Genomic DNA, 248,153 nt, shown 5'->3' with positions numbered 1-248,153 from the left:
TTGATTTTAAGCATAAAACTACACAAACACAGATTTCCTTAAAAAATATAAAGTTGCACATAATCAAATTTGATTGTAAATACACAAACATAGATACGTAAAGCTTACATAATCAAATTTGATTATAAACATAAAGTATAATTTAATTCAATATATAAAGTTTGGTTCAGACATTTTATTAAACGCCTTATAGACAATATTTCATCAACAACAAATTCAATTCAGCAGGTCAATAAATCTTCCAAATTCAAATCATATAACAAACATTATTTAATTTAATCAAACTATATTCGATTATCATATGATAAGTTCCAAAATTAACATAACAAATGTTATACATTCTAATAACATAAATTCTTATTACTATTAAAATCTCCAAGATATATTGACGATGACATAGAATCAATTGAGCAGTATTCTTGATGAAGATGATGTAGAAAAGGGATGAAGATGATGCCGATGATGCTTGTCGATGGCGGTTTGTTGTCATCGTCTCCATCTGAACACACTGGTGATTTTTCAATTAAGAGTATTATAAAGAGGAGGAATGTAAGGATATGATTGTTTTGTGATTTTAATATCTCAAGGACGTAAATACCTTTTTATGTGTATTTCTCCAATATAATTTTAACCATATAGATGACGGTTGATCTAAGGGTTGAGATGTGACCCTTGGATCTCACTAATTTATAAGGATGTACTTGATTACAACTCTTCAATATAACTTTATTTAATGGTGAACATTTCTAACATATCTCAAACATAAATAGATATTTTGCAATTCTAAATAAGTAAGTTACACATATTAAATTAGAAAGGTTGTTATAAATAATGATGTCATAATTAGATTAAAAGAAATTAAATAGATGACAATAGAGATATGTGGAATTGACACACAAATCATTTTAAGAAGAAAATTTATATCATAACAATCTTTTTTTATTTACAAAAAATAGCCCAAGATGAAAGTTAAATGGAAGATAATGTCTACAATACGTTTAATAATTATATTACAATATTAGTCATATATTTTTTAAAATATTTTCATTAAACCTTAACATCAATTAGTTTTATATCAATTATCTACACCACTGTATGTCGTTTTTACCACCGATAGTCATCTCTTACCACCATAAATATCGACGCATTACGTGAATACTCTGTTGCGATAGATATAACTTGTAGAAAGAAGGAATAATGAAATTTGGTGCAAACCAATGGAACAACAATTTGTCAATTCATAGACATAGTTTATTCGGCCGTCCACCACTCTACTTATTATATATGGTCTTTCGTCATTTTCTTTTTATTTTATCATTATAACTGTTTTTAATCTACTCGTCGTTGTGCTTTTGATAAAATGAAACATTCATTTTGTTTACATACACCTCCCACTAATAATTACCTACACAAAAAAGCAATCAAGCAGCAGATTCATAGAGGAGATCCGCCATAATCACTTCTCAGGTAACATATATTGTTTTTAAATACTGAATTTTATTATGATCGATAAAAGTAACCACAATTCTTACAATTAATTAATTTAAGATATTAGGACCAAATGTTTTACATGATAATTGCACGGATAAGTACTTATGATTAATTTCATATATATATATATAGGTAACACTCCGGTGAGAACACTCTTAAAATAAGAACGGTGAGAACACCTTAAAAACATCATTTTGATGCATTAAAAGTCCATAAAACTAACATAGTGCAGAACTAATTATCTTTATTTAAGTGTTTAACAACACATTCATCCATCAAAATCGAAATAATCATGTTTTTTGTTTTGTGCATCCATCTTGGATGCATAATCATCAAAATGATGCATCCAACAAAAAACATGATTTTTTCGATTTTGATGAATCAATGTGTTGTTAAACACTTAAATAATGATAATTAGTTATGCACTATGTCAGTTTTATAGACTTTTAATGCATCAAAATGATGTTTTTAAGGTGTTCTCACCATTCTTATTTTAAAACTGTTATTATTTGATTGCCCCCTATATATATATATATATATATATGGGAAAGATAATTTGAGATCAACTAAAAAAAGTTCAAAAAAGGACCATTGATTTTCGTAACTTACACACCACCATCATCATCTACTACGATATACAAGACTTTTTTATAAAAACACTAAAACTTTTCAGCGACGGACCCACAGAAAAATCATGTGTAAGTTAACTTACACATGTGTAAGTTCGCTGAAAAGTTTTAGTGTTTTTACAAAAAAGTCTTGTATATCGTAGTAGATGATGATGATGTACAAAAATCAATGGTTCTTGTTGGTCCTAAAATAAGAGGTGGTCTCAAAATATCTCACCCCTATATATATATATATATATATATAGGGTAACACTCCGGAGAGAACAATCTTAAAATAAGAACGATGGAAACACTTAAAAACGTCTATGACAAACGTTAAGGGAGAAGCTCTTAGGTAGATCACTCCATCACTAATCAACCCCTATGAAGTATCACCCCTTATGGTGTATAACTCTCACGAACTACGTTTATATGTATAGCTTATTAACTCGGACTAGAAAAAAATATTTTAGATATATATTTTTTGAAATGGGTTAATTAGAAAAAAAAAAGTTAAATTACATAAACCGTCCGGTGGCCTATGCATTTTATCGCTACTTCGCTAGTCATTCTTTATTAGAAATATTTGCATAAACTATCCTATAAGGGTAAACTGATTAGACAAACCGTCCTTCATCCAACTTTTTTTTTCCCCCTAGTCTATCACGACATTTTCTCCATCATTTCGCTTTTTTTTTTTTTTCATCATCATTTCCAACGATCTTTTTAAACATTATATTATAAATCCAAGTTTAAATAACAAAAACCACAATGGGAGAAATTTAGATAATACGTTAAGAAAGTAATAATCTTAATGTACGAGTATTTTTTTGTTTTAAGGGGAAAAAAAGTGAATTCATTTGATTTGGTTGATAGAGATTATGATCTTATAGAAACAATCCAAGACAATAATAAAATAATTTGGTGGGAAAATGATAGTTGTATAAAACCCAATTAAATTGATGGGTTTAGTAGACTTAAGGGATAACTCATAAGAGAAGTGAGGAAGATAGGAAGAAAATTGATGGAGAAGAAAATTGATGGAGAAGAAAAATATAAAGTTTAATTATGTTTAAGAAAAGTTAACAATAAGTGATTGTTAAAATATCGTAAGAATGGTAATTTCGTTATTTAAGTCGGATGAAGGACGATTTGTGTCGTTAGTTTACCCTTATAGGTTTGGATAATGCAAATATCTCCAACGAGGAATGGATAGTAGACCACAAGGATGATTTATGTAATTTACTCGTAAAAGAATGAAAAGTAGTGAAAGATAGTAAAAAAAAAAAACAAATTAAAAAGAATTTAAAACGAACATTCTCTAACATCTCTCGTTGGAAATATTTGACCAAACTACCCTTAATGATCACCAACCCTTCATATTAAATTACACTAGCAGTCTCTTATATTATAAAATATCTCTACTATCTCTTTTAAATAAAACATTTTTACATCAATTATCTACACCATTTAACGTCGCTACAACCATCATCATCTGTCGCAGTCATCATACTGTCATCGCATTGTGCGTGTACTGTGTTAATATATATATATATATATGGAAAAGTTAATTTGAGAAGCTATAAAACAATAAGAAACCTTTTGAGTTAATTGTAATCATTGGATGAGGGTGATCAAAAACTAATAATCATAATGGCAATTTTGTAAATAATTTTTAAACAAAACGAGCAATTATGCTTATGAGGGTAATATGCGTATAAATTAAAAAGTCTTGACAAAGAGTCAAAGACTAATAATCATAATGACAATTTTGTAAATAAATTTTAAACAAAATGAGCAATTATGCTTATAAGGGTAATAGAGGTATAAATTAAAAAGTCTTCGATCGGTTATGCTGTTACACATTGAGATTCAAATTAGTTAAAGTCAATTAGCATAGTATCCGCGCGTTGCAGCAGATACCATTGACAATGCGTCCGATATCGTGATTATCAAAAACAGTATAAGTGAACAATTAATTAAGCGAGCCAACACAATGATACCGTAGCTTTTTCAATATCAATCAACATAAACAAAAAAAAAATACATGTATTGACAATATAAGTGGATATTCAATTGAAGTGAGAATGTAAAAATAGTTTAATTAGGAATGCATTTGAATTGAAATAAAAGAAAGACACTTTTGTACATTCGCATAGTTACATTTCAACATTGATGAGAGAGAGTATTATTTCTTGTATATAATAGCATAGATTAATTTAATTTTAAAGGTTTTATTTTTATTTTTAATAAAGGTTGGTTTTAAAACACTTAATTATATATTCAATCATGACAATATTTACATCTATGTTTTCATTAAATGAATCTTGCATAAGACTTTTATTTAATTAAAAATTGAGATTCAAATTTATATTATTCGTCTTGCATATCTATATGCACTGATGTGACTAATTTATACCCATTACCCACATCATTATTGGCCATTTATTTATATGTTGTAAGTCTACTTTGTGTGCATTTGGCGCGTTTATGGTGTTTGTTAGTAGTTTCAGGCGCTTAGCAAGTTACGTAGTCATTTGGCTCACATTTGGAAGACTATTGGCTAATACAATAATTCATGAAGTCGAGAGTTGATTTATGCAAAAGAAATGATGAAAGTGGCGAGTTGAAAGTTGAAAACGAAGTTGTCGAAGTCTTTGTGTCCACTGCGACGCAGTGGAAATGCACCTTTGCCCACTGCGCCGCAGTGGTTATTCATGCACGAGTGACTTTTGTCCAGTGAGTTTTGGCTGCGCAGCAGTGGTCGTAATCGAGGATCACTGCGCCGCAGTGATCAAGCAAGTCAACAGAGACAAGTCGTAGGGCACGACTGCGCCGCAGTAGTGGGTGTGTACGAGCCCACTGCGCCGCAGTCATCCATGTTGCATACGAAGGGAATTCCAGTGATATTTGGCTGCGACGTAGTGGAGGCCTTCACATGACCACTGCGACGCAGTGGGAGGCTGGTCAACAAAAAGTCAACGGCCGACTTAAAGCCTTATTTTTCAAGAGGTATAAATATAAACCCTAGGCACGAATTTCGAGGTATTCAAACTCTTTCTAGGAGCTGCTCTATCAGGATTCTTCCTTCTCCAATCAAGTGTTTCACTTAGGCGGACTCATTGAAGATATTACGGGCACCCATCTAGATCGTATCTACATTATTGTCTTGCAAATTATTTTTCTTCAAACAATTGGTACTTCATGTTTCTTTTCCGTTTCTTTGATTATTGTGAATTGATCATGAGTGGCTAACTGTTTAATCATCCACCTTGATGAAACTAGACGGATAATGTGATTGCTATATTTTAATTTAAAAGGGTTTATTTAATTATCGTTGTTCTGTGATCTTGATGGTTTTAACTCTTTTCATTTAATTAAAATTGATATTGGTTGCATATGATTCTTCGTTGGTGGTACCAGTCGAATGTGTATGTGATTTTAAAACGGTTACTTGTCTATAAGTAATTATCACGAGTTCATGGTATGATAGTGAATATCATTTTAAGTAAAGATTAAATTTGTCAACTTGATTGATATCGGTTGGTGGTACCACGTTATTGTCACAGAGGTTCAATTGATAATTTGATAAGTAGATAAAAACTGATTGTTAGAAGAATTGTCTTGGTCTTGGTGGTACCAACTTGGGTAATTCAACTAGTAGTCAGGTGGTTCGATAAATTATTCATGGATGGTGGTACCACGTGAATAGTTCAATCTTGTCACGACTACCTTTCAAACTCTTAAGAATTTGTTCCTCATCAAATGCAATCACATTTGAAGTCAAGGGAAGTCAAGGTGGATGACTTTTAATTATTTTGTCTGAATCTTTCTTTAATTTTATGCAATCAATCGGCAAATCAATTTGTTTAATTGTCAAAGGGAATTTCGAGCAACACCTGTTTTCCAAACCATTTAACAAGCAAATAATCATTTCACAGTCCCTGAGAACGAACTCAGACTTACTTCTTTGCTATATTACAAACTATCGGGTCCACTGCCCGTGAGTGCGTAGTAGTTAGTTCTTTGGTAGTTTTAGTTTACAAATATTAAAGCTCGATTTGGCACATCATGCACCAACAAATTTTATAAGACATTATTAAAAAAATAATTGCATACATATATGCTCATATGATTGAAAAGATATACTCATATGTGATCACTAACTAATTTCATAAAATATTAAATTATAAACTATCTTGCACATGTTTGCGTACACAATGATTTACAAAATACTTACATGCATAGCTCATATGATTGTTTATGCACATGTAATCATTAAGTAATCTCATGAAACATTCATTTATAAAATACTTACATACATATGATCATATCGTTGTTCATGCACATATGCCTGCATACATATAATTATCAGATAAACATGCTCATATGCATGTTCATACGCATCTTTTCATATGCGCATACACATATGCAATATGCTCATATGTTTGTTCATCCACATGTGCTCATATCCCAAATCACATCATCAACTAATCACTCAATATTCATGTATGCATCCGCTATATTGGTCTACATTTGAAAATTTTTCTAAATAAAACGTATTTATATGTGCATACCCTCTACTTTAAAACAAACAATAATGTCAAAAGGAGGAAATAAAAAAACGAAATGAGAAAAAGTTATACTACAAATGTCATTATTTCCAAATACAAGAAGATTAAATTCAATACCATAATATTTGATGACTACGAGCTCCACCCATATATATGACTAAATAACATATATTACAAGTTTCCAATACAACATAATATAAATATAAAGGAGATCATCAATATCTATACAAGTTAGGTTAACAAATACGACATAATAAATGCAAATAAAATACTATAACAAAGAATTAGTAGGATTTCAAATTATTATTAGTCCAACTGGTCAGAGACATCACAGGTTTTACCCAAGGTCTTGAGTTCAATCATTAGGGATGACAAGTTTGGAGTTTTTTCCTCTGAATGCTTGTATCGGCTCATGGTTAACATCTTGTTGTCTAGGGTACATGCAAGACTTCACCATTATACGGTGAGGTTTTCCCGATGTCGCATACCAAATGATTGTTCGAAAATAAAAAAAAATAAAAGATATAGTACTTGTTTAAATTCAATAGAGGGAAAAACATGATATTATCGTATTGTATATTTGCGCATGTAAAAGTGAAAATACAAGATTTGTTGACAGTTATAAATGGGAGAAATTCATGGGATTTTTAATTTTAGTTTTGTATCAATTAAAAGCCAATTATTAAAGTACAACTATACCCTTATGTATAACTAATGAAAAACTTTTTAAAACTTTTTGCTTTTTTAAGGGTTCTCAAAATAACTTTTCAATATATATATATATATATATATAGTGGTTTTTCAGTGAGAACACTATTAAAATAAGAACATGGCGAAAACACTTAAAAACATCATGTATGTGGGATATTCGATCATTAGTTTACTTTAACCACAATTTATATTAGTTAATATTTGTATCAACCCATTCTAAGTGGAACTTTTGTCGAATATTCATATCATTTACACCACATTAGAAATACAAATATATTAAGGGAAAAGAGAATATAAGGTTGTCCGACACCCAAGCTTAGGTGTGAAACCTCTTACATACTAATATTTTGCTATTTATCGTTTAATGAATAAATACATGGGCCCCCATGATTTTTATGGATTAGAAAAACAATATGTGAGTGTTCCATACCTAAGTTTAGAGACCTGACAGCCTTATATTCCTATCTCCCATATATTAACCTTTGTGTACATGAAAAATATAATACACTATATAAATGATTTATTTATTTATAAGTTATATACATTAGACTACGAAATGCTATTAGTGTACTAAAATAAATAAATATAAAAGACTTTATAAGACACAAATATAAGTAAAAGGATCAAAAGTGTTATTGACTAATTCTTTAGTTAATAATGATGTCATCAAAATAATCTAATGGTGGAGAATAAGAGATGAAATTCAATCAATGTTCCTTACTTATTTAATTTAGAATTAAAGGTTTTGTTTTAATATATATTAAAGATAGTAAATATTTAGTAGTAATTAGTAATCTAAATATGATTAGTGATGTAAGCAAAACAATCAAAGGTTAAAACTTAAAATTGTATTTGTCACACCCCACCTTAGGCGGAATCGTAGGATATGACAAAAAGTTATGGCATAGCACATGGAGTTTATAATAGAGTAAATACTAAATGAAATCCAAATAGAAGTAATTTCCACAAGCGAAAAGTCTAGGCAACACGCCTCAAATAGCAAAGAAGTAACAATTGCAAATAGTGTTCAATGTTTCAAATGCAATCTAGGAGTCCATGAAGGATCTCTTTATTGGTCTTCCTAAAGTCCACAAGCTCACTCTCCTTAAGCATTGTTATTACCTAAAAATGAATGCTCGAAAATGTCAACATAACGTTGGTGAGTTTATAGGTTTAAAGGAATACAAATGAGTTTGTTGTGCATGGTATATGAGGTTTGGACAATAGTGTAAATATAAACATGTAGCAGCCTGTATGCAATCAAAATATTGATCAATGCCATCATAGTTATCCAACAACACAATCCCCATCACTCTTGCCAACAACTCAATCACACACTGTAATACCAACAACTACTAGCTGGAGTATATAGTTGGTCGATAGATTTCAAATAGTCTTCAATAGATATCAACAGACATCTATTGCATGATAGAATCAACACAAACAAGCTAGCATACACATTTCATAATTACACGTATTTATCCAAGAAAACAAACAAGTTTTGGCACAACTAGTAAAGAAATAAAAAGTGTTTTGAGCATCATTTTCCCCCAAATAAATAAAATAAAAAGGGGCCACGAAACTCACCTCAATCAGCAAGCAGTTGTGCAAAGTCCAAAAGATCACTAGAATCTACACAACATATACATGTACAAGTTACAATTATGGACATGGTCAATAACCGTCCATTGTAACCCGCATTTGATGATATACATATATGGATACTTTCAAAATATTCACAACTGATTTTGTCATGTATTATTAAGTTACAAGTCACATAACTTAATATAGTGTATTTGTTTTAATGATGTACCATTGGTTTTTACAAGTTCATATTCACTAAAATTTTTGGTAACTTTATCTATTTTTTATTAGGATGAAACAAACAATTTAAGTTTTCAAATCTTAACTACTGTAACCTTAGAGTGTTATAAACTTACATGAATTTTTACTTAATTTATTTCGCACGTTAAATATTTTTAAAAATTCCATAATCACATACTAGTCAGAAAATTCACTGTTTGTGCGCAGAAAAGTTTTATAAAAGTTAAGGGCCTTCGAAGCTTCAAAAAAAATCCAAATTTCTACTGTACACTCTTAACATCTTAAAAAAGTTTCTGGAAAAAAATAATCTCCCAGTTCATAAAATCGACCAAGATATGACTATTTGAAGTCGACCTAAATCTGTTCGGAAAACTCAGCTTTGCGCAGTTTTGTTATAAAATTCGTTTGACAACCTTAAACTTCATATTTTTACACGAAACCAATTCCACCAGAAAGTAGACTTCCTGAATTTAATTTTAGACACCAAAAACGTGACTTAACCATCTTCCATGACCAAGCTACGACCTTTCAAAGTTAACAAACCGAATCTGTCCAGATTCTTAAATAACTCAAACTTAGTGTTTTAAAGACTACTACAACTAATATATACATATATAAACTTTCAAATCTTTCCAACACCTATTTACATCTGTTATTATGATTTCCATGCTTTCATAATTGAATTTCTTTAATTACATTAATTATTATGTTAAAATAAATACGTAAACTTTTAACATTAATATGATTTATACTTCAAGCTTTTGATTTAACCCTAAAAAAAACCCCTTTCATTCATTATTATAAATTTGTCATAATATATATTCATCAAATAGGCTACTTATAATAAAAGATCAATAAAAAAAATATAGTTATATATATGAAAAGAAAAGATAAGTAATTTACCCCAAGATTGAAGATCACTCCTTAGATACTAAATATCCAAGAAATCTTTAGGATGTAGGCTTAAATATATGATTTATAAAATTTTGGTTTTGGTGATGTATTCCACGGCAGAGAGCAAAAATCACAATTGTGGTTTAAAGTTTTTTTTTTTTGTTTAAGATATTCACTTTATATTTATTATGGAGATAAGTGCTTTGGAGTTTGAATATAATTAGGATACAATAGTATATAATCTATCAAGAGTTCTAATAGGATTATGATTTCTAATACAAGTTAGAGACTATTATAAAATAATGATTTTGGTGACGGATGTCACAGTCTCCCCCACTTGAAAAAAATTTCGTCTCGAAATTTAGTTGCAATTATTGATGATATATGTTTGTAGATGTTTGTTTTCCATCTAATGCTATTAAGCGGTCTAGTTTGATACTCCCTCCATTGTACTGTTAGTATTTATGTATAAGGTGTACTGCAGTTAACCTACCACACTACCAACACAATGATGACGTACTAAATACCTACCGTAACCATACACTATACATATTCAAAATAATAATATATATTTCTTTTGATCCCTTTGCTCATAAGGTGCTCGTTGAAGGTTTCATCGAAGATTAACGATAAGTTTTATAATGTTTTAGTTTTTATATCATTTGATTCCTAATCTAAACTGTTTCTCTACGCAAATGTAACTTACGGTATTTGAATCTAATATTTTCTTCCAATGATAAATGTAAAGTTTCGTCAACAAGACATTTCTTAGGATTCGACACATGAAATGTATCATAAACACTGTTTAACTCATGATATAATATTGAATTATAGGCTACTTGAACGATTGGTTTAATAATATTTTTGAATGGACTCACAAACTTGTGCTAACTTTCCCTTTTACTAGTTGTAAGAAAATTTCCCAAAGCGACACTTCAAGTAGCAGTTTATTGTTGACGCAAACTTTTTAAAGATTTTTGTAACAACTTTTTTTTTTAGGATCATGCATAGCTTATATTTGTCCTTCCCTTGGGAGGATTATCATGGTAGTTTCTTGTACAATCTCAAGTCTAACCACTTTACTCTTCTAAGTAATCCATAAAATTTCCAATCTTAACTATTTAGTAGAAATAGCTTATGCTAGTCCTTGTATCTCTCACTACTTGTATAAGGTTTACACAAGGTGACTTAAAGGTTTTTTTAAAAATTGTATATTTTAGCTTTTTATACTTATTGGTAGATGAAGTTTAAAACTCACTTTGAGAAAATATTAGTGACGCAACTTCAATTATTTAGAGTGCGCGGCTCATATGGGAATTAATTAATTGGATATATTTCACCTTTATTTAACCCATATTTATCTATCTATTAATGTGAAATTTATTATGTTAGTTTTATAACTTATTTGATAATGTTCAAATAAAAAAAAACTTATTTCATAAGCTTGGCAAACACATTATTTACATGCCTCCTCTTGGTTCCTTCCTACAGATTCAACATTTTCTTTTATACCATTTATGTAAATCTCTTTTATACCATTTATGTAAATCTTCTTTAGTGCTCCCAGATGAAACCTAGCGGTGGTTGGTGTAAATATATTCCTAAACCTCTTACACCCCACTATTTCTATCTCTTCAACAGCTTGAAAGTAGCCACAAATGATGACATCATCATCATTAGGGTGGTTAATATGTACGGCAGCTCCTCCTCTTTTCAACCTCCACACCTCTGTAAGCCTCTCTGAGTTACGTACATGAATGGATCTCAATTTACTAATACCGCCGCCTTCTTCACTAACATCAATGTCGAATAACGCTTGAATGGAACCACAATTCTTCACATAGATTCTTTCCAGATGAGGCAACAATGGCATCGGATTCCTCGGAAACACATTCACAAGATTATCACATGATCCCACTTCAATATATCGCAATGAGCAGCAGCAGGTGGCATCATCAACTACTTCCGGCCATATATTCTTCAATGCCTCCATCCGATAAATTTCCAATCTCTCCAACCTAGGAGGGATCATAGCCTGCAAGGTAATAAAAAATTATACTCAAATAGATTACAAATATTCTTTTTTTTTTTTTAATAAAAAAATACTCATCTTCAAATACCTGTTTATTGAAGAAAGGTTTAATAATAGTAGAACTGCCACTGGACATAATCGATGATTTATACTCTCCCGCCGGATAAATGCTTGTCAAGTTTGGAAGGCCATGAAGATCCAACGTCACTAGTTGCGGTAGATGGATTACAATATTGTTAGTGTTGGACGACAAACCTTCCAACTTTGGTAGATCACTCAAACATAGATACTTCAGCCCCTGAAACCTAATTTCGTCTATACCATTTTCTTCACTGTATACTAGTGCTTCCATAACAGGGCATTCCTCAATTGTGAGATGCTCAAGCTTCAGCAGGCCCCTTGCTACTGGGACTGTAAACAGGTATCCCAAGTCGGCACACTTTTCCACTGAGATATCTCGCAATGAGCAGCAGCAGGTGGCATCATCAACTACTTCCGGCCATATATTCTTCAATGCCTCCATCCGATAAATTTCCAATCTCTCCAACCTAGGAGGGATCATAGCCTGCAAGGTAATAAAAAATTATACTCAAATAGATTACAAATATTCTTTTTTTTTTTTTAATAAAAAAATACTCATCTTCAAATACCTGTTTATTGAAGAAAGGTTTAATAATAGTAGAACTGCCACTGGACATAATCGATGATTTATACTCTCCCGCCGGATAAATGCTTGTCAAGTTTGGAAGGCCATCAAGATCCAACGTCACTAGTTGCGGTAGATGGATTACAATATTGTTAGTGTTGGACGACAAACCTTCCAACTTTGGTAGATCTTCCAAATATAGATGCTTTAGCCCCTGAAACCTAATTTCTTCTATACCATTTTCTTCACTGTATACTAGTGCTTCCATAACAGGGCAATTCCAAATTGAAAGACGCTCAAGCTTCAGCAGGCCCCTTGCTACTGGGACTGTAAACAGGTATCTCAAGTCGGCACACTTTTCCACTGAAATCTCTCGCAATGAGCAGCAGCAGGTGACATCATCAACTACTTCCGGCCATATATTCTTCAATGCCTCCATATTATTAATAATCAATATCTCCAACCTAGGAGGGATCATAGCCTGCAAGGTAATAAAAAATTATACTCAAATAGATTACAAATATTCTTTTTTTTTTTAATAAAAAAATACTCATCTTCAAATACCTGTTTATTGAAGAAAGGTTTAATAATAGTAGAACTGCCACTGGACATAATCGATGATTTATACTCTCCCGCCGGATAAATGCTTGTCAAGTTTGGAAGGCCATTAAGATCCAACGTCACTAGTTGCGGTAGATGGATTACAATATTGTTAGTGTTGCACGACAAACCTTCCAACTTTGGTAGATCACGCAAATATAGACGCTTTAGCCCCTGAAACCTAATTTCTTCTATACCATTTTCTTCACTGTATACTAGTGCTTCCATAACAGGGCAATTCCAAATTCTGAGACTCTCAAGCTTCACCAGGCCCCTTGCTACTGGGACTGTAAACAGGTATCTCAAGTCGGCACAGTTGTGAATATAAAGGACCCTTAAATTATAAAACAAGCTGTGTCGAGGTACGGATTTCGGTAAAACTTCTTCAAGGTTATTCATGCCACTGCCAGCTTCCAAGTAAAGCACTTCTGTTTTCGAAAACAACTCTATCATTCCAGATTCCAACAATTCATCTTTCTTTTTGACTTTGAACTTCAGCGTGTTTTCGGATGAGTGCATCTCTTTGACACTATAATCACTTTCTAAATAACGTCCTATGGATATCTTGAATCTTTCGAGTTTATTATACGACATATTCTTTGAGTGAGGATTGTTCTCAATGAATTCAACTTCCAATGCAGATAGATTCTTGGAACGTTCTCCCAATTCCTTATAGTTTGTATCTGTGAATTTGATGCCCTTCTTGTTAGCAACCCTCATATATAGCTCTTCAAGCTTGACCAAGTTTTTCAAGACGCCTTCATCCATTCGTAGATCCATACAACCTGTCAAATCCAGTAGCTTTAGCTTCACTAGATTCCCGATTGCAGATGGTAAATATCGGATGCCAGAATGAGCAAAGCTGAGCACTTCCAAGTTCAAAAGATGATCACCAATAGGAGAGCAATCAAACATTAATGAGCATTTATGGAGACATAATGTTCGAAGGGTGGTAGAGCATTGAAGCGATGTGGGAAGCAGTGGATAATGCAACTTCTCAAATGCCATAACTTGAAGATTTTCCATTTTCTCATAAAAATTATCAGGAAACTTAAGCGATTTATCGCCATTCATAAGTCTCAATAGGGATACGTTTGGGTAGTTAAAGTCGCTAGGGAACTCAGACATGCCCGTACATGTCAAAGAAATACTTCTGCAAGATTCGTTCATTTCAGTTGTACTCCAATTTGAAACATCACCGTGGTTAATGATCCACGGATGATCTCCTTTAGAAACTTTACCTACCACAAAAGCAAGCACAAGATCGTGCATTTTGACACACTCTAGGTAATCGCTATCCATCAATAAATTTGCTTTTTTGAGTTTGCATACACATGTTTTTGTCCTGTCTCTAGCCTCCTCCATAGTATTAACTTCATTTAACAACTTAAGCCCCCATGCGTACCTTGTCAGATCCTCGACTGGGATATTGAAATCATCCGGAAACAAGCCACAAAGCAGAAAAATTGCTTTAGCATCTTCTTCTGCAATAAAGTTATAGCTTATGTCAATAATACTTTGCACATTCTTATCGAGATCATTTTTCTTCAAACGGCGAAGTGTATCCCTCCATACCGACTTTTCTTGAGATTTAAGGTTTGTTGCAATGAGTTTGATGGCTAAGGGCAAGAAACCACATCTTCTCACGATTTTGGATCCTATATCTTTGAGCTCCGGATGTGAAACTTCTGAAATGTGACAAAAGAAATTATTTGCTTCTGACTTCTCCATTACTTTTACTCTAACAACTCTAAGATCCGAATTAGCTTCTATAGCAATTTGTGTGCAAACATTTTCATCTCGTGATGTGAGCAGTATTTTAAAGCCGTTTGGCAAAGGACTTAGTCCTATATCTTTAAGCTCAACCTTATCCCAAACATCATCCAATACTACTAAAACCTTTTTACTTTCTTGTGACATCTTCTTAAATGTTACGCGAAGACGATCTGCCCTTGCTGTTTTATCTGTTTCAGTTAATTGAAGTTTAATGTATTCTGCCACGGTTTGCTGAATAGACAATATGTTGATCTTTTGCCCGATGATAACCACCTTCACAACCCAATCAAACATTTTCTTATCTTCCACAGCCTTTTTCAGTTGTTCCATCATCGTGGTCTTCCCCACGCCACCCATTCCGCATAAGGCTATCACTTGGGCCTTTTGATCCTGTTGAAGCAAACTGAGCGCCTCCTTAAAAATCTCCTCTCTTGATTTGAAGTAATTGTGGGCATCACCATCAGAAGTAGATGCCAGTTTAGAACTCACTTTTCCAAGAGGTATTTGAGCATCACGCCAGATTGTCTCATTATTTTCTTTAATAAGAGCTTCAATCTTCAGGCTAGACTTGAATGCCTTCCTTCCTGCTCGGTACGTCGTTTTCAAGTTAAAACACCCATCGACGTCACTTGAAATTCTTTCAGCATCTTCCTTAATCTTTTTGACCTCTTCCAACCAATCTGGTACACCAGTAGGTATTTCCAGATTACTTATGTTGTTTGTTTCCATGTGCTTTTTGACATCATCGCTTGCACCATCCAGTTGTTTCATCTTAGTAGTCATGTTGCCAACATGTTTTGTGGAGGAAAACAGATAGCCCAGGTGTTTCTTGACAGGCACCAATAAAGATTCAACGACAGGACCAACGATTGCTGATAAGAAGTCCATTTCATCAGTGAGACCTACAAATCACACGTGGGTAAGTATACAAATTACACTGATCCACTTAGCAATTCAGAATGTTTTATATCATACAAATAGTATCTATATCTATGTGTATATGTATACAGTCTGAAATTAGTAACCCCTTGAAGATATATAACTACTTATCGATAGCACATATATTTTTATACAAAATATTTAATTTAATTAGTGGTTTTTGCTAATATCTATCTTAAATAGTTGTAGGAAATGTGAATTTAGTTTCATGGATAATCAAATTCAGGGAAAAAAGAAAATGTATGTACCTGCAGGGAAGTGATTATCTATGAAGCTGCTGCTGCTAGCTTGTAAGCAATTTAATTAATCAGAGGTGTATTGTATTTATGTATGATTGATTCAAATTAATTTATGACGAAGACCATAATAATTGACTACTTATCCATAGTACAATTATTATTATATAAAACATTTAATTGAATTAGTGGTTTTGTGCTAATATCTATCTTAAATTAATTGTAAAAAATGTGAATTTACTTTCATGGATCTCCTCCTTACTATCATAATAAAATTCAGGGAAAAATAAGACAATATATGTACCTGGGAAGTGATTATCTATAAATCTGCTGCTGCTAGCTTGCAAGTAATTAAATTAATGAGAGAGGTGTATCGTGAGGTGTATTGTATGTGAACAAAATGATTGATTCAGATTAATTTATGACGAAGACCATAATAATTGACTACCCACTTACCTCAATCAGTGGAGGACAGGAATAACGTTTTTCAATCAATGGAGGGGTCAATCAGTGGCATGTCTAAAATTGTCATTTTAAGAACATAAGGTCCCTGTCGTTTGCACCAAGTTTAATTGTCATTTTGTATCCATTTGTGAAAAGTTTTTTATAACAAATTTGTCACTTATCATTACAAACATAATATTATTTTAATACCAAAAATAGATCTTGGGCAACTTTCAAGCAATCAAGCTAGGTGACCTCTGTGACCATTTGACCCATTTCCATTTTGTTAATTCGTTATATTTGAGCTTGAGATTTAATTTCAACCTAACTTGACCCATATTAACTAAATGGGTCAGAGTTGTCCCTCTTTAAAGATGTATACTTTGACCTTCATGGTTAAACATCTAACACCAACAAATAGTCATTGCATTTCAGATGATTCAAAATCAATAAGGATGTGGCAACCATTACACATGTTAACCACTATTCATGAATTATCATGTTATGATTTTAAGTTTAGTTATCAGAAGAGTTTTTTAAGATTAAGATTTTAGAGTTGGCCATGAATTTTGTGGTAGAGTTAGCCATTTCCACTCATATATATATGAAAACGGGTCAATATTCTGCTCGCATTTGTTCCATAATGGTAAAATGCCTCAAATGTAAAACGTTAGCTAAAATGAATTGGGTTTAATCTGTTAAGTGGTTCAAATGTCATCTAAGGTGTATTGAAAGCTTACACCATCTAAACTTGTTTATTTTTAATTAATTACAGTAATATTTATTCATATGATTTCACTACTCCTTTTATGCACAATTTCTACATTATACTTCATAATTGTAAGCCGTTTGTACTTCATGTCTTCCTCATACCCTGGCCATTACTGGGATTGGGTATTGTTATTGTTGTTTAGAGATACGACTTTTGAATTGTACAAATGCATTAGTTGTTCACAAAGTTCAAAAAGTATTGGTAGTTCTGCCAAAACCCTACCTGACCCATTAGCAAGCATAGGAATCTGCCCTTTATATCTCAAAGAGTTCTCAATGAGTGGTCTGCCACATTCTTTACTATGTTTCGCCTGGGTGCCCACCAGATGAATCTGCAAGACTCGACCCCTATTAATGTGGATCACCTGATTTCCGTAGATATGGCTATAAAAGGAATTTCTTGACCTTGGTTTGCAAGAAATCAGAATGTGTTTCAGACTCTTGCTATCTACAGTGATGTTGATGTACATGTTTTGTTCAGGAATTGCAAAGAGTAACAGATCACATTTGCCTTTAAGAAAACTGAGAAGAAGTGTACCATTATTTTATTATTACAGGTATAATACCCGTACGCTGTCATTAAGTTTCAGGTTGTTTAGCATTTTGTTGAAACATAAATTGCATGTTAGTATAGTATTATGATTTATACAACAATCTTAACACATTCTGAACGATATTTATTTGTGCACTAATAGATTTTGAAGGTCTTCCACATCCTCCTTTTTTTTAATTTATTTAATTTTAGAGTTGCCTGTGTTTTCTACTCATATAGGAATATACAACATATCAATCATATAGGAATATACAACATATCAATACAGTATTAATGATGTTCAGTTGTTTTGGCTTGGGGGACTTGTGAACTAGTTATAAACGTTCAAGCAACAACATTTGGGGTACATTTCCTCTTTTTTTTGGTCTGGAGATAGGGTGTTTGCTCAAGCTTATTTTAAAGTTGGTTTCCAAACAAGCTTTTCACCCAGAAAGCTCAATAGCAAATAAGTCATAAGCCCTTTTAAATAAGCACCTAATCTTCATGTTGGCTACCCAAATTCTTTTGAGAAATTTTCGGATCCATTTGTTAAATCGTATTATGTTGTCGGCGACTTGGTGTGCTATTATCAACTATTTGAATCATTCCTGAGCTCACATACCCTTGTTGTCTACCACAAATATTAAGTGCTCATTAGCAAGATGACGTGTTTGTTTTCTGCCGCTTCTTTTTTTTTTTTTTGCCAAAAGGAAAATCATTGAAATATAATCGTCGAAAACTACAAGGCAAAGGCTTTTGTAGAAACAAGATTGCAACTTACCTTTTCACTCTTTAAAAGGTGTTAATATAATGTCAAAGATTCTTTCTAAATAAATATGACTAAAGTTACAAACATGTCACCACCAAACATAAACATATATTAAATATCACAAGCATACACACATACAAGCATATCTTTCAATAACTATAAAAGAAGCTCCTTAAATTCCTTTCCAAAAAAAATCACAACCATTGGATTGAAAAATAAGACTAAATTGTAACCTTTGGATTCCTTTGATGACTTCATATTCCTTTTCTAGGTTTTTATTACCTTAATTAATTTAATAGTTATTTAATTATAATAAACCAATCCTTTAATAAACTAATTAATCAATTAATACAATTTATTTGTTCCAATTAGCACCTGATGACTTACAAACGTTGCCTCACGTACCTTTTTCTTTCATTTTTTTTTCAAAATTTATTATTATTATATTTTAAAATTTATAATCAATTATATTTGTTTTGATTGATTTAAAAAAATTTTTTTTTTATTCGTTGTTATGTTTTCAAAGTTTAAATGGTTTAAACTTGTTTTTTTCAATATAAAATATTTTCTTCTTAGTTTTTTAGTTTTTTCTTTCTTTTTTTTTTTTTTCATTTTTTCATTTTAATTAAACAATTGCATATTATTTTTATTTATAGTTTGATATATGTTAAATTTTGTTTTAACATAGTTATTGATAAGTGTATGAATTTAAATTTACAATTTTTAGTTATTGAATTTCAAATATATCTCTTAAATTGATATGTGTATGAATTTAAGTTTACAATTTTTAAAAACATGAATATCAAATTTAACTTTTTTTTATCAACTCCCCCAAAGAAGATTTGGTAAAAGCCATGGTCACATGTTCGATCTTCTTCCCGCATGTGAAAGCTTACAATTGCTAACACTAACATTATACTCATGCAATATATTAGGATGAATATATTATGTTATAAAAAATAGTTAAAATTGGTTGAGAATCACGTAGTGATATCTGATACTAATGTTGTGCTAAAAGCCTTTTTGTTTTACAACTTAGGCACGACGTTATTTAATTTCACATATATCTTCGGTCTTAAATTGATAAGTGTTTTAAATATAAGTTTACATTTTTTATCAACATGAATTTCAAATGTAACTTTCTGTTTACCAACTCCTCCAAAGCAGAGTTGGTAACCACGTTGTCTACAAAAAACACGGTCACATACATGAGAAAGTTTATACATTTTAAAACTAACATAATACCCACACAATATATTGAGATAATATGGATATATTATGTCATAAAAATCATTAATATAGGTTGCGAAGTACATAATGTAGCGTGCTAGCAGCGGTGACAGGTGGTGGCAGTAACGACGATTGGTAGTGGTGAATGTGATAAGTAGTGTAGGTTATTGATGTAAAAAGAAAAGTATAGTTGATGCAGGGGAATTCTCCAAGATTTAGTTTTATTTGGTGCACAGATAAAACAAGACCAACTTTAATGAAACTGATATTGATGTGGTCATCCATAAACTTATAATTCAATGAGAACTTAAGATAAATGCCTCTAGTTTGTTAATATCTTTTACATATAATTTTTTTTGTTTTGTTTATGACTTTTATTCTAATAATACAATCATCTTTTCATGCGAGAATTCCAAAAACGCAAAATCAAAATTGTTTCAACACTTTTAGATATAAAGAACTTAATCAATATTAGTATCACTGTTATTCAATGTTTTGAAATTCAAATTATATTGTTGCGTAACTAATGCACGTAAATTTAATCACATTTTATTTGGTTACCCAAAACCTGATCCAAAAAACCCAAACCCGAACAACCCAAACCCGGATAACCCTAATCTTATTCGGTTTGTGTAAGGATCAAACTCGACTCGACCATTTTAAATGATTTTTTTTACCCCCACTGCGCCGCAGTGGGGTTGAGCACTCTCCACTGCGCCGCAGTGGAAAGTCTCAGACCTGCGCGAGAAAAACCCCACTGCGCCGCAGTGGGTTGGACACACTCCCACTGTGCCGCAGTGGGAGAAAAGGTATTTCTGAGTTCAAACAAGTTTTAGACATAGAAATAAACATAACAAAAGTAGAACTAGTTACAAAAGACAATGTACCAAAAGTTAGAAATTTCGACATGACCCATTTGTAAAATCATCGTCAAAACCTATTACGGATTAAGAGTTTTCCAAAGGTACATTTCAAACACAATCCAACACATTTCTAATACAAAATGACTCGATAGAAGTAACCAATCAATGTATCATGAGCCATAGTTCAAAGGGGTCTCTCCGGGTCCTATCAACGTTACCCTTATCCGCATTTAGCTAAAGCAACCAATATCCATAAAGCAACTTTAACTTCAATCTTTACATTACTTAACTTTCTTCCGCACCCGAGACAACCTATAAGAAGGGTAAACAACTAAAAATAATAAGCTAAACGCTTAGTGAATGCATACACATACAATCATAAACAAGTTACCATACAAAAGTGCATCAATTATAGCATATCAATTGATAGTCATCTCATTCATATCATTCATAATACTAGTAGGACTTTACCCACCTTCTAGTCGTAATCAACAATTTGGCTAGTAGGAATTTACCCACCTACTAGCTCTCATAAACAATTTGGCTAGTAGGAATTTACCCACCTACTAGCTCACACAATCAATTTGGCTAGTAGGAATTTACCCACCTACTAGCTCACACAATCATTTTCAACGTGGCCATGGATATTTTGGCTAGTACGAAATTTACCCACCTACTAGCTCTTACAACAACATGACTAGTAGGAATGTACCCACCTACTAGTTCTTACAAACAATCAACTATGAGTCATAGGAATTTACCCACCTATAACCTCAAATAACAAGAATATGTTTATATGCATATACACTCACCTTATTTGCGACCACAATTGCAAGATGACCATAAAACAACGTCTTTGCAATCAACCTATCAATTTACATTAAAAACACACATATGGTCATTCATCACATATAAGGTCACATAGCCATAATCACTAGCATTCCAACACCCAACCCATCATTTACACTCTTATATTAATCTTGGGTTAGTTCACATAACATGTATCTCTTAAATTATTTTCATATGGTCAGCTCACTTTCATACAAAAAGTTCCATTTTCATCATTTGACCAAGCTGCCTTCAAACGAGTGTAACTCAAGTTCTACTTACTCTTTTAACATGATTCCAGTGGCCAAATTTACATGACACATATACCTACCTTTTATCTTTAGTGACTAATACGTGAATTGTCCTTCAAAGGTGACTTCTGGTCGTTTTACCTTACTAACTTCAAATGACCATAACTCGAGTTCTACACCATATTTTGACCTCATTCCAGTGGCCACTTCTTCTTAACACATTTTGGTACATTTTATATTCAGTTACCAAGATATGAATTAACTTGCAAGAATGTGTTTTACCCGTTTTAATGACAGACACATAATCAGTTTTTGCTGAAAGATGAGCATGGCGCCCCTGACTTCAAAAATTCATATCTAGAGTTCTACTTCGTCTTTTTTAACCCATTCCAGTGGCAAAATTTATTTAACACAATAAGCTACATTTTCTTTTTAGGACTAATCAAGTGAAAATTCTGTCATGGGGGTGTTTAACTCGTTTCAAACTCAGGGACAGAATATGTCCAACTTAGTTCTTACTAGTATTCATCAATATCTATCATGCAACCCAATATAAACCCTAATTTGATTAACTTACAAGAACCCTTACTCATATTATAGCAATTTACTCAATATAAATAAAACCCCCAAATTTTCATACTTGCATGAATCCTAATTCTTAAAAGAAATCAATAATTGAAATTAGGTTATAAAGATTGTTATCTCAAGAACTCAAGGAATTAGTCTTGAATTAAAATATCCTCTTTCTCCTTTTTCTCTCTTGGAATTCGGCCAGCCCCACCCCCAAACACAAACCCTAGCTTTTTAATTTTGATGATTGAAGATTATTATTACATTCTTAGATGAATTCTTGAATTGTTTGGAAGAAATTGATTTGATTTAGATTGGAAGAGAAGAATCAAGAAAGATGAATACATAATGGAGAAATTGGGTTCAAGAATAGGTGGGAATGTGGTTGGCAACCTAAGGGAATGCCACACCCCTTTTCTAATTTTAGTGACTAAGATACCCGCTATTCGTTAAGGTTCCAACTAATTTAACCCTGTATTTAGAAATAAAATACTAGTAAACTATTTTAATGCCAAAACTATTAATAAGGTAAATTTTCATTGGCCTAAAAACTTAGGATGTTAGAGTTTAGGTTACGGGTTAATTTATAATTCTTCAAAACCCGATTAAGCCGAACCAAACAACCCAAAACACATTTAACCCGACCCATCAACACCCCTAAACCAGCTATGACAAAATGGTTATGTAATGCAGCGATTTACTCGGGTGGCTATGTAATGTATGCACCTATGTTTTTTTGGCTATACTATGTAAAATATGTACGGACCTTATATAGTATATCCAAAAAAAATACATAGGTCCTTACATTGGTTGACCCAAATAAAAAGGTCCTTACATAGTATAACCAAAAAAAACATAGGTGCATAAATTACATAACCACCTGAATAGGTTACTACATTACATAACCATTTTGTCATAGGTGGTTACATTTGTATGTCATTATCTCCTTATAATTATGCCAACAAAATGAATTTGGGTCAAATATATTTTTAAGGAACACAAATGAACACAAACAGGCTAAAATACTGCCATACAAAATTGACAAAAACATCTACCATGTAAGAGTGATATAGTTATGCAGCATACTTAATTGTGTTTGTAAGACATTCAAGAGCTCAAAAATAGTCTGAATGTCATGACTGTGAACATTAGACATAAACTAATAGACATTCACAAACATTAATGAACAAACAAGAGCGTTATTCGGTTTATGAAATTCCCACAATCCCACCAAACAGTTAATGAAAGTTTGAAGTTAGTTTACAGCCCTATCTATATCCATCTATGCTAATAACATAAAGCAAAACTCTGCTATGTAGAAATAAATATCACTAATAATGATATAAAAGAATGACCCATCACTCATTTCCCATGCAAATGAATAACTGAACGTCTGAACCTAAGAGAAATTTACTAAAATTCCAATAGGCATTACAAATGTGAACCAAACAAATAATCATTCTGAAGTAAACCCTTGTGCATAAATGATCTGTGTTTCAAAACAATGAACGTACATAAATACTTACAATGAAACAAACTCGCCTTGGAAGACAAGAACACGATACAACTGTGATTTGCTTCATAAAAACGCCTACCTAGTACTAAAAAGGAGAGGAAAAAACTTTACTATTCTCACCAGTTTTCATGACAATCTGTTATATGTAACTCACTTCACCGTTGTAATATATTGACTTTCTTTGTAACACAAAGCTTGTTATCATTTCCGAAGGGGATGAAAAGCACACCTATAACCTACAGCTATCGACCCGTTCCCCATTCCACAATTATGATAAGAAACCAACTCATGTTATATGTTACATGGCAGCTTGAAAAACCACCACAGGCTCAACTTGCATTTATGTGCTGCCAAGTGATGAAAATATCAGTAAGCGAATGTTATAAATAACCATATATGATGACAAAATAACAGAAAATGCAAGAAATAGGTGATAAAATAATTGCAAAACAAAAACAGAGGTGGCTTCTTGGCAATGGCAATTGTCAGTTTGTCACATACTTCCTGGGTCTTGGACACTCCAAAACTTACATTTGTAATTGTAACAATGTCTCCTCTACTGGGTTATGTTAATAAAAGAAGGAAAGAAAGAAACTGCTCAATGCCGCCTTCCGTGGGTTTTGAGCCCCAATACCTCGACGGTGTATGGGGGAGGCTAAGATGTAGATAGACCTTACCTCTAACAAAGTAGAGAGGCTGCTTCCATATTCTACCTATATGATAGAAAAGACCCTCCAACCTTTGCATGGGATGAGGATCGAACCCATGACCTTTGTCACCAAAATGGGATGAGGATCCAACCCATGACCTTGTTGGGTTATTGTTGTCTACGACCCAGCCCATTAAAAGGCTACTGAAATTTATAATTAAGGCTGCCGGCCTAAATTGATTGTGAAAGCAGAAGGCAGCAGGCCTTATTGCTTATTGGTGGCAGCAGGCCCCTTTAATCAATTAGGCCCGGTTTTAGGAAACTTGGGGACTAAGTTTAGTAAACCCTAATTTGTAGCCTATATATAAAATATCTCTTGTACATGTATTTGTGTGAAAAATCAATGAGAAAACCTCTTTCCCCCGTGGATTAGTTCACAAAGTTTAGTGTGAGATACCACGCTATATCTCGTGTCCTTCCTTCTTGTTATTTTTCTGGTTCTTGTATTCGTGTGTGTGTGTGTAGTTTATTCCTAACAGACCTTTGTCTCCAAAGGCTAGGATGTTAACCACTGATCCAACCATGCTTTGTTATGTTAATGTTTAACTAAAAAAGAAACTAGTCAAACATGATGACAGTTAGGCAATGTTTTAAATACCGGTATATACCGGCCGGTATTACTGGTATTTGAGAGTACTCCGGTATTTTAATCCCGGTATTTTTTAGGTATTTTCACTATTTCATACTGGCCGGAATTTCCGGTATTCCCGGTATTTTCAGGTATTATCGTTCCGGTATTTCCGGTGTTTTCATTTTTTTTTTTGAAATTTTTTTAAATATTTTTTTATGATACTTTAATGTTAGTTTTTGTTATTTGTGTAATTTAAACCTTATATTCTGTTATGAAATACCTATTTGTTATTATTTTTGAGTGAATTATAATAGTTTTTTGACTATTTCGTTAAATTGTAACAAATTTTGTAGAATAATAATAAACTAAACTAAAATAGTCGTACCGGCCGGTATTTTCGGTAATTCCGATAATACTGGTAATACCGGAAATTTTTTTCACACCGGTATGATTAAAATACCGGTTTTTAAAACATTGCAGTTAGGGATGGCAAAAGTACCCGTACCCGATGGGGATATCCGAAACCCGACATTTGTGGTCCGGGTTCGGGTCCGGGTTTGTGGGTCTTGGGCCGGGTATGGGGGTGGTTCTAATTTTTTTTCGGGTTCGGGTCCGGGTATGGTATTTGTCAAAAACCCGTATTTGTCAAAAACCCTTTCCCCAATCCTAACTTCAGGCTTTCCATTCTTCTAAACTTTTGTCTCTCCCAAAAACCATTCGATATCTAAAATTTAATAATCAATGGATTATAAGGATTATAAATCTAAACTTATGCTTCCTGGCAGACCATTCATATGTCAAGTTCTGGGTTTTTGCTTGATAATAAGGTATGTAAAATTGATAATATTGTTGCTCTAATATTCTAATACAGTATATCGATTCTTCATTATTTACGAATTTTAATTTAATAATTCCTTCTTTGTTAATTTGAACCATGTTATGTTGCTTAATTTTATCAGATTATTTCAAACATATATTTTATTTTCTAGTTCGTTTTAAATGAGAAAATCCAAACGCCAAATATAATAAAATTCTTATGATGTTTTTAACTTGATGTTTTAGCTTTAATTTTTAATTTTAAATCAACCATCTTTATTACATCAATCTGAAGAGTTTTAGTATATATGTTCAGTATATAGTGCCTAGTGAATTTATTCTATATTTATATGTCAATGTACTTATAATATATTTTTATTAGATAATATGGATGAAGAAAGAGCAAGTGGTGTTTCTAGTGTAGATGGTGACACTTCAAACACTCAACCACATGTCGATGCCACTCCAGACGTAAGCGCCAATCAATCACAACAAGAAGGGTTGAGCAGTCAACAAGATGCTACACAAACAGTGAATGGTACAAGGAAGAGGAAACTAACTTCACCTGCGTGGGACCATTTTGAACGGATCATGGTGAAAGGTGAACTTAAGGCTCAGTGTAATCATTGCCAAAAGTTGTTAACCGGAAAGAGTACTAACGGGACACGCCATTTACTTGATCACATGAATACATGTAAAAGGCGAAATAATAAAGATATTCGTCAGCAGATGTTATCAATGAATCAAAGCTCAAACCTTTCCTGCCATAACTTTAATGAAGAAACGTCAAAAAAGATCTTGCAGAGATGATAATCTCGCACGAATATCCACTTGTTATGGTTGAACATCAAGGGTTTCGAAAGTTTGTGAGGGGCCTTCAACCTTTTTTTAAAGTTCCATGTCGAAACACCGTCAAAAAGGAAATACTGAAGATTTACGAGTTTGAAAAGAAGAAAACACTGGGGTATATTGTATTTATTGTTTCACATTATTTGAAATTTACATTTTATATATTGATTTTAGAGTTTCTCAATTAAGGATTTTGGAGAGTAATGCAAGCAGAATCGCAATAACGACTGATATGTGGACTTCGAGTAATCAAAAAAAGGGTTTTATGGCGGTGACTGCTCATTTCATTGATGCAAAATGGAATATGCAAAGTGGAATAATGAGGTACAATTTAGTTAAAAAAAATTTTAAATATATTTTTTTAATGCAACTAATCAATTAAACTCTATACTAGGTTTATCTATGTTCCCTGTCCTCATACGGCTCAAGTTCTTGCTGATGTTTTATATGATACCTTGTGTGATTGGAACATAGATAGGAAAATATCAACGGTAACCGTTGATAATTGTACAACAAATGATTTATTGATAGACAAATTATTAGGAAAACTATCTTTGGAGTCTCTTATTCTGAAGGTTCGATTGTTCCATATCCGTTGTTGTGCCCACATCTTAAATTTAATTGTTCAAGATGGTTTGGCCCTGATTGGTGACGGGATAGAAAGAATTAGGGATAGTGTTTATTTTTGGGGATCAACTCCCAAAAGAATAGAAAAGTTTGAAGAAGCAGCACGTCACTTAGATATTCAGTCATCAAAGAAATTGTCCCTTGACTGCTAAACCCGTTGGAATTCAACATACCTGACGATGAACGTTGCTATTGATTACAAAGATGTTTTTAGACGTCTTAAGACCCGGGATAGTCATTATAAAACTTTACCAACAGAGAGAGATTGGGAGCTAGCTAAAATTATTTGTAAGAAGTTGAAGGTATTTTATGACGTGACTTTGTTGTTTACTGGTGATAACTATCCCACGGCAAATTTACTTTTCAAGTCTATATATGAAATACGATATGCATTGAACCAGTGGAGTGGAGATACAGAACAGATGATCAAGGATATGGCAAAGAATATGATTTCAAAGTATGATAAGTATTGGAAAGTTATTCATGGGTTTATGGGAGTGGCAGCCATTTTAGATCCTCGTTACAAGTTGAAGATTATGGAGTATTCTTTTCCAATACTCTATAGTAATGATGAAGATGTAGAGGCTGAAATTCAATTACATAAGGACTTTATGTATCAATTGTTTAAACACTATCAAGAAGATTTTGATCAGAATGCAAACAAGTGCGTTAATTCAACATCAAAAGATAAAATCACCGGAAGTGGGTTGTTTGACGACTATTCGTCATACGTGGCAGATGATAACATATCAGGTTAAGTTTATGATTTACTTTTATGTAGATTACTATCTTTTATATACTTAATGATAGTATATAGATAATATATAAACATTGTTTTATATCTTTCAGGAAGTACTAAATTGGAGCTTGACCTTTACCTTAAAGAGAAAGTTTGTCCACCAGATATCGATCTCGATATACTAGCTTGGTGGAAGATAAATGGCGTGAAGTACCCAATACTTCAAAGAATTGCTCGTGATATATTAGCAATTCCTATAACAACTGTTGCTTCCGAGTCTTCGTTTAGCACTAGTGGCAGATTGGTGAGTCCTCATCGTAGTCGCCTTCATCCAGATACATTGGAAGCATTAATGTGTGCGCAAAGTTGGTTGAAAAGTGAAATAAGAGGTAACCATTCATTTGATTGTGTTTATAAAGCTATACTATTTGTAACCCATATCTCTAATGTGCTATCATATTATATCTACTTAAATTTGTTCAAAAGAATCTGAAGCATATTGTCAAACAGTGGATAATGACTAGGATGATGATAATCAGGTAATATTTAGTGAATAAGCCATTTACTTGTATATTTATGTTTTCTCTCTTTATATTAATAGTGTTTTTTGAAAAAATTTAATATTGTAGGTGATGAATGAATGCTGAACTTGAGAAATCAATGGCATATTGGAATGAAGACTTGTGACAATGAAGATCAATGTTATTTCTATGTTTCAGATTTGTATTTTGGTTTTTGTCATTTGGATTTTTTTTTGTTTTTGATGTTAGTGATTATTTAAACTTAAAGAATCAGTTGGAAACTTGAAAATGTTAGAAGTTCATTATTGTTTGATGTTTAAATTGTTAACTTATGAATGAATCATAACGGGGATCCCCGATACCCGTGGGGAAACCCGTTAACCCCACAGTTAGTTAGTAAACGGCTACCCGTCGGGTATGAGGGCGGGTTTGGGACTGGGTTTTTCTAACCGGTCCGGGTCCGGGATTACCATTACCCGGACCATACCCGGCCCGTTGCCATCCCTAATGACAGTCATCTGAAGCGTATTTTAATGCATAAAATCTACTTAAAACACTTTACTTAGAAAGGTAGAAATATTGTTGATAGTTAATGTAATCATATTTAGCACATTATTAATATAGAAACCAAAAATTAGTTTGCGTGACAGAGCAACCTGCATAAAAATTAGCGATTTTGCCCATTTACCCAACCCATCCATTTACCACAACTAAGAGGGCATCTACAGATCTACCATGATCCCTCAACTAAAACTATCATACGCATAAAGTAATCACATATTATGTGTGAAATTATATATATTGGTATGTTTACAGGAACAAATATCAAATGTCAAGAGCATTATGGCATATTGGTAAGCCTATGATTTCTCAAGTACTTAAAAAGCATTATGGTTTTAACTATTTTATGCTGAATATTGATAATAGTGATCTATATCATTATAAGAGACTCGCCTCTTGAAAGTAACCCAGTCAATCAGGAGATTTAATTGACCACTCGAACATTGATTTAACCTATTGTCCGTTTCTACTTTTCATTTCATTTTTAACAGTTCAATTTGATTCTTATTAGACGGGCAGTGTGGAAAGGTAGATTATCAGGGTCGTTTAAAAAACCTGATTGATGGTCACAGGGATCGCTAGACCAGCTATGATTTCCGTTCTGGATCACCAGAAGCGGATCAGGGTTGTAAAATAGGTCCGGTCAGGTTTGCCTGGAACACTTTTCCCAAGGTATAAAACACTTATTATAACTTGTGTGTTAATTACGATTACTATTATAAACTATTTTCTCCGATAGAGCAATATAGCATATTGCAATTATTGAAAACACAGAATGCAGATTCATTTGACCCGTTTCCTTATAAGCCAACTTTCCTTAAAACCGAATTGACCATTACAATTATAACTGAATATGAACTAATAAGTAACTAGGACAAAATTGGAGTCTTCAACTTAAGAACTAATGTCCCCTCATGAAAAAATATTCACATAAAAAAAATACAGGAGAAAGTTAGACATGATGATATGCAGAAGAAGGTTAACCTTGCTCAATTAAAGAAAAAAGCAAACAGTTGTGTCAAATGGCTATTATTCACAGGGAGGTAGGGGTGGGTAGCAGACATTATGATAATTGATAAATCGTATCAAACTGCATAATTCAGTTCTTTTGGATTCAGATAAGCAAATGACTATTTAATTGGCTATTAAACTTGTCAACATTAATGCTATTGTGATGCTTAAACTAACTTACCCTTGAGTAGCATATTTAAGAGAAAGAAAGACAACACACTTCGGTATGCTCTAAATCATTTGTTTCTCTATGCACAAATAGTTTTTCAACCACAAGATATAAGTTCGAAAGAAAAAAGGCATGCTTTGCAAAAGAAAACCCCCCAAAAAATATACCTGAAGAAAAAAGGCACTGCATTAGTAAAGACCTACCTTTTGGAAAACTTATATTTTGTACTCTTCAACATGCATCCACTTTGTAGCAGACCATTTATTTCCTTTAATCACAGGACAACCACCTGAAATTGAGCAAGCTGAATCTTATTAACTGATAGATGCATACGAATCAAACTACATGATGCACAAATCCCAACATATATTAAGCATGAAGTGGTTTTCTTGTGATTTGAAGATTAAGTTGAGCATTAAAACTACGTTTGGATGGTACAAATGAATTGGGTTCCACAGAGAACATACCATGCAAACTACTTGGATCCAATGTTGCATCGGGCCTCATGCTCCAGAAAAGTAATGCATCACCCATTTTTGGTTTCACATGAATACCCCTTTTAGCACACTCGGACAAATTATCCCACCCAGGCTCAGAGCTATAATTTCCTTGAGCAGCAGGGAAAACTGTCTCCCCCCCTTCCTCGACATCTGACCTACAAAGCATACCAAATTAATCAATTTAACTGTTGAATCAAGCGGTTGCAGAAGACACGCTGTAGGTTGCAATTAGATCTGCCAATTTCCTCATTTACTTATGAATGGGTAATTAAGGTTTATGTTCTATCTAGAGGGTAAAACTGATGGAACAAAACAACTTGGCTAAAATGGGAACGGAACAAATGGCTGAGAAGGTCAAACATTCCCGACGTATATTTTGAAGCATACGACCTCCTAATTTGCCATATTTAAAACTTTCAATCATCACTTTCTCACAATTGGCATAAGTGTTTTGGATGAACTCGAATCGTACACAGCTTATCCATTCTTACCCATTACCCAGTCTTATAACTGGCCTATTTTGCCACTTCTAATAGGGATGCATCTAATGTATAGACAAATGCAACATAAATACATCCCACTCACAAATACATAAGAACTGTAGCAATTCGTTGGCCTCCATTTTTGGTATTGAACTCATCAAGGAAGTAATCAAAGTGAGGCTCGTATTTTTGTCCTTCTTCATAGTGGAGCACTTGCAGTCCTTCTCCATGCTCTGTTAATAAAAGGGAAGCTGGTATAAGTGACTTATGTTCACATCAACTCCACAAGAAATGCAAGTAGCTAACAAATTTTGATCACATAATGCAAATACATTTCCACAGTTATAAACTTATAGTCCCCAAACCAGCAGATTTAAAACCTCTAAAAACCATGTACAGTATTAGAACGTCCAACTCTTGATAAACACCCCAAAACTAGATGACAAAAGAGTTTAGAATGTAAACGTGCCAAAAGAGCAACTAAAAGCTAGCTATTCTACTGTGCTACATGTAAAATCACTGGCCCCCATTTATAATTCCCAACGCAGCAATTTTAAAAGACCTGCAATCCCGATTTTACTTTAATAGAAGACTATCTCTATACGTGAGCCAAAAACTAAACGAACAAGTGATAAGAGTTTAAACAAGGCAAAATAGCGAAATGAATGCTAAAAGGATCTCTATTTTTAATGCAACCAACATATGAAAATGACGTAAAGGCTGGGATAGTAACCATATGATATTCAAACTCCATACCTACAGGAATAAATGAGAAGTCTGCTATCCTTTTCTCTATAGTCCGTATGATTTTATCTCTTCCCCTCCTCAAAAATGTTCCTGAGCTTGTACGCACTCTGAAAATGGAAAACAGGAGCTTTCGTCAACTCGTCCAAAAAAAACAAGCAAAAGAATATTCCTACAACATCAATATCAGCTAAAAGTAATATAAGTAAATACGAGAAAGTTGACAGCAGATACCTGCTATCTTTACTCTGACCAGTCTTGCTATCAACAACTGTTGACTTTGCCATGTGAGGCTTTGCAAGATTTATTAAATAGTCACACTCTCCCTTGGACTATTTCACAATACAAAACGATAATTAATACCAAAATTTCAGATTTGATTACAATGTTCATACAAACTAACAGAGCAAACTGGATCAAACTTGATATGAAACATTTGATCAATTACTTTTCTTAAAAATAAAAACTTAAGCTCAAAAACGCACAATACTTAGGTAGATATGATATAAGGCAATGTTAGTGGTTTTCAGTTATAAAATGATTGGCAATGTAATAGAACCGAATATATATATATATGTATGTATATAAATATATAGGGTAACACTCCGGTGAGAACACTTTTATAATAAGAACGGTGAGAACGCTTAAAAACATCATTTTGATGCATTAAAAGTCCATAAAACTAACATAGTGCATAACTAATTATCATTATTTAAGTATTTACCAACACATTGATCCGTCAAAATCGAAAAAATCACGTTTTTTGTTTTGTGCATCCATCTTGAATGCATATTCATCAAAATGATGCATCCAACAAAAAACGTGATTTTTTCGATTTTGAGGGATCAATGTGTTGTTAAACACTTAAAATCTTAAATAATGATAATTAGTTATGCACTATGTTAGTTTTATGGACTTTTAATGCATCAAAATGTAGTTTGTAAGTGTTCTCATTTGTTCTCATTTTAATTTGGTTCTCATTTGATAAAACTAAACATGAGCACAAGGGCATCCTTAGATACTATATGGATGTGAAAAACCCATATAGTAGAAAAGCCCAGAAGAGGATTTACGGACAAGCTACTCACCAAAAAATTGTGATATAAAAAGGCTCTAGGCTCCCAGGATAGAATCTCAGTCCACTGATCTCCTCGCTTTGCCAATTCATCAACATCACCCCTGCACACCATATCAATCAAGTTCAACAATATCATGTCACAAGGAAGATGATAACAGAAAAAATTATGACACCAATGCAAAATAATAGGCATTTAAAAATTACTGAGGAAAAGTTTACATCTTTGAAACAAACACAGCTGTTAAAACTATTATTTGCATATACTCACATAAAAAATGAAATGCAATCAATATAACCACAAAAAAGAACAAAACTAAACCTAATCACCGTTGACTTAAACCAGCAAAGTTGGATAAGTTGTTTAACATCCTTGCCTCTGACAACAGAGATCATGGGTTCTATCCTCATGCTTTGCAAGACCGGATGTCCTTATATATCTTAGATAGGGCCTGGAAACAACCTCTCTATACCGTCGTGATAGGGGTAAGGTTGTCTTATTGTCTACATCTTAACCTCCCTCATACACCACCGTCGAGGTATTAGGACCCAAAACCCGTGAAAGACGGTGTTGGGTGCTTATTTACTTACATTGACTTATACAAATATATTTGAAATAACGAGCATAGTGCCCGCGCGTTGCGGCGGTTAGAAGGTGATGACAATATTAAAGGGAGGCGGTGGTGGAGATCGAGGGAGGCGGTGGAGAAGGAGGGCGACGACGGAGGGTGATAAAGTCCGATGAGAGTGTGTAATGATTAAAAAGAATGAGGGAAAAGACGGTATATAAAGGTTTTATATTTAAATAGGGGTATTTTGGGAAGAAAAAAAGTGCTGAATTTTAAGAAATCCAATACTCTTTGTAAGGGAGTATTGAAATAATATAATGCATTTATATTGAATCGATTACCAAACTCGGAGCTCGAAACTCGACTCGAGCTCAACCGACCTTTCATTTTCAAGCTCAAGCTCGATAATACTATATTTATTTATGTGAAAAAAATATATAATACATAGCTAACATAGATCACATCCCTCTCATTAAACCTAAAGAATCAATTACATTTAAGATCCTATATATACATATATATATATATATATATATATATAATAACACGGTGAGCATAGAGAAAAAAAAAAGATGACGTACACAAGTAATCGTTTGCGTTTGAAAGTGATGTGAGTGTAGTCGCCGGAAGCATCGCCGACGGGGAGAGAAAAGATGCCAAGAGATAAAAGAACAAGAAGGACAATAGTAAGCATTAAAAGCATTGATAAGACTAATGCCGTCATCATTGATGATGATGATGACCTTTTTCCTTGTTGATGATGACGTCCTCCAAATATGTTCCTTCCTTTCCTCATCATTATTACAATTTCTTTCTTCTTTCCTTTTTTTTTTTCCTGAATTTTATTTATGGAAGACGTCTGTCTGTCTGTCTGTCTGTTTGACTTTTCTTTTGGGATTTTCAGTTGAGTCAGATTAGAGGAGCACGGAAGAAGGAAATAGGGCGTTTTGGAAATCCATAGATTTCTGACAACTCCGTGTGCTATTGTCAAAAATTGTCAACACAAATAGTTTTCAAAGACAGTCAATTAAAAAATTATAAATTATAAATCTGTTTTTTAACACCTTTATCATAATTAGGACACATTCTCTATAAGAGTGTATACTATAAGCACAGTGGCAGTGTTAGAGTACTCATAACTTGAAATCGTATCAGCGACTCGAGAGAACCCGAATTATTTTTCTACATAAGAGAATAAAATTTTTTGAAACTATACATAATAAACTTCAAATTTAAATGTAATTATATTATAAATATTAGCATGATACTTTAAAGTTCAAACTTAATTATCCGAAAACATAAGCATAAACTAATTTACAATTTTATTAAAAGCTTTTTATAAGAAGAAAAATAAAATTGACCAAATTTGACCCGAGTCGGTCGAGGTTTGACCGACTCGGTTGAGTCTGACCAAAGTTGACCCGAGTTTTAACCGTTGATTGAGTTTTAGTCCGATTCAGCCGAACCCGACTCATGAAGGAGCCGATTCTGAGTTTGAGCTCGAGTTGTAGCCGAGTATTACAACACTTGTTACAGGTGGTTATACAAAAAAAAAACTCAAGGATAACTCCAAGATGGAGTAAGACCAGGAATACTCATTTATGTTTATTCGCCTTTTTAACTTAATTATATTTTAAAGTTTTGAACATAATAAACTATTCTAATTAATTGAATCCGAGTTTGAAAAATCTCATTTGTGATAATGGATAAGATCATTTAAAATTACAAACTTAATTTAATTGGGCTCATTCGACTTAAATAACTTTTGAAGCTTGAAAATCTCACTTTATTCGAAGAAAATGTGATGATAACATGAATGAAATATAGATAAAGAAGATGAAGTATAATATATCAATATAATACTATATTTTGCAATAAAAACTTATATATATAATTATACATTATTAAATATTTCGAATCTTACGATTCAAGTCATGTTTTGAGTCACGAGATAAAACATTAGATTCTGAGTCGAGTCAAAAGTATTGTAGTCGATAACTATCTATACATGTACTCAAATATTAGTAAAAAAATTTGTTCTCAGGTTAGTCTGAGAAGACGGGGTTTACCCTATTAATCGTTGTGCCTTCAGACGGATTGGTAAAGAGTTTTCTCCCATCCGGTATTTATAAGAGACATTTCTATTTCGATGGAGCTCTCTAGCGCGTACTCGGTTAAGACAATGTATGATAGACCTTCAACCATCGAATTGCGATACGAAATTTCCAACTAAATTAATTTTTTTTTTTTTTACAAAAGATTTTCCAATTTTCAAGGGCTAAATTAAAATGAATTACAACTAGTAAGAAGTAAAAAGTTAAAATGAACAGAACACGACCACACTCACATAAAGATCATACTGAAACCCTAGAGTGATTTGGGTTACACTCAGACAAGACCAAAAATGTCAGACAACATCCCATTTGAAATCCAAATGGAAATCATTCAGAGAATGCCAGATACAAAATCGTTGACTCGGTACCGATCGGTGTCCAAAGCATGGAAGTCGGTGATCGATAGCAAAGAGTTTGTTAACGCTCACACCCTCCGCCTAACTCATAATGATCACGCCCATCATCACCTACTCATAAGAACGTTACAAGATTGCGGCGAAGAACCGTTAAATTACCTTTCCGTTGTCGATGAGGACACTTTTCCACATCAAAAGGTCAGTGTTTTCGTTCCCGATTCGGTTAAAAAATTTAGTAAAATTGATTCAGAAATTATCGGTAGTTGTCATGGCTTGTTTTGCTTGTACTATTGTGACACGAGTACCGCTGTTATCTGGAATCCTACGGTTAGGAAAACTGTTGCCACTGTACTACCCAATGTGTTATGCGAACCGTATTATAGGACTATTGTTGGTTTTGGAGTTTGTCCTTGCGGTCTTGACCCTAAGCTTGTCAAGATTACGTATGTTCGGTCTTTTAGTGAAGTACAAGATGTAAATGCTAGGACCCAAGTTGAGGTATTTATGTTAAGTTCGGGAGGGACTTGGAGAAGTCCGTTAAGTAGCAACCTTCCTCATAAAATGATTGGATTTAGAAATTCTCAAGCAGTTGTAGACGGGTTTATTTACTGGGATGTTGTTAATAGGATTAATTGGGATGATGGAGATAGGAAACTAATCATGTCGTTTGATTTGACGAGTGAAGAATTCACTAAAGTAAACCTCCCTGATTGTTTAGCACTTAACCCCGCGCGGGTATCTGTCGGTATCTAACCTAAGGGAGTCTCTTGCTGTTATCGAGTTTGATAGCTTCACCAGAGTAACTTGTGATGTGTGGATGATGATTGGGCATGGCTGTACTAGATCCTTTAATAAGCTATACACCATTAATGCACCGCCCGTTGTACCAGTAACATTGGGATTCCGAAAGAGTGGTGCACCCATAATGGAAGTGGAAAATGACGACGAAGTTAGTTGGGCCTCTGCACCCGGTGCACTTGCTATTTATGAACCAGAATCAAAAAGCATCACTTACACCGGAATCGATGGATTACACAATTACTTTTTTGTGTGTTCCTATGTTGAAACACTACTTTTGCTTGGTAATTGAAATTGCAGTGATTGTTTCGCCAACAATAGAGGACAAAGATGCAAGCAAAGTTTTGGAAAGTTATCGAGATTCGAGGGGTTAACATTGGCATATTGTAGCCTTCGTCCTTGTAAACACCCTTTTAGCCTTCATGCTTTTGTTATCTGTGAGATCAATGCTTTAACATTAGTTATGTTGAATCTCACATCATTATAAATATTATGTACTATGTACTATTACTTTGTTGACATTTAATCGTTATGTTTAGCGTTGGTCTAATCTCTACTTCAACTCTTTTCTAGCTGTCATGCTCACTTTGCGAGAGAAGTATAGTATTTATGTTTTGTTATTTTCGTTTTTTTAATAATGTTATACCAGGTGATGCTTTATCTCATTGATATATTTGAGCCTTCGAAGGTACAACCTTAGTAACACACATCAGTTTTCCCCAATATTGGATCATAAATCACTACAATATGCGTGAAGATATTAAGTTGCAGCCCATTGCTGTCAAGTTGAAGGCCTTAATATCTTCACGCATATTGTAGTGATTTATGATCCTAGATGTTAGAAAAGGTGCCACTGAGAGTAAAGTTACGTTCACCACTAATATATCAATTTTAAATGGTGAAATTTATTGACCAAGTAAATGTAGAATCTAGTGTGTTGAAGAATATTGTCGCTAGTTCTGATAAAGAATCGACAAGTTTTAGGTCTTCTTTGCCTAAGACGATTGTTTTGGGGTCATAAGTTTCTTGACCTTGACCCGAATTAACTAAGACTTTAAACAAGAATCTGAAAATTTCAATATGAAGATTCTTGTTCCGCGAAGTAATATTGGCACACCGTTTAGTATTGAGTTTTGTTTTCTTCTCGCCCTTGTAGCATTCATAATCAATCATATAGCATGTTTGCTGATCTCTTCGAATCATCAACCTTGCCTCTGTTGTATTGCTTAAGCAATACGCTACCTTTTTGACATAGAGACTGTCAAACACATTTACAAAGTCACCAAAGAAGTTTATTTGATGGTTTATTACAGAGTTCATGTCTGTGCAATATGTTTCCTTTGCTTCATATTTGTGTATTAACCATTGTTCTTATTGTCCTTTATGATGTAGTAGAGATATTTGGGTTTGAATTTGTCATTTAGATGTTCAATTTGAAAATCTTCTATTTAGTAGGTTTTTATATATTGTATATTGTTAAGTAGCGTAAGAAAAAAAAATCTTGTAAGATAGTGTATCCCGTAAGGTAAGAAAATAAAATCCTGTAAGATAGTATATCCCGTAAGGCAACTAGGCAAGAGATGTATATTTTTGCCGTCTTTACTTAATTTTGGGCTAATTGATATAGTTTCGTCATAGAAATCTTACCAGATAAATTTAACATGTATGAATCATGTTTACCATCTTTTTATTTTATGCACTACAGGTATGATATGCTCTCTATTTTTCTATCTTGCTAATATGTTGTGGGAAATTGTTTGTGTTTAAACTCTGCCATGTTACGTTGTAGCCTACAATCCACAATATTAGGATGCCTAAGCAGAGCATTGTTTGAGATGTTCTAGATGGACCTGGACTATTGCCTTGTTGGTTGATACATAAAGCAAAAGAAAAGACAACTGTTTCTTAAAACGACATTAGAAGGATGACAGAAAGCGATTACGTGTGGAATTTGACATGTAATACCAGCTGGCATAGCTTTGCACCTTTGGACATTGTGGTCTTTCTTTTGAGCTGTAAGTTGAATATGATACACTGAAAATTATTCTTGCCTTTTTTCTTGGCCTGGTCACTGTGGCAGAGCTAATGGGTGAGTAGCCTTTACAATACATCATTATCACACTTTTTTTTTCCTTCTTTTTGCTAATGAGGGTTGCAAATTGGTGGGTGGAGCAGGTTGCATGGGTTAAAACAAGATAGTTAATATGAGTAGTTTTTTGTTGCTTCCCGTGTTGGTTCACAATATATTTATAGAAACAGTATGATAATGATAGTAATGATCTCTTATGCTATGTTTCTCTCTCTACTTTGTTCAAAAAGCAGTAACATTTTGGAGGGGAAAAAGCTTGAGTAATGCATGAAAAAGCTACAAGGAAAGAAGGGTAAGGTGTCGCTGCTTAAGCGTATCATGTATGTTAATGTCTTCCATATCAGGACTTTTGAGTATGTTGGATGCTTTTGTGCTGTTTGGTGTACTTATCTAGACCATGTTATAACCGGTTTTAGCTGTTGGGTTGTTGAGGGTACCATGGGAATAAAGGGAATTGGGCTAGAAATTGGAAATGCAAAATGGGCGGGCTGGTTAGGTCACAAGCATGTTTACAGTAAGTCACAATTTTTTTGTCCCCTGTACAATGACCATATGAGATAGCAAAATGGGAGGGTTGGGTAACGTGTATATATTAAAGTCTGGTCATTTTGGGTTGGCTCGAAGTTTATACAAATAACACCTAATGTTGGCCTTTTAGCTGCAGAGAAGGTGGCCTCATGTTGTTTGCACCCTGCTGACTTGCCATCCTCCAACAAAAGATGATTTCAAACACTCTTTTTATAGCATAAACTTTATTCAAAAAAGAGTTTCTTTGAGAAAAAATTGTATTTATAGAATTGGAAAGATGGGCAGGTTTGTTAAGTTGGCAACAGGATCAATGGGTCCAGGTAGTTAGGAAAAGAAGGGTTCAGGTTAAAATGTGAGTTTTTAGTGCAACTGAAAACTTGCCAGGTAGTTCTTTTGTTCCTTTTAATTCTGTAACAAACTGATGTATTGTACAAAGATCAAATTTGTTACTTTGGGTTCAGTATTCATAGTTCTTGCTTGTTTAAGTAACATTTTTGTCAAATAGTTTGCTTTTGTTTAAGTAACATTATTGTGGCGTTGCAGGTGTATTTTACTATGCACAACCCATGAATTTGTTCGTCTTTTCCCTATGTACAACTCGTAAGTTTGTTCATATCGTAATGCAGCAACTCGGTCTACCACACTTGGCAACTGTTACGTAAGAAGTAGCGCCACACTTAACGACCGTTTTTTATCAGGTATACCTTACTCGTTTTCAATAATGTTTAGAGGTGCAAATTTCAACCCTATACTCACAAGTGGTAAAATTGGGGATAATGTTTATTTCTTTAATGAGTGAAGAATTAATGAACATTCTTCCAGTTAAGCTATTTGACTGCTTTATTTTTTCTATATTTGTCGGAACCAAAACTTGTCTTTTATAACGTATTAGAGCATCAGGTGTGGTTCAGGGACCCAGAACCATCCAGAACGTCATCCCAGTGCCACATCAACTTTCATCATTTCATCACTTTTAGGCCGATATGGATGCAAAACGGAGCAGAACTTAGAACACCACTTTTTTTCATTAATTTATTATTATTTATAATTATTACTTAATTTATTGTTAACTAACTTTTTATTCAAAAATGCAAATAAAAATATATCATAATGAAAACAGAGTAATCTAAGAATAATAAAGTCACTACCATTGATAATCAAAAGTTAACGTATGTAAGTTCAAAAATTTCAAACTAAAATACCATTTTTTAAAACTATTAATAATGTAGGGTTTAAATTATAAAATTGTATAATAAATGGGAAAAAAAAGGAGAATATGTCATCTTTGTCATCTCTTTTAACACATATATACAACTTTCTATCTCTATAATAATAATAATAATAATAATAATAATAATAATAATAATAATAATAATAATAATAATAATAAATAATAATAATAATAATAATAATAATAATCGTGGAATGGAGGCCTTGATGTATGCGTCGACTTGACAAGCTCATCGCCCTTGACGCAAACTGGTATGGTTGACTTTGTGCCTGGTCGTGCGGTGACTGAGGCTGCACACCGTAAACGAGATAAGTATAAAGCTAAGTGTGCAGGTATTGGATATGTCTTTATCCCTTTCTCGTTTTCTTTCTTCGGAGAACTTGAGAATGATGCGGTGACTTTGGTCAAGCGAATCCGAAAGTTCTCCATGGCTCAAGACATTAGAAAACGTGCTACTCATATATTTAATAGGATTAGTTTTGCTGTAGCTAGAGGAGTGGGACCCAGATAGTATCTCAGGTTCTCAGTAATTTCTTGTATATCCTATTAATTTCTAATGTTAGTGATGATTTAATAATAATAATAATAATAATAATAATAATAATAATAATAGGTAGATATAATTATATATAAACACCATCTCTATACTAAATAAAAGACAATTGTCTTTCAAAAGTATTTTTAGAATAATTATGATGTGGTAAGTCTACATTTTCTTTAAAGGGTCTTTATTTTAATTATGATGTCATAAATAATTTATTATATTTTTAATTAAAAATAGCTCAATAAATACTTATTTAAAGTTTCTAATCTTTTATTACAAACAAAGAAATTTTTTTATAATTATTATGTTATTCAATTCATCATCTTCATATAGATTTATAATATATTAATAATTACATGCATATTTTATATTTTATAATTTTAATTAAAATACCCGGGTTGAACCCGGGTAAATTCGCTAGTACAAGAAATAAAAAGGAATTGGAAGTAAACAAAAGAAACACCGACGCCGGACAAGGGGGTTTGATTGCCGCACGCATCATGAACCACGAACCAAGAATTTACTGATATTAGCTAGTTAACTATATGCTATTACAATGATAACCATTAATTACATTTTAATACACTTTTTGACTTCAATTTTCTTCCGAATATACACTTTGTTATCCCTAATCATTTGATTCACGAAGATATAAGAATTAACTGAAATAAGTATCATTTATTTATAGATAATGAATTCTGTTACATGAGACTTCAATTTTTAATACATAAAGTAAACCATGGTGAGTGTTCACAAATACACTAAACAAATCATTATAATGGAACAATGAACGTGATTAGGTCCACACAAGTCTAAAATGTAGTAAAAATATTATAGTACGTTGGAAATATATAGCGAAGGTGAAATAACATTTGCAGGATTCGGTATATAAGATGGTTCTTATTATGGCCGATTGTCCAGGAAATTGCGGACATGGGCTATAGTGAGAGAAGTCATACCAAATTTCTTATCATTGATCCATCCAAATTTCTCAAGAAAAGGGTTTATTGCATCCTTGTTGAGTGGGTAATTTTCAATCATGTCAGACCAGACATTGCTTCCATTCAAGTCTCTGCAGACTTCCCAAACACAGCTGTTGGCTTTGACACCTGCACCGACGCTAATCATCAAGATTTTGTCCCCTTTCTTTAGCCTTTTTTTTGCCTCCATGTATCCAAGAACATACCAAATGCCACCAACAGATGTGTGCCCAAACCGATATAGGGCCATTCGACTAGGTTCAAGATCATACTCGTCTAGCCCTAGATTCTCACCAACTTTGTCAATCAAAGCTCTTCCACCTGGATGGATACAAAAGTGATCTATTCCAGTTTTGAGGTTGATCTTTGAATCCATGGATTTAAAGATTATATAACGAATAATCTCCCTAAGTGGAAGCACTTTTGGTAGAAGCGTATATAGATTCTTTGTCAACGATTGAGCAGCGATTTTTGGGAGGGACTTGTTGAGGCGGATGCCTTCGTATCCTTGACAATCTTCTTGTTGCATGCAGCAGTTATAGGCTTCATCGTTGGCTGCAAAATGGGTCCGGACTAAACACTTGAGCTTCAAAATTGCCTTGTCTTTCCAATCCGGGTCATTGGTTAGAAGCACAGAACAAGCTCCTACACGAAAAGCGCAATTAGTCGCCATCATAGACCTTTCTGTCCCATGGTAGTAATGAGTACTCATTGTTGCTGTGCTCACCACTATGGCTATTTTTTTTTTGTGAGTCTTGAACAAATGTTGAACCAGATCGATAGCAATGACACTTGCACTGCAGCCCATTGCTGTCAGGTTGAATGCCTTAATGTCTTCACGCATATTGTAGTGATTTATGATCCTAGATGTTAAAGAAGGTGCTACTGAGAGTAAAGCTACATTCACCACTAATATATCAACATTAGATGGTGAAATTTTTGACCTAGCAAATATAGAATCTAGTGTGTTAAAGAATATCGTCTCTATTTCTGATATAGAATCGACGAGGTTTGGTTCTTTGCCTAAGAGGATGGTTTTAGGGCCATAAGTTTCTTCGCCTTGACCCGAATTAACCATGACTTTTAATAAGAATCTGAGATCTTCAATATCAATATTCTTATTTCGCAAGGCAATCTTGGCACACGTTTCAGCATTGACTGTTGTTTCCTCTTCACCCTTGTAGCATTCATAATCGATCATATAGCACGTTTGCTGACGTCTTCGAATCACCAACTTTGCTGATAAAAGGGTAGCATATAAGAAGGATAACAGAAGCATCATGGATGTTATAAACTCCATTGAAATAATGCTAATTAGCTAGAGAGCAATGAGCGGGTTTAAAATGTTGTCTTGGTCAAATATTGTTTCTATTGCCCACTTATAGAAAGTGATCGAGTACCTACGTGCATTACTGCAAATACTATGTATGTATTATTTTACGCACACCAAAATTTTCCAAGTACAAAAACAGAAAGTTTAATCATCATTTACCTTTCTTATTGTTTTTTTTTTCTTTTTTTTAAAGTGTATATATAACTTTGCCTAGGAGGATGAACTATGCACGAATGTTTATGTTGTGTAATGAATTACTTGGGTGTTTATTGTATGTAATGAACTTTCAAATCCTGGTTATTGGATGTACCCGGGTATATATGGCAACCGTATAAGCTGTCACTTGTAAGTTTTTGATTGGTATGATACATCCAATAACCTGGATTTGAAAGTTCAATACATAGAATAAACATCCAAATAGTTCATTACATAACATAAACATTTGTGCATAGTTCATTACATTCTGAGGTCCTTATCCCTTTATTTTATTTATAAAAGCGTGTTTCGAATTGAACGTCAGCTCACTATCTAATGGTAAGTGACACCCATTGTAATTACGAGTAGTATGTAATACTAATAAGAATAAGAAATGCATTTTATTATGTAGGGATAAGGATCCTTTAAAATTGTATTTATTAATTTTAGAGGTAAAGTTGGATGATCGTTAACTTTTGGATTGAAATCAAAAGTTAACATTTAAAAATCAATTTTAAATCTTAACTTTTGATTTTAATACCAAACTTGAAATTAGTTGAACTTTACTTATAAAGTTAGTATAACTTTAAAGGGTAAATTGCATAAAAAGGTATCCAAGTTTGTTGATTTTTAAATTTAAGTTATTCAACTTTTTTTTTATCAATAAAAGGTATTTAACATTTCAAAACATAAAAAAGAAACTTCTTTTTGACATTTTCTAACCGCGGTTCTGTTAAGTTTTCATACACGGAGGAACCACTAGGATATTCTCCGAACCTGTAATTTGATCCGATTTAATCTTAAAACTTGAATATCCGAAGTCTTAGATATCCGAACTTAAGATATCCGATTCTTTGTAAGCATGTGAGATGTCTCTTATTTATAAGCAATGTTCATGATAATGTGTATAATGTCATACAAATGTGGTTGATGGCATTTAAGGAATGCATTTAATTCCTTAACTTGCATAAAATAAAGTATGTGAATAAAGTCACGTTTTATGTGACTTGTCACCTTTATTCTCAACTGCATTTAAACAATACTTTAAACAGACAAATGATATTATCTGGATAAAGATGTATAAAGGTTAAAGGTTTTCTCGTAATCAATATAAAGTGTTTTACTCTAATGATGCTTAAGTGGTGGATCAGTGTAGACTCTTTTACTGGGCTCCGTCATTGTGGTGATTCTCTTTTTTCATACTCGAGTCTTTAATTAGCTTTAACAAAATTTGCTAATAGGATCTTGACTAGAATGAAGGCTCAATGAATATTCAGCATTTAAAAGCCACCAATTTCCCGTACAAGCATTTTTACTAGCTTCTGGAGAAACGTACGACATGGTCCATTGGACCCAAAATTTACAATTTCACCCGACGTCATGTTGTCTTGTTATGTGTTTACTCACAACCTCATTTGTAAAATACTATTATTCTAATATTTCATATGAAAAGAATCCTCAAAAGAAGACTCTTCCGAAAAAGAGAAAAAAAAAAGTAAATGAAACGTATACCACCAGATTTTGCTCGTACACCTCTAAACATGCTATATGCACATTTGGTGGTATACGGTTTAAAACAAATACGCTAGTTCTAAATTCATGTTTATTATTATGAATATAAAATACATTCAAATAAGGAGTATTTAGTTATATCCTTTATTATTTGAAAGTTTATTATACTTATATACTAGTATTGAAAATTATGAACTATCTTTACTACTTTTATAAAACAAACTATTTTTTTTCTTTCAAACTTTTTGTTTTTAAAAAAGTAAAACTATGCTTAACATTCAAGACATTTTCAATTCACACCTACAACTACCCATAATATCTCCAAAGTATTTAAGCCTTATCTAGCCAAACTACCTCTATTTTTTATTCACTTGTTTATATATTTTTATCTAATGTATCTATAATAGTCGTAATGAAATTATTTACAACCTACATCCTTTAACCCTTGAAAGAAGTAGAGTATTTAGTTTGACATCAATTACTTTTACATTGACAACCACACCGCCCTCGTTGTTACTTCCCGCCGCCACCACTCACCGCCATCACCTCTAACACATTGCGCGGTACCCTTCTAATATGATATAAAGATAAGAGTATTAACTCACTATAATGTTTAAGACACATGCCGATATTCATTGGCTTAAATTGTGTCTAAGCTCTACGGAAAACCGAGCATGTATGATGATAATTTAAATGTTAGATACAGTGGCTTACTTGTACACTATGTTGATATGTCAACGTGTACTCATCAAGTTATAAATATCTTTTGCAATTATTAGTGAACCAAACATAATACCATTGTAAATACATCATATGTTGTTTCATAATGTTTATAATTTCATACAAATAATAGCTTATCAATAAATGACCAACTTTCTACAATAAACATACATATAAAATAATACTAACCAGCGATAGAACCAGAATTGTTTTTATGCGGGAACAAATATTGAAGTTGTATGTCATACTTAGTTGTACGACCTGTATTTGATGGTGAGACCAAGTTCGTCAAAAGATGCACTTATTAAACTTGTAAATCCATAACCCACCAATATTTTAGAGTGCCTAATAGTCAACCTAGCAAATCTTTACTCCAAAGCTAGTTCTTTAGAAACAAAAATGAAATTGTAGCTAAATGAACCCACAAACTAATATGAATTTAATAATATTAATAATATTTCAAAACCAATATGACATTGAAGTCGATAACCACTAATTCACTACTCAAACTAATATCATGATAGTACAATAGATAAAGATTGTTAAACGTGTATACTATCATTTTTTCATATACATTTTAAGAGTGAGAAGTTCATTGCATATATTTGTTTAGAAGTTTATGTTCATATAATGATTAATATCCGATAAATAATCTTTATAGAGTAAAATAAAAGATTTGAATGTTTGATTAAGATAGTTATGATTTGGATTTTACCAAAACATATTGTATAAACTATGATAAGATAAATCAAATATTTTGATTTAGAGTTCCAAAACCAGATATACATATACTATCAATTTAAGGGGAAAAAGTGTAAACATAATAAAACAATAGTGGTTAATTGTAAATAAATCAACATCATCTCTTTTACTTTGTCTATCTTCTCCATTTCTCAACGGCAAAAAATTTCCGGCCACAACTTTCAGATTTCAAACATTAAAATTCCAAATAAATTTGTAAAAAAAATCTCCATTTTACCAAAATTAGAGTGGGGGCAGTTGCCCACATTGCCCCCATGCTAGATCCGTCCCTAATACTAACATAATACTCACGCGTTGCATCAAATACCATTGACGGGTTGTTGCTGACCTGTAATGTCTACACAAAAGATTGAAGATCCATGAATCTCCTCATTCATTTATTGTTGAACAAATGACAAACAAGGGGGGGGGGGGTTGGAGAGAGAAAGAGAGAGAGGGGAGAAAGAAAGAGGGTTGTTGGAGAGAGAAAGAGAGAGAGGGGAGAAAGAAAGAGAGGGGAGAAATAGAGAGAGAGCATGTGTGTGCAGAAGGAGTTTAGATTGGAGGAGTATATTTGGTATCTTGGTGTGTGTGAATTGATTGTGACTATGTTCTCTCGAATGCTAGCTACTAATTATTAAATGGTTGTTAAAAAAAAAAAATAGGTATAATATCTCATGTCCCAAATTTTTTTAACTTTCAACATATACACTATAATCTTTATAGGGGTATATAGATATCCAAAAAAAATTGTTTATTTTTAAAATAAAAGTAATATTTACGTGTTTAAAACATCATATAATTTTGGTATGACATATTAAAGTTCTTTATTTGTATTTTAACTTAATATTTTTATTATGTTTTGACACGTTTTATAATATAGCAATAAATCAATAACCATTGTTGATGTATTTACTAAGAATCAAGCAATTTATGCCACCGACAACAACATATTCATTTCAAAACTTACCAAAGACCATTTCAAAGTTGTTACACACAAAGCTTTAGAGAAGATTACCCTCAAGTTAAGAGTAATTTGAAGGGATCTTCACTGTAAGATAACTTAATCTAAATGACTTGAAGGGATCTTCACTGTAAGATAATTTAATCTAAATGACGTCGTTGACTGGTTACAAGTTACAACAAAATGACGTGTGGCCATTGGAGAATAAATACAATATATGAAAAAAGTATTAACTGAAAGCAATTAAAAAAATAGATGCTACGTTTGATGAAAATATCATAGTTTACCTTATATCCTTATTAGTGAAGTCAATATATGTATGTAATTTATAATTATGGATAATTGTCGTAATTTGGATGATTCATCTTATCTTATAACAAGGGGGCTCAAAGCCCTGCGTTGCAGAGCTGAAATTATAATGGTTGTACGTCTTTGCTGTCTGCAAAAAGAATACTATATGCATGTATTCTCAAAAAAACACATAAAACATAGCCTTATCATAACACACAAAATTAAATATAACCAGATACATAATTATATATAGAGGCAATACCACAACTATAAAATAAGTAAAAATAATAAATATAAATTCAAAAAGCAAAAAGCAAAACCAAATATAGAACATAAAGCATCTTAATGAAATTAAAAAGCAAAACAGAAAAAAAAAAAAAAAAAAAAAAGGTAAACTAATATATCAACAAACACAAATATAAGAGCTGGAAGTTATATATGTAAATTTTAAAAGGGTGAAACTGTAACTTTAAAAGTCCAAAAAATAAAAATATTCTCTGGCGAGTGTTGAACTGTTCCACCAAGGAGAGGGACCAATACCATCCCTTCTAAGACCATTCATGTTTACTTTTTTTTTTTACTAACCATTTAGGTTTTTTTAACCTTTTTACTGTCTACATCAAGTTCTTTTATTAAAGAAAGTAATGTAAGATAGTAAAAAAAATAATGAACATAAAAAAAAAAACATTCATAAAAAACAATAAATGAGAAGCTACTGAAAACAAAGTTAAAATGTTATACATATATTCATATGTAAAGAAAACTAAAAAAATAATATAAATTGCAACTAAAGTTATAATAACCAAGAAATAACATCGAATGCAACACAGGAGAATAACAAATATTATTGGTATTTATGATCGCATGAAATACTTTGAGAATGTGTAAAATATATACAAAAGGTGTATAAAGCAAATAGTATTGACCTTATTTAAAACCCGCGCAAATGCAGTGGCGGTGGCCATAATGCGATGGTGACGGGCGGCGGTGGCAACTGACGGTGGTGACGACGAGTAGTGTGGGCTATTATGTAAATTTAATTAATATAATGGTTAGTATAGTTATTTTAAAGGTTGAGGGACTAATAATGTTTTTGTTTTATGGAGACAATTCTGACATTTTCCCCCTGTAACTTTCAACAGATGGTTTAATTTTTTTAATAAAGAGTATAGATGATGTGTTTATATTGAAAAACAATAAGTATTATATTAGGAGATCAATAAGAGATCACATTAAATAATATATCTCGTAATTTTAAGGAACTATAAATTAGGAAATTAGATTAGATTTAGAGTTAATTACTGAAATGGTATCTAATGTTTGCGTCATATTACTAGTACATACCTTTCCTTTTGAAATTACGTTGCTCATACCCAACGTATGCAAATTTTCACTTGTACCATACTGAAAACTAACACCATCACGTGACCGTTAAAAACCCCCCACTTGCACGTGAGGGGTAAAGATGTAATATCGCGTTTCTTAATTACTTAAATGGTACCTAACGTTTGCACGATATTGCCGGTTTCATACCAAACGTTTCTTAATTACTTAAATGGTACCTAATGTTTAGTTATTAATTTTTTTATATTTTTTTTTTGAAAGGTGAATTTCGTTTTAAGTCAATTTCTTAAAAACTGGTATTTTAGTCATACTGGTGTGGAAAAATTTCTGGTATTATCGGTATTACTGAAAATACTGGCGGGTACGACTAATTTTAAATAATTAAGAAACATTAGGTATGAAACAAGCAATATCGTGCAAACGTTAGGTACCATTTAAGTAATTAAAAAACACGACATTACATTTTTACCCCTCACGTGCAAGTCACGTGGGGGGGGGGGGGGGGGGTTAACAGCCACGTGACGGCGTTAGCCTCCAGTATGGTCCGAGTGGACATTTGCATACGTTAGGTATGATTAGCGTAATTTCAAAAGAAAATGTATGAAATCAGTAATATGACGTAAATATTAAGTATCATTTCAATAATTAACTCTTAGATTTAAGATAACTATATAACACATGTCGTTTAAAAACGTGTCATGTGTTATATTAAAAAATCCTTAATCTTGTTTAGTTTATTGGTAGATATTTGATATTATACCGTCTATTTTTTGAATGATAAAATTATGTACAAGTCTTTCAATATGGCACATAAAGAAAGTGTCAAAATAGTGGTCCACTTCTATTGGTTTGAGTTGTTCAAGTAGGAAAAAAAATAGGCGATTGTCCATTTATAGCCTATAAAATATATAAAAACATGGATGAAGGTATAGCTGGTGCCTTTTGTCAGATTTAGTAGCAAAAACTAATAATAATCATCGTATAATAATAGTACTAAAGATATATACTTCCTTCGTCCCATAAAAAATTGTTCACTTTTAAATTTTTAAAGTTTTTGTCTCTCATCTTTGACCCTAAATATTTTTGTTTATAATGTATAATATTTGATGAAAGTTATATGAGTTGAAAGAGGTTTCGATATGTTTTCATTGAGTATAACTTTCATCAAATATTATATAATGCAATAAAAGATATTTATGGTCAAAGATAAAAAAAAAAGAGTTTGACAAAACAAAATTGGACATTTTTAATGAGACGGAAGGAATAGTAGTTATATATATATATTTCTTATGTTCCACACTTAAACTTAGTTTTATATATATATAAAGAAAGTCTATATATATATATATGTATGTATGTATCGGAAAAGGGAATAAAAGGTTGTCCGACACCTAAGCTTAGATGTGGAACCTCTCACATACTAATATTATATTATTTTTTGTTTAATGAATAAATGCATGGGCCCCATGATTTTTATGGATTAAAAAAACAATATGTGAGTGTTCCACAGTTAAGCTTAAATACCTGACAACTTATATTCTCATCCCCATATATATATATATATATAATAAAAGAGATGTTGTCCTTTTTAATGTGATGACCAAATTACCAAAGCAAAAGAAATAGAAATCTTTTTTTTTTCCATGCTTAAGTGTATTGGCCATACACACTATAGCAGGGTATGTAAGGAGTAAGTAAAGTGAAATTTTCTTTTATTAATTTGTCTAGTACTAGGTTATATTCAGGCGTTGTCTCGAGCTATTTTTTTTCTTACTGATTTCTCATAAAGTATATACAACAAAAAAGATGGCAGAGCTACACGGAGGCCAAAGGTGATCGTAGCAACCCTGTAGTGTGTATAAAATTCTATATTTTAAGTACTATTTTTTAAGTATTAGTATAATTTAAAACTCACCACACACCAAAACTATGTATCTAGAATCTCATACATTCATCCTAACTTAATTCAAGATTACTTGTATATTTTATACATTTGTTGACCTAAAATTTTGTCTTTGCCACTAATAATGGAAACATAATTTATACTATATTAATAAACAAACTACTTTCTTCTCTTTTTAAATCTCTACCTTTAAAATACTCAAAATACCCTTTATTTTCAACACATTCTTAACTAACACACTAGATCTACCTAATATATCTCTAAAATACTTTCCACCCATATTTATCCAAATTATCAATCTTCTTTATTCATTAAATTAAATATTTTCACATAATACTCTTAATAAAGTTATTTACAAAAGATACATCCCCTAACCATAAAATAACTACATTACCATTTACACCAATCACTTCTAGATTAATAACCACATCGTTACCATCACTCCCACCAGCACCACCCGTTGCCGTCACCGCTGCCGCATTGTGCGGGTACCCATCTCGTTATATATATATACCCGACATAATTATATATACGCATGTGTTGTGTGAACTAATCATTTATAAATAGTTAGATAGAAAATTGAGATATCTATACTACTTTATATAATAATGTCATTAGTTTATTATTAAAAATTGTTAAATTCAAATTTAAAATAAGATTTCTATCTGAAAAAAATACAAACTTTGTAATTATTAACTCAATCATTCATGTTATAGAAACCATTTGAATTATGTGTATAAATAGTTTTCTAGTTCGTAAGTATGCACGTGTACTTTATTTTTTTGTTATAACGATTTCTACTAAATAGAAAATATATTATACAAAGTTATAATCTAAGCTTATGGGAGCAAAAGGATAGCATAAATAGCACGAATAAACTCATAATCGGATACTTTTAGAGTTTTAGTGACGAAATGCCGAATATGATAGACATAACTGAAATGAAAACTATGACTAATATTAATGTTATTACTACATTATTTACGCTATCCATTTTGTTCACATAAGGATAGAGATCTAAAAGTATAAGTGGTTAGAGATTTAAAATCAAACTCACATGACCTCAAATATTATACATAATTTAAAATGATAATAACAATAATAATGATGATGAGAATAGTTGTTAGTAAACATAAAGATATTACTCTTTGATAATATAGCACTCGTAGTAGCAATCTTGCACCTTCAATTCCTTGATTCGCCCCCACCTAGCTGCAACATCACCAGTAAAATCATTCTACAAACTATGAGACAACTTGAATGCTATTCGTTTAACAGTTGGAAAAGGATCAAGAATTTACATAACTGTTTTTTTAAAAATATAGGATCTTTGATCATCATGATCTACAACTCGACATTTATTTGTATCTTTAACTAGAGAGCACGATTAGTGCAAAAAGCAAATATGATAGTTTAAGACTTTAGATGAAGAGACATATTAGCAGCATTATTATGAAAATGTTTGTATGATGCAACACAAATTAAAAGCAATAATATTATTAAAGAAAAATAAAATAAACCAATTTAACCATGACAAAATCAAGAACAAAAATATTATAAAAAAAGTTAGAATAAAATATTGTTTAAAAATATAACAATGATGAACCCAAAATTAAAATAAAAAAATCTCCCTTCATTATAACGACGGAAATAAACAACTAACCATAGATATAAATTAAGCAAAATCCATTAATATAATCACAAGAAGCATTGATCTTTTTGGTTAAAAAAGAAAGAAAATGCTAAACGAAACCCTAAGGGCTCCACTTAACGTGCATGAAAAAGTTGTACGTTTCCATATCAAAAGTCCACCCCTTAAATTTTATGGTAAGCGTACAACTATTTTATGCACCTTAACAAAAGCCCTTAAAAAGAAAATATACATCCTCTTGATATTGTTAGGGTTCATGATTGAAAAACTGTGATAAAATCCATTTAATGAAAAACATTTAAATCTTATGGGATTTTAGTTATCTCTTGTGCATTGAGAATCGGAGCATCGTTTGAAATCCAATCTATGAAATTAATGTGTTTTTGTCCCTTTTGTAGATTACTAATGTTCAAGTCCGTCCAATGGACGAGTAATCTCAGAATATATTAACGAAAGCTAAACAAATTGGAATTCAAATATATTAAATGGGAAATGATATTCGTACCATTTCTTTTGATAAATGTACCACACCTGTGCAATGTGAACTTGTACAATTAGCTATACAATTAGTACATTGTGAATTTGCTAGCTGAATAGCCACTTCATCGGTCAAAATACTCTTAAAGTTTTCCGTCCATTCACCATTGACCGAGCCATGTATGATGGTGCCCAGTAAATAGCAAAAAACATGAAAAAAACGGTAAGTTTTGTTAGTGTTTTTCAATGTATTTAATCCAATTTTATAAAATAAACCCCAAACAAATTAACTATAAGAATCAAATAAACATCTTTGCATACAGATCCAGGAAAATTATTCAGAATAAAAAAGGAACTCAACCAAGGACATTCCAAACGTCGATCAAATGATTTTATCGGCTAATGCAAGAAAGATAGGGAAACAAATTGTTGATAAAAAATAGAGTCGAGCCAAAAACCTTGCAAAGCCATCTCCTGTTGTGTTAAATCCCAAACATAACGTGGATCAAAGGGTTTTATCTAAAGTTATTATTTAAAATTGATATCATGTTTTTCTTAAGATCCGAAGTATATCTGTTATACACAAACTAAAATGATGAATTGTTCTACCATGCTAAATAATCATACTAACACATTCAACACCATCTCAATATGTAGCATTTTCCCCTGATAGAATAATAGCGGCTAAAAACTTACACCATTAATGAGCTAGTTTCAAAAAGATTCAAAATAATCATAGTCGATATATTAAAATAATCATAATATTACTCATAGCAAAATTCGACTTTTTATCCAAAAGCTTATAGAAAGATATAATCGTAAATCTTAAGTATACAAAATAATCAAAGTCAATATATTAAAGTAATCAGAAACCTACTTATAACAAATTTAGACTTTATATCTAAAAGGTTATAGAAAGATATAATTGTAAATCCTAAGAGTTAATATAGGTTACAAATACAAAATTTAATATATAATATTTAGATTAGTTAAGTCAAATATCACAACTTAATCAATACGAAAACTAAAGAAGAAACATACGAAAATTAACTCTATATAAATACTGATTCCAGTTTACGCCTTTTTTTTAAACTTTAGTTAAATAAAAAATTTACAGTTTCTTATATTTTAAAAGTGTAAACTATATAATTTGAAAAATACATAACAATTAATCAACAAAGACTATCTCGAACGTTTTGGTTTTCTTCGGGTTGTTCCACTCCGACACAGTCCATACATGCACAACACGGAGTCGTAAATGATGATTAACATGTGTTGGCTTAAGCTCTTCAAGATGAACTAATGTGGTCATATTTTTTGTTGTTAAAGAAAAAGCCATAACGAACCTCAAACTAAATTAAAAGAAATAATAATAACAATAACATAAGAATTAAATGTTAAAAGATAATAATAATGATTAATTATGTGCAAAGTATATAAAAAGAAAAAAATTTTTGTAGTTGATTGTTGCTTATTTTTTTTGTTGTCGTACGTGAGTTATATTATAGATGACCAATAAAACCGAAAAGTATAAATTAATTATTTTTAAATTGGGTGAAATTGTAAATTGGTGATGAAAAACCAAAAAATGTAAATTAATTTTTTTTAAGTGTAAATTGATGATGACAAACCAAAAAGTATAATTAATTGTTTTTAAATTGGGTTAAAGTGTAAATTGGTGATGAAAAATCAAAAAGTGTAAGTTAATTATTTTTAAGCTGGGTTAAAGTGTATATTGATGAAGGGAAACCAAAAAGTGTAAATTAATTTTTTTTAGATTGGGCTTAAAGTGTAAATTGGTGATGGAAAACCAAAAAGTGTTAGATTAATATTAAAAAATTAGAGGATTAATAAGGATGGAGGATTAGGTTAAAGGAGGGGGATTAGGGTGCCAATTAAGTGTACCCCAACCCCCTTTTTTAGTTATATTATAGATAGATTTGACATTGCAATTGCATTTGTCATTCAAAAATTAAAAAAGATTAATGTGTCTTGTTTAACTATTATGTTTTCCCAAAAATAAATTAAAATGCATTCTGGTTCAAGTGGCAAATCCTAATACATGTTAAATGGGAGGTTGTGAGTTCCATCCCCACCTCATACATTTTTATATAATCTATTAAATATGCAGATTACATGTTTATGTATGATTCTTAAATGCTTATGTAGTGTATATAGTGCTAACGTGGCATGCTAATATGTCGTTCGAGTCAATACGGTGATGTCACGTCGAAAAAAGCTGAGGTGGCGAGCTTAGATAATGCCACGTGAGACCTTATAGAGACGTTAGAATCAATATGGTGATGATACATCGAAAAAAACTGAGATGGCAGGCTTATAAAGATAGAGATGTAATGAAATTGAGATACAATAAATATAAGGTGTCATTTTTTTTCAGTAATGTTTTTCATAGCAAGTGGGTTTTTGTAGTCACATGGGTTTTAATGCAATAAAGTTTGGCCTTGTTGGTCTGTACGTACTACGTACATTACAACAAGGAGGAAAGGAAGATTAAAATGAAATTGACCTTGTGGTTTGCTGTAGACTTTTTGAACACCACTAAATAAAATAAAAGTGCTAGTATTTTTTGATGCACCATTTAGTAGTTTTCTTTTTAGTGTTTATTTTTTTATTGACTTATGTTAATTATTGGTCGTTTATAGATAGTCGGGAATACATAGCAAGCTTGTGAAAAAATTAATTAGTAATTTGTGTACCTCTAAAAGAATGACTCCCCTTTTATGTTGATATATTATTTTATGCATATGTTGGGTACGGTGTATATATATGGAAGGGTTTTTATGGGTGTTAATTATGCATAGTTTTTAGATATGCATGTTATAAGTGTGTTGTGGTTTGATTGTTAATTATTGTTGAGGGCTTGTACACATAGTACACTAGACTTATTTAAGTTGCCATGTCACAATGCACGTTAAGGGTCCTAATGTTGTAAAGTGGAAATATCGTGAGTTAATGTGGATTTAATAAGTGTGTAAAGTCTTAAACATTATGTGAGCTAAGTAGAAAAGTGAAGCTTAACCCACTATTAGTTTATTTAGACAGTAGTGCACGTGAGATCATACGAGGGTAGTCATGATACCTTCGTGTAAGCAAATCAACGAGAGACAAAAGTTGATCCGGGTGGCGTGATTTACCACTTCGAGAGTTTAACAGATTACTTATGGATTTGGTTATGTATATCCATAACAACGTCGAAGGACCACCGAGAGGTTTACCCATCATGTTGGGTGTTGGGGTATCCTGTGAGGTCTTTTGACCGTTTTTTAGGGTATAATTTTCACAACTAGGATCTGTACTATTTTTACTTTGGACTCGTGGAAGTTTCATTTGGTAACTCAGTGTTATCTAAAGGATCCTTATTGCTATTTAAATTTGAGGATCGTAACTGTCTTGCCTTATTAATTTAATATAACAGGATCTTGAGATCAATGTAATCACTAATGAACGTATATCTAGTACATAAAGATATTACATGCAGGAATAATTGTGATGATTAAAGGGCATTTACAACGTGAAGAAATGAGAGTCCCTATGCCACCGGATCAAACGAGATTAAGTAACTAATGTATAAGTGCGTAAGTTCTTATATAAAAGCAATCAGCAACACGATCACGAACACGAATATGAATAAGAACTGTATATTACTTCAGTAAATGCGATTACAAGTAAGATACCAAGTTCGGAATATGAAATTATAAAAACAAAACGAAAGGAAGATTCACGAGTTGCAACTCAGACTCTCTTCCAAAACCTAAACCTGACATCTGTATATATAAGCTTAAATATGGACTGGGCCGGGTCAACTCGTTGAGCAGTCGACCTCGTGTCACACGAGCTCGACCAGGTCAACAAGGGTTTGACTCATTCGAGCTCGACTAGGTCAACACGGGTTTGACTCATTCGAGCTCGACCAAGTCAACACAAGTTTGACCAACTCGAGTTTAACTTATTACATGCGAAAACTTAACGTTTATTACAAGTACATATTCAATAGACTCAAGACAAACTTCTATAATGATGTTGTCACCCGGAAATGCACCAACAGACTCCCCCTTGACATCAGCATTTAGAAGTTTTCATCGATCTTCAAAGTCTTCACTTGTAATAAATATAAATAGTAACTAGAATGCCCAATCAAGCACTCCTTGATAATTGCTATCAATTCTGACAATCATTAGTTAAAAAATCTGCAATCAACAAACTTTCGTTAACTTATAATATTATGTCTTCTTTCGGTAAGACTTGATCTTTATACGCTACACACTGATCTCCAAACTGCAAAATCTCTGTATCCTTATGACAATCAACAAATCCAATATTCATATTGTAATTCTCCCCCTGAACAGTAACATCCAAAATTAAGCTCCAAGCAATATTATCATGCCAAACATCATCACTTCAAAGTAATACAGACATCATTGCCTCCTCATGCAATTCGGATATGATCACTCCAAACATTATGCAAAATAACATCGCTCAATTTATTTTGATCTTCAAGCTTAACCGACATATGATAAAGAAGTTGAATCTCCAACAATTAGCATCGAATTTAATCAGCTCTCGCAATGATAAGAAATTATGTAACTTGAATTTCAGATATGTATCACTCACAAGATCCATGTCTTCAACCAATAGTGTCTGACTTTGTCTTGTATCTTCATGAATCCACCAATCACCTGAAGTCTTTCATATCAACTCTCCCCCTCAAGGTAAGCATCTCCAAAATACATAGAGAACCACTTAATCTGCAACCTCTTTACTAGCAACTGGATTAATCATCTCTACATCATTGGCATTAAATAAAGGTTTGAGTTTCAATTACTCGGCTATAAATGATTAACTTTATCATAAAAGCTTTTCGACAAAATCCCAAACAAATGTTAAGCAAAGATCATGAACAGTTTACTCGGAGTTTCAATCCTGGTCTTCAATCTTCATCTGATTCATCTGAATCACCTAATCTTTAATCAGGCGCCATTGATCCAAAAACTAAGTCGGACACATGTCACACAGATTCAAAACCGAAAAGATACCATGACTAAACCCCGTCGAAACACCATGATCTTCATTGCTACGAACACCCAAGAATTTTGCATAGAAAACATGGAAGCTTTGAATTTTTTTTGTTACAATACGTCTCTCATTCTCATTTTCATCCCTCATTTGTTCACATATGCCATCCAGAGATAACATAGTAGCTCATCGCCATAACAACATCATGACACAATTGTTCACATATACAATCAAGAGATAACCAGTAGCTCCTTGCCAAAACAACATCATGACACAATTGTTCATATATACAATCAAGAGATAATCCAGTATCTCCTTGCCAAAATAGCCTTTTTGATCTAGTCTTGAATTCCCTTTAAGATTTCTCGGAATCTTCTAGAAAGGATAGACCTTTAGTCGTCATTGATTCGAGTTGTCTAAATTTAGAACCTAAAGTTGATCAAGTTTTCAAGTCTAATGCTTTATTACAGAAATTGAACCAAAACTCAAAGAGTTTACAAGTTCAATATTCCAACAAGCTTAGACCAAGAATAAATCAAAATTACATGTTCTTGACAATTCAAAAAGTGATAAATCAGAATCCAAAGTTGATCAAGTTTACAAGTCCAAAACTCGATTAACAGATATCAAACCTAAACTTAAAGAGTTTACTAGTTCACTATTCAAACAAGTTCAGAACCTAAACATAATCAAGATTGCAAATTCTAAAACAATCACTTAACTAAGAATCAAAAGACGTATTTATAAACACAAAACTTGAGCATAAAATCAGATTTTGAGGTATTGAACTCATGCAGGTCGAGCTTGAATGGCCCAAGCTCGAATGGGGTCGAGCTCAAATGATGTTTTCATAACCATTGGAAAGTAGACTCTTTTACGAATCCGTGGCCGCTTGAATCGTCAAAAACAGAGTTACGGTTTGAAAGTTATGGCCAAAACAAAATCAACACGTTTTTCGGTAGTCAAGCTCAAGTGGTCGAGCTTGAATGGATCTGGTCGAGCTTGAATGCGTTTGGTCGACCCCGAGTGGGTTGGTCGAGCTTGAATGCGTTTGGTCGAGCCCGAGTGGGTCGAGCCCGAATTGAGCGTATGAAGCTTGAATGCACCGAAGAACCCAATGAAACCACCTTAATTGTTGTCGAAACCTTAATCCCGAACCAGTATAATACCTCCATTAGCTATAATACCAATTGAGAGTCCCTATGCCATCGGATCAAACGAGATTAAGTAACTAATGTATAAGTGCAGAAATTCTTATACAAAAGCAATCAACAACATGATCACGAACACGAATATGAATAAGAACCGTATATTACTTCAGTAAATGCGATTACAAGTAAGATACCAAGTTCGGAATATGAAATTATGAAAACAAAACGACCGGAAGATTCACGAGGTGCAACTCAAACTCTCTTTCAAAACCTAAACCTGATATCTATATATATAGGCTTAAATATGGACCGGGTCGGGCCAATTCATTTGATCAGTCGACCTCGTGTCACAAGAGCTCGACCAGGTCAACACGGGTTTAACTCATTCGAGCTCGACCAGGTCAACACAAGTTTGACTCATTCGAGCTCGTGTAGGTCGAGCTCGACCAAGTCAGCACAAGTTTGACCAACTCGAATTTAACTTATTACATGCGAAAACTTAACGTTTATTACAAGTACATATTCATTAGACTCAAGACAAACTTCTATAATGATGTTGTCACCCGTAAATGCACCAACAAGAAACAAGTATTAACGAATAGTTTACCACTTCAACCATAAGAATCAGGACTTGTAACAGTTTTACCATGTGTGGAAAAGCTCTAAACGGTCATCTTCACCAATTCTTTAGCGTAACGGGCAAGTTCAGGGAATATTCCAGATATTTTACATATTCAGTTTAACGATCATCTCTATAAAAACCAAGGCATACAGAGAAGAGGGAAAACAATCAACAAACTGGGCACAATATGGCAGATTGTCTGCAAAACATTAAAAACAAGAATGAACAACCTAAAGCTAAAGCTCGTGCCTTCAACATGTTTGCTGCCTTCAACATGCTTGCTTATAAGCAGAGGCGGATGACGAGGCAATTAGTGATATCTTCCTTTTTAATTCTAAATAAAATCTTTCTTTTTATTTCGTGCGAGTCGATTTGCAAATGGCTTGTTGTTTCACTTTGTTACACTTCAACTTAGTGTACCTACTAGTGCTTTTACCTACAAAATATAAATTAAAAATTAAAATAATAATAATAGTAATAAATAAATAAATAAATTGTGGTGGTGTTAATAGTTGTGCTTGGGTGGTGAACACTCTTTTTCCTATTCAAAACTCAGCCCTTTGTCTCTGTGTTTTCAGATCGAGAATTATTTGTAGATGAAGAGATGTCAAAGGGGCTTCTTACTCCCCAAACAAAATAATAATAATAGTAATAAATAAATAAATAAATTGTGGTGGTGTTAATAGTTGTGCTTGGGTGGTGAACAAAAATGAGTGACAATGTGATGTGAGAAGCGACCGGTGTTGTTAATCCCACAAGGATGGGGACATGAATCATGAGGAATGAGTTGTGTAGTCACTTTAGCATGCAATCAGGAGACAAGAACTCCATGTAGAGTTACATTAATATGTGTATCTTGAGAGATCATTTGTTAAATAGATGTTAAGTGTGGAGATAAGGTGTTATAGCAGATGGAGGATGGTTAAGTCATGATTCTGGGACAGAATTCTTTATGGGGAGAGAATTGTAACATCCTGAATTCTTTATTTTATCTCCGTTAACTTTGTTAGGTCCAGATTAACTGGACTCACTCCAGACTTGAAGACTGAAGCCCTCTGAAGATTTGTCCAAAAATTATGAGAAGGTCATTGAACCTTTTATTTGTACATGAATCTGGATTCCACTAGATTGGTTCACTGGACTTCACTCAAGTCAAGATCTTTCCACTGAAGATACTCTCACTGAAGTCGAAGACTGAAGTCTGAAGAAAGAAGACTGAGAAATGGCGGGGCCCACTGGCAGTGTTACTAGATCTCCTGACTGGAGTCTTTGTCAGTGTTCTAGACCTTACAAGTCTAAAAACTGATTACGATGAATTGACTTATTTGCCTTTGCACGCTTTTATCCGGACAATCCATTTGTCCTTTGATAAAAGTTCTTACACGTGTGTAAAGGTGGTTGGTTAAAGTATTACAAGTCACATCAAATTGACTTTATACTTTAACCAATGCGTTTAAGGAATAAATATTATATTCCTTAAATGCATAAAACCTTTTTTGTACGGCAAAAAGATTAAATATTAATTCTTTTTGCCTATAAATACCAAGTCATTTTACTCTTCCAAATCACTTTTACAATTTGGTGTGTTTGCCTAAATACTCTCGATCTTAACAGTTATACTTCACAACTTTAAGTATTTCGATCAAAGAGTTTATTTAGCAAATATATATTACTTGTAATTCATAGGTTGTTTAGATACTTACTTTTATAATATCTAGGTTCCGCAACAACCTTGTATTTTGTTTAACAGCAATAAATAAAACACACTTGAAAATTACATTTGTGTTCCACTATTTACATACTTGTTTACTTATTTATTGCTTAAGTCTTTATTGCTTTATTTATATACTTGCATTTATATTCAAAGCAATACTACTACAATCTAGTGCATACTTGATCTTGTTATTCTACACTTGTGAGTTAAACCATCAAGTGAGTACTTCACAACTTTAATCATTAGTTAACGTTGACATGTCGTGAATTGGCGTTATATACTTTGTATATGATTTTAGAGTTGATTATAATGTGCTTTATGTGGATAGTTATAAAGTAATTGAGTAAAATAATATACGTCACTTATGTGAATAAATTCGCGTATATTTTACCATTTAGTGTGACATGTCGATAATTTAGTGTGTGAATGCGCTAAGTGTCATATTATATGTGGTTAAAAATATAGATAAATGTTTATCATTAATGTTTGTTAGGTGGTGTGTATTCCTTCTAGTTTCAAATTAATATTTGATGTTGTTAAATGAATTAAATTGAGTTTGCTTAATAAGATTATAAGAGGGTGTTAAGTGTTAAATTTGAAATAAAACCTAAAGAGCATTCTATTTATCCTCTGGTGCCTAATCGATAAAAAAAAAAAAAAAAAAATGTTCGAGAGGTTGTTTTGGGGGAAGGGTACCGTCTAGAAAAGAGATAGGGTACAAAGGGTTCTTGCAATACAAAAATCTACACTGATTTCTTTTAACCAACGCCGCTCGAAGAAAAGTAAGAGATCTTATTTGTCTTTTTGTTTACTCACTATCCGATATATATACTCGTATATATTTATGTAGTAAAATACTAGTTGTTTTATTGGGGTTGGGCGAACATCAAAGAAAAGAAACACAAAAGTCTTGTGGATCATGGTTCATGTGCTGTCAACAGAAGAAAATGAAAAGAGTCATATTGTTATTTTTGTAGCATCATCCTTAGAGTGGGTGTAATGGGGGAAGGAGTGGTCAAAGGGGAAAGAAGACATGGGGTTCTCCCATTACATAGATGGGGTGGTTGTGCTGTGAAGTTACCAAGGTGGTTTAAAAAACGGCGAGGAGAATGTGGGGTGGATGGTCTTTGTCTTTTTTTCTTTTGTTTTTTAGTAATGATTTATTATAAAAGTTTTTATGTATATAGATAAATGTGTTATGTTTTATGGTTATTGTTACGGATATGGTGTGGTTGTTAGGTGGTTATGATGTGATACTAATTTGGCAACGACGTGGCACACCACCTTGGTGTGGTGGTGTGACCATTACAATTGCTCTTAGAGCATTTGTAACGGGTGGACGAGGTGGTGATGTCTCCACACGGGGTTGTCGGGGTGGATTACTACAATTGTCGTGTGGTTGTGGGGTGGATAGTCTCGACGTGGATCAATAGACGCTGAAAAAGAATTGGGTCGTCGGGGTTATAATTTATAACCCACTCACTTTTTTGACTTCTGTTAATTATGGGAATCATTACGTATTCACTTTCTATCATCAACATATTTTTGTGTTTCCTTTTCATGTTAAAGTTGGGCTTACAATCCACTCATTGTTTTGAGTTCTACTATATTTGGGGATGTTACAAAGCTTTTGTTTACTATTGGCTCAAGAATCCTTCTTCAAGTTAGAAATATATTTTCTTTTCTAGTAAAGTTTTGGTTTTTAGTGTTTAGTTGGTTTAAGTATGAAGTGGGTTTGAGTTAATTTGTTAATATTTTTATTGATAAATCAAATGTGTTATATTTAAATTTTAAAATATGATGTAGTGCGATTATTGTTACGGATGTGATGTGGTTGTTGTGTGGTTATGGTGTGTTGATGACATGGCGCTACCACTTTGGTGTGGTAGCATTACCATTACAAGTGCTCCATATATATCTATATCTATATCTATATCTATACTATATTAATAAACAAAGTATCATGCCCTCTTTTCAATTCTTTACCTTTAAAATACCCTTAATTTTTAACACATTTCTAACTTACACACTTAGGTTTTTGTGGGATAAGAAATGGTGCATTCTTGAGTTTTATTTTTACGGGATAAGAAATGAAAGGAGGGGAAAACTTAGGTTTTTGTATTCTTGAGTTTTTTTATTAAAAGAAAGGAAAGTGATGGAAAGGAAAAGTAGAGGGTTTTGGACCTAAAAACTTTCTCTCCATATTTGGCAAGATTTAGAAGAATAAGTTATAAATTTATCAATATATCATTCAAACCTTTATATGAATTATAATAACTATAAGGCTATAAATGTAAAATTACATATTTTTATCCTTTCTTATCCTTCTCTTTTACAGTGCATTCTCGAGTTTAATTTAAAGGAAAAGAAAGGAGAAGATAGGATAGAGAAAGAAAAGATAGTTTTTCTTCACAATCCGGCCAATATTGGCTGGAAAGTTTTTGATCAAAAAAGGGTCACTTTTTCCTTTCTTACACTTTCTATTCTTTCATAAAAAGAACTCAAGAATGCAAAAATAAAAGATTTCCTATCCTTTCTTTTCTTACCCCTTGAAAAAAAAACTCAAGAATGCACTCTTAACTCAAGAATGCATTTAAATCCTTTTATTCCCTTTCTTTTCTTTTAAATGATAAAACTCAAGAATACATTTTAGAAATATAATTTTTTATCCTTTCTTCTCCTATTCAATCTTCTCCTTTCTTTTCATTTAAAAAAAACTCGAGAATACAGTGTAAATCTACCCAATATATCCCTAAAATAATTTACACTCATATTTATCCAAACTATCTATCTCTTTTATTGATTAATTTAAATATTTTCACCTAATATTTCTATAATATTACCTAATATCTCTATAATATCTTTAATAAAGTTATTTATAAAAGATACATCCCTTAACCATAAAATAACTACATTACCATTTGTTTCAATTACTTTTAAATTAATAACTACATCGTTTCCACCACCGCCACTAGCACCACCCGTTTCCCCCGCCACCACCGCCGCATTGCGTTGGTACCCATCTCGTATATATATATATAAACTAGGTTTTTGACCCGCGCGATGTGCGAGTTGTTTAAAACACCACACAATAACGAAACTTTGGTAAAAGAGAAGATATTTTATAGATAATTGAATTATAATGTAAACTCCATAAATAGGTTTGTAAAAAACAAAAGAGTTCACAAATTAAAAGGTGATGATTTATCGAATCACAAATGAGGCAACCCCAATATACAGATTCGTGAAAACTATGATACATTAACATTGTAATCAAATGCATATACCAAAACACATGTCAAAACTGCAATTTGTATGCAAGGGTTTCCTAAAACGCAAATGAATCACAAAACCATTTTTAGTAGCTTCCTATTCATATGCAACAAACTATATAAAGTTTATGATACTTGTGATAGGAATAAGTCGCACACATTTTACTGTCTAAAAGATTAAAATATAAAATAAAATGTATATTCTAATTTCCATCTCTAATTTTCAATAACGTGTTAGGAATTTGATGTAATTGTACCATCCACAACATGTACCCCCTGAACATCAGGACCAAGAATTTTCCAGTCAAATCCAGCTTCTTCCAATTTGATTCTACCATTTAGGTCATCCGCTAACTTGTCCACTACTCTCCATGGAGCAACCGAAGCATTTGTTCCATAACAATACATACCTATAAAATTGCTATATCTTATGAGTGAAATGATAAAAGAGTTAATAAATGTGTAGAAAGAGTCCTACGTGCTAAAGAAGAACGAAAAAAACCTTAAAAAAAACTTAACCTTTGTAACTATAACCATAATAAACCCATATCAAAGTCCTAATTATACGACTTTAGTATGATATATTAGAGACTTAAAGTTCACCTTTCTATCAATCATGAGGATGGCCGGATAGACTTCTTCCCCATATAAAGTGCTCCAGTCAAATGGAGTGAAGGAATCTCGAGGAAAATATATAGGTATAATCACGGTCGCCTAAAAATCGAAAGATGTGATCTATTTTCTTTGGACTACAGAAAGATGACAAACCACGTAATCCTTTATTTAACTCAATGTTGGTATATTAACACATATGTCCTATTTAATCAATCAAAATGAGACCAATTTCCTAAAATGCATCTGCTTTTCGAGTTTGATGTAGCCGGTGACAATGATTCATTAGAATTTGATTATTTAGTGAATTACTTATATGAAGTGTATGAAAAGTTATATGTATAACTCAAGCGACACAGTTTCTGATAAAAAAAACAATAATTCAGTCAAGAAATAGATAACTTGATTTACAACATCATGTCAACCATGAATGTCGCCAATTACCAAAGAAACGAAAAAATGTAGTAGTTACCTACGTTGTGTATTTCAGAAGACCCAAAAATCTCTTCAGATTTCACTTTTGCAAATCCAAGTAAAGGCATAAGTCTCCATAGCAGTAACTACTCATAAACATTCTTAACACACAATGGGAAAACTAATCAACTATGCAAAAACAGATTAACATAATTTACATTATTTTTTGAGCTATACCATACATTGTTGCAAATAGAATGAAAGCAATTACACCACTATGCTTGAATAGTTGAATGCTATTCCACATATACCTAACAAATGCGAGCAATCATATACATAATCTCCTGGCAGAGTAATTAGGGTTATGAATTGCATAACAAAAAGCTGGTGAAAGGGTTATTCAAATATGTAACTGAATCAGATGTAAATAGAAGTTTGAAGAGGTTTATAAGAGGTTTGGAATTGGGAAGCAAGTAATAAATCTAATAATGAATTAAACACATAACCACATATTAATAAAGTTAAACAAAAAGGAACCTGAAACCTTCATACCTTAGAAAAAACAACATATTTCAGCAACTTCAGAGAAGGGTTTGGTTTTTTACAATTCTACAATCTACATGATCTAGTAATCAAAGAAGAGGGGGTTTAGGGTTAAAAAGCTTGCAGGTCGTTAAAGATAAACGGGTGGGCTTTAAGGTCCGCGCGTAGAGTTAAAATAAATATTGTAGAAAATTTTTGAAGACACCACGTTGGATTTAATTTTACGTGGCCTAGTTTTAATACACCTTTAAGTTAAAAAGGGCTTTATAATGCTTGTTTAACTACTGTTTTAATAATTATATATATATATATATATATATAGGGGACCCTTATTTTGATAACCCATTTTTTTTATAAAAACCGTAAGAATTCTTAAATTTTATATTGGAACACATGTTTGTTTTGTTCATTCACATGTGAAGCGTTATAAAATATATATATATGTAGGGTAACACTCCAGTGAGAACACTTTTAAAATAAGAACAGTGAGAACGCTTAAAAATATCATTTTGATGCATTAAAACTCCATAAAACTAACATAGTGCTTAACTAATTCTCATTATCTAAGTGTTTAACAACCCATCGATCCGTCAAAATCAAAAAAATCACGTTTTTTGTTGGATGCATAATTTTGATGAATATGCATCCAAGATGGATGCACAAAACAAAAAACATGATTTTCTCGATTTTGATAAGTCAATACGTTGTTAAACACTTAAATAATGATAATTAGTTATACACTATGTTAGTTTTATGGACTTTTAATGTATCAAAATGTAGTTTTTAAGTGTTTTCACCGGTTCTTATTTTAAGACTGTTTTTATTTAATTGTCCCCCTATATGTGTGTATATATATATATACACATGGGAAGAGAATATGAGGCTGTTAGACACTTAAGTTAGTTGAAAACCCCTCACATACATTTTTTTCAAACCTAAAAATATGAGGGCCAAATATTTATTCAAAATATTAAAATATTGGTATGTGAGGGGGTTTTCACCCAAGTTGGGTGCATAACAACCCCATATACCCACTTTTCTCATATATATATATATATATAGGGGTTGGGTATTGTAAAACAAGTATTAAAGTAAAACAAATAAGACAAGATCTTGACCCTTAGATCATGGTGAAACTGATGCACGAAGATTCACTTAGCAATTGATGTACAATGATTTCTATGATGCACGGAGATTATCACTGAATAAAAATGTATTGTTTTTTTTGTTTTACTTTAACAGTTATTTTATTTTACCTAAAACCTATATATATATATGTAGGGAAAAGTGAATATAAGGCTATCCGGCACCTAAGCTTAGATGTGGAACCCTCACATACTAATTTTTTAATATTTGTTGAATTTTAATTAAAACACATGGCCCCCTGATTTTTATAAATTAAAAAAACAATATGTGAGTGTTGCACACCTAAGCTTAACTACCTAACAGCCTTATATTCTCATCTCTCATGTATGTATAATATTTGATATTATACAGTTTACTTGTTAAATGAAAAATTATGCACTAGTCTTTCAATATGACAGATAAATAGAGTGTCAAAATAGTGGTCCACTTTTATTGTTATGAGTTGTTCAAATAGAACAAAAATAGGTGATTGTCTAGTTATAGGCTTTAAATTATATAAAAATATGGATGAAGGTATAGTTGGTGCCTTTTGTCAGATTTAGTAGCAAAAAAGTGAAAAACTAATAATAATCATCATATAGTAGTAGTACTAAAGATATATACTAGTTATATATATATATATATATATAGGGAAGTGAGTATGAGCAGAGGCGGTACCAGAAAAAAATTCTAAAGGGGGCAAACTTAAAAAACTTATGAAAAATAAATTTAAAAGGGGGCAAAATGTTAAAAACATATATAAATTTTTTTAAAATCTATGAAAAATTTAAAAATACATAACAAAATTTAAATTTGGAGGAGGACATTGGACCCCCTTGTCCCCCCCTTTAGTATCGCCCCTGAGTATGAGGTTGTTCCCCATCTAAGCTTAGGTGAGTAACCACTCACAATTTGGTTTTTTAATCCATAAATATCATGGGACCCCATTTTTTGTTTAAAATACAAATATTATTAAAATATTTGTGTGTGAGGGGTTCCCCATCTAAGCATAGATGGAAAACAACCCCATACTCACTTTTCCCTACGAGGATAGTGCCCGCGCGTTGCGGCGGTTAGAAGGTGAGAAAGGCAGGCGGTGGTGGAGATCGAGGGAGGCTGTGGAGAAGGAGGGCGGCAACGGAGGGTGATAAAAAGTCAATAGAGTGTATAATGATTAGAGAGAAAATTGGGGAAAGGGGAATATATAAGGGTTTTATGTTTTAAGTAGGGGTATTTTGGGAAAAATTTTTTTGCTTAATTTCTTAATCTCAATCCTCGGGATTATAGATATATATACATAAAGATGTTGTCCTTTTTAGTGTGGTGACCGAATTACGAAAGCAAAAGAAATAGAAATCATTTTCTTTGTCCATGCTAAGTGTATTGGCCATATATAGTTATAGCAGGGTATGTAAGGAGTAAGCAAAGTGAAGCTGTCCTTCATTAATTTGTTTAGTATGTAACGAAATTGAGAAACAATAAATATAAGGTGTCATTTTATGTCAGTGTTGTTTTTCTTAGCAAGTGGGCTTTCGTAGTCACATGGGTTTCAATGCAATAAGTTTGGCCTTGTTGGTCCTTGATAGGAGGAAAGGAAGATTAAAATGAAATTGTCCTTGTGGTTTGCTGTGGACTTTTCAAACCATCACTAAATAAAATAAAAATGCTAGTATTTTGCGATGCAACATTTAGTAGTTTTTTTTAGTTTTTATTCTTTTATTGACTTATGTTAACTATCGGTCGTTTATAGGTAGTTGTGAATACATAGGAAGCTTGTTAACTAATCTATTTGTAGATTGTGTATCTCGAAAAAGTAAAAACTTACCTTTGACACAACAAAATTTAGTTTTGATAATTACTTCCCTTTTTATGTTGATATATTATCTTATGCACATGTTGTGTACGAGATATATGTGGGAGGGTTTTTATGGATGTTATTTATGCATAGTATTGTAGATATGCATGTTATAAGTTGTGGTGTGATTGTTGATTATTGTTGACGGCTTATACACATATTACACTAAACTTATATAATTTTCCATGTCACAATGCACGTTAGGGGCCCAAATGTTGTAAAGTGGAAATATCGCGAGTTAATGTAGAAATATCGTGAGTTAATGTGGATTTAATTAGTGTGTGACGTCTTGAACATTACGTGAGCTACGTAGAAAAGTGTTAAGCTTAACCCACTCTTAGTCTATTTAGACTATAGTGCACCTACAAGGGTAGTCATGATACCTTCGTGTGAGCAAAGCAACGAGGGACAAGAGTTGATCCGGGTGGCGTGATTTACCACTTCGAGAGTTTAACAGATTACTCATGGATCTGGTTATGTCTAACCATAACGACGTTGATGGACCACATAGAGGTTTACCCATCATGTCGGGTGTGGGGTATCGTGTAGGTCTTTTGACCGCCTTCACACAAAACATTCATTTTTGATTAAAATGGCATAACTATACGTAGATTACATGAGAAAATAAAGTGTGTTAAAGTAGATAACGTGAGTAGTGGATGCTCATCTTACTTACACATATACACAAGCATGCAATAAGCCATTCAACGTCTCGTTCTATATGATAACATTTCAATTCAAACGACTACTAATTAACCAGTACACTTTCCATCCCAAATTAAGTAAATGTAAGGACTACGAAACTCACTTAAGGCGATCAAAAGTAATAACGCTTCCGAAGATGAGAAACGATGGACCAACGTTCAATAACGATCACAATTAACCTACTTCACAAGCATTGAATTAACACAAAATATCCCAAACAATAAGGCCTAGCTAGTTTAAGTCATGCCATAGTCCCCAAAGGTACATTAGAAGTGATTTCGACATGTTTGGATAACAAAGGAAATATCTGATTAAACACAATTCAAAAACTTAGCATCAAAATTTGATGTGAAAAATCAAAGTGTTTGGAAATGAGTTTTAGAAATTTTGTTGACCTTAGAATGATGATATAAAACTTTCCTGAAAGTTACAAGTTAATTGAATGTAAAACGAAGCGGGAACGAAAAGTAGTCGACGAGATCCGTGGAGGACAGATTTTGGCGGATGATGTCACATCATCCGCTGGGGACGTCATCATATGCAACTTTAAAGAACAACAAATGGGTTTTGACCTCAAAATCGACCAACTTAGAAGCCAAATCAAGTTACCAAACTTTAACACAACCAAATACAAGTATAACAAAGTATATAAATCCACTCATTTCACAAACCCACTTACAAAGGTTTTTTTTTCTACCATAAATCATTTAGATCTAGACAAGGGAAGTGTTTGTTGTAATTGTGGAATTATCTCCACGAAATTTATACGGCCATTTATATATGATCCAAGAAAGATCACACGCGAAGAACATTGAAAGACTAGTTGAACTTGTAAAAATATGTAAAATATAAGAATTTTTCAAAAACAAATTGGAAATGAATTTCGGGTCGAAACCACGAATCGGGTAAAATCCGGATCCGGGACCAAAGCATCTTGGGCCAAACAAGATTGACCCAAAGATACAAGGCATTAATTGTATACTGGCCACTAAACTTCTGAAACGACTCGACTCGATTTAAAAAAAATGCGATTTTTTTTTGTACTGGCCGTAAAAAGTAGCCGTAAATTTATGGTTGATGGCCGTAAATTTACGGCTTAATTACAACTGACCGTAAAAACTTAACCGTAAAATTATGGCTTAATTTATAACTAGCCGTAAAAATGGGAGGTAATTCGCTCTTGGATTTTTTTCTTCCCTGTTTGAAAAGAACTCGAAATTACAAGGGCCGTAAATTTATGGCCTAGGGACGTAAATTTACGGTCCCATCTAAATCAGTGGGCCGTAAAATTATGGTCAGGGCCATAATTTTATGGTCCGACCTGCACTTTTCCATTTTAACCAAAAATCCATATTTAACATTTCATGCTTCAAATTCTTTAAACCAAAATACCAAAATGAGTAAAATCATATATTACAACGTAATGGATAGATCCAAAACCTTAACCATTGAAATATACATTAAAATGATCAAACGGGTCAATTATCCAACATGTAACCCTATTTTGCAAAAACATTTACAAATGGACATTTCCGAGACCCAAGTAACATATTTGCAGATTTTACATCATCAAAAACACATTTATCTCAAAACCAAAGTATCATTGAGCCATGAATTGCAAAGGGACATTCTTACCCAAAATTATCCAAGTTGCCAACCCTATAATGGCAATCCTCAAAATCTTCAAGCTTTACCCTAACTTCATCAAGTCATTTTCTTTGTTACTTGCTTCTCCTATGAAAAGAGTAAACAACTAAAAACATAAGCTTCATGCTTAGTGAATGTATACATATATGATCATAATCTAGCTATATAATTTTAAAAGCATACAAGCAACTTTGAGTCGTTCTTTCAATTGTCAAAACAACAACAAAACAAATCATGATCATGCTAATTCTACTTGGCCAAGGATGTATGCTAGTAGGTATCTCATCATCTATTAGTCTTATACGCATTATATGCTAGTAGGTATCTCATTATCTACTAGTCTTATACACAATATATGCTAGTAGGTATCTCATCATCTACTAGTCTTACACACACAGTTTATGCTAGTAGGTATCTACACATCTACTAGTCTCACACAAAATCAACATACAATTGGGTTATAGGAATTTACCCACCTATGACCTCTATATAACATAACTATGATCATATACATATACATCCACCTTGGTTCTTGACAAAAAGGCACACTTGACTATTTGGCTCATTAAAACAATTTTCTCTACCTATACATTAAGTAAGTAACTATGAGTTTTTGTTAACTCAATTCATTCACAAAACTAACCAAACTCAAAATTCAACCATCATATATGGTGATTGGCTTTCAAGATCATTTTCCATAATAAATTTCCATAATTGTTACAATATAAAAATTTAGCCAAGCATTCTAAAACAGGACTTTCACCAATATCGGTTCACCATCAAAACACCATTTCCATCTTCCCAAATTTTCTCATAACAATCTCATTAGGATTCTAACAAATTCCCAAACTTACAAAAATCTTAATTTATTCAAATTCTCAATTTCACATGGGAAGAACCCTAATTTCAAAAATCAAGAACTCTAATTTTACAATTGAACAATTAGGGAGAATTCTTACCTCAAGGTACAATAAAACAATATAAAATCTCTAATTTTTTTCTTCCTTTCTTCTTGTAAAATTTCAGCCACCACCTATCCACTATAAACCCTCAATCTGCTTCTTTATTATATGAATTAACTAAGAGAATTTAGATGGAAGAATTTCATATATCACTTTATGTAAATGGAAGATTGTAGAAGAAATTGTGAGAAAATGATTGAGAGGGAGTTGATAGTGAAAACATGATTCGTCACAAAATATGGAAAACATGATTCGTCACAAAATATGGCTGGACTATCTCCCCTTTGCCACGTTTTCTTTTTAATTAAGTGAGTATTATACCCGCTAGCCACTAAAGTTCCAACTAAAGTAACCCCTTATCTCAAAATAAAATATTAGGAATTTAATTTTATGTTAAAACTATGATAAAGGTTAATTTTCTATTAGCTTAAAATATCGGGGTGTTACAACTTCTTACTATTTCTAGACAAATCATCTTACTGGAGACGTTCCAGTTTGTAGTAAACTGGCGCTAACACTATAGTAGCTGTATTTTTTTGCTATCTAAGTTATATTTTGATCTTTAGTAACTATGTAGATATGAAGGGGGCAGAGTGTAAGAAAAACATAAGTTGGGAGCTAAATGATGGTAAAAATTTTGTGGCCAAAATTAAAATCATTAAAAAGTCACTGTTCCTACGCAGAACTTGAGTTGTATAATTAATAAACAAGCCACCGTCGGTAACCACCACCGGTTGGCGACCGATTTAGGCCCCCAAAATTCTAAAGGCCTCAATTTTTTATATATTAGAATTAATGTTTGAATTTTAGATTAAATACCATTACATAATTTATATTACAGTAACACCTATTTGGTTTTTACATCAACAGATACATCTTTTTTTATTACTAGTAACTTTTTTTTTGTCATTTTTCTTTAAAATTTAATTTATATGGTAATGAACTAGGTCCCAAAATTAATCTCGTTTAAGGCCTCCGAAAACCTTAAGCCGTCACTGACCTCGGGTCACAATCATTAGGAATTACCGTAAGAAACAACCTCGGGTTACAATCCCAGCCATTTGCTTGATTGCTTCCACATAAATTGCCGGTGTAGCAGTGCCATCTGCTCCGAAAAAACAAATCCTTTATGCCAGTGGATGTCATCACGCTTTCAAATCACTCACTGGCCCAACATCACGCAAAAATTAAACCTCAAACCTATATTGAAACATGCATACATTTAATAAAAAAAATTATTCTAAGATGCGTATATACAGATACCTATATCTAAATCTAAATCTAAATTTATATATACACATAAGTGAACCACCAGTTCAAGTTTTTATCACTGTCTCATAATCTTAAATGTTGCTCTAAAATCTACTGAAAAATATAGCCAAAAAACAAAGCAAGATACTGCCACCAGTAGCAGCCAACAAATACATCAATAAATCTCTTCACTATGCGAAGATGACAAATGCAAGAGAGTTGTCAAACCAGTTCGTTGAATATTGATAACTTTGGGGATATGAAGATATTGTTTCGCAAGACATGTTTAGACATATGGAAAAGTTATGAAAATGTTCATTTTTAGATCGTCTGTATAAAACAAGTAATGTAATACCAAAAGAGTTGAATCTAAACCTTGGCTCATAAGAAATATTTAGAAAGAGAAAATATGGTCAAAAGTCACCCAAATCATATCCTTAGACCGTAACTTGTAAATTATTTTATTCCCACAAGTGAAGGTATCATTGGACTGATGTGGTTTGGATAAAATTGTACAGTTTCGTATTTTAATTTACATATAATAATTCCTTGGTATTGTTTGTAAAAATCAACACTTTCGTCCCTTTATATGTTTTTCTCCGATATATCAAATCTAAGCAAATAATTCCTTCGTATATTGTTGTAGTCTAAAAGCAAGGGAGGGTTTTGATTTGCGTTCTCTTCTCACCAAACCAATACATGGTTTGGTGACTACTCTTATGGACCTTATGAGATTGGCTTTTGACCCTGCAAAATCACCTCACTACAAAGTACCGCATATTCGAGTGACCCCTCGTGGTCCACAACATGGTCGCTCCGTTCTAACGCGGATTTACTCTTCAGAAACAGGTTGTTGGAGAAAAGGTGGTTACTCGTTTCGGATACGATGGTTTCGTGGGGAGTTTGACAAGGGAGTATATTGGAATGATGTGGTACATTGGTTAGATGTTAAGAATCGGGTTAGGCATTTTAAGTTAGATGTAGAGCAGTCGATCCTCATCCAAAACACTTGAAAATTTATGAGATGAAGAATGGGTATTCTGGGTGGTCACTCAAATACACTGTTAATACGAAGACGGTATAGCGGCATTCCATCAAACCTGGAAGATGTCTCCCGTGGGGTTTCGTTTCAAGGTTCTGGTTATTGTGGTGGGGGAAAGAGAAGAGGAATCGTTCGTTGCGTTGAACCTAAATGGAAAGGTCGTCGTAAAATACAATCTTTTGTCAAAGACTGTTCACATGCTATGTGATATCAAGACACATTTGACTGATTTCTGCACCTTTCCGTTCATTGCATCTTTTGCAAGTGTGTAATATATCTGATTTCTGGTTTCGGGTTTGATTTTTTCATATCTAATGCCGGGTACGGATTTAGTTATATTTTCGATAACAGTATTGTTAATTACTCATTATGTTGAAGGTATATGCAATTAGTCACAATGTTTGTCTGCACTATTGAAAAAGGATTAGCTATATGTTAATTACAGATAATGTTGAAGTATTACCCAATATTCGTCACAATGTTCTTTTGGTATACTGAAAAAAGATTCACATCACTAGCAATATGTTAATTGTACTGTATGTACCAATTAAGCCCAAAAGTTATTAGGGCAACGAGTCAAATAACTTAAAATCAAGCCCAAAAGTTATGCCATTGCTCTCTGTTGCCATATTGTCTAATGAGCTGCACCTTTGTGATGCTAAAAAACTGGACTTACATTGAATTTATTTCACACATGTTGACTGCCTCCCCCCTTCAGATCACATCTCTCACTTTGCAATCTTTGCAAAAGTCGGTTAATGCCTCAACGTCTTACTTATGTCCAACGGCACTCCTCTGTTCATGCCATTTTCATTACAGCAATGTATTTGTACTCTATAGTTATTCTAATCACTATATATAGTCTAGGTCCTGTAACCTTTGGGAGCTCACTACTCTGAGCCCCTAGATTAGGGGTAAGTCTTCATAGAAAGGTTTTAGGAACAAGAAGACACGTCAAGTTGGATAACCTGTAACCTGCAACATTTGTAGTCCACTTGGTATAATTGATTTATGTGTCCAATATCATTACAAAGCTGAATGTCAGTAACTAGTAAAGTAATAAAATATGCCTAGGGTAACTTTTTCAAACGCGTTTCTCTTTTAAATATATGTTATGTGATTCGATAAATCATAGCTCAAAATCTCAAATCAACAAATTAATATGTAAATGAGTCTAAAGTGGCTCCTCTTAAGTAAATTGCAGGGGCATATGATGTATTTGCGCGTTCAGATATCTAACATAAGTCGAACCACTTATGCATTGTATGGGATGAGCCTAATGCACCTAAACCCATGAACTGGTTTGAGACCTCGAACTTTTCTGAAGGGGACTGGACAAGGATAACAGAAATGTCTGTTCAAGTCCGTGTGGAATTACTGCCTAATGAAATGACTCAAGTCGACCCCTCAATTCACTATATAATAAGTACTTTTTTACTGTTCTTTTCATTAAGATTAGTTATGTTGCTGCGGCATATTTCAATTCTCTTCTACTATGTAGGTGTTACATACCCTATTTTCAGATTTCATACAATGTAGAAATCTGAAATTTTCTGTAACTGGCACTTGGCAGTAAAACAATTAAGAATAAGAAATGTGGCAGACGGACAAAAGAACAACTTAAACTTACATTGGCAGAACAGTTAGAATACTTAGAAAAAGAAAAGTTGGTCAAAACTCACCCAAATCATATCCTTAAACCATAACTTGTAAATTAATATATTCCAACAAGTGAAGGTATCGTTGGAAGTTGAATCCATACATATTTTGTTCTGTAATTTATGTTAACATACTTGCAGATATTACACGGTGGTCAACTAGACCCAGTCCATATCAGAAAACTACCCGTCTTGACCTTTTACCCTACCTTTGTATTTTTCCCACTGGCCTACAGGCCATTCGTCATATATAGTACTATTTAGTAGTCTGTTAAACACTTGCAAGCAGTTGTTGAAAGAATTTTAGTTGCAATCTGACACATGAGATCCACCAACAATGCAGAAACGCCAAACAGTCTATTTAGTTGTGCGCTAAACCAAGTGAAGAACAAATATCAAATACTCTAGTGATTAGACATTATTATGATTCATCAAGCACCTATGAAAACATGAAGCATTAACAGATGAGACGAAGCATTGCAATTTATCTTTTTATTATACTGTAGTAAATATATGTAGAGTGTTATAACTACAGATTTACATTTGAGGCGCCTTACTTAAAACGTATAACTTTCTTCCAACATATTCACATCTATATCTATGTTGTCTAATCTGTTATAGGGAAAAGAATCTGTTTGTGTATGTAACTTGTTTTCAACTACTATTGTAGGAAAGAAACTTTGTTTTGGTTCATTGTATGTAAGTAACCTGCTAAACTGAACGAATCGTGCAAATAATCTGCTAAATGCTGACGTGGTGGTCTCTCGTTGGGCCACGTATCATATGTTTGATGGTGCCACGTTAGTATCCAATCGATTTCTTACACAATTCGTTCAGTTTTGAAACAAACTTACATACAATGAACCAAAACAAAGTTTCTTTCCTATAATAGTAGTTGAACACAAGTTACATACACACCTGGATTCTTTTCCCATCTGTTATACTACTAAGGTGGTGTTTGATTTCGACTTGATTGACTTAACGAGGAAATCTATTCAAAAAAAGAGATTTAAGTAACCAATTTGGCATCTCATGATTGGTCATTTCTCTTCTTAGCGTCATTAACCAACGACACTTTATCTCGGCCCAAATGTTTATACGTCTTTATAGAACGTCCATATTTTATGTTCTAACCTTACATTCTTCCACCTATGGGGAAAGCCTTTCACATATGTTGAATGCCTCCCCTCTGCAGATCAAATCTTTCAGTTTGCAATCTTTGCAAAATAGGTTAATGTCTCGAGTTCATCTTTTTGCTTTCAACCAACGATACTTTCTACCTTGCATTACTAAAGCTCGGTGGGTTGAGTAGAAGAACGGCTAAATGGATTTGAATTACCTTGTTACTCTTGTATGTTATGGTTCTTTTGATTTTATCTTTAGTTGTTTTATTTCCTTTTATCTTCTTTTTTCCCCTATCATTTTTAATGCTATTCTGCTGATGTTTTATAACTTCTACTTTATGTCCAAAGACACTCCTCGTCTGTTCATGCCCTGTTCATTACAGCAATGTATTTGTACTCTGTGCTCTGGTCAGATATTTATTCTAATCATTTTATTGTAGATCCTGTAACCTTTGGGAGCTCACCACTCTGATTATGTATAAAAGGTTTTAGGAACAAGATCCTTTGAATTTGTCTTTTAACTATTCTTCGAATAACTTCTAAAGTCAGTAAATTAAAGGTTGCAGAATGGTAGGTGTGTGGGTGGGTAAAAAAAAAAGAGGTTTTTTGGGTTTGGTTTTGTGACTTTTTGCTTAAATTTGTAATTACAACCAATGAATCGGTTAACTTTAGCTTAATTTGTTTTTTTTTTTCCATGTGTCAAGTTGTAATTGGTTCTAATCTTAAATTGTCACTACATGAATAAAACAATAGTTTTTTATTCATTAAAAATCATCGTGCATCATGAATATTATCATAATCTAAAGGTCAAGATCTTGTTATATCTGTTTTACATTTATACTTGTTTTACAATAACCAATCTCTAAGACATAAAATATATCGACCCAAAAAAGTATAAGGTAAAACATTTCCATTTTCTCTAATTTATAGAGAACTATATTAGATAGTTATTTTTAATACTATTAGACCATTAAAAGCTAATATATATAAATGTATTAGAAAATATTATAGAATGATTACTAAATATTTTATAAGGTTTTTATAATATATATTGTAGCATAATTGAAAAGTTTTTTCGTTAGTGTTTTGAAACGAAAATTTTGAGTTATATATAATTTTTTAAATAATTAAATGCACATCAACATTTATCTTAATCTTAATCTTAATATATACTAAAAGGCTACTGAATCAATTGATTAATTAAAACTCTTAATTTTTTAAAATTAATTAAATCAACACATGTCTAAATTAATTACACTTTTTAGTTTTCCATTACCAATTTAAACTTTAACCCAATTTAAAAATAATTAATATTTTATTGCACAATGTCTATCTAATAACAAAATATAGTTAAAAATTAGATAGGTTACAAAACTTGGATTAATACGAATTAATATTTACAATAATATTTTATTTTATATTATTAATATTAATTGTAATCAAACTAATTGTAATATTCTTGTTATTAGTAATTCTAATCAGACTATAGTTAGGAAAATCATTATTGTTATTGGTAAGTTGGAATCAAACGACATTCAGAATACAAATTCTTCTTATATAAACTGAACCCGAAGAGTAAAATCACAACACACGAAATCATTAAAAACCTCACAAACCAGCTGATAATTTAATTGTTCTTAACAAACATGGTTAACGAAAATACAATTACTTATTTGCAAGACATCAATTAAAACTCGGTCAATTGTGTAATCAAAATTAAGATATGTCTTTTTTGGAATAGTTTGTATAAAAGAAACTCTACTGCACAATATAGCCTTCATATGATTTAGCATTTAGTAAGTATCTAAATTTGAATACCTCAGTTCCTTTTTAAGTATAATTTTACACTTAGCACGTAACTATATATTTTTTTTCCATATATTAATTTTTATATTGATCATGAAGTAAAATTCATATATTTGATACGGGTCTAACATCTAGTTTGATAGTAAATAACATCAAATAATAATTTAACTTTTACAAGTAAGCAAAAGTATTTGTTGTCTAATGGTTTTTTCTTTTCCAACACAACATCAAAAAATCCTTATTTTATAATGGTAAATTCCAACTAGAGAAGTATTCATTTACCTCTTCCCATTCCACTATCAAACACCCTCTGTTGCGATCCGCTTGAGTGTCTCTGGAAGAAGATGACGGTCGCAGAAAATTGGGTCCGGTCTATTTCCTTTTGTTTTTTATATTGCTTATATAGATATATAGATACAGATATAGATATATTGTCTCATATATTTGTGGTGTATATATATATATATATATATATTTCTGTCACAGTGTGCGTGTGTTGTTTGAACCAAGAAACAATGATGAAGATAAATATGAATATTTTGTATGTGTGTTTTTTTTATTTGTGAGTTCTCAAATAACTTTTTCTCTCGTTAAATAACTTTATGTGTTTGAAAATTATCAATTTAGTCACCTAAAAATAATTTGTTATTTTTATTTTCCCCTAAAATTTAAACCTCCTACGTAGCCATTAAATTTGGGAATGCAGGTAGGGTTTTGAATTTTTCATCTTGCGTTCTTATCTCATTCATCCGCTTAATTTAAACCTACACGTCACCCGCTTTCCAAACATCCAACCCCAGGAAGGAAACTATAAATGTGAAAACTATTTTGTGTCGTTGGATAGCAGAATCCCCGCGGGCAAGAAGAAGGGACCAACAACATTCACTTTTGGGTGTTTTGGCTCTGACGCGAGCAATGTGGAAGTTTTGCAGTCCTGCAATGGTCTGTTTCTCTGTGTTATCAGGACTAATCCACCTGACAGGTTTTACGTATACAATCTGACTATAAATATGTTTAAGTAGATGATCCAACAAAATTCAACATAGTTTCGGACCAGATAAGATTGGCTTTTGATCCAACAAAATCGCCTCACTATAAAGTGCTTCATTATCGACGGCGCCCTGAATATTCTATTCAAACACGGATTTATTCTTCAGAAACGGGTTGTTGGAGAATTGGTCATACATGTCTTGTGACATGGAGTTCTGCGGAGTTTGACAGGGGAGTATATTGGAATGATGCGTTACATTGGTTAGATTTGACGAATCGGGTTAGGCGTGTGAAGTTAGATGTAGAGCATCCACACCATACAACCACATACCTCCCGAAAAACTTGGATAGCTACACTATAAGTTGTTTGAGTCTGGTGGTTGTTTGTTACTTGCTTGTTGGTAGTCTCAATATCCAAATCCCTTGGAAATTTATGAGATGAGGAATGGGTATTCTCGGTGGTCGTTGAAAAACATTGTTAAGTATGAGGACAGTAATATTGCAGCATTCATTAAAACCTGGAGGAAGTCTACCGTGGGGTTTTGTTTTGATGTCCTGTTTATTGTGGTGGGCGAAAGAGAAGAGGAATCATTTGTTGTGATGGAGGTATGTGGAAAGGTTGTAAAATACGTACAATCTGTTGTCAAAGACTCTCCACGTGCTCTGTGATATCGACACAGCTTTGACTAAAGTTGGCACCTTTCCATTCATTGCATCTTTTGCTGGTGTGTAATTCAGCTTTCTGGATCAGGGTAATCTACTGAAAAATATACTTTAGAATTTACATAAAACGAAGAAAAAAAAAAAGCAAGATACTGCCACCAGTAGCAGCCAACGAATACAGCGATAAACCTCTTCTCTATGCTGTTGATGACAATTGCAAGAGAGTTGTCAAACTGGTTCGTTGAGTATTGATAACTTAGAGGATATGAAGATATTGTTTCTCAAGACATGTTTAGACATACATCGTTGAGTTCTGTCAACAAGATTGAAAAGTTAGTGAAATTTTTCACTTTTAGATCGCCTGTTTAGTACAAGAAATGTAATACCAAAATAGTAAAAGTCTTGAGGCAGCAAGTTCAAATGGGTTAATTCTTGGTTATGTTTATCCTCTAAAGGGTAAAAGAGTTAAATCTAAACCTTGGCAGACGGACAAAAGTACAACTTAGACTTAAATAGGCAGAACAGGTAAAATACTTGGAAAAACAAATTGGTGAAAACTCACCCAAGTTATATCCTTAAACCGTAACTTGTAGATCATTTTAATCCAACAAGCGAAGGTATTCTTGGAAGTTGGAACCATTACAGGATGGTCAACTAGACCCAGTCCATATCAAAAAACTACCTGTTTTGACCTTTTACCCTGCCTTTGTATTTTTCCCACTGGCCTACAGTCCATCCTTCATATCTAGTATTTAGTAGTCTGTTAAACACGTGCAAGTATTTGTTGAAAGCAGTTTAGTTGCCATCTAACGCATTAGATCCACCAACAATGCAGAAACGTCAAACAGTCAAATATTTAATTGTGTGCTAAACCAAGTGAAGCACAAATGGTCAAATACTCTAGTGATGAGACGTTATGATTCATGAAGTCCATATGAAGACATGAAGTATAAACAGAAGTATAAACAGATGAGGCGAAGCATACATTTTGAAATTTATCTTTTTATTTATACTAATATGAGTAGAGTTCTATAATTACAGATTTACATTTGAGGCGCCTTACCCAAAAACGTATACACACACACACACACACACACCCAGCCTAATGGTTATATAGTCTTTATAGAACGTCCATATTTTACGTTCTAACCCTACATTCTTCCACCTATTGGGGAAAACATTTCACATATGTTGACTGCCTCCCCTCTTCAGATCACCTCTTTCACTTTGCAATCTTTGCAAAACTAGGTTAATGCCTCAATGTCTCAAGTTCATCCTTAACCAGATGATACTTTCTACCTTGCATTACTAGTGGGCTGAGTAAAGGAACTGCTAATTGGATTTGAATTACCTTGCTACTCTTGTATGTATTATGGTTCTTTTGATTTTTATCTTTAGTTGTGTTATTATCTTCTTTTTTCCCCCATCATTTTTAATGGTATTCTACTGATGTTTTATTAACTTCTACTTTATGTCCTAAGGCACTCCTCTGTTCATGCCATGTTCATTACAGCAATGTATTCTACTGATGTTTAATAACTTCTACTTTTAATTGTAGGTCCTGTAACCTTTAGGAGCTCACCACTCTGAGCCCCTGGATGCGGTGAGTCTTCATAGAAAGGTTTTAGGGACAAGATCCTTTGAATTTGTCTTTTAATTATTCTTTGAATGATTTCAGAAGTCGTAAATTAAAGGTAGCAGAATGGGTGGGTTGGGTAACATGTTAAAACGGGACACGTTTAAAACGGTTTTACTAGATATAAAAAAAAAGAGACACGTCAGGTTGGATAACCTTTAACCGGCAACATTTGTAGTCCACTTAGTATAATTGATTTTTGTGTCCATTATCATAAACAAAGCTGTATGTTTAATTTACAGTGAAGCAATAAAGTAAGCCTAGAGTAACTTTTTCAAACACGTTTCTCTTTTAACTATATGTTATGTGATTCGATAATGTTAGAAATACTAAATGTATTTATCAATCCTACCCTTCCCTGTATTTATCTTAAGTATTTATTCTCTATGTTGAGCAAACTGCAGGGACTAAAGGTGTCAAGCTGAGTATTAAAGGGCTGAAATGTGCAGTAAAGACTCAAGAGGGAAAAGAATGAAGAAAAGGATGATTAGAGGGTGCTGTATGAAAATAAGTCACACTCCTGCTTCAGAGTTTCTGTGCCTATAAAATCCTTGCTCACTGCCATATAACATTCATCTTTTCAGCTGTTATTCTTCCTAGTATTTTGAATGTTCCAAAATCCTTGTTGTACGAAAAGATCCGTTATAGTCACATAGGCTGTAACGTTACTGTTTCTGTCCTTGTTTATCTTGTGTAAGATCATTTCTCTAAAATAAATACAATTCATCAATCATTCGACCTCCTTTGTTATTGTTGTTCTTGTTATTGATTCAAGATATGAAAATGATTGGTGTTACTTTAAATTTTATCTTGGTATCAGAGAATAGGCTATTGGTTAAGATTGACTGGCTGTTGCTTCAAATACTGTTCAGGATATATATATATATATTGTCCCTTTATTTACTGACTGGAATTACTGTTGGCGACACCACTGTAAGTCTTCTTTCTCACCCTCTCTGTAGCAAATAACCTTACACTTGGAGGGCTCTAGGTGTGAGGAGTTTGGCCTATAGTTTAGGATCCATCTTATTTTTTGTTCTGCATCTGTTTGTTCTGGTAATTGTTTGTCTCTTCTCTGTGTGACATACTCTGTTGTTATGGCTGATATTAATCCTGGTGATGGTAATCCTTTCAATGATGATGCTCATACTGATCTCTCTGATGAATATGGTCCTACTCAAATTAGTAAGCTAGACTTCGGTGACCCTTTATATCTTCATGCCAGTGATACCAGTGGCATACCTTTAATAAATTTTAAACTAAAAGGGACAGAAAACTACAAGGTTTGGGCATGTGCCATGAAATTGGCCCTTGAAACAAAAAACAAACTAGGTTTTATAAATGGAACTGTTTTAAAAAATGTGGGTGATGAAATTCTTTCAAAACAATGGGACAGGTGCAACTCTGTTGTACTAACTTGGATCCTTAGTTCTGTAAGTGAGGAAGTGTATCTTGGTCAAATTTTTTCAAAAGAAGCACATCTTGTTTGGGAAGAGCTTAAAGAAACATATGATAAGGTGGATGGTTCAATAATCTTTAATCTACATCAGAAGATAAACTCATTGTCCCAAAATAGATGCCCTGTTTCTGAATACTACCATAAACTCAACTCTTTGTGGAAACAATATGATGCTATGCTTAAATTGCCATCTTGTATTTGTCATGCTGCTACTGAGTTTAAGGAACATGTGCAAGTTATGAAACTTATGCAGTTTTTAATGGGTCTAGATGACACCTATCAATCTGTTAGAAGTAACCTCTTAATCAGGGACTCTCTTTCTAATGTTAAGGTTGCTTTCTCTATTGTTTCCAGAGAGGAATCCCACCAGGGTGTTCTTTCTAAGGAAACTGGATCTAAAATTCAGACCAGTGCTTTTGTTGCAAAAGCCTTTGACCATAGGAGGACCAATCATAATTACCAACCTAACAGTAAGGGACCTAATTCTGAAATTCAATGCTCAAAATGCAAAAGATATGGACACCCTATTGAGAAATGCTATGAAATTGTTGGATACCCTCCAAACTATGGAAACTCTGGTTTTAAAAGGAACACCTTTGGTCAGACCTCACAAAATACTCAGAAATTTTTTAGTAAACCAAATGGACCTAGGAATCTCTCTCATAACAGTACTTCTTCTTCTGCTTCTAATGACAATTCTGGCAGTCATTCTGGTATGCCTTTTACTGCTGATCAAATTTCTAAACTGATGAGTCTTATTAGTGATAACCCTCCACCTCAAAAGAATCAAGCCAATATGGCAGGTACAATTCAAAACTCAAACAAGTTCTTTAATCAAAACTTTAACAAGTTCTTTTGCTCCAATATTAATCTTAAGATTGTTAAGCAAATAATTGCCTGGATTATGGACTCTGGTGCAAATCAGCACATGATCTGCTGTGATAAACATCTTTTTAATGTTGTTGATGTGTCAAACCTAAACCTAAAGGTTGGTCATCCCAATGGCACTGAAGCCAAAATTAGGAAGATTGGGGATCTTAAATTATCTGATAATATTACCCTGTATGGTGTTCTATACATACCAGAATATTGTGTAAACCTTTTATCTGTTCACAAACTTGCTAGGGATAGTAAATTATGTGTCAGTTTTGATGAATGTGCTTGTTACATTCAGGATTTGAGGGAAAAGACCACCTTGGGGACTGGTAGAGAATAAGGAGGATTGTATTTGTTTGATAATAATAGTAGAGGTAAAGGCATTGTATCCTGTAATATTGTTGGTTCAAAAACCTCTACAAATTTGTGGCACAATAGACTTGGCCATCCCTCTGACATTGTCCTAAAAATTCTCAATATTCATGGTGTCACCTTTCAACCTTGTGAAGTTTGTCTAAAAGCCAAACACATTAGAGAACCATTCCCTCTAAGTGATCACAAAAGTAAGCATGTTGGTGACCTTATCCACCTTGATCTTTGGGGACCCTACAGGGTCACTAGTAAGGATGGATTTAGGTATTTCCTGACCATAGTTGATGACTATTCCAGGGCTGTGTGGGTGTATTTATTAAAATCCAAAGATGAAACTGTTGAAAACATAATATATTTTTCAAATATTCTTCAAAATCAGTTCAACGGAAGAGTCAAAGTCTTTAGGAGTGATAATGGGAAGTAATTTGTAAATCAACAATTCAATAATTTTCTAAAACAAAATGGTATATTTCATCAAACCACTTGTTCTTACACTCCTCAACAAAATGGAATAGTGGAAAGGAAACATAGACACCTTTTAAATGTGGCCAGGTCTCTTATGTTTCAGGGGGGAATTCCTCTTAATATGTGGACTGAGTGTATTCTAACTGCAACTTACCTTATCAACAGGCTTCCCTCTTCTGTTCTTGATGGCAAATCTCCTTTTGAAAAAATGTTTGGTTCTAAACCTAATCTATCTCATATTAAAGTGTTTGGATGTCTTTGTTTTGCAAAAGTCCTTAATAACTTTGACAAGTTTTGTAGTAGAACTGAAAAGTGTGTACTTCTTGGTTATTCAAATGGAAAAAAGGGGTATAAACTTTATGGTCTTGACAATAAATCTGTGTTCTTCTCAAGAGATGTAAAGTTTTTTGAGGATATCATACCTTTTAAGTTAAAACCAGAATCTGTTTCTTCCAAAATGGATTTAAATCACTTAAATTTCTTTGATTGCTTTTATGATGACACTTCAAACACTCAAAACAAGTCCAATGATGAAGGGATAGAATATTCTGATAGGGGTGATGGCAATAGCGCAGACTATGGCAGTGGGACCACTGATTCCACTGTCAATGGAGGCACACCTGCAACATCTTCTCATGACAGTAACTCTTGAAAACCCTGAGGACAATTCTGCATCTAATTCTCCCATAAATAATCAACCTGTTGATGTTGCAGTTAGGAGGTCTGAAAGACATTTCTCTCTTCCAAAAAAACTTAAAGACTTTGTTATTGAGGGAAAGGTGAAATATGGTCTCAGTAGGGTTCTAAATTACTCTAAGCTTAGTTCTGAGAATATGTGTTTCTCCTCTTGTCTTAATAAAAGTGTTGAACCCACCTCTTATCAAGAGGCTTCACAAGATAGAAATTGGCTTGATGCCATGAATTGTGAAATGGAAGCCTTGAATAGAAACAACACTTGGATTCTTACAGATCTCCCACAAGGTAGACAACCAATAGGTTCAAAATAGATTTACAAAATCAAGTATAAGTCTAATGGTGAGATAGAGAGATACAAAGCTAGGTTAGTTGCTAAGGGGTACAGTCAAAGAATGTGTAACAACCGTACTTTTAATATTATATATGTGCTAGTTAGGTTGTTTACGTTCCCGCAAGCCCTAGTTATACTTGAAGCTAGTAGGTAATGCCCCAAATTAGTAATCTAAAGCTAATGATATGTAAAAGAATTTCCTAATGAAAGTACCTCGGAACAAAAAAATTTTAGAGGTGATCAATCGATGCGATAATAATAACTTAAGGCTCGCAAATTGAGATACCAATCAAAATTCCTATGGATTGCCCAACAAATCAAAAATAAAACCAAATCAAGAGGATATGATCATGATAAATAAAATTTTCAACTAAAAATATAATTGGATGTATTATGTACGTAAAAGCGTCGAAAACTTAATAAGTAAGCATATAAGCTTAAAAATTAATACAAATTTTCAACCAATGACCTATGTAACCAACTAAAAATACAAAAATATATCCACACACATAAATATACATGACTTATACACATATATACATATTCCTAACTAAAACAACCAATTAATTACCTTTTACTAACAAAACACTTACAAATTAAATCCACACTTAACATATACCTACACTTATACTTATACAACAAAACTTTATAAAAAATAAAATGTGTCTCTCCCTTTTCCCCCTCCTTTTGGCCGTCCCCCCCCCCCCCCCCTTAGATACACACACACACTTAATTCAAAATACACACTCTTACACTTCCAAGGAATTTAACTCTCAAACTCTCTCTTCCCCCAACACACACATAACTCATTTTCTCTCAAAAACTCTTCCTTTTCTCCCTCTCTCCCTCTTGAATTTCGGCAGCCATTAGAGAAGGAAGAACAAGACTAAAAACTCATCTAAACACTTGATAATAATAAGGGTTGTAGGTTAGATAAACAAAAGGGTTGATTCAAGAATAGTTTAAGGGTTGTTTCAAGTGTTGAATAAGGGTATTCTTGGAGATATAGGCCACGAAAATCTGCCATTTTTCATCATCTAGAAGTGATCTTCAAGGGTATATATCTTCATCTCTTTATTAGATTAATCTTGTTCTTGTTTATATTAAAAAGGTTTTATCAAAAGATTGTGTTTTCTTCATGTTTTCTTTTGAATATACACTTGATGAGGGCAAAGTTGATAGGATCTTTCTTTCCATGCTCATGCATGTTGAATCCATGAAGAAAGATCCAAGGATTCAACTAGTTTAAGACCCAAAAGTGTGGATATAAGTTTAATAGTCTTTGATGTGATTTTTCCTTTGAAAGATGGCTATATTCATACATATTATGAAAGTAATATTTCTGGAAATATTTATAAAAATATAGATTTTATTGATAAAGTGTTGGATCTATAAAAGCTAGCATCAAAAAGGTGGATATGTGTTGATAGATTGTAAAGTAACTTTTTATAAAAAGATGAACATGATGTATAAATATTTGTATATATATTTCTGGAATATTTCATGAAAAATATATTTTTATGTTGATGGATTTTTGATAGTTAAAGCTTTATGTTAAAAAGTATTGATTTAAGTGCATATATGCTAGATTTAAGAAGGTTGGATTATTGTTTGGATTATGAGATGAAACTAGGCTTGTCATAAGTGAAAAATGTGTTAAAATCAAAGTTAATATTCTGTAAAAATTATGGTAATAACAAAAATATGATTATAGAACCAAACAAGGCAAAATAGGCTTGAAATCGAAAACCGAAAACATGTTAAAATGCATTTTGAGCACACACATGCACCATAACTATATGACCATGAAAATGTGATGAACATACTGGAAATATGACATATTAAAAGTATAAAACTCAAGTCATTTGATGCATGGCAAGAATAAGCTCAAAAATAGTCTTTTCGGGTCAAATAATCACCAACCGAAAGCACAAAATTGCACATAGCACACCACCACCACAATCACGACTTAGGTTATCAAAATATGATGGAAATTCTGGACAAAATGAAATAAGAACAAAAATCCCTTTTGAAGCATTTAAATTGGTTGAGAAATGAGGCAAAAATCACTATTTCGGTAAACGATTTTATGTTTAAAAGTCCTCAAATTATAAGAACACAAGAGATATTGAATGGTTACAAATTTTATTTGATAAAAGTTGCCTAAAAAGGGCCTGGGATTTTAGACAAAAGCTCTTGTGATGATTTCTAAGTGTTTTTATAATTTAGTGAATTTAAAAGGGATTTTAAGGAATAAATAAATCAATAATAAATTTATATAAATCATGAACTTGGACAAAATCACATAAATAGGATTAAATAACTTAAACCTACTGGAGAAAAGTAATTTCAAGGAAAGAACTAAGTTTTACATAATTTAAGAATGACTAACTAAGTTAAAAATCACTAATTAATCACTATTATTAAATAAATAAGTAATAAAGCTTAAATAAATAAATAAATAAATAATATTACAAGTTTAAAAGCATAATACTCAGTAGATAATCAAAATATAATTATCTATAAATTTTAAAGGTAATTTAAGAACCTAAGAATAATTATAAGGAATTATTTAATTAATTAATGAATAAATGGAATAAATAATTAATTAAATAATAATAAATCAAGGAAATTAATATAAATCAGAAAATATATTTTAAAATCCAAAATACTACTGTACCAATATCAAATAGTAGTACAAAACAAAGTGTGCAAAAGAAATCTCGCGAATCAAAGCCGAATTACCGAAATTCCAACAAACGCGCAAAAACGCTTAACGCAAAAACTACTCTTACCATCAATTCCAATTTAACCAAATATCTTGAACATCATAATACACTTTGATTCCATAATGAAGTAACAACCAAAGATAGGCAAGCCTACTAGCATAAATCTCATGATCTAGTTCACTAGTTCATGTAACACGCACTTACGTTGTGTATATTTGAATACCATGGTTTAGGCTTGCTTGGGGAACGACATCACTAGGCACACATCTCGTATTTGATCAGCCCCCATTACTCTCAAATCAAGTGAGTCATAGCTCCCTTTCAAACTCTTTTATGTGTTTTACTTTCGGGGTGAAAAGCATGATAAATGAAACTACTTTCTATATATGCAATGTTTCTTGAAAGAGAGTTGTTATATGAAATGATTCTTGATATATGAGTATGAAATAAAATTGTTTCGTATGTTCATGAAAATAAAGGATTTATGTGATGAGCTTGAGTTCTGTCAAACCGCGGCGTTCGGTACACTACTATTTACTCCGAAAGTGGAGGCCTGTAGTTAGTTAGTTGCGCAACTAGGTTTCGTCCGCCCACCCAAAGCGTACCGTTGGAAGGTTGGTTGCCTTCATGACAACCTCCACTTCTAGTCTGGCCCCCGGGTGTTCTAACTACCTTAAGATAATCGGGCGTCTCCATGGCACGACCCATTATCATCATTGTTATTAATGTTATGGCACTTGATTGACAGCTTGTGCTATGAATTGAATTATTGGATTGTAATCGGACTTGAATAAAATGGTAGTAGTAGTGGCTCAAGTATATACTCATCTAAGATAATGGAATTAGACCCTTGTGGTCATATGACAAGGATTTATTTACATGGGTTAAAAGTGAGTTGAACAAACGATTATCAAAGGATGAATTGGAAATGTTCATGGAAATTGGTGATTCCTAATTTATTTTGTGATGATGTGTATATATGCTTATTGTATTAGTTAAAAACCTATGAACTCACTCAACTCTCGTAGTTGACACTTTTTCTTCATGCTTTTCAGGTTTAGAGCAGTAGGTTTGCCTATGGACCGCTTTTGGACTTTGTGTTTGCATAGTGAACGAAGACTTGTAATGCAAACAAGTTTATCTTTTATTTCGGATTTGGACTTATGTTATGATTTTTAATAATTTACTTTGAACTATGTAATCGTTTAATTTGGAATGGTTTTAAGACTTTAATTAAGACGTTTTCCATTTAATCTTTTGTACCATGTTGTTCTGTGGCATCTCGTGTTTCCGCCGTAGTCGGGGTGTTACAGAATGGGCTTTGATTATGATGAAACATTCTCCCCAGTTGTGAAAATTGTTACTATAAGATGTTTGTTAAGTCTTGCCACCCAAAATTCTTGGCCCTTGTTTCAGTTAGATATAAACAATGCTTTTCTCTATGGTAACATAACTGAAGATGTTTACATGACTCCTCCTGAAGGATTCTTTGATAAGAATGATCCTAGGGTGTGCAAACTGGTCAAGTCCCTTTATGGGCTTAAACAAGCACCTAGGAAATGGCATGAGAAACTTACCAATACCTTGATTGAACATGGGTTCAGTCAAAGTCAGAATGATCATTCCTTGTATATTAAATCTTCCTCTAATTGTTTTTTAGCCTTATTAGTCTATGTTGATGATATCATCATCACTGGTAGTGATATAACTGAAATTAACAATGTGAAAGGATTTCTAAAAACTAAGTTCCTCATAAAGGATCTTGGAAAGTTAAAATATTTCCTTGGAATAGAGGTCCTCAACACTGAGCAGGGTTTGTGTTTAAATCAGAGAAAATACTGTCTTGAGGTATTAAATGAGTTTGGATTGCTTGGGAGCAAACCCTCACCAACACCTCTTGAACAAAATCTCACTCTTCCTGTAAAGGAAAGTGGTAATGATAGACTCATAACCAATCTAACTGAATACCAGAAATTGATTGGGAAACTAATCCACTTGACTCTTACAAGGCCAGACATTTCCTATGCTGTGCAATGTCTGAGCCAGTTTATGCATACTCCCTTAGAATCCCATCTTAAACTTGCTTTTAGAATCCTTAGGTATCTAAAAGGATCTCCTGGAAAAGGGATTGAACTGAAAAGGGGGGATAACTTTAACCTTAAAGGATATGTGGATTCAGATTGGGGCAGATGCCTTGGATCTAGAAGATCTGTAATAGGTTTTTGTGTATTCTTGGGAGAATCTCTTATCTCTTGGAGAAGTAAGAAACAAAACACTGTCTCTAGATCCTCTACAGAAGCTGAATACAGGGCCATGGCCTCTGTAACATGTGAATTACTTTGGATCATAAAGGTTTTGGATGATTTAAAGGTCAAGGTAAACCTTCCTATTGAACTTTATTGTGATAATAAATCTGCCATTTTGATTGCCCAGAACCCTGTTCTACATGAAAGAACAAAGCATATTGAAATTGACATTCACTTGGTAAGAGAAAAGGTCAGTGCAGGGGTTGTGAAGCTTATAAAAATTGATACTTTGGATCAACCAGCTGACTTGTTCACTAAAGGGTTGGGTGAAAAACAACACAATTATCTCACTAACAAGTTAGGTATGTTGGACATGTTTAAAGGTTAGGATTGAGGGGGGATGTTAGAAATACTAAATGTATTTATCAATCCTAACCTTCCCTGTATTTATCTTAAGTATTTATTCTCTATGTTGAGCAAACTGCAGGGACTAAAGGTGTCAAGCTGAGTATTAAAGGGCTGGAATGTGCAGTAAAGACTCAAGAGGGAAAAGAATGAAGAAAAGGATGATTAGAGGGTGTTGTATGAAAATAAGTCACACTCCTGCTTCAGAGTTTCTGTGCCTATAAAATCCTTGCTCACTGCCATATAACATTCATCTTTTCAGCTGTTATTCTTCCTAGTATTTTGAATGTTCCAAAATCCTTGTTGTACGAAAAGATCCGTTATAGTCACATAGGCTGTAACGTTACTGTTTCTGTCCTTGTTTATCTTGTGTAAGATCATTTCTCTAAAATAAATAAAATTCATCAATCATTCGACCTCCTTTGTTATTGTTGTTCTTGTTATTGATTCAAGATATGAAAATGATTGGTGTTACTTTAAATTTTATCTGATAAATCATAGCTCAAAATCTCAAATCAACAGATTACAATGTAAATGAGTCTAAAGTGGCTCCTCTTAAGTAAATTGCAGGGGCATGATGTATTTGCGCGTTCAGATATTCAACATTAGTCGAACCACTTATGCACCTAAACCCAAGAACTGGTTTGAGACCCGAACTTTTCTTAAGGGGACTGTACAAGGATAACTGAAGAGAACAAGAGTTGAAGGAATGCTTCTGGCTGTTCAAGTCCGTGTGGAATTACTGCCTAATGAAATGACTCAAGTCGACCCCTCAATTCAACATATCATAATTACTTTTTTACTGTTCTTTTCATTAAGACTAGTTATGTTGATGCGTCATATTTCAATTCTTTTCTACTGTATAGGTGTTACATAATCTATTTTCAGATTTCACACAATGTAGAATTCTGAAATTTTCTGTAACTGGCACTTGGCATAAGAATATAACTATTTATATTTTTCTTTCAAGATAGCTTACTAATAGAACCGACTCAATATTGGTCCATTCCTTGGGTTTCTGTTCTCTGTTTTCTGGTCTTGGGGTTTGACTGGTTCGGTCCGGGCAGGGCCGGGTGTTGCCGTGTTGACCCGAACTCAACCCTACGCTACATTGTACTTTAACACACTTGAGTAACATATTTGAAACTTATAATGTTTTTAACACGTTTTGTTATGCATGTTTCTGATATCTTCTTCCTCCCAGACTTTGGAATGGATTTTTGGCTATATACATTGTTGTCCCTATTCGTTTGATTCACACAAAGATATAAGAATTTACTGAAATAATAATCATTTATTTATAGATAATGAATTCTGTTACATGAGACTTCACTTTTTGATACATAGAGTAAACCATGGTGAGTGTTCACGAATAGAGAAAACTATGCCCAATCGAAATAACTGCCTATAACCGACTATTCGGTTATTAACTATGTTATTGACACACTAGCCCTTAGGCTTTACAATCATTACATAATACACTAAACAAATAATAGTAACCGAGCAATGAACGTGATTACGTCCACACAAGTCTAAAATGTAGTAAAAATATTATACTCCATAGTACGTGCGTTGGAAATAGCTAGCGAAGGTGAAATAACCGAGGATAGGGCATTTGCAGGGTGTGGTATATAATATGGTTCTTATTACGACCGATTATCCAGGACATTGCGCAGATGGGCTATAGTGAGAGAAGTCATAGATTCATCATTGATCCATCCAAATTTCTCAAGAAAAGGGTTTATCGCGTTCTTGTTTGGTGGGTAATTCTCAATCATGTCAGACCAGACATTGCTTCCATTCAGGTCTCTGCTGACTTCCCAAACACAGCTGTTGGCTTTAAAACCTGCACCCAAGCTAATCATCAAGATTTTGTCCCCTTTCTTTAGCCTTTTCCTTGCCTCCATGTATCCAAGAACATACCAAATGCCGCTAGACGATGTGTTCCCAAACCGATGTAGTGTCATTCGACTAGGTTCAAGATCATACTCGTTTAGCCCTAGATTTTCACCAATATTGTCAATTACAGCTCTTCCACCTGGATGGATACAAAAGTGATCTATTCCAGTTTTGAGGTTGATCTTTGAATCCGTGGATTTGAAGATTATATAACGAAGAATTTCCCTAAGAGGAAGCACTTTTGGTAGAAGCATATATAGATTCTTTTTCAACGATTGAGCAGCAATTTTTGGGAGGGACTTGTTGAGGCGTGCGCCTTCGTATCCTTGATTATCTTCTTCTCGCATGCAGCAGTAATAGGCTTCATCGTTGGATGCAAAATGGGTTCTGACTAAACACTTGAGCTTCAAAATTGCCTTATCCTTCCAATCCTCGTCATTGGTTAGAAGCATAGAACAACCTCCCACACGAAAAAGGCAGTTAGACAACAACATAGACCTTTCTTTCCCATTGTACCAGTGAGCACCCATTGCTTCTGTGCTCACAACAATGGCTAATTTTTTTTGGTGAGTCTTGAACAATTGCTGAACCAGATTAATGGCAATGACACTTGCACTGCAGCCCATTCCTGTCAGATTGAACGCCTTAACATCTTCACGCATCTTGTAGTGATTTATGATCCTAGATGTTAAAGAAGGTGCTACCGACAGTAAACCTACATTCACCACTAATATATCAACATTAGATGGTGAGATTTTTGACCTAGCAAATATAGAATCTAGTGTGTTAAAGAATATTGTGTCTAGTTCTGATATAGAATCGACAAGTTTTGGTTCTTCTTTGTCTAAGACGACGGTTTTGGGGCCATAAGTTTCTTCACCTTGACCCGAATTAACCATGATTTTTAACAAAAATCTGAAATCTTCAATATCAATATTCTTGTTCTGCAAAGCAATCTTGGCACACAGTTCAGAATTCAGTTGTGTTTCCTTCTCGCCCTTGTAGCATTCGTAATCGATCATATAACACTTTTGCTTACCTCTTCGGATCACCAACTTTGCTGATAGAAGGGTAACGTATAAGAAGGAAAACAGAAGCATCATGGATGTTATAAACTCCATTGAAATAATGCTAACTAGCTAGATGTTGTGTCTTGGCCAAATATTGTTTCTATTGCCTACTTATAGAAAGTGACCGAGTACGTACGTACAGTGGCGGACGTACGTCCTTTGAGATTTATTAGCCTTTACAAAAGTATAGAAAATTAAAAAAAGAGTGCATTAATTCACCAAGTGCATAGCCTACAAAAAGTCGTTGCATACCCTGCCGTTTGCTACCTTTAATTCTTTCCTTAACTCCTCTTGTTATGATATATTAGCCAATTGGAAAGTGAAACTAGCTCAACTGGCAGATGCATCCCTAGTTTTTCCCACAGGTCTTGGGTTCGACTTTTAGGAGTGACAAGTCTGTGGGTTTTTTCCCTCAATCACCTATAACGGCTTATGGTCTACATTTCGTAGTCTAGAGTACGTGCAAGGGCTTCAACATTATACGGTGAGGTGTATCCTGATGTCGAATACCGACTAACTGTTAAAAAAAAATTGAAATGTGTGAGCACTGTGTTTCACGAGTTGGATACTATGTAGTTATTCTTTCGATCTAATCACTTAATTTACATGTATCTAGTCCGAGTATTATTTTGATTATGGATTTTTACCTTTTTAGCATGAAATTGCTTATACAAAACAAAATGTGTTTTAATTTTATTTGTGGATATTTTTAATTGCAGGAAAAAAAAATGCATTCCACAGTTTATATATTTGGCAATATTGTAAAGGAATAAGTACCCAGAAATGCAGTAACTAATGCTCAAAAGTTATTGTGTGCACGAACTTTAGGTCAGCTTTATTGTATTCAGGAAACTTGTTCAATAGTCCTATAGCATGCAAAAGTGACCGGGTCAAAAGTTATCCGGTCATCACTTTCACATTGACCCGTTAACTGCTTACGTGACATGCATACAATAACTTTTTGGGATTAGTTTGTTACACCTTGACTAAGGCGGAAAACTCGGGATGCGACGCATAGTACACGCGTCATGGATATTACATAGGAAGACTAAATGAATCCATAAATATAGAAAGTCTTAGCATAAATAAACTCATGCATTCAACATAAATCCATACATAAATAAAGCATAATCCAACTCCCACGTAGGGGATCAAAGGTTAGGCATAATACCATACCAACACAAATGAAATCATAAGATAGTATAACAGCAACAATGAATCCTAGAGTCCAAAGTCTGCCTATAAAGGCTCCCTGCTACTCTCCTCAGCCACCTCTAACCCGTACACCTGAAAGGATACTTAAAAACGTCAACACAATGGTTAGTGAGTTCGTAGGATTTCAGTCTAGATTGTCAGGTTTTCATGTATAGTCAAAGTGGCCATGTCACAATGTTGCCATAATCGCAAGGTCGTCAAAATCACAAGGATTGCCAATATCACAATGTTGCCATGGATATATCAAGTTTAGTCAGGACTTACGGTTCAACAACCAGCCAATGCGTTTAGTTTAGTCATAACGTGTATCAACAAGTATCCAAGTCATGAAATCGTATAGGTATCCAAAACATGTCATCAACATTTTATCCAAAGTAGGTCGTTACAATATCATATCAAAGAAGTATAGTCTTACAAGAAAACACATTTGTATCCTTTCAACCCCCATGAAAACATATAAAAAAGGGGACTACGAAACTCACCTGTGGTCCTGCAATATAGCAAGCTACACAAGTATCTGGTTACAAGCAATGGTTACGCCTAATCTGTTCATATAACAAGTAATAAGTACTTATACTAGTGACAAGCGTTTTACGGTGCACCATTTGCCTAGTTAGAAAAATCCTTAAGTATTTCAACTTAGTTTGTCCAAAAGTATGCAAGTTTTGTCTTAATAAAAGTTTACGAGTCTTTGACCATTTTGAGAGTTTTGACCGTTTTGAGAGTTTTGACCATTTGTGTGTTTCTGCTGATTTGTGTGTTTCTGATGATTTGTGTGTTTCTGATCATATGCGTGTCTCTGGTCATATGCATGTTTCTGGTCATTTGTGTGTTTCTGGTCATCTGCGTGTTTCTGGTCATATGCGTGTTTCTGGTCATTTGTGTGTTTTTGGTCATATGCGTGTTTCTCCTAAGAACTCTCAAAACACTTTTCGTAAGAATCGTTGTTAGTTTTGATAATCCGGTTGTACTTTTATGTTTCTTATCACTATATAAAAACAATGTTAAACATACGGGTTCAAAAATGAACTATAAGTATGTGACCCATTTGATAACAAAGTTAATAAAAAGCTTTACAAAATCGCTTGAAATTCATACTTTTTATTAATAAAAACGTGTGATACTTTAGTATTAGTAATAACATATGTTTTAGGAACTTTTGGACATAAAAAGTTGTAAGCTTGATGATAAAACTTGTGCCATATTTCTAATAAAACCGAAATATTAAAGGAAGAAAGATGGGAATTTTTGTTTGAAATACCTTAATTTTGAAAGAGATGATGTTACTTGAATGATAGATCCATGGATTACTAAAGAAAAATATGATTCTTGGATGGAGAAATATTTGAGTGATATTATGAGATTTGTGTGTTCTTGAGAGGATACTTTAAGTTTTGTGTGTTTGTGTGTTTTGGGTTTTCTACCATTTGAGAGTTCTTATGGGTTTATATAGGAGGGAAAAGGCATGGGGAAATTTTAAGTGTTTTTAATGAGTGTTCCCAAAATTTTAACAACTTCACTATTACTATTTCTATCAACAAACATTTTATTCGTTAATCTTTTTCAAACAAAATTTTAATTTATAATAATGTTTTTCTTAGTTACCGACACCATAGTTTTTCTTCATGTTACTTTTCATAAGCATGTTTCCCTTAATGAATTTAATTACTAATTATCACTAAGAAGGCTAGTCACATTGAATCCAACTCTCAAAAGTTAACAAATCTAAATCGCGGGTGTTACATAGTTTATGCACACAATAACTTTTTGGGATTAGTACGTTTATGCACACAATTAAAATAAAACAGATTATTTTTTTTCAAACTCGCCGGAAACAGATTATTTATGCACACAATACCTTAAATTTGAAAGAGATGATGTTACTTTAACGATAGATCCATGGATTACTAAAGGAAAATATGATTCTTGGATGGAGAAATATTTGAGTGATATTATGAGATTTGTGTGTTCTTGAGAGGATATTTTAAGTTTTGTATGTTTGTGTGTTTTGGGTTTTCTACCATTTAAGAGTTATTATGGGTTTATATAGGAAGGGAAAGGCATGGGGAAATTTTGAGTGTTTTTAATGAGTGTTCCCAAAATTTTAACAACTTCACTATTATTATTTCTATCAACAAACATTTTATTCGTTAATCTTTTTCAAAGAAAATTTTAATTTATATAATGTTTTTCTTAGTTACCGACACCATAGTTTTTCTCCATGTTACTTTTCATAAACAAGTTTCCCTTAATGAATTTAATTACTAATTATCACTAAGAAGGCTAGTCACATTGAATCCAACTCTCAAAAGTTAACAAATCTAAATCGCGGGTGTTATATAGTTTATGCACACAATAACTTTTTGGGATTAGTTAATGCAGACTATTAAAAAAACATATTATTTTTTTTCAAATTCGCCAGAAACTGCAAATCCTCGCCGGAAAACTTAAAAATCCGATTAAACCTTCGTTTATTCAAATTAGACCACGAAATTGGCACCAAAATACTCAAAAATCAGCCGCGAACAAACTCTCGGCAAAAGTTAAACCAATTGAGACTCGCCGGAAAATTTAAAATCACCATAACTTTGTTGTTTCTTCGAGTTTCGGACAACAATTTTGAGCAGTTTGGTGTTGGTTTCAAGTCGAAACTCGAATAAACAACAAAGTTATGGTGATTTTAATTTTTCCGGCGAGTTGGTGAATTTCCTGGCGAGTTTCAATCGGTTTAACTTTTGTTGAGGGTTTGTTCGCGGCTGATATTTGAGTATTTTGATGCGAATTTCGTGATCTAATTCGAATAAACGAAGGTTTAATCGGATTTTTAAGTTTTCCGGCGAGTATTTGTAATTTCTGGCGAGTTTGAAAAAAATAATTTGTTTTTTTTTAATTGTATGCATAAACTAATCCCAAAAAGTTATTGTGTGCATGTCACGTAAGCAGTCAACGGGTCAATGTGAAAATAATCGGTCCCACATAGCCATAATCCCGTTTTATGTTCACAATAACCAAAACTTCAAGTTTCGTGAACACAATAAAACTAACCTAGAGTTCGTGCACACAATAACTTTTGAGCATTAGTTGACTGCATTTCTTGGCACTTATCTTTATTCTAAACAGTAAAAAAAGTAAATTAATTGGTATTTTTGTGGTTAACCACAAAAGTCAAGCGTTTTGGCTTTCCAATTTGCGGTCTAATCACTATTTTGTATTCGTTTTTGTGAATGAACGAACACAAAAACGGTGATGAAGTTATTAGTTAACGTTTGTTTACGAGGAAGAACTTATGTTGTTATTTTTAGATATGTTAGTTCAGTAGTATAAATAGGTTGTTATTTCATTTTGTCGCAACGTAGATCTTAGATCATTTGCAAGAAATTAGTTTTTGTTCTTTCTTTATAATCTTGTAATCATAATTTGATTTATAAAATGTTCAATGTCCATTATCTTCAATTTCTCTTTCTAAGTCACATCTAGATATGATTTAAAACTTCTGGTAGTAAATTTTTGTTAGTAATTTAAATTCTCTTTAAATCAGCATTTAAAAACCTTTTCGAAAAACTTATATATTTTGTAATATCTAATTAGTTGTAAAGTTTATAGTTACAAATTAGTATTTTGTTTTTCATTTGTGTTCGTTTATAGTTGTAAAGTTTATAGTTACAAATAAACAAACATGAACACGATTACATGTTTGTTTTTTAATTTGTTAATGAACCATTCGCTAAGTCAAGCGTACATTTATGAAGAATTTTTTTTCCAGAAAGTGCATACCCAATGACAGTTTTATAGATCCGCCACTACATACATACGTGCATTACTGCAAATACTCCTACTATTTATCTAATCATTTTTTTATTTTACACACACCAAAAATTTTCAAACACAAAAAAAAAGTCATACTAATGGTGAAAATTTAATCATCATTTACCTTTCTTTTTATTGTTTTTTAAAGTGTATTTACTATTTTTTTAAAGACGTATTTCAAATTGCATTTCACCTCATGCATGATTGTATAGTGAGGGCTATTTACGATAAACTACATTGTCTTAATCGAGCCTCCATTGTACTTTCTTACTTACTGAAAAGTGGTTACATAAAAATGTCTCGTGTACAAACTGTCAACTAACTTCATTATGGGTATTCTTTATAGGAGAAATTACTTGATGCCAAAGGCTTGCAAAAGCTATGCGTAGGCACCAATACGATATATGAGACTAAGGGGTTCTCAAAATGCCTGCTGCTAGTGCTATTTATACAGAAACAAACAAACATGAAAGAAACAGGTATATGCATAAATGGAGGTAATATTCATACCACTATTCTTGATACATTTGACATAATGTTACATTAATAACTTCTACAGTCTGTTATATAAATTGTATATATTGTGGTAGATGTATAAAAAAATGGTACGGATATTATTTCTCGTGTATAAAACTGCTAGTTCCACTCTTCTCCTCCATGATACTCCAATAAACTTGGTCAATCTTGACCAAATCAACCAACCATGTGCTCTCTTGTACTTGTTAATTTTTTTAACAGTAAGTCGGTATTCGATATTAGGGGACACCTTATCATATAATGGTGAAGTCTTATACGTACTATAGACTACGAGATGTAGATCATGAGCCGTTACAGATAATTTAGGAAAATAATACACAGACTTATCACTCTAAAAAGTCGAACCCAAAATCTATGAGAAAAACCAAAGATACATCTTATACTTCATATATTTCAATTAACACATTCACGTTCATATATCATATTATTGACTATTTGACTTACCCTATGATTTGAATTAACCTTCCCGTGACCAATACTTCACATGCACTTTCTTACCATGCATAACTATCACTTGAAGACTTACTTCATGCATTAACTTTACTCTACTAGCTAAATAAAACATACTACTAAATAAATTAAAGCAACTTAAATCAAGATTAAACCAAACACTTTTTGCCAAACATTTAATTAACATTTTAAATTTATAACTATAAAAATAAGAGTCAATTAGGTTCCTATTAATATATATATATATATATTGCTAGTAGAGCAGAAAGAAAATATTATGAGTTCTCTTGATTCTTATTGGTTGAAAAGATGATTTCTATATACTATGATTGGTAAAAGGTTTTGGAAAGTATTTAATATTATGAATTCTCTTGATTCTTATTGGTTAAAAAGATGATTTCTATGTACTATGATTGGTTAAAAGTTTTGGAAAGTATTTAATGCCTATTTCAAAATAAACAACCTTACCATAATAATTACAAATATATTTTCAAATAAGCTATTTCTACATTGAATTCACATTTCCATTGTATTTCTTTATGTTGCTAGCCCAAGTATCTTAGAATGCACATATTCTACTTTTATTTCAATTCGTATAGAAATATAAGGAAGCATTTTAAAGATGAGATATGAAATAATTAAGTGTAAACAGCAAAACTCATTTTGAAAACTTATTCATAAAAAATGAAACGGTTTGTAATCTAAAATGGTTGTTAGCGGCCGAATTTTAACCGAGATGACTAATAATATACCAGGGTTCGTGTTTTACTAAGTGTAAACAACAAAACTCATTTTGAAAACTTATTCATAAAAAATGAAACGGTTTGTAATCTAAAATGGTTGTTAGCGGCCGAATTTTAACCGAGATGATTAATAATATATGAGGGTTCATGTTTTACTTCTACATTGGTAGAGTGGGTTATAAGAGAAGGGGACGTCGAAAATATCCAACTCGAACCCGAATGATATGTAAATTGGGAAAAAAAATTAACCCAAAGCTGTCAATCCGTTAACCCAAACACAACCCATCAATCCACAAAAAATCGGTTGGCGGGTTAAATGGGTTGGTAGATTAATTTTAGTTGACACAGATCATATTGGTTGGTGGGTTTGTATGTTGGCGGATTAATATTAGGTCAAATGAGTTATAGGTTCACGGGTCATATGGGATGGTGGGTTAACCTATTGAAAAAATTATACAAGTTTAAAATATTTTTGGTTGACGGGTCGATTTGTTAATCGAAAAGGTCAACTAGCCCAAATGAATATGTTTGGTGGATTAGAAGGTCCAAAATATGCAAGTATAGCCCGGTTATTTTTACGTTGTTTTTGGGTTGGATCGGGTATTGATAGACTCAATATGTTATACCAAAAAATACATAAGTGTTAAAAGTTTATCTTCACGTTATATTTGATTTCATACTAAACTTCATCTTTGTATACTATAAGACTTACACTTTTTGCAATATGTGATACAAGTATAAGATTATCTGTAACCCGGTCATCGAATTATTTGTAACCCGATCACCGACCGGGTATTAATCTAGTATATATTAAGATTGTTGGTAGAGCTAAGAGAAAATATTATGCTTATCATTAATCTCCATCCTTCAAAATAAATTCAACATTCAATCTCCACCATTGGAATTAAAAAACACAATTTTGGAAAGAAAATGTCTTATTAAAGCATGCCATAATTAAAAATGAGAATTAAAAAAGAAAACAAATGTAAAGTAACATGGTTAACACCTATGAAGTCATACGAGTAGTTTTCTAATTGCAAGATCATTTCAATGTTTTAACCAAACATGTTGTTCAAAAGTTAAAGTTATTTTTTTAAATTTAAAGTTATAATTATTTTGCTATTTGAATTCAATTTATATTCTTCTTATTAGATATTAGAAAACTCATCTGTAAGTGAGGCTTAATGGCTTACGCACTTTCAAACAAAAAGATTTATTAAATTTTTTATCCTTCAAAAATATTTACTTAATGTATGAAAAAAATATAAGATGTTAACCATATATAACTGAAATTTAGCATTAACTCATTAAGAATTTAAAATATGCTAAGCAAATTTATAGTTTAACATACAAACAATATCCATGAATGAGTTTTCATATTTCTTTTTATAATGAATAGGTTTAGGATATAAAAATGACCATAATATTATAACATTAATTAAAAATGGTTGTTAAAATTACAAACTTAATGATAGTCATGATGACTCTAATTACATCAGTTAGTACAAATTTTATGTTGTAATTTTCTTCTTTAAATATCTAATCCTCGAGTCTAATAGACGTTGGTGGGATGTGATTGCAAATATGTCACTTTGGAGAGTTGAACCAAATAACCAAACATGATGTACAAAAGGGGGGGGGGGGGTTCAAGTTTAAGTCTACAGTAGGAATTTCAAACAGGATTGACCCGAATCGTCCCGGGTAAGCCATGGTTGATCTGATTAACTATAATGGGTTGTTTTTGGTTCATGTGGCTTGATGAGTTATGGAATATCAAATGGGTTGGTTTAGGTTAAATGGTTTGTTTTTTGGTTAAGTCGATTGGCTGGTCAGATTGGGTTGGCTTTGGGCAAGTTGGTCAAATGGATTGTTATTAAATGAAGTGCGTTGGCGGGTTGGTAGGTCAGATGAGTCAGTAAGGATAGGTAAATTAATTTAAAAAATATGTTCGAGTTAGTGGGTTGGTTTGAATCAAGTGTGTTATATGAGTTATTTTTTAAGTCAAGTAGGTTACCAGGTTGGCACGTCAAATGTGATGGTTTTAGGTTGAGTTGGTCGGTAATAATTAGGTTATTGGGATTGGCAGGACCTGACAACCTTTGTGGAGTTAGCGAGTTAGCAGAATGAAAATCTCTATCCTTAATCCGACCCATTATAAGTCTATAACTTTCAGCTTAGAACCGAGATCTATAAGGGTTTATCTGGGTAAAGTTGAGTCAATAAATGAGCTGGAGGGTTGACTACAAATAGGTTGGTTTTAGGTCAAATGGATTTGATGTGGGTTGATTTTAGGTCATGGTCAAATGGGTGGTTTTTAGGTTAAATAAGTTGACAGTCAAATTGATTGGTTTCGGTCAAGTAGGTCAATTTAGTTATTTTGGATCAAATGATTTAGCAAGTTGGTAACTCAAATGAGTTGTTTTCGGGTCAAATATTTTTTGGTAATTAGTTGGATTTTGAGTTGGATCAAGTATTGATAGCCTTATAATCTTGGGATGTTGAAAACATTTTACATCGAATTGATGACAAAAATGATATCTATGGTTTCATACACATAACTCATCAATAAAATCTTAACTCACTATGCGGTCTTATATGATGTATCATGTTACTTGTACCCTGCAATATTTTTTGATCTAGATCGATTTTGTTACATAGGTTATATGTTTTTTTGTCTGATTCTAAATTTTCTTTAATATAATTTGTTGAATTTAATTGTTTGTTTCATTTTATTTTTAATTTAATAATGATGAAGTAACTCAAATAAAGTTTTCGTAAATTGTAAGATACATAAATATATGTTTACCCTGGTCAACGACTTGGTATTAATCTAGTTAAAATTGTTCCAGAAGTTTTAAAAGTAATCTCTATAAACTTTGCTATTTTATCGTTGATAAAAACCGATTGGTTTGAATTGTTTTTTAACCTTATCCCATAAACCACCATCAAAATTACCTATATATGCTCAGTCATTTTGATGTTTGAATAATCTAAGCCAGGGAAATGAATGCATTAAAGTAGATACTTGGTGTTTGTACAGCCAATCCGATAACCTAGAACGGGGAATGGGGGTGAATGTGGTTGTTATCTGGCGATTCCCTTACGGTAAGACGGAGCCTTTTGTACGCCAAATATGTATGTGTTTGTTATTATGATTTGATTAGTCATACTCCCCCTTATTTATAGGTGGTTTGTGACTTTCTCCCCATGTTCTTTATTGAAGTCTTAAAATATTATAAGTGCCATATCTCTATGATGCATCCGTTAGGTTGTGCCAGGATAGTGACTTTTAAAGTTGTTTGTCGTGCTTATGTGATGGAGCCAACTATCACTATGTTTAGGAAGTTGTTGAATATCTCTGTCGCTGGTGATTGGATAACCATAGCTAACAGGCCTAAGATTGAATGTATCATTAAGGGCGGAGTGGGTCTCCATGATTGAAAGGATGAGTATGTGTTTATGAATCATAGCTTGTTTCCCAAGCACTGTGAGTGTATTTATGAGAGGAGTAGGCTAAAAGTACAGAAAAAATGTTTTTTTGGTGATGCCATACCAGAGGATGATTGTGGTAGTATATATGATATTTTGGAGGAGGAGGGTTTTGTTGTTTACCAATATCCAGATGAGATTTTGTTTAAAATAGGTCATATTCTTGCTCTTGCTGAGGGAGAGGAAGAGTTTGATGGTATGCTCCCTTTGTATAGACTCTATTGTTCCTTTGTCTGCTTTTTATCATTGTTTTGTGTTTTATTTGCAAACATGTCATACTTGCAATACATCAAAAAGGTACCAAGGAAGTTTCTCAGGTGCCCAATCCAAATACTTCTGCTCGTGGTGGTAGTATTGGTGAGCGTCCTGGTGAGACTGGCGAAGCTGTTAATCGTCCCCCTCCACAAGTTGATGCTATTGATATCGATGCTCTTCCTGATGTTGGGAAGAAGAGAGCCAATATGTACGTCTCCCCCCGGTGGTTCCTTTGGGTCTCGTTTGAAGAAAGGCAAAACTGCTGTTGCCAGTGCTGCTAATGCTGCCAATGAGGATGTTGAAGAAGGTAATAAGAAATCCAGGGCTACTAGCAGAAAAACTCGTAAGTCAGTGTTTGCCAAGGATTCTCCCAAGAAGGGTAAGCATTTATATTTCTTGATTTTCATACTTCTTCATTCCCTCATTGCTCTTTGTTTTGTTTTCAGAATTTTATGAATCAGACTGGTTGTTCAGATCTCAAGTTCCCAAACATACGGCTGATGAAATAAGATCAATGGAGCCCTTCAAGTTTTTGTCTTTCTTTGATGAGGGTTGTGATGCTCATAGTACCACACTTACTGAAATGCATTTTCGGTATAGTACTCTTGTGAAGGCAGTGGGGGAGGGTAAGCAGAGGGAATTGCTTTTGACCGTCACTGTCTCTCATTTGGAGAAGAAATTCGCTAAATATGGTGATCAAAGTGAGTCGGCATCCATGAGGGAGAAACTAAAAGAGACAGAGGACTTATTGAAGTCTCAAGAGTCAACCCTTTTTGAAAAAAAAGAGGAGATCTCCAAGCTAAAGGCAAAACTGCAAGCAAGGTCAATTGAAAGTGTCAAGATGTTGTCACAGTCTCAAGCTGACAAATTGATGATTGAGGATCTATCCAAGCAGTTGCAGTTGATGAAGGTTGATCATGGCAGGTTGATCTCTAAGTATGTTCCCTTTGTGTGCAGGTCTCTGTTGGCAAGCTCTGATGTGCTAAAGTCAGTTGGTGAGGGTGTTTCTGCAAATCATTTAGAAGAGCGAGCCAGGGTGTTGGAGGAATTCAGCCAGGAGGGTCAGTTGACCTTGCTTCCCGTCTTGATTATGATGCTAATGCCTCTGTAAAGGTGGAGGCTGCTACAAAGGAGTGGGAAGAGGCTAAGTATGATGCTAATCCTCTTATCCTTAACCAAGCTTCCGAAACAAGTTAACAAGTTGTAAGTCCGTACATGCGCAACTTATTAACTAATCCTTATCCTTAACCAAGCTTCCTCGTAAGTTTCATCAGCAAACTGTTTAAAGTTGCGAAGCTCATTAGGATATTCCTCTTCCAAATCATAAACTTGATATGCCATTGGTGATGCCAATCCTACAAAACAGACACTAACACAACCCGTGAAAAGCACCGATGGAAGAAAATTTTAACTAAATAAAAACAAAATATAAAAATAAAAATAAAACTAATCTAAGAAAGCAATTAACTCTCTTGTATGTGAATACAAAAAAGGATCAACTACGAAATCTCAAACTTAAACTCTTAAATTACTCCCCTGCAGTGGTGCCAAAAACTTGATGTGTGAAAATCTAATTAAATTAAAATCAAGAAATACTTCGTACCGAATACTACACACAATCGGGCAGTGGACCCATTCGTATGCAATATAGCTCAAAGTAAGTCCAGGATCGTTCCACAGAGACTAACAAGAGTAAGCGAGTTTTAAGTAGTTTAGAAAAGAGGTTGGAATTTAAAGACTCCCATCATATTGGATTTTTTGAAAAGTTAGTTGATTACTAAATTGTTAGCAATTCCGTATAATTCAATTGAAAAGATAATTGTCTTATATCAATAAAGATTAAAAGATCATCTATTTCGACTCCATGATACATTAACTCTGGTTGCATTTAAATTAAGACTCAATCCAAATATGTTGACAAGTAACCTAGATTCGAACAAAGAAACTCACTTGGTGGCCAACAAGCTTATGACTCTAATCAATTCTATTAACTAACTAGATTAATTATAGAAAACCGACACCACCAACATTTAATATAATTTACCTTAATCAATTAATTTGTTTTGGTTTAGCATTAACAATTATGTCTACTTGAAATTTATGTGACACCATCAACTATCAATTCCATTTAACAAATTGTTCCCTATGATTACTATGTCCTTTACTATCACTCAAAGACCTAGCACCAATTACTCATAGACAAATAATTGAAATCATACTTATGTACTTCCGACACAATCGAACAAGAAAACAATTCATTAAGATCACGACATAACGTTAATTAAAATCAACTTGGATGAAAAACTATGCAACCATCGTCTTTGTATCACTTCATCTCAGTAGATGATGAAGAATTTAGCTACCCATAATCATAATCATAACACAAAGAGTGAAAGTATGTGAAATAATATTGTACCAATGTGTCAAAAACAATTGAAAGCTAAGAAAATCGATAACCGAATGCCTTGGAAGTCACGAGCAACCTATGATCTTCAAAGATGTAAAAGCTACTAAATATGCCTCCAAAGAACCCTAATTTCAAATGTTAATGAGAGATAATTCGTTTGATAGGGTTTTGCCATGTATTTATAGTGTTTTGGAAACTCTTAAGTCTGGCCAACCTATAGTGCGACCCACTGAATATTGAGCGGGGCTCACTGAAACTTTTCTGTTCTGAACTTCACACCAGTGCTACCCACTGCTCCCTAGTGCTCCCCACCATCTGAATAAATCTTCAAAATCTTTGTTTTCCAAGAATAATAGTGCGACCCATTGTGTACGGAGTGTGGCCCACTGACTTCTCAATCGACATTTCCTTCCGTTTCTTCATCCAATCTCTACTCCAAGCATCCGTAAGCCTTCATGGATCTTCATTATATCGTTTCTGCTCATTTTCACCCATCTTACATGCTATAGACCTAAAATCACTCACATATACCATAAAGCATCGAGATATATGCATAAATGACTATAAATTAAGCATAAATGATCTTAAAACGATGTGGAAAATCTTTCTGTGAGGCTACCTAGCCATTCTCTTGCATCATTCATTAATCCCATTTTGAATGCCTTGCATGCCACTGGCTCGACCCAGCTTTGCATCTCTATTGTTCCTTCAAATCTTTGCAGGAAGTCGTCAGGGTCATCTTTGCCATTATAAGTTCCTAAGTGGGCTGGGCATTTCATGTTTGCTGGCAGTGGGTAGTTCCTTATCCATTATGTGAACGGTGACTTAGATGGTGTTCTGCTAAGGCTGAATGGTCTAGGTATATTTGATTGATATATTGGTGGGGTTTGGTGTTCTGGTAGTATTGTTCATACCCTTGGTTATAAATGCCTTGGCTATTTAAATAATGTTGGTTATAACCCTGACATGTATTTGCTGCTTAAAACCCTGTATTTTGGTATTGCAGTCTTGTGCTTAATGGAACTTGGTCTGGCACATGGAAACCTTGCTGATATTGTCCCTGGGCGAAGCCTACCCACGTGTGTGGCCTTGCCTGGTTGGCTTGTGGTCCGTAGGTCTGATTGTTTCTTTGCATGTGTGGACCCTGGGTATGGCTTTGTGCTCCTGGCATGGTTGACCCCTGGGTGTTAACTGGAAAGCCCTGGCTTATTTGCCCTTGGGAGTTTCAGTGGTAACCTGCTGTAATTGGTCTTTGACCATCGTTTTGGAAGCCCTGGGTGAATGCCCAATGGTTGTAGTATCCTGGGGTATTTGTACCATGTGTGTTTCCTTGTGGCACTGAATTTATCGTGTCCTGGGGGATATTGGTATGCTGCGTGTAGTGGACATACCCAGGTATGCTAGATTGCTGTCATGGGGTGCTGTAACTAGGTGGTGGTCGAGCGGTTATTGTTTGCCATCCCAGTAGTTTGCATTCCCTGGGGTATATTTTGAGCATTCTGGCGCCGTGACCCTGTGAGTTTGACCTTGGGGCGCCTTGTCCCTGGGTGGCAGCCTACAACCCTGCAACATTGTTTTGTTGTTGCTTGGCACCCTTGATTTGGGATCCTTTGGTTGCCTACGTCTTCCATGTGGCGGGGTATCACCATCATATTCGTCGTATGCTTCGTCAAAATTGATTGCTCTTCCTATTAATACCCTTGCATCTTGAAGATGTCGTAGAGTATTCAGGATGCTTTCATGATTCTGTCATATGTACGCTTCATCAGGGGCGGAGCCGATGTAGAGGCATGTGTTGCCCCTGTTGAGGAAGGTGTTATTGGCGTACCTCATTGATTTCGGTTCAGATCTATGTTTTGTTCTTCACCGAACCGGGCGGCCTATTTCCATCATCCATTTTCTAGGTTTAGGGTAAGAGAAAACAAAAAATTTTTTGTGGGTTTTACTATTAGAGAGCGTCCCGTGGATGGAGCCAATTGTTTGCACAGCCAATCCGATAACCTGGAACGGGGAATGGGGGTGAATGTGGTTGTTATCTGGCGATTTCCTTACGATAAGGCGGAACCTTTTGTATGTCAAATATGTATGTGTGTGTTATTATGATTTGATTAGCCATCCTTCCCTTTATTTATAGATGGTTCGTGACTTTCTCCCCAGATAGGGTTTTCAACGTTGAGCATATCACATCCAAGAATAAGTGATACGGTATTATCTCTTTCCCTAAAATATGGGATTCTTGATAAGTACGTATCACTTCCTTATTTATCGAAGGTGGAGTTTATCTTTAGGCGTACCATGCGTGCCATCATCGGGGTGGATACGTCATCACTTGGCACAAGATTTTTGTATATTAAATAATTAAGTCATCTGATCAAAGATTAAGGCAATAATAATATTTGAGTAAATCTCGAAAACAATTTTTTTGAGATGACGGTGTTACATTGCCTGCATGCCGAAATTTCTGTTCCAGTGAGTACATATATAGTTCATTTATTAGTTGTAGTTGACACTGGAAACTTAACTGTTATCACATCTGAAGCTAAAATAGTTTTTTCGATAAGTAAGTGAACATCATTTTTTTGTGACAAAAGTAGTTCAATATATTGAACGTTCCTCCGTATTTTTTTTTTTTAATTTTGTGGACCCAACAATAATTACAAGTTACTCCTGCCATCACCGCTTTCTTTCTCTCTCCCTACAATAAAGCATTCATTTTTAGGGTTTTGTTTCTTGAATAAATTAAAAAAAAAATAAAAATCAACGAGTTTCAAAAGCAAGCTTCATTGATGACGACGTGTGTCGGTGCAACAGTAGTGTCGGTGCAACAGTGTCGTTACAGTGTCGCAAAACCAAGCATGTGATCATCTGATGATGCAACTGCGGCAGCGGTAAAGAAGGCAGAAGAGGAACGAAAACTGAATGCCGTCCAGCTAGTAATTCATTTGATGTGTTTTCGTTTCCTTTCCTATTCCATCAAGAGCTGTCAGGAGGGTTCTTTTCCGTTCCTAAAGCAATACTTAAGGTTCTTATAAAAATTAGCTACATTTGGATATAAAAGGATTAATTTGCTTTTGATTTTTTATTTTTGAGTTGGCCGCTCTTAATATTGGTTTGATTTTTTGTTGTTTCAAAGATTGAAGGGAAGTTTTTGGGATAACTTGAATCAAAAAGAAAATTAAGATGTCAATTAACAGGGTTGGTAGATACTTTTTTAAAATGTCACATTTTGGTAATAAACTCTAATACAATATATAATGAGGTAATGAAACAAAAATGATACAGATTATATATATACGAGACGGGGTGCCCGCGCGATGCAGCGGTGATGGTGGTAACGACAAAGGTGTGGCTGCGGCAATTGTGGCGATGATGTGCGGCGGTAAGGGTTAATATGGTTATTTAAGGATCGGAGAATCTATGTTGTAGTTTATTTTATTAAGGTATTATAGGTATATAGGTAAAGATGTTTAAATTAATGAATAAATAAGAAAGGTAATATGGTCATTTCAAGTTCTTAATTACTTAAAGAGGAAGGACAATTTGCTTAGATATTATCATGAAAATCTATCGTTCAATTTATTTAGCATTGAATTCATATGCATTTAATAGAACCTAAAAAGGAAAAATTATATAAAGAATATTGCCAACACTGTGGTATGAATTAGTTAATTAAAGAATGTGCAATGGTACTTAAAGAATGTGCAATGGTACTTGGCGAAAGAGATGAACTCACGAAAGTAGATGTAGACATGGAAAAGGAAAAAAAAAACGTTTTAATAAATAACAAATATATAATAAAAATAAAGAAGACTCAGAGCTCACGTTTGGTAAGACGAATAATAAACAAATAAAATAAAATAAAAAGACGAATTCCTGGGTAATGAATATTTGTCGAAACAACTAATTGATTGTTTCTTGTTAGACATCAATTCACTCTTTAACTTATTGGGAAAAAAATATCATGTTTAACAATAATTTATTTATTTATGACGATGATGATAGGAAATATAGAAATGAAACAAAATTGATTGTTTCTTGTTAGACATCAATTCACTCTTTAACTTCTTGGGAAAAAAATATCAAGTTCAACAATAATTTACTTATTTATGACGATGATGATAGGAATTATAGAAATGAAAGTTCTGATATATAGTGAGTTTTTTTTTTCGAGAATTTTGATAACTTTTCAAATTAAACCTAACCGATAATTATTCTTTACATAAAAATTATTTTTTGATTGTTTTCTGAATAACTTATGTATAATTTTCAAGATTATAATTGTGTGGAGGCATGAATAATCATCCGTTATACAATTATGTGGAGATATAAATTTTTGATCACATGTGCACGAATATTGCTATGATTACATGTGATTGACTTGCATACATGTGATCATAGCAATATTCGTGCACATGTGATCAAGGATCCAAATCTCCACATAATTGTATAACGGATGATAATTCATGTCTTTACACAATTATAAACTTCAAAATTACACATAAGTTATTCAGAAAACAGTCAAAAAACAATTTTCATGTAAAGAACAATCATCGGTTGGGCTTGATTTGAAAAGTTTTCAAAGGTTCTCGCAAAAAAAAAAGTTCTCAAAATAACGTTACCCCTAGTATATATATGTATGTATGTATGATTTGATTTTATAATTTTAATGGATGATATGTATAAGATTTGATTATTAAATTAAATATAATCTTAATAGATCTTATATTAGTCGCTATTTAGATATTGTAAGATCTCTATGTATAAGCTTATAATTTAAGATGTCTATTAAGTTAAAATGAATATCATTATAATATAATACTAACTAATTAACCGGGGTTCAACCCGAGTTAACTTATAAACGTTGTGTAAATAAACCAAATGATATCCGGGTAGCTTTAAGATGTGTTGTCATGTTAAAATATATAATAAAATCGTTAAATAAGTTGAAAAGTTGTGATAAGTTATTATGTAAAAAACGAAATTAAACGGAAACAAAACTTGTGTAGTTGTGGACATACGTTGAAACACATACGGTTGGTAAAAACAAAAAAATGTAAAACCGTTATCCAAAAAGGCACCATAGTTTTCAACCTATTATAATGAAAAATTATGGTGATTAAAATCTACATAATAATGTGATCATTTAATAAAAGTCTATATTAATGATATATAAGTTTTAGGTAAAATAAAACAAGTATTAAAATAAAACAAATAAAACAATAGGTTTTTCTTTACTGAAGATAATCGTGCAGCATGAAAATCATTGTGCATCAATTGCTTCGTGAATCTTCGTGCATTAATTTAACTATGATCCAAGGGTCAAGATCATGTCTTATTTGTTTTACTTTAATACTTGTTTTACAATACCCAACCCCATGATATATATTTAAAAAAGGAATGATATTCTCAATTTAAAATTAACAAAGTATAGGGTGGGTTATTTATATATATAGGGGTGGGTTATTTATAGTACAAGCATTACAAAAAGTACATGTGCAAGTTTTTTTTTGAAAGGTGAATTTCGCTTTGAGAACTTCGTGTCGCGATTCGACAGCGGGAGGTCTAACATACGTTGTATTAACTGGGTCCGCGTTAGAGAGCTCCCTCGAAGTAGAAATGCCTATTTCAAATACCCGATGGGGGAAAAACCTCCTACTAATCCTCCCGAAGGCACGACGAACAATAGGGGTAAACTCTGCCTCCTCAGACTTGAACCTATGTATACTTAAGCCAAGCCTTCATAGAAATACTTCATATGTACTTCCCAACTCTTGAACCCAAGACCTCCTGCTTGTAAGGCAGGTGCTCAACCACTTGAGCTAACTATGAAGTACAAGTACATGTGTAAGTTAACTTACACATGCTTGTTCCTTCCATCTCCGATCACCACCATCATCATCTCCGACCACCACCATGATCTTCCGGCGACGGCGACCATCTCCGGCGAGACTCACACATGTGTAAATACAATTTACACATGTGTAAGTTAACTTTCTGGCGAGAATCAGGTTCATTTTCGGGTGGGTACGGTACGGGCCAAAGGCCCTCATCCGTTCTAAGCTGACCATCATGGGAAGCATATGGGAATCGTATGGATTTGATGGGAGGCGATCCAAAATATGGTGACGGTTTGCTACGGTACGGGCGAAGCCCTTGATACCAGCGTCGGCGTCGTAGTTGGGGTGGTCCGAGACGATGGCGGCTAGTGGTTATCTCGCGAAGGAAAAAACCTAGAAATTTTAAACCCTAAAATGCTAAAAAAGTTGTACTCACACATGTGTAAGTTACTTACACATCTGTAAGTCTCGCCGGAGATGGTCGCCGTCGCAAGAGGATCGTGGTGGTGGTCGGTGATGATCACGGTGGTGGTGGTGGTGGTGGTGGTCGAAGATAGAAGGAAGAAGGAGGAAAAACCTTGTACTTTTTGTACCTTTTCAACCATTTGTACTAAAAATAACTTTCCTATATTTATATATATATATATAAGGGACCCTTATTTTGAAAACCTATTTTTTTTTTTAAAAACCGTGAGAACTCTTAAGTTTTATATTAAATCACATATTTTTTTTTCCATTCACATGTGATATGTTATAAAAATATATGTTGCAGAAGAGATTTTTCTTTCAAAACCTTATATATAGTCGTTTGTCACATGTGAACAAAAAACGTGAACAAATTCATTCACAAGCTCACAAGAGAGTACTTTGATGGTTTCTTAAAAAGTTTATTCTACAACATACTTATTTATATCATTTCACATGTGAATAAACAAAAAAAACATGTGAACAAATATATAATTTAAGAGTTTTAATGGTTCTTATAAAAAAATGTTTCACAAATAAGGAAATTATATATATATATATATATATATATATATATATATAATTGATTGTGAAATAAAGCTACAAAAGTAAAAGAAAGCTACGTGAAAGAAATAGTGTATAGATTAGTTTAAGGTGATTATTGGGATTTTTTATTTAATTTTTGAATAATATTTATGGTTTTAGTAAAAATATTAGATTTTAGGCCAGTGTTAAATACACGAGAGTTTATGACATTATCAATATTAGATGTTAGTTATTATACTTTAAAATTTAGCTAACTATTTTTATTAATAAAAAAATGATTCATATATTAAAACTTTGAATTTTATATTAAAATATTTTTTTTTTAAAAATCATCGAAATTATTTACTATGACATAATTAGTATTTATCGTTAATTAATTAATTTTGTATTTACAAGATAGAACATATTATTAAAATATATATTAGCTATTATTTTATTGGATATGTATAAGTTATTATTCTATTGCATATATATATATATATATAACAATGTCCTAAATTCATTCCTAAACAAGTAGGGACCTTTAGATGAATTCCATATTTGATTTAGAACCATTAGATCAAATTTAATTATTTCATCTTTATCAACGGGCAATGTTAATACTTATACTTTATATAATTAGACAAAATATATCCCATTTAAATAAATATTAATGATTAAAAGTGTAAATTAGTGGTGAAAAATAAAATAGTGTAAATTATGATTTTCAAAATATACCCTTTTTAATTATTATAATATACCATAAGTAGTAATATGTAAATCCTTCAAATCTCATTGACAAAAATAATATCCGAGCTATCATTAGCATTATGTTTAATTACGGAAGGCTAATAAACTAAATTTGTATATATATCCACGTATTGAAAAACTAAGGTATGGAAAACTCCAAATCCCAATAATTGATCACATTTTTTTGTTAAGGTTTTTTTTTATAACTGTTAGATTATCATGACTTTCAAATGAAACTAAAAAAAACCACACAAAAACAAAGAAATATAATTATATTAAGATTTTTTTTATAAATAAAGTTAATTCATCAATATATGTGAAGAAGTTCATTCGAAGCGTTATGAATTTCAGTTAGAGGTTCGTCTTCAAATGGTTTAAGGTGGTGACTAAGAAATGTAATATCTTCATGTAACATCTCGAACTTTCTAGTTAACGGTTGACTTTAGTTGTTAAGTCAAAATTTCGCGTCTATTAAATCTTTAGATGATTCACTGCGTCTATATGTTTAATATGCTTTAAATGCAAGGCTTTAATACCTTAATGATTGATGTGTATAAGTGTTTAAAGGTATATTTAAATGTCTTTAGAGGTGCTTAAAGTGTTTAATGTGTTGTAAGTGTTCCCTATAGGTGTTTTGAGCTAAATATGAATCGTTTGGAAGCTTAGGGACTAGTTTTGACATAGGTTTAAACTCAAAAACGGGTTAAGGGTCTTGTAACCTATCCTTAGACTCATAATACAGAGATTATACTCTTCCTTTGAAGCCCTAGTTGTCCCCTTGGTTCCATAGCATTCTATTATTCGATTTCATCGTCGTTTGGGTGATTCGAGGGTGTTTTGATCAAGTTTTGCATCCCCTTTGCTATCTCCAGGTAATTGATGATTAGCCACATTTATTTTATGCATAATAAGTCCTTTCAACCCATTGATTTCTGGTTTTAGGGTTTGGGTTGGATTCAATTACGTTTATATCGATTTTAGGTCATTACGGGTTTTAAATCGATTGTATAATGTTGGTATATGATTCAAGGATTAATTGGTGTTTTCAATGAATGATTTTGGTCTTATTTTAAGTTTATTTGATGTTCATAAGACCTGGAGTTGTGTTAAAGTCGTTTGGGATGTGTTTGGTTAGGTTTTGGAGTTGTTTTTCACGACTGGTCGTCGTAACTCCCGTTACGGTTGTGTAACTCCCGTTAGCTGGGTAATTGCGATAACACCTCCACTGTAACTCCCGTTACAAATTTTCATAACTCCCGTTAGGCGTGTAACTCCCGTTACAAATATTCGTAAGTCCCATTAGGGACTGATTTTTGTTAACATTTTTAAACGACTATAACTTTTGAACCGTAACTCCGTTTTTGACGAATAAGCTATCCACGAAATTTTGGGAGAGTCTATTTTCCAATGGTAATATCCTTTAAAGATGAATGAAACCTAAAAGTGTTCAGATGGTTAAAATAGTGAGCGAAGGTCAAGTTTTGTCGAGTTTAATGAACTCTAATCTAATGGTCGGATCTTTGTTGAATCAAGCATTGACATGGGTCAAGTATTTAAAGCTTGGTTATGATCATAAGTAAGAAGGTGATTAGATTGTTATTAATCATAATGATTATAGGTAGTCGGGAACACATACAAGACACTTTAAAGTTGCTTATTGATCGTTGTGCTCGTCATCAGGTAAGATACACTACTTTGACACGCTGAGAATTCAACAAAAAAAAACATAGTTTTCATATAATAACTTCCCCAAATGGTATCTTGTTTGCTTATGGGTATTCGGGATTATACGGGAGGTAATATGGGCTATGTATATGCATATTGAAGCTGAAATGCTACCCCATAGATATGTGACGTTATGATATGATATGAAATGCTTTGAGTTGTTATGAAATACATTATGAAATGAAATATGTTATGCAATGAAAGATGATATGTAATGATATGTCATGAAATGTCATGCAATGATATGAGATGTAATGATATGCTATGAAATGATATGTAATGTCTTGAGATGAATTGAAATGTGATATATATTGATGATATGTATAATGTGCATGACTACATGGCTTGTTCATCTAGTTCACTAAACTTATCAAGTTGCCATGACACGTGCACGTTTAAGGGCCCAAATGTAAAAGATGATATGAGATGATGTTTAGGTAACGTGGACACCTAAACTATATGTGATGTAAACCGAACTCGTATATGATATGAAAGTGTTAAGCTTAACCCGTAATTGCCCTTGCCCGGTGAGTGCATATAATCCATATATGGTTGCTTGGGTGGCTCCTTGCAACGTAATTACGTGGTTTGAGTATCTCCGGGTGGAGTGATTACCCATCAATGTCTTTGAACATACGGACTACTCCTGGATTGGCTTGCCATTCCTTAATGACACTGATGGACCGCTGAAAAGCTTATCCATCGAGTCGGGTGTGAGGTTCCCTGTTAGGTCTTATGACCGCCTACACACAAACTTACACCTTATATGTGATGAGTGACTTATGTCACGCCTAATGTAAGTGACTTATGTCGCACTATAAGATGATGCTTATATGTTATATGTAAAGTAAAAGATGATTAGGCACAGTTAGGTGATTCAACCTATGATGATGATGTTTGATGCGGTGATATGTTATGGATGATGTGATGCATCGATGTGATATGTGCCTTGACGATGTAATTATGACTTTTATGTAATGTTTTAAATGGACAAATGTTTTATAAACTTTGTGTTATCTTACTTAGCTAATCCGTTAGCTAACACTTGCTCTTTTAAAATGTGTTGTGCCTTCAGGTCCAACATTAGTGAGCAGGTAGATGTGAGAAGACGTGAGGCATGGGTAGATGATCTTGAAACTGGCTATAGTTTACCCATAGTAGCTGCTCGCTTTAGACATTTGCTTTACGTTTAGATAATAATGACTTGTATTGATAATGTAGTCGGTTGTTTGATGTTGGGCAACCGATGGGTTTCCATTTAGACTTATTTTGATGATATGGCTAGTAACACCATTTAATGAATAAACCAAACAAATTTTGCTGGTTTGGACTTTTAAAGTTAACTTCCGCTTTCTTTTGACGCCGTTAGGCGAAAGTTTTTGGAAATCCATGTTTTTAAACGACGGGTGTTACACTTCATGTGGCAAGCGGCTCTTAATCGACTTCCCACCTATAAGGCCCTTTAAGATCGGAACTGTTTTTTTTTGTGCTCTTACGTGTGTGTTATGTGATTCTTGGGACGAAACTATCGATCATCTCATTTTTTATTGCCAATTCGCAGGATTGTTACGGAGTCGTATTTGGTCTTGGTGCAAGGTTAGCTTTCCTATTTTTTTCTTCTATTATTCAACTTATAGAGGTATGCGACAAGGTGGCTATGGACAAGAAGACTAGGAACTTATTAAAGGCATTATTTTTGTTACGTGTTGGTGTATATGGAAGACAAGAAATGAGAAGATTTTTGAACAAGCAGATATTAGACTAGGTAAGGTTTTTCAAAAGATGAAAACATAGATTTTTTGTGGTATTCTTGTAGAACGAAAAAAAGGTCTATTAGTTGGAAGGATTGAAATTTGTTTAATATAACATGATACTCTTGTAAATATTTGCCTACTCCGTAATTACGGAGTAGTGATATATAGCAAGGTTGTAGAACTCGGGGATCGGGATCGGTGAGGTGAGGTGGGGAGACGGGAGATTTTGAAAAATCGGGGAGATATCGGATTGGGTGAATAATGATAATAATTTATGGAAATATATGTAATAAAAGTTTAAATATATATTAAAAACTCATAAATCTTGAACTTTTGGTATAACTTTTTCAAAAAAATGAGAAATATAAATAGATATAAATATAAATATATAAGATATTCTGCGAATATAGATTCTTTTTTTTTAACAAACTCTTTTTTTGACTTTGACCCGATATTCCGATATTTGACCCGATCTAACGAGTTTTCCAACGTTAACTAGCGTTGACCCAATATTTGATCGATCCTAGTCATCCTGTCTCCTGGACTGACCGATTCCGATATTTGATCCGATATCTCGGCCGAGACGGGCGAGATTTACAACACTATCATATAGTGAATGAAACTTACTTTTCAAAAAAATATATATATGACATACACTTCAAAAATAGTCTAATTTACGTGAGGTCATTTTAATTTTTATTACTTTTAAAATAGTAACTCCATTTTTAAATTATACGAAAGCCTGAGATGGAACCTAGAACTTTCAAAAAATCACCAATTAATTCACCCTATCGATTTGAAAAGTGGATTCGAACGCAGGTGATCCTTCCAAGGCCAAAGACCTTACCAACAAAAGCTTATATATGTACATATATATATATATCTAATTAATAAAACAGTAATTATCCAAGCATTCTAAGACATCCTCGTTATTATAAAGCTACCCTTAAATATTGCCACATAGGATTTATCCTAGGTGGCATCCCCATATTTTTTTACAATATATTTATTTATATTTTCATTTATTTATATTTATAAAAAATACACACATTACTTGTGGTAAATATATTGTTTATTTCTAAAAAATTATTTTTCCAAAAATACACACATTACTTGTGGTAAATATATTGTTTATTTTTATACAAATATGCTTCCTAATGGCCATCGACACAATTATATAAAATTCTTAAGTTTTCTCTTTAATTTTGTTCTTCACCACTTTCAATATGCAAGTTAACCGATTTGTTATGTTTCATGTGTTCTATTGCATGTCTTTTTTATTTTTCTTAATTTATTAGTTATGACACAACTTAATTACAGTAAGATTTATCTTTTCTTTGCTTTATTGTTATTGTTATTCAACTACAATACTTTTTTTCTTAGATTTTGGGTGACTATTTTTAATGGCAAATCTCATAATGGTTATTAATCAAAGGTGTTAGTGAAAAATCTTTCGTTTTTGTATATAAAATTTTTGGTTTCAGTTAATAATTAACAACATAAATAATAAATAGACTGAGTTTATATATACTATTAAAACAGAAAAACAATTTGTTAATAATTGTTAGCGTATATATATAATTTTAGCCAACACTTAATTGAACTGTATTTTTAAACAATTGCGCATCGCGCGGGGTAAAAGACCTAGTATATATATTTATATATAGGGAAAAGTGAATTTAAGGCTGTCTAACACCTAAGCTTAGGTATGGAACCCCTCACATACAAATTTTTTAATATTTCTTGATTAATGAATAAATGTTTGGGCCCCATGAATTTTATTGATTAAAAAAATAATATGTGAGTGTTCCACTTATAAGCTTAGGTACCTAACAGCTTTATATTCTCATCCCCATATATATATATATATATATATATCATGAAACTTAAAAAGTAAGATTCCGATGACTCAATTTTATAATATATTCTTGATTTATTACATTGGAATTATTGGTTAAAAAGTGCAAATTTATGTGATATATATTAGTTATTATTTTATCCAACATATATATTAGCTATTAATTTTGATTTATTATATTAAAATTATTGGTTAAAAAATGTAAATTTGTGATGAAAAACAAAAAAATGTAAACTAAAGTCAAAATTGATAATAAAAATCAACTGAGAAAACTAAGAGTTGTAATTCGTCAATAAATTATTAGTATAATTGTGTTTTAGTATATTAAAAAAAAGATACATACGTATCGTCTTAAACAATGTGGGGGTTGACTGCGTCAAATGGAGTAGTTGAAAATTTGATAACAAAATGTAGATATATAGATATAGATATGTGTCTGTGTCTGTGTAGGAACCACACCCAACACCCACACTCCTGCTAGCTTCTCATCCGTCCCTAGCCGGCCCTAAACGAATTTACCGTTTTACCTCCTTTCTATACAATCTACATTTTATGATTTTCTTTTTCTATTTTTTTTTCTTTGTCGACAAATAAATCTAGGATACCATAAACTAACACACATGTTACTTTTTTCTTTTCTTGTTAATAAAATAGTTTATATCTATATCTATATCTATCTATATGTTAACTAAAATAGTACTGTAGTTATCAAACCTGATTAAAACTACTCCTAACCTAATCCCGAACCTCAATAAACCTTTATTATTTCCCGAAGCAACCATAATTATTTGAATTTTTAGTAGTTATTAAAAGAAAAAAGAACACGCGGACCTAAAGGTCACCCGGTTTCATGCGACCCATTTAAACAACCCCTGATTTCTTTTCTTTTCTTTTCTTCCCTGTTTAGCATTTTTCTTTTATCACATGCCCTAATCTATTCATTACAATAACAATAATTTCTAATCATCGTAAATATATACTGATTATATATATTATCTTCCATCATTCCTTAATTTAAGTTTTGATGCATGATGGCCAGGTTTGTTTGTTACCTACTTTTTATGCTTATGTGAATTGCAATTTGTGTTGTTTAGGTCACCTATTATATGAATATATCTCTTCCACTCATTAATGCTTAGATGGAAAAAATACGGCCCCATGGGAGCCAATTATTGAATCATGATGGAATAAGATAGCACACAGTGTTTGGACTAGAAAAACAAACATGAATAAGGTTGTTATTGGTCTTTTAATAACTATAATCAACAAAATCTTGAAGAAAATATTATTAAGCTGATGAATATGTCAAATGTGATTTGTCCCTGGTCTATTTTGATGTATTACACAATGTGCTTGACCTGCCTAACCCGTTACTTAACGTGCCTTTTTGTAGTACAATTTAAGTGGTTGGAGCTTGTGAAACAAGTTTAGTCGTTAAGACGAAACGGCTTTCTGGGAATAGACAATCCAATCCACAAGACGTGGATTGTTTCTTTTTAAGATAACTTGCCTGAATTTAGTTAAAATTCCATTTTAATGTTTAATATCCATATATGGCATGAAAACATGTAGATTGTAGCCTTTCTATGAAACTATAGATATTCTTAATTATATTATTGGTAGTAGACAAATTTTGTTTTGGTTTACATTAGGACGGGACAATGAAGGTTATATCATTCTACCAACGACCCTGTGCATTATGCATTCGGTCTGCAAATGGCGTAATTTCCAGTGTTACCCTTCACCCGCCCGACTATTCTGGTGGTACATTGACTTATGAGGTGACAAATTCATCTGCTTATCTGTTCCATTTTTATAAAAAAAAACTATTAAAATGTGATATAGGGTCTTATCTATTGATTGTTAAATTTTCATGAAAATTATACACCTTTTATTTAATATCTTTCTTAAGGGTTGTTTTGAGATAATTTCATTGGTGGGATCATTTCTTCCGTCCGATAAGGGAGGAATAAGGAACATATCGATTGGGATAAGTGTTTCTCTGTCAAGCCCTGATGGGCGGGTCGTTGGTGGCAGTGTGGCAAGTCTATTGGGGGCTGCCACTCCGGTGCAGGTATATGTATTTCTCAATCTACGAATAGTTGTATCTGAACTTTTCTACCAATTGAAGCAAGGTTCATTAAACTATTGTTCGGGTTTTCACAATAATCAGATTATAGTAGGAAGTTTCTTGAATGGTGTCAAGCAAGATCAGAAGACTACCAAGAAACGAAAAAATAACATAACCATCACAATCCCAACAACCGGTGTGGTTCCCGTTCCCTTTCATGCAACAGTAGTACCTGTGTCACCACCAGCACCAACATCGTCACATACATATGTTTTTATTGTTCACATATCTAAAAAGTTGTTTGTATTCTGATTCGATTTTTATAGGTATTATTTTAAATGCTTTTTTTTTTTTTATTTTGCTTAAAGTTTGTGAAAAACGCTTTCTACAACCTAAGCATATTTTTTTCCCGTCTGAATGGTTCACTGCCTATTATTTCTGAGGAGAAGGTGTATGTTGGTCGCTGATCGATATGTCCTAAATTTCATAGTCAGTTCCAACTTAGTATCACTGAATGAAACTACAGAAGATAACAGTTTTGAAGATGCATCAGGGATATATGTTTTAATGAAAGTTAAAGATCCAGCTAAGTCATGTGCCACCTTTTGGAGACAGAGTACAGAAGTAACATCCTTGATGATATGTTTGAGGTAAATGAAGTTGCTTTTTTGCTTATTTTTTTATTTTATTATAAGTGGGTTTTAAGCTGAAAATTGGGCAGCTTGGATGGATTGGGTAATCGGGCAATATGGATTCTTGTCTACATGGGTAATTTTTTGTACAGATAAAAATGAGCCAGGTCGTTGACACCTGCCATTGTTCAAATTTTAAATATATTATAAATTGTTTGCATTTCAAATATAATTAAAATTATTATATTAGTTCAATAATAATACGATTTTCTGATTTTTCACGCAATATAATTAACATTTGACAAATTTCCCACTCCATCTTCAACTACACTAATGTAGACGTGCAAGATGGGCTGGTGAATATGGGTACGGGTTTGAACATGTGACAAAATGGCGGACTGGGTTGACCATTTCTTAAACTATTTTATTTGAAATGGTGATTATGATTATAAAGTTAGTAACCCCCTTCGTTACAGCCATATCATGAATGTTTCGGGTTGTATATAGTGGAAGTTCTAGCTTTTCCAATAGAATTTGTCAAGCTATCATTGTTTTTATAGAATTTTAAGCAATGTGGTATGTATTATAAGGGTTAACTTGAAGCTCCCCTTGTTTACATCTTTGGGTAGAGGTAAGACTGTTTACAACTCACCTCCCCCATACCCCGCTCAGGGATTGGTTACAGTTGTTGTTGTTGTTGAAGCTCCCCTTGTTTAGTAGTATATTTAAGTTTTATTAATGGGTCTGGCTACAGCTGGGTGTGAAGTTGCAGTACTAAAGATTTTTTATGTCATAGGTTATGGAATGTGTACATCAAACACATATCTTAGCTGCAATGGAATTGGATTCTGTACATTCTTATCCATGCTCTAAAATTTTCAACACCAACTTTGGCACTTTGCATAAGATTTATGACATGTAAAAGATTTACGTTAATCATTTTTTGTCCAGGTAATCTAATGACATATATTTTGTTACTTTTATAATTTTATTTTCCAGTTTTAGTGAGTTTTAGAGAGTTTGTTGCTTTTGTAGAAGAGGATACCTCCTGTGCTAAGAGTTGTGACCTTCAACCCTATATATGCAGTTGACTTAAACATAGAGGTTGTCAATTCTGAAGATGAGATATGTCATGCCAGCAACGAATTGCAAGATTTTTCAAATGTTTATGCATAAAACTCTACATAGATTTATAGTACATAAATAGGCTTTTATATCAATCTATATCCCATTTTAAATTACATATATGCCTTAAGTGCAAGTTTTTAATGCATAAATACAATGCTTTTAAAAAATGTTTTAGACATATATGTAATTATGTCTTTAAAATAGGACATATATGAAAATCTCCTCATCTTAAACATGTATAAGGGAATCGCTTATTTGGTTTTAAACCAAATTATTATGCCAGTTTCCGAAAAGAGTTGTTCACGCAGCAATGCAATGCACGGGCAGCAACTAACTAATTATTAATAACTAGGTAGCCCGGGCCGCCCGTTGGGCGGCATCGGGTATTAAAAGAGCGTTGATGTGTATGGGTAAAAGTGACGGAACCGTTGTTGATCAAAGACATGCGCCGAGTGCCAATAGAACCATAAACTTTTTATAAAAACAGTTAGTATTCATTTAATTCAATATAAAAACAACTGGTAAAATAAATAAAGTTGTCACATATCAAATACTATTATTTTATAAAATAATTTAAAAACAAACTCAAAAATCAAACGAGAACAAAAAATTATAACGAAAAGAAAATTGAATAACATATATGCAATACAAAATTTTACAAAAAAAATAACAAAAAGTTTATTAAAAATATGGTAGAAAGCAAAAAAATTTAAAAACTGTAAATATACAAATGGAATATTAATTAAAACATAATGTTGTAAAAAAATGCTATAAAAAAGATAATGTTACAAAGTATAAACAAAATTGTAAAATACAAGCCAAAAAAGCAAAAAGCTAAACAAAAGTTAAGACTAAATGTATATAATAAATGTAAAAAAAAAAAAATAAGTTACAAAATAATGTCATTCCATGATATATGTTAAGGGTCTAAAAAGAAGGAAAAAAGTAGCAATGTACCAATACACCATCATGTTTATGTCACTCAAAAGAATAATAAGAAAGAAAAAATGTTGATAAAATAAACTCAAAAGTCAAAAGAAAATAATAAGAATCAACAGAATATATGTAAACAATTTAATATCAGAAATTTGTTTAAAAATATAACAAATGTTTTAGATTTTTTTTTAAAAAGAAACAAAATATTAAAATTAATACTATTACACAAAAAATAAATGTTTATAAAACCCCAACAGTAAAATCTAAAAACAAAAAATTTAAAAAAAGTTTTTTTTTTAATTTTAAAAATGATAATGTTTAAATAAAATCATGTTACTTAAATTAGTTTGAAATAAAATCAAATGAAACAATAAGGGACAAGAGTATAAATATGAATCTGTTTAAATATAAAACTCTAAGGTTATATATGAAAATTATGTGGGTGCAAAAATAAAGGAATTAAAAGTTCAAAATTGGGGGGGGGGGGGGGGGGGGGGGGGGGGCTTTAAGCATATATGATATATGTTTTATTTATACTGAAAATGAAGATGAAGACAAAATAGCTACTATTCACATCCACTTCCTTTATTAAAGAAGGTAATTGCTGATATATACATTATAAACTTTTAGCCAACACTTAATTCAAATAAATAGTCTAAAAATGATTAATCTTTTTAACTAAATACTCTAAAAATCTTTCTAAAATTTTTATGTGGATATTTATGGTCAATATAATATAACAATATCATATAAAAGGATTATATAATAATTTTGTAGACGGATTTTATACATACTTTCTTTTGTTTAGGAACAAACTTTACATGCATCAAAATACTTCTGCAGTCAAGGTTTTTATACACTAAGATTGTGATCTTTTTAGTGAAGTCTTTTTCACTTTTGATATTTGTAAGTTAGCTAATTTCACTTTTAATACTTTCCATAAATAATTAGTAGATTTAAAAATCTAGAATTAATTATGTTAAATAATTATATGACATCATATTTTAGATTAATTAAGGGAAATGATCCCTTCATAACACAAATTTACCATACACAACAATATATGCATTAAATAGTTGTACAGTATAACTGTCTAATGCACATATTGTTGTGTATGGTAAAATTGTGTTGTGTAGGAATCACCTCTTATTAATTAATGACTCAAATGCATTTAGGAAACATCACTGTCTCATAATCTTAAATGTTGCTCTAAAATCTACTGAAAAATATACTACTGATGAGTTTACATAAAATGCAGACAAAACAACGCAAGATATTGCCACCAGCAACGCAAGAAATGTTAAGACACATACACCATTGATTCAACAAGATGCCAAACTTAGTGAAATGTTCACTTTTAGATCATCTGTTAGAACTAGAAATTGTTGATTTCTGTCATCAACCAACGACATTTTATCACCACCCAAATGTTATCGTCTTTATAGAACGTCCATATTTTATGTTCTAACCCTACATTCTTCCTCATATTTTATTTGATTCGATAAATCATGGCTCAGAATCTCAAATCGACAGATTAAAATGTAAATGAGTCTAAAGTGGAACATCTTAAGTAAATTGCAGGGGCATGATGTATTTGCGCATTCAGATATTCAACATTAGTCGAACTACTTATGCATGGTATTAGGGATGAGCCTAATGCACACTTATGCTGGTGTATATAAGCAAATCGATTAAAACTCAAAAGTTAAACTTGGTTAGAATTCCATACAGTATTAGCATACTTTTCTGAATGGGATTGGACAAGGATTACTGAAGAACAAGACTTGAAGGAATGCTTCTGTCTGTTCAAGTCCGTGTGGAATTACTGCCTAATGAAATGACTCAAGTCGACTCCTCATCATAAGTACTTTTTTACAGTTCTTTTCATTTAGATTGGTTATGTTGCTGTGTCGGATTTCATTTCTTTTCTACTATATAGGTGTTACATACTCTATTTTCATATTTCATACAATGTAGAAATCTGAATCTTTTTGTAACTGGCATTTGGCAGCAAAATGGTAAAGAATATAACTATTTTGTATTTTTCTTTAAGATAGCTTACTAATAGCCCAGCAGAAGCCCAAAAAAGGTCCAAATGGTTAAAAACCGACTCAATATTGGTCCATTCCTTGGGTTTCTGTTCTCTGTTTTTTGGTCTTGGGGTTTGACTGGTTCGGTCCAGTCCGGGCCGGGTGTTGCCATGTTGACCCGAACTCAACCCTACGCTACATTGTACTTTAACACACTTGAGTAACATATTTGAAACTTAAGGGGTACCTTATAATGTTTTAAATCGTTTTGTTATGCATGTTTCTGTTATCTACTTCCTCCCAGACATTGGAATGGATTTTTGGCTATATTCATTATACCGTATCACCCATCCGTTTATATCACCCAGACTGCTTAATGGCTATAGTTTTAGGTGGTAAAATGAGCATGCAGTTAATTGTGCAAAAAGGTAACTTTTAAGGGCGAGTCAAAAAAGGTTGGTTTTAGCTAGCTTAATAGTAAAAAATATTTTTACCAATCTGACATGTGATCAGTTATTATCACTAACATATACCCCAACTTGACAAATTTTCACATAATAAAAGGGATAAATAGTGATGGTCATTGTATGTTACTATGTAGGGACAGACATATAGTTTGGCAGGATGTGTGCATGAGTCTGTAAGTGTCATGTGTACACACACTCCACATCCACATAGCAGATATTCTGTTAAATCTCCTCCCCATATTTTTTGTAATTGCTTCATCACATTGCAGTATTGCATTCATTATACAGTATTACATATCATTTCATAAGTCCAAAAAATACACTCAGTCTACTTGATAGTAATGACTATTCAATCAATGGTAGTGAGTAACAATACGTCCCCCTCTGCGACACGCCTTGCTTCTTCCAGTGCTTCTCAGATATTTGGCCAAAATATTCTTTTAAAGAGTACCAATGCTCTAAAAATATGTGATTTTAAGATTAATCTGGATGTGGGAAGAAGAAGCCCGAATGTCGTTTCCCCCAAAGCTGTTACGGACTCTAGTTATTCTCAGACCTGTCTTGACCCTGATGCTAGCAAAGTATGCACATTTCGTAACCTGTGTTTAAAGTTACTTTGTTTTTAATACAATTTTAGTTGCCCATATAACATGAACTTACATTATACTTTTGCCGATGTACTACTTCAGTAGATCGGTTATGTTAATCACCGGGGTTGTTGATCTATATAATATATGATGATGCAATTTTTTGATGGAATCTGTAGAGTGTTCTTGGAATAATTCTTGGTGGTGGGGCAGGGACTCGACTATATCCTCTTACAAAGAAAAGAGCCAAGCCTGCTGTTCCATTGGGAGCAAATTACAGACTTATAGATATACCTGTCAGCAATTGTTTGAACAGCAATGTAAATAAGATATATGTACTTACCCAATTCAATTCTGCATCCCTTAATCGTCATTTGTCACGAGCGTATGCAAGCAACATGGGTGGCTATAAGAATGAAGGTTTTGTTGAAGTCCTCGCAGCACAACAAAGTCCTGAGAATCCGGATTGGTTCCAGGTATATACAAAATTAATCTTATTATTTATTTGGCATTCATATATGTGGTAAGTAATCTTAATACTATTTTGCTTTAATTTGGTCAGGGTACAGCTGATGCTGTAAGACAGTATCTGTGGTTGCTTGAAGAACAAAATGTATTAGAATTTCTTGTTCTTGCTGGTGATCATTTGTATCGGATGGACTATGAAAAATTTATTCAAGCTCATAGGGAGAGTGATGCTGATATAACTGTCGCTGCTCTCCCCATGGATGAAAAGCGTGCCACTGCATTTGGATTAATGAAGATAGATGATGAAGGCAGAATAATCGAGTTTTCAGAAAAGCCAAAGGGAGAGCAATTACAGGCAATGAAGGTATGACGATAGAGAGAGAGAGAGATTGTATAATTGTTTCAGTGTTGAAGTTTTTCCTGATCACGGTCTATATTCATGTTAGGTTGATACCACCATTCTAGGATTAGATGAAAACAGGGCAAAAGAAATGCCTTTTATTGCAAGTATGGGAATATATGTTTTCAGTAAGAATGTTATGTTGGATTTACTTAGAGAGAAGTTTCCAAAGGCCAATGACTTTGGAAGTGAAGTAATTCCAGGTGCAACTTCCATTGGATTACGAGTGAGTTTTGCTAATACATATCTTCAATTTATTATCAAAACATATTTCAAAAGTTTATACAAGCCACGTTATATATACATATATATGTTTATATATGTATGCTTCTTCACTACTAGGTACAAGCTTACCTGTATGATGGTTACTGGGAGGACATTGGTACCATCGAGGCTTTCTATCATGCAAATTTGGGGATAACCAAGAAACCAGTTCCAGACTTCAGGTTAGCTGCACACACTTTGTTATATAACTCACCAGAAACTTGTTCCATCGGTGACATAAGAAGAAAAAAAGTTCAACATGTCCCATTTGTTCATACACAGTTTCTATGACCGCTCTGCTCCAATCTATACACAACCACGCTATTTACCGCCTTCAAAAATGTTGAATGCTGATGTCACAGACAGTGTCATTGGTGAGGGTTGTGTTATCAAGGTACATATTTTGTTATGTCACACAAATGCATCTCTGGATATTATTGAGGAACTATTTATTGCTGGGATAATGTGGATCTTTTATGTGATCTTCATTTTTTTGCTCTGTATACAGAATTGTAAAATTCATCATTCTGTGGTTGGCCTTCGGTCATGCATATCTGAGGGTGCGATAATTGAAGACACTTTGCTCATGGGAGCTGACTATTATGAGGTTTGTAGCTAAATTATAACGAAAATCATATTTTGTTCTTGTTATCCTTTTTTGTGAACGATATCGTAGATTTCTAAATATTACCCTCCGCAAGTTTCTGTGCTACAAGATAGCTAATGGGTAGTTATTGTTTATATGGATCAGACTGATGCAGACAGAAGACTGTTGGAAGCGAAGGGTGGTGTTCCTATAGGTATCGGAAAGAACACACATATCAAGAGAGCTATAATCGACAAAAATGCTCGGATTGGAGATAATGTGAAGGTAAATAATAAGTCAACTAAGAAATTGTAAATATGCAATTGGTATATGACATACATTGTTGTTGTGCTTGCAGATTGTAAATGCGGACAATGTTGAAGAACTAGCAAGGGAAACGGATGGGTACTTCATTAAGAGTGGCATTGTGACCATCATCAAAGACGCATTGATTCCGTCAGGCACTGTCATCTAAGACGATGTCACACCGACCAACACCAGTTTTGTCTTGTCACAATGTCACTGTGTGGGATATGCTACTCTCATTAATGAATATCTTTTGGCTTTATTTCTTCTTTATACCAATCACTTCTGCTTGTTTGTTATCTTCGTACTTGATGAAAAGTCCATGGTGTAAAGGAATATTTAACAATATGATTACCTTTTAACGGATTTCGTCCTTCAGCTCAAACCAATATACGTTACTGTCTTCCTGTATTAGACTAGGAAAACACGAATTAGGCATTTCTATTTAAGATGTTGGTCAGATAGCACATGGAGTGAAGTATTTGGGTTTTTTTTAATTTTTTTGATAGATAAGTAGGAAGGATTTGGTTCAAAGGTGAGACCTCTTGCGAGAATATCCTGACAATTTTATACCAGGCCACACTGGTTAGCAGCATTTTTCTGCCACTTTATGTTAAACAAAGACAACAATTAATGAAATTGTTTCACGATTAACTCGTTTATATAACTTCATCTCCATTTTGTTTTATTCAAATCTGTTAGTTTCTATCATAGTATGATACGCATATTGTACATTTGTACACAGAAACTCAACATGCATATCAACCTATTTCTGGGTGCAGCCAAAACAATTCAAACCCAAGATGAATGTTTGCAGGATACAACAAATGCACACAAATCAGACACCGATTATTTTTTAACATCAATTTCTTGCTCCTTGACAACAAATTGAATTACACAATGCATGGCAGGCTTATCTTTCACATAGGGCTAAAGAAGTAACTAACCATCAACATTATAGCAATATATACTACTTATTGCCCCCATCTGCTTTATCCTCGTATACTATGCTCCACCCTCAAATGTCTTCCCTCTTCAGATCACATCGCAATCTGCAGTTTCAACTTCAATAAGCATTTTGCAAAAACCCATGAATAAATCTTCATAGGTTAATGACTCGAGTTCATCTTTTTTTATTTCAACCACTAAATGGAATTGCATTACCTTTCCGCTCTTGTAAGTGTTATGGTTTTTTTATTTTGTCTTTAGTTATATTTTACCCTTTTTATCTTCTTTTTCCCCACATCAATTTTAAAAGCTATTCTACTGATAACTCTCTGTCTACTTTATGTCCAAGGCTCCAAAGTAATCATCTGTTCATGCAGTGTTCACTACAGCAATGTATCTGTACTTTGTGCTCTGCAAATATTGTAGGTGTAGTTGCTTGTCAAAGCTCACCACTCGGGGCCCCTAGATTAGGGTAAGTCTTCATACATTATGTATAGATGGTTTTAGGAACAAGATTCTTTGAATATAAATTCTAAATTCTTAAGCTAAAGGTAGCAGAACGGGTGGGTTGGGTAACATGTTAAAACAGGACCTGGTAACTAAATGTCAAAAAGAAAAATATTATGTCAGGTTGAAATAACCTGCAACATTCTTAGTCCACTTAGTATAATTGGTTAATGTGTTTAACTGTTGATTATAAAAACAGCATGTTCAATTTACTACAGTATATGTAATAATTTAGGAGGCTATAAAGCAATAAAATAAGCCTAGGGTGACTTTTTCAAACGCTTTTTTCTTTTAAATATATTTTATTTGACTGGATAAATGATAGCTCAAATCAAGGATTAAAATGTAAATCAATCTAAATTGGCTCCTTTAAGTAAGTTGCAAGGGCATGATGTATTTGCACGTTCAAATATTCAACATTGATAGAACTACTTATGCATTGTATACTAACACTTGAGTAACGTATTTGAAACTTATGGGGTACCTTATAATATTTTTAACGTGTTTTGTTATTGCATGTTTCAGTTATCTACTTCCTTTCAGACCTTGGAATGGACTTCTGGCTATATCTTGCTTTAGGCGTATGTAGGTTCATCATCCAAGGATGAGAGGGTCTGCTATGTAGTACGTACCAAAGATAATTCTTATGCCCTTCTAAGTTTGCTCAGAACTAATAATTGGTTCTCGTAAGGGGAGGGAGGGCCCTATGCCAATCACTCCCCCACCTTCTCCGCTCCCTCCCAGATTACTTATCACTTTCCCTGAAATATCAAGACTTATTTACTATGACTCCATATCCATTGGAATGAAGTCAATGAACAGTTCATATACATTATATATTGTATCATCCTGCCTTTGATATCTCAATGACCCATTTTTTTTGTTAGTTCCGGCAACCCTAACTTAAACTAAGAAAAGAATTTAGTTAACAGGTTCTAATTATACATGTAGAACCCTGTATAAACCATCTGTTTTTCATTGCTTAAGCAAATGTAGTTTTAACAACACTCGCAACTCTGAACTTAAGTAGCTGCAGGCTTTAACTACTATTCGATAACAGAATCCCTCAGGTGTAAACTGTTATTAAGAAGAAACTACACATGTTATACTTCATCCTAACTTTTGGTGGATATTTGGCTAAGCTTTTGAAGTAGTCTTGACTTTGTGGCTTTTTTTTTTTTTTTTTAGTAAACTTTGTTCTTATGTCAGATAATAAAATTATACTATAACTTCTGTTATTTAACCATCAAACGGTGACATGCAAAATTGTCACTCATTTGACCTTGATATCGAAAAGCTACTTACATATGTGACATTGGCCGGTTTGGTTGTTTAAATCTATAAGAATGTGCTAATTTCCCCATTATCTCAATGACTTGCTTGTATTTACCTATCAAACATCATTTATAGCTTAGTTAAAAGATTTACTAAAAAGTTATTATTTACTCGGTACTAATCCAAGACAATAGAGGGTGAGGGTATAACGATCATTTTACCATTCTGAATGTTCAATCAGCACATAAAACAAACAACATGCTGCTTAATAAATACCAACTATGTATACATAGACATACATATTATCTAGACAACACTTTATGAGTAACACCAACAAACAAGCCAAGTCTTTTCTTGATAATATGCTGCTAACATGATATACCCAAATCAACAATAACAAGTCCGTGGCAGAACATGAGCGTTAAGGATTTAACTTTTAATATATTTTTAATTGAATACACGTTCAGTCGGTAAGAGTATAGCATAAACATTTATCCTATGGGTTCATATAAATCCATATGTGCCATATTGAGTCCAGACGACAAATTACAAAGCAGCAGCAACACTACTAATGCATTACCCGGTAAAAGCACAATACATGTAACATATATATTTATCCTATCGGGTCATATTAATCCATATGTGCTATATTGAGTCCATACTAGAAATTATAAGTAAGCAGTAGCAGCAAAATGAATCACCCGGTAATTTGTATAACTGCAAGCCAAAAAGTTCTTTGGCAAACTCTCTCTTCAAATTAAGAGCACATATTATTCTTTTTTACTTTTGTAACTTATATATTAAGAAGCCATTTCTACAGAACATCAGGTGGTAAAATGAGCATGCGGGTAATTTGACAAAAGGGTAAATTTTAAGAGCGGGTCAAAGACCCCAACTTGACAAATGTTCACATAATAAGAGATTAAATATGTCAGCTTTATTTATTAGCTATTATATAAACTATAAAGTATAATTAAGAAAAGAAACAAACTAATATGCTCTAACAGAAAGTCAAGCATGTTGAACCTATTGAAAACTGATAAACGATACACATTCTTACAATAACTTAAACTATTACCAGTATCATCGACGATCATGATCGGCATTTTCCTTAGCAATCTGCTGCTTCTGCTTTTCAACGAGTTTATCAATAGCAGATTGCACAGCATCATGTCCACCTATAAGCAACCGGGTAATAACTTCTGGATCTTTCTCAAACCGAGCCTCCTCAAACTCCTTTCGGGCATTTGCTCGGAGAACATCCCGCCACAACACCCCATGTGAATCAGGCCACATGAAGTACCGGGTTGCACGAATTATATCACGGTAAAGAGCCAGTACCTCACGGCGGGTGGTGGTTAGTCTTTGACGGGTCAATATCTCATCTGCATCATCATCTACGCTCTTTTGTTGTTTCTTGACTACATGCCGATCCAATAGCTCCTCCACAGTGTCTGGACCGAGATTTAAAAAACAACGTTTATGAAGATGATGAAAATATGGATTGAGCTTACGAACATTGGCAAAGGTCCGACATTTACTAATAGCAGCCGGCATCTCTTTTTTCCCACGATATAATAGGTCTGCATCACAAAGAATAACCTTAAGATATCAAATTTGTAGAACTCGACAACCAGTGAGACTACGAGACAGTAAATGATTACACATACTTCGTAAAATATGGGGAACGATTAATTTAACCAGCCAACAATGATTTTTAAAGAAAATTGCTTTTTGCAGAAAGGATTAACAGAATACAGTTAATCCAAACAGAAAAACTGCATCAAGTTTCAAGCTTCCAGATTTTAATTTAAACATTTTTCTTATTCGTGCGATTAACTAAGGAAGACGGAAATGCATTATCGCTTGTTCGAATATATTATCGACTTTATCATACACTTTTCTATTTTTCTAAACATTAATAATTATGAAAAAGGAAAATGTAAAACTTAATTAGTAACTAATTATTCTAGGATTTCATTACTCAATATTCATCAATACTAATAACAATGACAGTATATAGATATAGATATTATTATAAAAACTAAAATCGAATAACAAGCATATTTATAAAACAATAAAAATAATAATAATATAAAATATATATATAAATATATAATGATGATAACAAAGAGGAAACATACGATTATTGACTGATTGATTGATAAATTGAATTTCTGAATTATAATCGTCGTCTCTCTCTGTAGCTGCTGAGGCGTATAGATACGAATTTACACAAAGTTGTAATTTTCTCAAATTTGGGGATTTTTATTTTTTAATTTTAGGGTTTCACAATTTTCTAATTGGAAATGAGAAAATAACAGCAAATAAAACATGGATACAAGAGTTCTGCATCTATATATTTAAATCTATTTTCTTATTTATTTTTATTTTATGTGCTTCCACCATGATTTGGGAGACAGATTTTATATTCAAAATATGTGATTTTCATGGGGAAGTTTGTGAGAGGAAGTCTGTTTCTTTCGTGTTTCTAGCAGCATATTGGTTTTTCCCTATGTCTAGATTTTTCGAATATTGTGTCCGTTAAAAAATAATTTCGCTAAGATGTCAAATTTATAGTTTTTAAACTATTTTTTATTTTAAAGTTATAAAATTCTTTATGTTTTTCATTTGACAACAAAATTTGTTTTCAAAATTTTCAAAGAATAACCTTGAAGTAAAAGGACCTCTTCATTTTTTTAAAATTTGAAAACAAAAGAAGTATTTTTTTTTTATATAAATAAACTCAATTAGAGTAAACAAGTTTTTGGATTTTGAAAAATTAAAGTTAGTTTAAAAATCGTTATAAACTCGAGCTCGACGCATTAAATTAAATATTTTATATTGAATCTTTTAGTTTATATGTATAAGTGCTTTTGAATCGTTTTGCCAGAAGTATTTCTAGGAGTTATAAAATCAATCTTTCTATCTTTGAGTAGAGGTAAAACTGTCTACATCCTATCTTCCTTATACCATGTTGGTAGGGATTAGATCTTGTTATTGTTGTGTTTTTTAATAATTTCAAAAAGTGCTTGTTTAAAGTCACGAGTTTGGCATATGAAGTTAACAAGTTTCAAATTAGGCTTAAACTTGGATGAAACTCGTTTAACCTGATAAAACTTGTTTAACCCTCTACCATTATCAAGCTTTTTAACGAGCCAATTTCGAGTAACTCATAAATAGCATGTTTGACACAAAAAGTTTTGAATTGGGACTGTGGTTAAGGACTTAGGTCGCGTTTGTTTCATAGAATTTGATAGAATCTGATGGAATTGGAATTCAATTTCATTCCTTAGTGCGTTTGATTGTTCAAAGAAGTAGGAATCTCATTCAGTAGGAATGTGAACATTCCATCATTTGATGGAATCTCCATTTCTTAGGGATAGAGGAAGGAATTTGATTCCTTCCGTCACTTGAATTCTCAAAAAATCAAAAACATTCCGTCAAATTTCATTCCTTATTCCTTCAAAAAACAATCTGTAAATCAAACGCGCCATAGTGTTGAAACTTAGAAATGGAGCTGACTTTGTTGCTCCGGATAGAATTGAAGTGAAATTTAGGTGTTAATCCCTAACTGTTGGCCGTTAAAATAAGGGATTTTTACATACATCCCCTTTAAAACTATGCATATTACATATATACCCAAATTATATTTAAATTAACAAATATCCCCAATTTTTTCATATAAATTTACATTTTTATCCAATTATATTTTTTACATTAAAAACTTAAATTTTTGACAATTTTGCCCTCTCATTCTTAACCATCATCGATCCATTCAAGATTCATACAATTAATAACACCTCAAAATCGATCTCAAATGGATTATCAAATGCAAAGTGGGATAACAAGATTTATTCCAAAAAACAAAATATTGAAATCCACCATCATAAGAGCAATATTCATTTGTAAACAAATAAACTATCCACCATCACAAGAATATATATTACTACTGTTACTATAATGTCGAACAAGAATATGACAAAACTGTGAAATAAAATAGTAAGTATTACAATTATCATATAAAAGACAAAAGAAAATGTATGCATCGGACAGCTACTTACGTGATTGAATACCTCTTTTACCAATTTTGAGTAATTGCTTTATTGATTAAGAGCTTAAGGAGAATATATTTAAGACGACTTAATAAGCTAAATGGAAGGATTATATAGAAGGATTATTTTGGAGGGAATGTTTGGAGCTCAATCTTGAATGGAGGAAAAAGGGTATAATGGTCTTATTGATGAGAAAAACTAAAGATGGGGGATAATTGTTAATTTAATTATAGATTGGGTATATATGTATTTAGTATAGTTTTAAAGGGATGTATGCAAAAATACTTTATGGCATGTTCTTGAGTTTTTTCTAAAAGAGAAAGGAAAGGATTATGAAAGATATTAAAATTTTTTGTGTTCTTTAGTTTTATTTAAAAGAAGAAGAAAAAAGAAAGGAAAAAATATGAAAGGAGAATTCAATAGATTTTGTTAAAGATATTTTCTTCCCAATTTTAGAATGATTTGAAAGAAAAAAAAATCTACTCTTTCTTTTCTATTATCTCTGTTCTCTTCTTTCCTATTTCATTCATAAAAAAAAAACTCAAAGAACAGGCTTAAAATAAAAGGAAAAAGAAAAATCCCTGCCCTGTTTTAAGTTCTAACAGAAACCACCTTTCTCCCTCAAAAAACATTAACACAGTCCACCGCCGCCGCAAATGGCCGTCGTCAAACCAAACCTCCGCCGTCTCTCCACCCTCACCACCACCATCACAAAACCCTTCTCTTCATCTTCTTCCTCCTCTTCCACCGCCGCCGCCATATCCACCACTCATTCAGACACCATCACCACCAAACCCTCCGAAAAACTAACCCATTCCGAAACCCTAATTTCAGAAAAACTCCATTCCATTATCAAAACCCACCACCGCCAAAACCCAAACCCGGATCCGAATCCAAACATTCCTCCAGATTTCACAATCCCATCTCTTTCAACAACTTTCACAAACCTCTCTCCAAACCCTCTTTCACTCTCCGTAATCCATTCGGTTATCGAACAATGCGGTTCGGTCCGCCACGGCATTCCTTTCCCACAAACTCTTTCTTTTTTCAACTGGGCTATACAAAAAAACAATTTTTTCCAACAAAATTCAACTGACATTTTTAATGAAATGATTGACTTAGCTGGCAAAACACGACATTTCGATGTCGCGTGGGGGATTATTGATACTATGAAACAACGAAATGTCGGTATTTCTATCGATACTTTTTCTGTTTTGATTCGTAGGTATGTTAGGGCAGGTTTAGCTAATGAAGCTGTTCTTGCTTTTAGTAGAATGGATGAGTATGATTGTAAGCCTGATAAGATTGCGTTTTCGGTTGTGATTAGTATACTTTGTAAGAAACGTCGAGCCGAAGAGGCTCAGACGTTTTTCGATAGTTTGAAACATAAGTTTGAACCGGATGTGATTGTTTATACTAGTTTGGTACATGGGTGGTGTAGGGCGGGTAATATTTCGGAAGCTGAACGGGTTTTTGGTGAAATGAAGAGAAATGGGGTTAAACCGAATGTTTATACTTACACGATTGTGATTGATGCGTTGTGTAGAAACGGGCAGATTAGTCGTGCCCATGATGTGTTTGCTGAAATGCTTGATGAAGGGATTGCGCCTAATTCGATTACTTATAATAATTTGATGAGGGTACATGTTAAGGCAGGTAGGACGGAAAAAGTGTTGCAGGTTTATAATCAGATGAAACGGCTTTCGTGTGAGCCAGATTTAATTACTTATAATTTTCTTATTGAGAGTCATTGTAAAAACGAGAGCCGGGAGGATGCTATTAAAGTTTTGAATGTGATGGTTAAGAAAGGGTGTGAGCCGAATGCCAGTAGTTTTAACCCTATTTTTAGGGAAATCTTGAAGGACCGTGATGTGAATGCCGCACATAGGTTGTTTGGGAGGATGAAAGGGTTGAAATGTAAACCGAATACCGTTACTTATAATTTGTTGATGAGAATGTTTGCGGATTCAAAGTCCGCGGATATGGTGTTGAAGTTGAAAGAGGAGATGGACGAGAATAAGGTTGAGCTTAACGTGAATAGTTATAGGATTTTGATTGGGATGTATTGCGGGATGGGACATTGGAACAATGCCTATAAGTTTTTTAGGGAGATGATTGAAGAAAAGTGTTTGAAACCGAGTCATGGTGATTATGAAATGGTTTTAGGTCAGTTAAGGAAGGCGGGGCAGATCAAGAAACATGAAGAATTGGTGGAGAAGATGGTCAGCAGGGGTTTTGTTGCTCGACCTTTGTAGGAGATATACCGCAGGTGTATTGTTTATAAATGATCACACAAACAAATCTCGACTACTTGTCGTTGTTGGGGGATTGCTGGTCAGTGTTGAAGTCATGCGGATTTAGGTGTCTTTACCTCTGGCGTTAGTGTTGAAAGCGGGGTGATAATCAGATAATGCATACAAGTATACGGTGTTATCTGATTAAACTGTTGATACACATAGTCTATCTCAAACCCAGAACTACCAATGCCTCTGAAGTCTGAATAGCCGACCGACACATTCTATATTTAGCAGCTAGTTCTAAATTTTCTTTCTTTGTTTTTGAATTTGCCAAATGAAGCTGCCCATTAGATGATTTGCTGGGGCAAATATGTTTTGTTTTATTTAGTTTATAATTACAAGGTTCATGGTTTGAGTGATCCTGTAGAGCTCAAAGGCTTTCTGTAATAAGAGGTCTGAGAAGTCGAATTTTGCAGAACTTGATGTTAAATATCTGATTGATTTTTTAGGTTGTAAATATAAACAGAATTTTGGTATCTTATCTGCTGGAACAATTACAATGACTATACAACCTGCCCCCTTAGTTATTGAGGTCGAAGTTGGCCTTGCATTGAAAATATTGATACACACCAAAAATTGTTGGATGGTGGTCAGGTGCTATTGTTGATGTCTTTTGAAACTTGAGGTATGCAAAACAAAATGCAGACACAAGGCTACGAAAGCACACATATGTTAACATGATTGACCCAATTTCTTCTTTTTACATCATACCAACACATTCACAGATTAGGCAAATACATTGAAAATAACTACTCCTCTCGTAGTAATCAGAATGCATTCGAGTTAAACCTACATACATCATCCAAACTAAAACATTGTTTCTTCCATCCAACATAATATTTGTTACCCAAGACATCTTGATACTATTAATGAGATAATTTACTACAAAATAATGAGCCTCACTCCATAAAATGAACAGTAGCCAGCATCATATAAGACCAGTGACTTCCGGTCTCCCAATCCTGAAAAAAAAATCATTAGGCTTTAGTGTAAAAAGGACGTTGAAATTAAACTGCCTGAGCCATATCAATTATGTTTTTACATAAACAAAGATAGTACGTCCTCATGCTAATATTTACCAACTATTGTTCACTGAGTGAATGATAATTGAATTTCAAAGAAATTGAATATCTATATCTCAACCTTGTTTACACATAGACCATCACACCCAACCCATAACTCAAAACAGAAGTAACAAAAGCTTATGATTCCACACATTATGGCATTATGCAACCATAAGACTCACATACCCATTCTCTTCACACCACATAAATAATTGATTAGCGTTCTCGAACCATCAAATTTGGATAGATGAATTCCTAGTTGCAAGCTAATCTCTGTGGAAAGGTATTCGCACAAAATGAATCCTCCACTTTATCGTATTTCCATCCATGATAGCTCAAGTATGTACAAGAGTTATGTCATTGTTTCATTTCTTAGAGAAACGTTTGAAATGTCATTCAATTCCTTCTAAAACCATATATTGAAGATACTAAACAGATTAAATGAATAGGGCATTTGACTTGCAATGTATTACCAGTCAGACAGCTTGAATCAGGTTTCCTGATGATATTCATCAATCATTTCTTTCATCCCATCCAATTTCTGAAGAACATACTCCACTTTCTTACAACATATTTCATTTGAAATTCGTGCCACGTAATCACACTTCTCAAAAGGACGGTACTCGCATGCACTCTTAATTTCTTCTCTCAGAGTCACTTGTATATCCTGATGAACATGATACGAGCATAAGATCCCTAGTTTAAGCTCTTCAATTGAAAGATAATAGCTAAAAAGCAGAATTATGATGAAAAGCATGGAACAGATTATAGGCCAAAAGCACAAAGTCGACGTAAGGTGCAGGAATATATGAAACTAATGAAAGTGAACTCAGTTTTGATACCTTTATTAATTGCATGAATTCACTGCAGTGATTGTTGACCAAATCCTTTCTGGGCCCACTAGGATTTGAGAATTCCTCCATCACCCCGCCAGCAAGTTCCAATACTCTAACAATTCTCTAAGAAACATAAACCCATAACTTAAAATCCAATTCATATGTATTAAGAACTTTAGTAATAGTTTTAAAGTCTACTTTTGATTTTAGTAACTAATTACATATGTACTACCTTCTCAACGGTTTGGAGACGTTGCAATGATGCATTCTGACTCTGTGAGTCCATGACTTCTATTCAAAAACTTTGGTTATCGTATGCTGTTGCACTTTGTAACAACAAGGTTAACAATTAAAAATTATATAAAAAAGGAAGATGTTGGGATAGATAAACAAACAATCAACCAATTACAGTTTCAGTATAATACAAATCAAACATTATATTGATATGGTATAGCAACTTGCCTACATTCACGGTCATTGCTACAGTTCTTATATGTGCTTGATAAATCTGGTAGTACATATGAAGGAGATCAACACTATTTAGTTACAAAAGATTCACACACACAAAGTGTAATGCATACCAAGCGTTATTCATGACAGTTGTTTAAATCTATTTTCTTTAACCTGAATCACAAATAATATCCAGTAGAATTGAAGTCACACAACCTGAAGACACAAATCATATACTCTCTTAGAAACTATTGGTACTTGAAAAGGTAAGTAAACACAAAGAAAAGCAACCCATATCACCCACAAAAGTGAACTTCCAGTTAAAAGATTATCAAAATTGATATGTTTTGCACAATGAGTTTAAAAAGGAACTTGGTATCAGTAAAGAGAGTTTGTGTATCAGAATAGGTTTCACTTCCACTTTCTTGTTGATGAACAAAGTAATTAACACAATGCAAGAGGATGAATGTCATTATAAAGGTTGAATACAGACGAGCAAACAACCCGATATCCAAACAAAACCACCCAAACCCAGGCCAGGACCGGACCGAGCAAAATTGGTCCCATCAGATTCCTACATTTGTGGTCCCGGTCTGGTCCAAACTTGAGAATTTCCGAAAACCCAGTACAGCCGACAAAAAGTAAAATGATTTGCTTTTATATTTTTAAAGATATGTATTTATATATACACTTTGGTTTATTAGCAGACCACTTATAAAACAGTTATAGGTCTATCGGAAGAACAAAAAGTAGCTACAAATAAGCAATGTACTATTTAAACCTAAGATATAGACACAGATGTAGACCTGTTCATCAAAAAAAAAAAAAAACTTGGTTATAAAAAGCAAACCCACTTAGAATATAATGCAATCATCAAAGTTGATGATATTAAAGAAAAAAATAGATTATTTGACAGCAAAAAGGACCGACCTTTGCCAGGAAGTACTCACTCAGAGAGATAAAAGGGGAAGAGTGAGATGACCTAATGCAGGAGACTGGAATTTATGGGAGTATAATTAAGAGCATTTGTTAATAAAGTATGTACTTAGTGGCAGCTGGTGGAGTATTTTGGTCACATTTAAGTTCAGAGCAGGTTACATTTAGACCGTCTACAATTCGTTCTCAGTCCAAACTAGTTAGGACAAGCCTGAACTTTCCGGGCCTCGGGTTTTCTTTTTCTGTGAATTCATTTTTCAGGTGTCACCGGGTCGGTTCTGACCCAATCTCACCCCTAGCATACAATGACAAAACTGAAAACCTTAAAGTACACCCAACCTCTTTTTGGGTGATATATAAACTTTACTAACCACACACACACACACACACACACACACACAAAAAAAAAAAAAGAAAAACACATCCCACCAACTAGAAAACAAGCCATAAAGAAAAGACATCTGCCCTGTTACTTGACATGTAAAAGATTTTGAAAGAAAGCCGGAAAAAAATAAAAGAAATGGTAACAATAACTATAGTTCAACAGCACTAAAGTGGGAATTTGGAAGCAATATAAAGGATATATATAATGGAGATTGAACAGAGAGTACTCCAGCAACTAAAGAAGTAAAGATACTATAAACTCTTAAAAAGACTCAACGGTGGTTGTCTGTGTATGTTCCAACACTATTTTCTTGACAATAAATCGCAAATGATTTAACTTTTCGTTGGAAGTAAAACGCGTATAAAACCGCAACAAGGACAGGCTATCTCAAATGATAATAACTAGGTTTTGGAAGTTATCGGCATATACATTCGCAAATATTACGATAAAGCTGTTTGTTCGTGCAGCAAAGCGATAATCGCAGGCTAAAAGATCAAGACTTTCATAGCTCAATCCATCCTTTGTTAAGTCAACAACTAATTTCCCAATCAATTAATCAATAACAATAACAATAATAATAATAATATTTTGCCAAACACAATATTAATAATAGCAATCAGGTTGGCTTTCATTCAAAAAATTTCTATAATATTTAGGGTCAAAAAACCCCCTAATTTAATTCATAATTCATGAACCCCAACTGAAAAATAATCAAACAAAAGCTTATACCTTTGCACTGATAACTTCAAATCTTGTTTTTTTTTTCTTTCTTTAGGATTTTCAGCCCCAATTAAGCACTACCTCAAGAGAACTTGATATCTTTCAATGTATTATTATTATTATTATTATTATTATTAACACTTTGAATTTATGGTAATTTCTCCTTTATTTATTTTCTTGTTAGATTTTCGGCAATAAACAACACGAAAAAAATAACTAATCCCTTTTGAAAATGGCAGTGAAATAAAAAGGTGGAGGTGACTGGTGAGGGCTTATTTCGGAAAATTACATCTTTAGTCTCTCAAGTTTGGCCAATAATCCATTTTAATCCCAAACTTCCATTTTAGAGTTCTTTTTGTAATCTTGTAACAATGTAACGTAAAAATTCAATTATGTTAACAAACTTAACATTAAGAAAGACATTCTCGTTACTAATCCTCATACTTTCAAACCTCATCTATTCTTTAACCTTTCAAAGACACCAACATGTAACAAAAGATATTCCTTTAAACACCTTTCTTGTCGCTCATCCAATTAACTTTTTGTTATTTTATCTGTACTCATCTAATCTCCAGCTTTCCAAAGACACCAACATGTAATAAAGCATATTAATTTATAATAACAAAAACTAACGTATAACCGGCCAATGGCTGGGAATAATAACTAGAGGACGAGTTAAAAGTTAATTATATACAAATAACGTTTTTTTAGGAAACCAAAACTAGCATTTTTATCAACTCCTTCAACTTATTTATTTTTTGTAAGGTCCACAAGCCTTACGCTCAAAATTCCATCCAGATAAAGCAATGGGACATGTTATGTTCATGACATAAAAGCGAGTTATAAGATGACATGGCAAATATAACAAGTCACTATAGATTTTCTTCATTGTTGATGCTCTAATGAGAATTCAACTGACATGTTCATTTGAACAAAATAAATGCATCAAGTTTTAGATAAGATAAAACAGTCACTACTTTTCAATAGCTGACTTTGTATATACACTTCCAATCTTCGAATATACACTTCTAATCTGTAAGTACAAAAAAAAATATATGCATCCAATAATAACCATTTTTTTTAATAAAGAATGTTTAGTACAGATTTAAAGAATATCTCATTCGCTTGTATCTCATTTGAACATATGTCTGATATGCCGAAAGTCTACAAAGTTGATCTATGATGATTAGAAATTATTACAACAAACTTTCGCAAATGAGGGTCAATGGCCTTGCATGTCGAGCATCTCATCTAAACGCTTCAATCTCTCCATTCCCTCGCTAATTAAGTAACGAATCCTCTGTCTGTCATTGCAATCCCTATTGTTATCCATCTCTTGTCTAATTGTTTGCATCAGTTCACCTGAAAATATGTCAGTTCAGAAATCTTTTGAACCATGAAAATAGCTCATCTAATCTGAATTGAAAAGTAAAACTCAAGTGCTGTAAGCCTGTAACCAAAGCCTCTCACACTTGTATTAAGCGGGCATTTGGACGTCTTGTGAACCTGATTGTTTCAACTTGAAGTCACATATTTAACAAACTAATTCTGATTTTCTTTCAATTTAAAGCATATAGATTCAATTTGAGGAGAAACGTAAAATAACTTTCATAAAATACTTTCTGATTATATCTTATTCAGATATCTGAATTCCAATCAAAGCTTTTGAAGATGCACATCCATGTAAGCCCAAACTTTATAATGATAAATGAAAACTGAAAGACCAAAATAAAATTGGTGCTTGGAAAGGGATTGATTACCAAATAAAAATTGAAAATAAATTGCGTAAAGTTACATCAGATAGAGTAAATGTGTAAATTGATGCCGGCAATGGTTTTATGGTTGCACATATATTTAATATGCTTGTATAAAAAAACACAGATCATTCTTTATATTGATGATGAAACATCAAATATTAGACCTCAAAGATAAATCCTAAAATCATTAGTAAAAGCTCTTTTGATTTGGCGTGGAAATACTGCAATTACAATTCTGCACTCCTTATAGCAGCTGAGCAAAAACATCAACCCCAAGTATGATATGAAGCACATAACAAGTGTTTATATGTCACTGAAGAGTGGGAAGTATCATACCGAATCTATATGGATGAATGTTGTCTAGAGGAGAAAAAGAGTAGTAAGGTTAGAAAACGGGTCCATACGGGTATTTCGTGATAGAGGCCAACCCAAGGTGGGTTGATCCTACACTTTTAAAATTCTTAGACCTTTCTAGGAAATAACTCCCATCTGAAAATTTATTGTCCACTAAACAAAAAACACATAATTTAGAAAGAATTGTACAATAAAAATTATCTAATATTTTTTAGAAAGAATTGTACAATAAAAATAATAGTCTGATTTGTTGAATAAACGATTTATTAGGTGTGCGTTAAGCACAATTGTGGAAATTTTAATCTGCTTAGCACATTTGACTAGTTCCATCTTCTGCCAAGTTCCGAGATTTTTTACCATCCAAGCAGCAAGTTAAAATATAAACCAAATCAACAATGGGTCGAAATTGCCACCTCCAATACAATTCAATGTTTTAGTAGAAAAAGGTTAGGAAACAGCCTATAGTTACAGGTCCTACTTAAATGAAGAACAAACAGTTATTGACTTGTAGATGTTTAGTTCTCATAATCTCATCAAGGATCCTAAAACAATTGGAATGCCACCTAAGGGGTTTAGAGAGCACGTGCAGAACTTACAACTTTTAGGCTTCTTGTAGTTTAAATGAATGAAAATTTTTAATGACAACACATATTCAAATTATATTCATGATGATAGTGCATAACCTGGTTAGAAAACCTCATCGCACTAGACGATACTACCTCCGTTACTGGAGCTTCTATATTGATGACAGCTCTTGAACATCAAGGGTTTTGTCAAATTGCCTAGTTTTCAACATATATAAAGATCAACTAATCTAAACACAGAGTATCTAATTCCTGGCACTATGACATATAATGTTGAACCGTCAAAAAATGATATAATAAGAAACATCATTCTGCTAAAACTGAAATGAGATCATTATAACTTCTGTCTAGAAAAAGATCTAGCTTGACTTTTAGATAAGTGATAGCCATTTAAGAGTCAGGCCTTTAGGGGGTCTATGATATAAATGCAATACAGTTGTTGTATATGTTTCAATTAAATTGCTTTGCCGTGAAAGAAAGTTCACCTTTACTGTGACCAGGAGCTCTTTTGGCAACTCTTAAAGCTTGCCGATACAACTTTAACACTCGAGCACGCAGAATGAAAGTCTGCAAATCAAAGGGGGCAGCCATAAATCATAAATGTATCTCCCTGCACTTCAATAATATCGTATCAAAATCTACTTCAAGCACACATTTTTCAAAACTATTTTACGGAGTTAAGGAATAAATCTTATGTACATATCAAACTATTCTAATGCAGTAATGCCATTCTATGAGAACTATAGAAAGTAGAGACCATAATGTCAACCCCTTTCAGTGCCATTTTTTTTGCAAGGCAAGCCAAAGATGGGTCGATTGTTATGTAACGATTACGTTAAGTCATTTATGGCTTTCAAAGCTGTCTAAGATACTTTGAAAGGCTAACTAAGAAAGCTCTAGACTCATTCTTTTGTTTATTCTTCTTCTTCTACCTATTTTTGAAAGAAATAAGAAAGAGCACATAGAGCTTCCTTTTTCAGGGATTCAACAAGTTCATATGTCATTCTATACTACACACTTGAAAATGTATAACTGCCATACTCCTGTGTAGGTAACTGCCCCACTACCACCTAACTAAATTTCCCACTATTCAACAAGTTCAGACGTCATTATATACTCATGGATTGAACTGTTTAGAAGTTACCTAAAGTTTACGAAGTGTTTACAACCTTCTATACTGCTTTATCAAAAACAAAAACAAACTAAACAATATTTACTAGTAAGTTTTGTAACTATAACTTAATAAAAACGCATTATTCATGAAGTTAAAAGATTGTTGACACGTCTTCCAGATCCGATTGTAACCTAGCTTATCTTTAACCCATTGTAAAAATAGCTAAGAAATTGCAATCCTAACAGTAAACACCTTCTTAACCTGCCACACCTAAGATTTTGCCATCTATAAAAGAATGCTTTACAAGCAACTTGAATCAAATCTCCATGCCTCCATATGACAATACTAGTATACTTCTATCTTATAAGCACCGACACCCATAACGAAACAATCTCCTAATCAAAATAGATATGTAGTAGTTTATCATTCATAAGACTGAATAAAAAGGAACAAATTACTAGCTAAAAAGATGATATTCCAAACAGGTTAAAAGTCGTCTAAATTGTATTTTTAATGCATAAATTCTCGTAAATGATTTTATTAAATCGAGATTTTCTTTAAATTATGTATTTATTTGTAATCATATTAGACAAGCAAAATATATTGGGATAAGTATCCTGGAATGTAACAAACTTTGGACGAATGTCTATAGTAGGAAATAACTAAAGTTTTGTGTATTGTATGTAAACAACTTTAAAAAAAGTTTATTGTATGTAAGAAAACATACGTGGCAACCATATAGAGGTGCCACTTGTCTGATATTAATTGGTAGAATACATTTTCTTACACATTATTTTCGAGTTGTTTACGTACAATAAACACAACTTTAGTTACTTCCTACTATAGACATTCCTTCAAAGTTTGTTAGATACTTATACCAAATATATTTACAGCAAAACTTGAAATTTTGGAGATATAATTGCTAACCCAAACCGGCCCCTTATCCATTATCCAACTTGGCCCTTATCTAGTACAACCTATTATACTAATACCAGCACGTAAAGACTAATCCAAATGATATATAATCAAATAAAAGCTTATACCTTTGCACTGATAACTTCAAATCTTTTTTTTTTTTTTTTCTTTAGGATTTTCCGGCCCAATTAAGCACCACCTCAAGCGAACTTGATATCTTTCAATATATTATTATTGTTGTTGTTGATTTATGGCAATTTCTCCTCTAGTTATTTTCTTGTTGATTTTCGCAATAAACACACACGAAAACAATAACTAATCCCTTTTGGAAATGGAAGTGAAATAAAAAGATGGAGGTGAGAGTGGTGAGGGCTTTTATCAAAAATTTACAACTTTAGTCTCTCAAGTTTGGTCACTATTCCATTTTAAGCCCAAACTTCCATTTCTTATTTAACTAGCGATGACCCGCGCGTTGCTGCGGGAGTTTGGTAGGATATGGGCATTAACAATTATAGGAAAAGAACTAAGTTATGTATACAACAAAAGAGCAAGTTTACAATCCGTAATATCTATTACATGACGTTACATTAGCGCAAAAGAGAGTTACGTTGGCATATGTACATTACAATGCGTAACACCTATGACTGGTGTTAAAGTTGCATTGTAGCAAAAGATGAGTTACTGTTCAAAAAGGGGTTGTCATTTGCTAGTGACTTCCAAGTCTGTGGTGAAGGATTTTATGCTTTTACTTTCTTGCATGATCCTTCTTTAGTTGCTGTAGAAATACAATTGGTTACTGTATGTTTTGTGATGATAACTAATAATAAATGAAACGTCTTAGGCGGAGATATTTTTTGTACCTGGAGAGTCTTGAGTTGGCCTTTTCCTGGAGAGCATTTTTGGGTCGGGAGTGATAGGGGTAATCTGTGGCGGTTTTTTGGCTCTGTTGACTGAAATGGATCCTTTTCTTAAGGTCAGGTGGAACAGGTATGGTATTCCTTTTATGTTTAGGATCTCTTTAGGTAGGGTTTTTGGATCAAAGTGGTTGTGTTTGACAATCATGTCTTCACACGTTATGTTTATCATTCCAGACATCGCCACATTGAAGAAAACAGCTTTTGTGCTTGTGGTGGAATCAGAGATGATTGTGTTTACGGTATACCTGTGATAAACACTAGGTTATATGTTGAAACTTTTTACATAAAGGATTTGAATGGAGTGTAAGGGGTGGTTGACTTACGCGAACTTAAATCCCTCTTTTTTCGCATGATCTTCGCATGAATAATAGTGTCGATCGGTTTTTTGTAGGTATGCCTTTCCATTGCATTTTTTGCAGTGCACATAGAACCATGGGCGATTAAATTCAAAATCTGTTACGGTGGCCTGACATATGGCTTGATGTTGCTCTAATGTAGTCTAGCGGTTAGGATAGTTATATTTGACTTTCGTGCAGACAAAAGGATTAAAGGTGGTGGATGATACCGTGTTGTCTTCGTGGCCTTTTGAAAGCAATGCATCAAGTGTGATTGTTGGATTTGAGTTTTGGTTAATTTCGTTGAATCTGTTGACAACAATGTATGTGTTAATGGCTAGTGAATGAAAATCTATCGATACTGAAGTACGTGGGCATTACCTGTTGTGTAGGAGGGCAGGTTTGGCAGAGGAGGGTTTATGGCGGCAGTTGTGGCGGATGTCGATTCAAGTTGTAATGCACCTGCAGTGTAGTAAGAAGGCATTTAAATTAGGAATGTTAACTAATGTAAAAATACCTAATAAAAGTCAGATACAGTGCTTTAAAGTTAAACGCTAAGACAAAAGGAGTATCATTGTATTCAGTTACAATTGTTGATGTCACTGCCAAGATGTTTCCAATTGCATTCATGTCGTTTACTTCGTTCATTTTGTACGTCCAAAGTGTTATCTTGATCAAATTGTTGTTGTTAAATGTGCAAGGTATGTGATGTGAGTGATAAAGTTTTGAGTCTGTACATTGAATATACCATTTGTTAGCTTATTGAATTACCTTATGTCTACTATTGTTACTTTTCTTAAGTTCCTTTCCTTCCTTGTGACGATTCCTGAGATTCTTTCGATGCGGCCAATGTAATCTATGATACAGTACAGTTAGAGATAGGGGTACAAATTTATTAGTAATTTAGTTGTAGTATTTACCTGTTAAGAGTTTGTGATTGTGTAAGAAATCACAACACAATCCAAGAACTACCTTACAAATGAGATTCACAACACAAACAAGATACACGAATGAATGATTGATTGATATTAATGTTTAATTGTTCAGATACAATGATAAATATGAAAGAGAATATATAGCGAAGATATAAGATATAGAAATATAGATACAAATATTAGTTTCATCAAAAGAGAAAAGAAGGGTTGCGGCTACATATTTTGTAAGAACTGGGAATGGGTGTTCACCCTAAATTGGGAATAAGGAGTGATTATATACAACCAATTATTTTACACTAGTAGCCCTCAAGATCCTTTAATAGCCGAGTAGTCCTTGCACTTGTATACTTCACATTTTCAGTCCCCTCATCTTCAACACATTATCCTGCTAAGTCCTTCTGTACCTTTAACAAGAATTACCTTAAGTTAGACAAAATGTAATAACAAGATGATCTTGTTATACTTTTAACATCCCCCCTCAAGATCATCTTGAAACCAGATTAATAATCTCATGTTTATTACACAGAAACTCATGTTGGCTAATGCTTAGACTCTTAGTAAACAAATCTGCAATGTTAAGCTCAGATTTCACTTTGATAGTTTGTAAAATTCCTGCAGAAATTTTTTCTCTAAGAAAGTATAAATCAATTTCAAAGTACTTGGTCCTATCATGAAATACAGGATTTGCAACAATCTGGATTGCAGCATTGTTATCACAATAAAGTTCTACAAGAATTTGGACATTGACTTTCAAATCAAGTAAAAGGTTTTTTAGCCATATAATTTCACAAGTCACAGCTGCCATAACCCTATATTCTGCTTCTGCAGAGGACTTGGCAACTGTGGGTTGTTTCTTGCTTTTCCATGAAACAAGACTGACACCAAAAAAGACAGTGTAACCAGTGATAGATTTTCTAGAGACAATGCACCTTCCCCAATCAGAGTCAACATAGCCTTTGAGAATAAGTTCATTACCTTTCTTAATGTGCAAACCATTACCTGGTGCCTTCTTTAAGTACCTCAAAACTCTCAAACAGAGATCAAAGTGCTCTTGAGTTGGTGCATGCATGAATTGAGACAGACTTTGCACAGAATAGCTAATATCAGGTCTTGTAAGGGTTAGATATATTAACTTACCAATAAGCTTTTGATATACAGAGATGTTTTTTAAGGGTTTATGTTTATCAGAAACAAGTTTCAAGGTTTTGTTCATTTCCATAGGAGTCAAAGCAGGTTTACATCCAAGCATACCAAAGTCATTTAGAAGTTCCAAACAATACTTTCTTTGAGACAAACACACACCTTCTCTAGTTTCTAATACTTCAATGCCAAGAAAGTATTTCAAATTTCCAAGATCTTTAATCTTGAACTTGGAATTTAACATGTTTTTTACAAAGTTAATTTCCTCATTGCAATTGCCAGTCAAAACAATATCATCTACATAAACTAATAATGCAACAAAATTATTGTTAAGTTCTCTAGTAAACAAAGAGTAGTCAGATTTGCTTTGAACAAATCCACATTCAAGCAAGGCATTTGTTAATTTAAAAGTCCATTGTCTAGGAGCTTGTTTAAGCCCATACAAGGACTTATTAAGTTTGCACACAAGATTAGAGTTGTTTTGGTTATAGCCATTAGGAATATCCATGTAAACATCTTCATCAAGATCCCCATACAAGAAAGCATTGTTAACATCTAACTGGTACAAAGGCCAGTTGTTATGAACAGCCACAGAAATCATACATCTAACAATAATTATCTTAACCACAGGAGAGAAGGTCTCATCAAAATCTATTCCAGGTTTTTGATTGAAACCCTTAGCAACAAGTCTAGCTTTATACCTTCCAATTTCACCATTAGACTTGTATTTTATTTTGTAAATCCATTTACAACCAATAGGTTGTCTATTTTCAAGTAAATCAACAATAGACCAAGTATTATTCCTACTTAATGCTTCCATTTTCTCATTCATGGCATTTACCCAATTCATATCCTTACATGCTTCAAAATATGATCTAGGTTCTACACTTTTATTAAGATTAGTGGTGAAGCAGAAAAGTTTAGGACTAAGGTTAGCATAATTAACAACCTTGTTAAGACCATACTTGACTTTTCCATCCAATTGAAAATCAGAAAGATATTTAGGTAAGTTAGAATGTCTGTCAGATATTCTCAAGTTGACTTGTTCATTTTCAGGTGAAGTGCCCTCAGATCTCTGAGTTTCATTCACAAGAGATGTTGCAGGTTCATTGGCATATGCAGTTGCCTCATTTGGACTGCCAAGAGATGGTTCAACATCTCTGGTAATCATTGTTGGACTGCCAGACATAGAGAATGATCTGCCATCATCACTTGAATGAATCATGGCACCTTCTTGTTCATCACAGGGACTTACATTAATGGTATTATTCTCACTTAAAAGATGATCAAAGAAATTTAACTGATTAACATCAGGAACAGAAACTTCATTTATTTTTGTCATGACAAATGGAAAAATATTCTCATAAAAACTCACATCTCTAGAATGAGTAAAGGTTTTATTTTCTAGGTTAAACAATTTGTATCCCTTTTGAGAACTCAAGCACCCTATTAGAACACATTTCTTAGCTCTAGAACCAAACTTATCAGAATTATTAAGAATAGTAGCAAAACACAAACACCCAAATACTTTTAAATGTTTAACAGAAGGTTTAGACCCATAAATCATCTCATAAGGAGATTTACCATTTAGAATAGAAGAAGGTGTTCTATTAATAAGATAAGTAGCAGTTAAAACACATTCACTCCACAAGTACAAAGGAATTCCCCCCTGAAACATAAGAGACCTAGCCACATTTAGAAGGTGTCTATGTTTCCTTTCAGCAATGCCATTTTGTTGAGGTGTATAAGGAATGGAAGTCTGATGAACAATTCCCTCATGAGTGAACAAGGTATGCAGTTTGTTATTTACAAATTCAGAACCATTATCAGACCTAATGACCTTAAAATTGATTTGAAACTGAGTTTTTAGCAGTCGAATGAAGTTAAATATATGTTCAAAAACTTCAATTTTAGAACTCATCATGAAGGTCCAGACTGCTCTTGTGTAATCATCCACAAGAGTTAAGAAATATTTGAACCCTTGCTTTAGTGACGAAGGACTGGTGGCACGTGATAAAGCTACATATAATTGTCCATGACTAAAGATCGGTTGTGGTAAGTAAATTCCTATTTTATTTAAGGATTGCCCTTGGCTTTTGTTTATAGTCATTGCGTAACACAACTTAATCGGGAATTGTTTTCTTTTAAATGCAAAGGGCAACTCTTTGTCACTCTGGGTTAATGTTATGCGGGGGATGTAAACACGGTGACCGATAGTTGTGCCTGTCATTATTCGCGCCTCAATAACTCTGGGAAGTAATTGTGTTACTATTAGTCGAGTTCCGTTGCATAGGCCTTCTGTTTGGTTTAAGTTTCGCAGTAACATTATGGGTGTGTTAATCTTCAGTTGTTAGTGATGTGGTGGTAGTCCGTTGAAGTTAAGAAGGTTTAGGTATTCAGTAGGATAAAGAATTTCGGTGTCTCCATGATCTCCAGTGTGAGGCACTATTGTGTCTGTATTGAGGTAACTTTTGGCTGTTCCAGGAGCGATCTCAAGCACTTTGATGTTGATCTCGTCTGCTGTTTTGTTCTTGGGGCAAACTATTGCCTTTGCACATAAGCTGTTAATTGCCTTTGCACATAAGTCGTTAATTGATGGATTTTGTAAAGTATCTGCATCATATATGAAGTGAATATGAGAAGAAGATGATTTGTGTAAGTAAAGTATATGAGCAGGAGATGTGTGTGGATATTTCCATCTTAAAAAGTGGTAAAAGATGCAAGATAAGTTGTACAGGTGATGGTGGTACATAGGTACTATATAATGGTAGACGTTTGTGGATGCTTCCACCATAGAAAGTGGTAAAAGATGCAAGATAAGTTATACATCTAAGTGGTAAAAGATGCAAGATAAGTTGTACAGGTAACACAATGTACGTCAGACATAATAGGTGGTACATAGTAAGTTACTTTTTAGAAGATATATAATATAATGTTACTAGTGTTAGAGTTCTTTTCATATTCTTGTGAGTTGTGACATAAAAATTCAGTTATTCAAACCTTAAGAAGACATTCTTGCTATCAATCTTTCGTACTTTCAAACCTCATCTGATTCCTAATCTTTCAAAGACATCAACAAGTTACAAAGAATATTCTTTTAACACGTTTCTTGTCGCTCGTCCATTTGAGTTTTTTCATATCTATATTCATCTAGTCTTCAGTCTTCCAAAGACACCAACATGTAATAAAGCATATTAGATTTATAATAAAAAAAAACTATCATTATAACCGATCGGGGATAACAAACTAAAGGAAATCGTAAAAAGTAATTAAACACAAATAACGTTTTTTTTTACGAAACCAAAACAAGTATCGCCCTCATTTATTTTTTGAACGGTTCACAATCCTAACTCTCAAAATTCCATCCAGATAACGCAATGGCACATGTTATTTTCAGTCAGCAAAAAAGCTTTTGTACAACTGCTTCCTTTGGAGCATGTTTACATTAATAGTTTTTTCATGACTTAAAATTAAGTTATTAGATTTCATGGCAAATACAGTATAACAAGTCACTATAGGTTTTCTACATTGTTGATGCTCTAATGAGAATTCAACTAACATGTTCATTTGAACAAGTACCAAAACAACATATGCATCCAATGATAACCATTTTACCATTTTTTTTTAATAAAGAATGTTTAGTACAGATTTAAAGATTATCTCATTCGTTTTGTTTCTCATTTGAACATATGTCTGATATGCCGAAAGTCTACAAAGTTGATCTATGATGATTAGCAATTATTACAACAAACTTTCGCAAATGAGAGTTAATGGCCTTGCATGTCGAGCATCTCATCTAAACGCTTCAATCTCTCCATTCCCTCACTAATTAAGTAACGAACCCTCTGTCTGTCATTGCAATCCCTATTGTTTTCCATCTCTTGTCTGATTGTTTGCATCAGTTCACCTGAGAATATTTCAGTCAGAAATCTTTGAAACCATGCATATAGCTAATGTAATCAGAACTTAAAGTAAAATGGACTTCTTGTAACCAAAGCCTGTCACACTTTACTCGTTACCACTAAACGATGAAGCTGGGAGAGGAGGGAGGGACTTGAACGTATTAAACGGAAATATGGACGTCTTGTGAACCTGATTAGTTCAACTTTACACAATAATACTTTTGAAGTATTTGACAGATTAATTATGTTCTGTCTTTCAAGCCCAAAGCATTTTAAAGATACCATTTTTGAGGATAACTGTATAATAACATTCATCAAATACTTTCTGATAATATCTTATTCAGATATCTGAATTTCAATTAAACACCTTTAAAGATGCACATCCAAGAAAGCCCATACATTATGATGATATATGAAAATCAAACTAGCGAAACTGGTGTTTGGAAAGGGATTGCTGCAACACACACGCTACGTATGTGCAGGTAATGGTTTATTAACATTGCACATATATTTAATATTCTTGTACAAGAACACACTTCATTCTTTACATTGATGATGAAATATTAGACCTTAAAGAATAAATCCTAAAACCATGAGTAAAAGCTCTTTTTATTTGGTGTAAAACTTTAAATATACTGCAATTACAATTTTGCACTCTCTATAGCAGCTGAGCAAAAACATCAATTTCGAGTATGGTATGAAACACAAGTGTTTATATGTCACTGAAGAGGGGGAAGTATCATAACGAGTCTATATGGTTTAATATTATCTAGAGGTGAAAAATGAGTAGCCAGGTTGGATAATGGGTCCATACGGGTGATTCGTGATACAGGCCAATCCAAGGTGGGTCGATCCTACACTCTTTTATTTTTCTTAGACCTTTCAAGAAAAGAACTCCCTGTCTGAAAATTTATTGTCCACTAAACAAAAAACACAATATAAGTTGCAGCCCTTTATGTGAGATGACTGTTTAACTCTTTTTATTCGCAATGTATCAATTAAATAATTCCTTTAAGCTTTGTGGTAGTAGCAATAATAATAAGGGGTAGTATGGGAACTTAATCAAAACTATCTAACCTTTTCTACAAAAAATTGTACAATTAATAATAATAGTCTGATTTGTAGAATAAGCGATTTATTAGGTGTGTTCATGAAGCACAACCGGGGAAAATTTCAATCTGCTTAGCACATTTGACCAGTTTACATTGACTGCCAAGTTCCGAGCTTTTTAACCATCTAAGTCAAAAGTTCAAATACAACCCAATCAATAATGCGTCCAAATTGACACCTTCAATGTAATCCAATATTTTTTAAGCAAAAAGGTTTGGAAACAGCCTATAGTCTGATTTGTAGAATAAGCGATTTATTAGGTGTGCTCATGAAGCACAACTGGGGGGAAAATTTCAATCTGCTTAGCACATTTGACTAGTTACATTAAGAGCCAAGTTCCGAGCTTTTTGCCCATTCTAAGCCACAAGTTCAAATATAACCCAATCAATAATGCGTCCAAATTGCCACCTTCAATGTAATCCAATATTTTTTAAGCAAAAAGGTTTGGAAACAGCCTATTGTCTGCTTTGTAGAAATAAACGACTATAACCTCTAGATGGAAGAAGGTTTTCTTTGAAAAGTAATTTTGAATAAGCGATTTATTAGGTGTGCTCATGAAGTACAACTGGGGAAATTTTCAATCTGCTTAGCACATTTGACTAGTTACATTTAGAGCCAAGTTCCGAGCTTTTTGACCATTCTAAGCCACAAGGTCAAATATAACCCGATCAATAATGCGTCCAAATTGCCACTTCAATGTACCCCAATATTTTTTAAGCAAAAAGGTTTGGAAAAAGTCTATAATTTGACATTCTTGTTCAGTCACTCGGTAAAGATAAGCCAAAATGTAGTTACAGGTCAACTTACATGAAAAACAGAAACAGTTATTGTAGATATCCAGGGGATCTAAAATTTCTCTACAAATCCTGAAGTTTCCTGGTCTAAGACTTGTAAATGTTTGGTTCCTATTATCTGATCAAGGATACTAAAACACATGAAATACCACCTAAGGGGTTTAAAGTGCACGTGCAGACCTTACAACGTTTAGGCTTTTGTAGAGTAAAAGAAAAAGAGTGAAAAATTTGCAATGACAATAAATATTCGAATTATGTTTTCATAATAATAGTACATAAACTGTTTAGAAAACCTGAACCTATCAGATGATACTACCTCTGTTACTGGATTGATGACAGCACGTAATATCAAGGGTTTTGTCAAATTGCCTAGATTTTAACATGTGTAAAGATCATCGATCAGCTAATCTAAACTAAGACTCTAAGAGTATCTAATTTCTGAAATAGTATGGCACTATTATGACATGCTTGATGATCTGTCAAAAAGAATGATATAAGAAGAAACATCATTCGCCTCAAACTGAAATGAGATCATTGTAACTTATGTTAACAAAAAGAACTAGCTTGACTGTTAGATAAGTGGTAGCCATTTATGAGTCAGGCCTTAGAGGAAGTAAGTTATAAACACATTAAAGTTTTTTATATACATTTCAATTAAACTGCTTTGCCGTGAAAGAAAGTTCACCTTTACTGTGACCAGGAGCTCTTTTAGCAACTCGTAAAGCTTGCCGATACAACTTCAACACTCTAGCACGCAGAATGAAAGTCTGCAAATCAAAGGGGACAGCCATAAATGTTTCTCCCCTGCACTCCAATAATATCATATCAAAATCTACTTTTTGCAAACATTTTTCGAAACTATGGTACGGAATGGAGTATATCTTATGTACAGATCAAACAATTCTAATGCAATTCCATGAAAATTATAAAAAGTAGAGATCATAATGTCAACTCCTTTATAAATCTTTTTTTTTTCAAAGCAAGCCAAAGATTTTCATTAAAACCACCTCAAGAGGCAGAGGGAAAGAGGTACATCAGGTCACTGTCACACAAATAAGTCAATTGTTATGTAATGATTTATGTAAGCCATTATGGCTTTCAAAAGTGCCTAAGATACTCTGAAAGACTACTAAGAAAGCTTTAGACTGTCTTTGTTTCTCTGCTTAAAAGAAAAAAGAAAGAGCACAGAGAGCTTCACTTTTCCAGGATTTAACAAGTTCAGATGTCATTCTATCACACACACTCGAAAATGCATAATCGTTTGAATCGCTAACTTCCCCACTAACACCTAACTAACTCTCCCACTAAGCATCGACGTGTTGACTCCTACCACTAGAACAGAAGAAAGACCCCTGTCAAATAAATTAGACCAAAGTTGACAGCTACAAAACCATGGCATCAATTAGGTTACATTATGGTTAACAGGTCAAAGACACCGGGGGGCCACTTAACAAAAAATAATTACTTGGAATGACCAACTACGGCCTCGTTCTAATGAGACATAAAAGAATATGGTTCGGAATACATAAACAAGGTAACAACTTGAAACAGCATTGTTCAAAGCATAATGATCATTCATTACCCAGACAATGCTGAATAACACAGAGAAAGGCAAAATAGATTGTCAAGGAAAAGAACAAAACATTGTTTTGACAACAAACATGTCATAAAAGCCACGCAGGGCAATAACAACTGAATGGAGGAATGAAAGCATGCATCCTCAGGGATGACCTCCGGCTCCATCTCTAGCAATTCTTGGACAGACAAATGCGAACTAGAAGCAAGAGCAGTGACAAATGGGAAGTCTAAATCTTCCATACGATCAGCAGCATCAAGAAGAGCTTTAAACGCAGACGGGTCGTAACCCATAAGCTGTGTAACATCGACACCCGGAATATGACCATGCAAGTGATGCAAAGCTCTATGTCCACCTTCATTCATTGCGTGAGTCTGCACAATACTGAGTTCATGGTTGAATTCATCACTCTTAAGATATTTGCGAAACAAAATTGGGAGCCCTTCGACTAAAGTCTTCTTCTCAAGTGTGGCTCTAGCAGCTTTTTCATGGACACGCTTGTTGTCTTTTGAAAAATGTATGGCTTTAGCCCTCTCGGATTTCGCATCCATAATAGGTCTTTCAGACTGCACCTTGGCCTTTTCAAATTTGCTTTTCCAGCAGTCTCTATCCGCAACCAAAATAGGAAGTTGTTTCACTTTTTCTTGAACATCTTCTAACTCTTGCTCCTTGGACCTCAATTCATCACGCAGATCATCAAATGCAGTAACCTGCAACATGCGACCCTCATCACTCTCCAAAGCTTTGATTCTGTCTTTCAGCTGTATATTTTGCCTTTCCAACCGGCATCTATCATCTTCGGACAAATGAAAACGCCTCTCGTACTCTGCCTTTAACAAATGATATATGTGGAAAAGCAAACACGGCACAAAAGAAACCAAGTGAGCAATGGGGATAAATACGTGTAATCGTGTATACATCACAAAATTAAAAAGAAAGGAAGGATGAGAAAAAGAGGAAAGGAAGGTAACAATAGTATACCAAAGAAGACATAATATTGATCAAAGAAGTGTTGGCGAAGTCCACAAATTCTCTATGGGCTAAACGCTCAACCGCCATCATCCTGCTTGGCACCGTTATGTTCTGAACGTAGTCAACTTTGTCTTCATCGTCCTCGAGATCACTCTTGTGCTTCACACGAGCAAATTGGGGAATGAAAATTCCTTCTGTGCATCAAAAGAAGGAAAGTCTTCTGCGTGAACGGAAGCATCTATATCATCACCAGTATCTTCATCAGTATCTTCACCTTCCTTACCCTCCCCAATGTCACATTCCGGACCAGTCACACTTGCACCATCCCCGAGAAAACCCCTAACATCTTTCTTAGCTTTGCCAACCGCTGCAACGTTTTCTTCTTCTGACTGCTTCAGAACTAATGGACCATTTCCCTTACCCGGACCACTAGATGTGGAAAGAGGCTTGCCGCCAGCAACCAAACGAATACGACGGACGAGCGAGTTCGGACGTACATTCTGAAGCATGTTTGTAATAGACTCTTTAGGAGAGAGAAGATCAACATGTTTCTCCTTAATTTTTTTAGATGGAAGAACAGAAGGGTCAGTTGCTTTGCATTTTCTTTTCTTAGAACTGGCCAGAGTGCCAAAAGGAACAACAGATGCCCCCGGAACAGTACTCGCATCAACATACTCCTCCAGAACATTAGTATCAGCGTGCGCCACTGAAACAGTATCAGCAATACATGCCTCTGGATCCTGAAAACTAATCGCATCTGCTTGAGGGACCTCCGAAGCAGCATTCAACTCGGCTGTAAAATCACGAAGAGGAACAGCTGGAGTGTTCACAGGATGCGGAGTGAAAGACGCATTGCCGTAGCCATTCCTCAAAATTTTGGACAAACCCATTGCTGCATGGCAAGATGAATTATGCTAGCAAATAAAAGACACCAAAACAGTAAACGAAGCCATAAAAGTATAAGTACTACAATATTACATAATCCGGAACCATACCCTCTTCTCTAACACGAATAGTAGGGATAGGGGGATGATGAGCCGACTTAGAAACCCCAGCAAGGTAGAGAGAATAGGCTCCAGAACAACAGGGTATCGAATAGGTTGGTCAATCAGTTTGTTCAATAAAGATACGCTAAACCCACGACTGGGAAGCGGAGCGGACATATTCCATTTTGATCTCTTGCGCATCACTCCGGCAAGACTAAAGTTGGGAGGTACTATGGAAGAGTTCACATAAAAGAATCTACTTTTCCAGCCTTTGATGGACTCCAGAACCCCGGACACACTCACTAACCTCATCTTCAGAGTGCTTTTCGAATGTATACCAACAACCAACTTATAGAACCTACGGAATAGGGTGAGGGTAGGCTCACCATCATGTGCTCGGCAGGCAAGCTCAAACATACCCAAACGAAGATTCCCATAAGGATTAATCTGGGAAACATAGACTTTAAAGTGATGAAGTACGGAAAGATAGAAATCGGTAAAAGGGAGGTGAATATTACCAAGTTCAAAAGAAGCGCAATAAAGATATGTTTTGAGAAGAACGAATTGAACTGTCCTCTGATCTAAACTACAGACATGTGATCCAAATCATTCCTTGCCATTCAAAATAATATACGAGTATAAAAAAGGGGCAAAAAGCAAACCTGAGCGGATCGAAACAGAACTAGCTCTGGAAAGAGGTGAGAGAACTCAGAAAAGAGTAGCTTCGAGAGCAGATCTGGGGAAGGTAGTAAGACTCAGAAAAAATAAAAAAGGGGTCAAAGAAAATGACAAACGAAGGGTGAGAAATCCTTTAAATAGAGGAAGCATATATATATATATATATAAAGGGGGAATGAAGTGACACTTTAAATGTGATGGGACGTTTCACAGTACCCCTTCTCGTGAAAGACACCTGTTGTGGAAGCCAAATCGAGGCAACTCAAATTCCTGAGATAAACAACCATTAATAATAAAGTATAAAACAAAAACTGAAGCAAAATTTCGTTTTAGTTTTTCTTTTTGGGGGAAAGAAGCATGATAAGACACGCTGCTTGTTCAAAACATTTTGTGTACATTGCTATTCGGCTCCGGCCCAAGCGATAGTTGCATTAACACATGCTCCGGACCAAGCAACACTTGTAATTGTCCTCGCATTCACACATGCTCCGGACCAAGCAATAGTTTTCCTCGCATTCATATATGCTCCAGACCAAGCAATAGTTTCCTCGCATTCATACATGCTCCAGACCAAGCCATAGTTGTCCTCGCATTCATACATGCTCCAGACTAAACAATAATCATTCTCGCATTTCTGCATGCTCCAGACTAAGGCATTTATTATCCTCGAGTTAAATGCATGACTCAAACCAAGTATCAGTCATCCTCGAATCTATGGCAGCCTCCGACCAAGCAGCAGAACGCCTCAGATTTTGCACCATCAACTAAAAGAGTGAACCTTGAACTTAGCATAACACTAAGCTGGGGGGCTTGATAATGTACAGTCCAGATCATAGGACTTGGACCCGTACCTAGCTCAGTCAGCAAAGTAGCCTAGTCAGCATCATCAGTAACAGCTCACCATTCCGGAGGTAAAACAGCGGTGTCCAGATGGAGCTGCTTGACTCCTCCGGACCAGATACTCCAAGAAGAAGGCCACTGCTTAGGCAACACGTGGCCGACCATTCTGACAAGATGACGTATGGATAAGCCAATCACCTTGAAGGAAAGTACATCCTCAATGGGCTCCAAACCGTACTAACTGAACGTGGGGACCAAGCACTCAGATCTTGTCTCCCCATCCTCTATAAATACCTATCTCAAATCCTCATTTGAGATGGAATACTTCACACACACATTTCGCTCTGATAATTTGATGGCGTGGACTAATGTCTATCACCGGAAGGGAACCGCCAGCAAACATAATCAGCCTTCTCCTAACCTTTCCTCAAGCAAGCTCATCCCTAGTAATTAGACGATGAAATACGTTTAAACACCAAGCTACACCACTAGTGCTTATAGATAAATGTTTTTTTAGCACAAAATAAGCAAATTCGCAGTTTCTGTTTTTCCACATAAACACTCAGAAGTGAATACTGATTTCAAGATGTGCAATTAGCTAATAAAAGCTGCTAAGAAAATGCAATCCTAAATACCCTCTTAATCTGCCACACTTGACATTTTTCCATCTATAAAAGAATATTTCATAAGCAACTTGAAGCAAATTTCAATGCTTACACACTACAATAATAGCGTACATCTATCTTATAAGCACCGACATCCATAACTAAACAACCTCTTAATCAGAATAGACATGTAGTAGTTTATCATTCATAAGACTGAATGAAAAGGAAAAAATTCCTAGCAAAAGAGATGATGGTCCAGAGTCCAGACAGGTTAAAAGTCGTCTAAATTGTTATCTTTTTTAACGCATATATTCTCGTAAATCATTTTGTTTAAAATACGAGACTTTCTTTAGATTATATATTTTTTTTTCTCATCATACTAGATGAAGACAATATTTATAGCCAAACTTGAAAATATGAAGATAGAACTGCTAACCCAAACCGACCCATTACCCTTTATCAACTTGGCTATTTGGTAGCTCTAGTACAACTTACTAAGTTACTAAACTACATACCAACACATATAGACTGATCTAAATGACACTTGAAAAAGAAATATATAACATAATTATGGCTGCAAACAACCAAAGCCAAACTCAAACTCGATCTTTAATCAACGGAGCACATTTGATAGCTCGAATGGGTTCCAAGGTATAGAAGGGTAGCATGTCCCCTGAACAACATTGGATCCCCATTATGACCTCCCCATAAGGTTTTTGTGTCGGTGAGATACCTTCACATAATACCCATATGATTTGGGCTTCCCCAGGGATTGAACCCTCGTCTCTCAACTTCACATATGGACCCAAGCTGCATTGGTAACGGGTATCACTCAATCTATCGACGGATTGGTGGTTCCATGATGCATTGCCGACTGACCCGAAAGCTTGAAAAAAGCATGTTTATAGCAAAAATTGTAATTCTCATAAATGATTTTGTCTGAAATACTAGATTTTCTTTAAACCATATATTATTTGTAATCATATTATACAAGCTAAATAGTTATAGCAAAACTTGAAATTTTGGAGATAAAATCCGACCCATTACCCACCTTGACACTATATACCAAAACTTGAAATTTCAAGTGTCCAACTGACACTTGAAAAAAAAACATATAACTGAATAATGGCTGCAAACAACCAGAGTCAAACTCGAACTCAAATCAACGGAGCATATTTTTTTACCTCGAATAGGTATTTCGATGCAGACTGACTTGAAAGCATGAAAAAAGCATGTTTGATTTAAAAAGAGCTATTATAACACCTCAATAATATATCAAATACAAGTATATAAAAATGTTAAGTAAACCAAAAACTATTAATTTAATCAGAAAAAAAAAAAAAAAAGTATCACTGCATTCATTCATTTTAATTACAAGGATTCTACATTCTATAAGCTAAATTCTGAAATTTGAGTTCTTAAACTAAAATAACCCTAAAATTAAACATAGTATATACTTCAATAAATAAATAGTAATATATATATATATACATAAAGATATATATGTTTATGAATAACCATACCTGAAATTTTTTGTATTCTATGAGTTGTTTCAGACCTCAGATTCTTCTCACCATAAATAATCCGGGTCGGGTCTAATTGATCATTTTTAGTTACTTCCGGAAGTGTACCCGTTTACGGGGTAGATACTTTTTTGAAGATTTCAAATTTTGCTGTAAAATTAAATTAAAACATAAAATTTATAAACTTTAGTTGGTACATGACAAGTAGTTAGTTACCATCGGCTTAGAGTAGGACCGGTAATTTTGACACAAACCTATTAACATGACACAATATGTTCTCTTAGTGTCTGATTTTAATAGGTTTCGTGCTTTAATAAATCTAGACTTATTAAGACTATTTAAAATTTATGTTTTAATAGATCTAAATTTTTTAGATCGGTTAAGGTTATACATATTTATAAAATACTAAGAATTGAAATTATGATTTGATATATGACTTGTATTAGTTAAGACGTCTATGAACTTTTATAATGTAAGGATTATTATCGTTATGTATTAGTTGAGATTTATAAGAGTTTTTGTATTGTTCAGATTTTTTTTTATGTATTAGTCAAATATTTTATAAAATACATATTAACATTCCTAACAGACCTTAAAAGGTGCATATGTTAATTTTCGTGTCTTTTTTGTGTTTGGAAAAAATAACACGATTAGTTAACATGTTATGTTCATATTTAACCTTAACAGATTCGTGTTTTAACAGGTGCATGTTTTAACATGTTTCGTGTAACTTGTTATGTCTGCCCTAGCTTAGAGTCATCTAACATAAATTTATTTTTACATGTAATTTTTGGTAAATCTTATAAATGAAAATATTAGGTCAAATAAATATAGAAACACTCAAAAACGCTTAATTATAAAAAAAAACTCTTGTTTTACAATTTTGTTTTTTGAAAAAACATGAAAAACAATAAACATGATAGAAATCATAGTTCTTTAAAAACTTTTCAAAAAACAAAAAAACACGGTTTTTACTTTCCAATGGGAAATTAGAATTTTTTATTTTATTTTATGTTTTTTCATTTTTTATTTTATAAATTTTAAAAACTTTAAATTATATTAACTATGCTTATGCTCTCCTCCTTGCGTTGCCCGTTGTCACCCCCTCCTCGTCAATATATAACAAATTAAAGTAAACTATTGTATAAAAAAAAAAAAGGTAAAGGTAATTGATATTTGAGGTAATACTTGATGGCTTGATGCTATACAAAGTTTGATGTAGAAAAATTTGGACCAACCCCTGTTGGGTCATGTTGGCTCAAGTCACTCCTGATATTCGAGATTTCGAGGTCGCGTGTTTAAATTCGATAGTAGGAATACATATTCATTTTAAGTTAAAGACTAAACATTTGGTGTCGCATTAATTTGCACCAAAATTCGATGTGATATTGAAGATAGATATCTTACAAGAAAATCGCACATGTTTCAATCCTAAATCTGTCTTGTACCTTCTATTGTTTCAAAGAGCCAAAAATGGCATAATTAACAGGACAGACCTTACAACAAGAAAATCCTCAGGGACCTTCCCAAAAGAAAAAAAAAATCAAGTTGCTCAAATATTCAAATCCTTCAGCAAAACATGCCTTTCGAAATTGACTATGATCTTCTAACTGCAATGTACATCAAGAAACTGAACATATTCTCCTAAATCTACAAACAATGACACGATCATGACTCTTAGCGCGGTTTTTTGTTGACAACGCCCTCAAGAATGCCGTTAGCTAGGGTGTGCTTCAAGGTAGAAGGGTCAACGTGATCGCCTAATTGGAAGGAAACTGAGAAGTCTCCTGGCGGACAGAGATTTCGTGTTCGCATCTCGAACACCATATTATGGGCTTGAACCTTTTCCTGCCCTGTGTTTGTAACTCCTTGAATTGTAATCGTTCCATCGCCTTGGATATCAAATTTAAACTCTGCAGATTAAATGATGCCAACGAATCAGTCATTTGTAATCTAAGTCATAAAAATGACAAAAAGTGGTTCTGCAGCTTTGTTTTATAACCATTGCCATACTTCAAAAGGACATCAAAGGGTGAAAAAAAAAATCCAACTGTGACCAATTGACTGTAAAGAAATGCCTGCCAATATAAAGGGGATGTTCGAATGTGCGGCTGATAGCTTATTACAACTTCTAATCAAACTGATTGGCAGATAATGATTCTGATTCTTATGTTCAAAATCATATCGGGTCAGCATAATTTGGGTGATGAAAACGGGTCAATACATGTAAAAGAGTCTAACTAACCTCAACTTTAATCAACTAATTGTCCGATTTTTCAAATGGTAAAAAACATCTAATCTAAGCAGGTTCAAGAGGTTATGTCCCAACACACATTCATTTGGACTTCAAACATTTTACTGGTAACCAGTCAAGGGGGCCTGTTTTACTTTGCTTTTTAACGAATTGAAATGTCTCGTTCACTATCTTTTACCAAATTATACTGCTTTCCAGTAAAAAGACTTCTAAGCACTATAGGTATATGGAAAACTTTAACATAAGCAGCTCCTAAAAGACATGCACCATACAATTCCTTTTAAGTTTTTCTTTGTTATGCATCAAATTCTAGTGATCACACAACTCTTTTTGTACCCTCAGAGCTGTGCATTATCTGTTTCTTTAAACCAATCGCATAGTGTAAAGGACTATTCCACAACTCGTAAGCAGGTGGTCTATAAAGCAAGTCATATTTATTAGCCAACCTAGATGAGATAATTATGGTCTTCCATAAAGCATAAGATCAAATTAATTTTACTTCTGCAAGTGTTGGGAGTGGTGCGATACTTACTTTCATCATTCTGGACACCTGGGAGAGCAACACGAAACAGAAAACCATCATCTGATTCAGAAATATCATGTGCCCCGATAAGTGGACCTATTTGCCCGCTTGCAGCACTCCCCGAAACAGCTACTCCATATTTAGTGACTGACAAAATATCTTTAAATTCTTTCTCAGTGGTTTGCTGAGGCAGAAAAACCATTGCTGGCAGTTTCTTCATAGGCAGGATGACACCATTCTGTTCTGCCATATCAGTATCAAAATGATCTAGAGGTGGGCCGGTGTATGGGATACAATTGAGGGGAGCGACAGCAATTGGAGGTTGATCAGCCAAAGATGGGTGGGATCTGAAATTCACAAGTAACAACCAGTTCATAACAATGAAACACTTCAAATTGAACTACAAAACTAACTTTTGTTCCCATCAAAGTATATATATATATATATTTTTTTTTTATTTTTTTGAACAGCTAATCATCATCAAAGTATATTAATACATAAGAATTGATAACTTTATGAAATAATCTATCCTATCCAGGTAAAGTATTTATAAAAAAAATGACCTGAAATTGGAGTTGACCATTGGACCACTACCTAATAAATGGCTCAGCTGAAACTATGTTTAATCTCTATTGGGTCAAGCAGTTGATTTCGTAAAGGAAATGAATATAATAGGAACATTGCTCAATGCATATATTACAGTTATTACTTTATAAAACCTCTTAAACGATTTTAATCAAAACGTTAATCATTATTGACATTCTTACCATTTATATAATTATAATTCTTTTGAATGAGAAGTGTTCCTAACCCATACAAAAAGCTAACCATATTAACATGGTACTCAAAATCCTACAATCAGTATTGCAAACTATATATAATATAAATATAGCTTCTGATTGGCATTGAACTACACAAACCCTATTAGCAGTGCCGCCAGTGCTTCTCAAACTCATAACTGGTTTATAAAACTCAGTATCAGCTGGACAAAAATAACACAGAACAACTAAGCACAGTCATTTGTCTACAAGAAAGTACAGATGTCCAAAAACACAATATAACATATTTGGAAAAAATCACAATAAAAATGTAACTCGTAAGACTTGAATGAAAAGTTTTGAAAATGAAATTCATTCTTTTGCATTCAAAATACCTAAACTGTCATAAAAAAAAGGAATAAAATTAGTAGCATGGTTTTCTACAGGCTTCTCCCCTCATATAGAGGAATCAAGACCAATTAAAACTAAAAGATTAAAATCACAAATGCACGTGTCTAGGCGCTAAATATAAGGGTAACAGGGTGATCATAGGCAGGGTAGGACATGAAAATTAAAGATTGATTTTGAACCTGATTTTCGAGCCAGACATCAGATACAAAAACTAAAATCCTTGCATCCAGCTTGTTTATGTGCATATCTGAATGCAAAATGCATACTATGCGCAAAGGAAGAAGCCAACCATTCAGCGGCTTGGTGAGTCAACCAGAAAAACCAAAATAAGGGTGTGCAATGTCTGCAACTCACCTCTCCCCAGAGTACAAATTAAGTAACACTTTTCTATAATCTGCAGAGTTTAAATTTGATATCCAAGGCGATGGGACCATTACAGTTAAAGGAGTTACAAACACAGGGCAGGAAAAGGTTCAAACCCAGAATATGGTGTTCGAGATGCGAACACGAAATCTATGTCCGTCAGGAGACTTCTCAGTTTCCTTCCAGTTAGGCGATCCTGTTGACCCTTCCACCTTGAAGCACAGCCTAGCTAACGGAATTCTTCAGGGCGTTGTCAACAAAAAACCACGCCAAGATTCATGATCATGTCAGTGGTTGTAGTTTTAGGAATTAGGAGAATAAGTTTAGTTTTTTGATGTACATTGCAGTTAAAAGATCATAGTCAGTTTCGAAAGGCATGTTTTGCTGAAGGATTTGAATGTTTGAGGACAATACAACCAAAAATATATATGATTCCGAAAATTGACTATCCTGTCATAAAGAAGAGAGAGATGAAGGAGGAGCCAGGGCCATGAAACTAGAAAATACAAATTATTCTAAAAGGGATATTTTTTTAAAAATTATGGAAATTAGAAGCATTATGGAAATAAGAAAGAGGGGATATTTAAAAAAGTATTGATATAAGAAGCATTACGAGTATGAAAATAAAAAGCGGAGGATATTCTTAAAAAATATGGACATAAGAAGCATTAAAAGTAATCAAGAGTAATAAATGAAAAGAAATACCTCTTTGGGGACCAAAAGGAAAAGACATGACACCACGAGTGTCGGGGCTGGAAGAAGGAAAATTATTGCCTTGCAATTGAATGTGAAAAACAAGATAAGCAAGGGGCCTTTTATATTAGTTGAATACGAAGGCGTCCCTTTTTGCTAGACGATGTGGGACACTGAATAATGCTATCAACCAAACTAAATAGGCATGTACGTACAGATTTCTTAAGCAATTGACTTCTTTGTAGAAACATATGGTGTTCACGCATTAGAACATTGTAAAAAAACTCAAAGACAACATTCCAAACAAATGAAATAAGATCCTAGGGATATCTAGGATCAACTTCATTAAGAAGTTAACAATAGGTGTACACACATTTGAACATTCAAATTATACTATTTAGTATACATTCATAATAAATATATATCTCCCAATCTCCCATAACGTATTTGTTCAGAAGGTTTAAAATTAATTCATTTACATTATAAACTTAATCACATATCATCCAATCCCGATCATAACCATCTTCCAAAAAGAAGTAGAATGGTGGGGACAAGCTTGACCCTAGGAGCCATTTTGACAGCAACTATTGTCCACCCCACAAGAATAACTCCAAGCAACTCCCATAGAAGGTCTTGCCCAATCATAAGTTCATAACTATCTAAAAGTTCACGGCCTAATACATTTATTTTTCAGGCATGTAGTATTCTCTTTTGAACATGTATTTGGTCTAAGTGTATTAACTTGAAGCACACATTAGATTTCAACAAAAAGAAGTCTTTTGTATATAATCTCTACCCTATTTATTTTATGTGATATATCTATTTGATCAATAGAATTGTTGAACTAGGATGGTCTTATATTGTCCTATTGGATGTCTTGGAGGTAGAACACAATACAAAAACAAGTAATTTCTATATACAATCCTTGAATGCCAAACATAGAGTAAAAAGAGTCAAACATAACCAAGAGAGTACATAACTTCTTTTTGAGCCACACAAAAAAATACCACATTTAGATACATGGTGAGATTTTTTTTCCACTTGTAAACTAGAACCAAGAAAGAGTTTTAAAGCTAAGTATAACCATCGAATTCATTTATATAGCCTAGAAAATGCAATGATGGTAGTATTAAAATTAAAAAAAAATATTTGAACACAAGTAAAAAGGAGATTCCATCGTATCACGGAGTTAAGCGTGATAGCTTTCAATAAAAAGAAACTTATCTTTGGTTATATTTGGTAAAAAAAAAAGCGCAATAGAATTTCCAAAATAAGGGACATGAACAAATACTTATAGATTGTTAAGCATAAAATGGAAAGTTGAGCTATTAAGAGAAGCCAATTGACCATAACAAAGAGCCAAAAAAAGAGAAGCAAACAAGTAATTCCAATATATTGCTAAAAAGGTACTTTTATTTCAACCAATTTTCGCGCTTTCATAATTTAGATGTTACTTCAATTATACTTTATAGTTTATACCGAGTAACATTTATCCAAATTACATCATCTACATGCATACAACTGACTTAAAAGATATAATCTTTAAAATGAAAAAAAAATGGATATCGGAAATTCAACCCCAGACCATTTAGAACCTAGAGGACTGGGAACTCCACCCTAATCCTTCTTAATTAACTTTTTAAAAAGTTCATCTTTTGAGTCTTATGAAACAAATGTACTCATCTTCGGACAAAAATCAATGATCAGCATACCATAAAGGACTAATCTTTGTATTTAAATAAGAGAGAACCACACTCACCTAGGACCTCCTATCTCTCCCTTATTTGAGCTTTAATGGTATTAATATGAATTTATAACCGTTGCAAGTTCAAGTCCCTTTTAAAAGAAAAACAATCATATCAGTAATAACACATAGTTTAGATTTACAGAAAAGAAGATAAATTCTTAACAAACACCTATACAGTATATAAGCCTAAACCCTAAACACAAATAAAAGGTTTTTTCTTTTTTACTTGGCTCCAAAAAAAATTCAGAATTTTCATAAGTGTACAACAGAGTGAAAAAATCTTGTTTACCAAACTTGCCAATTAGGATTTTGCAATCTAAAAGCAACAAAACATTCATTCAAAATACAAAAATATACAACATATATTTTTCAACATCCAAAAAGCATGAGCTTTTTACCTAGGTCCTAGGATCTATAAAATAAACACAAAATAAAATATAAAAACCCAACACCAAAAGAAAATCAAAACTTTAAAACGAAGCAAAATAACTGATTCACCAAATGTAGCTACAAAACAACATGTACAAATTATATAATAAATTGGTTTCATACCATAATAAGAAGTTAGGGTTTATTTGTAAATCCCATCAAGAAATATATATATATAAATATTAAATATTACATGTGTGTGTATATACCTATATGTATATATGTGTGTATATATATATATAGCAAAAGTGTAACATACCCGTTGTTGGGAGCGGCCATGAAAGAGTCCAAAAGGGTTTAAAAAAGTTAAAAAGAAAAGGGTTTTTGAGAAAAAAAAAATTTTTTTTTTTTTTTTTTTGAATAGAATGAATAGTGTGGAGTTTAGCAAAGGTTTACGAACACACAGCTTGCTTTTATAAGCGAGTCGCTCAACTATTAGTACAAATCTACATTTATTGTTGGATTGACTTTCTATCATAAAATATATGAATAAAAAGTAGATAATTTTAGGGTTAATTGTAAATAGTATACGTGAATTCAATCCGGTCTTTATTTTATACGTAAAACTATTAAAACAATCCTAAAATATTCAAAAATGACTGGCTATATAATTAATTGGTTACCACTTTAATTTTACATCATTGATTGTTTATCTGGGTTGCTTAGACTAAGAGGAGTGGGAAGAAAGGGAGGAAGGGGCGACTTGTGTCATGTAGTGTAAGAAGAGTCACCCCTTAAAAAAGGTAGAAATGGGTGGATTTTGGAGAATGGGACGACTTGTGCCATGTGGCATGTGGGGTAGGAGAGTGTTGTATGTAAAAAAAGGTAAAAATGGGTGGATTTAGGAGAAGTCGGCGAGGGGGGTGGCGTTCAGGGCGACTTTGGCTTACTTTGGAGTACAAAGGGGCGAGTTGTGGAGGTCGGGCAAAACACAAGTCGGGCAAGGGGGGTGGTGTGGGGGGTGACTTATGATGACTTGGGGCGAGAGTCGGCCAAAGTTGGCACCACTCCTTTGAGTCTTATGTTGATTTAATATAAGGAAGTGATATATCTACAACAATTTTTTGTCGTTTACAACAATGCATGTTTTATACAACTTTTACAATGTATTGTATAACATATATATTTGTTGTTGATGACAAAAAATTATTGTAGGTATATCATATATCACTCCCATTTAATATATTAAATAAAAGAAAAAATATGATATATATATATATGTATATATATGGGAAAGATAATTATAGTACAAGCATTTAAAAAAGTACAAGGTTTTCTCTCCTTCTTCTTTCTTCTTCCTTCTTCCTTCCATATCCGACCACCACCACCATGATGATCTCCGACTACCACCATGATCCTCCAGCGACCATCTCCGACGAGACTTACACATGTGTAAGTACAACTATTTTTAGCATTTTAGGGTTTAAAATTTATAGGTTTTTTTTCTTCGCAAGACAACCACCACCAGCCACCGTCATCTCCGACTACCCCAACTACCGCGCCGGCAGCAAGGGCTTCGCCCGTACCATAGCAAACCATCACCATCTTTTGGATCGTCGCCCATCAAATCCATACGATTCTCATATGCGTCCCTTGACGGTCAGCTTAGAACGGACGAGGGCCTCTGGCTCGTACCGTATCCACCCGAAAACGAACCTGATTATCACCGGAAAGTTAACTTACGCATGTGTAAGTTAACTTACACATGTGTAAATATCGCCGGAAATGGTCGCCGTCGCCGGAGAATAATGGTGGTGGTTGGAGATGATCATGGTGGTGGTGGTGGTGGTCAGAGATAGAAGGAATAAGGAAGAAGAATGAGGAAAAACCTTGTACTTTTTTAAATGTTTGTACTATAGATAACTCTCATATATATATATATACACACATATATAATAGACATGGCAGTTATTAACACAAACTTACACTCACTAACACGCAATTACACATATATTGTTGGTGCAGTTTCTGTGCACCGATTATTGTCCGCTGCAATGCAATTAGTGTATGAGACATTATCTATACTACATTATGTATGAAATGATGTCTATACTACATTAATATCTATGAGATGTTATCTATACTACATTAATCTCTATGAGATGCTATCTATTAATGTAGTGTACGTGTACTTGAAGCCCAAGTCCAGCCCATATATTATGAGTCAGTTATATATATGACAGATATGTCTAGGGTTTCAATTAATGATTTTAGACTAGTCAAAAATCTATTCATGGATCGGGGTAGAGATCTATTGTCACACCCTGCCCAAGGTGGGCCAAGCAGAGGGTGACTTCTTGGAAGCACAATGCAAATTATAACAAACGATCTCTAAATGAAACGTTTTTATTATAAAAACTTCTTTATTTATTACATAGTTATAACAACGAGTTTACAATTTTTGACAGAACTTTCCTATACAAAGCAACCATAATCCTAGAAACCTCATTTTCTTTGGAAAAATATGCGAATGCGACGTTTAGAATATGCTCCATTGATCTATCTTAGTTTCCTGAGAATACACACTAAAATACGTCAACAATAATGTTGGTGAGCTCATAGGTTTTTACCATAAAAATTGACATGGATCATAAGATTTCAGTAGTAGTATGAATATCATAACATATATTAAAAGACCAATAGTTTCGTATGACGTGCCTTGAGTATCGGTGCCTTAACATATTGTTTACCCCTCTAGTAGTGTTTCACTCAAAACACTATTTCAAATATTATATGCCCGTTTCCCAAGTTAACATGACTAACTCGAGCAGGGGTGTCAACCCCGATAGTACTATCCATAATATTCGCGCAATGGTTTCACGGCATCAAGATTCCAAGTGGATTTCATGAGTGATTGTTACATAGCCATACACAAACTATTAAAAGTACTCGTGTCCATAAAATTGAGCAGTGTATTCTCTCCCCAAAATATAAAACAGTTTAAAAGAGGGAACTATGAGACTCACCTTAGCAACAAGATTATGGTGACAAACGAATAAGGTTCTCCAAATTTATGTATCACCTAAACATGTTTAGGGTTCAATTAATGGCCATGGATTTAATTGAAATAAGTACTTAAAAATATTTTTAGGCTTGTCAACATAACTTTTATTTTTCCAAGTTTCTACGTAACAAATTTGGAATACCATTATGGAGTACTTATAGGTTCAAAATTAGAAGGGTGCCCGCGCGTTGCAGCGGCAACGGTTTATAACGCGTGAGATGTCGTAGAGAGGGAATGTGTATGTTTTTCTGGTTTAGGCGAAAAAGATGGGGAGAAATGCATATACAAATACAGTATATACATTATTAGATAAAAAACCATAAAATGTCTATGGTAGTTTTGGTAATTCAAAGACAGAAATTATTATAAATAAAAAGAGCCCTTTTGCTTTATAAGGGAGTAGTAGATAACATTACCATATAATTTTTGAAGATGATTTATACATGGTGACGATACAAAATAATATGATTTAATTATTTCAAGCATGATGGTCTTAAGTAAATCTTTTTGTATTAAAAAAATAATTGACAAGCATTTTCATAATAACAATATAAATTGAAATAGGTTAGAGTTTTGTTACACATACAAGAAGACTTGAGCAACTTAATTTAGAGGATGACGATACAAAAATAATTTTTTTTATTATTTTATAAACACAACTCGTCTACATGCCTCTAAATATTGGACACGTATAAATACTGAGCACCCGTACACTAACCAACATTTGCTCCAAGGCTATTCAAGACTATATACTTATCCAGTAATTCAGGTCCATATCAAGTAATGGATGTAAAATAAATTATAGATAAAAAAAAAACATCCTTAAAAATAACATATTTTTGGGGAATTTGTAGTTTTATCATTATTGTCAAAAATCAAAACATTTAGTTCTTGTATTTTTTTTTTTTACTTTTGAAACGATAATATAAAACTGACTATAATAAAGATGAGATTCTTCAAGTAAAAACCAATTTGGGCAAACTCTATCCTTGACTTTTGTAGATAGTCATTGCAAAACAAATAGATTCAGGATTTAGTTTCTTTGAATCCAAAAAGGTATTTTTCTATATGACGAAATAATGTAAATGCTAGGTTATACCCCTCATTTTGACAAAATAATATTAGATACTAATAAAAGAAAACTTAGTGCTACTGTTAACGCTTGTAAGCTAAGAATATGATAAATTAATATCAAAGTTAAATATTCAATGATCAACGAAGTATGTATATATCTCATTTTATGCACAATCGTGTAAATAGAAAATTATGAATAAATTCATCACATACAAATGAGTTGTGATATGGTAAAACTAAAACGATGAATGGTGTGTCGAGCAATCAAGGCTTAAAAAATCTTAAAACTAACAATCTTATAGTTTTATAATAGTTATGATACGCAAATTATAATTAAACTATCAATTTTATTTTTTACATGTATTAACGAAAAAATATTCTCAACTACCAATTTTAATAAAAGCTAACAAATATTAAATAAATAAGAAACCTACTGATTATATTCATTGTGAGTTATTATTTCATAAAATAAGAGTAAAATTATTTACGTGTGGATCCAAACACTATTTATTAATTTCATAGGGCATTACAGGAGTTAAAGTTGTTTATTAATTATGGATCTTAAAAATTAAACAGAACATCATGTGGTTCAAATGGCAAATGAGCCTACCCCCAACTTGGAGGTTGTGGGTTCTACTCCCACCTCTAACATTTTTAAACAAATTTTCATAAGTTATACTATAACTCTAAAATACTTATGTGGCAGCTGGTTACTACGTGGATGCTGACATGTCTCTAGGATCGATATGATGACGCCACGTAGGAAAATGCTGATATGGTGGGCTCAGAGAGTGCCACGTTAGCACTTTCTGATAGCCTTTTATATATAGAGAGAGATATGTGTGATTTTTTCAAAAGCCTCAAGAACTGATTCAGGTGGATTCCACACACCTGGATTCGTACAGATCTCGATGTTCAAGGGTCAACGGGACCTAACATATACTTACACACTAACTATCTATTCTCTCAAATACGCAAATGAACCGCCTAAAATAGCTGCATCTCTGGTCCGATCGATGATCTCAAACACCTCCTTTGTCGAAACAAAGGTATGTTATCAATCGTTTTTACAAGCAATCGTGTTTTTTCCGTCTATTCTAATTAAAAGTTGAGCTTTATTCAAGGGGTCCAAATTTCTTTATTTGGAAATTAAGGTTTCCCTTTTATTTATGCGACGCGAGTTGGGTCGGGTCTCGATTCAAAAAAATGAAGGGCGACTACTATATATAAGTTATAGTTCTATGTTGAAAGTTTAGAAAAGCGGGATATACGAATTGACCAAACTATCCTTTATGATTTAAGGAATGATTAATTCTTTTATTTCATAAACCAAGAATCTTCCTAAATCATAGGAGGGTGACGTGTGGAAAATCAAAAGGTAAGATTAGAAAAATGATTAATTGGAATTTATTTGTCACATTTATATGATTTTAGAAAGATTTGTTAATTAAACAATTACTCTATTATATTATAAAATATCCACCCTTTAAGTTAAACATTTTTACATCAATTACTTTCATCATGACGGATTATTATAACATCGCCCTCTGTCGTCGCATCACATTGTCGCATTGTGTGGGTAGAATGCTAGTATATATATATATATATATAAGAGAAACTTTAATTCCAAAATAGAGAAATTTGGACCCTTGGATGAAGTTCAACTTTTAATTAGAAACATTAGATCAAACGCTGATGTCATATACCCTTTATAACTTTTTTAGATTTAGTTTTAATTTAATAAGTTTATATATAGTCACTAATTATGAAAAGTAATTTCCTACATCTTATAATTATAGAAAAGTAATTAATTTAATAATATAATTATTAAAAATAATTCCCAAGTTTTATATTATTTTTTAAAACCACTTTTTCGGGGTTTTTTTTTTTTTTTTTGTCAAATTATGACTTTATATAATAAATGGTTAAGTTATATATAAAGTCATGTGGAAATTTGTTGATACTATTAGTTTAAAAAACATTTTGTATTAAAAGTTTTTAATAGGATATATATGTTAGTTAAATATTTAAAAAATGATAGAATAAACTTAAATGTTTAGATACCACCTACTGAAAAAATGATGATATTATTATTTAAAAATATTTTATATTGTATATGGTTTTGAGGATACATATGTTAAATCTCTGTACAATGACGATGTAAAATTAAAAATAAATCAAATATGTTTTATTTCGTGTAATAATAAAATTTTCAAAAAAACATATTATTTTCTTATTTTATTAAAATATCAAATCACTAACTTAAAACTACAATGTCTATTAATCTAATAAAATAACGGGTGAGGATCTCTCAAGTTGATTCCCTAACTTTAATCAAGTTGGGGAAATCTTAACCTTTGAATAAAAATCAAAGCTTAAGATCATTTTTAAATCTTGATCCTCGATTATCATCTAAGGGCCAAAATATCTCTAACTTAACCAATCAAGTTACCTCAAGTTAAAAGTAACTTGAGAGGATCTCCACCCTAAAATAACATAATATTCACAATAAGATTTATATTACAAGGGTCAATGTTATACTTTACTCTTAAATTACAAGTGATACCTTCCAAGGTCAAAAACCATACTAATTAGTCACCAATTAGGGATGACAATGAGGCGATATCATCGGGGATCTCAATCCCTATCCCCATACCCGATTCCCTCTTGCAATCCCCATCCTCGTCTCCATACCCGTCAGGGAATTAGATTACATCTCCATACTCATCTCTGTCAGGTATCGGGGATCCTCATCGGATAATTGGGGATATTTTTTTGAACAAACATAAAAGTAGAAAATAGCTAAATGAATATGTTTAGTTTGACTTTTTTTTTTCCGATATAATAGGAATTATATATAATATTATTTTTACGAGGAAAGCTTATTTATAGTTGGTTGTACATAATTAGGCATCGCCTTAGGCATTTCGGTGGAGGGAGGAAGAGGGATTATATATGTATATCAAATTTAATGGTTTACTTTATAATTTGTTTAAAAAAAATTCATATGACTGGACCAACGTAAGTACAACCTACTATACAAATTATTTTCCCTATCTATACTCCCTTAATAAGCAAACTACCCCACCCCTTTTTAACACCTCTACCTTTGAAATGTCGTCTATGCCCTCCTAACTTACACTACCCTATTTTTTCTCCATTTTTCTCCATCACGCTCATTACACACACATACATTCAGTTGATTCCAGATTTTCTTTCTCTCCCCCTTCTCTGATTTTTTCCCCTCATAAACACCATCCACCACCGCCCCAAATACCACCATCCACCGCCGCAATCCACCATAAACACCATCCACCACCGCCCCAAAAACCACCATCAAACCACCATCCACCGCCGCCTACTTATCCCTTATTTTTTTTCATCGCCGCCGCCCTACAACCCACCATCCCCGCCGCAGAAATCAACATCCACCGCTTGAGGTGAATCATACATTCATTTAATAACACGGTACCCGCTACTTGACCGACGTTTTTTTCCTATTCCCCGCCGCATCGCGCGGGTACTAGGCTAGTTTTGTATACATATATATCCATTCACCATTACATAATTGTTCTATTTCGGTGTTGAAGTATGTTGATAAGCACAGATATGAAGGAAAAATTGATATATATATTTAATGTGTGAATTATATATTTGAACAACTTTATATAATAAAAATCAATTGTAAACTACATGCTTACACATCCATCATAACTTTTCATGTATTTTTATTTCCCGCGTATTACGCGGGTCAATAATCTAGTATATATATAAAAGAGAGATCTTAATTTCAAAATAGAGAAATTTGGACCCTTGGATGAAGTTCAAATTTTAATTAGAACCATTAGATCAAACGCTGATGTCATATACCTTTTATAACATTTTTAGATTTAATTTTAATCTAATAAGTTTATATATAGTCACTGATTATGTAAAGTAATTTCCTACATCTTATAATTATAGAAAAGTAATTAATTTAATAATATAATTATTAAAAATAATTTCCAAGTTTTATATTATTTTTTAAAATCACTTTTTTTTGGTCAAATTATGACTTTATATATATTCGTATTGTATAACGTAATAAATATTGGTTCTAGTTATAAATATTAAAATTTACATCATTAATATCTTATTATATTTAAATAAAAGATATTTTTGATATGTATATGGGGTCTAGAAAATAATAAAATATATAACAATGACAACATCACTGTTTTTCAACAACTTTTATTTATATTGTTAAATTATTAAAAAAATAAAATAAAAATTGTACAACAAGTTAATAATTGATGGTTAGTAATTAGCATTCGAGATACCACATTGACATACAATTGGACAATATGTGGAGCTCGAACCATGTATGTCTAATACGAACTTAGGACTCTCGAAAATCCTCCATAATAATCCACTCCTACAAATATAGGAAGTAAGATTCGATACCTGATAGATTTCTACAAGGTCTAATGCATTAATAATGGGTCGTCAACCAATTGGCTGCTAAATTAAGTGATACAAATATAATATGAAGATTAGGTATTTATCACTAGAATTTATGTTTCCTTTTTTATATCTACTTCATGCGATTCCTCTTTTTACATATATTTTAACTCATTTAATTCTATATAAACAAATATAATATTATTGTTTTCAATTACTTTTATTTACAATTTATCAATATAAAATATCAATTAATATTAGTATTTTAATAGTTATATATATTTATCCGCGTACGCGGGATATCTATAATATAACTAAAAGAGGAGGTTGGGGTTACACTTGACACCCTAATCCCCCTCCTTTAGCCTAAAACTTCCTTCTATTAATCCTTTAGTTTTTTAATTATTAAATCTAAAGGCCGACCTTATTATTAATAAAACAATTTTTTTATTCTTAAAAGTCTCTCAAAAATTATATTATCTATAACTATCTTGTAAAACATTTTGCTCTTTTTTAAAATCTCAATTAAGTAATTGAACTACCTAAATTACCATTCTTCTTTATTCACTAATTTAAACATCTCTACCAAATATACTTATAATACCCTTAAATCTCAACTATTCATTTTTCTATCTCATCAAATTTCAACCACTCATTTTTTTTCTTATCTCCATAAATCATTTTATTTCTCTAATTCATTCAAAATCTTTTATCTCAAAATTCGTATATCGATAAATTATAATAATTGTATGGGTGTTCTTAAAATTTCATACTCTTTCATTAAAGATGTCATTCGATATACTTTCGATGAATTTTTAAATCCGCCTGTACGGTTAAGGCATTTGGCTATAATACTTTATGACTTGACCTATCACCCCCACGATCTCACCGCCGCAATGCGCATATACTATTTCTCGTATCTATAAATATACAACCTAAGAAAAAACCATGGCATATTTTTAACAAAAAAAAACTACGACCAAACAAAAAAAAATCGAATACCAAAAGGTTCGACCTCCTCCTATACCAGGTTACATGTTTTTAATTCTTAAAGATCATTACTTTAATGAAATTCAATATATTTTTAATTTAAATTATTATTATTATTATTAATATATTATTATTAGTAGTATTGTAATTATTATTATTTTCTTTTTTTATTATATATCTTTTAATTTACTTTGTTGTCCTTTATAGATTCATTATGGCTTCTTTTCAATAACAAAAAATAAGACCACAATAGTTCATCTTGAAGATCTTAAGCAAACACATGTTAACCATCATCTACGACTCCATGTTGTGCATATATGGACTATTTCGGAGTGGAACAACCCGAAGAAAATCAAAACGTTCGAGATGATCTTTGTGGATAAATTGGTATGTATTTTTCAAATTATATACTGTACATTTTTTGTTTCTGTTTTTGTTGAGCTTAATTCTAAACTGTTTAGTCTAAAATTGTTTTTTGTATTTGTAGTAAGTTTAGATATAACAAATTGCAAATTTTTAATTTAACTAAAGTTGAAAAAACAAGGATAAATTGGAATCAATATTTATACGAAGTTAATTTTCATATGTTCCCTTTTTTAGTTTTCGTATTGATTTAATTGTGATATTGGTTATAGAGATTTAATATACTTGAATTCCAGTTTTTTAGATTTGATTAATATATTTTCAGATTACCCGTCTATTGGACGGGTCTGAGCACTAATTTTAAACTACTATGTTTAAAAATAAAATGGAAAATACAAGATAATAATAAGTTTAAAATAGTTAAGAGAAAATGTCACAAATAGTCCCTATGGTTGTTCATATTAGCATTTTGCCCCATGTGATTTTTTTTCGTTGCTAATGGTCCCTTAGTTTTCCATTTTCATTGCAAATAGTCACTGACACTAACATTTGTTAGTTTTGACCGTTTAAACTCTTCATGTGCAAATCATATGAGAGTATAATCGTCTTTTGACTAACTACAAGGACTATTTGTATAATTAAACCCTTTTTAATTAATATGAGTATATATTATACCTATCCTTGTCTATATCTTCAAAATCATATATACCACTAGATCAATGTAGATATCTGTATCATCTTTCTCAATTCATACATTCATACATACATATACATATATATATATATATATCTAAGAAAATACCTAGTATCAATTAAACAAACAAAAACTATCCAAATGTTAAAAACTTAAGAAAATAAAAATCTTATATTCACAAACTAAAATTTTTTGGTAATGAATTCTTGTTCTTGTATGTCTTATGTGAAGCCGTGAAACACAACCACACGCCCACACATCTCACCTTTCAATTACAATGTATGAACTATGGTTGGTGTTGACTTTTGACCAACCACTCATGGCTTGCCACATCTCCACCCAACCCGACCTTATATTTCCATCCTAATAACATTCACCAACTTCAATTTAATATACTTTTGTTGTTGTTGTTGATTAAGCCGAAAGGAGCATCGTTATCAGGTGGACTCAATTAACAATTAAACTTGTGGTGCTAAATTAACAATTAAACTCAATCACACTGTGCACAAAATATGGGATGGAAGGATAGTATGAACTGGAAGTTGTGTTTTTTTTGGGCGTTCTAGTTGGAAACATTCACAATGAGGATACCCACTACTGAAGAAATATTTTGTGGCGAGGTAAGTTTGCAATGCTGGGTTCTTGAAGCAGAAACTTAGAATTTAATTTTTTCTATTAGTGATACTGATTTTTTTTATAAAGGAATCGTAGGTTTTGTTTTTAAGATTGGGCTTGATTAAGATAGATGTATATATGGGTTCGGGTTTTTAGAACTGAGTGGATTTTGGTGGTGGACTGGTGGTGGTGGTGGCCGGAAGAAGGAAGATGATTGAAAGAGGGAGAAGAAGAATAAGAAGAAGAAGAAGAAGAAGAGTGTCTTTTATGTAGATGGACAATTATACCATCACTAACGGCCTTAAACTAACGGATGTTACTGTCAGGGACTACTAGTAATGAAAATGAAAAACCAAGGGACTGGTAGCAACGAAAAAAAAGCAAAGGGCTTGAAATGCTATTATGGACAGCCACAGGGACCATTTGTGACATTTTCTCAATAGTTAATTAATTATCGGGTGAGGCCAAAGCTATTCCGGGCTGGGCTTTAAACAACATCTCCAAATACCCTGAAATAATCAGCTTTTTCTGTTCCTGAGTGGTTGCATAATAGAGACGATCAGACGATACGCATACACTTCAGGTAATTTTATTTATTTCATATTTTAGTAGTAATTAAACCATATCTATATGTTATTGCATCTTGTGGTTTTATTTATTTATTTTGTTCATATATGGAAGATTGTAAGATTTTGGGACTAGTGAATGAATATGTATTAAACTTGTCTGGTTTTGATGTCTTATTATGCGTTCCTTCTAAAATAAGCAGATAAATAGTTTCCGATAGAGTCTTTGTTAGAGGTGTTTTTTTTTTGCTGTGTTCTGAAATAGGAGCCATATAAGTTGTCACATCAGCAGTAGACTTTATTAGAGGTCACATAGATAGATTAGCAAACATGGCGAGTTAGCCCGACTCAGACTACAAACCAGGTCAAAGGGGTAAAAAACTTGGCTGCCTCGAGTAAACTCGGCTAAAACTCGGCCGAATTTGGTCAAATATGGCCAACTCTTTTTTCTTTTTATGATTTTCTTTTGAGTAAGTTTTTAGATTTTGTAAACTAAAGTTTTAGTAAGATTACCACTTTATCACCTATTCTTGTTTTATTACCTAGTTATTGTTTGTGTTTGTCACTAGTTTTTCTGCTAATCTATCAAATAACATTATATTTCCAACTTTGAAGTTTGTTTTTGTTTCTAAACAAATAAGTTTGCTCTTTGTTGTATTAATGTATTATGTTAATGTTTCAAACCACTTATTTTTAAGTTTGAAGTATCTAGTGTATTTCTAAGTTCCTATTACGTAGAATTTCAAAATTTTATATTTTGTTTATTTATAAAAATCCCAATCGAGGTACCCAGAGACGAGTCTGAGTCGCCAAGAACTCGTGACTCGCCCCCTCTCTGAGTCGCGAGCTCCCCAACCTTGTTTAAAAGTAGTATATTTTCATTTGCAATGACTACGTGAATATACGTATATCTATACAAACAACTAGTGACTTCTTTTGGATGGTTCTAATATGATTTTCTGATGCATTTAAAATCTGCTCTATGGTTTAGTTGCAAAAGTAAGACAAATTAGGTTCATCCAAAAAGATTTTATTGTAATATGAAAAAAATCACACATATTTACAAGGAACGATTTCTCACAGGGATATGACGATCATCAACGATGTCACAAGTTCACTAAATGCAATGCATTTGTCCAACACAAATGAATGGACAGCAAAAGATATAGAGATGGACTATCCAGCAGCCTCGATAAGTGCGGTTGATTATGAAATGGGTGTAAATATTTCCGAGGGAAAAAGAGAAATGTATGAAATATATGTGGACTGCTGTTCAAATGACGCTGATAAGGCAATGGAAGTCTACTTGAGCATTATGAGTGATGTTGTTGGCAGTCATGAGAATGCAATTGCAGTACTAGGAAGTAACATGTATGATTACAACTGTTTCTTTGTTAGCCTTACGAGAGCGGAGTTGGAGAAACTTGTCGAAATAGACAATCAACGTATTAGGGGAATTTATCCTCCTTACAATCCCATTTGATTGTATATCAGTAGTACTGTAGTAGAGAGTTGTTTTACGGAAATGGAGAAATCGTGCACTTGTATCATCGTCTGCCTTTGGGTACCCACATATTTCAAAATGGTCCAGATCAAGCCTTCTTTACCTTATTCTCTATGTATGGCATGCCCATACAAAGCGGTTGCAGTACTAAGTGGCATAAGTCATCATTAATATAGGTACTTTCTTCTTTGTTTTATGTGGAATTGTAGTTCAAGTAACAAAATAGGTGGGTTGGGTAACATGTCTAAATGGATAAGTTTTCAGTACAGTTTAGGTTGTGGACTTTTAATCACTTCTTTGTTAGTTTACTCAAATGTTATATTTGATCCTTTAAAGATGGTTACTAAACTACAATATTACATTATTAATTTAAAGTTTTCAATAAGTTGTCTCAATAAAATATTAGAGTAATACATTTTAGTGCAATGATATACACGCACACATGTTTCTTTTTTGCCAAAATAGTTTAAATGATTCCTTTTTGCCAAAACTTGTAACCTATACTTCAATGGTGCGTTTTCTCATGATGCAGTAAGTTTATAAGCTAGGGAAAACTCATTTAATGTTATTTACTAGCTACAATATTCGTTTAAACTACATTTTAACTCCTCTTTCACATTACATATATGGTAATTGTTATTAAGGTAAATGATGGTATCTTAATCCCATGTTGAATGTCTTAATCTCAAGTTAGTTGATCATGTACTGTTGCTGGAATATGTAGTATTTGCCACTTATTTACCTAGTATAGATAAGACTAGTGTTAAGACCTTAAATGTAGGTTGGTATCTAGATGGCCTTTTCACACTTATGCACATTGTTTATTGATGTATAAAAACCGAGCTATAGAACAAAGAATACTCGTTATGAAATTACATATATAAAAATTGGAATACAATTAGCGAAGCATATATTTGAAAATGGAATGGACATTATAATGGGATGACAATACTCGTAGTTCAAGTTTTGTGTGATAGCGGAGTTGGACCTTATGTATATTCAGTGGCTAGTTCCACCTTACTAGTAGGGTGGTCAATTAACCCTCCTTGAAAACTAAAAATTTATACACATCCCATATAAATATTTTTATGAACCCCCTTAAATTTTATCATGGAACCCCCTTAGACTTGGTTCATGCATTTAATGTAGTAAAAAACCCATGTTTAACTTATTGTTGTAGGCTTGTAGCCCATGTAGTTAATGTCTAATCCTATCTTTGCAATTCATTACTCTATTCGTTGTTGTAGTAATTTCAAACTACTATTATTATGTATGAAATTAAATATTGAATGGTTTATATATCTATACTCCTTATTAAAAATTATCAACCCATGTTGAAAGTTTACAAGATTTGAGACATGCGATTTTACCCTTTTACCCCTCCTTATTCCCTACATTTATTCTCCCTATTATTTTCTTTTTGCCACAAAAATACACACACCTCCACTGTTGTCCTCAAAACCCAACCATCATCTCCAACGTCTGTCGCCTCCACCTTCGTTCAACACCACCACCGCCGTGGAACGTCTCCATGAGACCCACATCACCCCTTGATCTAGACGCCATGTCAATGGTATTCGCCGCAACGCGCGGGTACCATGCTCGTACTATCTTATAATAATTATCACTTTTTCTCTCATAAAAGTGTAAATGCAAAATTACCACTTTACCCGTGATTAATTAATTTACATCATCAATCCCTTATCTTTTAAAATGTCTCCACTATATCTTTACATCAATTACTTACATCCACCACCAACAATAGTTCGTCACCACCACGACCGCCGTCACCACCACCGGTCGTCGTCATGACCAAACCGCCGCCGCATCGCGCGGGTACAATGCTAGTTAATATTTGTATCTGTATGCTACTTTAGGTTTTTAGTTCTTATGATTATTAAGTGAAACATTGAAATCTTTTGTTATTGTTTAAATACTAGATAGATTATCAAGATTTAATTATTCACTTTTAGATGCTTGTCAAGAATTATTCATTTTAGGTTTTTAGTTCTTATAATGACTTTGACTAGATAAAATAAAAATCAAATTTATGTTTACATGTCCTGACTTGTGACCCATTTGGTTGACCCGACCCGTTATTTTCTCCCACTAACTTGTCCAATCGAAGCATGATAATATTTTTCGTTTGCTTTACTTTATCACATTTGTTATTTTAATGCGACCACATGGACCAACAGATTAAGATTGCATGTCACAGGTTCGAGACTTGCCAAAGGCAGGTGGAGAAATTATATCTTGGGATCCATGTGTGAAGATGGTAAGTCACCGGGCATGAGTTTTAGGCGGTATGCATTCTGGGTACCAAGACCGTACATGGGACCAGAGAGTTCCCACCCGCTTACCTTTTTTAAACATAATTTTGCCAACTTTGCATTGTTTTTAAAATGTGTTTTTCAATTTATGGAACAAGTGAACATGGTGCAGGTTAGTTTGTACATCAGATCATTGGGCTTCACATATGTTTTTTTTTTCCCAAACCACTAATCACAAAGTATGCAATTTAAACATATAAATTGATGTTTACCATCAAAGTTTTCATATACGATTTAGTTGATTGAGACATCAGGCTTGTGGTTTTGGCCATGTGTAGTGACTTTAGAAATAATGTCCAGTATTGTAGCATTTCTCTTTATAGTGTAGCATGATCTTTTCTAATCCTCATCTAACATGATATTTATCACTTATTTGCTCTTGAATGTGTAGACCAATACCTGAAGTGGAGGAACTTGCTGTGATTCGGCATGCCTTGGAATGGAGGAGGTTGTTGCATATTGATTGTACGAGTGGTGTCGGTTTAATGTGGAGTTAAAACACTTATAGCAAGTTATTTTGGTTGAGATTAAAGTTTGTGGCTTTATTGCCCCTCAAGCTCACCACTAGCTTCCGATATTTCTCCTAGATTGAAATTCTGCAATTTGAAATATCCTTACTTTTTATTTTTATTTTCTATAAAGTTTATCTTTTATTAATATAAAAGCCGAAATATATGCCTCTTTCCCTAATTGAGCACCTGTCTTATAAGTAGTAGGTTTTGGATTTAAGACTTGGGAAGTATATAAGAAGTCTTTTTATGAAGGCTTGGCTAGGTTCAAGTCTCAGGAGGCAGGGTTTACCCTTATTCATCGTTGTGCTTTTGGGCGGATTAGTAGGGGGTTTTGCCCCCATCGGGTATTTGAAATAGTCATTTTTACTTTGAGGGAACTTTCTAACGCAGACCCGGTTAAGACAACGTATGTTAAAGAAAGACAATATCTATTTATATCGTATTCAAGTGGTTTCTAAAACTATTAAAAGTTAAGTATATATTTTAATTTTTCTGTTAGAATTAATACTTTTTTCAAGTTTAAAGCAAATATCATTTAGTTAAACATAATAAAATTAACTAAAACTAAAATATAATATACAATTATTAATTAATGGGAGATGATCTGTATACCGTTTGTTTTTAACCATATACTACTAAATGTGCTTTCAAGTGTTGTATAGTATAATACTATATAACATGTTTGGTGATGTATGGTTAGTATCGAGTGGTTACAGATCACTTCCCTTAATTAAAAGTTAACATAACAATAAATGGTGATATAAAAAATACAAATAAAAAATAAACTTGGTAGTATTATACTATATTATACCCTTATAGCTCTGTTTGTCACACAAGTATGATGCTCTTTCAACCTTTTAATCGTATGTTCTTATTAAAATATTTGAAACATATCTGGTTGTCGGGAAAAAAAACTAAAATAGAAAAATGAAGGAAAAAAGTGCATAAAACCAAAATTATCTTGGAGTGGTTAGGAAATAATCGAAGCATACCACGGTGAAACAAAAAGTTATGTCATTACATTTGCATTAAAAATTGACTCATCATTTCCGGATAATCATAAAAAAGAAAAGACGTTCACTTTTTTAGGTTTCAGGCACCCGGTTTCACCGGGTTTCTTTCTTCCTTTCCTTTCCTTCCTTTCTATATGTTTCGTATATAATATATACGGGAGAAAGGAAAGTCATATTGGTACCACAAGTTTTTTATAAATATACCACAATATGCAAACTTTATAGTTCATTGTATAAGTTCATACTATATAGTTGTGGTACATTTGTCAAAAGAAGTGATATGAATATCACTTCCCATGAGGAAATGATTAATTCTTCTAAATAAATAGTTTAAAAATCCTCAAAATCATTAGATAATGTCATATGAAAAAATCAAAAGGGGAGGTGAAGAAATATAATGAGTAGGTTATACATGTCATATTTTTATGTTAATAGGAGGATTTTTAAACTATTTTTTTAAAGGATTGATCATTTTCCCTATATATATAATGGGGATGATATTTATACCACTTTTTTTTATATTATTACCACAATATACAAGTATTATTATAGACTGTACAAATATTATCTACACAGATGTGGTAAAATAATCAAATATTGTGGTACTAATATCAATTCTTTATATATAATGTAATATATAAAATAATATTATAAATTTGAATAATAAATGTAAAAAATGAGTTCAGCATTACGTCAATAGTCAATGTTTGATGTGCAAATGTTAGTGACATAAAACAATGTGTTTTTGATGATGGTCTAATATAATATATTAACTCCCACCAGTCCCACATCTAATGGTCTAACAAAATATATTCATTGAAAGGGTAGATACATGTGTACAACACAAGTTAGATTTCTCGAATATTGTATAAATAAACATGTTTTTCAATGTCACTTGCTCAATTACAATTCTATAAATATAATAAGTTGACTATATATATGTATAAAAAGCCAGCACGTTTAGTCTTTCGTTATTTTATTCTTAACCAAAATGTTGTACAAAATCAATAATGTAGAAAATTAAATCCAATGAATCACTGTATTGAGTTTCAATTATGGATAATTGTTAAACTCATACGAGCCACGAGTCAATTCTTATGAGTCGAGTTGATTTACACCAAAAATGAGTTGACTCGTTAGGTGACTTGTTTTTGTCCAAACTCTTACGAGTCACGGTATGAACTTGGATAGAGTCACGAGTCGCAAACTTATAATTATTATAGTTTGATATTATGGTTATATATTATATATTATAATTAATTTGTTATATTATTTTGTGTGTTATATATGTAATTTTGATCATTTTATTACGAATTTAGAGATAAACTGTAAGTTTATGTCTCAAACCTATTGAATATTTAATATTTTGGTAGGTTTATTAAAATAACGAACTTATAATTTGCTTTTAAAGACTTCACATATATATAATTATGTTATATTATGTAGTACTTAAAAATGTCATGATTCTTACGAGACAACTCACGTTCCGAGTTATGAGTCGAGTCAAAAGTTATAAGTCGACAACTATACAAATTTCAATTAGTGTTGATGACTAGATGCAACAGTTAATGGTTATCGGTACCCTTTTTGTTGCAAAAACTATAAATAAATGACTATAAATATTAAATTGATATTTTAATTATTATAAACTTTGACTACTATAAACAAATATTGAACATTATCACGTGTAACGTGTTATGTGCTTTAACTTGGACCAGCAAGTTTATAATAATTAATCCTAATTAATTTTAATTAATTAATACGGAGTATTTACCAATATATTGTACATCTTATCCACATACACTCCTCCATATTGTAAAACAAATGTCAATACAATCGGTATATGTATATACTGTGTACGTTCATTAAAGGTGTAAATGAGGACGATTACATAATTTCATGAACAATTCATAAAATGTTGGATATTTTAGTGTAATTGGATTAATTTGTTTTGATCGGTGACGTCATAATAATACATCATATATGATTGGAGGTGTGGAATGCAAACCTATTTGAATTTATTATAACCTTATGGGCAAAGCCCCTAAGGTACGGGGGTTCGGGGGCAACGCCCCTCAGGAGCAGGGTCTAAGAGGCGGCAACCCCTGGCAGGGTCCAAGGGATAGAGCCCCTGGCTGGGGTCGAGCTGACAGGTCAGCTCGGAAATTTTTTATTTCCATCGAATTGTTATGGTAAAAATCCTTCCGAATTAATTAATTTTATGATTTTGAGGGACTATTTTTGCCAAATTCGAAACATGTAATTAACTGCCTAAAAGACAGCTATTGGGCCTATATTTGATATCCCGTAACATAATAATCAATCGATCTTCTTCTTCTTTCTATCTGGTTCTTTTCTCTCAAATAATAAACACACAGAACGTTCTGAATTTTATGAATTGTGTCCGATTGAATAGTTTGGGTGAGCCGCCAAATTGATTCAATCTGAAAGTGATTACACGTCTTTCAGAGTTTGATTCTATCCGGTTATCTGTTTGTTATTCACGATTTTCCCCAACATAAAATTATTCAATAAGAAGTTTGTTTATGTTCATTTGTTGCAACCAAGCGTAAACAAGATGCATTGTTTGTTTGGAAAAATGCACCAACACAAATTTATTGGTGTCATTCGTGTGTTTACGTTTATGAACATTTAGCAAGTTGTTTGTTTAAGATTTGGTATTTGTTTATTGTTCGGTGTGGTGTTGTGATCATGCCGACGTACACCACAAAGGCACGCCGTTTCAGAAGCTCTACTGGATATAGAAGAGAAACTGAACAAAAACAACAGTATCTCGTGCACATGTTTAAATATTGGTGAGAAAAAAATAAGTTAAAAAGAAATGTATCGACAACGAGGCTAGATATGCTAACTGGAATCATCTTCGGTTTTACTCTAGGTTATAGGTTCGACTCTTCGAGTGACGCGTCCTGTAGGTCTTTTCTTTGAATCAACTTTAACATATTATAGTTTACATCTCATAGTCTAGAATAGGTACAAAACTCTAACCATTGTATTGTGAGATATTCTTTAGTATTGAATACCGATTAACATTTAAAAAAAACAAAAATAAACGTATCCATGATGAGGAAAAGAGCAAGCTATAGCCACACGCCTAAACTAAAATATGGATAAACAAATCTTGGAAGAGTGCGAATTGGACTAAAAAGCGTCTGTTTGAAAGTGTTGTACGTTAGATTCTTACAACATTCGAATTTTCAAACAATAAATAAATAAGTAATGTCGGGTTGAACATATCAATTGTCAAATTTTGAGTTCCAACACCAAGTTATATTAAACAAGTAGTGTATATAAGTGTTTAAAGATATATGCAATAGAAAATTTTATCTATATTTTATTTTTTGTTTTGATTTTTTGGTTTATCATGATTCAACAATTAATTAACACTAAAATGAAAAACCAAAAATATCCTTTTTTTTCTGTTATCAATTAAACATCTTCATCTAATAAACATATAATACTTTTAATGAAATAATTTACAATATGTATCTCTCAATTCTTAAAATAAATACACTACCACCTTTATTATCAATTACTTTTACATTTATCTCCACCCCACCCCTACAGCCGTCATCACCACTACGGTTGACACTACCGCCATCCCATGCCACCACCACCTTAAACACATATCGTCGCATTGCACGGACATAAGTCTGATTATTATTTAAATTAAATGTCACAACTTATTTTCACTACAGTACGTCTTTTCTTTGTAATTAAAATACTTATTGGATTAACTCACACTAAACATTTACCAAATAGGTTAACTCATATTAAACATTTACCAAATAATTAAGTTAATCCACATTGATGTGATTGAGTAATAAGGTATATTAGAATGTCGAGATAAATTTTAAAAAAAAGTGGGACGACGTTTTATTTGTGTATCAGTGGGCTGATGTACCGATAACCTTTTCATTAAAAATGTAAATTTAAGTTTTAAAAAATAAATAAAAAAGTGGAAGGGGTTGTTAATGAAATAAGCTCCAAACGAGTCAAATTACGGCCAAATTTTCCTTAATTTTACTATTGACTTTTTGACCAAACACGTTATCCAAAATTTGTCTCACTTCATCTTAGCCGAAGTTCTAGACTATTTTTTTTTTCTCCCTTAACCTCTCTCTTTCCTTATGAGCATCGGATTGGATATATCTATATATACACATCAAAAAGTTGAATTCGTATCATACATATACACGTACATCAAAAAGTTCGTATTACATTACATATATACACATTTTTGTAAGATAAGATTAGAATTTACTTTTGCATATTTATGGATCAACAAAAGACTTTGTTAAAGTCAAGGAATGCAATCATGAAGTTTCTACCAAGAGCAACATCATCCGTTACTTTTCAAAGCCCTCCGATTTACAGCCCGGCAAAAGACAAGAGATCATCGGAAAAAACCGGCCACAAATCGAATCTTGGAATCGGTTTCTCGGGCCCTTTGGTTTCTTCCATGATTCCCGTTGACACTCGTCGAAAAATCATCAACAAAAAATCGGATTATGGAATTGTGTATGAACCTACATCTCCAAGAGTTTCATGCATGGGCCAAGTTAGATGCAAGTACCAAAAAGATAAACTCCAAACTGCCAAAAATACCCTTCCAGCCAATAAAGTTATACGTCTTATCGATACAAGGACACATAACTTTGATGATCATCATGAAGAAACACCGAAAACCGGTACTAATAAGAGCAAGAAAAAACTAGGGTTTAAGAAAATATTTAGTGGGGTTAGTACTTTTACCCCAAAAAGTGTTAGGAAAAATATTAAAGATATATCAAAGGGTCCATTGTATCTTGATGATAATAAGGTTCCAAATTTGAGTACAATGAAACGATTTACGAGTGGTCGTGGCAAGTTTTCGAGTTTTGATTGGACAAAAGAGGTTGCAAGAATGGATGGAGAAGAAAGTGATGATGAACAACTACAACATGATGTTATAGTAATGCCTTCTTCTGCACCTGTGGTTATAAGGAATTCATTAGGGTTTGATGATAAATTCATTAGAGTTGCAGGAATAAATAAGGAGCCAAAGAAGGAAATTAATTTGTGGAAGAGAAGAACCTTGCCTCAACCTAAGCCTATTCAAGTGAATGGTATATAGATTTTTAATTTATTGATTACAATTACAATTAGGTGATGTTATATTTTTTGTCGGATGTTTTATTATTTAATATTCTTTGATTTGTTCGACTTACATATGTAAATTATATTTGTAAAGAAATTTTGGAAAGTATTTCTTGTAATATCCTTTTAAAATATAGTTGTAAAGGACAATTTTGAACAAATTAATTAGCTACTAAACAACTATCATTAAGATGCCTAGATGTCGTACAACATGATATGTCGTACAACTTGATATATACGTGGTGATACATCTTGGGAGTTGCCGAGTTGGTCTAGAAAAAAGTCCGAAACCAATATATCGTAATAAGATATTGGTTAAACCGTGTATATCTATATTGATCATTTGCCCATATAAATTCAAAGACGGCGATGTTCCATATTGGTGTGCCTTGTGTAAATATAGTTATATTTGCTCATTCCTCCATCAAAACTAACGTCATATATTAGTTAAGATTTTTACGAACTTTTTTATATTTAAAGATTTGCTTAAAGTATTAGTCTACGACTTTTATGAAATTTATGTTAAACAGATTAACTTGTTCATTTTTGTGTCCTGTTTGTGGTTGGAAAAAATGAAACGATTAGCTTACCATAAATTTGTGTTTTACATTAACATGTTGTGTCTTAACATATTTCATGTAACTTGTTATGCCAGTTTTAATTCTAATCCTTCCATATTTGTATTTAATTTAGTTTTCATCCCTAACGAAAAAAAATACCCCGTAGTTTTTTTTATATTCTTTATAGTGGGTCTTGCTATGATCTAGGTGTCATTAAATGCGTAAAACTATTGATATAAAAGGTATATATATATATTTATTTTATCATAAAATTTAAAGGTAAACTATTGATATAAAAGGTATATATATATTTATGTAAGTTAATAACGAACCTTAAATCTATGTGAGTAGTTTTATTACTGATTTGATCCTTCTACATCTATGAGTCATATGTCCATAAAATGCGACAACGATGGTGGTAACGGTGGTGATGTCGACGGGTGGTGGCAGCGGTGACAGGTGGTGGGGGCGACAATGGTGGTCAATGTAAAAGTAATTAATGTTAAAAGATGTAGTGTAGTTTTTTTAAAGATTGAGGGGTTTATGTTGTAAATTAGGTATTATATGTCTATTAGGTGGAGATGTTCAAATTAATAAATAAAGAAGATCTAGAGACATTTTTGATAGATTGAAATTATAATTTGAGATTTGAATAATGAGTCCTTTCATTTAGGAGTATAAATTTGTTGTCCCTAACATAAACATAACCCAACATACACAACTTAAGCTTTATAAATAAAGTTGGATCATCTTCACCCTTGGAATTAAAATATAGGGTTAAAATCCAAATTTAATATTTTAATTTTAACCATAAATTTTAATTTAGTAGTTAAAATTGCTATAACATTACCTATAAAGTTGCAACAACTTAAGTTAGAGGATCTTGATCTACTCGATCTTTAAATTAATTAATACAGAATTTCATTGATCAGAGATTAAATATACAACACTATTCATATTATGTTGGGATAAGTGTCCTAGAATGTAATAAATTTTGGACGAATGTCTATAGTAGGAAATAACTAAAGTTTTGTGTATTGTATGTAAACAACTTTTAAAATATTTATTGTATGTAAGAAAACATACGTGACAACCATATAGAGGTGCCACTTGTCTGATTTTAATTGGTTGAATACATTTTCTTACATTCAATAAACATTATTTTCGAGTTGTTTACATATAATACACACAACTTTAGTTATTTCCTACTATAGACATTCATTCAAAGTTTGTTATAATTATTTAGTTGAGAAAGAGATGAAGATTGAATATGGTCCAAAAAGTTTCAAAAATAAACCAAACATGCAAAAACTAACATAGTAGTATAATACATGACCATATATGTAAATCTTCCAAAAAGAAATATTTAAAGTTTGATTTTGGCTCCTCCACATGTTTGCCCAATCATTCGTATGAACCGTTACTTGCCCCCAACCGCAGCACCTCCCATTTTTACATTTAGCCGCCGCTGGAACCACCGCGGGACCTCCAACAGCACCCGCCGCAATTTTTCCGTCTCTTTTTCTTATGAAAAACCAGAAACAAAACATTTTCGTACGTTAACTAATGCTAAATTGTATGACACCAACAAATTAGCACAATAATGACAAATATTGATTCAGATTCCGATTCTTCCGATTCTTTGATATATCTCCATGGAGATATCGAATTTACCATAGCCGAAGCACAATGTTTACCCAACATGGACTACGTGACACAACGTGTTCGACGTTGTTTGAACGCTTTCGACCCTTGCAAACCACCGCAACGACTAACAAGAAAAACAACCCCACGAAGACGTAAATTCGTCACGTGTGATTCTTACGTGACGGTTTGTCTAGCAGGAGCCACGGTGGCACGTACACGTGTCATACCCAACTCACAAGACCCGGTATGGGACGAGCATTTCGTTACACCCGTGGCTCACCCGGTTTCTCATGTGGAAATTCAAGTGAAAGATAATGATGTTTTTGGTGCAGAGTTAATTGGTGTGGCCACGATATCCGCGGCCAGGATAATAACCGGTGAGGTTATTGATGATTGGTTTCCTATTGTGGGTCCTTTTGGTAAACCTAACTGCGCGATCAGGCTGCAGCTTAGGTTTACCTCGTGTGACGAGAAATATAAAAGAGGAAACAAAAATTTTGAGTTGTCATATGGTTTGAGGGATAGTTATTTTCCGATGAGATGTGGAGGGAGTGTGACGTTGTATCAGGACGCGCACGTGGTGCAAGGGGATTTACCGGAGATTAAATTGGATGGCGGAAAGGAGTTTTATGAGCAAAGGGGGTGTTGGGAAGATATATGTCATGCTATATTGCAAGCACATCATTTGGTGTATATTACTGGGTGGTCTATATATGATAAGGTGAAGCTTGTTAGAGAGCCAAACATGGAATTGCCAAATGGTGGAGATTTGACTCTTGGGGAATTGTTGAAGTATAAATCAGAAGAAGGGGTCAGAGTTTTGTTGCTTGTTTGGGATGACAAGACTTCACACACCAAGTTCTTCATTAAAACGGTATTCGATTTAAGTCACTTTATCAATTTCTTGGTGTTTCTGCTTCACATGCATGAACTTACAAATAAAAGACATATAGATCGAAAAGAACTAAAGTCTTTGAGTTTATAATTGTGATTTGATTTTTAAGTTAGTTGATTAATACGTAAAGATGATTCTATGTGCAGGACGGAGTGATGCAAACGCATGATGAAGACACTAGGAGGTTTTTTAAACATTCATCGGTACACTGTGTTCTGTGTCCCCGATATGCAAGCACAAAGCTTAGTATCATTAAGCAACAGGCATGGTTTATAACCTGTCCTTCCGAAAAAGTTCTACTAATAGCAAGAAGTTAAAGCAACTTATTTTATAGAATCAGATTGTGTATATGCATATTGATTGATGGCTTATAGATGTGATCTGTTATTAATTGATACTTTTTAAATGACACAGGTTGTTGGAACCTTATACACCCATCATCAAAAATGTGTTATCGTGGATACCCAAGCCCATGGAAATCACAGAAAGATATCTGCCTTTCTTGGAGGTCTAGACCTCTGCGATGGACGCTATGATACACCAGAGCATCGTCTGTTCCGTGATCTTGACACTGTATTTGCAGCTGATTTTCATAATCCCACATTTTCAGTAAGTATATAAATCATTTTAACTAGTTTTCTGCATCTTTTCTAGAGGTGGCTATTTCGACCCGTTTTAAAAAAGCAACTGGTCAAAAGTTGACAGAAGTCGATTCTTAATGATAAACCTCCTCTTAATATTTCAATCGAATAACTTAATCTGCTATTGAAACAGTATGATAGTTTTGATCATTACACACTACTCATATATAGAAACATTTTACTGGACCAAAAGAGTCACATTAACCCAAATCCGGCCAATACCAAGCAATCTCGGGGTATTCCACCAGTGTTTGAGTCCTACTTTTTGCATTTGTATGAGTGCATTATTGGGGGCCAGAGCCCTGAGTTTCATCTTGGGCATTCGTGTAATTCAGAAATGGAAGTAGAATAGTTTGCCGTTCTAAAAAAAAAAAATTACAGTTTCAAACAGTTACAAAACATGCTTCTTATGCCTCCTCTACCTTTTTGGATAATGTATGGATAGTCTATGATTGTTTTAAATCTTTTGGCTAATCAATGCCATTAGTTTCATACATTACCTTGAAATTGTATGCCATACCTTATCCTTCTACAGTAGTCAGGTACAAAGGCTCCAAGACAACCATGGCACGATTTACACTGCAAAATTGATGGTCCTGCTGCATATGATGTCCTCACAAACTTTGAGCAAAGGTGGAGAAAAGCCACAAGATGGTCTGAACTTGGACGCCGGTTTAAAAGAATGTATCATTGGCATGAAGATGCATTGCTCAAGATAGAGCGTATCTCATTGATACTAAGTCCTTTGTCGGATCTTCCAAATGAGGATCCAGCACTACGGGTTTCAGAGGATAATAATCCTGAAAGCTGGCATGTTCAGGTTCATTCTTTTTTGCAATCTTCTCAAAATTTCGAGCATGCTTGATTTGTTTCCATCTTCTATCACAGGTTTTCCGCTCAATTGATTCAGGTTCTTTGAGGGGATTTCCGAAAGATGCCCGAGAAGCTGAACTTCAGGTTTATTTTTCATTTTAAAGAAATGTCATCGGAGTTGAATTTGTTGGCAAGGAGTGTTACATTTCAGTTCTTTGAATTTTGCAGAACCTAGATTGTGCAAAAAATCTTATGATTGATAAAAGCATTCAAAAAGGATACATTCAAGCCATAAGATCTGCCAAGAACTTCATTTATATTGAGAATCAATATTTTCTTGGGTCATCATATGCATGGCCTTCCCACAGAGATACAGGTTTGCACACTTTTTGTTAAATGTTCCAATATTGGTCAGCATATCTAGTTCTCATATTTGTCGACGTCAACGTTAGCAGCATAAGTGATATTGAACAAAATAGAAACAGAACACACTGATCTATGTGGTAGGGTAGATTGATTTGATTTGTTTAGTCAATTGCCAAACTATAAAGATTTTATTGATTTTATCATGATGATCTAGTGGTCAAGGGGGTTCCAACATCACTAGATAAATATCTTAAGGGTACCAGGGAAAAGACTTGGAAACGGTTACTAGATACCCTGGTTAGGCTGTGCACATCTAGTCAAGGACTTGCCTTCCCCAGATAATCTGTATAGGGAATGATAATTACTGTTATAATCTTTAACTTGTTATGTTTAAAGTTATGTTTTCAATAATAATATTGGCAAGTTCTATAGACACATTTTACCATCATTATTGACCCAAATTCTTACGGTTCTCTATCGTTAGGCGCTGATCATTTAATCCCAATGGAGATTGTGTTGAAGATCGCTAGTAAGATAAGGGCAAATGAGAGATTTTCGGTTTACATTATCATTCCAATGTGGCCTGAAGGTGTTCCCAGCTATGCGCCTGTTCAAGAAATTTTGTTTTGGCAGGTAGACAACATGCATGCAGCCTCTTTGTTTTGATCATAGACATGTCTATTTAGAACACTTGAATTGAAGTGTTACTAGAATATTAAGAGTTGACACCAAGGGTTTTGTGGAAGTATTTGGGAAGAAGTGGAAACTTCATTCCTTAACTGTGTTTAATCCATTATGGGTCAAGTAGGTTTATAGTATGAGCTTAAAGGAAACTGGTCAAATGGGTCAAACGAGTCGAAAGTCGTCTAAAGTGTGCTCTGTATAATTATATTTTTGTCTGGTGAAGATTCAAAATTATTTTTGAAGAATATATTTTGGTCTGGAAGTTGCTGCTACCTAAGACTTGCATGTTCTGACACTAACCCATATTGACACAGTACACAACCTATCCGACCCACCCATTTTGTGACCTCTTGTGCTGAGTGTATTTTTTCCTGTAGTAGGTCAAAAATTATAACCATATAAAGTAGTAATCAACTTCAAATATAATGTCCAATTAACATGATGAAAACGGCTTTCTCCCAGGGACAAACTATGCAAATGATGTATGATTTAATTGCTGAAGAATTAAAGAGTTCGAAACTTAAGGACGCACATCCGCAGGATTACTTAAATTTCTACTGCCTTGGTAATCGAGAACAATGCAATGAAGAAGGATCAACTTCAGTCAGCAATCGTTCTTCAAGTGGTGGTTCTGTAAGATGCATTTTTCTGATACTCTACAGTAAAACTGTATATTTACTTTTACTTTATCTATGTTAACCGTTCTTAGAGGTGGCAGGCGGTATCAACCCATTTGTATGGAAGTTGGTCTTTGTTGGTTATAGGTCAAATATTAAGAAATAGCAAAAAAATGAAACGGGTCAAAAATAAGTGTTTTCAGATGCCTATGATGTCCTAAAGTATTTTACTTAAAAGATTTTATATTATTATATTTAGTAAAATATTTTCCGTTATCATCATATCTAATATGGTAACTCATAAAAATAAAATAAATAAAAAATAAAAATTTGTAGGTGGGTCAGTTTAACCCAACTTGACCCCTTTTTGACCCACGCATAAAACACTCATTTTGGCCTATTACCCATCCCGCCTAACCCGCCCACTTATCCCCTCTGGTGTTTTACCTATAACGCATAAGATAAAAAGATATATTATGATATCTGCGAGTGATCATATATAATTATATAGTGAAAAATTTTGAACCAAAAGTGTTTGAGATCAATCATACCCAACCTGCCCATTTTGCCACTTTTAGCATGCAAGATCAAACCAAATTTGAAACTTTCTAAATGATAAAACAGTTTCTAGAAGTTTTGTTTATTTATGTTCCAGGTTTCAGCTTCTTATAAAAGAGGAAGGTTCATGATATACATTCATGCTAAAGGAATGATTGTAGATGATGAGTATGTTATTGTGGGATCTGCCAACATCAACCAAAGATCCATGGCCGGTGCAAGAGATACCGAAATCGCAATGGGGGCTTATCAACGTCATCACACATGGACTCACAAGAAACGCCATCCACGTGGTCAAGTTAGTTTTCTAGTTCTATCGCTTTGATGTTATCTCTAGCACGAGACTCCCTGATGTCCTGTGACGAGACTCCCTGATGTCCTGTGACAATTGCAGTCTCTTACTTGGAAACTGGTTTACGTGGGGCAAAACTTTAAAACCAGTAAATCAAACTACCATGCCAAACTAGACAGGAACCTGTATGCTCGGACCTGTTGTGAGTGCCACTTATAGCAAAAATGCCAGTTCAAACCAGATTCTTTTTCATTTACTTTAGCAATATGACATAAGGTAACAAGACTGAAAAACAAGCCCAGAGCTTGAGCCCGGTTTCTTTTATATATATGGTCACTGTCCTTGGGTCAAATGTCCATGTTTATCACACCTTTGACCCATTAGATATAAAACATAACCCAGATCGGTTCTTTTATAAATGGTTTGAACTATACTTCTCGAATCTATGCACTTTTTTCCTGATAAAATCAATATCATCTCTAGGTATATGGATACAGAATGTCATTATGGGCAGAACACATGGGAAAAATCGAAGATCATTTTAAGGAGCCAGAAAGTTTAAGTTGTGTGCAAAATGTAAACAAATTAGCAGAAGATAACTGGAGAAGGTTCATCTCAGACTCTTTCACTCCCTTACAAGGTCATCTTCTCAAATACCCAATCAAAGTTGACGACAATGGAAAAGTAAGCCCTTTGCCTGGACATGAATATTTCCCTGATGTCGGGGGCAAGGTTCTCGGCTCTCTATCCAACCTACCTAGTGCTTTGACCACGTAACACTTTGACTTATGGACTATTCAAACCTCTCTTACATGTTTTCTCGTTGAAAAAAACGAGCGTTGGGATATCCGAAAAAGAACAGTCTTTTAGATGGACATTTCTGTTATTGACAAAATTAAATTACCCCCCATTATTCTTGCCGATGTGCATCAAGAAAGAAAATGTCGAGAAAGTTGAAGGTGCGCCTATTCTCATGAAGATTTTCTGTTGTGAAACCAAGGAGTTTCGACTGTGTATATGTACATATCCTGAGTCTTAGGATGATATAGACTAGTGAAGTGAGTAGGAGATGCACATTCATACTCGGATGAGTTGTGCTTTTACGGGTCATGATTCATGAATTTACATGCTGAAACCTTAGAAATTTTAGACAAAGTAGATAGTTTTCTAGCGTGTAAATGAATTTTAACCCGCATTAACTGCTCCTGTGATCGAATTATAAAGTATAAACAATCTAACTATTCAATTTCAATAATAAATATAATAACCAAACCCAATCTGATCTCAAGCAGATTAAGAATCCATAACACTCAATCAAACTTACCGTCGCTATACTCGTGAGAGTCTATTATCTATTTGATTAAAGTTTTATTACATTCAAAGTAAGGTAATAGATCAACCATGAATATAACAAAACTGTGACAAATAAGAACAAATAATCAGATTCTTAAATAAGAACAAGAACCCAGTCAATTCTGTTGGAGATTATTCTACACGTGTTAAAAAGGCCAGGGTTAGGATTCCATACCTTAAAATTTTTGAGAAAATAAGGGCTTCGAATAGCTTTCAAAACTAAACACGATTACCAAAAAAAAAAATAAACAATCGATTAATAAGAGACGATTAATCAACAACTTTGATTATTAAACCACCTAATTTTTCGATCAAAAACCCTAACAAAAATTTAGCTCTTGTAATGGTAAACGATTTGATTATTGACACATAGCAACTTGGCACTATACCACATAACAACAATACACAACAAATTTTCTTCCCCTTTTCCTATCATATTTTGATTATTCATTCTGTATTATGCTGTTATTCATCAACATATTTTTATTCATGTAATAAACTATTATCAAATAGATAATTAACTCACATCGGTATAACTATGGTGAGTTTGGTTATTTGTTATTAATTTTTGATTTGCATGAGATTAGGTTATTTTTTATTATTAAATTGAAATTCAGATGTTAGACTTTATATATTCATAATAATTTGATCATGGTATCCTGAGGTTTGCAAATCGAATGTATTTAAGTACTGCAACTCAACATTAGCATATAGAACCTCAAATCTTATGACACACGCAGAAAAATGTGAATTCTCAACATGATTGGTAAAAATCATAGTGCAAAAGTAGTTTTGAACAACCTCAAAACACATGCCTGAGCATCCCTGTGGAGATAATAAGCAATGCTAGATAATACGAGTTAACTTTTTGAAACGCGGGGTTGGTGAACAATAGTTCAAGATGTCTATTTATAAAATTTAATGGGAAGAATATAAAAGAGATATTGACAACCTTGTACATAATATAGAAACATAAAGGATCTTTCTAATCCGGCAAAGCTCTATATTCCAATGTAGTCCAATAGATGTCATTACTAACTATGTTCTATATGGGAATTTCCTGATTCCGATTAATTCAGAAAAGTTCACTTAGGTGGAGAACATAGTTGATAACGGCATCTATTGGACCTCTAAATCTCTATCACATTATAGGCCATAGAACTATAGTCCAGGGCTTTACCAGATACCGAGAGATCCTTTATGTTTCTATATTATGTCTACACATTGGTTTTATCTCAAAATTTCTCCAAAATTCCTACTGCTATAAATCTAATAGATGGACATCTTGAAACTATTGCTCACCAACCCCGTGTTTGAAAAACTAACTATTCGTATTATCTAGCAATCTAGCTCTGCAAAACCCATTTGGGCATGTGTTTTGAGGCTAGCCCAAACTACTTCAATTCTACGATTTATGCTACTCACGTTGAGAGCTCACAATTTTTTGCCCGTGTCTCAAGATCTGAATTTATATATGCTGGTGTTGTTGGTATTTTTACTGGAGGTGTAGTGCTTCCAAATACAGTGAAAATGCCAACCTTGATCAAATTTATGGATATAAATAATCTAGCTAATAATAAAAAATTACTAATTTCAATCTGATCCAACCATAAAATCGCTAACAATCAACCACACTCACAACAACTATGTGTGTGTGTGTCTATTATCTATTTGATAATAGTTCTATTACTATGAAGACTAATAATAGCAGAATACATATTGAATGATGGAAAGTATATGAGAGGAACAGATTGAGAGATTTGTTATGTATTGTTGTTGTGTGTATCATATACAACCTTTTTCTTTTATACAAGAGCCTTAACGAACTTGACCATCTTCCAGTCAAACCCTCCAAGTTTCTTTAAATTACCAATTTGAGCCTAAACTTCAAACACTTCGAAAACAAGTTCTAAAGCAACAGGTTTAGTCCCTAAATAAATTAACTAGTTTAACATTGTTAAATGAATACGCTGTAGACATGTCTAGTTATTCACTTATTTGTACTTCTTTGTTGATTTTGGATATAAAGTTTGTAAGAGTTAAACTGATGCATAGGTTAGCACAAGTGTTTAAGTGATGATCACAACTTCATATAACACAACCTTCACTAAACACTAATAGGGTAACGGGGGAGGCTCCAACATACTTGAGGATGCAGATGGTAGGATAACTACAATTTAGCGGTTTTCACAAGATCGGATGAAATTGACATTGATTTACGACAAAAATTAATACCCACATTCGTGTGCCCTATGCAAGGAAAAACCTACCATTAAATGGAAAGACATTAGGATTTCAAATTCATTTTGCCTCTTTGCACGATCATCATACAGGAAAAAAACGCACCCAATTTGCAAACCATACGAATAGAAAAAGTTCTTTATGAGCTAAAAATCTGTACAAACTAAGAGACTTTTAAAACATAATATTTGTATATGTTCTAAAAGCTAGCACAACTGTAGTATAAATTGCTTTCACTCAAGACACATCTAATTGAACAAAGCACAACTAAGGATATTAGTTTGATAAATAATGTCTTGCATACTAAATGAATAAATAAGATTTTAAATATTGTAATAGCCATTCGATTGTAAGACAGTCAAAACTTAGAGCAACGCAGTAGATAAAACATACTTTTATCAGAATGCTCGAAATTCGATCTTCTTGACATGAAACTTTCTTTTGAATCGAAAGCAAGTCATCATTATCAATTTATCATCATCGTCATTCATGTCAAAGTATTTGAATCCAAAGCTGTTATGATATTCATTTAGGTCCTGGTACTTGAATGATGGATTCACATAATATTCATCTTATGAAACAAATTTAAAATGTCAACAAGTTTTGATTAGCATAAGTCATAATGACGCAATTACTATCCACAAGACCACAAAGAGAAAACCATCAGAAAAGGGTGGATGGCCAAGTGTACATGTTGGAAAAAACATGATTCGATTCGAGTGATAAAACATCCTCAATCGTCCTGTGGAACCTGTAAGAACATTAAAGCATAATTGTTATTGATTTCGGGTTCTCATAACAAGGTGATTGAGTAATAATGGGATAGGAAATTCGTCCAAAACATGATGAACGAATTTGGAGAGAGGAGGCACACGAAAATTAGGGTATAAGGTGTGTGTATTAACCTTAACTTAGAGTTAATGACTCTCTATATATAAGGAGAGTATTTACACTTTAGACCCTTTTGGTGTTTAATGTGTGCATCATTAGTCCTTTTAGTTACGATCACCTAATGGGAAACCCTATACTACGTCTTTAAGAGTAAATATGCCCATTATATATTTACTAGACATAGGGATTTCAGTTATCGTCAATTATCATATCAGGAATGATACATGATCAGTGACGGTCACACTAACGTGATTCCAACAGTACATTCCTTGGTTGGGTAATGGGTCGAAACAGGGCCAGCAGGTTGACGAATGGGTCAAAACATGTTACATTTAGTATTAGCAGGCATGGGTCGACCAACAAAAACTTTTGCCATCTTTAAGAAGAAGTCGCAACTTTTGCCATCTTTTTCTTTTTTTAATTGTTGGTGTTTATTGTCCAATAATATGTGTTCCTTGTTGCTAATGCTTGTTAACAGCGATTTGACAAACATGTCTAAAACTGTTCTAAGGGCTTTATCTTGCTGCCGAATTAAAATAATTAGTTTGATATTTAACCCTTTTGGAATGATGATTAATTTCTGTAAATTATATTGGATAAAGTGTAATTAGGGAATAAATAAAGGAGGCTATAATTGTAAAATAACAATGTTTATTTATTTTATTTTTTTCTGAACAGCAACAATGTTATTTATAGCTTTAAAAGGATTTTAATGCTTTATATTGATAAAATCTATTCATTGGGTATTTTTGATATTTTTCAAATTTAATAATGGTAATTTTGATATTTAAAAACTTTAGTGGACATAAATGATATTTTGGAGATTAACAATGACATATATGAAATTCTTAAGGAAATTGATTAAAATAATAATTATATACCTTTATTAACGGAGAAGAAATCATGAACAATGTTTCCTGATGAACAGTGAAGCAAGCTGGTAGGTAGCTGCGCAGTTGTTTGCTAGTCTGCTTAATTTTTATTTTAAAAAAAACATATATATTAAACAGGCTGGCAGGTAGCTACGTAGCTGCCTGCTAGCCTGCTTAATTTTTTTCTTTTTGGCATTGAAATTTAATATATACCTGCGCAGCTGCCTGCTAGCCTGTTTAATTTTGTTTTTTAAACTTAAATATTTAATATGTCAAACGTTTTTGTAGGTTTATCATATTATTTTTATTTAAGATTTTGTCTATCTCTATTTTTTATTTAACTTATCCATATTTTTTATAATGGTTTTATTTGCTTTTTTTTTGTCTCATCCAGTATTATCTTTCGGATTTTACCACGTCGCAACCTTTTTTGGTTTTTCTTGCACAGCTGCCTGCCAGTCTACTTTTTTTATTAAATAAAACATATGTGTTTAATAAGCAAGTAAAGAAGCATGACTACCTATACAAAAACGGTACCATTAGTATAGGCACGCGATTAATAGCCTGGGTTGTCCTTCAACCACACACATTACAAGTGAAAGCAACATGCATACAATGTTTTGGAGATTTGGTGAAGAGAGACCAAGGAAATGTGGAGATCTTCTCCTCATTCCTACCGCGAAGGGCTAGAAGTGTAACTAGTATTTTTAAGTTCAGAATTTCCTCACCAATTAAAAAAGAAATCATCAATTACATACAACTTACCTTTGACATTTCCAACAAAATCACTACTCATATATATTGCAACAAGTAACATTTTTGAGAAAAGTTGTAATTTCAACCCAAAATTATCTATTAGTTAGACCATCTTTAACCCACCACATTAAAACTTAGTTTATTGGTGTCATGTCAGCAATACACTGACTCACCACACTGAATCATTTTCACCATTAACCCTTACACTGAAATTTCAGTTTATTAGTGTCATGTCATATTTATATTGATGTTAATAAACTCATTAAATAAACTAAAAACTTTCTTAATAGTAACAATAAACCTAATACAAATTTAAGTGAAATATACTTTACATCTAAAAAAAAGGCTTAAGTAAAAACTTTTAATTAATCTAACAGTTTTGAACACATATTAATAATATAGGGGTTAAAATGAAACTTGAGTTAAATATATACTCGTAATATATAGTCAGAGTGTGGAAATAGTCTTTCGTCATCTTCAAGATTTACAATCTGCAAGTTCCGATTAAAAGTTTTAATTTAAAAAAATAAATTAAACTCCTATTCATCTTCAAGAGCATCAACACTACACACATATATATACTTATTCCATCCGATTCCAGGATAAAAAACTAAAGCAATAAACAATCAGTACGCTGGAATCATCACCGCGGTGGCCGTCGCTCCGAAGGAAAACGCCGACCAATACGCCGCTGGCCTTAATCCACTGCGCCTAAATCTCGGCGTATTGGAGTGAATATGCTGTGCAATACACTGGCGTTAAAGTTGGTCTTATGTTATGTTTATTTCTAAAAGGGAAACGGTAAAAGTTAAAATTAGCTAGAAAGCATGGGTCCAACGGGCCTAAAGTGTCTAAAGTGTAGTTTTAGGACATTTGGTCCGAAATCTAACAAAATTTATATGAATGGCTGCTTTGAAATTAAGGAAATCTTCACCATATTCGTCGACCTCCCCATTACAGTCGCCATAATTGTCTCCAAGCCAACAAGTAAAGGCTTTGATTGATAAATTATTTGTAGATAATGAGGATTTTGAATTTTTGATTGATCTTAAGGGGTGTTTGGGCTAAGCTTGTTTTCATGTTTATGTTTTTATTCTAGTACTTAGAATTTTTAGAATATACAGTCAAACCTCTATAAATTTATAAATTAATAACTCGATAAAATTAATAATTTGTTCATGTTCAACTTAAGAAATTAGTAAAAATTGACACTCGATAAATTAATAAAATATTTCAGTCCACTATTAATTTGTGGAGGTTTCACTATACTACTAAAGTTAAGAAATCTTAACTTTTTAATTAAATCAAAGCTCGAGATTCAAATATGATTAAATTATAATAGATAAAAACTGGGGATGAAACTTGCAAATGACGGTCAACAAGATGATGTTTGTTATTAACTCATCTTATCTTATATGTGACTGAATTATATTCTAACTTAAAAAAAACTTAAAAGTTACGAACTGAATTATGTTCTTTATATCAAATGAAATAGATAAATAATAATAATTAATAGATAAATAAATAGGTAACCTCACAAGTCACAACCTTGATTTTAGAAAGTTTATGTCTTATGTAAAAAACTTAATAATTATCTCCAAACAAATGAGATATCCGTATAGTACAAGAAGTTCGCAAATTCCAATGGATACTAAAAAAATAACAAATCAACCATACATATACAGTACTTATGTTTTATTTATATTTTAAACTAGTACTAATATCCGTGCGTGATGTATGGATTGACTCATAATATTTGTTTTTCATTTAATTATATTAAAGTTTATATATCTATTTGATGCATAAACCATGTAATGCAAATTTAAACATTTATAAACTAAATAAGTTTTAAAAAGATTATAGCATATGAAAAAACACATAATCTATTTTGAAAACGCAGATTTTGTTTTGTAATCGCAATAACAAACATCACCTAATTATTACAATTAAACTACTACTTAAGCATTGATCACTTAAAAAAAAAAATCTAATATATTAAGTAAACTAAAGTATTTGATAAATTACAACTACATGAAAAGAAACTTACTTTCAGCAGCTGCATGTGACATTGTTCCTAACAAAGAAAGTTTTAATTGGCTGAATTGAGACATACGGAGTAGTTGTTTCTAACTAAAAAGGTTATTCAATATGAATCGATGAATGAAGATTATTAAATATTCAAAACATTGTATAGAATAGATTATAAAAATAAAAATAGAAAAAATAAAGAAAATTAGCTTCATAGATGAATTTACATTATTATTTTTTAAAAGATCGAACATATAGAATATTGCATAGATTAGAACATATGTTTTTGTTTTTATATAAATACTATTCACTAATTTAATCAAACAAAGATTATCAAATATTCAAAACATTGTATAGAATAGATTATAAAAATAAAAATAAAGAAAATTATCTTCATATAAATTTATATTATTATTTTTTAAAAGATCGATCATATAGAATATTGTATAGATTAGAACATATGTTTTTGTTTTCATATAAATAATATTCACTAATTTAATCAAACAAAGATTATTAAATATTCAAAACATTGTATAGAATAGATTATAAAAAATAAAAATAGGAAAAATAAAGAAAATTATCTTCATGGATGAATTTATATTATTATTTTTTAAAAGATCGATCATATAGAATATTGTATAGATTAGAACATATGTTTTTGTTTTCATATAAATAATATTCACTAATTTAATCAAACAAAGATTATTAAATATTCAAAACATTGTATAGAATAGATTATAAAAAATAAAAATAGAAAAAATAAAGAAAATTATCTTCATGAATGAATTTATATTATTATTTTTTAAAAGATCGATCATATAGAATATTGTATAGATTAGAACATATGTTTTTTGTTTTCATATAAATAATATTCACTAACTTAATTAATAATAGTTTAGCTTAGGATTCTTACCAAAAGTACACGTGTCGATCAAGGATCTAGCCACATGTCATTTCAAAAATACCACAATCATGTTTTAGTATATTGGTAGATATTGTGTATAGAGGTAAATAGACAATTCTCTCATTATGTAAATCACTATAATAACAAATCAACCGGAAAGTAGAAATTAAAGATACAATGATGGCCGACCTTTAATCACATAATCTATACATTTAAATCTATCGAGCACACATATCTAAAGTGAATGAAGTCATGAAACGAAAGTTGTTTTATTTTCTCTAACCTTTTCTTTTCTTACTTCTCTAAATCAAAGTTTTGCATAAGCATCAATGCAGCATACTACATAAGCTGGTTTGGGCCAGTTTTTCCAAAATTGAAACCATTTCTGATTTAGGTCCGTTTTTAATTTAATTATAGATCGTTTCCTTTTGTCCTTTTGTGGATTGGGTCAAAACAGCCCAACAAAGACTGCTCTTATGCATATGACTTAGCCCAGTAGTTAGTTTTCCGAAATCTCTAAACTTAACATGCTACCGAAAAACAAAGCCTCAGTGAAAATGGTGATTTATTAAACATGAGTTTTATGTGATATCTATTTGGTTAACAATACAGTAAATGGGAGTATGGGACTAGAACATTCCACCCATTTACTTTTTTTTAATAAATAAATCGAAATGATTGAGTACATATTAAAATTAACCAATGTACACGAATATTAAAATGTTTATAAAACAAGAGAAATTATTCATTTTAGCAATCCAATAAACATGTCGTTAGATGTTTTCCCTTCGAGTTAAATTAAGAGTAAGTTGGTGTTAGAAGTCTATCTATACTGAACAACCCCATATTAATAGTTACATGGCGAAAAATTTCTAAAATATTCTTAATACTTATATTACACTATTAGTCATTTATTTTTTACAAAAAATCTCATTAAACTTTTACACCTTTTACTTTTATATCAATTATCTATACAACTCGACGCCACCTCTACCGTCAATAGTCGTCCCCCATCACTACACTGTCGCCGTCACAACACCGTCGCATTGCGCGAGTAACACGCTTAGTTTATATTAAATTTGATAAATCGTTACCTAACATATTAAAATAAGAATGCTTTGTAACAATGTATTCAACCTAAGACCTTAATCCATACATGGCACCCCTTATAGATTACATCAATGAGCCACATATATTACGAGTATCTTTTTCCTGTTTTAATTTTTAATTATTTAAAAATTAAAAATTATCTGTGCCACCGCCATATATCATGCATATATAAGTAGTCAAACAACACAAAAAGACCGGGAATTTATCAAAACCAAAAGATATTATTGTTGAACAATATAACGGTTGGTTTATTCATCGAATACAAATACCGAACGAAATGTTGACATCTTAATGAGAACTGCTGTATAAACCTTGAACAACGATGAGTAAAAATATCATGGGAATTAATGTAAAAACGAAAAACATAAGAAAAAAACAGAACCGTTGTAGAAATACCCAGTTATCCGATCCAAAAGCATACTTTAATTCCCCGATGGTCTTGTTTTGAATAAGAAATCCTGTTTCCGGGTCAATGTCGACTGTAACTCCAGCTACTAGATCCCTTTTCCCGTTTTCAATTGACTTAAACTTGAGTTTTCCATCAAACTCCACCTTTATGGTTACCACTTTTACAGGACCGATCCAAGAACCGTTACTATTGGTCTGCTCTAATAGTACTTTCCTATGGTCCGCTATAGGAAATAAATCTTGAGCCACCACAAAGTCTTGGATGTGTTTAACTTTTCCATTACCTTGGTAAAATTCTTGAATGGGGTATACTGCTTTGACAGCTTCAGGGGTTGTGGTAATTACGGTTTGTGGTAAATACGAGAAGCTGAGAGTAAGAGGCTGTTGGTAGTAAAGGCCTATCATATTGTTTTTGTTTTTGATCATGAGGTCAAAGTAGATTATGGCCGAGGAGTTATTGGTTTTCAAATCAAATTGTGTTTGATTTAGTGAAGTAACATGAATATCGTTGAGGTAAATTTCAGGGCGTAAACGAGATACTAAACCATATTCGCAATAATATAAATAATACATTGGGATAGTGAAAATGACTAATGTGATCAAGGATATGCATATCGTTTCTGCACGTTCATCAGCCATTTGCAATATAGCATGAAAGAGGAAATAGTTTATGAGAAATGAATACATCCTAATTTGAACCTTTAAGGTTCTTTTATAGACCGGCCATCCGTTGATTATACATTTAAAAATTATATAAGTATGTGTTACATACATTGACGGAGTCAAGATTTTAAGTGTAGAGTTGTTAAACCATTTTCATAATATTATTAAGGGTAAATTACAAAAATCATACCAGAGGTTTGTTTGAAATTACACTGGTCATATATACCTACAATTTAAAAATTACGCGAGTCATACCCACTGTTGTCAAAAACTTACATTAACTATACCTATCGCTGACGGTCGTCTATTTAACCGTTAAGTCAAGTCACGTGTCATGCATGTGAGGTATCAAAACTGTAATTTTGTGCATACTTTAGGTACTATCATTGTAATTCACTATAAAAATAAAGATTAAGAATTTTAGAGTTTTATTTATACTTCATTTATTAAGTTGGGTAGATGTGACATTTATTATGAAACAATAATTTTTATAATGAAAAATATATCAAGAAAAATGATTGATACAAGAATGCATTTATTATTACATATTTCATTATTATTTTGTTATATGTGTATAGTAAATATAACAAGGATGAGAAACATCAAAACCACTAAAATTATCACTTTTATATTATTATTATTATTATTAATATTATTAATTTATGATTTATTCTTTTTAATAAAAATCTATTTTAACAGGCAATATAATTTTTTAGTATGGTTTGTTGACATCCCCCTCAGATTAAAGGGGTAAAGTAATATCGAATACTCGTTATGGGTTTAGAATATATCTCAAAGTTAGCAATTTGTAGAATTTTGTGTTTAAAGTTCCAGGGTTAATCGTTAGTCTAATCTTAGAATTTTTAAGCCTAAACTTGTATCGTATGATGACATCCTTTTATAATTTTTATTTTTAAATAGATTTTTTTAAATATATATATATATGTGTGTGTGTGTGTGTGTGTGCGCGCGCGCGTGTGTGTGTGTGTATGAATTTTAATATAGAATATCTATCCACTTTAATAAATGAAATATACATATAAAAATCTTAATAAATTTTATTAGAGTGAATTACACAAACGATACCTGAAGTATACACGAAACTACGATTTTGATACCTCACATGCACATCACGTGACTTGACTTAACGAACAAATTGACGACCGTCAGTGATAGGTATGGTCAGTGTAAGTTTTTGACAACGATGGGTATGACTCACGTAATTTTTAAATTGTAGGTATGGCCAATGTAGTTTTGAACAAACCTCATGTATGATTTTTGTAATTTACCCTATTAACAATCATATTTGAAGCCATGGAATTTTAAGTGGACATTTTGTGGGGTTATCAATTACCGTAGAACTCAATAAATACATAAAATATAATAGTAGAAATCTCGAGTTTTATAGATATTGTGGGTTTGTCATGGTCACCCTACGCTACCACATAGCTCCGCCATTGAGTACATATATCATATAAGTACTTATATATTTAAAAACTATAATTCTTAGATGTATGTGTATATATAATTATAAGGTTCATATGAAATCGACTCACAGATGAACATAGATAATATTAAATATAACTTGATTTATTCATATGTTAACGAATTCGTTTACATGTATCTTTCAAATATTGACATCAAAGATCCTCATGTTTCTTCCAATCCAAATAGTTTTAATGAACATTTTTCTAATATATATATATATATATATATGTTTTAGGTAAAATAAAACAAGTATTAATGTAAAACAAATAAAACAATAGGTTTTTCTATAGTGATAATCATCATGCATCATAAAAATCATCGTACATCAATTGCTTCGTGAATCTTCTTGCATCAATTTAACCATGATCTAAAGGTCAAGATTTTGTCTTATTTGTTTTACTTTAATACTTGTTTTACAATAACCAACCTTTCTCCCCCCCCCCTCTCTCTCTCTCTCTATATATATATATATATATATATAGGGTAGAGATCCAGAGAAAAGATTCTTAAGGAGAAAGAGAGAGAAGGTCCATTTTTTATTTGTTTTTAACTTGTTTTTTTTTTATATTTTTTCACTTTTTTCATGCTTTTTTTTAACTAAATCTATTCATAAAAAAAATTTAAATTAAAAATAAAATAAAATTTCTAACCCGAGTTATTGAGTTATACATGCAAGGATACGGTACGGGTTTCGCCCTTAAAGATATTAATAAGGGATAGCTAGTAGAAGTGATAGGTCATAGAGAGTGATAGGTTATAGGGGGTGATCGGTGATGGGGTGATCTACCTAACGGACTTCGTTCTTAGCTATCATGACTCCACCATAGTCTGAAAGGCTTCGCCAATAGCTTACAGGCTACGCCCTTTAAAAAAAATATTTTTTTTGAAATTAATTAATTAAAGAGAGAGAATGAAAAAGGTAAAAAAAAAATTAAAAAAAACTATAATTACTTGTATATTTGAAAACTATAATTCTTAGATATATGTGTATATATAAGTACTTGTATATTTGATAACTATAATTCTTAGATATATGTGTATATATAAATATAAGGTTCTATGAACATACATAATATTAAATATAACTTGATTTATTCCTATGTTAGCGAATTCGTTTACACGTATCATTCAAATATTGACTTCAAAGATTTTCATGTTTCTTCCAATATAAAAATTTATAATGAACCTTTTTCTGTCAATGTTTGGTTATCAACATAATAGTGATAATTGATGATATTGTTGACATTTTGATTAAAGATACGTTTCATAGTTAGTTTATGTTGATGTTGATGATAAGATATAATATAAATTAAGTCAAAATAATAGTGATTCTTAATGAGATATTAGAATAGTGCCCGCGCGTTGCAGTAGCAACGGTTTATAACGCGTGAGATGCCGTAATGGTAGTACAAGCTGTTTAGGTTACTTTCATGAAATGCGATGATGATGCGTTTAAACATGGTTATCATTCTAAATATAAGTCGAGGATTGGATGCAAAAAGTAATTAGGTGAAAAAATTGACAAATTTAAATATATTTGTTAGGGTTATTTAGAGGTAGTTTGGAGATATAAAAAAAGTAATGAATTTCCTAAAATAGAAAGACCAATTTGTTTTATAAGGGATTATTGATATGTTTCATTTTTAATTTATGTAGATATTGGTGATAAAATGTAATTCAAAGTAATAATGATCTAGGAATTGAACATGAACTACATATCAATATTTACATAATAATAAACTTATAGAATAATTCATTAAACAGTTATTGGGAACCTATATATGTATATATAACTTTTTTTCCCAAACAGACCTTTTCTATGTATTAAACAATTTTTTTAATTGCCGCACATCGTGCGGGTAAGATACCTAGTATATATATATATGTGGTGACTATCAAATGAGAACCAAATTAAAATGAGAACACTTTAAAACTACACTTTGATGCATTAAAAGTCCATAAAACTGACATAGTGCATAACAAATTATCATTAAAGTGTTTAACAATACATTGATCCGTCAAAATAAAAAAATCATGTTTTTTGTTGGATGCATCATTTTGATGAATTGATGTGTGAAATCTAGTAATAAAATTTATAAACACAAATTACCTAAAGACTGGCTACTACACACTCACAGGCAGTGTACCTGACCGCATGCAGTATAGTTAAAAGATGGTAAGCCGAGATCGTTCACAAGGACTATTATAAGCAATTGTAACAATTAAGTGATTCAAGAAAAATGGGGTGTTTTGTGGCCGAATTGCCACGTTGCAAGTAGTTAGTGAGAAAAGTCAGTAATCCCTCAGGATTAATCGAAAGAAGATTTTGTTGTTTAAAACAATAAATTAAAGGTCACCCATCTTGATTTCGCTCGACAACATGTTAAGATTGCACATTTGATGAAGTTCAAATTCCATTTAGTTGTTTCAATAACCAAGATTCAAATTGATCGCTGACCCCGTACCCGTCAAGTTTACAACTTCATTTGACTCTCTTGTTTAAACTAGTTCCATTATTAAGACCGGTACCCCGAGACGCCTTTTTATAACTTCACTAATTCAACAATGGTTTTGGTCATTTCAGATAACAAATGTGTCTATTGATTGTACCCAACCATTAACCCGTTAATTCTTATTAATTATTAATTACCTTCTACCGTACCCGTCATAGAACCAATCACTTCTAACCAAGCGATTAAAATAACTTCTACCCAACCCGAGGTTGCCACTAAGATTGTGCACAATTATCCGCAATCAATAATTAAATGATAAAGAATTAATAAACTAAGATCACGACACAACGTTAAATTAAATCAACTTGAATTATAAAAATAGTGCAATCTTTACATATTGTCTCACTCCATCAAGATGGATGAAAAGGCGATTAGCAACTCATATTAAAATACGAATATCCAATCAAATAAAGAGAATTCATCGTTACCGAATACAAGGAATTGAAAACGAATAACGAAATTGATCCGATCGTACTTGAAATCCTTCGAGATGGTTGAATACCAGAAAAACCCTCAAAAAGTGCTCTAGAGTCGACTGGAAGTAAAAGTTAAGGTTTCAGAATGATGAAACACGCTATATATAGGTTTCCAAAAATCTGTTCAGAACCGACCCCCATTGCGGTGCAATGGATGGTTGAGGCGCAATGGAGGGATGACTTTCCGTTGACTTTGACTTTATTGACTTGAACTGGTCGAAGACCTGAGGCATTGCGGCTCAACATATATCTATTGCGGCGCAACTTCATTTTCTGACACTTCTGTTGCGGCGCAATGGCCTTTGACTTTTGTTAACCAGCTGATGTGACTAATTTATACCAATTACCCACATCGTTATTGGCCATTTTAATATATGTTTTTAGTCGTTTTTGTATGCATTGGCGCGTTTATGGTGTTTGTTAGTGTTTACAGGTTCTAAACAGGTTACGCGTCCATTTGGTACATTTTCGGGTGATTATTGGCCAAGAAGTACGTTATATTGATGAGAGTTGATTTGAGTGGACGAGACAGCAGAGCTTAGCAAGTAATCGAGACCGAAATAAGTTGGTTCTGTACAAGCTCTTGACTGCGCCGGAGTGGGGATGCACTAGCCCACTGCGCCGCAACCCTGATCCACGGAAATCAATGAACAAACCCCCACTGCGCCGCAGTGGGGATGGCAACAGAAGGACTGCGCCGCAGTCTGTTTAAGAAGAAAAGAAGTCGTGGATTCATATTGCGCCGCAGTGGTGGTCACACAAGCCACCACCGCAGTCGGCCGAAGTCAAGTCAAACAATACCTCACTGCGCCGCAGTGGGTGCACGGGGGAATCAGACCTACCTTGTTTTTGCATCAGATTTTGGAGAAGTATAAATAGAAAAACCCTAGGTCGAAATGATCTATCAAAAATCTTTCTAGGAGCTGTTCTACAAGGGTTCTTCTTCCTCCAATCAAGATTATTTCTTAGGCGGATTCGTTGAAGATTCACGGGCACCCATCTAGATCGTATCTACTTATTGTCTTGTATTTTATTTTCTTCAAACAATTGGTACATCATGTTTCTCTTCTATTTTATTCATTATTGTGAATTGATCATGAGTGGCTAACTGTTTAATCATCCACCTTGATAAAACTAGACGTGTAATGTGATTACAATATTTTTAATTCAATAAGGTTTATTTAATTATCGTTGTTCTGTGATCTTGATGATATTAATTCTTTTCATTAATTAATTTCGATATTGGTTGCATATGATTCTTCGTTGGTGGTACCAGTTGAATGTGTATGTAATTTTAAAACGGTTACTTGTCTATAAGTAATTATCACTAGTTCATGGTATGATAGTGAATATCGTTTTAAGAAAAGATTAATTTTGTCAACGTGATTGATATCGGTTGGAGGTACCACGTTATTGTCACATAGGTTCAATTGATGATTTGATAGTCAATAAAACTGATTTTTAGAAGAATTGTCTCGGTTTTGGTGGTACCGGCTTGGGTAATTCGACTAGTAGTTAGGTGATTCGATAATTTATTCACGGTTGGTGGTACCACGTGAGTAGCGTAACCTTGTCACGATTATCTTTAAATTCTAGAGAATTTGTCCTTAGTTGAATGCAATCACATTTGAAGTCGAGGAAGTCAAGGTGGATGACTTTTAATTATACTGTCTGAACTGTTCTTTTAAATCTATGCAATCATTTTGCAAACCAATTTATTTAATTGTCAAAAGGAATTTCGAAGCAACACCCGTTTTCCAAACCATTTTACAAGCAGCTAATCATTTCCCAATCCCTGAGAACGAACTCAGACTTACCTCTTAACTATATTACAAACGATCGGGTCCACTGCCCGTGAGTGCGTAGTAGTGAGTTTTTGGGTAGTTTTAGTTTATAAATTTAAAGCTCGATTTTGCACATCACCAGCTGAGTTCTTCATCCAAACGCTCCAGAATTCATCCCTTAGCACTTGTTTTGGTTCTAGAAAGTCATTTTCTCCAGAGTTACGCTTACATATCTGTTAGTCACCTGAAACACAAACAAATACCATAAACGCAACAATTGTATACAAAAACAACTCAATAAACATGCTAACTTAACTATATAAACTGTGGGAAATGGGTATAAAATACGACATATCATGAATATGCATCCAAGATGGATGCACAAAACAAAAAACGTGATTTTTTCGATTTTGACGGATCAATGTGTTGTTAAACACTTAAATAATGATAACTAGTTATGCACTATGTTAATTTTATGGACTTTTAATGCATCAAAATGATGTTTTTAAGTGTTCTCACCGTTCTTATTTTGAAACTGTTCTCACCGGAGTGTTACCCTAAATATATATATATATATATATATATATATATATATATAATTATAGTACAAACAATCACCTTGTACAAAAAGTACAAGTTTGATCCTCCTTCTTCCTGCCACCGACAACCACCGCTACCACTATCATCATCTCCGACCACCCCAACCACGGCGTCGGCAACAAAGGTTTCGCCCGTACCGTAGCAAACCGTCACCGTCTCTTAGATCGCCGCCCATCAAATCCATACGATACCCATATGCGTCCCTTGTTAACCAATTTAGAACGGATGAGGGCAACGCCTGTACCACATCCACCCGAAAACGAGCCTGATTCTTGCCGCAAAAGTCGTCGGAGATGTCGCCAGAGGTGGTGGCGGTGGTTGTCTCGCCAAAGAAGAAGGAAGAAGGAGGAGGCCAGTGTGGCAGTCGCCGGAGAAGAAGGTTGTGGTTGTCGACGGCAGTCTCGCAGAGAAAGAGAAATAACCTTGTACTTTTGTACTTTTTTTTATTGCATGTATAATAAATAACTCACCCCTATATATATATATGTATGTATAAGTTAATTTGAGAACACTTATTTGTAAGGGGACGTGAAAGCAAATCTCAACCACACATTCTTCCTCCCTTATTTTTCTCTTATTTTGTTTTTAAATATTATTCAATCTGGTATTTTCATTTTTACTTATAATTTTAAAGAAAACCCCACTTAGAATTAATTTTTACGAAAAGAAGAAGAATGATGGCTAGAACCATTATCTTTAATTACAAGAACCATGATAACTTTCAAATTATGTATTGAATCACATAATATTTTTGTTCATTCACGTATGAGAGAATATAAAAAGTATGTTGTAGAAGAAACTTTTTTAAAAAACCTTCATAATAGCCTTTTGTGAACTTGTGAATGAATATGATCACGTTTTTGTTCACATGTGATCAAATGGGTATATATAATAAGGTTTTGAGAAACGCTTTCTTCTACAACATATATTTTTATAACATTTCATCAAAATAGATGCATCCAACAAAAAAAACGTTGATTTTTTCGATTTTAACAGATCAATGTGTTGTTAAACATTTACATAATGATAATTAGTTATAATTATGTTAGTTTTATGAACTTTTAATGTATAAAAATGACAAGTGCGGGTCTAGTTTTGTATTAGGTAGGTCCTAGGACCTACATAAGTTTCAAAAAATGTTTGGAGATGATGTGATAAATTGTAGAGGACCAATGTTGAAATTTGGTAAAGTCCTACTGGATGAAAACCAAACTAATTGATTTAGTACAGGGTGAGAGATGAAGAAGATGACTCAGAATTCCAATATGTTATTGTACTGCAACCTTATTGAAATGTTTCGGTTCTAACTCTTTGACTTCATATTTACAATTCTTGCCCCATTTTTAAAATAGTTCAATATGTTATGTACTATAATACACCTAAAAGATTCATGTAAGAATTATTTGAAATGAAAAAACTTTATATGTGAATGATGTATATAAACAAATCAGTTGTTCTTACATATGTTCTTATATATATTACTCACAAATCATAATATATTTCTCTCCCGGGTTGATACTTGTATTCATTGATTATCTTCTTGATATTCAGTTCTCTGTAAAATCATTTCAATCATTAGAAGTTTTATAATAAAGTCGTCGATCTTAAATAACGACCATTCGCATACAGCCGTACTACATTTTCAATTAATTTTAGAGTAAGTATGTTAAATACTTAAATAGATCAACCGGTTGGTGTAAGTTCAGTTCTATTCCTAATATATATTTTAAAAGCATATTATATTATATTATATTACTAGATTTTAAACCTGTGTACAACACTAGACACGCGGTTTACGATATTATCAATATTAGATCTTCATACATTTAATTCATAAAACCTTATAATTTTGAAGATATACGGTTATAAGTGTTATACTTTGCAAGTTGTAGTACGATAATCACAAGTTCGTCACTGTCATTATTAGTTGATACATATTAATGGATTGTTTGTCGTAGTCATTGCACAAGGCACATGCTACAATAATTTCTCTATTATATATATATATATTTTTTATACCAGTGGTACTCATAATGTGATATTATTATGAAAGATAATTAAGAATTAAAATATGAATATACTTGTGATCCTGTACTTGACATTCAAGTATATGTATTTGATCATGATGCGGACCATAACACGAATAAGTTTACTTTCAATCACCTATCTTATGATAATTAGATAAGATTATGATTGTTTTCATATTCTTTGATAACAATTAGGACTCTTGATTTGAGTAACAATTGTAACTTTCAACATTAATACGCAGACCTAATATATAAAAAAGGTTAATCCTATGTACCTTTTTTATTGAGAGATATAATGAATCTTGAATGGAGTTCATATTGATTTCAATTTAGTATTCAAGTAACTCTCTCTTGTAAATTGTGTTTTGTTCTGTGATCGTCCCATGTTTTGTGATTCATAAAGTGTTTAGGATAAGGATGTTGTATAAAAATCTAATCTAATACTCCATCCGTCCCATACTAATTGTCCTAGTTTGACTTTATAAGTCTTTTTTTTCAACTTTGACCATAAATATTTTTCTTTGTGTTATATAACACTTGATAGAACACATATGAATTGATTGAGTTATATATATACCTTTCATGGATATAACTTTCATCGACTAACATATAACAGAAACAAACATGATGCGGACCATAACACGAATAGGTTTATTTTCAATCACATGTCTTATGATAATTAGATAAGAATTAGGATTGTTTTTATATTCTTTGATAACAATTAGGACTCTTGATTTGAGTGACAATTGTAACTTAAAAAAAGTAAATACTCCGTATATAATACTGTCGTTCTAAAAAAAATATATTCTAAAATTGATAGTTAAAAAAAACTTCTTAAGTTGATGGTTAAAAATAAATATAAATGAAGTATTCAGGGCTAAAAAGTATAAATTATTGACGGAAAACAAAAAAGTATAAATTGATGAGACTTTTTCTACAAATTAAAATAAATACTAGTATAATAATATATTTGGATAATGATTATTAAAATTTTTAATTTATAGCGAATCTAAATGATGACATAAGCGATAGTCAATTTGATAAATTTGAGTGATTTGATTGATTAATAAGTCATTAGTTCAACTGTCTTATAGTATATATTAACATTAAGAATATTAAGATTAAGATAAATATGACAAATGGTGGTGTCTTTCATAAAGTAAAATTTAGTGTTGGATTTGGATAGGAATTTGTAGTTTTTATTGTGATTGAAATTTTTAGAGTTCATATTGAGTATTTTTTTCATATTAAATATTAAATATCTATTTTAATTTGTAGCTGATAATTATATAAATTATTAATATTATACATTTGAATGGGAATTGATTTATCTTAGATACACGTGAACAAAAATTCTTAATACTTTTAATAACCTAATGTTTATCTAAGGATAGAAGTAGTCGACATCTATATCTATAAATATACTTATTAATATACGAATAACAAAAGTCAAGAAAAGTCAAAATTAAAAATTTTGAGTAAATTAGTATAATAAAAGATATTATATTATATTACTAGTTAATCAACCCGGATTTAACCCAGACGTTTAATTAAAAATTTAAAACAAAAAAATATATAGAAATATGTATTTAATTTGTTGTCAATACATTATAATTTGATACGGAGATAGCAACATACTTGTAAAATGAACATTAATACATAAAACCGATTAGGGTGATGAAAAATTGAAAAGTAACTATCATAAATCAATAGTAGATATGAAACTAAAGTTAAAGAGTTAGGATATTATCTTTTATATTAATTAAAAATAATTAAGGTTAAAAAAAGAGAAAATTACATTTTTGGTACCTCAATTTGGCAATTTTTGTACTTTTAGTCTCTAACTCAAAAAATTGTAGTTTTCATATGTAAAGTTTTGTGTTTTTTTTTCCAGTTTTGGTACCACGTTCATACGGCGTTAAATTTTGCCGTTAACGCCCTCAAGTGACAAGCATGTGAGGGGTATTTTAGTCTTTTGACCCTCTCTTTGTATAGAAAAATTACAGTTTTGATACCTCAAGTTGTCAATTTTTTCACTTTTGGTACCTCAAGTAGACAACATTTTTTTATAACACATTAACACTTTATAATTTTTATATCACACATTAGCATCTATCAAACAACACACACTTAAAAATCAACACAATCACCCACAATTACACCAACAACATATAATATTAGGGATGAGAGGATTCAGATCTCTTATATGAATCATACACTACCAGAGAGAATTTTCCGGCGACATGAGTTTTTTCTGGCCATCGATCCACCAATGCATTCGGTTCATCCACAATCACCCGAATTACACCAACAACGTATAATATTTCAAGAATAGATACACACCATTGGGTGTTTTTTTAGGAGCCGTAAAAAAAATTAAAAAATCATGTTTGTTGATTTTTGAGCATGTGTTCTTTGATAAATGTTAATGTCTGAGATGAAAATTGGAGAGTGAAATAAAAATATGTTACCTACTTGAGGTACCAAAAGTGAAAACATTGACAACTTGAGGTATCAAAACTGTAATTTTTCTCAAAAAGATGAGGTCAAAAGACTAAAATAACCCTCACGTGCTTGTCACGTGAGGGCGTTAACGGCAAAATTTAACGCCGTTTGAACGTGGTACCAAAATTGAAAAAAAAAACACAAAACTTTAGGTATGAAAACTGCAATTTTTTAAGTTAGAGACTAAAAGTGCAAAAATTGCCAAATTGAAGTACCAAAAATGTAATTTTCTCTTAAAAAAATAATATAAAAAAATGGCATATTGCCTAATATAAAAAAAAGTTTTTAAAATAAAAAAAAATATATTATGACATCATATATTTTAAAAATAGTTTAAAAAAAAATAGTGACATACCACATAGGTAAAAAGTTTATGGAAACAATTTTCTTTTATTTATATAAAAAATATTATATTATATTACTCGTATATCATATCATATTATATTATATTATATATTATATTCTCTTCTTTAATATGACAATGGTATGTGAACAGTGTACTTTGTCTTTTTGTGTCAACATCCAAAGATTCATATAAATATAAAAACAACCAAATATTAAACAACACCCCAAATAGGAAGAGTGGCAAAGGAAGTTTGGTGTATAAATAATAGGTATGGGGATCGAAACCCTTGCCCAGAATTTTTTTCATGTTTTTAATTTCTTGAGTTTTTCTAGTACCACACTCATGTTTTTAATTTCTTGAGTTTTTCTAGTACCACACTCCAAAGTATATATATATATATATATATATAGGATACTTATTTTGAGAACCAATTTTTTTATAAGAACCGTGATAACTCATAAATTTTGTTTTGGTATCATATTTTTTTTTTACATTCACATGTGAAACATTATAAAAATATTTGTTGCAGAAGAAATTTTTTTTCAAAACCTTATATATAATCGTTTGTCACATGTGAAAAAAAATGTGTACAAATTTATTCACAAGTTCACAAAAGGCTACTTTGAAGGTTTTTTTTAAAAAATATCTTCTACAACATACATTTTTATATTATTTCACATGTGAATGAAAAAAAAACATGTTAACAAATATATAATTTAAAAGTTCTCATAATTCTTAAAAAAAATGGTTCTTAAGATAAGAAAACTTTATATATATATATAGAGAGAGTTTCCTTATTTTGAAAACCATTTTTTTTGTAAGAACCGTGAAAACTCTTAGATAATATATTTGTTCACATGTTTTTTTTTTCATTCACATGTGAAGTGATATAAAAAGGGATGTTGTAGAAGAAACTTTTTTATGAAACCTTTAAAGTAGCATTTTATGAACTTGTGAATGAATTTGTTCACATTTATTATTCACATGTAACAAACGGCTATATGTAAGGTTTTGAAAAAAAAAAAATTCTGCAAAATATGTTTTTACAAAAAAATGGGTTCTCAAAATAAGAGACCCCTATATATATATATATATATATATATATATAATTTTGAGGAAATAATTTAGTAAAACGAAATTGGAATGAATGGTTGAGAGTTTTTGGGTTTCAATAAATGGTCATATTTTGTTCTTTCAATTTTTCTTATTACAAACCAATGGATCATTATTGATACATGAACATGCAATATTATTAATTATACTCTAATTATTAAGAGATTATTACCTATAAATGTAATTAATTATGAAAAAATGTCTATGTTAAGTAAAGATCTTGTAAATGTTTATGTAATGTAATGAATTTTCAAATTCTGGTTATTGAATGTAACCGGGTATATATGTCAACCATATAAGTTGTCACGTGTAACTTTTTTATTGGTATGATACATCCAATAATCGAGATTTCAAAGTTATAATATAGTTTTTTTACAAGATCTTTACATAACATAAACATTTTGTTATAGTTAATTATATTCACAAGTAATAATATCTATTATTAACGAAATGGGTACATATAATATCCCATAAAATGCAAGAATAGTGACACTAAAATGCAAGAGTAGTGACACTTATGGGTTGCTTATATGTAGCTTTTATATATTTATCAATCACATCACAATTGGTATATGAAATGGTACCATATAGAATTCACGTATATTAAACTTTTGGTTTTAAAAATTTAAGCATGTTTTTATTCGAATTTTCTTATGGGTATTTTGGATTTATAACGGAACAGCAATTACAAATGCAAAAAGATAAGCGAAGCGTTGCAGGCCTTAAACTAACTAGTTATTAAAAAAAAACTTTACGGTGAATAGTATAGTAATTGTATATGATTGTCTGATTGGTCCGCGTGTTCATTGGGTGATAATATAAGCATAATAATAAATTATTAAGTTAGACCTTCTAAATTAAAACATTTTTAATCAATAATACTTTCATACGATTGGTGCATGTGTCCATTCAGTGATGCATGATATATAAAATATAATTAAAAATGTTTTAATGAATAATACTTTCATGCAATTGGTGCATGTGTCCATTGATCGAGTGATGCTTGATATAAAATAAAATTAAAAACTTCTTGATGAATAATATTTTCATGCGATTGGTGCAAGTGTCCTTTGGGTGATAATATAAACATAAAACTTCGATCAGCTGTTTAATTTTGGTTTGATTATTTATCCTATAACTTAAAAAAGAAAATAGGGGTTATGCTTAGCACCCTTAAAGTTTTTTTAGGTGTAAAACTCTCTCTTAATTAGTTTAGAGCTTTGTCATTTTTTCTAGATTTTATATATTTTTTATATACTTATTAAATAGATAATTATATTTAAAACTCTATCATAATTTTTTTCTAATCAAAACAAATACTTCTAAATTTTAAAGATATATAATTTCATTAAAACTTTCCAATAAATTATTATATATACAACTTAAATTTTATTAATCATTCTCATTCATGTTATTCATCTCCTTCCTATCCTTAATAAACAAGTCAAGTTTAGTGAAGATATCAACAAAAAAATCATACGGTTTTTTATATCACTTTCGTTTTATTTTTGGTATTTTCTTCGTATTTTTTTTATTTGATATTAAATTGTTATGTTACTGTTATTTTTATAAAAAAACTTTTTATATCTTTTTTAGTTTAGCTAGCTGTCAATTATAGTTTGATTATGACTTTTTTTTCTACTACAAAAGTGTTTATTCTTTTAATTTGTTTTCTTCATGTTTTGTTATTTTTCAAATGTTTTGTTATTTATTATTTTGATATTTACTTTTGATATATATATATTTTGAAAATATATGTCCATCGGACGAGCCTGAACACTAGTATTTATATATATAGGGAAAAGTGACTGTGGAGTTGTTAAAGCAGCATGATTTAGATCAGCGGTAAATACTCTAGGTTCTGGAGACAAGGTTATGGGTTTGATTTTTATACCATGCAAAAGTTGGAGGGTCTTTTTTACCATTTATGTAGAAAATAGAAGCAGCTTATCTACTTAGATAAATATAACATCTTAAACTCCACATACACCGTCGAGATAATTAGGCTCAAAACCAGCAGATGGCGGCATTGAGCAATTTCTTTTTTTTTTGAATGTGGAGTTGTTAGACATCTAACTTGAGTAAGAGATTCTCCACATATTAATTTCAATACATTTGTTAATGTTAGTTTATTATTTGATATTGAACTGTTATGTTATTGTTAGTTTTCAACCCTTTTAATTTAGTTTGTTGTCAATTATAGTTTAATTATGACTACTTCTTCTATTACAAAAGTGTTTCTTCTTATAAAATTGTTTTGTTATTTTTCACATGTTTGTTATTTATTATTTTGATATTTATATTTATATTTTGTTGTCAATAATCTTTTATTTATATAAGAGATATTATATTATATTACTCGTATATTATATTATATTACCTACTATAATAAAGGAGTACCATGTAAACAGTTTTTTTTGTCTTTACATGCAGTTTTAATATAAATAATAGAATTAGCAATTATAATAACAAAAGTGGATTTGGTAGAGTGGTTGGTCTCTATGGCTTAGAGGGTGGAGGTAATAGGTTCAGCCTTCCCCTTATTTTTTTGGTTTTTTTTTTAATACTAAAGTATTTGCAATTTAGCCCCTGTTTTTTTTTTACTTTTCAGTTCCTCATGTTTCTCTTTTATTACTTTAACCACCTAACTTTATATAATTTGTGTTTTTTTTAATCTTTTGTAACATTTTGTTTTTTTAATACCTTTATCACATTTAACATTTTTTTTATAACTTTTTAAAATGCTATGTATTTTGTTATTTACTATGTTTTTTTTTTAAATAAAAACTTTACGGTGAATAGTATAGTAATTGTATATGATTGCCTGATTGGTCCGCGTGTTCGTTGGGTGATAATATAAGCATAATAATAAATTATTAAGTTAGACCTTCTTAATTAAAACATTTTTAATCAATAATACTTTCATACGATTGGTGCATGTGTCCATTGATCGAGTGATTCTTAATATAAAATAAAATTAAAAACTTCTTAATGAATCTTTCATGCGATTGGTGCATATGTCCTTTGGGTAATAATATAAACATAAAACTTCGATCAACTGTTTAATTTTGGTTTGATTATTTATTTATCCTATAACTTAAAAAAAAATAGAGGTTATGCTTAGCACCCTCAAAGCTTTTTTTTTAGGTGTAAAACTCTCTCTTAATTAGTTTAGAGCTTTGTTATTTTTTCTAGATTTTATTTTTTTTTATTTACTTATTAAATAGATAATTATATTTAAAACTCTATCATAAATTTTTTCTAATCAAAACAAATACTTCTAAATTTTAAAGATATATAATTTCATTAAAACTTTTCAATAAATTATTATATATACAACTTAAATTTTATTAATCATTCTCATTCATGTTATTCATCTCCTTCCTATCCTTAATAAACAAGTCAAGTGTAGTAAAGATATCAACAAAAAAATCATACGGTTTTTTATATCACTTTCGTTTTATTTTTGGTATTTTCTTCGTATTTTTTTTATTTGATATTAAATTGTTATGTTACTGTTATTTTTATAAAAAAACTTTTTATATCTTTTTTAGTTTAGCTAGCTGTCAATTATAGTTTGATTATGACTTTTTTTTTCTACTACAAAAGTGTTTATTCTTTTAAATTTGTTTTCTTCATGTTTTGTTATTTTTCAAATGTTTTGTTATTTATTATTTTGATATTTACTTTTGATATATATATATTTTGAAAATATATGTCCATCGGACGAGCCTGAACACTAGTATTTATATATATAGGGAAAAGTGACTGTGGAGTTGTTAAAGCAGCATGATTTAGATCAGCGGTAAATACTCTAGGTTCTGGAGACAAGGTTATGGGTTTGATTTTTATACCATGCAAAAGTTGGAGGGTCTTTTTTACCATTTATGTAGAAAATAGAAGCAGCTTATCTACTTAGATAAATATAACATCTTAAACTCCACATACACCGTCGAGATAATTAGGCTCAAAACCAGCAGATGGCGGCATTGAGCAATTTCTTTTTTTTTGAATGTGGAGTTGTTAGACATCTAACTTGAGTAAGAGATTCTCCACATATTAATTTCAATACATTTGTTAATGTTAGTTTATTATTTGATATTGAACTGTTATGTTATTGTTAGTTTTCAACCCTTTTAATTTAGTTTGTTGTCAATTATAGTTTAATTATGACTACTTCTTCTATTACAAAAGTGTTTCTTCTTATAAAATTGTTTTGTTATTTTTCACATGTTTTGTTATTTATTATTTTGATATTTATATTTATATTTTGTTGTCAATAATCTTTTATTTATATAAGAGATATTATATTATATTACTCGTATATTATATTATATTACCTACTATAATAAAGGAGTACCATGTAAACAGTTTTTTTTGTCTTTACATGCAGTTTTAATATAAATAATAGAATTAGCAATTATAATAACAAAAGTGGATTTGGTAGAGTGGTTGGTCTCTATGGCTTAGAGGGTGGAGGTAATAGGTTCAGCCTTCCCCTTATTTTTTTGGTTTTTTTTTTAATACTAAAGTATTTGCAATTTAGCCCCTGTTTTTTTTTTACTTTTCAGTTCCTCATGTTTCTCTTTTATTACTTTAACCACCTAACTTTATATAATTTGTGTTTTTTTTAATCTTTTGTAACATTTTGTTTTTTTAATACCTTTATCACATTTAACATTTTTTTTATAACTTTTTAAAATGCTATGTATTTTGTTATTTACTATGTTTTTTTTTTAAATAAAAAACTTTACGGTGAATAGTATAGTAATTGTATATGATTGCCTGATTGGTCCGCGTGTTCGTTGGGTGATAATATAAGCATAATAATAAATTATTAAGTTAGACCTTCTTAATTAAAACATTTTTAATCAATAATACTTTCATACGATTGGTGCATGTGTCCATTGATCGAGTGATTCTTAATATAAAATAAAATTAAAAACTTCTTAATGAATCTTTCATGCGATTGGTGCATATGTCCTTTGGGTAATAATATAAACATAAAACTTCGATCAACTGTTTAATTTTGGTTTGATTATTTATTTATCCTATAACTTAAAAAAAAAATAGAGGTTATGCTTAGCACCCTCAAAGCTTTTTTTTTAGGTGTAAAACTCTCTCTTAATTAGTTTAGAGCTTTGTTATTTTTTCTAGATTTTATTTATTTTTTATTTACTTATTAAATAGATAATTATATTTAAAACTCTATCATAAATTTTTTCTAATCAAAACAAATACTTCTAAATTTTAAAGATATATAATTTCATTAAAACTTTTCAATAAATTATTATATATACAACTTAAATTTTATTAATCATTCTCATTCATGTTATTCATCTCCTTCCTATCCTTAATAAACAAGTCAAGTGTAGTAAAGATATCAACAAAAAATCATACGGTTTTTTATATCACTTTCGTTTTATTTTTGGTATTTTCTTCGTATTTTTTTTATTTGATATTAAATTGTTATGTTACTGTTATTTTTATAAAAAAACTTTTTATATCTTTTTTAGTTTAGCTAGCTGTCAATTATAGTTTGATTATGACTTTTTTTTCTACTACAAAAGTGTTTATTCTTTTAAATTTGTTTTCTTCATGTTTTGTTATTTTTCAAATGTTTTGTTATTTATTATTTTGATATTTACTTTTGATATATATATATTTTGAAAATATATGTCCATCGGACGAGCCTGAACACTAGTATTTATATATATAGGGAAAAGTGACTGTGGAGTTGTTAAAGCAGCATGATTTAGATCAGCGGTAAATACTCTAGGTTCTGGAGACAAGGTTATGGGTTTGATTTTTATACCATGCAAAAGTTGGAGGGTCTTTTTTACCATTTATGTAGAAAATAGAAGCAGCTTATCTACTTAGATAAATATAACATCTTAAACTCCACATACACCGTCGAGATAATTAGGCTCAAAACCAGCAGATGGCGGCATTGAGCAATTTCTTTTTTTTTTGAATGTGGAGTTGTTAGACATCTAACTTGAGTAAGAGATTCTCCACATATTAATTTCAATACATTTGTTAATGTTAGTTTATTATTTGATATTGAACTGTTATGTTATTGTTAGTTTTCAACCCTTTTAATTTAGTTTGTTGTCAATTATAGTTTAATTATGACTACTTCTTCTATTACAAAAGTGTTTCTTCTTATAAAATTGTTTTGTTATTTTTCACATGTTTTGTTATTTATTATTTTGATATTTATATTTATATTTTGTTGTCAATAATCTTTTATTTATATAAGAGATATTATATTATATTACTCGTATATTATATTATATTACCTACTATAATAAAGGAGTACCATGTAAACAGTTTTTTTTGTCTTTACATGCAGTTTTAATATAAATAATAGAATTAGCAATTATAATAACAAAAGTGGATTTGGTAGAGTGGTTGGTCTCTATGGCTTAGAGGGTGGAGGTAATAGGTTCAGCCTTCCCCTTATTTTTTTGGTTTTTTTTTTAATACTAAAGTATTTGCAATTTAGCCCCTGTTTTTTTTTTACTTTTCAGTTCCTCATGTTTCTCTTTTATTACTTTAACCACCTAACTTTATATAATTTGTGTTTTTTTTAATCTTTTGTAACATTTTGTTTTTTTAATACCTTTATCACATTTAACATTTTTTTTATAACTTTTTAAAATGCTATGTATTTTGTTATTTACTATGTTTTTTTTTAAATAAAAAACTTTACGGTGAATAGTATAGTAATTGTATATGATTGCCTGATTGGTCCGCGTGTTCGTTGGGTGATAATATAAGCATAATAATAAATTATTAAGTTAGACCTTCTTAATTAAAACATTTTTAATCAATAATACTTTCATACGATTGGTGCATGTGTCCATTGATCGAGTGATTCTTAATATAAAATAAAATTAAAAACTTCTTAATGAATCTTTCATGCGATTGGTGCATATGTCCTTTGGGTAATAATATAAACATAAAACTTCGATCAACTGTTTAATTTTGGTTTGATTATTTATTTATCCTATAACTTAAAAAAAAAATAGAGGTTATGCTTAGCACCCTCAAAGCTTTTTTTTTAGGTGTAAAACTCTCTCTTAATTAGTTTAGAGCTTTGTTATTTTTTCTAGATTTTATTTATTTTTTATTTACTTATTAAATAGATAATTATATTTAAAACTCTATCATAAATTTTTCTAATCAAAACAAATACTTCTAAATTTTAAAGATATATAATTTCATTAAAACTTTTCAATAAATTATTATATATACAACTTAAATTTTATTAATCATTCTCATTCATGTTATTCATCTCCTTCCTATCCTTAATAAACAAGTCAAGTGTAGTAAAGATATCAACAAAAAAATCATACGGTTTTTTATATCACTTTCGTTTTATTTTTGGTATTTTCTTCGTATTTTTTTTATTTGATATTAAATTGTTATGTTACTGTTATTTTTATAAAAAAACTTTTTATATCTTTTTTAGTTTAGCTAGCTGTCAATTATAGTTTGATTATGACTTTTTTTTTCTACTACAAAAGTGTTTATTCTTTTAAATTTGTTTTCTTCATGTTTTGTTATTTTTCAAATGTTTTGTTATTTATTATTTTGATATTTACTTTTGATATATATATATTTGAAAATATATGTCCATCGGACGAGCCTGAACACTAGTATTTATATATATAGGGAAAAGTGACTGTGGAGTTGTTAAAGCAGCATGATTTAGATCAGCGGTAAATACTCTAGGTTCTGGAGACAAGGTTATGGGTTTGATTTTTATACCATGCAAAAGTTGGAGGGTCTTTTTTACCATTTATGTAGAAAATAGAAGCAGCTTATCTACTTAGATAAATATAACATCTTAAACTCCACATACACCGTCGAGATAATTAGGCTCAAAACCAGCAGATGGCGGCATTGAGCAATTTCTTTTTTTTTGAATGTGGAGTTGTTAGACATCTAACTTGAGTAAGAGATTCTCCACATATTAATTTCAATACATTTGTTAATGTTAGTTTATTATTTGATATTGAACTGTTATGTTATTGTTAGTTTTCAACCCTTTTAATTTAGTTTGTTGTCAATTATAGTTTAATTATGACTACTTCTTCTATTACAAAAGTGTTTCTTCTTATAAAATTGTTTTGTTATTTTTCACATGTTTTGTTATTTATTATTTTGATATTTATATTTATATTTTGTTGTCAATAATCTTTTATTTATATAAGAGATATTATATTATATTACTCGTATATTATATTATATTACCTACTATAATAAAGGAGTACCATGTAAACAGTTTTTTTTGTCTTTACATGCAGTTTTAATATAAATAATAGAATTAGCAATTATAATAACAAAAGTGGATTTGGTAGAGTGGTTGGTCTCTATGGCTTAGAGGGTGGAGGTAATAGGTTCAGCCTTCCCCTTATTTTTTTGGTTTTTTTTTTAATACTAAAGTATTTGCAATTTAGCCCCTGTTTTTTTTTTACTTTTCAGTTCCTCATGTTTCTCTTTTATTACTTTAACCACCTAACTTTATATAATTTGTGTTTTTTTTAATCTTTTGTAACATTTTGTTTTTTTAATACCTTTATCACATTTAACATTTTTTTTATAACTTTTTAAAATGCTATGTATTTTGTTATTTACTATGTTTTTTTTTTAAATAAAAAACTTTACGGTGAATAGTATAGTAATTGTATATGATTGCCTGATTGGTCCGCGTGTTCGTTGGGTGATAATATAAGCATAATAATAAATTATTAAGTTAGACCTTCTTAATTAAAACATTTTTAATCAATAATACTTTCATACGATTGGTGCATGTGTCCATTGATCGAGTGATTCTTAATATAAAATAAAATTAAAAACTTCTTAATGAATCTTTCATGCGATTGGTGCATATGTCCTTTGGGTAATAATATAAACATAAAACTTCGATCAACTGTTTAATTTTGGTTTGATTATTTATTTATCCTATAACTTAAAAAAAAAATAGAGGTTATGCTTAGCACCCTCAAAGCTTTTTTTTAGGTGTAAAACTCTCTCTTAATTAGTTTAGAGCTTTGTTATTTTTTCTAGATTTTATTTATTTTTTATTTACTTATTAAATAGATAATTATATTTAAAACTCTATCATAAATTTTTTCTAATCAAAACAAATACTTCTAAATTTTAAAGATATATAATTTCATTAAAACTTTTCAATAAATTATTATATATACAACTTAAATTTTATTAATCATTCTCATTCATGTTATTCATCTCCTTCCTATCCTTAATAAACAAGTCAAGTGTAGTAAAGATATCAACAAAAAAATCATACGGTTTTTTATATCACTTTCGTTTTATTTTTGGTATTTTCTTCGTATTTTTTTTATTTGATATTAAATTGTTATGTTACTGTTATTTTTATAAAAAAACTTTTTATATCTTTTTTAGTTTAGCTAGCTGTCAATTATAGTTTGATTATGACTTTTTTTTTCTACTACAAAAGTGTTTATTCTTTTAAATTTGTTTTCTTCATGTTTTGTTATTTTTCAAATGTTTTGTTATTTATTATTTTGATATTTACTTTTGATATATATATATTTGAAAATATATGTCCATCGGACGAGCCTGAACACTAGTATTTATATATATAGGGAAAAGTGACTGTGGAGTTGTTAAAGCAGCATGATTTAGATCAGCGGTAAATACTCTAGGTTCTGGAGACAAGGTTATGGGTTTGATTTTTATACCATGCAAAAGTTGAAGGGTCTTTTCTACCATTTATGTAGAAAATAGAAGCAGCTTATCTACTTAGATAAATATAACATCTTAAACTCCACATACACCGTCGAGATAATTATGCTCAAAACCAGCAGATGGCGGCATTGAGCAATTTTTTTTTTTTTGAATGTGGAGTTGTTAGACATCTAACTTGAGTAAGAGATTCTCCACATATTAATTTCAATACATTTGTTAATGTTAGTTTATTATTTGATATTGAACTGTTATGTTATTGTTAGTTTTCAACCCTTTTAATTTAGTTTGTTGTCAATTATAGTTTAATTATGACTACTTCTTCTATTACAAAAGTGTTTCTTCTTATAAAATTGTTTTGTTATTTTTCACATGTTTTGTTATTTATTATTTATTATTTTGATATTTATATTTATATTTTGTTGTCAATAATCTTTTATTTATATAAGAGATATTATATTATATTACTCGTATATTATATTATATTACCTACTATAATAAAGGAGTACCATGTAAACAGTTTTTTTTGTCTTTACATGCAGTTTTAATATAAATAATAGAATTAGCAATTATAATAACAGAAGTGGATTTGATAGAGTGGTTGGTCTCTATGGCTTAGAGGGTGGAGGTAATAGGTTCAAGCCTTCCCCTTATTTTTTTGGTTTTTTTTTTAATACTAAAGTATTTGCAATTTAGCCCCTGTTTTTTTTACTTTTCAGTTCCTCATGTTTCTCTTTTATTACTTTAACCACCTAACTTTATATAATTTGTGTTTTTTTTTAATCTTTTGTAACATTTTGTTTTTTTAATACCTTTATCACATTTAACATTTTTTTTTATAACTTTTTAAAATGCTATGTATTTTGTTATTTACTATGTTTTTTTTTAAATAAAAAACTTTACGGTGAATAGTATAGTAATTGTATATGATTGCCTGATTGGTCTGCGTGTTCGTTGGGTGATAATATAAGCATAATAATAAATTATTAAGTTAGACCTTCTTAATTAAAACATTTTTAATCAATAATACTTTCATACGATTGGTGCATGTGTCCATTCAGTGATGCATGATATATAAAATATAATTAAAAATGTTTTAACGAATAATACTTTCATGCGATTGGTGCATGTGTCCATTGATCGAGTGATGCTTAATATAAAATAAAATTAAAAACTTCTTATTGAATCTTTCATGCGATTGGTGCATATGTCCTTTGGGTAATAATATAAACATAAAACTTCGATCAACTGTTTAATTTTGGTTTGATTATTTATTTATCCTATAACTTAAAAAAAAAATAGAGGTTATGCTTAGCACCCTCAAAGCTTTTTTTTAGGTGTAAAACTCTCTCTTAATTAGTTTAGAGCTTTGTTATTTTTTCTAGATTTTATTTATTTTTTATTTACTTATTAAATAGATAATTATATTTAAAACTCTATCATAAATTTTTTCTAATCAAAACAAATACTTCTAAATTTTAAAGATATATAATTTCATTAAAACTTTCCAATAAATTATTATATATATAACTTAAATTTTATTAATCATTCTCATTCATGTTATTCATCTCCTTCCTATCCTTAATAAACAAGTCAAGTTTAGTAAAGATATCAACAAAAAAATCATACGGTTTTTTATATCACTTTCGTTTTATTTTTGGTATTTTCTTCGTATTTTTTTTATTTGATATTAAATTGTTATGTTACTGTTATTTTTATAAAAAACTTTTTATATCTTTTTTAGTTTAGCTAGCTGTCAATTATAGTTTGATTATGACTTTTTTTTTCTACTACAAAAGTGTTTATTCTTTTAAATTTGTTTTCTTCATGTTTTGTTATTTTTCAAATGTTTTGTTATTTATTATTTTGATATTTACTTTTGATATATATATATTTTGAAAATATATGTCCATCGGACGAGCCTGAACACTAGTATTTATATATATAGGGAAAAGTGACTGTGGAGTTGTTAAAGCAGCATGATTTAGATCAGCGGTAAATACTCTAGGTTCTGGAGACAAGGTTATGGGTTTGATTTTTATACCATGCAAAAGTTGAAGGGTCTTTTCTACCATTTATGTAGAAAATAGAAGCAGCTTATCTACTTAGGTAAATATAACATCTTAAACTCCACATACACCGTCGAGATAATTATGCTCAAAACCAGCAGATGGCGGCATTGAGCAATTTTTTTTTTTTTGAATGTGGAGTTGTTAGACATCTAACTTGAGTAAGAGATTCTCCACATATTAATTTCAATACATTTGTTAATGTTAGTTTATTATTTGATATTGAACTGTTATGTTATTGTTAGTTTTCAACCCTTTTAATTTAGTTTGTTGTCAATTATAGTTTAATTATGACTACTTCTTCTATTACAAAAGTGTTTCTTCTTATAAAATTGTTTTGTTATTTTTCACATGTTTTGTTATTTATTATTTATTATTTTGATATTTATATTTATATTTTGTTGTCAATAATCTTTTATTTATATAAGAGATATTATATTATATTACTCGTATATTATATTATATTACCTACTATAATAAAGGAGTACCATGTAAACAGTTTTTTTTGTCTTTACATGCAGTTTTAATATAAATAATAGAATTAGCAATTATAATAACAGAAGTGGATTTGATAGAGTGGTTGGTCTCTATGGCTTAGAGGGTGGAGGTAATAGGTTCAAGCCTTCCCCTTATTTTTTTGGTTTTTTTTTTAATACTAAAGTATTTGCAATTTAGCCCCTGTTTTTTTTACTTTTCAGTTCCTCATGTTTCTCTTTTATTACTTTAACCACATAACTTTATATAATTTGTGTTTTTTTTTAATCTTTTGTAACATTTTGTTTTTTTAATACCTTTATCACATTTAACATTTTTTTTTATAACTTTTTAAAATGCTATGTATTTTGTTATTTACTATGTTTTTTTTTTAAATAAAAAACTTTACGGTGAATAGTATAGTAATTGTATATGATTGCCTGATTGGTCTGCGTGTTCGTTGGGTGATAATATAAGCATAATAATAAATTATTAAGTTAGACCTTCTTAATTAAAACATTTTTAATCAATAATACTTTCATACGATTGGTGCATGTGTCCATTCAGTGATGCATGATATATAAAATATAATTAAAAATGTTTTAACGAATAATACTTTCATGCGATTGGTGCATGTGTCCATTGATCGAGTGATGCTTAATATAAAATAAAATTAAAAACTTCTTATTGAATCTTTCATGCGATTGGTGCATATGTCCTTTGGGTAATAATATAAACATAAAACTTCGATCAACTGTTTAATTTTGGTTTGATTATTTATTTATCCTATAACTTAAAAAAAAAATAGAGGTTATGCTTAGCACCCTCAAAGCTTTTTTTTAGGTGTAAAACTCTCTCTTAATTAGTTTAGAGCTTTGTTATTTTTTCTAGATTTTATTTATTTTTTATTTACTTATTAAATAGATAATTATATTTAAAACTCTATCATAAATTTTTTCTAATCAAAACAAATACTTCTAAATTTTAAAGATATATAATTTCATTAAAACTTTCCAATAAATTATTATATATACAACTTAAATTTTATTAATCATTCTCATTCATGTTATTCATCTCCTTCCTATCCTTAATAAACAAGTCAAGTTTAGTAAAGATATCAACAAAAAAATCATACGGTTTTTTATATCACTTTCGTTTTATTTTTGGTATTTTCTTCGTTTTTTTTATTTGATATTAAATTGTTATGTTACTGTTATTTTTATAAAAAAACTTTTTATATCTTTTTTAGTTTAGCTAGTTGTCAATTATAGTTTGATTATGACTTTTTTTTTTCTACTACAAAAGTGTTTATTCTTTTAAATTTGTTTTCTTCATGTTTTGTTATTTTTCAAATGTTTTGTTATTTATTATTTTGATATTTACTTTTGATATATATATATTTTGAAAATATATGTCCATCGGACGAACCTGAACACTAGTATTTATATATATAGGGAAAAGTGACTGTGGAGTTGTTAAAGCAGCATGATTTAGATCAGCGGTAAATACTCTAGGTTCTGGAGACAAGGTTATGGGTTTGATTTTTATACCATGCAAAAGTTGGAGGGTCTTTTCTACCATTTATGTAGAAAATAGAAGCAGCTTATCTACTTAGGTAAATATAACATCTTAAACTCCACATACACCGTCGAAATAGTTAGGCTCAAAACCAGCAGATGGGCATTGAGCAATTTCTTTTTTTTTTTGAATGTGGAGTTGTTAGACATCTAACTTGAGTAAGAGATTCTCCACATATTAATTTCAATACATTTGTTAATGTTAGTTTATTATTTGATATTGAATTGTTATGTTATTGTTATTTTTCAATCCTTTTAATTTAGTTTGTTGTCAATTATAGTTTAATTATGACTACTTCTTCTATTACAAAAGTGTTTCTTCTTATAAAATTGTTTTGTTTATGTTTTGTTATTTTTCACATGTTTTGTTATTTATTATTTTGATTTATATATATATATATATATATATATATGGAAAAGTGAGTATGAGATAGTTATGCATCTAACTTAGGTGAAAAACCCCTCACATATTAATTTTTTAATATTTTGAATAAATGTTTGGGCTCCCATGTTTTTTTATGTTTTAAAAAATGGTATATGAGGGTTTTTAGTAACTTAAATACCTAACAGCTTCATATTCTTTTCCCTATATATATATACATATATTTCGAGACTATCAGTCCATCGGTCGTGCCTGAAGGCTAATTAAAATTTGGAATAAGAGCACGAAAATATAATCAACTATAACTAAATGTTTATGTTGTGTAGTGATCGACCTATGAGATTGTTTAATTAATGTAAAAAATTATGTATATATTTTATTCGAACAATGTAAACTATGTAACAACTTACCTCGTTTGTACAACATAAAAACATCGCCACATCGGTCCTTACATTAATTAACACAAATAAAAAGCTTATTACACTTTTTATTTTCTTTAGTTTTTTCAAATTTATACCTACAAAGTATGTATACCTATGACGTTCTATAAATAATTCATAATCCTATCTCCAAGTTCAACCAATTTGGCCATTTAGTTTCTTTAGTTCTCCCAGTCCGAAAATGAGTGATATTTCCCTCATTATAACTTCATGTCTGCCCATAACTATCTCAATCCTTGTGACGTGTATCGTCCTTCTATGTCTGTACTCAAACCCGAACACCCCGAATCTTTCCATCGAGGAATTCTCGGTTCCAGCTTTGAACAAAACGTCCGGCCATCCAGCCTACGATCTCTATTTTGACCTTAAACTCAGAAACATGAACAAGGCAATTGGTCTTTACTTCGATGACCCTTCAAGCATTGCTTTCTCTTATTACCCTCTTGAAGACCCATATCAGAAATACACATGGGTATGCACTTTGCCAGCTTTTTACCAAGGTAATGGCAAGACTAAGCATATCCGAAGCCTTGCCAAGCACAACCACCTTAGCCTGTCAAACAACCAAGTAGCGAATGAGACCGATCAGGACGACTTGCTTGTTATGGATGTGACCACTGTGTCACCAGCATCTTACCAAGGTAATTAACAACCAATCTAATTTAAAGTGCCAAAAATATATACATACTGACATACACTGATACATACATATATATATATATATAGGTTGAGTATTATAAAACAAGTATTAAAGTAAAACAGATAAGACAATATCTTGAACCTTTGATCATAGTTAAATAGATGCACGAAGATTCACGAAATAACTGATACAGGATGATTTTCACGATGCACGGTGATCGATTTCAGTGAAGAGAAACCTATAGTTTTATTATGAAAGAGAAACTAATTAGCTGATTTTGTATATGTACTAATTAAACTATATGTTATATATCAAATGTGATTTCACCACAATACCCATCCCCTTATTTTTTTTAATTTAAATATGTAGATCATCCCTTGTTGAGGAGCTTGCTTGGGGACTACCTGCAGCTTCCATCTATGATGTTGGAAAATGGAGATGGACGCAAAGAGGTAGCAAAAATTGATGAGCCAGTGAAAGTGGTGAGTTTTAAGATTAACTTGATTGTCAACTATTGTAACACCCCGAGCTAGGGCTCGAAATATTACGGAAATCATATAGCACAAGGAGGGATTATCGTAGGCAACTAAATGACATTAATGAATTCGGTGAATCCACAACAAGTCAAATATTCAAACAATGCACAAGGAGCAAATGACCATCAAAGTTTACAAAAGAGAATTCTAGAGATGGCTATCGATCCTAAGCATTAATCCAAAAGTGGGCGTATGAATCCTTGATCCATAAAGTCCATGCCCGAAACCAAAAGCTACACCAGATCATGCATCACATCCTTGAACCACCTGATTACCTGAAAAGTGTTCTACAAGTCAACACGAGGTTGGTGAGTTCGTAGTGGTGGCCCAAGATGAACCACCGACCATAACCACATGTCATGAAAACAAGAACAATTATCACATACAAGTAGTCTTACACGTCATCCAACCAATGCATCACTATATAACAAACGTATAAGAACAATCAATGCAATGTCAATGCCATGATGTGAATGATATGCATGCCAAACCAAAATACATATAATATGTAGGGCCATTATGCCATCTATGCAACGATACTCACAGGTCATCACCATGACCATTGTGGCATCTCAAAAACGTCGGCGAATATACGTCTATAACCCGGATGACCAACACCAGTGTATACGTCTATACCTGGATAAACACATTTGTCTCAACAGACAACCAAATCATCTCAAAGCAACCAACACAATGCAAGCCCAACAATCCATCAATCCAACATCCAATAACCAACAATATGATCAAACTATACATACATACACTTGAGAGGGCTTGCTTTCAAAGAGTCCTCGATGTTTGTATACAGGGTGTACCAGCGGCTAACCCTCCACATCTCAAACCTTTTGAACGCGAAGTCGACTTCCATGTATGTACATCTAATCTAAATATAACCTTTCTCAATACCAACATACACAAAACATTTCAATGATTCATCCATCAATCATCATTCAATCAACAAACAATTAATTCAAACAAATAAACACACAATGTACACTTTTCAGCCCGAATCTCAATAGAGTAGGGAGATACGAACTCACCTTGATTGGCAAAAGAGGCTAATATCGAATTAAGATGAGATTATAGGTGATTATAGTGCTCCACGCGTCCACAACCTAGTAATGTTTACAAGACATGCATTATTCACCAAAGACGATTCTCTAACTAGGTTTTAGCTTTAGTTTATGGCTTTGAAAGACTTTCGGGACCCAACATGGTCGTTAGGGAGGTCATGTAATAGTTTGTAACCAAAATGAAGTCGCCCCAAGGTCGCCTCATTCTCAAACATAAGTTATATGTTTATTTAGTTTATGTTAATGTCTTGAATTAGGTTCCAAAGAGGACACCCAACTTTAAACGACTCGTTTGTCATGTGTAGGGCACCAATAAGGTCATAAGAGTACATTCCGGAAAGGTCGGGACGATCCTAGGATGTTAGAACTAAAGCTAGGAAAAAGTTAAGTGATTTAAGCCCCCAACTGCGCCGCAACTTATCGCTGCGCCGCAGCTGAAAAACAGACTCGTGAAGCTGCGCAGCAGCTTAACTAGCTGCGCAGCAGCTGAAAAACAGAATTGTGAAGCTGCGCAGCAGCTTAACTAGCTGCGCAGCAGCTCACCCAGTTCAGCCTCAGCAACCCATTTCGACCTAAACACACCAAAACTAACCCATAACTCATTTTTGACACCCAAATCGATTTGTGAAGCATCAAAACTCAATATGAAGCATAATTAAGCATGTTTACACATGAATAACCCAAACCCACTTTAAAATCTTTCTTCAAAACACCAACTCAAGTTCAAATTCGGTTAACCCATTACTAACCCTAGACAAACCCTAATTCGACTTTTGACCCGATTTGTGACCCGAAAATGTTTTGGCACAACTATAGGTACATTTACTAACATGAAGTGAAGGTCATAGAGTAGAATTTACTTACCAAAAGCTTCACAAATCCTCAAACCCGAATTTTGATTCAAATGAGGTCATTTCTTACACTTTGGAACCCAAGTTTTTGATATGAAGTTAAAATGGTGATAAGATTTATTATTCTTGCATTAACTAAGCTTGAATTTCCATGAACTATGAATTAAATTAGAGAGAGAGAGTGAAAGGAGAGTGTGTTCTTGGGAGTAAAGAAGAGAGAGATAAGAAGAATAAGGGAAGGAAAGGATAAGGTGGGTGGGGGTTGGGTTGACTAAGGTGGGTCATGGGTCAAGACTTTGATCCATGGGTTGACCCGTCAACATAACTAATTAGTTCAAAACCCACGACATTACATCTAGCACACCGTCAACCGGCTCATTGAGTATACAATTAGTCATTTAACCACAAGATGGATTTAAAGATATCATTAACTACTATAATTCATAACATGATACTTAAAGTCAACGGGTCAAAATTCATGGATGTTACAACTATAGGTTCAAGTTATGGGCAGACTCATCTTCGCATGAGCTTGAGGTGGGCGCGGACGTGAAGGTTGATGCCACAACAGGCGAGAGGGTTACAAAGGGAAGTATTAAGTTGGTCAAGTCTGGCTCGTCAGCCGGAGGACCATTTGTGCTCATGGTTTTGTTTTCGTCATTTCTTCTTATGTCCATATAATTAATGTATTGTTTTGTTTACTGTTTGCATCAACTCATGTGAACCTTATACAAGAAACTTGATTTGTAATGATATAAAAAAGTTATATATATGCAAATTACTACTCCGTAATATTTGATTAATTGATCTATTTAAGTAGTAATATATAGGGGTGAGTTATTTTAGGATCATCTCTTATCTTAGGACCACATCATAATTATCATCATTGACCACCACCACCACCACCATGATCATCTCCGACCAAAAACATGGTCCTCCGGCGACCACCGCCGTCGCCGGAAAATCATGTTTTAGTTAACTTACATATGTGTAAGTTATAAGTTGTATATAACTTACACATGTGTAAGTTAACTTAAAAATGATTTTCCGGTTGTCCCCGTCACCGAAAGATCATGGTGGTGGTCAGTGATTATCATGATGGTTTGTAAGTTACAAAAAACACATGTCCTAATTGGTCCTAAAATAAAGAGTGATCCTAAAATAACTTTCACCTATATATATATATATATATATATAGAAAAAGTGAATATACGTTTGTCTCATATCTAAGCGTAGTTATGAAATGCTCACATATTAATTTTTTATAACCAGAATATAAAAAATTTATCTTAAATATATGTAAATACAATCGTTTTTTCAAGTTTTAAGAACTACTCATCAAAATCGCGAATTAAGAATTGTGATTTCAAAAATCCCCAAACTGGGCTTACAATTCGCAAGAAAAGGGCTTTGCAATTTTCTAGACATTTGCGATTCGCAAGAGAACTTTTGCGATTTTGCTTAAAAGTTGCAACCCGGCGACCCATGCATTAACCTGGTTTCTCTTCCCTCTTAAATATAGTTCATGGAGTAACAAACATTCTATTTAGGGATAATAGTGAACTATAAAAAATGTCTATGCTATGTATTGATATAATCGGGGATTTATGTTATGTAACGAACTTATCAAAATTTGTTTAAATGATGCATGTTATCGGGTAATTTACAGATAGCCGGTTACCATTCATTTATTTAAACTTAGGATAATGACCTGTGAATGTGTAGTGAACTATGACAAAATGACTATGTTATGTATTGATCTGATCGGGGGTCTATGTTATGTAACGAACTTACCAAAACTGTCTAAGTGATGCATGTTATTTATTGTTTCCAACTCCTCCCGAGTATGTGAGAACTGGTATTTTCTTGTTTCCATTTAGTTATTTATTAAGATTCCAAAGAGAGAAATGATGAATTCTGAGGTCAAGGGGATTTGATTTTTTCAGCTTTAGTCTTGTAATGCATTCTTCTAAGTTTGTTGTCTTGTTTCTTTAACTAAAATCTAGCAATTAGTTATTTTTTCTCATTTTAATTCTAAGTTAGTGTGTCATGTGTATATGTTTGAGAATATATGCAATGACAGGCTCTTGACCTTATAGGGGATCGTAATCTTCAAATGCGATTTTTAATTTTTGAGATTTTCAATTTTTTGGTAGATGAATGTGTTAGGGTTGATTGGAAAAATGGGGAGGTAGGTGGGGCCGGAAGATCCGAATGTATTTACAGTTTTTATACAATTACAAAACTTATATACATATATGTTTCCATAACTTATATTTATTTATATATGTTAAATAAACAAATTAGTTATTTAGATTAAAAATAAAGGGAAAAAATTGATGACCGGCTTAGTCGGTAACATGCATCACTTAGACATTTTTGGTAAGTTCGTTACATAACATAGACCTCCGGTTAGATCAATACATAATATAGACATTTTGATATAGTTCACTACATCCATAGATTATTATCTTTTCTATTTATTTTTAGAACGATGGATATTTTTATGATATTTTTATTATAAATGCAACTAGCAACACGTTAACTACTAATTAAGGTATACAAGTAAAAAAAAATCTAGAAAGAACTAAATCAACTAATCTAGACTTACACGAAACATTAACCACAAAGATGACCAAATAGTGAAAAAGTTCGAGCTAATTATAGTGACTTAAGATACGAGAAAAACTCCTAACTAAAGAAGACTGAGCCATCAACTTTCACTTCATAGTGTTTTTATGTAATTCCATACATGTTTCGAGGCTTGACCGAACCAAAATATCGTGTTAAAAACAATACAAACCAAGAATTCAGTCACAATTGCTAGAACCACCACCAGAGTATACATTAAGATGATACATTGCATTTACCTTTACAAACTTAAAAGATAATACCATAAATAAAATATTACAAAGTTTGAAAATAGGGTCATTACATCGCCCTACTTAATTACTCGTAACGTACTAAAAGAACTTTTTAGCGATCCGATCCGAATATTAGATAATAAGGTCCACTCATGAAACTAATCGAATAGTAAATTTGTCTTTGAGTTTGACCTGAGTTCGAAATTAAACTATCATGCTCGAACTCGTTTTAAACAAGCTCGAACTCGAATAGTTCGTTAAATATCGAAAAGCTGTATCAACCCTGATCTTATCAAAGTTTAAATGAGAAACAAATCATTAATCATCCATGCGGAAACCATTGAAGAAAACGATTGTTCCAAACCCAAAATACTTTCAGTTTAGCATTATTCAAGCTAGAAAACAACATAAGTTTGCAAATCTCATAATGCTAAAGAAGCGGAGTCATGGTTTGTTCATGGTTTGTTCTGCAAGACAAAAAGACTTGTTAACATCAAATTTCAACTTTTCATCA

General features: G+C 32.4%; 13 protein-coding genes, 5 long non-coding RNA genes and 1 pseudogene across 30 annotated transcripts; 8 read left to right on the top strand and 11 right to left on the bottom strand.

The window, feature by feature from the left end:
- Nucleotides 1-11,558: 11,558 nt before the first annotated feature.
- Nucleotides 11,559-16,712, bottom strand: LOC122604091 (probable disease resistance protein At4g27220). The gene is made up of 5 exons (XM_043776991.1): nucleotides 16,636-16,712; nucleotides 13,345-16,058; nucleotides 12,785-13,261; nucleotides 12,223-12,699; nucleotides 11,559-12,137 (listed from the first exon to the last, which is right to left on the bottom strand). Exons 2-5 carry the CDS (start codon nucleotides 16,042-16,044, stop codon nucleotides 11,559-11,561), a joined length of 4,233 nt encoding a protein of 1,410 aa, XP_043632926.1. The 5' UTR covers nucleotides 16,045-16,058; nucleotides 16,636-16,712.
- A 4,312-nt stretch (nucleotides 16,713-21,024) lies between these two features.
- Nucleotides 21,025-21,808, bottom strand: LOC122602613. Its single transcript, XR_006324338.1, has 2 exons — nucleotides 21,753-21,808; nucleotides 21,025-21,252 (listed from the first exon to the last, which is right to left on the bottom strand). It is a non-coding gene; the product is annotated as an uncharacterized LOC122602613 (long non-coding RNA).
- Nucleotides 21,809-24,042: 2,234 nt separating this feature from the next.
- On the bottom strand, nucleotides 24,043-35,045 carry LOC122605087 (probable prolyl 4-hydroxylase 3). 2 transcript variants are annotated; one of them, XR_006324543.1, is made up of 9 exons: nucleotides 34,630-35,045; nucleotides 33,493-33,583; nucleotides 32,639-32,736; nucleotides 32,417-32,514; nucleotides 31,764-31,893; nucleotides 31,146-31,333; nucleotides 30,882-30,967; nucleotides 28,556-28,741; nucleotides 24,043-24,452 (listed from the first exon to the last, which is right to left on the bottom strand). XR_006324543.1 is itself a non-coding variant. In XM_043777965.1 (8 exons), the coding sequence occupies exons 1-7, from the start codon at nucleotides 34,845-34,847 to the stop codon at nucleotides 30,894-30,896; spliced, it is 897 nt and encodes a 298-aa protein (XP_043633900.1). In that variant the 5' UTR covers nucleotides 34,848-35,045; the 3' UTR covers nucleotides 24,043-24,452; nucleotides 30,882-30,893. The 2 variants fall into 2 exon arrangements, 1 of the variants encoding a protein (XP_043633900.1); XM_043777965.1 differs by lacking the exon at nucleotides 28,556-28,741.
- LOC122605088 lies at nucleotides 28,708-29,111 on the top strand. Its single transcript, XR_006324544.1, has 3 exons — nucleotides 28,708-28,805; nucleotides 28,903-28,955; nucleotides 29,046-29,111. It is a non-coding gene; the product is annotated as an uncharacterized LOC122605088 (long non-coding RNA).
- Nucleotides 35,046-42,412: 7,367 nt separating the features above from the next.
- Nucleotides 42,413-44,025, bottom strand: LOC122605749 (3-ketoacyl-CoA synthase 19-like). Its single transcript, XM_043778705.1, has one exon. It carries the CDS (start codon nucleotides 43,986-43,988, stop codon nucleotides 42,612-42,614), a length of 1,377 nt encoding a protein of 458 aa, XP_043634640.1. The 5' UTR covers nucleotides 43,989-44,025; the 3' UTR covers nucleotides 42,413-42,611.
- A 39,931-nt stretch (nucleotides 44,026-83,956) lies between these two features.
- On the top strand, nucleotides 83,957-91,736 carry LOC122602521. Its single transcript, XR_006324293.1, has 3 exons — nucleotides 83,957-84,338; nucleotides 84,466-84,578; nucleotides 91,629-91,736. It is a non-coding gene; the product is annotated as an uncharacterized LOC122602521 (long non-coding RNA).
- Nucleotides 91,737-94,557: 2,821 nt separating this feature from the next.
- On the bottom strand, nucleotides 94,558-96,244 carry LOC122605934 (3-ketoacyl-CoA synthase 19-like). The gene has a single exon (XM_043778898.1). It carries the CDS (start codon nucleotides 96,242-96,244, stop codon nucleotides 94,871-94,873), a length of 1,374 nt encoding a protein of 457 aa, XP_043634833.1. The 3' UTR covers nucleotides 94,558-94,870.
- A 26,669-nt stretch (nucleotides 96,245-122,913) lies between these two features.
- Nucleotides 122,914-125,954, top strand: LOC122603619. 4 transcript variants are annotated; one of them, XR_006324477.1, is made up of 6 exons: nucleotides 122,914-123,049; nucleotides 123,663-124,084; nucleotides 124,184-124,407; nucleotides 124,531-124,731; nucleotides 125,510-125,664; nucleotides 125,749-125,954. It is a non-coding gene; the product is annotated as an uncharacterized LOC122603619 (long non-coding RNA). The 4 variants fall into 4 exon arrangements; XR_006324476.1 differs by lacking the exon at nucleotides 122,914-123,049 and having other exon boundaries at nucleotides 123,106-123,791; nucleotides 123,923-124,084; XR_006324478.1 differs by lacking the exon at nucleotides 122,914-123,049 and having other exon boundaries at nucleotides 123,107-124,084; nucleotides 124,528-124,731.
- Nucleotides 125,955-129,539: 3,585 nt separating this feature from the next.
- Nucleotides 129,540-132,270, top strand: LOC122605638 (glucose-1-phosphate adenylyltransferase small subunit, chloroplastic-like). Its single transcript, XM_043778592.1, has 9 exons — nucleotides 129,540-129,855; nucleotides 130,041-130,337; nucleotides 130,424-130,693; nucleotides 130,776-130,955; nucleotides 131,072-131,175; nucleotides 131,276-131,387; nucleotides 131,502-131,600; nucleotides 131,745-131,864; nucleotides 131,938-132,270. The coding sequence occupies exons 1-9, from the start codon at nucleotides 129,616-129,618 to the stop codon at nucleotides 132,052-132,054; spliced, it is 1,539 nt and encodes a 512-aa protein (XP_043634527.1). The 5' UTR covers nucleotides 129,540-129,615; the 3' UTR covers nucleotides 132,055-132,270.
- Nucleotides 132,271-132,543: 273 nt separating this feature from the next.
- On the bottom strand, nucleotides 132,544-137,007 carry LOC122605639. Of its 2 annotated transcripts, XM_043778593.1 has the most exons (3): nucleotides 136,760-137,007; nucleotides 135,694-136,198; nucleotides 132,544-132,937 (listed from the first exon to the last, which is right to left on the bottom strand). In XM_043778593.1, the coding sequence occupies exon 2, from the start codon at nucleotides 136,170-136,172 to the stop codon at nucleotides 135,699-135,701; it is 474 nt and encodes a 157-aa protein (XP_043634528.1). In that variant the 5' UTR covers nucleotides 136,173-136,198; nucleotides 136,760-137,007; the 3' UTR covers nucleotides 132,544-132,937; nucleotides 135,694-135,698. The 2 variants fall into 2 exon arrangements, with proteins under 2 accessions (XP_043634528.1, XP_043634529.1); XM_043778594.1 differs by lacking the exon at nucleotides 132,544-132,937 and having other exon boundaries at nucleotides 135,528-136,198.
- A 2,271-nt stretch (nucleotides 137,008-139,278) lies between these two features.
- LOC122605075 (pentatricopeptide repeat-containing protein At1g20300, mitochondrial) lies at nucleotides 139,279-141,443 on the top strand. The gene has a single exon (XM_043777947.1). The coding sequence runs from the start codon at nucleotides 139,327-139,329 to the stop codon at nucleotides 140,923-140,925; it is 1,599 nt and encodes a 532-aa protein (XP_043633882.1). The 5' UTR covers nucleotides 139,279-139,326; the 3' UTR covers nucleotides 140,926-141,443.
- A 259-nt stretch (nucleotides 141,444-141,702) lies between these two features.
- LOC122603860 (mediator of RNA polymerase II transcription subunit 11) lies at nucleotides 141,703-145,520 on the bottom strand. 3 transcript variants are annotated; one of them, XM_043776691.1, is made up of 7 exons: nucleotides 145,368-145,520; nucleotides 143,449-143,533; nucleotides 143,330-143,375; nucleotides 143,100-143,185; nucleotides 142,874-142,990; nucleotides 142,505-142,698; nucleotides 141,703-141,929 (listed from the first exon to the last, which is right to left on the bottom strand). In XM_043776691.1, the coding sequence occupies exons 4-6, from the start codon at nucleotides 143,151-143,153 to the stop codon at nucleotides 142,522-142,524; spliced, it is 348 nt and encodes a 115-aa protein (XP_043632626.1). In that variant the 5' UTR covers nucleotides 143,154-143,185; nucleotides 143,330-143,375; nucleotides 143,449-143,533; nucleotides 145,368-145,520; the 3' UTR covers nucleotides 141,703-141,929; nucleotides 142,505-142,521. The 3 variants fall into 3 exon arrangements, with proteins under 3 accessions (XP_043632626.1, XP_043632628.1, XP_043632625.1); XM_043776693.1 differs by lacking the exons at nucleotides 143,330-143,375; nucleotides 143,449-143,533; XM_043776690.1 differs by lacking the exons at nucleotides 143,330-143,375; nucleotides 143,449-143,533 and having other exon boundaries at nucleotides 143,100-143,193; nucleotides 145,368-145,519.
- An 894-nt stretch (nucleotides 145,521-146,414) lies between these two features.
- Nucleotides 146,415-150,405, bottom strand: LOC122605551. Of its 2 annotated transcripts, none has more exons than XM_043778510.1 (3): nucleotides 150,211-150,405; nucleotides 148,539-148,668; nucleotides 146,415-146,720 (listed from the first exon to the last, which is right to left on the bottom strand). In XM_043778510.1, exons 2-3 carry the CDS (start codon nucleotides 148,642-148,644, stop codon nucleotides 146,581-146,583), a joined length of 246 nt encoding a protein of 81 aa, XP_043634445.1. In that variant the 5' UTR covers nucleotides 148,645-148,668; nucleotides 150,211-150,405; the 3' UTR covers nucleotides 146,415-146,580. The 2 variants fall into 2 exon arrangements, with proteins under 2 accessions (XP_043634445.1, XP_043634444.1); XM_043778509.1 differs by having other exon boundaries at nucleotides 148,539-148,663.
- Nucleotides 150,406-157,000: 6,595 nt separating this feature from the next.
- Nucleotides 157,001-166,535, bottom strand: LOC122603113. Of its 2 annotated transcripts, none has more exons than XM_043775731.1 (3): nucleotides 166,396-166,535; nucleotides 159,901-160,019; nucleotides 157,001-157,316 (listed from the first exon to the last, which is right to left on the bottom strand). In XM_043775731.1, the coding sequence occupies exons 2-3, from the start codon at nucleotides 160,004-160,006 to the stop codon at nucleotides 157,177-157,179; spliced, it is 246 nt and encodes an 81-aa protein (XP_043631666.1). In that variant the 5' UTR covers nucleotides 160,007-160,019; nucleotides 166,396-166,535; the 3' UTR covers nucleotides 157,001-157,176. The 2 variants fall into 2 exon arrangements, with proteins under 2 accessions (XP_043631666.1, XP_043631667.1); XM_043775732.1 differs by lacking the exon at nucleotides 166,396-166,535 and adding an exon at nucleotides 165,606-165,751.
- LOC122603090 lies at nucleotides 161,526-164,432 on the bottom strand. The gene is made up of 5 exons (XM_043775703.1): nucleotides 164,329-164,432; nucleotides 163,644-163,697; nucleotides 162,759-163,335; nucleotides 161,773-162,677; nucleotides 161,526-161,617 (listed from the first exon to the last, which is right to left on the bottom strand). Exons 1-4 carry the CDS (start codon nucleotides 164,430-164,432, stop codon nucleotides 161,925-161,927), a joined length of 1,488 nt encoding a protein of 495 aa, XP_043631638.1. The 3' UTR covers nucleotides 161,526-161,617; nucleotides 161,773-161,924.
- Nucleotides 166,536-167,816: 1,281 nt separating the features above from the next.
- LOC122603805 (alpha-crystallin domain-containing protein 22.3) lies at nucleotides 167,817-173,928 on the bottom strand. 3 transcript variants are annotated; one of them, XM_043776618.1, is made up of 4 exons: nucleotides 171,410-171,471; nucleotides 170,521-171,154; nucleotides 169,182-169,519; nucleotides 167,817-168,308 (listed from the first exon to the last, which is right to left on the bottom strand). In XM_043776618.1, the coding sequence occupies exons 2-4, from the start codon at nucleotides 170,538-170,540 to the stop codon at nucleotides 168,073-168,075; spliced, it is 594 nt and encodes a 197-aa protein (XP_043632553.1). In that variant the 5' UTR covers nucleotides 170,541-171,154; nucleotides 171,410-171,471; the 3' UTR covers nucleotides 167,817-168,072. The 3 variants fall into 3 exon arrangements, with proteins under 3 accessions (XP_043632553.1, XP_043632554.1, XP_043632556.1); XM_043776619.1 differs by lacking the exons at nucleotides 170,521-171,154; nucleotides 171,410-171,471 and adding an exon at nucleotides 173,833-173,928; XM_043776621.1 differs by lacking the exons at nucleotides 170,521-171,154; nucleotides 171,410-171,471 and adding an exon at nucleotides 169,736-169,822.
- An 11,300-nt stretch (nucleotides 173,929-185,228) lies between these two features.
- Nucleotides 185,229-189,827, top strand: LOC122605458. Of its 2 annotated transcripts, none has more exons than XR_006324620.1 (4): nucleotides 185,229-185,336; nucleotides 186,403-186,999; nucleotides 189,042-189,101; nucleotides 189,548-189,827. It is a non-coding gene; the product is annotated as an uncharacterized LOC122605458 (long non-coding RNA). The 2 variants fall into 2 exon arrangements; XR_006324621.1 differs by having other exon boundaries at nucleotides 189,022-189,101.
- A 5,151-nt stretch (nucleotides 189,828-194,978) lies between these two features.
- On the top strand, nucleotides 194,979-195,818 carry LOC122606329 (uncharacterized protein At1g76070-like). Its single transcript, XM_043779281.1, has one exon. It carries the CDS (start codon nucleotides 194,979-194,981, stop codon nucleotides 195,816-195,818), a length of 840 nt encoding a protein of 279 aa, XP_043635216.1.
- Nucleotides 195,819-198,077: 2,259 nt separating this feature from the next.
- Nucleotides 198,078-203,714, top strand: LOC122605670 (annotated as a pseudogene).
- Nucleotides 203,715-248,153: the final 44,439 nt, after the last annotated feature.

The sequence above is a fragment of the Erigeron canadensis genome, chromosome 6 (assembly GCF_010389155.1).
Source record: "Erigeron canadensis isolate Cc75 chromosome 6, C_canadensis_v1, whole genome shotgun sequence".
Classification (NCBI taxonomy): Eukaryota; Viridiplantae; Streptophyta; class Magnoliopsida; order Asterales; family Asteraceae; genus Erigeron; species Erigeron canadensis.
The sequence above is the reverse complement of the archived record's forward strand: the minus strand, read 5'-3'. Positions and strand labels throughout refer to the sequence as shown.

Coding starts and splice junctions, on each gene's coding strand:
- LOC122604091 (XM_043776991.1), bottom strand. CDS start 16,044: ATGGACTTCTTATCAGCAATCGTTGGTCCTGTCGTTGAATCTTTATTG. Junction 13,262..13,344: donor AACCTTTCTTCAATAAACAG/GTATTTGAAGAT, acceptor ATTACCTTGCAG/GCTATGATCCCTCCTAGGTT. Junction 12,700..12,784: donor AACCTTTCTTCAATAAACAG/GTATTTGAAGAT, acceptor ATTACCTTGCAG/GCTATGATCCCTCCTAGGTT.
- LOC122605087 (XM_043777965.1), bottom strand. CDS start 34,847: ATGATGAGGAAAGGAAGGAACATATTTGGAGGACGTCATCATCAACAA. Junction 33,584..34,629: donor AAACGCAAACGATTACTTGT/GTACGTCATCTT, acceptor TATGGTGTGCAG/GGGTGATGTTGATGAATTGG. Junction 31,334..31,763: donor GCTACAGTTCTTATGTATTT/GTGAGTGGGATG, acceptor TATGCTTTGTAG/GTCAGATGTCGAGGAAGGGG.
- LOC122605749 (XM_043778705.1), bottom strand. CDS start 43,988: ATGGAGTTTATAACATCCATGATGCTTCTGTTATCCTTCTTATATGCT.
- LOC122605934 (XM_043778898.1), bottom strand. CDS start 96,244: ATGGAGTTTATAACATCCATGATGCTTCTGTTTTCCTTCTTATACGTT.
- LOC122605638 (XM_043778592.1), top strand. CDS start 129,616: ATGACTATTCAATCAATGGTAGTGAGTAACAATACGTCCCCCTCTGCG. Junction 130,338..130,423: donor AGAATCCGGATTGGTTCCAG/GTATATACAAAA, acceptor TAATTTGGTCAG/GGTACAGCTGATGCTGTAAG. Junction 130,694..130,775: donor AGCAATTACAGGCAATGAAG/GTATGACGATAG, acceptor TATTCATGTTAG/GTTGATACCACCATTCTAGG.
- LOC122605639 (XM_043778593.1), bottom strand. CDS start 136,172: ATGCCGGCTGCTATTAGTAAATGTCGGACCTTTGCCAATGTTCGTAAG.
- LOC122605075 (XM_043777947.1), top strand. CDS start 139,327: ATGGCCGTCGTCAAACCAAACCTCCGCCGTCTCTCCACCCTCACCACC.
- LOC122603860 (XM_043776691.1), bottom strand. CDS start 143,153: ATGGACTCACAGAGTCAGAATGCATCATTGCAACGTCTCCAAACCGTT. Junction 142,991..143,099: donor GTCTCCAAACCGTTGAGAAG/GTAGTACATATG, acceptor TATGTTTCTTAG/AGAATTGTTAGAGTATTGGA. Junction 142,699..142,873: donor AATTCATGCAATTAATAAAG/GTATCAAAACTG, acceptor CATGTTCATCAG/GATATACAAGTGACTCTGAG.
- LOC122605551 (XM_043778510.1), bottom strand. CDS start 148,644: ATGGCTGCCCCCTTTGATTTGCAGACTTTCATTCTGCGTGCTCGAGTG. Junction 146,721..148,538: donor AGCTCCTGGTCACAGTAAAG/GTGAACTTTCTT, acceptor ACATATTTTCAG/GTGAACTGATGCAAACAATT.
- LOC122603113 (XM_043775731.1), bottom strand. CDS start 160,006: ATGGCTGTCCCCTTTGATTTGCAGACTTTCATTCTGCGTGCTAGAGTG. Junction 157,317..159,900: donor AGCTCCTGGTCACAGTAAAG/GTGAACTTTCTT, acceptor AAATATTCTCAG/GTGAACTGATGCAAACAATC.
- LOC122603090 (XM_043775703.1), bottom strand. CDS start 164,432: ATGGTCGGCCACGTGTTGCCTAAGCAGTGGCCTTCTTCTTGGAGTATC. Junction 163,698..164,328: donor GCTGTTTTACCTCCGGAATG/GTGAGCTGTTAC, acceptor TGTTTATCTCAG/GAATTTGAGTTGCCTCGATT. Junction 163,336..163,643: donor GGTGTCTTTCACGAGAAGGG/GTACTGTGAAAC, acceptor ACATGTCTGTAG/TTTAGATCAGAGGACAGTTC.
- LOC122603805 (XM_043776619.1), bottom strand. CDS start 173,852: ATGGCCGCTCCCAACAACGG. Junction 169,520..173,832: donor ATGGCCGCTCCCAACAACGG/GTATGTTACACT, acceptor TGTGAATTTCAG/ATCCCACCCATCTTTGGCTG. Junction 168,309..169,181: donor AGGTGTCCAGAATGATGAAA/GTAAGTATCGCA, acceptor TTTAATCTGCAG/AGTTTAAATTTGATATCCAA.
- LOC122606329 (XM_043779281.1), top strand. CDS start 194,979: ATGGATCAACAAAAGACTTTGTTAAAGTCAAGGAATGCAATCATGAAG.